The sequence below is a fragment of the Myotis myotis genome, unplaced genomic scaffold (genome assembly GCF_014108235.1).
Source record: "Myotis myotis isolate mMyoMyo1 unplaced genomic scaffold, mMyoMyo1.p scaffold_m19_p_1, whole genome shotgun sequence".
Classification (NCBI taxonomy): Eukaryota; Metazoa; Chordata; class Mammalia; order Chiroptera; family Vespertilionidae; genus Myotis; species Myotis myotis.
This window is the reverse complement of record NW_023416313.1, coordinates 107,182,250-107,470,607: the sequence shown is the minus strand read 5'-3', so window position 1 is coordinate 107,470,607 and position 288,358 is coordinate 107,182,250. Positions and strand designations below refer to the sequence as shown.

Genomic DNA, 288,358 nt, shown 5'->3' with positions numbered 1-288,358 from the left:
ATGAAACTGGGTGAATTTTCAAAGTCAGCTATGTAGAAACAGAGTCTTAGAGGTCAAACTAAACTAATATGTAAATACATAATGATTTTCACCCCCAGAAATAGAGGTTGTTCTCGCCCTCAAAATAATTACTCTCATTTTAACTTCATAAGCATGCATTATTATTGCTGTGTTAGTCACCCTGATTTCAAGTCTCACATTTCCTTCTATTTTATAATCCTTATTATCCTATTTTTGTTGATCTCATTTAAGAATGTTCCTATCTTCTTAATGCAGACACAATTGACCTTGCTCACAACAATCCTGTTTTTATATAAAATTTCAAGTTGGTGAAGGCACACATAAAGGGAAAATGCTTCAAGCAATAAATGCTGCTCAGTTTGTATTCTCCAACATCAGTATGTCTAAGTGTTCTTTATCCCAATAAGCATTGAGCAATGCTTACCTTTTTGAAAACAGTTTCAGTTTCTCTAAAATCCATACTGCTAACCACTCTTTCGTAGGGTAGAATTCAAGTAAATAATAGAAAGAAATTGTTATGCCCAGATTTCAAGATCCCCAATAGACCACACCAGGGAGCCAGCCGTGTCCGATGCAAAAGCAAAGAGTCTTTATTCGAACTAGTTCGGCTCCCTGACCACACTCACCAACGCAACGGCAAGCCAAGTGGCAGAGAGGGCTAGCCCGGTGGGAAGAGGAGTTTTATGGGGGGTGGAGTAAGGGGAGGAGAGGTGACTGTGGGCCCTGCTGATTGGCCAGGTGACACAGGATGTGGTCATATCTATGGCACGCACCTCCCTTGATTGTCATTGGTCAGTTTAGAGAAATCCTGGGCGTGGCTAGCAGAGGCTTGGGCTTCCGGGAAGAAGCCTTGCCAAGCACATGGCTGCTAGGGTAAGATGGAGGGCGTAGCCCTCGCCCTTTCAGAAATAAAGGCTTTGCAATAGACTTTATATATGTGTATGTGATTATGCAATGCAATCCCAAATTATTTGAGGTACTAAGGGTTGAGGACTATTGTGAAAATAATTGAATGAAGAAACTTATCCCAATTATTTTCATTTCCATTTTATGTTTTAACTAGAGGCCTGGTGCATGAATGTGTGCACATATGGGGTCCCTAGGCCTGGCTGGTGATCAGGGCTGATTGGGGCCTGCCGGCCAGGGGTAGGAATAGGGAGGAGGGATCACAGGAGCTTGGCTGCCTGGGGAGAGGGATGGAACGTGGGAGGTTGGCTACTGGCCTGAGGAAGGAGCCAGCTCTCAGCCCCACTGAGAAAGGGGTTGTGTCTGCCACCACCCACCCCTGGTTTCCCGTCCTAGCATGGGGCCCAAAGGTGCCGGCAGGGTCAGGAGAGGAGGCAATAGTAGCCGGACAAGACACAGAAGGAATAGATGCCAGATGCCAATGCTGCGTTGGAGCCCCGCCACCGTGTGGTTCCCCACCTCCACCCTTCTTCCCTCGCCGCTATGCTGCCACCACGGTGGGAAGGTGGTAGGATGATTGGGGCCTGCTGGCTGGGGAGAGGGATAGTGTGTGGGAGGTTGGCCACTGGCCGGAGGAGGGAGCCTGCCCTTGGCCCCCCAGGAAAGGAACCATGTCCACTGCCACCTGCCCGTGGTTCTCTGTCCCAGCCTGGGGCCTGAAGGCCCTGGTGGGGTCAGGAGAGGAGGCGATGGTCACTGGGCCGGGCGCAGAAGGAACAGATACTGAACGCCGGTGTGGTTCCCCACCTCCCCGCCTCCTTCTTCCCTCTTATAGTGACTGGTTGACTGGTCCTTCTGGTCATTCTGGTTATTGGGTAGTAATGGTTGCTTAGGCTTTTGTATTTATAGATGTAAAATGTATTTTCAGAACTATTCTATATATTTTAATTCTCTTCTTTGCTATTTAATATTAATGTTTGGTCATGAATAATATCTATTATGAGAAATTTAGATTTAGTAATGGAATTATTTATTGAAAGCCAAAGAAAGTATTTGATTTAGATCAAGCAAATAGAATCTTCTTAACTTGAAACTCCAACCTCATTTAATTTTGACATTAAAACATGAAAGTATCTGACTGAAAGTTCCAAATACATTTCTCAACAGTCTAATCATGTGTACATTTTAACCAAACTATGACTCCATTCTCTCCCAGATCTATAGCTCAAACACTTAAACCAATTCTCTAGCAAAACACTTGACAGCAAAATAAGACAAAGTATAGAACATTATAAAATTGAAAGGCACATGCATTTTTGAGATAAACAAAAGTGTAAAGAATGATCACACACCTATAACTGTGCTTGGAGCAGATGGGGTAACAGATTGTTGACTAAACTAATGAAGAAGATTGATGCAATGTCAATCAGTATGAATGATGATCACCTGTCTACAATGATGCTCCATGTAATACAAATATATTCAACAATGTTACTATCATGCTCAGCACCATGGTAAAAACATAATATAGAAAGACATCTGAGCATTGTGTGAATTATAATGTTACAGAGTTCACTCTTAAATTCTCCTTTTCTTATTGAAGAATAAAGTTTATTTAAGTCTGAGTTAATTTCATTTACTAGCTTACCTACAGATACTCATAATACCTGTCAAAACAATGGTGTTGGCCCTTTGTGGTTCTCACAGTAAGCTTTTTTATCAAAAAATCATATGAAATAGATGCACATATCATAAGAATACAAAGATAAAAAAGCTACATCTCTTAATAATTATCATACAGGGAGATTCTTGAGTTTTAATAGCTTAAAGAAGAAGGATTCCAAGTACAAGTCATACAATATTATATTTTATTCAGACTTACCTTATATTGAGTATTTAGATTTTTTGCAAGATTAAAAAAGGATGTTTTAATAAACATTGCATTTTGAATTTTATCTTGAATAGATTTTTTAAAGCAGTGATGCTTTATACTAAACTATAATTTTTATTTTCCTCAAATTTTCTATTATGAATTCTTCCTGTAATGCATTTAAACATCTTAAATTGTTTAAAGTGAGGATATTTTATACAGTACTAGAGGGCTGGTGCACAAAATTCATGCACGGATAGGGTCCCAGGGCCTGGCTGGTGATCAGGGCCAATCTGCAGGGTGACTGGGGGGCTCCAGCTGGTACACACCTTGGCTGGCTTGGTGCCTGCAGGCTGGGGGAAGCTCCTGCATTGAGCATCTGCCCCCTAGTGGTCAGTGTGTATCAGAGCAACCAGTTGTTCTGCTATTTGGTCAATTTGCATCTTGGGCTTTTATTATATAGGACTAGAGGCCCGGTACACAAAAATTTGTGCACTCGGCGGGGAGGGGGGTCCCTCAGCCTGGCCAGTGCTCTCTCGCAGTCTGGGACACCTCGGGAGATAACGACCTGCTGGCTTAGGCCTGCTCCCAGGTGGCAGAGGGCAGGCCCAATCCCTAGGTGCAGCCCCTGGTAAGGGCTCAGAACAGGGTTGATTGGGGAGTTGGGACGCTGCCCCCTGTCATGCAAAGAACAGGGTGGATCCAGAGGTTGTGATGCTACCCTCAGTCACGCTCAGGGTAGGGCCGATTGGGGAGTTGGGGCAACACCCCCTGTCACACTCAAGACAGGATTGATGGGGAGGTTGTGGCGCCACCCCCTGTCACACACAGAGCAGGGTCAATCAGGGGGTTGGGGAGCTCACCCCTGTCATGCACAGAGCAGGGCCGATCAGGGGGTTGGGGAGCTCCCCATGTCACACACAGAGCAAGGCAGATCAGGGGGTTGGGGCGCCACACCCTGTCACACTCAGGGCAGGGCCGATGGGGAGGTTATGGCTCTACCCCATCACACACAGAGCAGGGCCCGTGGGGGGCGGTTGGGGGGCCGTGCTCTATCACCCACAGAGCAGGGCCAATCAGGGGGTTGGGGTGCCGCCACTGTCACACTCAGGGCAGGGCCGATTGGGGGTTGGGGAGCTCCCCACTATCAGGCATAGAGCAGGGCCGATCAGGGGTTGGGACGCCTTCCCCTGTCATGAACAGAGCAGGGTGGATAGGGAGGTTGTGGCCCCACCCCCTTTCACACACAGAGCCGCAGTGCAATCAGGGTGTTTTGGCACTGCTCCCTGTCACGCTGCTCCAGGGGCCAGGAGGCCTTGCAGGTCTGCTGACCCCGGTGCTGGGAGGCATATTACCCTTTTACTATATAGGATAGAGGCCTGGTGCAGGGGTGGGGGCTGGCTGGTTTGCCCTGAAGGATGTCCTGGATCAGGGTGGGGGTCCCGCTTGGGTGCCTGGCCAGCCTGGATGAGGTGATGATGGCTATTTGCAGCTGGTCACACACCCTTCAGGGTGGGGGTCCCCACTGGGGTGCCTGGTCAGTCTGGGTGAGGGGCTGAAGGCCGTTTTCAGGCTGGTGGGTGACTGAAGCTCCCAACCGTTCCTTTTTCCTTTTTTTTTTTTAATTCTCGGATTTATGGCTGTTACTGGAGCTGAGAGCCAGCTTTAGCTGTGAGACCTCACTGCTGAAAGCAGGTTTCTGGCTTTGTTTACTTTCTATATTTGAAACTTTGTTGCGACTCCAGCTCTGAGGTCCCGGCTGACTGAAAACAGGTTTCTGGGGTTTTGTTTAGCTTCTATATTTGTAACAATGTTTCTTAGCAGCTCAGAGCCCAGCAGTGGCAGCGGGGAACGTTCCTCTGTCACTGAAGCAAGCAAGCCTCCTGTTCATGTCAGTAGCCTGGCTGCCGGCCGCCATCTTGGCTGGCAGTTAATTTGCATATTGCCCTGATTAGCCAATGGGAAGGGTAGCAGATGTATGGCTAATTACTATGTTTCTCTTTTATTAGATAGGATAATAAATGTTACTAATTCAGATTTACTCATTTTTTCTCTCTAAATGTAGAGTATCTGGTCACTAGTCTTTATAATATACTAAAGGCCTGGTGCACGAAATTTGTGCATTTGGGGGGTCCCCTCAGCCCAGCCTGCACCCTCTCCAATCTGGGTCCCCTTGGGAGATGGATCAGGATCGGGCCTAAGCTGGCAGTCGGACATCCCTCTCACAATCCTGGACTGCTGGCTCCTAACTGCTCACCTGCCTGCCTGCCTGATAGCTCCTACTGGCCCCCTTGCCAGCCTGATCACCCCTAATCACCTCTGCCTGCTGGCCTGGTTGCCCCCACTCCCCCTCCCACCAACCTGGTTGCCCCCAGTGGCCCCCTTGCCAGCATGGTTGCCACTTACTGCCCCCTCTGCCGGCCTGGTTGCCCCTTATTCCCCCCCCCCTCGCCAGTTTGGTCACCCCTTACTGTCCCCCTGCATGCCTGGTTTCCCCAAACTGCCCACCCCTGCCAGGCTGGTCACCCCCAACTGCCTAGCTGCCAGCCTGGTCATCCCTCACTGCCCCCCCTCTGCCAGCCTGGTCACTCTTAACTGCACCCCCTGCCAACATGGTTACCTCCAACTTCCCCCCCAGCCACCTGATTGCCCCTCACTGCCCCCCATTGCTGGCCTGGTCACCCCTCACTTCTCCCCTCTGCAGTCTGGTCACCCCTCACTGTCCCACCTGCCAGCTTGGTCACCCGACATAGCCTGCTGTTCAGTAGTTTGGTCACCTCTCACTGCCCCTCCCCTCCCGCTGGCCTGGTCACCCCACGCAGCCTACGTGTTCAGTCGTTTGGTCGTCCCTCACTAACCCCCCTGCCGGCCTTGTTGTCCCACTAGCCTGTTCATTTGTCCGTTTGGTTGCAATGGCCCCTGGCTCTTTATATATATAGATGTTAAAATTTGTTGTTTAGTTAATGTTATAAAGCACCCTATTAGTCCTATATTTACAGTGCCTTCATGTAGACATTTTGGGGATGAATGAGATACTTCAGTCAATTTTTTCATTTTCTACCTATAATGTTCTTTTGAAATAATGACTCTTTTTTTTTTTTTTTTAAGGGATTTGTTTTCCTGCTGGATTTATTTCACAGTGATTTGCTTTCTGATTTAACACTTAGGATAAAAATTAGAAGAATGGTAAGATGGCAGCTTGGTAATTTACTATGATTCCATATCCCTTCAACTCTGTAATTTCTAAAATTTAAAGAAACATAGAAAACTGAATATAGAAGGAATCTCAGTACATTTTTTGTTTGTTTAAAGTCTGTATTTTTTAACTTAAGATTGAACACTAAGAAGAGTTTTTTATTTTATTTTATCATTTATTTAATTTATTTGAGGTGGTATCTATAATAATAAAAGCATAATATGCTAAATAGACCGGACATCCTACCAGATGACCTTCAGGATGAAGCCGGGGCTGCGAGGGAAGCTTGGGTCCAAGGTGCTGGAGGGAAGCTGGTGCTGGCAGCCAGGGGAAGGAAGGCCTACTCTTGCATGAATTTCATGCATTGGGGCTCTAGTTGGTTAATAATCTATACTATAAAAACCCAGTGGCCCTAATGCTGTAATGATGAAAGTCCGGTCACTAGGAGACTGCGTACGTGGCGAGGCACATGCAGGTGGATGGGGCTTCGTGCATGGCAAGGCACCCACGGGTGGGCAGGGACTTGACTCTGGGTCCCACGATGCGGCGGGACTTGACTCTGGTTCTTGTGGTGCAGCAGGACTTGGGTGAGTCCCGTGGCACCAGCAGGACTCAGGTTAGTCCCGTGGCACAGCTGGGTCTGGGGTCCCAGGTCTCACACAATTTCCCATGGTTCTGGGTCTTGCGAGATTTCACGCACTGGGTCACTAGTATTATATAGGTTTCAGGTGTACAATTTTGTAAAACATCATCTGTATATTGTGTTATGTGTCTACTACCCCAAGTCAAATCTACTTCCATCACCATTTATTCCCCCCTTTACCTTCTTCTACATCTTCCCACACCTCTTTCCCTAATCACCACACTGTTGCTAGTGTCTATGAGGTGTTTTTTTTTTGCTTAACCCCTCCACCTTTATCACCCAGCCCCCTTACCATCCCTCTTCCCTTTGACAGCTGTCAATCATTCTCTGTATCTATGAGTCTATTTCTATTTTGTCTGATAGTTTATTTTGTTCATTATATTTCATGTATATGTGAAATCATATGGTTCGTCACTTTCTCTGATCAGCTTATTTCACTTAGCATAATATTCTCCAATTCCATCTATGCTGTTGCAAAAGGTAAGATTTCCTTCATTTTTACAGACATGTAGTATTCCAATGTACCACAGCTTTTTCATCTACTTACCTACTGATGGCTTCCTTCCATATGTTGGCTATAGTAAATAACATTGCAATAAGCATAGTGGTACATATATTCTTTCCAATCATTGTTTTGGGTTTATTCAGATATATTCCCAGGAATGGAATTCCTGGGTCATAGGAAATTCCATTTTTAATTTTTTGAGGTAACTCTGTACTGTGATACACAGTCACTGCACTAATCTTCATTCCCACCAACAATGCACCAGGGTTCCCTTTTCTCCACATCCTCATCCACACTTGTTTGTTGATTTATTAATGAGAGATATTTTGACAGGTATAAGGTGATATGCTCTGGGTCCCACCTTTTTGTGGTTTTAATGTGCACCTTTCTAATGATTAGTGATGAGCCTCTTTTCATATATCTATTGGCCATCTGTATGTTTATTTAAGTCCTTTGTAAATTTTTTAATTGGATTGTTTATTTTGTTGATGTTGAGTTATATAAGTTCTTTATAAATTTTAGATATTAACCCCTTATGAGATGTACTTTTGGTAAATATGTTCTCCCACTCAGTGAGTTGTCTTTTCATTTTGTTGATGGTTTCCCTTGCTGTGCAAAACGTTTTAGTTTAATGTAGTGGGGTAACCTGAGATATATTTTAGAGATTTTGTATGCACTAACTTTTTAAAGTATCTAAAAAATATCTCAGGTTTCCCCACTAAGATAGTAACATTAGTGGTTTCCCTTTTATCACTTAATTTTCAACTATCTTTTATCTTACTAACATTATTGATTATACTTTATACTGACAAAGTTGTTAATATTTACTTGTAAGAGATACTTTTATAAATAAAAACAGGCCAGAAAGACTGCAAGGAAACAATGCTAGAAAAATATACATCAAAATTTAGCAGATATAGCAGTGTTAATATCAATTATATTAATACTAGAAGCCCTGTGCATGAAAATTCATGCACTGGAGGGGGGGGGGCCCTCAACCTGGCCTGTCCCCTCTCAAAGTCTGGGAGACCTCAGGGGTGGGAGGCGACCCAGCCATCAGGGGAAGGTGATGCCCCATCACACCTCTGCTGCTGCCACTGGCGGCAGTGCAAGCCTCGGCCGGCCCTGGTTACCTGAGCCTTGGGCAGCCCTGGACTGGGGCACTCTGGAGGCAGGCGCGTGGAGTGGCCAGGCCAGCAAGGGGCAGGCCTGTCCTTGCCCTGCACCTGCCACCCCGGTGGGGCTGAGGGGACTGGGTGCTACCATCTTGTGGCTATGGGCGCTGCCATCTTTGAGGGCATGGCAGTCAATTAGCATATTTCCTCCTTATTGGCTATGGGCACTGCCATCGAGGGTCAATAAGCATATTCCCTCTATTAGATAGGATTTAGAGCAAAACCATGCCAAAGTCATGGAAAACCTAGGTAAATATATAACAACAAATATATTAACCACAAAACTATTGAAAATTAATACAAATAATTACCTGCAAATATTTTTTTAAAGCAGTAGAAAAAATTAAAAGAAAACTTAAACAAATGATGTTGATGAAAACACATATTTATTAGTAAAATAGATGTAAAAGTGATTAATTTTTAGTGCTTGTATTTTGAAAATGTAATAAATTACACAAATGTCTAGTGATAATAGTCACAGGAATAAAAAGAGGAAAATACAAATAAAATTAGGACTGAAAAAAACCACCTGTTATACAATAGAAATGAAAATATATGTGAAATGATAAGCAGAACTAATTTTATGCCAGTAAATTAATAAACCTAATGTAATTAAAACTTTTCCTGAAAAAATATGAATTACCAAATATGACTTATGAAGGTATAGCAAGCTTAAATATAATATAAACACGATGTAAAGACATTGAACTTGTAGTTAAAATTTTCATAAAGAACTCTGAAAAGACTTGGTATGTTTTACTATATCTTCAAGGGGCAGTTAGTTCATAATTTACACAGAATATTTTTCAGAGAGAGTGAAAAAGATATTCAACTGTTTTTAAAGAACAGTGTAACTTTTATGCAAAAATTAGAAGAGTATGCAGAGAATTTGCAATTTTCATTTACTTATACATTTAAATTAAAGACTGTAATAAAGTGTGGTCAGAAAGAATCAAGTGGTGTACCAAAAATAATGTATCAGGACATAGTTGTACTAATTCTTTGAATATAAGAATAATTCAGCATTGTATACATCTATCAATGTTATTCAGCCAGCAAGCAGAAAAATCATTCTACAAAATAGAACTCTTCTTGATTAAAAAAACAAAAACAATTTAGCAAACTAGGCATAGATGAGATTTCTTTTCTACTGAAAAATTGCCGCAAATACTATAGATTGTACATATGTGCTTTATCCTCTTTATCAATTCATTCAGTTGAACAGTTGTTTCCTAATATAGTCTCAAACATATTATTTTGGTCTGCTCTATTTATTTTTTTACTTCATTAACTTCTAATTTTATCTTTATTATTTATTTCATTACATATTTTAAAATTTATTTTGTTTTTTCTAGTTTTCTTATCTGCAAATTTATTTTACATATATATATATTTAATGAATAAGTGTTTAAAACCATATGTTTTCACTAACTTTATATCTAAATATTAGATTCTAGCCATGGTTGAGAGTGGCTCAGTTGATTGGAGCATTGTCGCAGACACCAAAAAGTTGTGGGTTTGATTCCCTGTCAGGGTACATACCTAGGTTTCAGTTTGTAGTCCCAGTTGAGGTTGGATATGGGAAGCAACTTATTGAAGATATATATATATATATATATATATATATATATATATATATATAAAATCAATGAAGCATACCCTTGGGTGAAGGTTAAATAAATAAATAGAAAATAAATATTAGATTCTAATATGTAGTATTTTAATTATTATGCTATTCTAGGAGTTAGTAATTCTAAGAAAATAAATGAATTGATTTTCAATTTTACCCAAAGACCTAGTCTTTAATAGCAATTTTTATCTTTTTTAAACATTAATAAAAAGTGTTTGTATTGATAGTTCAAGATTAGAGCCATAAATAAATGAAACAAAATTTGGGTCACAGAGACATCCCTAGGCAAAGAAATAAATTTAATAATAGGTAAATTTGGCTTTTAAGTTTAGCAGGAAAATGATTGATTATTTAATAATAAATACAATTTCTACATTTAATTATGCAATTGAGAATAAAACAAAAGTTAAATCTCTATTCAAAGCTTTACATAATAGTAATCTTCACATGGATTAAAGATGCACACATAGAAAGCATAAAATGTAGAAGAAAACAAGTGGTTTTATGTTTTAATCTTGGAATGTGAAAAGTTTCCTTAAAATAGACACTAAAGCTATATATTTTTTCAATTATGAGATTTTATAACTTTTAATGTGGAACATATTTATTTAAGAAAGATCTTATGAAATAATTAGACTGGTGACAAATGAATAAAATTTTGCAATGTGCCATTACAAAAATAAGTCATATTTACAGTATATTAATAGCTCTTACTGATAAATAAAAAAATAACAAACAACTTAAAAAAACTGAGCAAAATGCACTAGCAAAATCCACTTGTAAAAAGGTATCCTTTCACAAATACTTGAACATGTGCACAAATATAAAGACATAGTCACTTACATAATAGACTACATAACAAAAGCCTAGTATGTAAGTGTCCAGTTGTCCAGTCAGTGGTTCAACCAATCAAAGCATAATATGCTAAGGCCACTCAACTGCTTGCTATAACATACACTAATTACCAGGGAGCAGACAGACCAGTCAACCAGTTGCTATGATGTGTACTGACAACCAGAAGGCAGATGCTTCAACTGGTAGGTTAGCTTGCTGCTGGGGTCTGGCCAATGGGGACTGAACGGGATGGGATGGACACACCTGGGAGCTCTCCGCAGCCCTCCTCTACTGGCCAACCTCTCGTGTCCCTCCCCAGCCCTGATCATGCACCGATGGGGTCCCTCAGCCTGGCCTGCACCCTCTTGCAATCCGGGACCCCTCTGGGGATGTTGGAAAGCTGGTTTTGGCCCAATGGCTGAAAGACCAGTCACTGTGACATTCACTGACCACCAGGGGGCAGACACTCAACACAGAAGTGCCCCCTGGTGGTGAGTGCACTCCCTCAGGGGGAGTGACACTCAGCCAAAAGCAGGTTCAAGGCTGGTGAGCACAGCAGCAGAGGCAGGAGCCTCTCCCGCCTCCATGGCCGCGCTAAGGATGTCCGACTGATGGTTTAAGCCTGCTCCCTGTGGGCATGGGGAGCAGGCCTAAGCTGTCAATCGGACATCCCCCAAGCGATCCCAGACTGTGAGAGGGTGCAGTCCGGGCTGAGGGACCCCTCTGAGTGCACAGGTACTCATGCACAGGTACTCTAGTACACATATAAAGATTTATATCCTATAGTTAAAAATTAGAAACAATGCCTGTCTGTTGTATGGAAATAGAAAAAATATATTATGGCACATATGTATTATGAAGCTATTAAACATTAGGTGGAGAGAGAAGTAAGAAAGAAAAAATATGTGGAAAAAAGAGAGAGAGGAAGAGAGAGAACATAAGCATGGCTACTACAGGGATATACACTGGCATAGGCAAGGAAAATGGTATGTTAGAATTTTCTTATTTTATTGTATATAATATTAATGTTTGATAGGTTTAGAATATATGTACATAATTTTAAAGATAAAGTATTAGTGTAAAATAGAATCAAAATACTTTTTTTATTTTTATGTATTTTATCCTTTATATCTAATTAATACTATAATGTGTCTTTTTAAAAATAATTCTTTATTGTTGAAAGTATTACATGTCCCCTTTTCCCCATTGACCCCCTTCAGCCCGCCCTCGACCCCAGCTCCAGGCCCTCACCCTCCCACTGTCCTTGTCCATGGGTTATGCATGTATGCATACAAGGTCCTTGGTTGATTACCTCCCATCCACCCACCCTCCCATGCCTTCCCTCAGAGATTCTGTGGAATCTGTTTAACGTCTTATGGTGTACATCTACATTTACACATCACAAATTTCTAAAGTCAGATCATTAAAATGCAAAGGAAACATAAAAATTATTTAGATATTTAAGAAGAGAATTATTCATTTTTGTATCCTCTACAAAGTCTGACAAGGAGATCTTATTCTATGTTTTTGTTCTCTGTTTTGTTTTGCTGTGCTTTGTTTCTGGTATACTTTTTATGAAACATTACAATCTAGGAGAATATGATCATTGAAATCATGAAAGTGTGAAATAAATGTTTTGAGTAAGTATGGAGAAAACTTTTATGTAGAGCTTTGAAAATCAAAAAATGGTAGGAAAATGTTAAAGTAAAAAAAATCCACACTATTTCAATGTCTTACAGAATATTTAATTTGCTTTAATAAACTCTCTTCTTATAATTAAAGATCAAATAATTGTTAATTTTTTGTTAAAATATATGCAATTAAATGTATTTCTTTATAATTGAGGAACCACATAAATAAACAGTTCAATAAAAATACAAAATTGAAAAAAATTTAAATAGTTGTTTATTAAGCCAGTTTTTAAATTATCTTATACCATTACTAACATGGAGCAAGTGTTTAATAAATATTAATATAAAATATAAAAACAATGGCTGGTATTTACTGAGTGCTCATTCTGTGCCTGGATTTGTCACAATTATGATACATGCTTTATTTTACTGTCTCATCACATAACAACCCAAAGACTTGATTGTATGGGTCAATGATCCCTGAAAAGGCTACCATCTAGTGGTGATTAATTTAAGCTTTCATTAGTTACCTCAGAGTTGTTATTCTGGCATCCTGCAGAAGAAATCCAAGGAATTCAGTTGGAGAGAGAAAAATTAGATAGCTGAGTAATTAATTTGAAAATAGCATGAAATTTTAAATTAATGACGTTGTAGCCTACTTCTTCTGCACATTCAAAAATACCCATTTGTGAGAGGTTGTGTTAATGGATCTGAGCACTATGAAAATATAAGATATCAAATATTGTGGGCCCTGAGGAAAGTAATTTACAAATGCTACTATTTTTGAAAAAATGTATTATTTTTATTAAATATTTATATAATTGTTATGTAGACTAAAACTATGTTCAGTCTACATAGTGGTCATTATATTACTAAAATTTGAAATAATTTTCTTTTATAAATATTATGGAAATAGCGAGAAGGGAAAAATCTAAAATATCTATTTGGATAAATGAGGTGAGAAAGAATTTGAAACTACTTATCTACGTAGAACACTACCAGTATTCTCAAACCATGACTCTTGATTGCAAATCTGGTACTATTTAGATCTTGGCCTACATTAACAAACTCATTTGTAGTTACCATGGCACAAGCCACATCTCACCCAAAAACTCCATGCACTTGGAATTGAGCAAAAGATCTCCTGAGATTTCACACTCAATTACAAAGTACTCTGTAAGGTGCCTTTATGCTGGTTTTCTCAATTAATTACAGCAAGTGTCACCTTGGACAGCTTGCAGCAGTTAATTGAATTTGACAGGTTAACTTGAGAGCCCTATTCACTGAATTCTCTAGGGACTTGGGGTGAGCAAAAGGGCTGCCCAAGACAGAAGATTTTAAGTTAGAAAGAAATAGTAGAGTCAGCATTTGGCAGCTTGGAAATATTTATCTTCAAAAGAAAAGAATGACCAGAGAATACTTCAGGGAGATACCATTTCATTATTAATGTGCTCTTTAGACTGTCCAATTTGCTTCAACTTTGGAGATTTCTGTGCTACAATCTTATAAATTTGGAGATTTTAAAATTATTTTAATAGATATGCAAATTACAATACATTGTTCTTTCATGTTTTCAATTGGTCACATCCAAACACCACTAGAACACAAATTTTTATTTTCAGGGAAAATGCATATTTATTAAGCAAATTTCAATTTCAATAAAAATTTTTGTGTAATTGACTTTCAAGTTTGGAAAAGAAATCAATCGGTACTGTATTTCTTCCTTTTGCATTTAAGGATCGTATAAGATAAATTTTCAGCCATGACAGCAATTAAAATTTGCAGTACAATTTCATTGCTAATAATTGGTCTGTTTATGTAGATTTTCTATTTCTTCTTGGTTCAATCTTAGGTTATAGTCTTCTAGAAATTTATCAACTTCTTCTAGATTGTTTGATTTGTTGGCATGTCATTGTTTGTAGTATTCTGTATGATTCTTTGCATTTCTCTGATGTTGGTTGAATCTAATTTTTTATTTATTATTTTATTTATTTGGGCTTTCTTTTTCTCTTCACAAGTTTGGCTAGTTTGTCAATTTTGTTTATCATTTCAAAGAAACAGTTCTAAGTTTCACTGATCTTTTCTATTGCTTTTAAAATTTCTGTCTGTTTTTAACTTTTCTTTAATTGAATTTAGTGGGATGACATTGGTAAATAAAATCATACAGGTTTCAGTTAGACAATTCTGTAATACATCATCTGTACATTGGATTGTGTGTTTACCAGGCCAAGTCAAGTTTCCTTCCATCACAATTTATCCCCTGTTTACCTTCTTCTATCTATCTCTCCCCCAACCCCCATCTCTCTGGTATTCAGCATACTATTGTCTGTGTCCATGAGTCTTTCTTTTTTTTCTTTGCTTAATCCCTTCACCCTTCTCACTCAGCCCCGAACACCCTCTCTTCTGACATCTGTCTGTCCTCTATATCCATGAGTCTGTCTCTACTTTGTTAGTTTATTTTGTTCATTAGATTCCCCATATAAGTGAAATCATATGGTGCTCATCTTTCTCTGACAGACTCATTTCACTTAACATAATACTCTTCAGGTTCATCAATGCTGTTGCAAAAGGTAAGATTTCCTTCTTTTATAAGGCTGAGTAGTATAATATTGTGTAAATGTACCACAGCTTTTTATCTAGTCATCTACTAATGGGCACTTGCGCTTGGTCATAAGGCAGCTTCATTTTTAATTTTTTGAGGTATCGCCATATTGCTTTCTACAGTGGTGGCACCAATCTGCACTCCCACCAACAGAGCACAAGGGTTCCCTTTTCTCCACATTCTCAACAACACTTGTTTGTTGATTTATTGATGAGAGTTACTCTGTCAGGTTTGAGGTGATAACTCATGGTTTTAATTTGCATATGTCTAATGATTAGGGACTTTAAACAATGTTTCATAGGTCTATTGGCCATCTTTATGAACTTTTTGGAGAAGTGTCTATTCAGGTACTTCGCCCATTTGTTAATTGGGTTATTTTTTTGGTGTTGAGTTTTATAAGTTCCTTATACATTTTGGATATTAACCCCTTATCAGATGTATCAGTTAATATGTTCTCCTATTCAGTGAGCAATTTTTTTTTTATTTTGTTTATGGTTTCCTTTGCTGTGCAAAACTTTTTAGTTTGTTGTGTTACATTTGTTTATTTTTTTCTTTTGTTTTCCTTGCCAGAGGTGGTATATCAGAAAAAATATTGTTATGAGAAATGTCCGCAATTTTACTGCCTATGTTTAATTCTAGGATTTTAATGGTTTTGAGTCTAATATTTATGTTTTTAATCCAGTTTAAGTTTTTATTGTGTGTGGTATAAAAAGGTGATCTAGTTTCATTTTTTTTGATGTATCTATCAAATTTTCCCAACACCATTTATTGAATAGTCTGTCTTTACCCCATTGTATTTTTTTGCCTCCTTTGTCCAGTATCATTTGACTATAAAAGTGTGGGTATATTTCTGGGCTCTCTATTCTGTGGAATGTAATTTTAAGTTCAAAATTGACCTCATTTTCCTCCTCCTCACTTGAAAATTATCTTCTTCTGTTTTTCTGTTGTTTGTCAAAACATTAATCTCAGAATAATCCTCTAACTTCAGATATCATCTCTAACTTCTTCCTTTACTATTATGAGCTTTTCAATAACACCTTTCAGTAATTTCAATAAAATCCCTCTTCTATTCTTACTGCCATCTCTGTGGTGCAGAACATAATTACCATAGCTAATATAACATCCAAGGCCTCATGCCTGATACCCCTGCCTTTAGTTTCTAGTCCTCTCTGTGCTCCTGTCCTTAAGTCCATCTTCTGAACAGTCTTAATGTGTCTTTTTCTAAAATACAGATTTGATTATGTTATTTCCATCTCTACTGAGATTGAGAGAGTCTTTTATTAACTTTGGTTAATGAAAGTTGAAATTCAAATAGGCACATTTGGGCTAGTGGCTACTAAATGGAACAGTAAAGCTCTAGAGGAAACTCTAAAATTAAAAAAATATAAAGGACTAAAATAGAATTCTAAAGAGACATTCTACTTGCCTAAAGTAAAACATAAAAGAGAAACAGAAAAACACAAATCTGGGGCACATAAATAGAAATAAAATCATAAAATGGTAGGCCTAACTCAACCATATCATATCAACAATTACATTGAATGCAAATGCTCTATACATTCTAAAGGTAGAGATTTTTACACTGGATCTTTTCCAAAGAATAAGCTCAAAAAACTATATGGTGCTTATAAGACATGCACTTAAAAAAAAAAAGTATTAGCTTGCATGTAACATGATTGTGGGAACCCTGATCAGAGTACTCCAGATGCTCAAGGCTAATTTGAGTGTGGGTGCCCTGTCCAGAGTACGCTGGATGCTCAAGGCCAATTTGAGTGTGGGTGCCCTGTCCAGAGTACGCTGGATGCTCAAGGCCAATTTGAGTGTGGGTGCCCTGTCCAGAGTACGCTGGATGCTCAAGGCCAATTTGAGTGTGGGTGCCCTGTCCAGAGTACGCTGGATGCTCAAGGCCAATTTGTCACATGCAGTTGCAAAGGCAAGGACACGGTGATTGTACTGTACACAATGCGCAAGCGCGCCCTTCTATAACCCAAAGGCGGATGTCATTCTTTTGGCAAGAAGCCCCTTTTGTCTAAGTTGGTATTAGGTATGTTACTGACCAGCTGGTGTGCGGCTCCTTGGTCGGGCTACGATGTTGGTGCAGCTCCTATGCTGAAGCTGCTTTGTAGGAAAGATGTATTGTTAACCAGTCAGTGTGTGGCTGCCTGCTGCATGGGAACGCTTTGAAGAATTGTGTTGTGTGATGGCTCCTTAGTAGTAAGGGCTACTTGGGCTACAATAAAGGCTCTCCTTGATGCCTGTGACTTCTCATATCTTCTACATCCACTACCCAGCGTCGATAAAGGTCCAGTTCCTAGCAGAGAAAGACCTGTGACCCCACAATGATAAATAAAAGGTACACAAGGTAAGCAGTAAATGTAAGAAAGCTGGCATATCTGTTTTTTAAAAAAAGTGGATTTCTGAAAAGGGAGGATAATCAGATATATAATAAAAAGCACTTCATAGAGATAAAGCTAAGAGAGAGAGAGAGAGAGAGAGAGAGAGAGAGAGAGAGAGAGAGAGAACATAACAATCATAAATGTATTTACCTCCAAAGCAAATTTTCAAAATATATCAAACAAGCATTGACAGAACTAAATAAAAAAGTAGATAAATCCAGTTATAACTGGATATTTTAACATTCTTCTTTCAGAAACTGATAAACAGGAAATAAAGTCAGTAAGAATATAGGAATTTTGAACAATACTACTGCCCACCTTGTCCTCACAAACATTTATAGAGCACTCATCAAACAAATGCAGAATGCACATTTTTTCAACTGAATATGGAGTGGTAATCAAGACAGACCGTGTACTGACCATAAAGTAATTTTGAACAATATCACAAGTTAAAATTTTTTAGTGTCTGGCTTCTGGACACAGTAAAATTAATTTAGAAATCAATCACCACATTTGTGGGACACAACACCATTCACTAAATATAAAATAAAATTAATGAACTAGAATTTATCAAAATTAAACTTGAGCTTATAAAACATAAAAGTAAGAAAAAAAACAGCCTGCTGGTGTGGCTCAGTGGTTGAGCATTCACACATGAAATAGGAGGTTCTCAGTCAGGAGGTGCTTGTGGTGGCGGGCTCGATCTCCAGTAGGGGGCAGCCTATCAATGATTCTCTCTCATTATTGATGTTTCTATCTCTCTCCCTCTCCCTTTCTCTCTCTGAAATCAATTTTAAAAAAAGAAAGCTGTTTAAAAAAGAAAGAAAAACAAAAAGCCACCCATTGAGAGAACTTATTAAGACATATCTGATAAAAGATGACTCATGAATAAGTAATTATTATAAATAAATAATGAAAAGAAAAACAATCCAATAAAAATGAATAGACAAATAGATCAGTGGAACACCATAGAGAGTCAAGATATAGGCCATATAAATATAGTCAACTAATCTTTGACAAAGATGCAAAGGCTATACAATGGGACAAAGATAAACTTTTGAACAAGTGGCACTGAAACAACTGAACATCCACATGCAAAACTTTAATCTAGACAGAGACCTTACACTTCTCACAAAAATTAACTCAAAAAGGACAACACCTCTAAATGTTAAACACAAAAATATAAAACTACTAGAAGATAAGATAGGAGAAAACCTTGGTATAGTCATGACTTTTTAGATATAATACTGAAAGCACAATCAATGAATCAAAACTGAAAAACAGGATTACATTAAAAGTAAAAACTCCTGTCCTGTGAAAGACACTGTCAAGCGAATGAGAAGACAGAAACAGACTGGAGAAAAGTATTTGCAAAAGACACAGCTGATAAAGAAGCATTATACAAAATATACTAAGAATTCTTAAAACTTAACAATAAGAAAACAAGCAACCTGATTTAAAAAGTGTCCAAAGACATTAACATATACCTTACTGAAAAAGACGTACAAAAGCCAAAGGAGCATATGAAAAGACTAGAGGCCCGATGCACAAAATTGTGCAAGAGTAGGCCTTCCTTACCCTGGCTTCCAGCACCTGCTTCCCTCCGGCACCCGGGACCCGGGCTGGCTTCCCCCGGCCCCGGCTTTGTCCAGAAGGATGTCCAGAATGACATCTGGAAGGACATCCAGTGTAATTAGCATATTACCCTTTTATTATTATAGATGCTCTCCATCAGATATCATCAGAGACATGTAAATTAAAATGAGACACCACTTCACATCTTTAGAATGGTAAAATTGCAAAATATGATGCAAAATCTTGGTGAAAATGTGGAGAAACAAAAATTCTCCTTCAATGTGGGTGAGAATGCCAAATGACACACTGTGGAAGACATTCGGTGTTTTGATTTTATTTTACAAAACAAAACATACTATTGCCATATGGTCTAGCATTTGTGAACCTTGTTATTTACTGAAAAAAAAAATTAAAAACTATGTCTACACAAAAAACTGGCACACCTATTTGATAGCAGTGTTATCAATAGTTGCCCAAACTTGGAGGTGTCCATGATGCCCTTCAGTAGATGAACAGATAAATAAACTGGTACACTCAGACAATGGGAAATTATTCAGTGCTAAAAAGAGATGAGATATCAAGCCATGAGAACACATGGGAGAAACTTAAATGCATATTACTAAGTGAAAAAAAAAACTATTATGAAAAGACTGCATACTGTATTTTTCCAACTACATGACAGTTAAGAAGCAAAACTATGGAGACAGTGAAAAAATATCATTTGCCTGAAGTTGAGGACAGGGTTGGGAAGGGATAAATAGGCGAAGCACAGAAGATTTTTAGAGCAGTGAAAATGCTTTGTATGGTATTATTATAATGATGGATGCATGTCATTCTACATTTGCTGAAGCCCATGGAATGTACAACACCAAGAGTGGACTGTGCTGTAAACTGTGGACTTTCGCTTAATATGATTTGTCAGTGTAGGTTCATCAGTTGTAATGTAAGTATCACACTGATGAGAGATGCTGGTAATAGGGCGGTGGGGGGAGGGCGGCTATGCATGTGAGGGAGTGGCAGGTAAAAGAAAATCCCTGTTCTTTTTCCTCAAATTTTTTATGAGCCTAAAACTGCTCTAAAAAAAGTCTTAGAAATAAATCATGAGCAAAACATTTGAAGTGACATTTCTTAAAGAAAAATATACACATGCTACAGATATTTAAATAGCCAAAAAAATACATGAAAAGCTGCTCCACATCGTTACATCACTACTGATTAGGTAAACACTAATTAAAATCACAGTATGATACCAAAACCACTAAATGGTTAAAATTAAAAAAAAGGCAGCATTAAATGTTGGTGATGATGTGCAAAAACTGGCACTCTCATAAACTGTGAGTAATACTGTATATCATACATTCACTTTGCAAAAGTGAATCTGTTTTTAATATATCTTTTTATTGATTTCAGAGAGGAAGGGAGAGGGACAGAGAAACATCAATCTATCGGCTGCCTCCTGCATGCCCTACACTGGAGATGGAGTTTGCAATCTGGACATACACCCTGACTGGGAATCAAACCGGTTTCATAGGTCGACACTCACCACTGAGCCATGCCAGCCAGACTTAATCAGTTTTTAATGAATTGTTATTCAGCAATATTACTACAATACTAGTGATTTATACAAGAGAAATGAGAGCTTAGATCCACAAAAAAATTTTTATACACTTTACTCAAAAAACCTCAAAATTGGAATCGAACCAAATATTTATCCATACGAAAATAAATAAGCAAATGTGTTATTCACACAATTGAATTCTACTGGGAAATTTAAAAAGATTGAAATACTAATGTAGGTGTCACTCTCAGTCTCTATAATATTTGTTGACTGAAGCAAGCCAGACATAAATAATAAATATATTATTAATCCATTTATAAAAAGTTAAGGGACAGCAAAACTAATATGTTGTGCTAGAAATCAAAATAGTGGTTGCCTGTGGTTGCTGGCAAGGAGACACAAGGGAACCTTCCGGTGTCATGAAAATATTTAATAACTGATTGCAGTGGTGTACATATATTTATTTGAGAACATGCATTTGTTAAAACTTAATGTTTTATGCACTTCACATTATGTAAATTTAACCTCAATTATTTAAAAAGTTTAAATTTTTAAAACTCTGATACTGAACAAAATTGTAAATTGTAATAAATCAATGAAATTGCTCACATGTACTTGTAATAAAAGAAATTCAGGTGAAAAGCAAAGAAATATATCTTTTTTATCTACTATAGGTATATATAAAATATATTATATTCTTAGGAAGATATCATACTCTTCTAGTGAGACATTAAATTTACATACTCTTTCTGAATAAAATGTTTCTGATCCAGTAATTAAACATTTACAAATAATAAAATATTAAGGCAAATTTTGTTATTCATGCATATCCATTGTGGCATTTTTTTATAATACTAAATTGTAAACAAGTGAAATTTCTCAAAATAAAATAATTGCATTTTTCAAATAAACATATGGTAAGCCATTTGGAAACTGTCATTAAAAACAGGGATATTTTAGTGAGACAAGCCCAGTGAGCCTGAAGCAAGTTCTAGTGGAGCAAAGAGAGAAGAGCTACCTGATGTTTTCATGGAAGGGGACTCCCCTTCCAAAAATAACACTCCTTCATCTCGCCATCCCTCCTCTCCATATTTCGTCACCAGTAGCTCTCAATACTAAAGATTTCAAGAGTGCAATGGACTGAGTGTAAGCTACACTGATTTTCTCTCAGGACCCAATTGGAATTACTACTAAAATATAGAAAAATCATCCTGAACAACCAGTGGAAGTCTATCTGGAGAGAACCCTTAAAACCAAAGACATAAAGAGGAGGCCATATTGACACTGGTGGGAAGTACAGAGACACAAGTGGGCTGGCTGGGTTCTCACAGGCAGTAGCTCAAGTTCTTGAGGGATATATAACCTATGGGGGATTCCTCTGAGAAGCATGGGGTCTAAACTCCAAGCTGGGCTCTCTAGCCCAGAGGAACAGAATCAGGAAATGTGCCCATAGAACATCTGGCTGTGAAAAGCACCACAGTTTCTGTTTGGCAGGAAGAGAGCTCTAAAAACCCAGGTACTCTCATAAAGGACCAATACACTAAATTCCATTTACACCATAGAATACTGTGCAGCTGTCAAAAAGAAGAGTCACTTATCCTTTGAGACAGCATGAAGACCCGGAGAGTATTATGCTAAGTGAAATAAGCCCATCAGAGAAAGACAAGTATCGCATGATCTCACTTACATGTGGAATCTAAGGAACAAAATAATCTTAAGGAAAAAAAATAGGTCCAGGCTCATGGATACCTGGAACAGACTGATGAATCTCAGAAGGAAGTGGAGGCTGGGAGATGGGAAGAATTAACCAAAGAATTTATATCCATATATGTATAGCCCATGGACACAGTTAATAGTTCAGTGAAGACCTAGGGGTGGATGGGCAACTGTGGGAGTGGAGTGGAAATACCAATGTGGAGACATATGTAATACTTTCAACAATAAAACTAAATTTAAAACATTAAAAATAATAATATGGACTCTCATAACCAGTTAGCCTGGAGGTTAAATCACCCCCCCGGTATTGCCAACAATCAAGGCTTAACTACAACAAGACTGCACACAAAGACCACTAGGGGGTGCACCAAGAAAGCATAAAAATGCGGAGACAAAGAAACAGGACAAAACTGTCAATGGAGGATATTGAGTTCAGAACCACACTTTTAAGGTCTCTTAAGAACTGTCTAGAAGCCGCCGATAAATGTAGTGAGATCCTCAAGAAATCTAATGAGACCCTTGATGTTATGATAAAGAACCAACTAGAAATTAAGCATACACGGACTGAAATAACGAATACTATACAGACTCCCAACAGCAGACCAGAGGAGCGCAAGGATCAAGGCAAGATTTGAAATGCGAAGAAGCAAAAAACACCCAACCAGAAAAGCAAAATGAAAAAAGAATCCGAAAATACGAAGATAGTGTAAGGAGCCTCTGGGACAGCTTCAAGCGTACCAACATCAGAATTATAGGGGTGCCAGAGATGAGAGAGAGTAAGATATTGAAAACCTATTTGAAGAAATAATGACAGAAAACTTCCCCCACCTGGTGAAAGAAATAGACTTACAGGTCCAGGAAGCGCAGAGAACCCCAAACAAACGGAATCCAAAGAGGACCACACCAAGACACATCATCATTAAAATGCCAAGAGCAAAAGACAAAGAGAGAATCTTCAAAGCAGCAAGAGAAAGAAACTCAGTTACCTACAAGGGAATACCCATACGACTGTCAGCTGATTTCTCAACAGAAACTTTGCAGGCCAGAAGGGAATGGCAAGAAATATTCAAAGTGATGAATGCCAAGAACCTACAACCAAGATTACTTTATCCAGCAAAGCTATCATTCAGAACCGAAGGTCAGATAAAGAGCTTCACAGATAAGGAAAAGCTAAAGGAGTTCATCACCACCAAACCAGGATTATATGAAATGCTGAAAGGTATCCTTTAAGAAGAGGAAGAAGAAGAAAAAGGTAAAGATACAAATTATGAACAACAAACATGCATCTATCAACAAGTGAATCTAAGAATCAAGTGAATAAATAATCTGGTGATCATAATAGAATCAGGGACATAGAAAGGGAATGGACTGACTATTCCTGGGGGGGAAAGGGGTGTGGGAGATGCGGGAAGAGACTGGACAAAAATCGTGCACCTATGGATGAGGACAGTGGGTGGGGAGTGAGGGCAGAGGGAGGGGTGGGAACTGGAAGGAGGGGAGTTATGGGGGGAAAAAAGAGGAACAAATGTAATAATCTGAACAATAAAGATTTAATTTAAAAAAATAATAATATAATGAGAATTTCCCACATCACCAAACATTACTGAGTGATGTGAAAATGTTAATTATAAGATATTTCATGCCACAAATAATATTTCAGTGAATATGCACATATTTATGATACTTAGCATTAATTTTTAGGATTGTAATACGAAATAATGAAAATATTAATTTTTAAGGCTTAATGATCCATGTTACCAAATTATTTTTTATAATTTTGAACAAATGTACATTCTTGTCAGCAGTGTAACAACATGCCTATTCCACAACAAATGCATTATTATTTTTTATTTTTACTTTCCCTATATAAAGAATGCACAAAAATAATTTCAATCCTAGAATTTCACTTTGTATTTCAACAAATAAAATAAAAACAGAGTTTTTAAAAAGTAAAGTTTTTTTTTTACTAGAAAGTACTCCTAATACAATGTAAAAAGTAACATTAGAGGTCAAAAAGTATATTGAGTACAATTATAATTTATGAGAAAGTACACATATAATAATGTTATAATTAAAAGCTACTGGAGCAGACTGTCATTATGGGAAGCATTATTCTCAGTCTGTTGAGATCTTGCTTCCAGGTGTGTCCTCTGTTTGGCTCAAATAAACTCTTACTAAAAATTAAATAATTAAATAAGTAAATAAAAGCAACTGGAGTAAAACATCCACAATATTTCTGGGGTAATAGAATTATAGTGGATTTTATATAATTATATATATGTGTATATATATATATATATATATATATATATTTATACACACATACATATACCTTTGTATTTTCTGACTTCTTAAATAAACATTTATTATTTTTCTAAATACTTATATTTATGAACTATTTTATATCAGTAAGTTTAAAAAATACTTTAGGTTCTTTCTCTTGCTGAGATTATCTTTATAGTATAACTGTTTAGAAATTTGTCACAGACCATTTTCTAGACCACCTGCTGTGAAACAGTGTTTCTTGGAAGTAAAATACATAGAGGTCTCATCTGAAAGTTATATAGAAAGTAAAGTGGCTAAATTATAAAGAATCAAATTAAAAGCCAAATGACTATGTAAATATAGGAAATAATGAGAGATTTAATGAAATATTTTCCTGAGATTTACTCATAATTTAAATTTCCCTAATAATAAATTGGCTTCCTCTTTCTGAGTAGAATTCTAAATGGGATAAAATATTTTACTTTTTGCCAAAACCGGTTTGGCTCAGTGGATAGAGCGTCGGCCTGCGGACTGAAGGGTCCCGGGTTCAATTCCGGTCAGGGGCATGTACCTGGGTTGCGGGCACATCCCCAGTGGGAGATGTGCAGGAGGCAGCTGATCGATGTTTCTCTCTCATCGATGTTTCTAGCTTTCTATCTCTCTCCCTTCCTCTCTGTGAAAAATCAATAGAATATATTAAAAAAAAAATACTCAACCTATTTAAAAAAAAAAAAATTTTACTTTTAATAGAAGTTTTAGCAAAATCACTTTCAAGGACAAATATTTATGAGAAATAACCCCCAGTCAGATTTTAGAATTTTCCTTCTACTCACTATGTAGAGCACAAAAAATATTTGAACTTGAATTAGTCTTACCATTTGTAAATAAGTTATTTAGCACTTGTACTACTGGAACTGACAGAAATTACCTTTTCTCCCCTTATAATTATCAGAAACTTTTAACAAACTTTCTGTACCACATACAGAATCTATAACACTTATTGACTTTCATGAAAATTACATTTATATTATATTCTATGACAGGAACTTGGAAAGGTACATATTACATGCTTTTGAAAAATTATGGCTGGAGAGTGTTCTAAATGAGAAGGTCTTTGGTCTAGAAATTATGTAAACAAAGAGTGGTATGATTTTCATCATATGCTATGCCTTTGCTGAAGACGTATACACATACTGATTTCCAGTGTTCATCAATCTGTTTACATTAATAAAAATGACTTTTCAAATTTAAAACATCTCTACTGACTGATTTTTAAGATATTTATGTAAACTATATAACTGGGCAATTTTAAGATGTATTTTTTATTTTTAAATTTTCTATAAGTAAAGCAGGTTGGATAATGCTAGTGCTACAACCAACTTAAAAGAAGAAAAGAGAGTCAGAATTAACTGATTTTAATATAAATGGAAAAGATGTTAAATCTATTGACTCATAACATTTTTATGGCAGAGTGGACAAACTAAAATCTTTCTACTAAAACAAGTCTGATAGAATATATCATTTCAATTTTTAAAAATATATGACTGAGCTAGAAAAGAAAGAATTGGATGTCCCCATGGTCAGATGTTAAAGCCTTGAATCTGCCATGAAATGTCAGCAGACCCCCAGCACCTCTGTTTTAATGATCTCACACAGCTCAGAACATAAATGCTAGGACTTGAATGAGGATGGGAATTTGAACACACACCCCCCCATACAAGCTCTGGTAGGTTCAAAGGTAAACCTAAAATTTGCATGTTAAGCCATAAATATTTAAACAAATCATTCATGAGAATGGAAGTTTTCCAAATAAAGCTAAAAAGAGTTCTTGTGAGATTCCAGCAAAGCAGATTTAAGAGAGTTTATGTGATTAATTACTTGTATTTATGCAAATAATCAGGCTACATTGAAACTGGACATAATATAGTAAATAGTCTTAGTTTGGCTATCTTTAATAAAAATGAGGGTGAATTTAGGGAGGAAATTGTGTTTCAATAGAGTCTATAATACATAGTTAAAGATATTACACTGTAATTCAGTTAAGTGCCTTCAAAATTTTATTTTATTTTTAAATATATTTTATTCATTTTTTACAGAGAGGAAGGGAGAGAGATAGAGAGTTAGAAACATCGATGAGAGAGAAACATCGATCAGCTGCCTCCTGCACATCTCCTACTGGGGATGTGCCCGCAACCCAGGTACATGCCCTTGACCGGAATCGAACCTGGGACCTTTCAGTCCGCAGGCCGAGGCTCTATCCACTGAGCCAAACCGGTTTCGGCCAAAATTTTATTTTTCACCTATAAACTCAACTGGATCCTAAATTTTTCTAGTTTTCTTAAATATTTGGTTACAACTCTCTAAAATAATGTTTTATTTTTCTCCCATCCTTTGACTTGGAATTATTGAGAACTACTGATGCAATGTCAACCATACAGAATTTACCTGAGCATCTGATGACATCAGCAGAGATATTAAACTGCAGATAAAGAGGATCTGTCAGATCGTCACTGCTTGCTTTTATTCCAGCAAAAGAAACTCTAAGGCTTGTCGACTGACAGTCTTACAGACTCAGAAACTGATTTAGAATTTGCTGTGATCATTAACCTCTGTTTTTTCTTCTGTTTTCATAGGCATATTCCTTATTAAATACTTGATTGCTTGTTTACAGAACATAGGTCTCACTTTGGAAATCCATCTGTAGGTTTGACTCCTGAAGTGACACTCAACAATTTAACTGAACTGACTTATTTTCCGGATTAAATAATTGAGTCAATGAATATGGAGCAATCTACAAACTTTGCTGCTGGAATAATACAACTCATATCAAGATGATGATTTAGGAATTCTAGCCTATCCCTACTTTGGGAGAATCAGCTAAAGTATCTCTGTTCCAGTCTCTGATCCCGTTTCCTTGCACCCTTAGATCAGGCATGGAGAGCCTTCCATACTCTAATAGCCAGGGCCCACAGTCCTTGTCAGCAGAAAGCAGTTACTAAAGACAGACCATCCTGCCTCATCAACCCTAAAAGATTTTAGGGAAGGAAGTCTCTAAGGAGGAAATGAGACAAGCTAGTAAGCCAGGACAAGTGGAATAGGGACACAGACACAAACAGTTTGCAGCCATCTAGTAAATCCTGTCTTCACTAAACCCAAGGACACTGAAGAGTAAATGCTTTGCTCTTCTCCTCCACAACCAGAGGGTAAATAGCTTAAATCACCCTACTCAGGAACACAGATAGCAGAAATCCAAGAGGTGTCATTTGCCAACCGCACTCAAGGACAGATGAAGTTAAGAGAATAAATCTCATCTTTGTACATTAGCATAAAGCTGATGAATATTTTATTGAGATCCTCTCCTGAGATCTCCCTAAAACCCAGACTTTAAAACCTCTTAAAACAAAGGTACCAGGGTGCACTGTCTCTCCTGGGATTATGGCATGCCTTTCCCCTCTTCTTGCCCCACTGGTCTGCATCTCCTAAACCCTAAGGGACCCAAAAAGGCTTTCAAAAAGGCAGCAATTGGCAGGGGCATTTCATCCCAGGCAACCCCCCTGAACTTGACCCAAGGCCTCCTTTTTTTTACTTCTTAATGAGCCAAAGTAGCCAGTTTAGGCTCATTTCCCCACCAAGTCCCTCTTCTCTTATCCTAGGCCCTTCCTTGTTTCACTGCCTCCAACTTTAAAAAACTTCCTCTAAAATTAAAATAAGTAAATAAATCTATCCTATTTAATAAAAGAGAAACATGGTAATTAGCCGTACATCTGCTACCCTTCCCATTGGCTAATCAGGGTGATATGCAAATTAACTGCCAGCCAAGAAGGAGGCTGGCAGCCAGGCAGCTAGAAGTTAACATGAGAAGTTAACGTTGCTTCAGTGACGGAGGACTCCAATGTGCCCGCCTGCCGCTGCCAGCCTCTGAGCTTGCAGTTTGAAACATTCTTACAAATATAGAAGCTAAACAAAACCCCAGAGACCTGCTTTCAGCCAGCCGGGATTTCAGAGCTAGAGTTGATACAGTGTTTCGATTATAGAACCCAAACAAACCAAATACCTGCTTTCAGCAGCAGAGGCCTCAGAGCTGGAGCCAGAGCTAAAGCTGGCCCAGAATAAAAAAAAAAGAAAAAAAGGAGTGGTTGGGAGCTTCAGTCACCGGCCAGCCTGAAAACAGCCCTCAGCCAATCACCCAGGCTGGCCAGGCACCTCAGTGGGGACCCCCACCCTGATCCAGGACACCCTTCAGGGCAAACCAGCCGGCCCCCACCCCTGCACCAGGCCTCTACCCTATATGGTAAAAGGGTAATATGCCTCCCAGCACTGGGATCAGTGGAGCCGCGAGGCCTCTGGGCACCGGGATCAGTGTGACAGGGGGCAGCGCCCAAACCCCCTGATTGCCCTGCGGCTGTGTGTGTGACAGGGGGCAGGGCCACAACCTCCCGATCCGCCCTGCTTTGTTCATGACAGGGGAAGGCGCCCCAACCCCCTGATCAGCCCTGCTCTGTGCCTGATAGGGGGGAGCTCCCCAACCCCCTGAACGCCCTGCGGCTCTGTGTGTGACAGGGTGCGGCGCCCCAACCCCCCCAACCCCCCACGAGCCCTGCTCTGTGTGTGACGGGGTAGAGCCATAATCTCCCCATTGGCCCTGCCCTGAGTGTGACAGATGTGGTGCCTCAATCCCCTGACCGGCCCTGCTCTGTGGGTGATAGATGGCGGCACCCCCCCCCCCCCACGGGCCCTGCTCTGTGTGTGACGAGGTAGAGCCATAACCTCCCCATATGCCCTGCCCTGAGTGTGGCAGGGTGCGGCGCCCCAACCCCCTGATCTGCCCTGCTCTGTGACAGGGGGTGGTGCCCCAACTCCCCTATCGGCCCTACTCTGTTAGTGACAGGGGGAGCTCCTCAACCCCCTGATCGGCGCTGCTCTGTGCATGACGGGGGGAGCTCCCCAACCCCCTGATGGGCCCTGCTCTGTGAATGACAGGGTACGGAACCCCACCCCCCCGATGGGCCCTGCTCAGTGAGTGAAAGGGGGCAGCGCCCCAACCCCCTGATTGGCCCTGCACTGTGCGTGACAGGAGGTGGTGCCGCAACCTTCCCATCGACCCTGCCTTGAGTGTGACAGGGGGCGGTGTCCCAACCCCCCAATCGGCCCTACCCTGAACGTGACTGAGAGTGGCATCGCAACCTCCTGATCTGCCCTGCCCTGTGCATGACAGGGGGCGGCGCCCCAACTCCCCAATCAGCCCTGCTCTGAGCCCAACCAGGGGCTGCACCTAGGGTTTGGGCCTGCCCTCTGCCACCCGGGAGCAGGCCTAAGCCAGCAGGTCGTTATCTCCCGAGGGGTCCCAGACTGCAAGAGGGTACAGGCCGGTCTGAGGGACCTCTCTCCCCTCCGAGTGCACAAATTTTTGTTCACCGGGCCTCTAGTATATTTATAAAATCCTATGTGATCATTACAACTGAATGACTGGAACAACTGGTAGACCAGTAGCTATGACGCACACTGACCACCAGGAGGCAGACACTCAAGACAGGAGCAGCCCCCTGGCGGTCAGTGCCTTCCCACAGCCAACCTCCCACAGCCCCTACCCCACACTGGCCAACCTCCTGTGGTCTCTTCCCCTGCCCACTGGCAGGCTGGCCAACCTCCCACAGTCCCTCCCCCTGGCCGGCCAGGCCAGGAGACACCCACTCTTGTACGAATTTGTGCACTGGGCCTCTAGTAAATAAATAAATAAATAAATAAATAAATAAATAAATAAATAAATAATAACCTTACTTAAGACTCCTTTCACTACTCAATGTAGCCCAAATTAAATAAATAAAAGTATGACTAGAAATACAATTTACTAAAAATGAGCACCAATAATTATAGAAAGCTTAGAGCGATGAACTTCTAGAGGAGAAATAAATAAACAACATCATACACACATACACATACAATTCACCAAGTCTAGACATTTTCATAACCAAATCTTCAAAACCCAGTGAGTCCCAATGGTTACATATATTATTCCAAAATATAAAAATGAAGAAAAATATCCAATTTATATAATTAAGCAAATATATCAATACTTATAATTGATAAATATACAAAAAAATAAAACAGAAAAATAGAAAGAGAACTAACTAATCTCATTTACAAATATCAATGTAAAAATCCTAGATAAAATATTAGTGTATAGATTGTAGCAGCACATTGCAAAATTCAAACAAGATCATATGACATTTTTACCTTAGAAATGCAATAGTGCAAAGATAATTCAATATTAGGATATCCACTGATATGATTAATCGTATTGATTGATATAAGGAGAAATATACAAAAGACAATTCCCATCCTTGAGATAAAAAACAAACAAACAACAACTCCATATAGCCTACCCAGTGTGACTCAGTGGATAGAACATCAGTCTGCGGACCAAAGGGCCCAGGGTTTGATTCTGGTCAAGAACATAAACTTTGGTTGCAGGCTCCTGCCTGGCCTGGATCCTAGTTGTGGCTCCTGCAGAAGGCAACCAGTTGATGTGTTTCTTTCACATTGATGTTTCTATCTGTCTTTCCCTCTCTCTTCCCCTCTCCTAAAAATCAATTGAAAAATATCCTCAGGTGAGGATTAACAAAATAAATAAGTAAATAAATAAATAAATCTTAAAAGAAATCAAATCAATATAATAGGAATTTATAGATACTTTATTTCATTTCCTTTTTTTTCTTTCTTCTTTTTTTTAATATACTAGTAGATACTTTACATGTTTCTCTTTAATTTTCCAATACAATTAGAAAGGAAATAAAATTATTAATGCAGAAATTTAGAAAAAAAGTAAAACTATATCTATTTCTACAATAACTTATAGTGCACTTAAAATATACATGATAATCAACTAGAAAACTAAATCAAGAAAAATAATTTCCAAAGTAACCATATGTATAATTAAGATACAGCAAAGTAGCACCTTCATTACTCAAAAAAAAACAGCTATAAAAGAAAACTCTTCTTACACTAGCAACACTAAAAAAATTTAACACAGCAATAAAATTCATAAAAATTGTAGAAAATATATATAATGGGGGATAAGGACACATATGTAATACCTTAATCAATAAAGAAAAAAAAAGTGCCCTGACCGGTTTGGCTCAGTGGATAGAGCGTCGACCTGTGGACTGAAGGGTCCCAGGTTTGATTCTGGTCAAGGGCATGTACCTTGATTGCGGGCACATCCCCAGTAGGGGGTGCAGGAGGATCGATGTTTCTCTCTGATTGATGTTTCTAACTCTCTATCCCTCTCCCTTCCTCTCTGTAAAAAATCAATAAAAATATATTTTAAAAAAAGAAAATATATATATAAGAAAAACTTTTGAAAAACAGTTTGGGTGGTGGGCACACAATGGAATATACATATTATATATCATAGAAATATACACTTGAAACCTATATAATCTTATTTACCAATGTCACCCCAATAAATTTAATAAAAGCGAAATAAAATAAAAATATTAAAAAAATGGCCGAGCTGGCATGGCTCTGTGGTTGAGGGTTGACATATGAACCAGGAGGTCACAGTTCGATTCCCATTCAGGGCACATGCCCGAGTTGTGGGCTCAGTTCACAGTGTGGGGCTTACCGGAGGCAGCCAATCAATGATTCTCTCTCATCATTGAATGTTTCTATCTCTCTTCCTCTTCCATCCTCTCTGAAATCAAAATATCTATCTATCTATCTATCTATCTATCTATCTATCTATCTATCATCTATCTATCTATCTATCTATCTATCTATCTATCTATAAAAGCCTAAATGACTGGCTGACGAGTTGACCTGCCAACCGGTAGCTATGATGCTCACTGACCACCAGGGGAAGATGCTCAATGCAGGAGCTGCCAAGCCGTGGTGACTTGGCAGCTGCAGTTCTCAGGTGATGCACCCAGAACCAGAGAGGAGGGAGCCCGATTCTGGGGTATGTCACCTGAGAACTGCCCTCTTGCAATCTGGGACCCCTAGGGGGATGTCGAAGAGCTAGTTTCAGCCCGATCCCACAGGCCAGGCCGAGGGACCCCACCTGTGCACAAATCTGTGAACCAGGCCTCTAGTATATATATATATTAAAAAGTTCCCAAGTGATGCAAAAATAGCCTCAAACAAATAAAATTACATTTCCTAGATAATATTTTGAGACGAGGAAACAGTCTATAGGACCACACTCACTTAGACACCAAGTGAAGATTTCAGGGTTCCCTTAACCACCCTTACTTCTGACAATTGCAAGTTTGGGAGTCCCCAAGGTCACCTTCAGCTTCAATAATTCACCAGAAGAACTCACAGAACCACTGGAAGTTGTTATACTGTAGTTAGCATTTATTATAATGAAAGGATACATCAGCCATGGGAAAAGATGTGTGGGGCAGAGTCCAGGAAAATTGTACATGCAGAGCTTCTAGTTGTCCTCTTCTAATGGAGTCATGAACAACATCAGTTCTTCTGGGAACCAAGGAAACTTACCTGAGCTTTGGTGTCCATAAGTTTTATTGGGGCTGGGGCATAAAGACCTGGTTGATTGTCCACATGGCTAATCCCATGCTCTAACCCTTGCATAGATTTAGCTGCTATGTAACCCAAAGCTCCTATCCTAAGTCACATTGTTAGACTATCTATTGACCAAAGACCACAGCTAAACAAAAACACTTTTTCCAGACAGGACATTCTAAAAGCTTAGATCTCTCTTTTGACAAGGTGAAATTCTTTTTTTTACTTTTGTATTGAATTTATTGGGGTGACATTGGTTAATAAAATTATATAGGTTTCAGGTGTACCATTCAATAATACATCATCTGCATGTTCTATTGTGTGTTCTACCACCATTTATCCCCCCATATCCTTTTCTACCTCCCCCACCACCCATCCCCTCTGGTAATCACCATGCTGTTGTCTGTGTCTATGAGTTGTTTTATTTTCTATATATATGTGCACCCCTGTGTTCATTGAAGCATATTTGCAATAGCCAACATCTGGAAGCAGCCCAAGTGTCCACTAGTAGATGAGTAGATAAAAAAAACTGTGGTACATTAACACAATGGAATACTGCTCGGCTATAAAAAAAAAAAAAAAAAAAAAAAAGGAAATCTTCCCTTTGCAACAGCATGGAAGGACCTGAAGAACATTATGCTAAATGGAGTAAGCCAGTTAGAGAAAGACAAGTACCATATGATTTCACTTATATGTGGAATCTAGTTAACAAAATAGAAACAGACTCACAGATAGAGAACAGACTGACAGCTGTCAGAGGGGAGGGGAATTGCGGGGCTGGGTGAAAAGGTGAAGGAATTAATCATAAAACAAAAAACAAACAACAAAGAAAAAACACACTAAATACACACTTTAATACACACACATATATGCCAATTCTTCCTGAACTTTTATGTATTTTCAAGTAATTTCAATAAAAATATTCCTTTTTTTCCAGAATTAAAATATTTAATTTAAAATTCCCTATGAAAAAAATGTTAAAAATGTTAGGAAAACCATGAAAAAAACCCAAAAACAATGAGGAGAGATTATCAGGACAATATTAGGGCTTACTAACAAATATTGAAAGATTCCCTATAGCTGTGCTATTCAAAACAGGAGCCATTAGCCAAAATAGGCTATTTAAAATTAAATTAATAAAAAGCACATAAAATAAAAACTTAGCTTATCAATTATACTAGACATGTTTCAAGTGACTACCATATTGCACAAGATAGCTATGGGACATTTCCATTATTTCAGAAAGTTCTATTGGACAGTGTTGACAGCCTCTGTATTTAAGCAATTTTGTTCCATAAAATAGAATTTGAAGGCATAAACCAAAATATATGTGGATATTTAATTTGTAATAAAAAAATCTCAAGTCAATGATATCATAATATCTAATTCATCATGTAAAGCAGCTGGATAGCTATATTAGAAAATATAAAATTAAACCCATACCTTATACCATAAATAACCAAATTGATCAGTATATTCATGTATTCTGATAGCTATACATATATGTGTATGTACATGTATAAAACATGGTAAATCCATATAATAGCAGAAAGTTTCAGGTCATCAATAAGCTTGTGCTTTTAGACCTCAATGTAATGATTTTCCCTTTTTTTTTTAATTTTTTTTTTATTGATTTTTTACAGAGAGGAAGGGAGAGAGATAGAGAGTTAGAAACATCGATGAGAGAGAAACATCGATCAGTTGCCTCCTGCACATCTCCTATTGGGGATGTGCCCGCAACCCAGGTACATGCCCCTGACCGGAATCGAACCTGGGACCTTTCAGTCCACAGGCTGACGCTCTATCCACTGAGCCAAACCGGTTTCGGCCCCCTTTTTTATAATATAACTTTTTCAGCTACTCTTAAATTGAGTTCCAAAATCTTTGAAATTTAAGTTTATTAACATCATACACATTTCCATCATGTATAACTTTATATCTTTTATAACTGCAAAAGCAGAAATGATGTGGTAATTTCTAGATTACTTTATATGCACTTAATTATCTCAGTTAACGTTAACTATTACTTAAAAGTGTTTATAGCCGAAACCGGTTTGGCTCAGTGGATAGTGCGTCGGCCTGTGGACTGAAAGGTCCCGGGCTCGAGTCCGGTCAAGGGCATGTACCTGGGTTGCGGGCACATCCCCAGTAGGAGATGTGCAGGAGGCAACTGATTGATGTTTCTCTCTCATCGATGTTTCTAACTCTCTATCTCTCTCCCTTTCTCTCTGTAAAAAATCAATAAAATATATTTTTAAAAAAGTGTTTATAATTTATATTTAGCTACATGTCAGTTTGCACTTTGTTAATTTAGTGAAACTGAAACTGCTTCCCAGAATCCCATGGCCTATTGTACTAGTTTAGAGTGGCTAAAATAGGAAATGCTTGAGGATTGGAAGGCAGAAGTGAAGCAGCTGCTTAATCTTTAAAGGTCATTGGAGCCCTGACTGGTTTGGCTCAGTGGATAGAGCATCGGCCTGCGGACTGAGGGGTCCCGGGTTCGATTCCGGTCGAGGGCATGTACCTTGGTTGCGGGCACATCCCCGGCGGTGGGTGTGCAGGAGGCAGCTGATCGATGTTTCTAACTCTCTATCCCTCTCCTTTCCTCTCTGTAAAAAATCAATAAAATATATAAAGGTCATTGGAGTAGATGCCATGATAGATAGAAAAAGTGAGTTCTGTCCTGTCTCACTCTGTATCCAGCTCTTCTCATTGCTGGCCCTACTGAAAAACAGCAACTGAAACCCACCAACACATGTTTGGCTGGAGACCTTTAAAAGCAAGAGCTATGCAGTTTGGACAATTTGCCTTAGCCTTTTCCATTAGCTTCTCTTATGTTCCCTTTTCCTTTGGTGGCTGGACATTGCTGGCTTCCCAGAATCCCCTGCAGTTCCTGACTTTTACCCATCAGTTCTTTTGTAGGGCTGGTTAGCAACTTTTTCTTGATCTCCTAAATCCTCCTCCCACCCTTCCTTTTTTAGACTCTCCCTAAATATGTAAGGTGTTATTCTCATAATTAATTAATATCCATAATTCTTATGGTAGATATCTTTACTTGTTTAAAATCTATTGATAGTTATTTTACAAACATTAATGTACATTTCAGTCTTACACTATTGGTTTGTAAAATGCTGCACAATATAAAATTAGGCAATTTTCTAATACTTTTAGTCTTTTCAGATTTCTTCATAATATAATTATTCCAACTAAATATTATATACTCATGGAAATAATTGCAAAAGTTTTCTTTCCATAAATCTAAAAAAAAACTATTTGTAGTTATTTTAAGCTCATCATATCATCTATACATTTATCTATATCTATGTATCTAGCTATCATCTATCAATTTATCCAGGGATCCTCAAACTATGGCCCGCGGGCCACATGCAAATACAAATATTGTATTTGTTCCTATTTTGTTTTTTTACTTCAAAATAAGATATGTGCACTGTGCATAGGAATTTGTTCATAGTTTTTTTTAAACTATAGTCCGGCCCTCCAACAGTCTGAGGGACAATGAACTGGCCCCCTGTTTAAAAAGTTTGAGGACCCCTGAATTTATCTATCATCTATTCATTTTGAGCATTAAATTATATAATTTAATGAATTTTATTTTAAATGAAATGTAAATTTGGAAACTTACCTTTGTAAAGCAAATAATTAGTTACAGAAATTTTTATTTGATAGTTAGAAAAAAAGTCAGCTTATTTTTATAAAGTCTTAATGGTTCCTTTTACTTTAGATAATTTAAAAGAAAATCTTTTGTTGTTAAGACTAATTCATTTTTGTCCTTTGCACTGCACATTCTTTCATGATTTTCAAGGTCATAGTTAATATACAATGAACAATGCCATTATTTCACCAGGGGGCATAGTCAATGGTACATTTACACATAAAAGCAAAAGCTCTGTCTTTAATACAGTGAGATTCAGCTCTCTTCTTTGTACATCAATTCCTAGTTCTTTTTCAGCTTCCTCTCCTTTACAAGTTTTCATTATCACAGGTAGGAAGTCTTGTCACATGCAGCGATAAATTGTTTCATTTATTTAAAATAAAGCCTTTGTATTTCACTCCATATGCTAATGCAAACATATATTTAATGATTAGGAAAAGATAAAATCCTTACCTAGTAGAAGCAGAAATTTCTCACTGCTCACAGGCTTATAAGCAAACCACATACTGAGTGGCCAATCTAGCTGCCTGAAAACAGTCTTCTTTTAATCAGTGAATCATTATGCCAGTAACAACATGAACAACAAAAAGTTGTCTAGTCTCATATCTTGATTTTCATGTTCACAAAATTTATTCCCGGGGAAAGGCCATCATTCTACTGACTCAAAAATCAGACATTAGAGGTCAAAGAAAAAGGCCCAAGGCATGTTGCATATGAATTTTCTAAATCATGATTGTCACATATTCTTTCACCATAGAATCTTGTCAAATGGTTGCTACCTAAATGTAACCAACACTACCTGCTAATATGACATAGCTGAGTTTATTACTTACTGTGGTAAGGAAGAATAGCCTTCTACAAAGCGATGGCAGTGTCTGGAGAGATACATAGTTATAATGTTACTAGAGGCCCGGTGCACAAAAATTTGTGCACTTGGGGGGAAGGGGGGTCCCTCAACCTGGCCTGTGCCCTCTCGCAGTATGGGACCCCTCGGGAAATAACACCCTGCTGGCTTAGGCCTGCTCCCGGGTGGCAGAGGGCAGGCCCAATCCCTAGGTGCAGCCCCTGGTCGGGCTCAGAGCAGGGCCGATTGGGGAGTTGGGGCGCCGCCCCCTGTCATGCACAGAGCAGGGCGGGTTGGGAGGTTGCGATGCCACCCTCAGTCACGCTCAGGGTAGGGCTGATTGGGGGTTTGGGGCACCGCCCCCTGTCACACTGAAGGCAGGGTCAATGGGGAGCTTGCAGCGCCACCCCCATCACGCACAGTGCAGGGCCAATCAGGGGGTTGGGGCGCTGCCCCCTGTCACGCACAGAGCAGAGCCCATCAGGGGGTTGGGGAGTTCCCCCCTGTCACTCACAGAGTAGGGCCGATAAGGGAGCTGGGGTGCTGCCCTCTATCACCTACAGAGCAGGGCCAATCAGGGGGTGGGGGCGCTGCCACTCTCACACTCAGGGCAGGGCTGATGCGGAGGGCATGGCTCTACCCCATCACACACAGAGCAGGGCCTGTGTGTTTGTGGGGGGAGGGGGGGGTTTGGGCACCACACCCTGTCACACACAGAGCAGGGACGATCAGGGGGTTGGGGAGCTCCCCCCTATCAGGCACAGAGCAGGGCTGATCAGGGGGTTGGGGCGCCTTCCCCTGTCATGAACAGAGCAGGGTGGATAGGGAGGTTGTGGCCCCACCCCCTGTCACACACAGAGCCACAGGGCGATCAGGGGGTTGGGGAGCTCCCCCCTATCAGGCACAGAGCAGGGCTGATCAGGGGGTTGGGGCGCCTTCCCCTGTCACGAACAGAGCAGGGTGGATAGGGAGGTTGTGGCCCCGCCCCCTGTCACACACAGAGCCACAGGGCAATCAGGGGGTTTGGGCGCTGCCCTCTGTCACGCTGATCCCGGTGCCCGGAGGCCTCGCGGCTCCGCTGATCCCAGTGCTGGGAGGCATATTACCCTTTTACTATACAGGGTAGAGGCCTGATGCACGGATGGGGGCCGGATGGTTTGGCCTGAAGGGTGTCCTTGATCAGGGTGGGGCTCCCCACTGGGGTGCCTGGCCAGCCTGTGTGAGGGGATGATGGCTGTTTGCAGCTGGTCACACATCCTTCAGGGTGGGGGTCCCCACTGGGGTACCTGGCCAGCCTGGGTGAGGGGATGATGGCTGTTTTCAGCTGGTCACACACCCTTCATGGTGGGGGTCCCCACTGGGGTGCCTGGCCAGTCTGGGTGAGGGGCTGAGGGCTGTTTTCAGGCTGCGGGTGACTGAAGCTCCCACCGCTCCTTTCTTTCTTTCTTTTTTTTTATTCTGGGCCAGCTTTAGCTTTGAGGCTTGGCTCCAGCTCTTAGGCCTCCGCTGCTGAAAGTAGGTTTCTGGCCTTTGCTTACAATGTTGCGATCCTGCTGGCTGAAGCCCAGCGGACTAAAGCAGGTTTCTGGGGTTTTGTTTAGCTTCTATATTTGTTACATAGTTGCTTAGAGTTGCAGCTCAGAGGCCTGCAGCAGCAGGCGGGGGAACGTTGGAGTCCTCCGTCACTGAAGCAAGCAAGCCTCATGTTAGTTTCAAGCTGCCTGGCTGCCGGCCGCCATCTTGGCTGGCAGTTAATTTGCATATTGCCCTGATTAGCCAATGGGAAGGGTAGCGGTCATATGCCAATTACCATGTTTCTCTTTTAGTAGATAAGATGGTCATAAGAAAATCCCTCTAATGTGTGAACTGATTATTGTGTGAAATATTTACTGTGTGGAAACCCTAATATTCTGTAACTTCCAAAATGTTATAAACATGGCGAACGCCCCACTATCTTTATGTAAGCACCCTAAGCCCTTAAAGTGTAAACGCCCTGCTCCTAGCATAAGGCACACCGTCTGGCCCTCACCAGTAAGACACAAGTTGTTTACTGCCGGCTATATAAACACCGGACCTTCTTCAGTCGACATCTGCTGCCTGATAAGAGGAGGACTCCACCTCGCTCAGTGAGACGAGCCGCTGCCTGACTGCTCTGCTGTGCGACCCTGAACTAACTGCAGCCGCCTGTCTGTCTTGTCTTCGTCATCCGTCTTTCCATGTGCATCGCTGGGTGGCCTTTGCTGGAGCCTAGGACCCACTCGGAATAGGTAAATAAACCTTGTATGATTGCATACTAATTCTGTCTTGTGTGTTCATTTGTTTGGGTTTGGATCAACTGTCTAGACTTTAAAGTACCAAGGGATAGGCCATTATTGCTGACCTCTGGTCACCTGCATATGTCCCACTAAATCTAGGCAGATAATTAATTAATTGGGGCAAAATTAAAACATACATAAAACAAGAAGTTCCAGTATTGACAGGTAGTTTTGGTGTCCCTATTACTTACTTCAGTCTAAAATATACAGTGTCATAAGTATCACTTAAGATTTTTCTCAGTAAGTTTATGGGAATAATGGCTACCACATGCCAATAAAAAGATAAAACCTTGCTTAGGTGTCTTTCACTTACCCTAAAATACCTCTTCCTATATCCTTGGAGATCCTTAGCTTCTGAAGGTAATCTAGCTGCACTGTGACTATTACAAATGCCATGCCAGAAACGTCAGGCATCAGAGTTACCACATCCTATCTAATAATAGACAAACATGGTAGTTAACCATACCTCTGACACGCTTCCCATTGGCTAATCAGGGCAATATGCAAATTAACTGCCAACCAAGATGACGGCTGGCAGCCAGGCAGCTGAAGTGAACAGGAGGCTTGCTTGCTCCAGTGAAGGAGGAAGCCAAGGTTCCCCACCTGCTGCTGCTGGTCTCTGAGCTTGCACTCTAAGAAACAATGTTGCAATTATAGAACCTAAACAAACTCCAGAAACCTGCTTTCAGCCAGCCAGGCTTCAGCCAGCAGGATTGCAACAGTGTTACAATTATAGAACCCAAACAAACCCAGATCCCTGCTTTCAGCAGCGGAGGTCTCAGAGCTGGAGCCGAGGCTCAGATAAAGCCAGCTCTCAGCTTCAGTGACAGCCAAAAAAGGTAAATAAATACCAGAATAAAAAGAAAAAAAAGAGAAAAGGGAGAGGTTGGGAGCTTCAGTTGCCCACCAGCCTGAAAACAGCCCTCATCCCCTCACCCAGACTGGCTAGGCACCCCAGTGGGGACCCCCACCCTGAAGCAACAAGATAGTGGCTAATTTGCATACTGAAGGCGGGCGGCAGCGGGCAAGGCTGTCCTCGGTCCAGGACCGGATCTGTGACCCTGCTGGGTGGGGGGCAGCGCTTGAGGCTGTCCGCAATCTGGGACCCAGATCCGTGACCCTGGCGGGCGGGGGGCACTGCTTGAGGCTGTCCGCGGTCTGGGACCCGGATCTATGTCCTGCTGGGTGGGAGGCAGCTCTTGAGGCTGTCCGTGGTCCTGAGACCCGGATCCATGACCCTTCCCGGCGGGGCAGCAGCTCGCACAGGGGCGGATCGTCTGGGGTTGGGCAGGGCAGGACTCCTGGCTTCCACCAAGCCCCAGTCACTCTGGGCAGGTGAGCAGCGCAGAGAGCCTCTGGACAGGGAAGGCAGGCCGGCAGAGGGCGGCCTGTACTCCCCACATGTCGGTGGTGACAGCTGTGAGGGCGCCAAGCGGGGCCTGCAGGCTGAGCTAAAGTAGCGCCTGCAGGCCATCAGCGTCCAGGAGTGACAGTGCAAGATCCGCCTCCTGGCCCAGAAGGTGCAGGATTGCAGGGACAGCCACCGTGGCGGGCCAGATTGATGTCCTCCTGGCCGCACCACAGGGGTTTGAGGATCTGCAAAGGCAGAGGCCTCTGGTGTGCACATCCCCCCCAGCATGCGAACATCTCCCAGCACACTGTCACCCTCCCGCGCCTGCAACAGTTGCAAACCAAGGCATTCACAAGTTCCCCCCGCCTCTCCACTGCACTTCCATCAACCCAGCATGCCTAACACCCCCACAGGATGTGCACACATCCCCTCTGATGCGCTCACGTCCTTTGGAGAGTGTCTGGGTGTTCTGGGTGCTGAGGTTGGGCGCCCGTGAGATGACAGTGAGAGGGCAGAGTGATGATGCCCTGTTCCCACGGAGGCCAGTGCAGCTACGAGATCACCTCTGGGGGGTTAATGCAGGTGCTGAAGCAGGAGCAGGTGCAGACAGACACACCTGGTGGGCGCGGGCGGCCCTCGCTGAGGTGCCTTCGGTCAGCGTTCAAGATCAAGAACCCAGAGGCTGAGAGGAATTCCGTCCTCTCAGTGAAACAGTGGGATAGTCGGGGTGACTGTAGAGGAGGAATGTGCACTTTGGGTGCCAGCACCCATGAGCGAAGGCTGCCCTGACTGAGCCTCGCTTGCTTGGGGCCTAGCGCACTCCTGCTGGGCAGCGGGTGACAGGACGTGCTTTTCCGAATTAATGAGAGAAAACGTTGATTCTCCTGCTGCCCATAAAGGTGGAAAGTGAAGTGGGGAGACATGTGGGGAGTGAGTGAGGTTCCCTGTCTGGGGGTTCCAAATCTGCTGTTGGTTTCTTTCACTGCTGACTAGAGACATACAGGGTGTTCCCCAAAATGTATACACACTTTGAATACCTACTAATTCCAATGGTTTTAAGCATAAGAAAGAAACAACAATGGAGCTGTTATCTGTTAAAAGTGTGGGCACAAACAGGTAGTTGGACATTCCCTGAGGGGTCTCAGATTGGAGAGGGTGAAGGCCAGACTGAGGGGCCCCTTCCCCCCCCACACCCCAGTGCATGAATTTCATGCACTGGGCTACTAGTTTTTTTATAAAGGAAAATGAATAACTGAAATGACCATTTCTTTAGAGTGGTAAATATTGGCAAGAGAATTCAGCAGTGGGTAAATTATTAATTGTCCTTTAAGAACTCCCCTAGGAAATCTTGGATCCTTCATCTTGAATTAGGAATTCCTCTTCTGTTCTCTCATTGTTTTAGAAACGATCTACTATCAACTTTATTATTATAATCATATTTGTCTCCCTTGTATCCCTTTTTAGTCTGTTAGTCCTTAAGAGTGAAATATGTCCAATGAGGCTCAGTATCCACAATGTCAAGAAATCCTGCTTGGATGAATGAAAGGATGAATGAAGTAATTCATGCTGACATGCTTGGAGGAAGAAACTTTCTCCTACTCTAAGCTCCTCTGGCTGCTCTAATAATTAAATATACATGAGACAGATTAATAAGAAAAAATAACCAAATTTAATTACATATGTATGCATAGAAACCTCACATACATGAGAGAGTCAGAGATCCCACGTACACGAGAGGCTCAAAGACAGAAAGGGAAAGTGAGTATATATGGCATTCTGAACTAAGGGTGTGGTAGGGTGCCTTTAGGTGAAACTTCAATTTCACTTTTATAACTTTGCAAGATAATAAGAAGATCGAATGCCACTGATTAGTAGTTTTCCCTGCCATATGTATAGGTCAAAAAGAGGTTATTTCTGGTGTCATTCTTTTATGAGTAGGGTCCCAAATTTAAAACACCTCTAGTAATTGGAAGGTGGAAGGTTATATCCAAATGTTTCCAGATAGTCTCAGATTATTAGACTCATGTTGATGGGAGTATAAAAAGCATGGTTCTCAAATTGTTAAAAGTGATTCTTTGTAGAAATAGTGATTACCTATAAAATGTTTAGTTACTTAGCATTTTAGAATCAGCAGAAAGACAAGATAGGATTTGAGGATGAGGGATTGGTGAATCCAATTGGTAAAGGAAGCCTGAATTTAAAATATCAAGTTAGATAGAAAAGATGAACTTTTTACAATGAAACTAAAGCCTTCAAGGTGAATATGTTCTTAAGTCAAAAGAACACCAGCCGAAACCGGTTTGGCTCAGTGAGTGGAGTGTCGGCCTGCGGACTGAAGGGTCCCAGGTTCGATTCCGGTCAGGGGCATGTACCTGGGTTGTGGGCACTTCCCCATTGGGGGATGTGCAGGAGGCAGCTGATCGATGTTTCTCTCTCATCAATGTTTCTAACTCTCTATCCCTCTCCCTTCCTCTCTGTAAAAAATCAATAAAATATATTTAAAAAAAAAAAAGAACACCACTTAGAAATCTACAGATTAACTTCAAAAACTAAACGGCTCTATGAGATTTAGACCTTTATCATGATTACTTAAACAAAACCCATTCTCTCAGAGAACTGAAAAACTACAACAGCCTTATTAGAAAACCCACTAGAATAATGGTACATATAGTGAGCCATCACCCGTCTGCTTAGAGGCAGGGAGCCCACACCAGAATGCAAATCAGCTATATCTCTAAGCATACTATGCTATTCAGCTAACACTTTATTCCTAGCAAGACATTATTGATAAAGATTTTCATTCTACTGCAAAATCCTCAGCCCATTGTGAACCAAATTCTTCATGGTCCAGCAGATCACATGGCCCAAGTGAGAGTGTTTTTCATGTGTCTTTTGCTTATTCTAAGTCCTAGTGTGCTTCTGAAAGCTTTCTTATTTTTCTTGGAGATTGAATGTGAATAAAGAGCTTTATTAGCCCTCAGATTATCCAGTGGTGAGTTGTAAGTAAAAGCAAATTAAAGTAAACTGGATCACAATCTTTCTTTTCCCTAAAAATCACCTCAGTTCCTTTCGGAGATATTCAGTGCTAATGTAGTGGTTTGAATGGTGCCCCTCCCCACACCCGACAAAGATAAATCTACATCCCAATCCTCTAAAAAATCCTGTTAATGTTCCCTTATGTGGAAAAAAGGTCACTGCAGATATAATTAAAATAAGGACATCATCTTAGAATACCCTGGTAGGCCCTAATTCCAATGACAAATGTCCTTATAAGAGACACACAGAAGAGAAAGACACAGAAGAGAAGGCGATGTGAAGACAGGCAGCGATTGGAGTTTGGCCTCAAGTCATAGAAATTGGCAACACCAGAAGCTGCAAGAGGCAAAGTCGGACCCTTTGTATTTCAGACTTCTAGACTCCAGACTATGCATGAATAAATTTTTGTTGTTTTAAGTTACAAAGTGTGTGGTATTTTGTTACAGCCTCAGGAAATTAATTCAACTCCTTTACATGATTTGTGGAATCTAAAACTCTGTATAAATCAATAAGGGAAGTATTAACAATAGCCATGTTAGACAGCTTCAATCTCACCCCCCTCCTCGCCCCTCCTCACTGTGTAAAGACACGATGTGTTTGTGATGGATGTCTTGTTACAATCCCTTAAATAAACCTCAATTTCACTTTTATAACTGGCTCATTATTTCTTACAGTGACATTAATTTGTGATGCCTACTCAGAGAACACTTCCATTATTACAGATTTCTCGTACTAAAATGAAACACAAGAATTACCAGAATTGGCCAGACTGAGATCTGATAAATTAAATTTAATAATATTAAATTGCCATTTTGTAGTTCAAAAATGGTTGCATATTGGTATTTTCATATGGTTTAATGTTAGTGATCAGTAGGAATTATTCAAGGGATAAAATAAAACATGGTCTGTAAATACTTGATATTTTGATTATGATTCCCTCCCTTTAATGGGTTTTGTCAAGACTTTTTAGTGGTTTAGAGTACAATTCTCCAGCAGTGACAGTGCCTTCTATGAATAAATCACACACTTCACAACACGCTACACAGAGGAGAAAGAGCAACAGACAAAATAAGCAACAGAACCATTAGAAATGTCTGTTCTTGTTCATAAGTTCTCATCACTGACTGATTTAATTTTCTCTTGGCCAAAATGATCCTTATTCTGGTGATGTTCTAAAATAAAGCCATAAACATTGATGCGTGTTCAAACACAAGTGTGGTCTGGTTCATTACAAAGTGCTTACCAGCTGACAATATACACTCAGCTGGTTGTTTTATATATGATTCAGAGGCAAGACATAAACATGAATCATAGAAAGGAAAACAACTTGAGATAGTTGTCTTTCTGGAAAACCAAAGCACTGCCATCCACAGGCAATTTCCATGAATTTTTCTGCATATTATGCATTTGTTGTTCAAAAGTGTTTTAATTTCCATATATTTGTGAATTTTCCATTTCTCCTTCTGGTGTTGCTTGCTAGTTTTATGCCACTGTGATCAGAGAATAAGTCGCTGTGATTTTAATCTTCCTAAAGTTCTTAAGACTTGTTTTGTGACATGTATTCTTTCCAAAAAATACTTTGTGTGCACTTAAGAAGCATATGTATTCTGCTCTTGTAGTGTATTATAGTATTACTAGAGGCCCGATACACAAAATTTGTGCAAGAGTAGGTCTTCGCAGTTGCAGCGGCTGCCTGAATCCCTCCGCCCCCCCCCCCCCCCCCCCCGGCAGCTGAGGCGTCTGGAAGGACATCCGGTCTAATTAGCATATTATGCTTTTATTATTGTAGATATTCTGTAGATATTTTAGGTCCAATTTTTTGAGTTTATATTGTTGTTCAAGTCCCTGGTTTCCAAATTGTTCTTGAACTGGCTGTTCTATCCATTATTGAAGTGAAGATTGGATCTACTATTATTGTGTTACTGTATATTTAACTCTTCAATTCTGCCAATGTATTCATCATTGACTTGGTGCTCTAATATTAGGTGCATATCCTATCTATACTAATAAAAGCCTAGGTGGTCCTGGGGCCCTTGCACGATGCCCTCACGTCATCACAAGATGGCCACCACAATATGGCTGCCACAATATTGCTGCCCTCACATCGTCACAAGATGGCCACCACAAGGTAGCCGCCTCAAGATGGCCACCACAAGATGATCGGCAGGAGAGGACAGTTGTAGGTGATCAGGCCAATAGGGGAGGGAGGTTGGGGGCAAACAGGCCAGCAGGGAGGGCAGTTGGGGGCGATCAGGCTTATAGGGGAGGACAGTTGGGGGGACCAGGCCTACAGAGGAAGGAAATTGGGGGGGAACAGCTTGCAGGGGATGGCAGTTAGCGGTGATCAGGCCTAAACTGGCAGTTGGACATCCCCTGAGGAGTCCCAGATTGGAGAGTGTGCAGGCTGGGCTGAGGGTGCTGGCTGAATTTCATGCACTGGGCCTATAGTCCTATATAATAAAAATCTAATGACCGAATGGCAGAATGACCAGAATGACCAGTTGACCAGTCATTATGACTCTCACTGACCACCAGGGGGCAGATGCTCAATGCAGGAGCTGCCCCCTGGTGGTGAGTGTGCTACCAGAGTGGAAGGCTGCTCGGCTGATCGGGATGAATGGCTGCGCCTGCTGTGAACCCCAGGCCAACAGGCAGGAACCTGGGCTGCAATCAACACCTCTTCACCCCAGGCTCCTCCTCCTCACTCCCTGCTGCCTCCTCCAGACACCCGCAGGCCGCGCAGCACTGCTGCCAAGCTCGCAGAGCTGACCCTAGAGGCTGGGAGGCAGGTTCGTGGCAGCCGCAGGACTGAGACCTATTCCGCCACCTCTCGATGCTATTGTCCTTGGGCCCAGCCACAACCGGTCCCCTGGAGAGGCGAGTGCTCCAGCTCCATGGAAGATGCCGGACCACGAAGCAGCTGCTCAGAAGGCAGGTCGACCGGGGCTTGGCTGACCGGGATGAATGGTGCTCCCATAGCAGGCTGATCCCCACAGGCCACAACCCCTACCAGTGCATGAATTCTGTGCACCGGGCCTCTAGTATATTTATAATTGTCATATCTTGCTATTGAATTATTGCATTACAGGCAAAGTAAACTAACTGCTATATAAGGAAAGGGTAGAATAGTTCCTGATGTAACTGACAAAATACTTATCACCTTGTTCTTTAAATATAAAAAAATCCAATCCTAGTTTAGTATCCATGACATACAGTCATTAGTCAATTTTGTTCTAGTTTTTTAGTATTCATGAACCTTCAATATCACTAAAGTCTCCAAAACAACATTCATATATACACAACAACAAGCTTCAATAAAGGTTTGCGTGGTGAGAAGGGTTATGTCATTTCCCTGCACAAATAATAATTTACAAATTTAATAGCATTTCTTATCCTACAAGTAGTAACAAAACTCATATAGCAATTCCTCACTGTCTCTAGTTTGAAAAGGATCTTGTCTTTTAGACTTTGCTACAGTGAGACTTTTGTTAATTTATTAAGGAGAACAGTTTGCTGACTGTTTATATTGTTATCTTCTCATATTATTTACCAGACATTGATTATAAATCTCTTTTTCCCTATGGGAAATCTAACATTTTTTAAACACTTGTGTTTCTCTGAAGAGTTCGGGAAATGCTAGGCCAGATGAATGGTGTTATAATTCCCTGAAAAGAACTTTGAGAAAGAAGCAATAATTTACTTAAGGACTTAAGGAAAATAGAGTTACATGGGAACAACCAGATGAAAATGTCCTGTGGGTGGAAGGATCTATATCCCTGATACAGTCTACATTTAAGGTAAAGCTAGATTCAGATAAAAGACCATGTTTGCTCTTTGTGAATATATCTTTCCTGATCCTAACTATAACTGTTTTTGCTGTTTTTCTTTTACCATGCTTACATTATTCTGTAATGTACATTTTTGTGATTTTCTCTTGCACTGTTTTGTGATTATCATTTGCCCTGTTACTAATATATTTAAGTATCAAAGAAACCTTTGGCTCTTTATCTAATACTAGAAGCCCGATGCACGAAATTCATGCAAGGGACTTGGCCCTAACAGCCCCGGCTTCCTTAGCAAGCCCTTGCAGCCCCGGCCGGCCCTTGCAGCCTGGCTTTGTACAGAGGTCGTACAGAAGGATGTCTGGAAGGTGGTTCAGCTGTTTGGTCTAATCCCACCCAACTGCCCTCCCCTGCTGGCCTGATCACCCACAACTGCCCTCCCCTGCCAGCCATCTTGTGGAGGCCATCTTATGCGAGGGCATGATGGTCAATTTGCATATTACCTCTTTATTTTATAGGATGATTATTTTACTTAGTTAACTAGATAATTATAATAAGCACAAATTTAATTTTAAATAAAATTTTAGAAGATGGCAACCCAAATATGTAGTATGAATATTTTACATTTACTTAAGAAGAATACATTTCAAGACAAAAGTTTTTCCCAAACCTGTAGATTTTATTTTACACTTTTGTTAAGTGTTTCTTTTAATATTTACCTAAAGCAACTATTGTAATTATCTAAAGGCTGTTCAGTTTCTCAAAATGATTTTTCATAAATTATACATCAGGCAAATATTCTTTAATTACTCCCCTGCTGAATATAAGCAAAGACAAAAAGTCAAGACAAATACAAATTCAGAAGTAAACAGTTTGCTCACTTGTAAAAACCAATGTGTGTCATGGTTTCACTTATATGTGGAATCTAATGAACAAAATAAACTGAGGAACAAAACAGATCCAGAGCCATGGAAGCATGCATGAAACAGACTGAAAGATCTCAGAGAGATTGGGGAGATGGGCAGAGATTAACCAAAGAATTGATATGCATATATGCATAATCCATGAACACAGACAATATTGCGGTGGGGCAAAAACCAGGAGGAGGGGAGCATTGGGGAAAAAATGAGAGACATCTGTAATACTCTCAACAATAAGGATAATAAATAAATAAGTAAAACTTGTTTGAAACTCTCAAAAAAAAATCAATAAATCAATGTGATACTCTACATACAGTGCAATTGAAACTTCGTGGCCCATGCGCAGAAGTTGGTATTTTGTGGAAGAGCCACACTCAAGGGGCCAAAGAGCCGCATGTGGCTCTCAAGCTGCAGTTTTCCAACAACTGGTTTAGACCTAGATACTAAATATACCTCAAACTTTTAAAAATTCTTGAAAGTATTCCTTTAGAGCAGAACTTCGCTGGAGATCCAGACCAGAACTTGGCTGGAGATCCTGGCTGGAGATCCTGGCTAGGCTGCTGATCAACTGAACACTGTCTCCGTGTCCTTCCTTCTTCGCCGACTCCGTCTACACCTTTGGGGACCCCTGGACCTGCTGGGGTTGGACTCCGGCATCTGGCGCCCGAACAGGGTTCCCTTAGGTAAGTCCCCCGTACTTGGGACGGATAGGACTGCACCGTAGGGTGCTGCAGACCCCCCCACCCCCCATAGAGAATAAGTAGGGTAAGCGGGTAGTTAGTACAGAACTTAGATTGACAAGATGGGTCATACTGAGTCTAAAGAAAAAAGACTCTGTATTAATCTTTTAATGCATATGCTTACTAGCAGAATTGGAGTTGAGGTTTTTCCCAGTGAGACAGAAAGTTTTATAGAAGAAGTATGTCAATGGCTTCCAGAGGATGGAACTGTTAATTTAAAAACTTGGGTTGAAGTAGGAAAGCAATTAAAGAAACACCATGAATCTGACAAGGTCCTGCCATGTTTCTTTTCCCTCTGGGATTCAATCTGTGACACCTTGGCACCAGAGGCAAAAACGGTTGAACTTTCTCAAAATTTAAATAGTCCCTCAGCTCCACCCAGAGAGGACACATCATCATTGTCTTCAGCTCAATCTAAAAGCAATTTAGCTATGCCTACTGATCGGGAGGAGAATAAATACCATAAACATGACCATTGTTCCTTTCCAGTCAGCAGAGAGGAGAATGGCCCTCCCATTCAAAACAGGCTCCCCAAATTAGAAAGGAAGCCTAAACCAGGTCCTGTGGCTCCTATGAGCTCCATGTCTAAATTTCAAAGGGCGATAAGAGAAGCTGAAGCTAATGGAGATCTTGAATTCTCACTCTGCTTCCCAGTTACATATGAGAATGAGTCTGGTGGGAATAGAAACCCCACCTTGGAGCCTATACCTTACAAAGTACTTAAAGAATTAAAATTGGCCTGCTCTGAATATGGACCTCTAGCTCCTTACACACAAACCTTGGTAGAAACCCTAGCCAGTAAATGGATGACTCCTTATGATTGGTCACAGGTTTGTAAATCCTGTTTCTCAGTAGGCGATTACTTATTATGGAAAACTGAATATGAAGATCTTGCTAAGAAAGCTGTAGCCACTAGCGAAAAAAACAGAAAAAGAATAACCCTAGACATGATATTAGGAGAAGGTGATTTTAACACGGCTGAGGAGCAAATGAATATGCCCACAGAGGCACTTACCAAAGTAACCAGTTGTGCAGTAAGTGCCTGGAAATCCCTACCTTATACAGCAGGAAAAACCACCACCCTTACAGAGGTTAAACAGAAGGTCGAGGAACCATATCAGGATTTCCTTTCTCGCCTCATGCAGGCAGTCAAGAGAGTAATCAATAACAAAGAGGCAGCCGATATCCTAATCAAACAACTGGCTTTTGAAAATGCTAATAATACCTGTCAGGCTTTATTAAGGCCGATTCGCAGAACAGGAACTATAAATGATTTTATAAAACAGTGTGCTGATGTAAGTCCAGCATTTATACAGGGTGTAGCTATAGCTGCAGCTCTCAAAGGGGAGACATACCCTCAATATGTACAGGGTATAGGACAAGCCAGCAATAATACAGGTAATAAAAGAAATATGAACTGCTACTCTTGTGGCTTATCTGGGCACTTTAGCAGAGAATGCCCAAATAAAAATAATAATACTCAGGCCAGATGGCAAGCTCCTCGACAGCCTGGAAATACATTAGGGAACAATATTAATCCTCCAAAAACCGTTTGTCCCCGATGTCAGAAAGGATTCCATTGGGCAAAGGAATGTAGATCAAAATACCATAAAAATGGTCGGCCTTTAAACTCTACAAATAGCTCCCAAGGAGGTTATATCCCATCACCTCAATCGGGAAACTTGAGAAGGGGCCAGCCCCAGGCCCCTGCAATAATAGGGGCATCAACCTTCAACCCCTTTGCAAATTTCGATCAGTCAGTGACCTCTTCAGGGCAACCCCAGGCAGTGCAGGATTGGACCTCCACTCAACCACCCATGCAGTACTAACCCCAGACTCGCCAGTAGCAGCCATTCCTACAGGAGTGTCTTGGCCACTGCCTGAGGGAACTGTAGGTTTAATATTAGGACGGAGCTCCACCTCATTACAGGGGATCTTAGTCATCCCAGGAGTTGTTGATGCAGACTACACAGGAGAAATACAGATTTTACTTTCCCCACCCACCACAACTATACAGATTCAGCCCAACCAGAGAATTGCCCAATTAATCCTGTTACCAATACATAAAATAGGGACAGCTGTTACCCAGGAAGCTAGAGGGGCCGGAGGCTTTGGATCTAGTGATGCAGCATTTTGGATACAAGATATCCATGCTACTAGACCTACAAAAATTTAAAAATTCAGGGAAAACCAATTGAAGGTCTATTGGATACAGGAGCAGATGTTTCCTGCATAGCAGGGAAGGATTGGCCCTCTTCATGGCCCACGCACACCACTTCCACTTCCCTAGTAGGACTAGGCAAGGCATCTAATGTAAAAAAGAGTTCTCAGATTCTAACTTGGGCTGATGAAGATCAACATTCGGGAACATTCTGTCCCTATGTAATTACGACTATCCCCTTTACATTATGGGGAAGAGATATCTTGTCTCAAATGGGAGTTGTATTATATAGCCCCAGTGATAGAGTAACATCACAGATGCTAGACACGAGATTTAATCCAGGAAAGGGATTAGGAAAGGAAAGTAATACCTCACACTCCTCGACAGGATCTGTAATTGGGGCCATTGCCCTTAGGACTGCTGATCCCATAGTCTGGAAATCGTCACAACCAGTATGGGTTGAGCAATGGCCCTTAACATCTGAGAAAATATCAGCAGCCCGACAATTAATTGATCAGCAATTAGCAGAGGGACATATAGAGCCATCAAATAGTCCCTGGAACACACCCATATTTGTAATAAGAAAGAAATCAGGCAAGTGGAGACTTTTGCAAGATCTAAGAGCCATAAATGCCACCATGGAAGATATGGGCTCCTTACAACCTGGATTGCCCTCCCCTGTGGCAATTCCACAGGAGTATTGTGTTGTTGTTATTGACTTACAGGATTGTTTTTTCACTATACCTCTTCACCCCGCTGATGGTCAAAGATTTGCATTCAGCATACCATCAGAAAACTTTAAACAGCCTTATCAGAGATATCAATGGAAGGTTCTCCCACAAGGGATGAAAAATAGTCCTACATTATGTCAAAAGTTTGTAGATCAGGCATTGCAAGGTATTAGAAAGAAATTTTCAGATCTATATCTTATTCATTATATGGATGATATTTTACTAGCTCATAAAGATCGGGCTACTTTACAGGAAATTCTTACTCAGACCATCCTTGCTTTAGAAGAACATGGTCTAAAAATAGCCCCAGAAAAGATTCAGACTGAACCTTCTTTTTCATACTTAGGCAGAATATTACATACCTCTACTATCACCCATCAGCCTCTACAATTAAGAAAAGATCATTTAAACACATTGAATGATTATCAGAAACTATTAGGTGATATCAACTGGGTCAGGCCATATCTAAAAATAACCACTCTTGACTTAAAACCTCTATTTGACATTTTAAAGGGAGATTCTAACCCTAAGTCTCCCCGACAATTAACTGTAGAAGGAGAAAAGGCTATAGCAAAAATAGAACAGGCCATCAATAAACAGCAACTACAGTATCTAGATTATTCCAAATCTTGGGCCTTAATTATTCTAGCCACTAAATATACTCCTACAGGATGCTTGTGGCAGGAAGTACCATTAGAATGGATACATTTACCTGTCACTCCTAGGAAGATTGTACCACCCTATCCCTCCCTAGTGGCCACTCTCATTATCAAAGGTAGACGACGCAGTATCGAACTCTTTGGAAGAGAAGTTACTGAGATAATAATACCTTATAAAAGAGAACAATTAGACACACTATTACAATTTGAAGAAGAGTGGCAAATAGCTATAGGTAACTTCCCAGGACAAATTTTACATCATTTGCCAGGATCACCTATATTGCAATTTCTCTCCCTACATCCGTTTATATTTCCTATTAAATGTTCAAAAGAACCATTATCACCTCCTGCCTCCTTAGTATTCACAGATGGTTCCTCTAATGGTAGGGCAGTAACAATCATTGACTCAATAACCCATGTTCAACAAACTCTAGAGACGTCAGCTCAGAGAACAGAGCTTTTGGCAGTCATTTATGCTTTTGAACAATTGCAACAGGTTCCCTTTAACTTGTACACTGACTCTCAATATATAGTTAAATTATTTCCTCATATTGAGACCGCCTCTCTCCCACAAGGAAGAACAGCCATTTTCTCTTTGTTAACTCAGCTACAAACTTGCATTCACAAACGAGAAAAGGCTTTCTATATTGGACATATTAGAGCTCATTCCTGCCTACCAGGACCCTTAAGCGAAGGAAATTATCAGGCGGATTTACTAACTCACCCAGTAGTTTGTACAGCTCTAGAAGAAGCCCGGCGGTCTCATGCCATTCACCATCAAAATGCTTCTGCTCTCCGTCTATATTATCGCATATCTAGAGAAGCTGCTTGAAGTATTGTGCGTGACTGCGGCCATTGTCCTACTCATTTTCCTAGCCCTGCTACTGGAGTTAATCCAAGAGGACTTAGACCCTGTGACTTATGGCAGATGGATATTACTCATGTCCCATCTTTTGGCAAACTTTGCTATGTGCATGTTTGTATTGATACCTTTTCTCATGTTATCCTTGCTTCTGCACGTACAGGAGAAGCCTTTAAAGATGTAAGTCAACATCTATTCCAATGCTTTTCCTACCTAGGAATACCAAGGGCACTTAAAACTGACAATGGGCCTGCCTATACCTCTAGAGCTTTTAAAAACTTATGCTCTACATTCGGCATTGCACATACTACAGGAATACCCTACAATCCTCAAGGCCAAGCAATAGTAGAAAGGGCTCACCAAACTTTAAAAACACAAATTAAAAAATTACAAGAAAATGAGTTTAAATATTCCTCTCCTCATCATGTTCTACAACATGCTCAATTTGTAATTAATATACTAAATGTAGATTCTGAGGGAAATTCCCTGATGTACAGGCATTGGAACCCTGATCTAACTAAACCTAAAGCCCTCGTCAAATGGAGAGACTTGCTTACAGGAGCCTGGAAGGGACCTGATGTACTTTTAACCCAGGGGAGAGGATATGCTTGTATATTTCCACAGGACGCAGACTCACCTGTGTGGATTCCAGACCGTCTAGTCCGACCTTATGTCTCACCGCCCGCCATCTCTGCCTCATCATAGCACACCTGACCAGTGCCCGTCTGCAGCAGATGTGCAGACCTGAGCTGGAACAATCTGTCCATTGGGAGGATCACATGTGCCTCCGTTTTGTCTTTCCACATGTCCCAGCTTTGCCCCACATCTCCTTTCCTTTTTCCTTTTTTTAAAATCTAACTACTTGTTTGCTGGTTCTTTGGCCTTTCTCCGTCTTTCCTGAACACAGCCTTTTCTAGAATCTCCCTACCCTACTGTTCCAGGAAGGGCATCTCCCTTTTATGCCGTGACTAGGGGTGTTTGGTATATGCCCCATACATGGAGTTGTCTTGGGCCAAGAGCCTGACATCCTGGGCTGAGAAAGCCCTGTTCCAGGACTCTCCTTTGTCCTGTATTGGCCCCTCTTACCCTTGTGTCAAGAGGGACCCTCTTCTTACAATCCAATTGCCCATAGCTGTTGCCTGAGCTCTCTGTTCATGCTGAGGTTGAAGCCGCATGGTGGCTGGTACCATGGATCTGTCTCTGGCCCAATGGCGTAAGCTGGGCCCTCTCTAGAGAAGAAACCTGAGTTCCCTATGATCAATGCCAGAGCCCCGCCAGCAGGCAAGGGGATCCCAAGGCAGTTGCTGGGCATGGAGGCCAGAGGGACATAGGCTATCAAGGAGACAAAACTGAACCTCACATCACCCTACTTGGCCCAGAGATGGCTGGTAGTCAACGACGGGTAAGACTCCACAGGGTGGGGCAACCTAAGACAGGCACAGTCGGGGGCCAGTAGGAGAAAACTTGGGGTGCAACAAAGGTGGGGCACAGACCCCCCTCCCCAATGGTGCAGGGGCTTGAACACTCGCCCCTTCTGAGGAAGGTCTCCTGTCCCCATGGCTGCTTCCTGCTTCCCATGCCCAGCTCAGATTAGGACCCAGGTAAAGACAGAGACTGGCTGACAGCAGCTGCCCTCTCACTGCAACAGGACTTGTTTCCCATTTCTACCTGGGACCACAGGGAAAGGGGAAGCTGAAGGAAAGGGCTGTGTCAGGATGCTGCCTTCTTCCCTTTCTTCTCCCTCTTTTTTCTAAACACTTCCATGCCTTGTAGTTCTTTTGCTTTCTCTTCTTTTTCTACTACCCTCCATTTTCCATATCAGCTGGATCCAGAGGGCACAGCTTACTCCTCCTCGGACATCGACACCACCATCAACCATGGCCCTGATGGACCCTTTGATGCAGCCCTTCAACTTGCTGACACTTCGGGAAGCCTGTCGCCAGTGACGCCGCCCGCTAGCCAGACCAACAAAGACAATCAAACCAACAACTTGAGGACAGCTGAAATCCCTTGACTGAAGAGGCTGGCAACCTTCTACAGGAATGGGGCTCCTTCTGCGCTCCATCCACTATGTTTATAGCTATGCTCACTATCATTGCTTGCCACTCTTCTTCCGAGACTTAAATGGCCCAATCTGAGAGGTGGCCACTGATTTGCATGCGCTATCATTTAAAAAATAAAAAAGGGGGAATTTGCCGGAAGCCGGTCCATCCTTGCTGCTTGACACAGTCGCTGCAGGAAAGAAACATCTGCACAGCATATGTTTCAAGGGACCTGGTGTATATAGCATACTGTTCTTAATATGTTTGCTCCCCTTAGCGCTGTGTGTTTTAACCAAGGTCACCTCTCCAAGAAAGGTTGTTTCCCCAGGTAGGAATTTTTCCCTGAAGTCAGGGAGGGGATGAAACTCCTTAACTAAGTGCCAGGCGGGTAGTTAATCACTACAAACAATCATGCTTAAGCTACATAATCTTTACTCCCTGGAATGGAGATAAGAAACGCCCTAACCTTTGTAATAGAAATTGAGAGGATTAAAATCAACTGGTATAAATACGGATGTAACAAGACAATAAACAGCAGAACTTCGCTGGAGATCCAGACCAGAACTTGGCTGGAGATCCTGGCTGGAGATCCTGGCTAGGCTGCTGATCAACTGAAAAAAAAAAAAAAAAAAAAAAAAAAAAAGAAAGTATTCCTTTAAAAGATTGGGTTTTATTTAAATTGAATGCAGAGTTTTGTGCTAAAGTTTGCCTGTTTCAATATACAATCTGCTGGCTCTTTATTTTATTATTTTAATCTACGCAGATTAGTTTCCTTTTATTATTAACTAAAGGCCCAGTGCATGAGTTCAAGCACAGGTGGGGTCTCTCAGCATGGCCTGTGGGGACTGGGCCAATACTGGCAGTCCAATGCTACCTGCTGCTTCTGCCTGCTGCTACTGCTCATCCAAGCCCCACTGTGCCTGCCTTGGACTCTCACCCAGTCACTCCTGATTGGGAGAGGCTTCTGCAACCACAGCAGCACTCACCTGCATCTGGCGTCTGTCCTGAGGGGATGGGGGGGCCAGGACGCAATCGGTCCTCTGGGTGGGTGGTGGGAACCCCTTGCCAGCCCAGGATCAGGATCCGTCCTGCTGATGTTCATGCCAGGTGTCGGGAGCCACCTGGCAGCCACTTTTATATAGTTTCTTCCTTGTGGAGCATCTAGGGAGGGGAAGCAGCCACAGTGCCCAAGGCCAACTTCCAGAAGGCCAGTGGTGCTTTTGGGATCATTTTGGTGATACCAGTGCAATGGTGCCAGGTCCATTCTCCAGAGATTAGACCTGCAGGACTACTGAGGGAGTGAGTGGCTGCCACAGGGCTGGTGGGCCACTGGGATGGGTCGGTCAGCTGAGCGGAACTCCCTCTGTGGGAGCGCACTGACTACAGGGAGCAGCTCCTGCATTAAGCGTCTGCTCTCTGGTGGTCAGTGCACATCATAGCAACTGGTTGACCACTTATTCAGTCATTGGGTCATTCGGTCACTTAGGCTTTTATATATATATAGATTATAACCGTATTTTACTTTTACTTTTGGTGACAAGTTTTAAATCTGAAAGTTAATTGCTGAATCTGATACAGATTTCCAACAGGTGGGAATTTGGAAAGCCTTAAATCCTGAACTTTGAACAAACTATTTTTATCCTCCAGCACTACAAATGTAAACAAAAATATTCAATCATTGAAAAAGAAAATAAATTAAATTGAGAACACATTTTCAGAGCCTGGATAACAATAACAACTAAAAATTTTTGCTTGCCTCTAACTTGGAAGTAACCTAGGACTTACCCAGATCATCCTACATAATAAAGAGCTAATATGCTAATTAAGCCGAACAGCAGAATGACCATCAGGACGACCTTTCGGATGAAGCCAGGGCTGTGAGGGCTGAGGCAGCTGGGGCTGCGAGGGCCAAGCCCCTTGCACAAATTTTGTGCATGGGCCTCTAGTTCTATTATAATTTTATCCAGACTTAGCTCTGGGGTTCATAGTAGCAGTTATGATTTAGTGTGCCCTGTTGCTCAACACTTACTAAATTAGCTATATGAGGAACACTCAATAGGCTTGAGGAATATAGTGGTAAACAAGTTATACTGTTCCCTTTCTTCAAGAAACTCCATATTCTCCATGGGGATTCTAGTAAGTAAACAGATGAATATAAGGCATTGTGATAACTCCTCTGCTGGCTGTTAGTATACGGTGCTACATAAGCACATAGTGCAGTGGTTCTCAACCTTCCTAAAGCCGCGATCCTTTAATATAGTTCCTCATGATGTGGTGACCCCCAATTTCATTGTTACAAATTGAACATAATTAAAGCATAATGATTAATCACAAAAACAATATGTAATTATATATGTGTTTTCTGATGGTCTTAGGTGACCCCTGTGAAAGGGTCGTTAAACCCCCAAAGGGGTCACGACCCACAGGTTGAGAACCACTGACATAGTGGGACACCAAATTCAGTTGGATCTTGGCAATAAGGCTTTCCACTGGCAGTGATGTGTTAGTTGTGACGCGCAGAACGTAGATGAGTTATCTGAGTGAAGAGAGGAATTAAGGTGGAAGAATACTTTAGTAGGAACATTATGCACAAAGCCATAGACCTAACTGAGGTCATAGTGACTTCTGGAAAAATAAGTTAATTCAATATCATGGAAAATAATTTGAAGTGGCTAATAAATGAGAAGAGATTTTAGAGTTAAGGATCAGTTTGTATTTTATTTTAAGAAAAACGAAACATTAAAAGATAAGTCATAATGCATTTGAGGGTTTAAAAGATGACTCCGGCTTCATATGGAAAATGTATTTCAGAACATGAATATCAAATGTAGAGACTTTCCTTGATTAAATTTGAAAGAAGGAAATGACAGCTATAAAAAATTGGGAAAACTGGAGAAATTTGAATATGGACTATATACTAGAATCAGCTGTGGGCAAACTACGGCCTGCGGGCCAGATTCGGCCTGTTTGAAATAAATAAAACTAAAAAAAAAAAAAAATACCATACCCTTTTATGTAATGATGTTTACTTTGAATTTATATTAGTTCACACAAACACTCCATCCATGCTTTTGTTCCGGCCCTCCGGTCCAGTTTAAGAACCCATTGTGGCCCTCGAGTCAAAAAGTTTGCCCACCTCGTCTAGATTATAGTATTATTTCATTGTTAAATTCTCAGGGCATGAAAATTGTACTGTGGTTATGTAAGTGGATGCCCTAATTCGCAAAAATAAATGATGGACTATTTAGGGGAGAAGCATCATTATGTCTGCAACTAAATCCAAAATAATACAGAAGGGAGGGAGAGAGGTAGGAAGGTTTGGAGGGAGACAAGGGGTTGGAGATAAGGAGGGAGGAGGAAAGAGAGATTTTAAAAGCAAAGGCACTAACTAAATATTAACAATTGGTGAATTGAAGCGAGGAGAATGTAGATGTATATTTTACTATTCTTATACATTTTCTGTAAGTTTGAATTTTTCAGGAAATAAAAAATAGTTCTAAAGAAAAAACAGAAAAAAGTAAAATAATAATGTATGGTCAAAATAGAGAAGGATATTCCAGTAATCCAGGCATGGGATGATGGTATTTTTCTTTAGCTTGGATGCTAAGGAATTAGCTCTAGTATTTACTATGGCATACCCCTCCCTCTCTACCCAGCCCCAACCCCTTACAAACCATTTGGATTATTTTTTTCTCTTATGGTGAACTAAACATAAAATTTACTTAAGAAATTATTTATCTTGAAAATAAAGAATACCTCTAACAATAAAAAACTGTGTACTCAGCAGATGGGCTCCAAGTCAAGGTGACTCTGTCAACCTGTCATTTCACCTGCTGTTATCTTCTTACAATTACTACATAGTTGTGAAAGGTTAATACAGTCAGGAAAATAAATGTGGGTCTGGCACTGTGATTTTACTATTGGTGTCTCTGTTGTACATTTTTTGGAAAGGGTCACTTTTCTTTGTTTGTTTCAGCAGGACAGGAAAGTTGTCTTATCTGGTCTTGGTAACTTGATTATTGATCAATCCAAACATGTGCAGGTACTGCTTTTCTGCTGGTAAGCAAGCAGCACTTAGTGAATGACCTTCAGGCATTTGAGAAAAATCTGATTTGTATCTCAAACTTGATATAAATTCATGTTAAAAATTCCAACAAGTTGAGTTTAGAAATTTTATTAATATACTGCACCCTATTTCTTTAAACAATAATTTAGTCTATTAATGAGTTACAAAAGTGTTATTACTTTTTAAAAGACAGGGTAAACATGACATCTTAGACATTCAAAATTGCAAATGTGAAACTTTTGTGTGTGTGTATGGATGGCATGGGTGTACCAACATACCAATGATCAGGAAACAGGTCTTATAGATTTTATCGGCTAACACTAAGGTATTGCCAGCAGGGCAAATAATAATGAGCACTTACATAGAATTTTCTACCTGTCAGAAATTCTTCTAAGAGCTTTACTTAAATAAATGAATACGTGCACAAACCTGTGATATTGATACTATTATTATAATTTTTCTTTTACAGAGAAGGAAATTGAGTGTAGAGAGTTTAATGTTCTAGAGAGTAAGTGTTCAAGTCTGACATCAAACCCAGGCAGTCTGACTGCTGACCCATATTAGAAAGCAGAAAGTGACTTTGAGTGAGATTCCAGAGTTATAAAGAAATGGTCTTGGCAATTACATTTCCCCAACTGGCTCCTCATTTTCTATATATATAAAAGGCTAAGTGACTATCTGACCAGCTGGTAGGTATGACACACACTGACCACCAGGGGGCAGACGCTCAACACAGGAGCTGCCGAGCTGCAGTGACTTGGCAGCTGCGGTACTCGGGTGAGGTACTCGGGTGATGCACCCCGGAACCAGAGAGAAGGGAGCCCGATTCTAGGGTGCATCGCCTAAGAACTGTTCTCTCGCAATCCAGGACCCCTTGGGGGATCTCAGAGAGCTGGTTTCAGCCCAATCTTGGCAGGCCAGGCCGAGGGACCCCGCCTGCCGGAGGGACTCCACTCACTCTGCAGATGACTGCAGCTGACCGGGGTGGAAGGTTGGCTCCAAGGCGTGTCTGGCCCCATCTCACCCAGTCCCACCCCCTCAGTCACCTTCTAATTAATTTCATTTCAATGTGCACAAATTCGTGCACTGGGGCACTAGTATATCAATAGTATGTTTTAAATGCATCTAAAATTATGTAGGTAATAACAATCAATGTGATGAGTATTCAACATTGGTAGTTCTAACTGTTAAAGATACTATGATATGACTTGATAACTTACTTGATGTCATATGTTCCTTTCTTATTGGCAAAAAAATCATGTGATGGGAGATTTTCTTAATGCTCAAAATTGCACTGTAAGCATATATATCCTTCATACCACCCTTGCCTATTTTGAGTACTTATTGCAGCAAACTATTAATGTCAAATCTCAGGTCTCTGACATCTCATCAGTGAGTTTTATTTTATTAAAGATGCATAAGTATTTAATATAGGCTTACATTCTGATCTTTCGGAATAGTTTTCAATATGGGATTTGGTCTTTGACTTGCACTAAATAATCATTTTTCACTGTTGACATCTTAGTGCTCATTGTAAAAGAGCACAGTATAGATTCATGTCCATGTCATTGAATACCAACAATCCATAAAAGAATTAAAACTGAATAGTGCTATATTTCTGGAATGATTTCTAGTTATATCATTTTTTTTTTACAAATCTTTATACATAAATATTTAAAGTATGCACACCTTAATATTATATAAAGTTCATTAGATATAATTAGGTGCAACTTAAATAACATTATATTATTTTAATCATCAATTTATTTTTAATTAAGCTCTTGTTACCAAAACAATTATCAGAAGAGTCTCACAATTCGATGTAATATTTAATATAGCTTATACACTAAAAGAAGTAAAAATATAATATTGTCACATTAATCTTAATTTTTAATTCAATAAGTGCATGAGGTTTCACTATAAAGACATTTGTCTTTGCAAAGCATAAAATAAAGAATAATAAATATTTTAAAAAAAAGAGGCACAGGATATTAGAGGAGAATATACAAGGTGTATCCAAAACTACAGCGGAGAATCAGGACATCCTAGAAGGAATGACATGTACCCTGAGACCCAAAGTAGCTCTATTTTGGACCTAGGTTTCAAAAGTGTACAATGTTGTTCCATTTGAATTAACACAGAATAGTGATAAATGGCTTGCACAGTGTAGGTACAATTAAAATTATATTCTTCTAATGTAATAGTCATGGAAATAGTAAGCCTTAGTTCTATGGATTTTAATTGCTAAAAGCCTAAGATTATAAAAGCAAAATTTATGCAAATACTTGCATATAGAGTTCTATCAGAAAATAAACATTCATTTATACTAAGCAAGCAGCCTATAATAGATTATTTTTATAAAACTAGATGAAAGTTTCTGTTCATTAATACTCTGTACAGGATGAATGTCAGCAATTCTAGAAAAATTACAGAATAAAAAAATCCATTGATTAGAACTTCAATTGTCAGAAAATTCCCCTCACAAAAATTTTTAAATTATTTTTTATAGTCATAGTGGACTTGGAAGTAATAATTCTGCAATTACATGTAATCATTTAAATAGAAAACCTACAATGTTTTAATGTATGGATTGTCATCTCTTTAGAAGAATAACGTCCCTAGGGAATCAGGAAAGATCAAAGTTAGTTTCATAAACGACTGCTTATCCACTCTAGTTGTATTGTTAGTGGTAAAAATCTTGAGAGCCAGATTAATTATTTCTCCTATTTAGAGCTCCGTACCAGAACATGCCCACAAACAGGGCATAAAATGGAAAGAACTCATAATTATATTAATTCTAATTAAGTTTCTAGTGATGCAGTTTTCTCTTTAAGGTATTGAATTTTTGTGCTTCTATATATCGTTACCAATTTGAAAAGGAAATTAAAAGAAGCAATGTTAGAAAATACAAGACTTACTTTTTAAATTTTTTATTGTATTATAAATATCTCCCATTTCGCTTCCACCTTTGCCTTCCTTCCCCCAGCCCTCACCCTATACCAGGCCTTCACCACATTATTGTCTGTGTCCATGGGCTCTGCATATATATGCATATTAGATGCCTGATGCACAAAATTCTGTTGAGTGTTTCCTTCCCACGTCCCGCGTGGATCAGGGTTCAGGAACTGGAAGCAGAGCCGCACACAAATGAAAATGAAAAGACTCGAGATAATTTGGAAATATTGGGGGACCAGGCGGGCAAGTCCAACTCAAGGGGGAAGGGCTTCCACCCGTGCTCAGGCCTCTCCAAGCTTTTATTGATTCTGGGATGCACCCATAGCATAGCCCTTAGGCAGGTGACCACCTAGTAACAAGCAGACTAGCCCATCATCAAGGATTTACATAATAATAAATGGGGAAGTTGCTTCAGCTACCACTGTCTGGACAAACAGGTGGCGCCTAGCTCTGACCTTTGCTAGGGCTTCAAAGGCACCCAGCCTTCAGGGGGGTTCTCTGTCTACGTTTATCACATAGTGAAGGCAATAAACAGTTTCCCACAAAATTCATGCAAGAGTAGGCCTTCCTTCCCATGGATGCCTGCACTGGCTTCCCTATGGCACCCAGGACCTGGACTTCCCTCGCAGCCCCAGCTTCATCTGGAAGGTTGTCCGGAAGGATGTCTGGAAGGACATCTGGTTTAATTAGCATATTATGCTTTAATTATTTTAAATATGTTCTTTGGTTAATCTCTTCTCTTCCTCCCATCTCTTCCCCCTTTAAAACCTGTCAGTCTGTTCCATGTATCCATGCCTCTGCACATATTTTGTTTATCAGTTTATTTTGTTCATTAGATTCTACATATGAATGAGATCATGTGATATTTATCTTTCTCTGTCTGGCTTATTTAACTTAGCATAATGATCTCCGAGTCCATCCATGCCATTGCAAAAGATAAGAGTTCCTTCTTTTTTATAGCCAAATAGTATTCCATTGTGTAAATGTATGATGGCTTTTTTATCTACTTGTCTAATGATGGGCACTTGAGATGTTTACAGACCTTAGCTAATTCTGTATTGGGATTACATGTGTTCTAGTCTTGTATAGTTACTGCTCTCTCATTTCATTCTCTCTGCATTTCCCCCCTATGGAATGCTAAATTATTTTTCTTTTCCATATTATATATTTGATACATACTATAATTATTTATGCACAGCCATATATGCATGAATATGAGTATTTTTCAACAAATCCTATAAAGATTATTTCAATGAACTAATTGTATTTCAAATAAATTTTCAGCTTTAATAAGCACAATTTATACATATATGGTACAATTAGATATCTTAAGACTGAACATGGGAGGCTGCTCTGTAAGCGCCCTCAACTTCCTTCATTTAAATTCAATTATCATTGTTTCTTAGCAGCTCACTTATAGAAATATTCTTCCATAATGCCTAGCCAAAAAAGAAGTTAATGAGAACAGGATATGAAAAAGTAAGTATAGTTAACAATCAAAAGACCAGGTGAATAAAATGCCAAAGATTTAAAAACATTGTAAAAATATACTTTTGTAAAACTACTCATACCACCACACCATAAAGTCTTCCTGGAATTCACCCGCTTTTGATTTATAAAGTCATAAGTAGGCAGAAAACAGAACAATCTAATTGAGATGACTTAAAACCTTGCACTTGCAATTTTATGATTTGGTAAAAAGCACATATTTCCTTAATTTTCAAAAAATCAATAGCACTCTTACACTATTAACATTTGTAAATGTCTGCACCACTGAAATCAATGTAAAAAAAATGTTTAGAGTCAGCTGAAAAATATAAACGTGAACTTTCACATAAATATAATAGTAGCACCTCTAATTACCCCTAGCACTCCTTTTCTTTTCTTAAAAAAATTGAATTATTGGAGTGACATTGGTTCCCAAAACCATACAGGTTTCAAGTGTACAATTCAATAAACATCATCTGCACACTGCATCATACAACCATTGCACAAACTTTCTTTTCGTCCCCACTTTCCCCCATTTTGCTACTTCCAATAAGACCCTCATCCTCCTTTCCCTCTGCCTATCACTACACTTTTGTCTGTGTCTATGAGTATATATATATCTACACTAATAAAAGAGAAACATGGTAATTGGCGTATGACCGCTACCCTTTTCATTGGCTAATCAGAGAGATGTGCAAATTAACTGTCAGCCAAGATGGCGGCCGGCAGCCAGGCAGCTTGAAACTAACATGAGGCTTGCTTGCCTCAGTGACAGAGGAAACCTACGTCCCCCGCCTGCGGCTGCAGGCCTCTGAGCCTGCAGTTTCAAACATTGTAACAAATACCACCAGACTTCAGCCAGCAGGTTCGCAACATTATATGCAAAGGCCAGAAACCTACTTTCAGGAGCGGAGGCCTAAGAGCTGGAGCCAAGCCTCAAGCTAAAGCTGGTCCAGAATAAAAAAAAAAAAAAGGTAAAAAGGAGCATTTGGGAGTTCAGTCACCACCAGCCTGAAAACAGCCCTCAGCCCCTCACCCAGACTGGCCAGGCACCCCAGTGGGGACCCCCACCCTGAAGGGTGTGTGACCAGCTGCAAACAGCCATCATCCCCTCACCCAGTCTGGCCAGGCACCCAGTGGGCACCCCCACCCTGATCCAGGACACCCTTCAGGGAAAACCAGCCAGCCCCACCCATGCACCAGGCCTCTACCCTATATAGTAAAAGGGTAACATGCCTCCCAGCACCGGGATCAGCAGAGCCGTGAGGCCTCCCGGCACTGGGATCAGCATGATAGGAGGCAGTGCCCAAAAACCCTGATGGGCCCTGCTCTGTGTGTGACAGGGTGCGGCACCCCAACCTTCCCTCTCCCGGCCCTGCTCTGTGTGTGACGGGGTAGAGCCATAACCTCCCCATCAGCCCTGCCCTGAGTGTGAGAGTGGCGGTGCCCCAACCCCTGATCGGCCCTGTTCTGTAGGTGATAGAGGGCAGCGCCCCAACCCCCTGATGGGCCCTGCTCTGTGCGTGACAGGGGGTGGCGCCACAACCTCCCCATCGACTCTGCCTTGAGTGTGACAGGGGACGGTGCCTCAACCCCCCAATCGGCCCTACCCTGAGCGTGACTGAGGGTGGCATCACAACCTCCCAATCCGCCCTGCTCTGTGGATGACAGGGGGTGGCACCCCAACTCCCCAATCGGCCCTGCTCTGAGCCTGACCAGGGGCTGCACCTAGGGATTGGGCCTGCCCTCTGCCACCCGGGAGCAGGCCTAAGCCAGCAGGTCGTTATCTCCCGAGGTGTCCCAGACTGCGAGAGGGCACAGGCCGGGCTGAGGGACCCCCCCCTCACCCCCCCGAGTGCACAAATTTTTGTGTACCAGGCCTCTAGTCCTATCTAATAAAAGAGAAACATGGTAATTAGTGTATGACCGCTACCCTTCCCATTGGCTAATCTGGGAGATATGCAAATTAACTGCCAGCCAAGATGGCGGCTGGCAGCCAGGCAGCTTCAAGCTAACATGGGGCTTGCTTGGTTCAGAAACGGAGGACTCTAATGTTCCCCCCCTGCCTTGCCGGCCTCTGAGTTTGCAGTCTGAAACATTGTAACAAATATAGAAGCTAAACAAAACCCCAGAAACCTGCTTTCAGCCGGATGGGATCTCAGAGCTGGAGTTATACATTGTTTCGATTATAGTACACAAACAAACCAGATACCTGCTTTCAGCAGCAGAGGCCTCAGAGCTTGAGCCAGAGCTAAAGCTGGCCCAGAATAAAAAAAAATAGAATAAAAAAAGGAGCAGTTGGGAGCTTTAGTCACCCGCCAGCCTGAAAACAGCCCTTAGCCCCTCACCCAGACTGGCCAGGCACCCCAGTGGGGACCCCCACCCTGAGGGGTGTGTTACCAGCTGCAAACAGCCATCATCCCTTCACCAAGGCTGGCCTGGCACCCCAGTGGGGACCCCCACCCTTATCTGGGGCACCCTTTAGGGAAAACCAGCCGGCCCCCACCCATGCACCAGGCCTCTATCCTATATAATGAAAGGATAATATGCAAACTGACCCTAACAGCAGAATGACTGGGAATGACTGGTCACTATGACACACTCTGACCACCAGGGGGCAGACGCTCAATGCAGGAGCTTCCCCCTGGTGGTCAGTACGCTCCCACATGGGGGACCTTTGCTCAGCCACAAGCCAGGCTGACGGCTGCCAGTACAGCAGTGGTGGTGGGAGCCTCTCCTGCCTCCTCAGCAGTGCTAAGGTTGTCCGACTGCAGCTTAGGCCTGCTCCCGCTGGCAAGTGGACATCCCCAAGGGTTCCCAGGCTGCCAGAGGGATGTCTGATTGCCATCTTGTGCCCAATCCCCCTGGGAGCAGGCCTAAGCCAACAGGTGGTCATCCCCCAAGGGGTCCCAGACTGCGAGAGGGCACAGGCCTGGCTGAGGGATCCTGCCACCCCCGAGTGCACAAATTTTTGTGCACTGGGCCTCTAGTATATATACATAAAAGCCCAAGTGACTGTCCGACCATCCAAACGGTAACTATAACATACAATGCATACAATGACCACCAGGGGGGAGATATTCCAACTGGTAGCCATGATGTGCACTTACCACTAGGGGGCAGACGCTCAATGCAGGAGCTGTGAAGCTGTGGTGTCTTGGCAGCTGCGGTTCTTGGGTGACGCACTAGGGAACCAGAGAGGAGGTGTGTCACCTGAGAACCGCCCTTCCATAATCCGGGACCCCTCAGGGGATGTCAGAGAACCAGTTTCAGCCCAAAACCCTCAGGCCAGGCAGAGGGACCCCACCAGTGAATGAGTCCATATACCAGGTCTCTAGTATATCATAAGAAAACAGGACCATTATTTTGAAAAAATATATGCATCCCTATGTTCATTGCAGCATTATTTACAAGTGCCAAGATTTGGAAGCAGCCTAAGTGGCCATCAGTAGATGAGTGGATAAAAAAAACAGTGGTACATTTACACAATGGAATACTAATCCACTGTCAAAATGAAATTTTACCTTTTGTGACAGTATGGCTAGAACTGGAAAGTATTGTGCTAAGTGAAATAAGCCAGTCAGAGAACGATAACTATGATATGATTTCAATTATATGTGGAATCTAATGAACAAGATAAACTAACAAACAAAAGTGAAACAGACTCATGGATACAGAGAACAGATGAACAACTGTCAGAGGGAATGAGGTTGGGGAGCTGGGTGAGAAAGATAAAGGGGTTAAGCAAGCAAACAGACAAACAAAAAATCAACAACTCACAGACACAGACAACAGTATGATGATAACAGAGGTAAAGGAGGATGGAGGAAGGTAGAACAAGATAAAGGAGGGAGGGGGATAAATGGTGCCAGATGGAGACTGGACTTGGGGTGGTGAACTCACAATACAGTATACAGTTGAAGTTTTATAGAGGTTTTATTGTTACTTGAAATCTATATAATTTTATTAACCAATGTCATCCCAATTAATTCAATAAAAATTAGAAAATGATACACAGAAGAAAATTAGTATATGATTCAGACACATTGAATGTCATTAATACTTTTATATAGGTTTCTAAACAAAACAAAACAAAAAGATAGTTCAGAGCAGAAAAAACATTAAGTGGCTGACCATGTGAGACCTTATCACTTTCTTTGTGTACGTGTACATGTGTGCACATGCTCCACATATAACCTCAATTATTTACATTTTAAAAATTCTGAAACAATTATTTCTTTAACAGATATACCCTAAAATAACCTTAAACTAGAAAATACAGTATAACTTTCACCTTTCAATGTAAGGGGAATTCATGCAAAATGCCAAATGACATAGTGTAATAAAAAATGTTACCAGCACTATACAAATTGTCTTATTTTTCTTATGTCCCAATGTTAAAAAAATGAATTTTTATTTTGTGAGCTACAAAAGAGGGCATTTTTAGAACTGCTGAAATATTGCTGTGCAGACAGATATCAAATCAAACAGAAAAAATGTCACTAAAATATGTACCACATGTATTGCCCTGGTTTGCATGACTGAATCTTATGGAGCACACTTCAGTAACCATGGGTTTTGAATATTAAGTCTGTGAGGACTAATTGCAATTTATTGAATATGTCAGTGAAACAGAACTTCAGTAATCAAGTCCAAGTAGTAGGTAGGTTGCAGCATTTTTTTCCATGTTCTTTTAACCAAATAGTTGTTTCTCTTTTTAAATGGTGAAACTTGCCCTGACCAGTTTGGCTCAGTGAATAGAGCATCAGCCTGCAGATTGAAGGGTCCCAGGTTCGATTCCAGTCAAGGGCATATACCCCTTGGTTGCGCGCACATCCCCAGTAGCGGGTGTGCAGGAGGCATCTGATTGATGTTTCTCTCTCATCGATGTTTCTAACTCTCTATCCCTCTTTCTTCCTCTCTGTAAAAAAATCAATAAAATATGTTTAAAAAAATAAAATAAAATAAATGGTGAAACTTACAGATAGACTAGGAACTAGCTGCGGCAGAAGAGTAATGACTGAAATACCAGATGATCCAGTTTTATGACCCTTAGCACAAAGATTAAACCCTGTAGTGCCACAATGCTCAATTTTATGCTATTCCAGGGAGCTTGACCCTGAACTGACCTGCTTCAGACTGTTCCTTTCTATCTGAATTTATAAAAGCTAGTGACAGTCGGTAGCATGTAATGAAAAAATATAATAGAAGAACAGCTGTTTGCTTTCACAACCCTGTCATTCATGTTGAGAGAGGAAACCTCTCGGGCTGTTGGATTCAGAAGAAAATGAGTTAGGATTTAACATTTGCAAAGAGAAATCCTTTTATTATGTGCTGATTTGGAGTAAGTCTCTGACTGTGGAATCAAGGATCAAATATGGGACAGTTTTCTTTACAATGCAGAAAAGATTTTCTGACTGTGTTCTGTTTATTTGGCCACCTAATTTAATGTTACATATTATTTATATTTCTTAAATATATTACAATTTTAAATATATAGGAAAATGGTTTGAAAGAGAGCAAACTTATAAAATTGCCAATTTGGGATAGGTTTATTTTAAATTCCTTATAGAAATATCTTTATTTAAATTATTATATTGGAAAATATACTGAGTTCTTTGTGTTTGGAATTAAAATATTATAAGTTAAGAAATTTATAAGTATGTTCTAGGTAAGCAATTTCCCCTAGAAATGCATACTATATAAACAATTTTCTCTAGAAATGTGTAATATGCAACACAATGTGACACAGATTTCATTGAAACTATCAAAAATAAAATTTCACTATGACAATTATAATTGAACTTTATAGCTTAAATCTATAACCAGCATTTAAAATGTTGGAGAAGAGAAATTTAGAATGTTAAAATGTACAATTCTGAAGTGGAGCATGACATTCTTTAGTTTTCTGAAAGATATGGGACTGTCTGGGACAAAAACAAAAACTTGATGTCAGCTCATTCTTATATATGAAGAGAGAATAATCTGGGGAGAAGAAATAGGGAGTCTAATGATAGTGAAATGAATGTTCTAATCTCTTGGGGATTAAAACGCCAAAGTGTCCTATCTGAAGCATCACTGTCTATATTCTGCATGACCTAGAGGCCCGGTGCACAAAATTTGTGCACTGGGCGGGGGGGAGGGTGATTAGGGCGGGGTGGGAGGGGAGGTTCTCTCAGCCCAGCCTGCACCCTCTCTAATCTGGGACCCCTTGTGGGATGTCTGACTGCCGGTTTAGGCCCAAACCCCACAGCAGTTGGACATCCTTCTCACAATCTGGGACTGCTGGGTCCCAACCACTCGCCTGCCTGATCACCCCCTAACCACTCCCCTGCCGGCCAGGTTGCCCCCAACTTCCCTCCCCTGCCAGACTAGTCATCCCCAACTGTCCTCCCCTGCCAGCCTGCCCCCGACAAACTGTCCTCCCTCCCCTGCTGGCCTGGTCACCCCTAACTGCCTTCTGCTGCTGGCCTGGTAGCCCACAACTGCCCTCCACTTCTGGCCATCTGTGGTGGCCATCTTGTGCCCACATGTGGGCACCATTTTGTGCAAGGGCATGTTGATCAATTTGCATATTACCTCTTTATTATATAGGATATCCTTGAGACAGTTTACTAAAAGAGATGTTTCTGTAATTATACTTTTCTATTAATGACAAGTTATTAAAATAACCTGTTGATTTCCTTTTTAATGATAATAATCTCCTACAGAAACAAATATGAAAACTTTCCTCAATGTTTCCAGAGGTGGTAGATGACACCTTATCATGGAGCAAAATAAAGATGGTGAAATAGAGCTATGCATGTGGTTTATTTACAGCATGTTCAGTACATGAGGGCCAGTAGAAATTGTCAGTATTAGACCAATATATGTTAGGGTCTACCATGGTTGGTATACATCAAACATATACATTTTAACAAAGTTTACAGTCTAAATAAAGCTACTATATATGCCACATAAAAACAAATTATAACATTAGTAATGTTAAGAAATAAGAAATCAATGGTTCACATGATATGTGCTGTGGGACCTTAGAGTTAGACAATATTGTCTTACTACAATAGTTCAAAAATCTTTATAGAATAAATAGATTTCAACTGCCTCTTACAGTACATTTAAGAGTTCAACTTTTCCTCATGGGGAATATTTCCAAATGAGTAATTTATAGAGTAATTTATAGAGACAATCTGTGTTATATGCATTTCTGAATTGTGCTTTATAGCAACTGTTAGCTGGGCTGTATTAAAGTCACAACACAAATGTTGTCAATAACTTTCATAATTCAGAATAATAGATATTTCAAGTGATATACTTTATCAACTCATGTATTCTTATAAAATTATACAATTTCATTTTAATTAGTATAAATGGCAACATTAAACAGAATTAACCTTTATTCACAGGGTAAGTAATTTTATTATATGACACCTAAAATCTTGGGGGAAAAGCAATTGAACTTTGATAATTTATGTTAAATGGAATAAATGACTTCATTTATTAATTAAAAAGCAGCTAGTTATAATTATCTTTTTCTTTCAAGGTAATATATAGTTAAGTATATATAAATTACAGGCATCTTTGTACTATCAGAAAAGTTAATATGGATAGAGAGGACATATGTAATTTGACACCAGGTTAGACACATGGTCCAGATCTAGTCAAAGTCCCTCAGTTTACAGTGGTTGGTCCAAGAGGAGATCACTTGATCCAAAGACAGCTAGTCACATCCATCATTAAAAGTTAACATATGCAAATAAGGGGTAAAAATCTCTCTTAATATGGGATTAAAGGGGTAAGGACCATGAAATACTAAATATGCCAGAAAAAATTCTCTCTCTGTATCTTGCATGGATACATGCACACACACCTATATCTGATGGAAGAGAGAGAGAGAGAGAGAGAGAGAGAGAGAGAGAGAGAGAGAGGAGAGAGAGAGAGAGAGAGAGAGAGAGATTGATTTAACAGAAAAATATCCTAGGGCAAATGGATTTTTACACATCCTAAACTACTAACTCTAGGCACAACTGGTTTGTATTTATGTTCTAAATTCCTTAATAGTCTTATCTTCCATATTAAAGGCAACTTTAAAAAATTTATATTCAAGTTTACAACACTTGTTTTGTGATACTGTTTTCTGTTCTTTGGATATGTTTACAATCCATATCCAAAATTTAACTGAGCTCACACACACATGCAAACATACACAGAACTAGAATTGAATATACAGATATTACTGATTGACTAATACATTTACAAATCACTGCTTTTTAATGTGGGCATGCTTATACTTTTAAAATATTGTTTTTCATACTCCAAGGGAAATTGACATTTTCCCTTTACTTCTGAATGCCAAAGGTTTGCTTCCATAGTATTTGCATCCAGCTTGCTTCATTATTTCTTTCTTACACCCCCCCACCCCCCACACACACACATTTTGAAGATATTTTATTTTTTTTCCAGCAAAGTCAATATTTAATAATATACACTGAGTGGCCAGATTATTATGACCACCTGACGTTTGTAGGCAAATTAGCTATATTTTCACGCTGAAGTTGCTAGAGGGCCAGGCCATTATAAATAAGGAAGCAGGTTGTTTACCATGACAGTAGAAGTGATTTTTTTCTGAATATATAGGTAAACAATGCGATTTAACAGCCTTTGAATGTGGCTGTATATAGGTCATATATAATATACATATATATAATATTTAGAATATAGTGCATTTATTTTAGCCACTCTCTGCTTCAAAACATCCTAGAGAGGGTATGTCCTACCTAGATATTCCAATAGGTTACTTAATACAATAGGTTACTTAATCAGATTATTCATAAAATAACACCTTAATAAAGTGTTAAAATATGGTATGTGCCTGTGAAAAAAAATCTATTAGAAATAAAAACTACAGATATACCAATTAGCTCCAACAAGGTAAATATTTATCCACTATAAAATTTAAAAGTGCAGTAAGAATTATCTGGGTCTTTGAATAATGTTTTGGTAGATCATTGTTTTAACATGCTAATGATTTAAATCTAATTTATACTTAAAATATTTTAAATGATAATTTATTTCTTTAAGTATAAGAATAAGCTCAAAGAGAACTTTCCAAATGAAAAATTATTCAATTATTTCAGAATAAAAGTAAACATTTGTATATACAGGGTGTCCAAAAATGTATACACACTGTAACAGCTGATAGCCAAATTGATGTTTCTTTTCAGATTTAACCCATTGAAATTGATAATTATTCAAAGTGTGTATATATTTTTGGGACATCTTGTGTATAGATAGATGATAGATAGTTATGCTAATGAAACAAAGGGCAACAAAGGGGTTGAAAAAAAATGAATCATATGCCAAACCGAAAGTTGACAAATTTATGGATTTCTACAATGGAATCTGGGAAGAAAAGTCGGTATTAAAATCTTAAGCTACCTGATTTTTTTCTGTTTGTTTGTTTGTTTGTTAATTTTTTATTAAGTTATTACATATGTGTCCTTATCCCCACATTACCCCCTACCACCCCCGACTCATGCCCTCACCCCCCTGTTGTCTGTATCCATTGGTTAGGCCTATATGCTTGCATATAAGTCCTTTGCTTGATCTCTCCCCCTTACCCCCACCCTCCCCTCTGAGGTTTGACGGTCTGATCCATGCTTCTCTGTCTCTGGATCTGTTTTTGTTCATCAGTTTATGTTGTTCATTATATTCCACAAATGAATGAGATCATGTGATATTTATCTTTCTCTGACTGGCTTATTTCACTCAGCATAATGCTTTCCAGTTCCATCCATGCTGTTTCAAATGCTAAGAACTCCCTTTTTACCGCAGCGTAGTATTCCATTGTGTAGATGTACCACAGTTTTCTAATCCACTCATCTACTGATGGGCACTTAGGCTGTTTCCAAATCTTAGCTATGGTGAATTGTGCTGCTATGAACATAGGGGTGCATATATCCTTTCTAATTGGTGTTTCTAGTTTCTTGGGATATATTCCTAGAAGTGGCATCACTGGGTCAAATGGGAGTTCCATTTTTAGTTTTTTGAGGAAACTTTAAGCTACCTGTTTTGTAGTCATCTACAACTAGGCAAAAATAATCTGCTTCAACCCAGCATTGTGACTTTTTGTCAACTACTTAAATAAAGGTCACATCATTTTTCTGTGCTTCTATATAAAATCTAGATAATCAACTTTAGCTTGTGGTTTAGTATTTCATAAAGTAGTAAATGAAGTTATTATACAATATACTTCAGTGAAAAGGAATTTGTGTTTGCCTTCCATCACTTGGGCTCTAGTCAGGAATTGAAAAAACACTCTAAGTATTTTCAACAAAGATAATTTTAAAACAGGGAACTGGTTAAGCAGATGTTGAAATACTGAAAAAATAAAACAGTGAGCTAATGCAAGAAATAGCTACTATTCCTAGAACTCAGAGAAAAATAAAACAGTTGAGGGAATTTTTTTAGTGCCTACGGGCTAAAAAGAAGGACCACTTAGAAGGAGAACTAAGACTTACATGGAGGGGTAGGGCTGGCTGGCTGGCTGGCTCTTAGGCAGGGTTTTGGCAAATTGGTTCTAGGATTAACTAAGGAGGCTGGGTGCTATAGTCGCAAACTATTGTGAGGGCAACACTCACAGAACAGCAAGCAAACCGGAAAAACCAAATCATTCCCTCTTCCTCTTGTCATCCAGTGTCTCTTTAGTGCTTGTCATCTGTAGAATCCAATAGGATTGCAGCCAACAAAAGGGAGATGGAACGTTTAGAACCCCAGGTCCAGACGCACAAAGGTTAATTTTGGTGCTGAAAACAATAGCTTAATTATTGGCACCATTAAGCTGTTTTGGAATCTTTAAAGAAGAATGTCAAGGAATAAAGGTTCTTATAAAAAATTTTATGGTTATTGTTTTTATTTCTTTTATGTTGCTGGATTAAATTTTATTTAGTGTTCTTTTCCTGCTTTACAACTTTTTTTCTGATGATGATTATGATAGAACTAGGGGCCCGGTGCACGAAATTCGTGCACTGGGTGTGTTTGTGGGGGGGGTAGTGTCCCTCAGCCCAGCCTTCCCCCTCTCACATACTGGGAGCCCTCAGGCGTTGACCCCCATCACCCTCCAATCGCAGGATCGGCCCCTTGCCCAGGCCTGACACCTCTGACAGAGGTGTCAGGCCTGGGCAGGGGACCCTCATTTCCCCCATCACTGGTTCTGCCCCCAGCCCAGGCCTGATGCCTCTGGCCCAGGCGTTAGGCCTGGGCAGGGGACCCCCAGACCCCTCCTATTGCTGGCTCTGCCCCTTGCCCAGGCCTGATGCCTCAGCCAGAGGCGTAGACCGCCATCACCCTCCGATCACCTGATCGGCCCCTTGCCCAGGCCTGACGCCTCCGTCAGAGGGGTCAGGCTTGGACAGGGGACCCCCATCTCCCCCCGATCACTGGCTCTGACCCCTGCCCAGGCCTGAGGCCTCTGGCCCAGGAATCATGCCTGGGCAGGGGACCCCCATCTCCCTCTGATCGCTTGCTCCACCCCCCGCCCAAGCCTGACGCCTCTGACCCAGGCTTCAGGCCTGGGCAAGGGGACCATCATATCCCTCCAATCCCTGGCTCCGCCCCCCACCCAGGCCTGATGCCTCGGCCAGAGGAGTTGACCCTCATCACCCTCCAGTCACCAATCACCAGATCGGCCCCTTGACCAGGCCTGAGGCCTCCAGCAGAGGTGTCAGGCCTGGGCAGGAGACTCCCAGCTCCCCGCGATCTCCCGCTCTGCCCCTGCCCAGGCCTAACGCCTCTGGCCGAGGCGTCTGGCCCGGGCAGTGGGGACCCGCAGTGGCAGCGGCCCCACGATCGTGGGCTCCGCTTTAGGCCCAGGCAAGGGACCCCTAGCTCCCGGGACCGCCAGCTTCGACCGTGCCCAGCTCCCATCCCTGGCTCCACCCCTACTTCCTGCTATCACTGGCCAGGGCAGCAAAGGTGCCTGATTCTCCGATCATGGCTGGGGGGCAAGGCAAAGGCGGCCCCAGGGCCGCCTTTGCCCTGCCCCCCACCTCTTAGCTCCCCCCTAGGTTTGCGATCACTGTCAGTGGCAGGGGGCTTCTTCCTGCTTTCCCTTTCGCCTCCCTGCATTGTGCCTACATATGCAAATTAGCCGCCATCTTTGTTGGCAGTTAACTGCCATCTTAGTTGGCAGTTAATTTGCATATAGCCCTGACTAGCCAATGAAAAGGGTAGCGCCGTCCGCCAATTACCATTTTTCTCTTTTATTAGTGTAGATTAAGTGGGGTTCAACCAGAAAGGCAGAACTGCTGGGCCATTATGGATGTTGGTTAAATACTATGAGACTTGCTCTTTGCTTCTGTTGCTGGAACTTGAGGTCCACAGTCTGGCAGATGAGGAGAGATGCATGTAAAGTGGGGAGAGCAAGGACAAACAAACTCACAAAAATGATCTGGAACCCCTGGGCACATCATGCTGGAAACCATAAGAAGGGACTGGAGCCCATGGGTGTCCTGCAGGAGCAGCTGTCACCCTGACAGTGCTCAGCAGAGCTAAAGCAGGGAGTCAGCAAATGCCGGGAGCCTGTCCATGCTTGCTGTTTCAAGGGACCTGGCATATATGGCATGCTGTTCTTAATATGTTTGCTCACCTTCTTGGCACTATGTGTTTTAACCAAGGTCTCTGAGAAAGGTTGTTTCCCCAGGTAGGGATTTTCCCCTGAAGTTAGGGAGGGAATAAAACCTCTTAACTAAGTGCCAGGCGGGTAATTAATCACTTTAACTATGAAAAATCATGCTTAAGCTACATAATCTTTACTCCCTGGAATGGAGATAAGAAACGCCCTAACCTTTGGAATAGAGATTGATAGGATTGGAATCAACTGGTATAAATACAGATGTAAGAAGACAGAACTTAGAAGACAGAACTTAGAAGACAGAACCCACGCAGAACCTAGAGACAGAAGAACTTCGCTGGAGAGAACATGGCAAAAGATCCTGGACTGAACCTGACTACAGAAATTGGCAAGAGAACCTGACTAGAACCTGGTGACTGAACCTGGCTGGAGAACCTGGACAGAACCTGGCTGGAGATCCTAACCAGAACTTCGCTGGAGATCCAGACCAGAACTTTGCTGGAGATCCAGACCAGAACTTGGCTAGAGATCCTGGCTAGGCTGCTGATCAACTGAACGCTGTCTCCGTGTCATTCCTTCTTCGCCGACTCCGTCCACACCTTTGGGGACCCATGGACCTGCTGGGGTTGGACCCCAGCAAGCAAAGCTGAGGGAGGACCCGGGGGGAGGGAGCAGTTGCAGGCCTGCTGCTGTCCCACAGTGCGGGAGCCCCAGGCAACTGACAGTGTGTGAGAGCCACAAAAGCACCTGCTCCCGCCCCCAGAGAGCAAAGTCTACTTTCCTCCCATCCTCCAAACCAGGGGAAAATATTTACTGTTTTTAATAGATCATTAAAGAGTTCTAAAGCAGCACCGATATACAGAAATGGATTCCTTCAGAAATGGAAAACACTTTTGGTGTCAAGTGTTCTAAATTGAGAGAGTTGTGAGAGAATATATAGATATCGAATTGAGAAAACTAATTGCAGTTACTTTAATAATAGTAGATCTAGAAAATATTTGGGATGTATCATTTTGTTTGCTTTAATACATTATTTGATGATTTACTAGCCTAATTTACTTAGGGATCAATACAAAAATCATTCAATACAACTGCAAAAAAGTAAGTATGATCTTATTTTATAACTACTTTGTACAATATCTATATTGTTTAGTATTAAAATAAAATTGTGTGTATATATATATATATATATATATATATATATATACCTTGCTTTTTATTTTATATGCATTTTAATTAGGTAAATATATTTCTATGTATACAAAAAGGGAAACACAAATGTTTTTATAAAAATATTTCCCCAGATGAGAATATGCAGGCAGGCAATGTTCCAAGATACAGTAAATTTTTTTTAATGTTTGGTCTTATTACTTGTTTTTTTAGAGATTTATTTTAAGTAGTTCTTTGAAATGAAGCATTTTAGAAAGCCCCCCAAAGACTCTTAAAGAACAATAAAGTAACAGATTTCTCTTCGTGCAAGACTCTACAATTATATGTATTTTAAAACATTAAGCTCTAGCGATTGCACAGTTTTCTGCATTATAAATATCTTGCTTTCTGGTGTGTGTGTGTTTTTTTTTAAAGTCACTCAAATCCACTCTTGTGAAGCACTTTTACTCTGTAGTTTTCTTTAACATGTATCCAGTATTCCATTCCTATAGTACTTGAGGGCAAGCCTTCTGAGAAGACAAAATATTCTAAATTGATCCTAGCCCATTGTAATTTTGTACTTCTTTTCTAAGGAACATGATATACTTTCTGGGCTTATCACCATCTCCTTGAAAATCAGTAGGGGGGATGTTAGCAGCCCCACAACCTTACAAATGCAGGTCTAACTTTGTAAATTAAACATGTTTTGCGTGTATGTATTATTTATTCCTATTTGCTTTTAGGTGTTGGCATATGTATGCTCACTGGCACTGTCTTTGCATTTGGAAGTTCTCTGAATTTTTTGGGAAAAAATCAAATGATACATATATCAATCAGGATTATGAATTATTAAAATCAAGCCACCAAGCCAGGGCAAAGAGAAAATTAAAGTTATTTTAAGAATCTACTCCATGAATCTTTTAGAGAAAAAAAAAAACTAAAAGACAAGAAAAAGTGTCTGTATTAAGTAGGTAGTCCCTTCCTGGCCAGGTAGCTCAGTTGATTAGAGCATCATTCCATTCCGATATGCCAAGGTTGAGAGTTTGATTCCCAGTCAGGGATTCTCTCTCTCTCTCTCTCTCTCTCTCTCTCTCTCTCTCTCTCTCTCTTTCCCTTGCTCCCTCTCTCTTTCTCTTCCTTTCTCCTTCTCTCCCTCTCTCCCTTCCTCTGTCTCTCTAAAATAAAAAAGTAGGTAATCCCACTTACAAAAAAAGATTTCATGTAACAAATATGAAAAGCTCTATTTATACAAAAGTTTCTCCCTCCTAGGCAATTAGAAATAAAAATATTGTTTGCAGTAATATTTTCAAGTACATAATACTAGAATTCTTTTTTAAATTAACTTTATTGGGGTGACATTGGTTAATATGCTCATATAGGTTTCAGGTATGGGTCTATGTTACCATATATGTATATTGCACTGTGTGCCCACCACTCTTTTAAGAGAGCAACAGGCAGAAACAGGAAACACATACAAAGCAGCCAAAGGGACTAACTACAGAATGTTTGCCCAACTCCAAACTCTGGCTTACCATTTATTTATTTATTTGCTTATTTACTTATTTATATTTCTGACACTCATATTGTATTAGTTTAACTTGATATATAGTTTATATAGATTATATGTGATATTACATCCTATCTAATAAAAGAGAAACATGGTAATTAGCGTACGACTGCTACCCTTCCCATTCACTAATCAGGGCAATATGCAAATTAACTGCCAGCTAAGATGGCGGCTGGCAGCCAGGCAGCTTGAAACTAACATGAGGCTTGCTTGCTTCAGTGATGGAGGACTCCAACGTTCCCTGCCTGCCGCTGCAGGCCTCTGAGCTGCAACTCTAAGCAACTATATAACAAATATAGAAGCTAAACAAAACCCCAGAAACCTGCTTTAGTCTGCCGGGCTTCAGCCAGCAGGATCGCAACATTGTAATCAAAGGTCAGAAACCTACTTTCAGCAGCAGAGGCCTAAGAGCTGGAGCCTCAGAGCTAAAGCTGGCCCAGAATAAAAAAAAGAAAAAAAAAGAAAAAAAGGAGCAGTGGGAGCTTCAGTCACCCCCAGCCTGAAAACAGCCCTCAGCCCCTCACCCAGACTGGCCAGGCACCCCAGTGGGGACCCCCACCCTGATCCAGGACACCCTTCAGGGCAAACCAGCCGGCCCCCACCCGTGCAGCAGGCCTCTACCCTATATAGTAAAATGGTAATATGCCTCCCAGCACTGGGATCAGCGGAGCCGCGAGGCCTCCCGGCACCAGGATCAGCGTGACAGGGGGCAGCGCCCAAACCTCCTGATCGCCCTGCGGCTCTGTGTGTGACATGGTGTGGCGCCCCAACCCCTCCCCTACCCCTCCCCCCCGCCATGGGCCCTGCTCTGTGTGTGACTGGGTAGAGCCATAACCTCCCCATTGGCACTGCCCTGAGTGTGACAGTGGCGACGCCCTAACCCCCTGATCGGCCCTGCTCTGTAGGTGATAGAGGGCAGTGCCCCAACCCCCTGATGGGCCCGGCTCTGTGCGTGACAGGGGGTGGCGCCGCAACCTCCCCATCAACCCTGCCTTGAGTGTGACAGGGGATGGTGCCCCAACCCCCCAATAGGCCCTACCTGGAGCGTGACTGAGGGTGGCATCACAACCTCCCGATCGCCCTGCTCTGTGCATGACAGGGGGCGGCGCCCCAACTCCCCAATCGGCCCTGCTCTGAGCCAGATCAGGGGCTGCACCTAGGGATTGGGCCTGCCCTCTGCCACCCGGGAGCAGGCCTAAGCCAGGAGGTTGTTATCTCCCGAGGGGTCCCAGACTGCGAGAGGGCACAGGCTGGGCTGAGGGACCCTCCTCCCCCCGAGTGCACAAATTTTTGTGCACCGAGCCTCTAGTATATTAATTATTATCCTATCTAGTAATAGACAAACATGGTAATTAACCATAACTTCGCTACCCTTCCCATTGGCTAATCAGGGCGATATGCAAATTAACTGCCAACTAAGATGGCGGTTAACCGCCAACAAAAATGGCAGTTAATTTGCATACATAGGCGCAATGATGGGAGGTCATAGGGGAAGGACAGTGATTGGAAGCACAGGTGGCAGGCTGAGCAACTGGAGATACCACAGCAGGAAAGGGCAGCCTGCAGGCAGCCTCCATGTGCCCCTGCACGTGGGATCACACCGGGGATCATGGAGCAGTAAAGGGCAACCTCTAGCCAGCCCCCCTGTGTGCCTGCCCCTGGGTCGCCACGGTGATCCCACAGCACGAAAGAGCTGCCTGCAGCCAGCCCCTGTGTGTGCCTGCCCCTGGGTCGCTGGGGCAATCATGGAGCAGGAAAGAGCGGCCTCTAGCCAGCCCCTGTGTGCACTTGCCCATGGGATCACCCCAGAGATCATGGAGCAGGAAAGGGTGGCCTCTAGCCAGCCCCCCTGTGCGCCTGCCCCTGGGTCACCATGGGGATCCCACAGCAGGAAAGGGCGGCCTGCAGCCAGCCTCTGTGTGCGCCTGCTCGTGGGATCGCCCTGGAGATCATGGAGCAGGAAAGGGTGGCCTCTAGCCACCACCCCTGTGCGCCTGCCCATGGGATCGCGGTGGCGATCACAGAGCAGGAAAGGGGGCGGGCATCCAGCCACCGTGTGCACCTCCCTGCCCATGGGATTTCCGATGACATCCCACAGCAGGAAAGGATGGCCTGCAGCCAGCCTCTGTGTGCGCCTGCCCCTGGGTCACCATGGCGATCACAGAGCAGGAAAGGGTGCCCCACCCTGGCCACAGCTCAAGGGAGAGTACAACATGCAGTGGAGGCCAGGAGCCTGAGAGATCAACAGAGAGGGGCACCTGCTCCAAGCATCCAAGGTGTGGCTGGGGGCAGGCCCCCTGCAGACACACACACACACACACACACACACACACATGGGACGCCTGCACCAAGACTCTGCTGCTAGACTGTGGCCATCAGTAGGACATCCACTGAGAGCTCCCGGACTGTGAGAGGGCAGGCTGGGCTGAGGGAATCCCCACCCCCAGTGCACGAATTTCATGCACCGGGCCTCTAGTATATTTAATATTCAAATATAATTTATATGTAACCATATATTATACATCAATAAAATATATTGTACATGTAATTATATAATATATCTCTCTATTTAATATAATAAAAGGGTATTATGCAAATTGACCCTAATGGTAGAACAACCGGAAACAACTGGTCACTATGGCACGCACCAACCACCAGGGGGCAGTCGCTCAACACAGGAGCTGCCCTCTGGTGGTCAGTGCACTTCCCCAGGGGGAGTGCTGCTCAGCCACAAGCTGGCTTATGGCTGGCCAGCACAGTGGCAGTGGAGGGAGACTCTCCCACCTCTGCGCCAGCGCTAAGGATGTCTGACTAATGACTTAGGCCCACTCCCCCTGGGCTGCCAGAGGGATGTCTGACTGCCAGCTTAGGCCCAATCCCCTGGGGAGCGGGCCTAAGCCATCAGTTGGACATCCCCCAAGGGGTGCCGGACTGTGAGAGGACGCAGGCTGGGCTCAGGGATCCCCTCTGGCCCCCATCAAGTGCACGGATTTTTGTGCACTGGGCTTCTAGTTTAATATAGACATTCTATATATTCTATATATTTTATAATTTTATTATATTATTACATAAACAGATATTTTTTATAATATATAATGAGATATATACATATAACCATTTGATTTAACATATGTATGCTTTACAAAATGATTACTACAAAAAGTTTAGTTAACATCTATCACCTTACACATTTTTTTTCTTGTGATGAGAACTTTTAAGATTTACTCTCTCAGCAATTTACAGATGTACAATAGTATTGTTAAATATAGTTACCCTTCTATGCATTACATCCTCAGATCTTATTTATATAATAACTGGAAGTTTGTACTTTTTGACCACCTTCACCCATTTTGCTCTCTCTTCACCCCCTGCCTCTATCAACTGTCAATCTGTTTCTATGAGTTTCAAGTTTTTTATATTCCACATATAAGTGAGATCATATAGTATATGCCTTTTCCAGTCTGATACATTTCACTTAACATAATACCCTCAAGGTCTATCTATGTATTATAACTGGCGGGATTTCCTTTTTATGGATGAATAATATTCCCTTACACAGATATAATTCTCTTTATTCATCCATGTGATGAGTGAATAAGTGGGATATTTGTTCATCAGTTTATTTTGTTCATTGGATACCACATGAGTGAAATCATATGATATCAGTCTTTCTCTGACTGGCTTATTTCACTCAGCATAATACTCTCCAGGACCTTGCATCCTGTCTCCAAGGATAAGAGATCCTTTCTTTTCACCACTGCATAGTATTCCATGGTGTAAATGTACGACAGCTTTTTTATCCAATCATCTACCGATGGACACTTGGGCTGTTTCCAGATCTTACTAGTAGCTATTGTAAATTGTGCTGCTATTAACATAGGGGGTGTGTACATTCTTTCTGATTGGTGTTTCAGGTTTCTTAGGATCAATGGAATAGAACAATGCAATCAGTTAATTACTTGGACTAAAGATTTGTCCAAGGTGAAGGGACTTGATTGCAGGAATAAGACCAAATCAAACTTCCTAGAAATGGGCCACATACTAAATCTGAACTCACAGCATGTTTGTTAACTACTGCTCTAAGTCTTAATCATTTTCAGTTTACTAAAATCCAACTTTAACTGAGAGCTTTTAAGCACATTAACATTAACTAATTAAGTTAAACCTGATCATTATGATTATGCGTTTGTCCAAAAATGTGCATCAAAATTATTGTCATATACCCTGCGTGAGATAAATGAGTGATAGACATAATAGATGTACCTGCTTTTCTAAGAGGGAGGTCCTAGAGCAGATCTAGGTTGCCATTTGAAATCAGTGATGCAAGCTTCTTATTTTTTTCTTTATATCTGAACATTAAATTTTGTCTATATTTTCTCAATTGAATTATGAGCCTATAAGTTCAAAATTCATTTCATAGAATTTAATGAGTAGATGAGTTTTAGTTGAAAGGAGGAAGAGGGGGAAGGGGAAAATTTCCATTTCTAAAAATATTAGAGTGACATCGTAGTTTGGGTACAGCATTTCTTGAAGCTTAAAATTTTCCAGAAAATAAAAAGAATATAAAAGCTTTTATACAACATTGGTTTTCTTAAAATATTGCTAAAGAAAATCTGAATAAGAAATGTACTTTATATAGTAATGTAGCATCAATGCCAATTGTCTGATTTTTATATTTGTACTATGGCTATGTATGAGAGTATTCTTGGTTTTTAGGAAATACACACAAAGTACTAAGGGGCAAAGGGCATTGTGTCTGCAACTTACTCTTAAGCACTATAGAAAATGTCAATATGGGGAGGGGCAGGCAGAAAGAATGAATAACAAAGCAAATATACTAAAATCCTACTGTTTCTGGAAACTAGATTAAGGGTACAATAGTATTATTTCTACTATATTTATGACTTTTCTGTTCTGATACTATTTCAAAGTAAAAATTCTTACTCAACACTAGATTCACAATGTTATTCAACACTATTATCACAATATTGTGCTGAATTTATGGCAAATTGTTTGAAAATAGATGAGAGACTCGAAGAAGGCAATATTGATCAAAATATTAATTATTTGTGGCATAAATAGTAAGAACCTGCCTACTATTTTTTAATATTCTAAAGACAGTGTGCTATATGTGAGTTGAAGTTATTATTAAATCCCATGAACTTAGTGTTTGACTTACTGAATTTATTGGAGTGACACTGGTTAATAAAATTAAATAGGTTTCAAGTGTACAATTTTATAATACATCTTCTGCATATTATATTATGTTTTTACCACCCCAAGTCAAGTCTCTTTCCATCACTGTTTATCTTCCTTCACCCTTTTCTACCCCCCATCCCTACCCCACTTGCTTTTCCCTGTGGCAAACACCATACTGTTCTCTGTCTATGGGTTTTTGTTTTTGCTTTGCTTAATCTCTTCACCATTTTTACCCAGCCCCCAAACCCCATCCCCTCTGACAGTTGTCAGTCTATTCTCTATCTATGAGTCTGTTTCTATTTTTGTTACTTTATTTAATTCATTAGAATCCACATATGAGTGAAATCATATGGTACTTGTCTTTCTCTGACTGGATTATTTCACTTAACATAATACTCTCCAGGTCCATTGATGCTGTTGAAAAGGGTAAGATTTCCTTCTTTTTTATGGCCAACTAATATTCCATTGTGTAAATGTATCTTGGCTTTTTATCCACTCATCTACTGATGGACACTTGGCCTATTTCTAAATCTTGGCTAATGTAAATAATGCTGCAATGAACATAGGGATGTACATATTCTTTCCAATCAGTGTTTTGATAAATCCCAAAAAGTGGAATTACTGGGTCATAAGGTAATTCCATTTTTAATTTTTGAGGTAACACCATACTACTTTCTACATTGGCTGCACCAATCTGCCTTCCCACTAATAGTGTGTGAGGGTTCCCTTTTCTCCACATTCTCTCCAAACCTGTTGTTTGTTGATTTATTGATGATAGCTATTCTGACAGATGTGAGATATCTCATTGTGCTTTTAATTTGCATTTCTCTGATGAAGAGTGATGTGGAGCAACCTTTCATATGTCTATTGGCCATCTGTATATCCTCTTTAGAGAAATGTCTATTCAGAATATTTGCCAATTTTTTAATTATTTGGGGGCTTTTTGGTGTTGAGTTGTATAAGGTTCTTATAAATTTTGGATATTAACCCCTCACCAGATGTATCACTGGTGAGTATGTTCTCCCACTCAATGTGTTGCCTTTTCATTTTGTTGATAATTTCCTTTACTGTGCATAAGCTTTCAGATTTGATGTAGTACTTTGTGTTTATTTTTTCTTTTGTTTCCTTGACTGAGGCAATATATCACACAAAAATGTTACTACAAGAAATGTCCAAGATTTTCCTGCCTGTTTTCTTCTAACATTTTTATTTTTTGAGTCTAACATTTAAGTCTTTAATCCATTTTTAGTTTATTCTTGTGTGTGGTGTAAGAAAACTTTCTTACAAAAATCTAGTTTCATATTTTTGCACACACCTGTTCAATTTCCAAACACCATTCATTGAGTAAACTATCATTACCCCATTGTATGTTTTTGCCTCCTTTGTCAAATATTAATTGAGCATATTCTGTTCCATTGCTCTATATGTGTGATTTTATGCCAGTGCCATGCTGCTTTGATTACTCTAGCATGTAATATAGTTTGATATCAGGTAGCGTGGTTCTCCAAATTTGTTCTTCTTTTTTAAGATTGCTATAGCTATTTTGGGTCTTTTGTGGTTCTATATAAATTTTTGGAATATTTGTCCTGGTTCTGTGAAATTCACCATTGATATCTTGATAGGAATTGCAGTGAATCTATAGATTTCTTTGGGTAGTATAGACATTTTAATAATATTAGTTCTCCCATCCATGAATGCAATATATGCTTCCACTTCTGCTATTTCTTTTTTCAGTATCTTATAACTTTTTGAATATAGGTCTTTTACATCCTCGGTTAAATTTATTCCTAGGTTTTTTTCTTGTTACAATTGTAAATGGGATTTTTTTTATTAGTTTGACTTAATTGAATTTTTCCTATTAGTGATATTGTCATTAGATGTCAACAAAAGAGCTTTTTAATTTAACAGGAAGGAAATAATATTCTCATATATTTTCCTCGTTAAATTTACATTATTTGAGTAAGGCTTGTTTTAAATGGGCATAATTATTAATAGGCGAAAATGCACACTTTAATTTTAAACCTTAACAGCTCTGCTATGTTTTCATCTTCTAAAAATAATTTAGGCACACTTGCATGAAATTCAATTTTCGTTGTCAAATTTATTAATGTTTCTATCACAAACAGAAGACAATATAAAGCAAAAGTTATTGGAAAAAGGCTCATATATCATTTCTTCATTTCTTCGCTGCTATGACATTATTGTGTGTGACCTGATGCTCTTTGATGTTAACATAAATACATGTTAACAATATAACGTCCTCAATGCAAATGGCTACCCACTGAATGACTTCCTCAGGATAGTCTTATTTAATCTGGAAACCCCTTCTAATTATTCTTCTCTACCCCCTCTTTTTCTTTCTTATTTACGTGAGGCCCATTAAGAATTCTTTTTCTAGCCCTGACCATTTTGCTCAGTGGATAGAGTGTCGGCCTGCAGATTAAAGGGTCCCAGGTTCGATTCCGGTCAAGGGCATGTATCTTGGTTGCGGGCACATCCCCAGTTGGGGGTGTACAGGAGGCAGCTGATCGATGTTTCTCTCTCATCGATGTTTCTAACTCTCTACCCTTCTCCCTTCCTCTCCGTAAAAAAATCAATAAAATATATTTTTTTAAAAAGAATTCTTTTTCTATGAAGGGAATAAAATGATATAAAATGAACCAAACACTAAGTGAATTCATTACTTTATTTCTCTAATACTATTTACATGTGACTGCTTTTTAATTTACCTTCAGTTCCCCTTATTCAGTTGAAGCATTGTTTTAGATCATGAAATCAAAGTACTTTTCTTTGTCCCCATTCATTTTGATCTCTCAAATTCTACAATATGAGCAAATAAAAATAAAATGGCCTCACAATCAGATGCACCATTATTTGAGTCTTGTACTTGGGCTTGCCATATAAAGAACCTTGTTGGTATTTTGAAACATTTCCATACCCAGGCTTGAATCTTAATGATATGGATATAATACCCATCTTTTAGGCTTTTTGGAAAGACTTAATGAAATAATGGATGCCAAATAACAAGGGCCTAAAGTTTTCAAAAAATTTAGTGTTATTAAAAAAAGAAAAAAAAAGAAAAGGATGCATCAGGCAAAGGGTGCTATAAGGGTTTGAAGGCTGGTAGTGCCTACAGAGTTTCATTGAAAATGTGAACCTTTTCTAAAAAATTATCTTTATTGTTGGAAGTATTACATATGTCACTTTTTTCCCCCCATTGCTCCCTTCCATCCCACACCCCCTAGGCCCTCACTACACTATTGTCTATGTCCATAGGTTATCTTTCATTATTAAAAGCTTCAATAAAAATATATTTTAAAATAAATAAAAATAAAGAAGCTTGGGCTTTGGTTAAGATAAGATGAGCTAAAGAATATAGTCTATAAATAGCTGAGCAAGTAATCCAGAAATAAACCAGTTCAGCTAAAGCAGAGTTTCATGGAAACATATTTGGGGATGATTTAGAGAGATTTGAATGTTTGAAAGTTATATCAAGAAATTTAAACTTTATCTTCAACAAAAAATAGATACTGAAGTTTCCTTTTGACAGAGGGTGACTTTATTGAAAGCAGTGATTAATATAGATTGGTTTAGAGAGGTATTGAGTAATATGATTTGGAGATTGGAAAATAGTACCCTAAGAGAAACCAATTAATAGCTTATCACAATTACACATACAGGAACTTATAAAAGTTTGTCTTTGGTATTTTCTGCAAGAAGTAACAATAAAGAATAACTTAATTTGTTCCATGATACAAATTGATAAAATTGTTATTTTGGCTAAATATTTTGCATTACAGAAAAGGATGTTTTACAGACAATCTGGAGTATTTTTTTTCTTGAGTGATTAGAAGGAACACAATGTCAAAGACAAAAATTATAGAAATTATGGTGGAGAAATGTACTTTCAGTTATATGAAAATTTGGTTTTAAAGACTGATGTTGGTTGATATAACTGTAGAAAAGTTTTCTGGAGTCAGTTTGTCACATGAACTTGGAACTTGAAAACAATGGCATGCAAAAGTACAGAATATATAATATAAACATATATATATATATATATTTGTGGCAGTGACAGAAGCCTAAAATGTCAGTGCTTGCCTATTAATTAGTGACAGGTAGAGGAATCAGGAAATGCCAAAATTGAGACAGGTAGGATAACTTGATAGTACAATGTGGCAAAGGTCAGAGTAAGAAATAATTTCTAGAGGACACTGAAGGGTATGATCATGGTAACTTTCATTAGGTGTCTAGAATATTCCAAACACAAAACTTAACACACAGTATCCAACTTAATGCATTCAACAGTTCTGTGAGGAATATTTTACATGCAACCACATATCCTATAAGATATTTTTTCTGTAGTTCAAGAATTTCATCTAAACCTCAACTAAAGGCAAAAGACATTAACTTTCCCCACTTGAAGTAGAGTCGCCATCAGTTGGAAGAAGCCACATCCCAGGAGTATTACTGAAAATCACCATTTAGGAATCTAGTCCATTCTATCTATTCCAAGCAAGCCATTATAAGAAGATAACTGTGAGTTAAGGATGCCATTGGCCTTTTAGTAAATGCAGTGGTTATTAGCTCTTACCTTGCCTCCAAAAGCCAAGAGAAATGGGCACCAAGGGAATCAGTTATGCGCAAAAGGGAATCCTAAAGAAGTGAGAGTAGAATTTTGCTCACTGTTAGGGTATCTGTTTGAGTCTCTAATTGATGACCTATTCCTGCACTTCCTGATTAGTGGAAGTGGGAAATAGTTAATGTATTGTTCCCTGGGAGATTGCTAAGAATGGCAAATCTAAGATCTTCTCTACAGGTTCTGGTTCCTAAAAGATACAGAAGATAAAAACTGGATTGTTGGCCAAGGAGGCTGCATATGTTTAGGCTCCAGCTTTGGTGGGGCTCCCACAGCATTGGGACAAAGAGCTCACATCAGACATGTGAATGTCATCAGATGAGGTCAGCAAGGAGGTGTGGTGTGATAGATAGCACATGCCTAAGGAAGATGCGGGAAAGTGATCCTCCAATGGACTAAGTGTAGCCCGTTGGAACTGTCACTGGCCCCATTTTAGAAAAATTATAAAAATCATGGTAGAGAAATATATATTTGGTTGATATAATTGCAGAAAAATTCTCAAAAATAGTCACCCCAACAAGGAGAGAAATGAAAGTTTGCCCAATTGGAGGTTTCATTTTCTACTTTTTTCTGACCTCTACCTCTATTCTGACAACACATTTTTGAGTGAAGAGGAGCATAAAAGTACTGATCTTGCCTTTCCTTTATACTTTAAGCTCTAAAGCCAAGAAAGACCTAGTCAGTATAGTCAGAGAGGATGAAAAGAGGTGGGAATTCAAGTTTATAAATTAATAGGACTTGCAAAATTATGGAATCTAGCCAAAATGTCAAAAGGTACTCACTAACAATTGGATGAAAATGGAGTCCAACATGGTATATTTGAAGATAATTATTATAAGCATACCTCTGATATTCTACTAGATTTAATAGATAAGGAAGTATTTTCTTCATCACTGGAGATTTTTTCTCCATAAGGCAGTTTTCTCCAGGTGGTGGTTACACAATATTTTAATGTTTTCAAGTCACCGTTAATACTTCAATTCCACTAAGTTAATGTTCTAGACCTCTAAATATTTACTTTGTATATTAATTTGAATTACACATTAACAAAAAAATCTCTAACAATTTTTAAAATTTGACTGAATTTTTAAGGTGACTTAGATGCAGAAATAGTGATAAATTATTTAAGTGACAAAGGCTTGGCCTAGTAAAACCTCCCTTTATACTTGCTAGCATCACCATCTTTCTCTGCTGACCTAGAAGGCCTTCATTTGACTACCCTTTAGACCAGTGGTTCTCAACCTTCCTAATGCCACAACCCTTTAATAGAGCTCCTCATGTTGTAGTGACCCCCAATTTCATTGTTACAAATTGAACATAATTGAAGCATAGTGATTAATCACAAAAACAATATGTAATTATATATGTGTTTTCCGATGGCCTTAGGCAACCCCTCTGAAAGGGTTGTTCGACCCCCAAAGGGGTCGCGACCCACAGGTTGAGAACCACTGCTTTAGACAGACCTCTTCTTGCCTCTAGGCGCCTGACTTTCCTCTTGCCCAAGCCCTTACATCACTCAGATGTTCTAACCACAGAGGTCTCTCCCCTCCCTTTTCTTACAGTTAATAATTGTAAATTGTTTTTTCTGCTCCTGTCAGATGCAAATCTTTTTAAAGGCCTCTTGCCAGTTTTACAAAGTGGGACTGTCTTTCTCAATGACCTGGGAGCTATGCCTTTGAAATGTAATTATCAAGGAAAATAGTATCTTATCTCCCAGTCCATTGACAGGAAGGAATCTAACTTCAGTGGATGCCATCTCCAGGTTGTAAAACTGCTTCTTGTCATGAAAATGTAAAAAAGTTTATTTTCCTTTTAGGGTAAAGACTATTAACTGACACAAGTTGGCTATATTCACCCACCTCCCACTCCCCATCCTTGGCCATTTATCCCAGTTCTTAAACACCATGTAGTCCTTTGTTTCAGCAGAGCTAATTTCAGACTGAATCCTGGTCTCTCTCCCCATCATAATGGCCTTGAATGAAGTCTTTCTTACCTGTTTAACGTTGCCAGCATAATTTTTGCCTTGTCATTGCCATCCCCTTATCTCTACAGTTTCTCCAAATTATGAAGTAAAACAAACATTAACACCTGTCTGTATGTAAAGAATCAGTTTAGTCCCTCCAAGACTGATTCCAAAGAAATCTTAAAAAAACATGCTAATAGTAAGAGCTGCCTATTCTATTATATCTATGGTGCTAATAGTAATATAAACTTTGAGAAAAGATAATTTTGAAGGGAAGGGAACTACTAGTCATTGTTGTTAGTCTACCAAATGCTTAATACTGGATGCTGGATGCCAATAGTACCGTGTTTGTTCTCTCTCCCACAGCATGTGTGCAAGTACTGATCTGACCATTTGTGTAGAAGCCCAAATATACTCTCACTAGATCTAGACTCTCTCCCTTTAGAAGTGCACCAGGAATTATAACGTTACTAGAAAGCCATTTTTTTCTTTCCTTCCTCCTCTCTTCCTTCTTCTCTTCCTTCCTCCCTTCTTTCCGTCCTCTCTCCCTCTTTTTCAGGCCATGCAGATTTTAGGTACTTGGTCAAGTCTTTTGCTGGCACTATAAATCCTCAGCTTTTCATTCTGTCCTGAGCTAGCTTCTCTGGCCCCTCAATTTTCCAACTATTACTAACTGCTCTAATGAGAGGCAATATCCCTGAGAGGAGCCCCTTCTCTACTAACTAAGAATTGAAGAAAACAGAGATAGGAATTGAGCATATCTGGTAAATTTACATAAGAATCTTGAGTCATAAAATAGGTCCATTTTTATAGATGGTGATGCTGAGACACAAAGAGGATAGTAGTGGCTCTAGCCTCAAACACAAGACCACTCGACTCCAATGCTATCCAAGCACCATATTCTAAGTCTTATTCTCTGGAACATTTCATGTAGAATCCTTACACTTGAAGTCAGTCATTTAGGAAGAAACAAAAGCCAAGTATTCTTTCTGTCATTTGGAACGTAGATAACTACCTGTTCTCACTCCTTTGTGGAAAAAAAATACTCCATTAAGTATTTTCACACCCCTATCTTCCAGGCCATTCCACATAATGCTGTTAATGGGAAGATAAAAGAGGTCAGAACATGGATTGGTTATTTTGTTTGCTTTTTGTTTGTTTGTTTTGTTAAAAAGCCTATTTTTCATTCAAGTCTTCCCTTATTATTAGAGAAAATAGTCTAAAACTCCAACTGAGTAAAGTATGTTGTTCCTCCTTTTAGAAACTTATAATGTCCCTTATGTGCTATTTTGTTAGTGCTTTAATGACATTATTAAGAGGGTAAAGTCAATATTTTAGAATCAAAGTCTGTAGCCAATTGAAATATCCACTGAAGTCCTATAATATTAGATTTATTTGCATTCTTTCAGAAGATGCCTTAAATGTGTTAGATCAGTGGTTCTCAACCTTCCTAATGCCCCGACCCTTCAATACAGTTCCTCATGTTGTGGTGACCCCCAATCATAAAATTAGTTTCTTTGCTACTTCATAACTGTAATTTTGCTGCTGTTATGAATCATAATGTAAATATCTGATATGCAGGATGTATTTTCATTGTTACAAATTGAACATAATTAAAGCATAGTGATTAATCACAAAACAATATGTAATTATATATGTGTTTTCCAATGGTCTTAGGTGACCCCTGTGAAAGGGTCGTTCAACCCCCAAAGAGGTTGCAACCCACAGGTTGAGAACCGCTGTGCTAGATAAATTTAATTATTATATCCTATGACAAAATATTTTGTTTCTCAGGGTACATGTTACAGTTATTCATCCCTACCACAAGGAAGAAGAAAAAATAGTTTGTTTACAATGAAAATGATTGCAAACATTACCAAAACAAACAAACAAGTGCCAAGGACAATAAAAAAGATACAGTTGCACTACATCATTGTCTGATTTCTTTTTAAGAAGGAAACATTTTTTAAAAAAATTATTCAAAAGACATTTTTGGCAATTGGATATACATCCTTTATATTAGAGAGAGAAAATGAAGTGAATGTATAATTGAGAAGGGAGCAGAAGAGAAACTTCACACTCAAATGGGCTCAGAGTTCACCTTCAGGTAAAGTTGACATATTATATTTTAACTAGAGGCCCAGTGAACGAAAATTCGTGCACTGGATGGGGGGGGGGGGGGGTCCCTCAGCCAGGCCTGCCAACTCTCACCGTCCCAGAGCCTTCAGGGAATGTCCTACTGATGGCTCTGGCCTCACTCTGAGGGAGGCGACCAGGATGATCAGGAGAAGGCACTACCCCCATCACCCCGCTGCTGCTGCCACTGCCGGATGCAGTGGCTGTGAGGCCTGAGCCCTGGGTTTCGCAGTTGCTGGGGCTCATGGCTGTCTGAGCTTCCCAGCTGCTGTGGCTTTGTCTGGATGGACATCCAGAAGACGTCCGCCCTAATTAGCATATTACCCTTTTATTGGTATAGATTTGCAAAGCAGGGAAAAGAGCAAATTTTATTCAAGAATGGCTCTTTAGGTTACATTTTCTTTTTTTAATAAATAATTTGAGTTTTCAAAGTTGATAACATTAATAATTTATAGCATTTATTCACCATTTTTTACATAAACCTGGTACCTGATGATTTTTTATTCAGTATTTCTACAAGTTAGCATGCCTGTAAATACTACTCTTTTTATCAATTTTTAATATTAAAGCAATTGTCAAACCAGACACACCACCTCTCAAGTTTCCTTCAGCAGATGACAAAAACATGTATTTTACCAGGAATTTAACAAGGCCAACATCTGGCGCATAGATTTTTGTACTTGAGATAACAACTACAAAAAAGCTATTTTTATTGACAAAATTCTCACAGGGTTACATAGAAAATAACCCTAAAAAAATCATAAGTGTGCATGACTAGATGACTAAAATTTACTTTTAGACATGTTTATATTGTGGTAGCTAACCCATTAGTGTGGGCTAATAGTGTCACTCTAGGTAAATCCTAGTGATAGGAGTACATTGAAAATGTTTTGTTGGAAAATTCAAGAGGAAGGAACACTTCCAAGCAATGAAGCCAGCATTACCCTAATACTAAAACCAGATAAAGACAACACAATGAAAGAAAATTGCAGGCCAATATCCCTCACTAACATGGATGCCAAAATCCTCAATAAAATTCTAGCAATTCTGATCCAGCAGTACATCAGAAAGATCATACACCATGACAAAGTGGGATTTATTCCAGGGATGAAAGGCTGAAATAATATCCACAAATCAATAAATGTGATACATCATATAAACAAATTGAGAGAAAAAAATCACATAGTCATATCAATTGATGCAGAGAAAGCATTTGACAAAATCCAACACCTTTTCTTGATAAAAACCCTCAGCAAAATGAGAATAGAGGGATCATACCTCAACATAATAAAAGCCTTATATGACAAACCCACAGCCAACATCATACTCAATGGGCAAAAACTAAAACCATTTCACCTAAGAACAGGAACAAGACAGGGATGCCCACTTTCACCACTCCTGTTCTACATAGTACTGGAAGTGCTAGCCATAGCAATTAGACAAGAAGAAGAAATAAAAGTTATCCAAATTGGAAAAGAAGATGTAAAACTGTCATTATTCTCAGATGCATGATACTGTACAAAGAAAACCCTAAAGACTCCATCAAAAAATCATTAGACTTAATAAATGAATTCGGCAATGTATCAGGATACAAAATTAACACCAAGAAATCAATGGCATTTTTATACACCAATAGTGAACGTACAGAAGAAAGATTTAAAAAACAATCACATTTACCATAACACACACAAAAATTAAGATACCTAGGAATAAACTTAACTAAGGAGGTAAAAGACCTGTACTCAGAAAACTACAGGACGTTGAAAAAAGAGCTAGAGGAAGATATAAACAGATGGAAGAACATGCCATGTTCATGGATTGGTAGAATCAACATCATTAAAATGTCCATACTACCCAAAGCAATCTGATTCAATGCACTCCCTATTAAAATACCAACAGTGTATTTCACAGACCTAGAACTGTGCCGTGCCAGCACAGCCAAGAGTTTGGTGAGCCTGAGCGGGAAGGTGGGGGACAGCGAAGGATTAAAGAAAAGACAGACAAAGAGAATATAGCTGGGGCTCGGTCTATCTCCTGTGCCTGGATGAGGCCACAGAGAAGAACCCAGCCAGCAAGCTGAGGCTTTATTTTATAGTCAGAGAAAAACAAGGTAGTGGTCAAAATAGTTACAATGTTCTTGTGAGTTTCACTTGTTTTGGCAGCACTTGCTACATCTCCCACAGCCCATTAGCTACCTAGGAAGGATCTAGGGGGTGACCATAAGGTCAAGATTAATTATGCTAAGAAGGCTCTGCCCTCTAAGCTGGGACTTGTTTGTGGCTCTACCAGAGGTCAATCTGAGGCTTAACTCTAAAGCCGTTCCCTACTTCTTCCCCTTCTTTTGTTTTTAAGCTACTATAATAAAAGTAAAACTTGAACATCAAGAACAAAGCTCTGATTATTAAAACAATAACAAAACAATACCAATGCAAAACCCAAACTATAGACATGTTAACATTTTAAAACTCGCAAGAACAAACCTCTGGCTATTAACTTAATAACAAAACAATGCCATTGCAACACTGCAATGAGAGAGAAATCAAACTGCAGACATGTTAACATTTTCAGCTACACAATGAAAGTTTTTTACTCAGAGTCCTCAGATTTGGCCACACAAGACTTTACAGAAAACTGGCAGCTCACCAAATTAGTCAGCATCTAGGTCCCTTCTGTTGCCTTCATTTTCTTTTTCCACATGGCTGTCTTCAGGGCAACTCTCAGTCCTTTGAACAAAGGAACAAGGAGCTTCTCTGGGTCCCCTGTACCTCCTCCAGCCGCTGGTGCCCCTTCTCCATCTCCTCGATGAGGAGGCCCCACAGCTGCTGCAGGACAGCGAGCCTTTGTGGTCTCAGCATTCAGGCTGCTGCTGTTGGTGACAATGCTCTGGCTCCCCTCAAAGATGCTGATGATGTGACGATATTGTTGATGTGAGGCTCGTGCTGTTGGATTTCTTTCTGGAGGGTCTGATTTTTCTTATAGTCCTCAGATTTGGACAGTCTTAACTTCCCATGTTTTACACCTTGCTATTACTAAACCTCGCTCCCTACCTTGCTTTCACTTTCTGCACACATGCCTTAAGGGAACCTCCTTTCACTTTACAATTATAATTCCCCCGAACTCAGGCCCTGCTTTGGGTGCCGCATGTGCCATGCCAGCACAGCCAAGGGTTCGGTGAACCTGAGGGGGGGTGGCAAAGGATTAAAAACAAGACAGGCAAAGAGAATATAGCTGGGGCTCAGTGGATCTCCTGTGCCTGGATGAGGCCACAGAAGAGGAAGGACTCAGCCAGCAAGCTGAGGCTTTATTTTATAGTCAGAGAAAAACAAGGTAGTGGTCAACATAGTTACAATGTTCTTGTGAGTTTCACTTGTTTTGGCAGCACTTGCTGCATTTCCCACAGCCCATTAGCTGCCTATGAAGGATCTAGGGGGTGCCATAAGGTCAAGCTTAATTATGCTAAGAGGGCTCTGCCCTCTAAGCTGGGACTTGTTTGTGGCTCTGCCAGAGGTCAGTCCGAGGCTTAACTCTAGAGCCACTCCCTATAGAACAAAATCTCCAAAAATTCAGCTGGAATAAAAAAGACCCTGAATAGCTGCTGAGATCCTGAGAAAGAAGAACAAAGTAGGAGGGATCTCAATACCAGATATCAGGCTGTATTACAAAGCTACTGGTCTCAAAACTGCCTGGTAATGGCACAAGATCAGACATATAGACCAATGGAATAGAATAGAGAACCCAGAAATTGACCCAAACCACTATGCTCAATTAATATTTGACAAAGGAGGCAAGAACATACAATGGAGTCAAGACAGTCTCTTCAATAAATGGTGTTGGGAAAATTGGACAGATACATGCAAAACAATGAAACTAGACCACCAACTTATACCATACACAAAAATAAACTCAAAGTGGATAAAGGACTTAAATGTAAGATGGGAAGCCATAAAAGTATTAGAGGAATCCGCAGGCAGCAATATCTCAGTCATATGCTGAAGCAATATCTTCACTGATACAGCTCCTAGGGCAATAGAAACTAAAGAGAAAATAAACAAATGGGACTACATCAAAATAAAAAGCTTCTGTACAGCAAAAGAAACTATCAACAAGACAACAAAAAAGCCCACTGCATGGGAGAACATATTTGCCAATGATATTTCAGATAAGGGTTTAATGTCCAATATTTACAGGCAACCCATACAACTTAACAAAAGAAAGATAAACAACCCAATCAAAACATGGGCAATGAATCTAAATAGATACTTTTTGAAAAAGGACATAAGGAAGGCCAAGAGACATATGAAAACATGCTCAAAGTCACTGATCATCTGAGAGATGCAAATCAAAATGACAATGAGGTACCATCTCACACCTGTCAGAATAGCTGTCATCAACAAACCAACAAATGACAAGTGCTGGTGAGGATGTGGAGAAAAAGGAACCCTCATGCATTGCTGGTGAGAATGAAGACTTGTACAACCACTGTGGAGAACAGTATGGAGTTTCCTCAAAAAACTAAAAATGGAACTCCCATTTGACCCAGTGATTCCACTTATAGGAATATATCCCAAGAAAAAAGAAACACCAATTAGAAAGGATATATGCACCCCTATGTTCATAGCAGCACAATTCACCATAGCTAAGATTTAGAAACAGCCTAAGTGCCCATCAGCAGATGAGTGGATTAAAAACTGTGGTACATCTACACAATGGATTACTATGCTGCGGTAAAAAAAATAAAAAATAAAAAAAAATCTTACTTTTTGCAACAGCATGGATGGACCTGGAGAGCATTATGCTAAGTGTAAAAAGTCAGTCAGAGAAAGATAAATATCATATGATCTCACTCATTTGTGGAATATAATGAACAACATAAACTTATGAACAAAAACAGATCCAGAGACAGAGAAGCATCGATCAGACTATCAAAGCTCAGAGGGAAGGTAGGGGAGGGTGGGGGTAAAGGGGAGAGATCAACCAAAGGACTTGTATGCATGCATATAAGCATAACCAATGGACACAGACACCAAGGGGGGGGGCGTGGAGTGCATGAGTGGGGGGTGGGGGGTCTATGGGGGATAAGGACACATATGTAATACCTTAATCAATAAAGAAAAAAATTAATTAATAAAAAAGAAAATGTTTTGTTGGGTAAGCACTACAATGAATGATTGAGTCAGACACAGGTATATAGTATATTAATAATAGATAAAGCTTAAAACTAGTTTCAAATCCATACTCTCTACTAGCTTAACATCTTGAGCAAATTAGCTAATGCCTCTTCACTCATTTGTTAAATGGAGATAATAATAGCTCCCTCCTCCAGCATTGTGTGAGAGTTAGCTAAAAAACTGTGCAACACATTTTACAATGTCTGGCACACAAAGGAACAATAAACATTAGCTACAATTGTTAAGGCTATTTTTTCTACTATTATCACTGTGATTCTAACCTTGGAACTAATTGTCTATAACCTTGGAATCTTCTTTGTCAATATTCTCATATATTCTCTCCAGTAAACTGACCATTCCTTACCCTCTGCTCTCCAAGTGTCCAAACCAAACATACATTCACATTCCATACATATCATCACCCAATTTAATTAGACCTTCCAAATCTACCTTCCGATGGATTCAACCACTCATTTTGAAGTATCTTGAGAGATCATAGAGTTTTTATTAGATATGATTTTCAATATATTTTATATTGAGTCCCTTAAATTCTTTTTAAAAAAATACATCTTATTGTTTTTTTTTACAGAGAGGAAGAGAGGAGGGTAGAGAGTTAGAAACATCTATGAGAGAGAAACATTGATCAGCTGCCTCCTGCACACCCCCTACTGGGGATGTGCCCGCAACCAAGGTACATGCCCTTGACTGGAATCGAATCTGGGACCCTGCAGTCCACAAGCCTATGCTCTATCCACTGAGCCAAACCGGTTAGAGCAAGTCCATTAAATTCTTAATATTGAGAAGCAGAAAATGTCTCCTCAAAACATAATTTTTATTTTTGGTATCTTCTATAAATTCATTAATAGTTTGAAGGCTAAAATATTAAGTGACAGTAGCACTTTGGCATCCAGTATTAGAAGAGTATGACCCTTTGAAAACTCTGCTGCAGATAACAACTGTAACCTCAGGATAAAACACATACACACAAAAACCCACAAATGAGCCCTGGCCAGTATTGCTCAGTGGTAGAGCATTGGCCTGTGCACTGAAGGATCATAGGTTGGATTCCTGGTGAATGGCAGGTACTTGGGCTACAGGTTTATTCCCGTATCTGGTTAGATGGGTGTGGGAGGCAACCAATCAATGAGTCATTCTCTCTCTCTCTCTCTCTCTCTCTCTCTCTCTCTCTCTCCCTCCATCCATCATACTCTCTCTAAAAATCAAAGGAAAGGATATGCTTGGGTGAGGTTTAACAATGACGACAACAACAAAAATGACAACAACAACAAAAAGAAACAGAGGCTTTGGAGAGTGAACAAATTAAACTAGATTTTAGAGAGTAGTCTAAACTTGGAAGAAAAGCTCAGTAAAGGTTGAGTTTCCAGTTCTTGAGGCTTGTCCATAATAATATTCAGAACTAAGTTACAATTACTGGAACTCAGATGTGAATGTAGCGGTGAAGGTGAATTTTATGTGTCAGCGTGACTAGATTATGGGGTGTGAGATACTTGGCTAACCATTATTTATGTATGTGTCTGTGAGGATGCTTCCAGCTGAGATTCACATTTGAATCTGTAGAATAATTGCCCTCCCCGGTGTTGGTGTCATCATTTAATCTATTGAGGATCTGAATAGAACAAATATGAATTTCTCCTCTCTGACTGACTACTTGACCTGGGACATCAGTCTTCTGCCTTCAGTGTTCCTTGTCTTTAACTTTCAGAGGACAGAAAGTGGGGGTTCTCAGCTTCTATATTGTGTGAACCATTTTTTATAATTAAAACTATTATTAAAAACTCTTGCCCAAGGATATGTGGGTTTTTTTCATCGTTTTGAGAGAGAGAAAGGGAGAGAGAGATACAAACATTGGTGTGATAAAGAAACATGGATTGATTGCCTTCCACACACACTGGGAATGGAGCCTGAAACCTAGGTATGTGCCTTGACCAGGAATCAAACCAACAATCTTTTATTGTATGTGTCTACACTCCAACCAACTGAGACACGAGGGCATAATAAAAGTCTTTATATAAAGATTTATATCCCACTGGAGAATCCTGACTAATACAGTAGCATTTAAAAGTTAAAAAAAAATCAGTTGTTTTTGTATGCTGTCAGTGAACAAATAGTAAGATATAAAATTTCATTTGCAATAGCATAAAAAAAAACCTTAAAATTTAGGAAAATATTTATAAGACATCTATACTAAAACCTAGAACACATTGCTGAAATAAATTAAAGACCTAAATAAATGAAACATTACTGAACTCATTAAGCAGAAAACTCAATATTATTTAAGTATTGATTCTCTCCTAATAGATCTATAAGTTGAAAGCAATTATCTCTAAAATTCCAAAAAAGCTTTCTGTAATAAATTGATAAGCTTATTATAATAGCCATACTGAGATGAAAATGACCCAGCAAGCCAAAGAAATTTCATAAAAGAAAATAAAGTTTGATTACTTAAATCTATATATATAAAAGCCTAAGTGACCGTTCAACTTTTGGACCATTCAACCGGTAGCTGTGATGTGCACTGACCACCAGGGGGCAGGAGCTCAATGCACAGGCATGGAAACATGGAACAGACTGATGAATCTCAGAGGGACAAGGGGGGAGGATGGAAAGAGATTAACCAAAGATCTTATATGCATACTAGAGGCCCAGTCCATGGTCTCCTGCACTGGTGGGGTCCCTCAGCCTGGCCTGTGGGGATCAGGCCAAAATTGGCCCAGTGCATGGATCCATGCACTTGAGGGGTCTTTCGGCCTGGCCTGTGGTGATTGGACCAAAACCAGCAGTCCAACATCCCCCAAAGGGTCTCAGATTGCAGGAGGGCATAGGCCAGGCCAAGGGACCCCACCGGTGCATGAGACCATGCACTGGGCCTCTAGCAAAATAATATAAAGTTACAGTAATCAAAGCAGTGTGGTATTAGCATAACAAAGGACATATAGTTAAATGGAACAATATCAAATACAAAATAGATGTAAAAATATAGCAACAAAATATTTTTAACCAAGACTTCAAGGAAACCTTTATTTAGGATATTATTATTATTATTATTTTAAATTTGAAGGAACAACTGGCTATCTGTACGGAAAAAAAAAAAATCAACCCTAACTTTGGAACAAAATTCACTCAAGGGGAAGAATAAGCCTAAATGCAAATCTTAAAACTATAAAACTTTGACAGAAAGCTGAAAAGAAAATTTTCATAGCCTTGGACTAAGGAAAGATTCATTTGATAGGAATCATAAAATAAAATATTAAAAATTGGCCTTTATTAAAAAGTGAAGTATTTCTCTTGAAAAGATATCATTAAGAAAATGAAAAGCAAGTCAGGGTAGGGGAAATATTCATAATACCACATCTTACAAACAACTTTTATCCACAATTTATAAAACTTTTACAATTAGAAAAGGATTTCATAGCAAACATAGTTCAAAAAAGAAAATATATATGAATAGCAATTAAACAAATAAAAAGATGTTCACATAATTAGTCATCAAGGAAATGCAAATTTAAATCATAATGATACCATTAATAGATAGTAGAATGGCTAAAATAAGAAACATATAAATACCATATGCTATCAAGGATGTGGCACAACTGGTTTTCCCATATATCTCTGTAAAATGGTATAAGAGTTTAGAAAAGTTTAGCAGTTTATTTATTTTTTAAGCTAACCATGGGACCCACTCATCACACTCCTTGGTATTTTTAAAAAAGAAATAAAATGTTATGTTTACACAAAAATAAAGACAAAGATGTGTATAGAAGCTTTTTTATAAGAAAACCTATCAAAAATGCAAATGTTGATGAATAAGTAAGTAAATAAAATGTTGAATATTTGTAAAAAGAAACAAATGACTGATGAACTTGTCAACATAAATAAATCTAAAAATTATGACAAGTGACAGAAGCCAAACAAAATAGTACATACCAACTTATATAAAACTAGAGGCCTGGTGCACAAAAATTTCTGCATTCGGGGGGGTTACTCAGCTGGGCCTGTGCCCTCTCACAGTCTGGGACCCCTCAGGGGATGACCACCTGCTGGCTTAGGCCTGTTCCTGGGGGATTGGGCCTAAGCTGGCAGTCAGACATCCCTCTGACAGCCCAGGAGACCTCAGGGGATGTCCACTTGCCAGCGGGGAACAGACCTAAGCTGCAGTCAAACATCCTTAGTGCTGCTGAGGAGGCAGGAGAGGCTCCCACCACCACCGCTGTACTGGCAGCCATCAGCCTGGCTTGTGGCTGAGCAGAGCCCCCCCATGTGGGAGCTCACTGACCACCAGGGGGCAGCTCCTGCACTGAGCATCTGCCCCCTGGTGTTCAGTGTGTGTCATAGTGACCAGTCATTCCCAGTCGTTTTGCTGTTAGGGTCAATTTGCATATTACCCTTTTATTATATAGGATGTTAGAAAGTCTAAACTAGTTTATAGGGGTTAAAAACAAATCAGTGGCTCCCTCTGTCAGGGGCAGGGAAACACTGGGACTGCAAAGGAATGAGTGTGCAACCAGCTTCCAAGATGGCCTTCAAAAATGCCTGCTTCAGATATCACATTCTGGTGGAATCCCCTCCCACAATTAACAGGTCTGTATGACCAATAGGACATGGCAGAAGTGACGGTATCTCATTTCCCAGATTAGAATATGAAAGACATAGTCTTTGGTATTTCTCTTGTTGTGTCATGTTAGTGTTTCATATTCCTCTGGATCTGTCACTTAGATCACTCACTCTAGGATTAGTAAACTGTCAGGTCATGAGAAAATTCAGGCAATCTATGGAGAGGCCCACCTAGCAAAGATCTGAGCTCATTTACCAACAGCCTTGTGGGTGAACCACCATGGCCATGGATTGCTCAGCACTAGTCAGCTTTCAGATGACTGCAGCCAGGTCGACGTTTTTAAAAAAAATAATTATATAAATATTTAATAAAAATAATAAATTAAAAAAAAAGTAACATTTGTAAATTACTTTCCTCAGGGCCCATAATATTAGATATCTTATATTTTCATAGTGCTCAGATCCATTAACACAACCTCTCACAAAAGGGTATTTTTGAATGTGCAGAAGAAGTAGGCTACAACATAATCAATTTAAAATTTCATGCTATTTTCAAATTAATTACTCAGCTATCTAATTTTTTTGCCATTTTATTATTTTATTTTTTATTTATTTTTTGTATTGCTTGTCTAAAGTTTTACATATGTCTCCTTTTTCCCTGTCTCCCCCTCCACCCAGCCATTCCCACTCCGGGCAAGCCCCCACCGCCCCAGTGTCTGTGTCCATTGGTTATGCTAATATGCATGCATACAAGTCCTTTGGTTGCTCTCTAACCCTCCCCCACTCCCCCGCCATTCAGGTCAACATTTTGATGGTAACTTCCTAAGAGATTCTGGAACACCATGAGCCAGCTAAGGTGCTCCTAAATTCCAACCCTAAGAAAGTGTGAGATAATAAATATTTGTTGTTTAAAGACACTGAGTTTGGGGATAATTTGTTCCACTGCAGTAAGATTTTAATACAGATTTTGGCAACAGAATTGCCATGTTACCATTAACAAACACTTAAAATGTGGGCACCACTTTGCAGCATGACAGTGGACACTGAGGATGGAACAAACACTGAGAAAGCCTTTCGAACTAATGTTGCAGCTTAGGAACGCATTATTCATAACATTTGGACTCTGAGGAGGCTATTAGTGAGGACATAAAGGAGAGTGAGAAGAATCTTATTAGAAACTAAAGGAAAGGAGATTATAGTGCAGAGAGTTTAGAAAAGACTGTCATCTATAATAGTGTAGAAGATAGAAAATGTACCTAATTAACCAGGTGATCTTTCCTAATGTGGTTATAAATCTATTCAAACCTATGGGCTATTTTGTCCTTTCCTTGACCTTTTAGCTATATATAGATTTGAATTTATAGACCCCTGAAATGTTCTGGGGATTCCCAGTGTCCCTCCTTCTTCAGATAAAATCATTGCTTCACTGACAATACATTTTTTTAATAGTGGTAGAGATGTCATAGAAAACCCACTGGAAGCAATTGAAATGTCAGTGTTTAAATATTAAACAAATACCCCAAAGAAAATATACTAAACTGATTTATGAGAACAGCAACTCAACTTGTGTAGGCATGATTTATTGAAAGAGAAAAGGAATAATCAGGGGCAAATTAAAAACATTAAATGTATTACTATTTATTTCTTGACATATAAAGAATGTATAAAACCCTTAAATAATGAAACTGAACTGTAACTTTGTGAAAAAGAAAAATAAAGTAAGAAGGAATATAAATTAATTCTTATCCTGAACTCATTCATTTCAAATAAATGTAACTAAACTAAAAATATTAATCACAAAATAAACATTTCCATTGTTTTTTAACCTTTATGCAGCTGTATGTATTAATTGAATAAAGTCTTGTAATCCCTAATATTGTCATATTTATTTTTGCTTCTCAGTGACAAGAGTATTAGGTTATTATGCTTACTTAAAGAAAGAGATGTTATACAATCATTTTTTTGAACTAATGTCGCAGTGAATACCACATAGAATTTAAGTGGAATAATATTCATATAAGTATGTATTATTTTCTTTCTAGCTATGTAAAGAAAAAAGAAAGGTCACTGAGGTTGAGCTTGCAAATTATTTCCTGTGTGATAACCATGTATAATTTGAGGGAAGGCAAAGATCAAGTTGTTACAAATTAAAATATACTTAGTTTATCTATCATCTAAACAGATAGCAGAATTAAGACTATTAATGGATATTGTGGAAGAAAAATGACTACTTATTATACGTGTCATGTGCTTTGCATTTATTAAGGGAATCATAGTCAGATTTACAGAGGTCTGATACTCAGCTTACTCAGATATCAATGTACATTTGGATATTTTTATTAAATGACCTTATTTTACCACAGTTCTTCTAATATTCTTAAAGCAAGAATGGTTATATGTGGCCATACATATGCATACATTTCTTTCTTTTCCATTTCCCAATAATAACTTTGGAATTTTGCTTTCAGGCAAACTTTTTTAGATTATGATTTCTCAAACTTGGTATCATTGGCATTTGGGGGTGAATAATTTTTGGTTTTAGTATATTTTTATTGATTTCAGAGAGGAAGGGAGAGAGAGATAGAAACATCAATAATTAGAGAGAGTCATTGATCGGCTGCCTCCTGCACGCCACCTACTGGGATGTGCCCTGGCATGTGCCCTTGACCAGAATCAAACTGGGGACCTTTCAGTCCTCAGGCCAACACTCTATCCACTGAGCCAAAACAGCTAGGGCCAATTTTTGGTTTTGAGGGGCTGTCCTACATTACAGAATGCTTAGCAGCATCCCTTGTCTCTATCCACTAGATTCCAGTAGCACCCACCACCTCACCTTTCCACAGTCACTATACTCCAAAATATCTCAGACTTTGTCTAATGTCCCTGGGGTGCAAATTCCTGTTCCTCCACTCGAGAATCATTGCTCTGGAGTAGAAAAGAGAAACATTTGGAAGAATGAGATGTGTCTGTTTTCCCAATGATACACAAAATGCAGGTTACTGAGGGTTCCACAGTTGGGCACTAATGAAGTGGTTAAGACTGAATTTGAATATCGATGTCAAGGAAATTTCTTGCATAGAAAAATATCAATATTTTTCTTTGTACTCTTTTGTGTGCTTTTTTTTTTTCTATGAAGATTGGCACAAGATAGGAAGATCCTGCTGAGACTGGATAGGTGGAATATTTTGATTTATAAACTTTGGGAAACTATCTGAATTTGGATTAATCCATGACTTGGACTGCATTACATGGCAAGGAACTGATTATTTAGAAACTTTAAAATACTTCCATGATTTTCTTTACTAATGGGCCAGGTATACGCCTATATTTTTATATGTCACACAGATATTCCCCAAAGTGACTTAGGACACATGTCATGCATTTCCAATCATCAATAGCAGACTGTATGCTCTCTGATGGCAGGAAATCTGGTTTGTCTGTGAATAACATACACTATTCTCCTTATGCTGCCAGGACTGCTGGGGACTTTCCCCTGCTCCTCCTGTATCAGGCTCAGATAACCTTAATCAGTAATGGCACTCTTTCCCATTGATCCCTTCTCAACCTCAGAATACTCACCACTCTAAGAAGTCTCTTTGAATTTATTGTAATCTACTTATATAAAAACGATGGGTGGTGTTTGTCACATACAGATGAACAGCGACCAGCGGAAGGAAGTCAGTCCTACAGGGGTTATCTTGGCAATGGCTGCGCCCTCACCCAAGCTGTTTCCTGGAGCTGTTTTCTGTAAGGGCGGAGGTTGAGGCAGGAACCCACCCTGGGAGCGTGGAGGCAGATCTTTCTAAAGTGTGCTGCGTACCAGCACAGGGTGAACCTGAGTGGGGCAGCTGAAAGGCTTAGAAAAGACAGACAAGAGAATGAAAGCCGGGTCTCGGTGGGATGCTGCTTCTCTGAGAAACAGCGACCACACCCACAGCCATGCCTTTATTTTATAACAGATGCTACGAGGCAAAGTAAGGGTGTGACCAAGATGTTTACAAACATTCTCCTGGGTTTCAATCCTACTCAACTACATGCACCTGAACTCTATCAAGCCCACATCACTCAGGCACGTGGGGCCATGTGTTCGAACCATAGGTTCAAGCTTACAACTACAGCTGTTGGCTATAATTGTGCTGGGAGGGCCCTGCCCTGCAAGCTGGGACTTGCAGTGGCAATGAGAGGACTGTGCCCTCTCATCAGTCCAAGGCTTGAACCTGTCCAAAACACTGTAGCGGCTCCCCACAATAAAGTTTTAATTCTGTTTCTTTGTTACTAATGTTGTGGCCCCACCCCATAACAAAGAAACAAAGGAAAATTTCCCCATTGAATTTCTGAATAGTATTACTCCTTCGGGAATGCTGTGTCATAAATTAAAATTGAAAGTGTGTGCAATCATCATGCTATTGAAAAATCTTAATAGTAAATGGGGTCTTTGTAATGGTACCAGATTTATTATCAAAAGATTACGACCTAACATTATCGAAGCTGAAGTATTAACAGGATCTGCAGAGGGAGAGGCTGTTCTGATTCCAAGAATTTGTCCCCATCTGACACTGGCCTCCCATTTAAATTGATTCAACGACGGTTTCCCGTGATGCCAGCATTTGTGATGACTATTAATAAATCACAAGGACAAACTCTAGACAAAGTAGGCATATTCCTACCTGAACCCATTCTTGCACATGGTCAGTTATATGTTGCTTTTTCTCGAGTTTGAAGAGCATGTGATGTTACAGTTAAAGTTCTAAGTACTTCATCACAAGGGAAATTAGTCAAGCACTCTGAAAGTGTTTTCACTCTTAATGTGGTGTACAGGGAGATATTAGAATAAGTTTAATCACTTTATCATTCATTGCATCACTGTTGTTTTTATATAATTTTTTGTTGTTTTCATATCATGTTTTTGTCATTTTTATATCATGCCTCTGTTGTTGTTATATCCTTTTGTTACTGTTTATTTATTAATAAGTTCATATATTATTTTCATATACATTTTACTAATTTCCTTTCATCTCTCACATTTATATTATAGAGAAAGGGCAAATAGCAATGTTAAAATATCTCTGCTAATTAATTCCCTTTTTAAAAATATATATTTTATTGATTTTTTACAGAGAGGGAGAGGGATAGAGAGTTAGAAACATAGATGAGAGAGAAACATTGATCAGCTGCCTCCTGCACACTCCCCACTGGGGATGTGCCCGCAACCAAGGTACATGCCCTTGACCGGAATCAAACCTGGGACCCTTGAGTCCACAGGCCGATGCTCTATCCACTGAGCCAAACTGGTTAGGGCACTTAATTCCCTTTTAATGTGCACGAATTTGTGCACCGAGCTACTAGTTTGCCTATAAAATTATACTCTGTAATTTCCGGTCTAAAGGATAATGGTGGACAACTAACATTTGCATTGTTCTTTAAAAATATAAAGAATTTTAAAACTCTTAAATATAAATCTCAAAACAGCCTTGTGATTTATAAAAATGCTTGCTGTATTCCTAAGAGTGAAGTTAAGGTTAAGTTCTTGTGACTAGCAACCTGCAGAGACAGACCAAGGTACCTTTATTCTATAAAAGAGCTTCCTTATTCTCACCCTTAAATAAGATCCACTTAAAGCAGAATGAAACTAGGATATACTCTGTATATTTCTTTATGGTATTAAAAACAGTCAATTACTTTACTAATTTATTCACTGAACGTCTGTCTCCAAACAGGTCTAAAGGCAGGGCCTTTGTCTAAATGAACGTGATTTATAAATATTGCCATATAACAAATCTGTTTAAGTGAATTTCAGTGAATCAAAAATACAAATCTTTCAGTTTTAACTAAATAATCCATTTGCATACAGCAGGAATCTTAATTGTAAACCAAGCAGTGCTATCCCAGGTTCATAATTGTCCTGTTGCTTAAAGAACTACTGACATCAGTGCTCTGGGGTAGATAGGACTGCCTAGATGAGGATGCGAGGAAGGAGACCAAGCAACAAGCACTCTTGGCTCGAACAATGTCTTAGGTAACAGAGCAACACCCTAAGGTGGGGGAGAGGGCTTTCCTCTCACTCTCTGTGGAGAAAGCTGCATGCTTTGGCCCACAAAGGGCTCTTGAGGCCATGGAATTGGTGCATAGACATGTACTGCGAATTGGCAGACACCAGTCTGTGCCAGCAGTGCTGGCAACAAGTGATTTGGTAGCATCAGTGACAGAAGAGGGCAGTGTCAGCACTGGCAGGAAGCTCTGCAGTGCAATGTGGGAGCCACAGCAAGAAAGAACAACAATAACACAGGCCACAGGGCAGCCGAAAGAGTGTGTTCGTCTTTATGTGTAACATGCCTGAAACACTTCACTTTTTTTTCAGAATGGTGTAGCTTTGGAAATGTAGGTTGGAAATAGCTGAATTGATTTAATTTTTTTTATTTCTTTGTTTGTTTGTTTTTAACAGCATCTTAAGAAAACACATGCCACCAATTGACTACTTTGATTGAATTGACAAAAGAAGCTTGCCGAAACCGGTTTGGCTCGTGGATAGAGTGTCGGCTTGGGGACTGAAAGGTCCCAGGTTCGATTCCGGTCAAGGGCATGTACCTGGGTTGTGGGCACATTCCCCAGTGGGAGATGTGCAGGAGGCAGCTGATCGATGTTCCTCTCTCATCGATGTTTCTAACTCTCTCTCTCCCTTCCTCTCTGTAAAAAAATCAATAAAATATATTTTAAAAAAAGAAGCTAATAAAAATCACATTAAAAGTAAATAAAACTAATGGCTTCTTTCATCTAATCAATTCCCAATCAAAATAGTCACTATAGTGATATGTCTTTTCTTCAGCTCTAGGCTGAAGAAAAATAATAGATTTTGATCGATTTCCATTTACTAATTCACATGAATTAAGAACCTATCTACCCTACCTAGATTTTGGAAATAGATTTGGGGATGAGACAGGAACGATGTTTCTTCTCATAAAATTTATATCCTAGTGGGAAACCAAGTAAACAAACAAATTAGTTAATTTCAGGTAAAGATAAGTGCAAAACAAAAATAAAACTGAGTGATATGTTAGTGACTGGTAGCTGAGGTGTCTAGTTTGCAATGGGTTTTGGGGTGACATTTGAATTGGACCTAAATAAATCAATAGTCAGTCAAATAAAAATCTGGGGGAGATTTATTCTGCAAAGGAGGAGGACTGAGTGCAGTGACTAAAAGATGGGGAAAAGTTGGCATTTTCAAAGAAGTAAGGTCAGAGGAGCTGGAACTTAGTGAGACAAAAAGGAGAAAAAGATCAAATTATAGAGTCAGGGCAGATTACATGAGACATTAGAGACAATAAGAAGTATAGATTTCGTTATGAGTTTCATGGGAAGCCATCAAAGGATTTGAAGCAGAGGAGTGATATGATTTTATTTACTACCTTGTGTGAAGACTGGATCTAAGGAGAAATGTATAGTATTCAATTAAAAAAATAGTATGTCTTTAAAGTAAAATACTGAGGGCTGTATAATTTATACTATACTTTTCTTCTTGTGAAGATTATTATATTTATTCATTAATGTCAAGAGTTTAATGACAATATCACTGACTCATTGAGAAAAAGAAAGTTATTGTTATAACTATAATTTCTGATTTAATATCAGTTGCAATTATAATATAATTATGATGCTATAAAATCTAATCATAAGAGAATATTTTAATAATTATAACAGTAATTATTATGCCATTTATTTAAAGTCATTAAGATAATTGCTTTTGTGAATTGAAGATATGTGTAAAATCAGCCATCTATCACTTTGTTATTAATTATTGACAAGAGAAAGCCAATATTGCCTTCAATAAATCTATGTCTTTATAAATTATGAGTTTTTCTGTATTTTAAACACTTGAATAATTTGTTCCAACAATTGTTGAGTAGTAACATCCATTTTTTCAATATGAAAAAATAGAACAATGGCTGCTGGACACCTGAATAACCATTTGTAGAAGGGGGAAACTTTGTTTCATTTCATATCCTAACAGAATGAAACATAGTTCTTTGCTCATAGTTGTAATTCAATATATATTTGTGGTTACTACTCTGAATAAAATTATTAAATTTTGATGTTCCTTTTTGTAGACAGACCAAAGACACAAATCTTTCTTTTTTAGGTAACAGAACAATTTCAGGAGAGTCATTTCCATAAGAGTAAAATTCTAGATTCTTAAAAAAATCACTTATTAAAAGGCAAGTATTATTTCTATTGTTTTTCAAATATGGGAAAAAAACTTTGTGAGTTGCCAGTGTATTTTAAAATTGCCTTTGTATTTTTTTAATTGAGGTGACATTGGTAAATAGGACCATATGGGTTTCAAGTGTACATTTCTACAATACATGGTCTGTATATTGCATTGTGTTCCCACCACTGAAAGTCAAATCATCTTCTATCACCATATATTTGGCCCCCTTTACCCTTTAATACCCCCATGTCCTTCCCTCTGGTAATCACCATACCATTGTCTCTGTCCATGAGTTTTAGTTTTATATCCAACATATGAGTGAAATCATATGGTTCTCGCCTTTTTCTGACTGACTTACTTTGCTTAGTATAATATTCTTAAGGTCTATCCATGTTGCAAGTGACAGTATTTCATCCTTTCTTATGGCTGAGCAGTATTCCATGTGTATATGTACCACTTCTTCTGTATCCAATCCTTGATCGAAGAGCATTTTGGTTGTCTCCATGTCTTGACCACCATAAAAAGTGCTGCAATGAACATAGGGTGCATACATCTTTGCAAGCAATTTTTTTTTTTTGAGTAGAGTTCCAGGAGAGGGATTGCTGGATCATCTGTTAACTCTATTTTTTATTTTTTTAATCTAAATTCTTTATTGTTTAAAGTGTTACACATGTCTCCTTTTCTCCTCATTGACCTATCCTCGGCACTCCCACTCCCCAGCACATGCCCTCACCCCCTAATGTCTATTTCCATGGGTTATGCTTATAAGCATGCATTTAAGTCTTTTGGATGTTAAACCTCCCCTTTCCCTGCCTTCCCTCTGAGGTTGGATGGTCTGTTTGATGCTCCTCTGTCTCTGGATCTATTTTTGATCATCAGTTTATGTTGTTCATTATATTCCACAAATGAGTGAGATCATGTGATATTTATCTTTCTCCAACTGGCCTATTTCATTAGCATAAAGCTCTCCAGGTCCATCCATGCTGTTCCACATGGTAAGAGTTCCTTCTTTTTTATAGCAGCATAGTATTCCATTGTGTAGATGTACCACTATTTTTTAATCCACTCATTTGTCGATGGGCACTTAAGCAGTTTCCAAATCTTAGCTATGGTGAATTGTGCTGCTATGAACATAGGGGTGCATATATCCTTTCTGATTGGTGTTTCTTGGGATATATTCCTATAAGTGGGATTACTGGGTCCAATGGGAGTTCCACTTTTAATTTTTTGAGGAAACTCCTTACCGTTTTCCACAGTGGCTACAACAGCCTGCATTCCCAACAGTAGTGAAGGAAAGTTCCTTTTTTCTACACATCCTTGCCAGCACTTGATTTTTGTTGATTTGTGAATGATAGCCATTCTGACAGGTGATAGGGTACCTTATTGTTGTTGTATATGTCTCATGGCCTTCTGCATGTCCTCTTTTGAAAAGGGTATTTTTAGATCTTTTGTCCATTTTTTGATTGGATTGTTTATCTTCCTTTTGTTAAGTTCCTTTTGATTGGATTGTTCCTATCTTCCTTTTGTATGAGTTCCCTGTACATTTTGGAGATTAAACCCTTATCGGAGATAACATTAGCAAATATGTTCTCCCATGCAGTGGGTTTTCTCATTGTTTTGTTGATGGTTTCTTTTGCTGTGCAGAAGCTTTTTATTTTGATGTAGTCCCAGTTGTTTATTTTCTTCTTAAGTTTCCATTGTCCTATGAGCTGTATTGGTAAAGATATTGCTACAACATATGTCTGATATTTTGTTGCTTATGGATTCTTCTAAGATTTTTATGGTTTCCCATCTTACATTTAAGTCCTTTATCCATTTTGAGTTTATTTTTGTGTATGGTGTAAGTTGGTGGTCTAGTTTCATTTTTTTTGCATGTATCTGTCCAATTTTCCCAACACCATTTATTGAAAAGACTGTCTTGACTCCATTGTATGTTCTTGCTTTCTTTGTCAAATATTAATTGAACATAATTGCTTGGGTTGATTTCTGGGTTCTCTGTTCTGTTCCATTGGTCTATATGTCTAGTCATGTTAACTCTATTGTTAAATTTTTTGAGGAGCCACCATACTGTTTTCCATAGTGGCTGTACCATTTGACATACCCACCAGCAGTGAATGAGGGTTCCTTTTCTCAAAAACCTCTTGGATACTTGTTATTACCTGTTTTGTTGATCATAGTCATTCTAACAGGTATGAGATGGGACCTCATTGTAGTTTTGTTTTTCAGTTTCCTAAAAGCTGATAAAGTTAAACATCTTTTAGTATATCTGTTAGCCATTTCCATGTCTTCTTGGAAGAGGTGTCTGTTAAGGCCCTCTGCCCATTTTTTAAAAAAATTATTTATTGATATGAGAGAGAGGGAAATAACCATCAATTCGTTGTTCCACTCATTGATGCAGTCATTGGTTGATTCCTCTATGTCAGCGGTTCTCAACCTGTGGGTCGCAACCTCTTTGGAAGTCGAATGACGCTTTCACAGGGGTCTCCTAAGACCATTGGAAAACACATATATAATTACATATTGTTTTGTGATTAATCACTATGCTTTAATTATGTTCAATTTGTAACAATGAAATTGGTCACCACAACATGAGGAACTGTATTAAAGGGTCATGGCATTAGGAAGGTTGAGAACCACTGCTCTATGTGCTCTGAGCAGAAATCAATACTGCAACCTTGCTGTATCCAGGAAGATGCTCTAACCAACTGGACTACATTGCCAGTGCCCCATTTTTAAATTTGATTGATTGTTTTTCATAGTATAAGTTCTTTATATATTTTGGATAGGAACCCCTTGTTGGAACTGTTGTTTGCAAATACCATCTCCTATTAAGGGGGTTGCATTTTTGTTTTGTTGTCAGGGTCATTTGCTTTGCAAAAAAATCTATAGTTTGATGTAATCTGATTCATTTATTTTTGCTTTCACTTACCTTGCTTTTGGGTTCAAAGTCATAAAAAGTTCTCCAGAACAAGGGTCCATAAGTATAGCACCTATGTTTTCTTTATGGCAAAGAAAATAATTGATAAGAGTCAAACCCCAACCCACAAATATTTTCCTTGCTCTTCAGAAGCTGTATTGCACATATTTAAAAGGATGGTGCAATATACCAATCTATAATAATAAAAGCATAATATAGTAATTAGACCAGATGTCCTTCCAACGTCCTTCTGGACCACCTTCCTGACTAAGCTGCAGCAGCAGGGGCCGAGGCAGAGGCGGCCACCATGGCGGGCGGGGGCCAAGGCAAGGGCCAAGCCCTTTGCACGAATTTCATGCATCGGGCCTCTAATGGATTATAACACAGTCTTAAGCACTATCTTTAAAATCCGGTTATATTTAACAATACAAACTGAAGAAGTAAATTCATATTCTCTATGATTCTGAATATATCACTGAGAACCACTAGTATGTCAGTAGAAGATAGTATTAAAAATCTGTTTTCAGTTCAGAAATTATGTGAGAATCTTTCCTCTTCAAAGCCAGTAAACTTTAGTACTGTACATTTCTTCCCAAGGTACTCTAAAAAGACATACAATCAGTGTCCATGAGTTGATAGTATTTACTATATTTAAAACCTTGATCCAAACTGAACAAAAACTCAGGCATATTTTTTCCACCAGTTCTCAGAATGGAAGGCCCGTGTAGAGTTGCATTCAGATGCAAATGCTTGAACTTTGAGAAGGAACACCTTGCTTTAGAACTTACAACTAAGGGTGCTCCACAAGTACCTACCCCTGCTGTCCGATTGAGCTGAACCTTTCTAGTCGATATCACAGCTCATAAACTAATCACTTAAGCAAATACCAAAAAATTATCTCATTCCTTGATTTCCAATAGTATAGACAGCAAAAAGTATTCAACAATTCTCTATCACATATGTATATTGTATACATGAAAATTGTGTCATATTCTGCTTAACAGTAACTTAATTCAACCATATAAAATAAAATAATTCTTATATAATACTCAGTTGATATTATTCTTCCACATTGAATTCCATTAATATTATGAAACATTCAATAGTGACATCTGATGAAGAATTTTTTGCTAATAGCAGATTCCTGCATTTTTTTCCTAAGAATTCTTGTCCTGAACTGGTGACTTAATTAGATTCTCAACAACCTGGGACATGTACCTATTCATGCCATAAATGAATTTTTAAAATAAATAATAATTTTTACACTTTGTTTAAATTTCATTATTCTTCCACTCCAATCATGCAGTCATGTTATTTAGAGATAAAATTGAATAATTTTCTATGATAAACCTCACTTTGCATACATAGTAGAAAAAAAAAACTCAGATGATTTTTCAGAAAATGACAGTTTTAATCACTTTACAGTTTTATAGAAAATTATATTTGACACTAAGGGTGAATAACTATTGTTTTCTAGTCCAATAAAATTTAATGATTAATATTCATTCATTTTCACCATCTTCCTTTCAATTACATGTGTAAAATAAGTACTAAATACAGTCAAACCTGGGTTCCTGAGAGTCTCCCATCTTGAACAATTCAGTTCTCAACTAAGTTATTCATGGAAAAAAATGTCTCTGATCTGACTACCCTTTCATGCTGACAAAAATCATTTCTCAGCCCATAAACAAAGGAGAAAATGCACCACCAATATGAGTCAGTTTACCACTAAACCTCCTGTTAACATCTCAGGAAAGTGCGCTGTAGATATAAATATTTTGCTTTTGCTGCTGGCAAAATAGATTATTAGCACAATTTTAAAACATCAAGAGTCCATCAAGAATGCTGATGTTTCTGATGGTGTGAAAGAAACAATAATCATAGGCAATTGAATAGTAAGAAAAACTTTGATTTGGATAAATGAAATCAGTTAGCCAGTGACAGCAATTAGGAGGCAAGGACATGTGGAAAACTGCAAGGTGACCTCCTGAAAGACACTCCTGGAATGAGTGCTGAAAGTGATTGATTAAGGCAGTGGGCGGCAAACTGCGGCCCCTTGAGTGTGGCTCTTCCACAAAATACCACGTGCGGGCGCACACGTACAGTGCGATTGAAACTTCGTGGCCACACTCAAGGGGCTAAAGAGCTGCATGTGGCTCTCGAGCTGCAGTTTGCCGACCACTGGTTTAAGGCTAATGGGGGGGGGGTGTTGATAAATTTAAGAAGTGTTTATTTATAACTTAAACAGTACATTAGACATGTACTGTATATAAGAAAGGTTAAAATAGGGAATCATTTGGGGGTCTGAAATGAATTAATTCAGTTTACATTATGTCTAATGGAAAAAATCATTCAGTTTTCGAACAAATCGCTTCTCAAATAGCCTCCCAGAATGGATTAAGTTTGAGAACCAAGGTTCCACTGTGCCAGTGTTGGGAGACAATTCTCCATGGGTGGCTCCCTTGGCTGCATGTCTTCTAAAAAAAGGCACTGGAAGTTTTGTTCTGCACTACGTTTCTGTGGACATTTGTGTAGTGTAGGGCCTCAGTTCTGGCTGACTGCCAGGGCTCTTGTTCCGGCGAAGGGTTCAGCAATCTGGAGAAGGGATTGTGTGTAACTTAAATAAGAGTCCAGAGATGAAGCATAATTTTGGAAGGCATTTGGGGGTCAGAGGAGCCTAGCTAAAAGGAGCTAAGATCTCCTCATCTCAGGACCCCATGCTTTTTATTAACACAAATTGTCCTGAGGCAAGGCGGAGATATACACGTCAAAGGGTAGGGTTTTGTATACACAGTCCATTGTCAGATTGGAAGTATCAGCTGTTCAGGTGTTTGGCCAGTAGGAGGCAATAACATGTAGATTAAGATGCCCTGAGCTGTCTGGCAGCAAACAATCAATTTAATGCATCCTTTTCAGGTTTGGGGAAATGCCCTTGCCACTCCAGATGATTCAGCCCTGCTGAACATGCTGGAATTGGCTCCTGGCAGTTAACAGTTGGGTTCCTGTTACCTTTCAACTTCACATCTTCTAGGGATGAAATGTTCAATATAGTTTTCCCACTCACAGTCTGCTGATTAAACTGGACCTCTGGAACATCGGGGCTGGCCACACACTCTGTCTCCGTGTGGCCTCTTCACAACTCTAGCTTGAGCCTCTTCACAGCATAGGTTTTTTCACAGTATAGTGGTCTCTGGGTAGTCAGGCTTCTTAGTTGGTGGTGGTTCCCCTCTTTTTTTAAAAAAAAATATATTTTATTGATTTTTTACAGAGAGGAAGGGAGAGGGATAGAGAGTTAGAAACATCGATGAGAGAGAAACATCGATCAGCTGCCTCCTGCACACTCCTTACTGGCGATGTGCCTGCAACCAAGGTACAAACCCTTGACTGTAATCGAACTTGGGACCCTTGAGTCCAAAGGCTGATGCTTTATCCACTGAGCCAAACCGATTAGGGCGGTGGTTCCCCTCTTTCGTCTAACTCTCCCAAACATCCCAAAAGCCGGGGGAGAGATTATAAGACTCTAATTATCTAACCTTGAAAATCCCAGAACCCTGGAAGTCCACAGCCTTCTAATGGCCAAACAAGTGACTAAGGCAGTGATGGCGAACCTATGACATGCGTGTCAGAGGTGACACGCGAACACATTTTTGGGGTTGATTTTTCTTTGTTAAATGGCATTTAAATATATAAAATAAATATCAAAAATATGCCTTTGTTTTGCTATGGTTGCAAATATCAAAAAATTTCTATATGTGACACGGCACCAGAGTTAAGTTAGGGTTTTTCAAAATGCTGACACGCCGAGCTCAAAAGGTTTGCCATCAATGGACTAAGGCAATCCTAGAATACAGGAGAGGGATGTACTCCTTGCCTTTTAATAGAAGGGAAAGCAAAATACTTGTAGCCACCTTTACTCTCCAACACCTGTGTGTACATTCCTGAAACTTGAGAAAAAAAATTACTTGTACATTTTTTAAACCTAAAAAAAATGACCTCAGTAGTAGTAAAATGTTTATGATTTCAGTTTGGTATTCCAAAGCCTTTTTACAAATATTTGTAACATTTACACATTTATACAACTTATCCTTGGTTTCCTCAAGAACTTCTTAGACTTTATATGTCAATCGAAACCCCTGATGCAATTTCCATGTTGGTAAATTGATATTATAGAAATGGCTGTGCTGTCTTTAACATTTTTCCAGAGGGAATCCTAGAAAATAGCATTGCTGATATTTCTCATGCAAATTTTCAATGCAATAATCCACATTGGTGCCAGTAAAAGCCAGCCAGAGTGGAAACACACTTGGAAAGAAAACTGATAAAAGTGATAAAAATGCAAAGTTAAAGTTATCTTGCTGACTTTAAAACTTAAGCAAAGCAGAATAAGACTAAAGGAAAAATGCCTCAAAACTTCACTCTTAGAGAAGATAAAGGACATATAAAGTAGTGAGAAATAAGAATTAAAAACTAAATTTCATGAGATGAAATGCAATAAATTGAATATAATGTTTAAATTGCAAATGGAAAAATTTTCTTGAAATAATAAAACTTAAAAAATGGAATATAAAATGGAAATAAAAAGTCACATTATATAAATAAAAATATAAATTTATTTATAGAGAAAACATGAACACATAGGTTCTAGTCTCAGCTCTAGTTTCAACATATTATTAAAATAAACATGCACATATTGAAACCTCTTCAATCCTCTTTTAATAGCTAAATTAGAAATAAGATTACATAGGCTAAATATTTTTCCTTTTTTTAGTACTGAAGTTTTTTCTTTCCCTCATGCTGTGTACATATGGGTGTTTATATATGTAACATGTATATGTATACTATATGTATGTTATACAGTGTATATACAGATATATATCATATATATATATATATAAAACATACAATATATAATATAAGGTATGCAATACATTCTATATAATTAAAGGCTAATATGCAAATCGACTAAACAGCAGAATGACCGGTCGCTATGATGATCACTGACCACCAGGGGGCAGACGCTCAATGCAGGAGGAGCACCACTTAGCCAGAACCCAGTTAATTTGCATATCGCCCTGATTAGCCAATGGGAAGTGTAGCGCAGGTATGGCTAATTACCATGTTTCTCTTTTATTAGATAGGAGATATATATATATATATATATATATATATATGAAAGTTAATGTTGTTCTGTGGTCATCCAGTTCTAATTGCTAGTGTAAACCAGGGACAATAGTTCTTATGTGTCTTTTCAGAAAGGTTGTGTGTGCATGCAGGTACATGTGCACACATACGTGCACACAAACAAACATACACACATAAGCATGCTCATATATGTATTTTTTAAATAAATGGACACAGACAACAGTAGGGTGGTTACCAGAGTAAAGGAGAGTAGTAAAGGATAAGGGGGGTCAGATATATGGTGACCAAAGAAAATTTGATTTTGGGTGGTGAGCATAAAATGCAATATACAAATGATGCATCACAGAATTATACACTTGAAACCTATATAATTTTATTAACCATGTTACACCAATAAATTTAATTAAATGGAAAAAACCCACATTTCCTAAAAGTATATAAATTAGTAAATAAATGGAGGCATGTTTCCCATATCACCACAAATATATTTTATTCTTTCCATGACTTATTTTCACAATTTAATTATTTCTCTATAATGTTGTATATTTTTTTCTTTTTTATGAAATATTGCTATATTTCTTTTCCCAATTTTCCATTAAATTATTTAATATGTCCTTAATAAATTTGAAGTACTACACATATTCTGTGTAATAAATGTGATTTTCTTCAAATCTTTTGTTTGTCAAATTTTTGTTTTTCATATTTAACAAGTATTTGTTGACATAGTTCTTTAAATTATTATGTACACAATCTTTTTCTTTTTTAATCTGAGAATTCCAAATCCCATTTATACTTGCACTGATTTGATTTCTAAGACTCCTTAGAGCTGTGTTTTTTAAAACTATGGCCTGCCATTTCTAAACTTAGAAGACAGATCTATAAAGTAACTCTTTCTGAAATCACAGAAATAAATACACCTGAAAATCCAGGAAATGTTCAGAATCTTGTCTTAGCTCTAAATCTCGTGCTTCACTTCATTTTAGAGGCTCTAACAGAAAAGTTATGTTTGCTCTGAATTTCATACTCTTACCTAGGTTTAGAAGCACCTCATATTTAAGTCAATAAACCAGTAGGTATACCACAGACGTGAGCATATATCCTACAGTGTTGTAGGTATGCAAATGATGACAAGGAAAATATAAGACCTATGTTTTATGTATTTAAAGTATATAAATGTTATCGTAGGGGTCCAGATTTCATACATTAAACAACTGGAGACTAGCGATCATGTGTATCTGAGTCCAATTATAAATTTTAAGTGAAAAGATTTATCTATGAGGGTAAATATAGATGAGAAGAATATCTTAGAATTTGAACAGTACATAACATATTTGTACTTGTTGACAAGAATAAAATAAAAGTTTAAAAGTAAAGAGAATTAAAACAAGAGAATATGGGAGAATATGGAAACTAATGCTCCTGGATTAGAGATTTTATGCTGAAGAGTAATTAGAATTAAGATGGAGGTGAAGAAGACTCTTAATTTTTAACTAAGGGAAAAAGATTCAAAATACATTTTTCAGACATTGCACGACAAATTTTAGAGAGATTAGACGTTTTCTGTGTTGTAAACTGGAAGAGAACGCAAGCAAAAGGAAAATCTGTTGTTTTAGTGACATCTGTGCCTTAGATGGTCAACATCTCATATAAATCAGTGGTGCTAGGAATGGGTAAGGTAAAAAAAAATCTTGAAGTCATTTAAAATTATTTGGGAGTGAATCAAAGAGTAAAGCCTAGTCTGTGGCTTAATCTGCATACTGTGCATTGAGAAGAAGGTCAGTTGAGAAAAGAATGCAATTTCAAGAAATAAATGGTGTGTTTGCTGTGTCTTAGTGTAAAAGAATATTGCTTATTTCCCTAACGCCCTTCTAATCTTGACTTAAATAATAGCATTTCAAATCATTTTATGGTAGTTGGATTATGGCTTAAACCACTGTGTAAAATTTGTTTTTAATTAGAGTAGTGGCTACTTCTCACCCACATCCTTTCCAGGTTTAAAACAATTCTGTAAATTGTCTTAGATGACCAGAAATAAGAAAATTATATTTCATATATTGATATGAACGCATTTTTTCAAAAATTTCTCCACCTAAATTAAGTCAGAAGAATCTTTTCGGAAATTTTTTCACAAGGTTGTCTTTTCTTAGGGTATCTACTAAATCTTCTGTTTTATTGATTGTCTTGTAAAAAGTGAGAGAAATAAGAAGAAATTTACTACTTGACTTCCTACATCCTAAGTATTATTCATGAAAACATGCAAAAAATGTTCTAGCAACATACTCTTTCTCTGAAAATCCTGTTCCCCAGATTTTATTTTGTGGGAAAGTATGTGTGTTTGCTAGTGCCTTGATGTCTCTTTTAAAGTTAGGTCTATATGCATAATAACTCTACTTTCCATCCATCTAAAAATGTTCTACAGTCATTTACTGCTAGGCATGGCATAGGTATGAAAAAACAAAAGCTACAATCCTAACTTTGAGAACCTATTAAAATATCCTTTTAGTACAATGGAACTTCAAAGTCACCTTAACTGTCCATTCTGTTAAATGTTCTCTTACTTGATGGAAGCATTCACTCTTACAACTGAATAATAAAGTGTTTTCTGTCTGAGAGTTTTAAAAGAAAAAAATTAAATTTATATTCTGTTTTGACACCTAAACATTGTTTTACATATAATATTTTTGGTTAAAAATATATATTTATATATTACATATAAATAAATAATATATAAATAAAGCAGATATAATACATATATATTATAGATACTATCTAGATATGTAAATAAATAAATATATAAATAAATATTATATATATATATACATATACACATATAGATATATATGTGTATATATATTTCTGCTTAAGTATTAGAGATACAGAATTCTGATAACATGACTTCCCTGGCTTTATGTTTTACTTTTTAATTCATCCAAGAATTGTCCTCCTGCAAATTCCTATATATCTACAGGATTTTTTCTTACTTAGGAATGTTAGGGGAAAGATGGAAACTCCTAACTCTTGTAGACATTGGAATAGTTACATACATGAAGGGTAGAGACAAATCAATAACTTTTCCATTCTGCAGGCTTACTTTATGAAATAAGCAAGGGCAATGGATATTTTAAATTATTTTTTAAATTTCATGCTGTGCTGTAAAGCATATCTCAGGGTTTATTTCTGTAGTGTTAAAAGCCATCAGTATGGAAGGGAAAGACATTTTTATGAATAATTTGTGTCCCTTACATCTAAATGTACTTGATCAAAACTCTGACATTAGAAAACGTATAGGATTCTCAACATGAATTATACTTAAGATCTTCCTGGTAGGTTTAAAAGTGTGAATATCAGCAACAACAAAAAACAACCCAAAACCATATACCTTTCACCTGTACCAAATTTATCAATTCATATATTTAGACTATTTAATAATCCCTCCCACATTGTTCACTATTATGATGTTGATACTAGATAAAATCCATGTAATCATGTTTGGAACACTGGGCTAATATCCAGAAAGATGGACAATTTTATAAATTTTTATTCCAAGTTTCATTAAGATTATCTAAACTAACAAATCAGTATTCCCAAATTCTAGAGGTATTAGTTGATTGAAAATATAATTAATAAACATGTTTATAATCTACAAAAATAAAAGGGTAATATGCTAATTAGACCGATGTTTTCCAGACATCATTCTGGACATCCTTCCTGACTAAGTCGGAGCTGGAGGGAAGCCAGCCCGAGTCCTGGCTGCCTACAGGCAGCCAGAGGAGGAAAGTATCCTGGGTTCCAGGTGCCTGCCAGTGGCCAGAGGAGGGAAGCCCAGGTCCCGGGTGCCGGAGGGAAGCTGTTGCCAGCAGCAGGGGGAAGGAAGGCCTACTCTTGCATGAATTTTTGTGCATCGGGCCTCTAGTATAATTATAATTGAAAATATAATTATAAAATACATGTTTAACTTCAACTAAATTCACACCTAAAAAAAGCACAAAATCTTGCATAGAAACATCTATACTAATAAAAGGGTAATATACTAATTAGAGTGGATGTCTTCCAGACATCCCTCCTGATGTCCATCCTGACAAAGCCACAGCGGCTGCGAGGGCCTAGGACCGGAGGCAGAGTGGCCCCACCACCGGGAGGAGGGGGAGCAGGAGCGGAGGAGGCAGTACCGCCCCTGTGGGGGGAGCCAGAGAGGAGAAGGCTGTACTGCCACCTTAGGAGCCAGAACAGAGGCAGCGCCTCCACCGCGGAGCAGTGGGGGGTGGGTGCGAGGACTATGACCTTTGCATCAACTGCTACAACACAAAGGGCCACACCTACAAGATGGTGAAGGTGGGACTGGGCCTGCATGAAGAGGCTGATGAGGGCGGGAGCCAGGGTGAGCCGCAGGTCAGGAGCCTCCGGGAGTGGTGGCGCCAGGCCATCCAGCACTGCACCCAGTCCCTGAGACATGCACGACAGTGCCACAACGCCAACTGCCCACAGCCGTCCTGACAGAAGATGAGGTGGGTTGTGCAGCACACTAAGGGCTGCCAGAGCAAGACCAATGGAAGTCGCGGAGCGTGCAAGCAGTGCATGGCCCTTTGCTGCTACCATGCCAAACACGGCCAGGAAAACACATGCCCCATTCCCTACTGCCTCAACATCAAGCAGAAGCTCTGCCAGCAGCACACGTAGCTCATGTGCCAGCGGATGCCACCATCAGCACCCGCACCGTGCCTCACCAGTGTCTGCCTTCCCCTCCTTCAGCACCACCCCGGCCCCCCACACTGTATCCCAGCACACCCTGGACACCACAGCCCCCGACTCTGCCCCAGACCTTGCCTGTGAGCATGGCTTCTCCAGCGTGGCCAGAACTCAGCCCCCCACCACAGTTTGCACTGGGAAGCCCACTAATCAGGTGCCAGCCCCACCGCCCCCTGCCCAGGCCCACCTGCAGCAGTGGAGGCACCTGGCAGATTACACACGCGGCACAGAAGCAGCAGCATCTGTACTGGGTGAGCACCAACAGCGGTATGCCCCTGAGGCACAGTGACCCCCGAGAGCCAGATGGCCACCATGGGCCTGAATGTGACCCAACCAGGTCAGTGGGCTTGTCATTCTGCCCCCTGACCCCCAGCAGTGGCAGCCGGCACCCATCCCCCAGCAACAGCCAATGAGAGGCATGCCCAGACTTGTGATGTCTGTGCAGACCCAAGGTGCAGCCACCTCAGAGCATCTCTCCAGGTGCCCTGCAGGACCTGCTGTGGACCCTGAAGTCTCCCGGCTCCCCCAGCAGCAGCACATGCTCAACATCCTCAAATCAAACCCTCAGCTGATGGCAGCTCTCATTAAATAGCACACTTCCAAGTAAGTGGCCAGCCAGCCCGGCCTTCAGCTCTAGCCCAGCCTGCTGAATCTGAACACAGCCAAGTAAGTGCCCAGCAGGCCACGACCTTCTGTCCCTCTGCAGCAGAGAGCAATGGGAGGCCTGAACCCCCAGGGCCAGGCCTTGAACATCATGGACCCGGGGCAACCCCAGCACGGTGAGTATGAGCCACAGCACAGAGAGATGCCGCGGAGCAGCAGCAGCAGCGGCAGCAGCAGGAAGGCAGCGCTGGCGTGGCCGCAGGCCTGGCAGGACTCGCCCAGGTCCAGCGGCCTCGGCCTCGGGGACACTGACGCTACCCGCAGCCATGCAGCAGCAGCGGATCCAGCAGCAGATTGGGTCCCAGGCCAGCCAAACCCTGTTAGGCATACTTTGTAACCTTTCCCTGCCCTCAGTTTCTCCCCTGCGTTCAGTACTTTTCTATTGTCTCTGCTTCAGGCTCCTGCCCTCTCTGCTGTTTTCCTGCTATTTTCATCTCAGGTGTCACAAGAGAAGCTAAGCAGCCGAGAAAAGCAATGCTAGACCCAGCTTCCTGCAACCGCCTGCACCTACATCCGACCTACACAGAGATAAATATCCCGCCCTTCCTACTCTTGCTTGCTGAGATGGAAATACTGGTGTGTATTAAAAATAAAATTTCTAAGCCTCTCACAACATCTCTTGGCCTGTCTCCTGTCAACACGGACCTAACAAACCCCTGAGCCCCAGCAGCACATGCTCTCAGAGAACCACAGGCCTCACCTCTCTGGCCAGCAGACGGCCACATCCCTCAGGAATCAGGTGATAACCCTGGCTCCTGTCCAGTCTCCAGACCGCAGGCCCAGCCTCCACATTCCAGCCCATCACCACGGGTATGCCCCTGCCTTCACCACAGCATGTCTCCCCCCGGATTGGTTCTCCCCACCCAGGATTCCCAGTCACCATGGCCAGCTCCATAGATCAGGGACACTTGGGGAACCCCAAACATGCAATGCTACCACAGCTAAATAAGCCCCCAGGAGTGCATTGCCTGGTGAGCTGTCCCTGGTTGGTGACACTGCAGTAGACACATTAGAAATGTGCGGGAGCAGGAGTGGAGGAGGCAGTGCCCTGGGAGTGGCCTTGGTGGCACAGCCCTTCCTCAGAGGCAGCAGGAGAGGAGGCTGCGTGGTCTTGGTCCCAGTGCTGCCTCTTCTGCAGAGGCAGCCACAGAGGCAGTGGGGCTGGCCGATCCCAGTGCTATGCCTCCACAGAGGCTGGACAGGTGTGACCTGCTGTGCCTCAACCTCCCACAGCCCCTCCCCCAGCTGGCCTGGCCCCAGATCACACCCCACCCACCAGTGGGCGGGGGGCGGGGCCAGTGCTAAGAAGCAAGGGCTGAGGGCCACCAGCTGTGGTGGCCGGCAGTGGCAGCAGCAGTGGGGTGTTGGGGGCAGCACCTTCCCATGATAGCCTAGTTGCCTCCCTCAGGAGGGCTTCTGGACTGCGAGAGGGAGCAGGCCGGGCTGAGGGCCCCCCTCCTCGGTAGTGCATGAATTTTCGTGCACTGGGCCTCTAGTCTATAATAATAAAAGCATAATATGCTAATTAGACCAGAGGATCTTCTGGATGAAGCCAGGGCTGCAAGGAAAGCCGGATCCCAGGTGCCTGCCAGTGGCAGGAGGGAAGCCCAGGTCCCGGGTACCAGGGGGAAGCCGGTGCTGGCAGCCGGGGGAAGGAAGGCCTACTCTTGCACAAATTTCGTGTATCGAACCTCTAGTATTTATGATAAAAACCATCATAATCTATCAAATGCACACTTATAACACTAGTTATATATTTTCTTCAAATACTTTTTTCTCCCAGACATTCCCATCACTAAAAACTAAAGCCCAGGATTTTTAGCTTTGCTCTCCTCTTCCTAAAAACTCTGCTCTGAATTCTTCTATGCACAGTCCACCTTGCAATCTATAGGTTTGGGTTTTCAATGTCCCCACATATATATAGAGCAACTCCATTCATCTCTGGTTCTTTGAGCCAAATGTCTAGGTGTGACCCAATCACTTTCTCCACATTCTGATATTATGAACGCATTCTATAATTAAACTATTTATACTCCTTAAGGTCATCTGTACAATATTCTCTTTGTTATCAGTAAAGTCACACAGTAAATATTCAATATATGTTGATGAATTTCAATAATTCAACTGGAAACACTACTATAAAGTAATAATAAGACTGTCTTATCTACAAGTGATCTGATAGAGTTGCTTTCACTTTTCAAAGTAGATGTATGAAATTTTAAAATATATTTTTGGAGATTTGGCAGAAAAGAGGCATTTTTTTACCTACAATGTGTGGCAATTTTATTTGTTATATTCAAGATAGAGATGATGTATTCAAATAACACAGGTTTTTCTCTCATTAGAAATCATTCCATTTTCCTTTCTTTCAACAGAACTGATAAATATAAGTAAGGCATTTGAACAAAAGACTGTTTATTGGAAAATTCTGTGTAATTACAAAAAGTAAAAACTGTATTTCCATCAAATCATGTGAAAACATCAGGCAAGATAAGCCTAAAAAGGGATACCTCCTCCAAAGAGGAAATCATAGAAACTAGTAATGACTTAGTAGGTGTGTGTCATTTTTATTTGTACAGGAAACTGAAACCAGGGACAACTAGCTGGATGATCCTGTGTGTGTGAATGGCTCACAGAGCTTGCTGGTCACCGCTTCACTCAGGAAAAGGTCAAAGATGAGCACTCCTCTCCCTCCGTTCAGAATACACTGGGGAAAAAATACATGAACAATTATTGTTTCAGGTGTAGCTGTGTATTTTTCTTTCTCCACACACTTCTTAAAATTATTCTACTTTTTTTTTTAAGATTACTCATATTCGTTTAAAAAAAGCAAAATAAAACAAAAACCGTGGGACTATTAATTGTATGCAACCTTTAAATGTCTTAGAGGCAGGCAGGGAAGTCACTAATCATTAGAGAAAACTCATTTGTTTTTTGTACTGATTTCAGAAGGTGAACTGAAAGTTACCTTCAATTGAACATTCACTTTCAACATGGAGGTCCAGAGAAAGAATCTGAAACTGGATTTGGATATATTTAATTAGGGCTAAGTTCTTTCAAGGACTTTAGATCCTTCTGCTACAGATCAAATAAAATAGAACAAGATTGAAGTGTTTGGATATTTGAAGCTCAATAAGTAGCCTGCTCAGTTATTAAGCCTTTCCCAGTCCCTTGAACCAGAATTAGTTATTTCTTGGGCTCATTTTAACCCTAGAATTTATATAGCCTTTATTACATTGTGCTATGTCCTATTCTTTACTTAGTATATTATTAGCCTTATCTCACCTACTAGACTTTATATTTCCTAAGGTCAGAGTAGCCTTTGTTTAACTAAACCATCACAGTGCTTTCTGTAATGCCTTATACTGGGGAATAGTTAAGTATTGAATAAAATAGATTGTTAGTTTTATTATCCTTTCTGGCAAGATAATTGGTATTTATATCCATACCTGTAGTTATACCTTTAACTATATCTAATCTTTATCTATATACCTAGATATAGATATAGAAATGGATATAGACACAGTTCTGCATCCGGGTTACTTTTTAGTATTCAACTGTGGTGTCTACCAGGATATGCAAGCTCTACATATGTAACTAAAAGTTTTACTGGTGCTGGTTCAATCACAGGCTTCAACTAAATTCACACTTTTAAATAAAAGATCAGAGGAAACTAATCTATTTAATTATTCACAAATCAATTAATTGGTTCTTTTGATAAGACAAAAGACCGACATATTTAGGAGAATGTTAGCTCCAGAAGAAAATAATTTATGTTGTGTTCATTAATGTGTTCTTAAAGTCTGGAGGGATATCTGGAACATAATGAGGTCCCAATAAATATTTATGAAATGATGGAATGTATGAACACTAAGAAATAGATATAAATCAGAAAATTTTTCATCAATCCTTTAATATTCTTTATTAAAAATAATAATTATACATTGCTTTATGGATTCTTAGCCATAAAGGTTTTTGAGGGGATGGTTCTACAACTTCCAGAAGACACTCAATTTGATATTACTCCAATCTTAGTAAGGAAAGACAAAAGATACTCATTTATGGAGAAAATAAGATTACTGCTTCCACTACCAGGTGAAAAACTTCTTCTTCTTCTTCTTTTTTTTACAATGAAAAAGTTTATCTAAAGAGTCATAATTATATATTCCAGAGACCATGCTTTCTGTCAGAAACATTATTCCCAGAGGAATAAATAAGGACACACAAATGTGCTATGCCATGTCAGAAGGAGGTAACTTATCAGAAGTTACTTTTTATAAATTCTGGTAAAATATACATAACATAAAATGTGCCATTTTCACCTGGCCGGTATGGTCCAATGGTTGAGCATAGACCTATGAACCAAGAGGACCCTGTTAAATTTTCAGTAAGGGCACATGCCTGGCTTTGCAGGCTTGATCCCCACTAGGGAGTATGCAAGAGTAAGATGATCAATGTTTCTTTCTCATCAATGTTTCTATCTCTCTATCCCTCTCCCTTTCTCTCTCTCTAAAATCAACAGAAACATATTTTTAAAAATGTACCATTTTAACCATTTTTAAGTGTACAATTCAGTGACATTAAGTATATTTACACTATTGTGCCACCATCACCATCACCTGTCTCCAGAACGTTTTTCATCTTGCATAGCTAAAACTATACACATTAAGCAATAATGCATTGCTCCCTTCCTCCACCTTCCCGCTACAATCACTCTACCATCTGTCTCTATGAATTTGACTACTCTAGGTATTTCATACCTGTAGACATGCAGTATTTATCCTTTTGTGAATTGTTTTTTACTTAACATGGAAAATCTTCCTGTTTTTATAGACATAAGTGACTGTGATGATACACAGTAACTGTCTCATTAGAGAGTACTGAGAGGATTTCTCTCTTCTCAACTAGCATGCTCTAAATTTTAATGACAAATATTTTTGCTCATGTCTTGTTTAAATTATTGCTTTTGGATATGGCTATGTCCTGCCACATACTACTTTGGATTTCTATAAGTTCACAGATGAAGTAAACATGTGACTTGCCAAATGGCCTAAAATTTCACTGGTTCCTTCTCAAATGGTACTGACCCAAGAAACATCACAATTCATATCATGTTTCCTTGCCTATCTCAAAATATCAGGGACAATCAATGTAGATATTCTAAATACAATTCAATATTTTTTTAAATGCTAACATTGAGAAACCACTTTACATGAAGCACACAGAGTATATAAAAGGAAGCTTAGCTGTCATTCAGGAGACCTGATTAATATCCAACCCCAATTTTGTCAGTTAATTAATGTTTAGTGCTGACCAGGAGAAAGACTCTTTTATATGTCACTTTGTTTATCCTCTATAATAAAGACGTAATATGAAAACTGACCCTCACTCCGTCATGCCGTCACAAGATGGCTGTACCTACAGTGGAGGCGGGGTTCCCATAATGAGCTGTAATGAGTGATCAGCAGGGACCTGAGGCTGTGTGGCGCCAGGATGGGGCAGGGGACCTGAGACTATGCCTCCCGCCCAGTAGGGCTTGATGGGGGATCTCAGGCTGCACCCCTTGCCCCGGCACCCAGCCAGTAGACTTCAGGCTGCACCCCCCCACCAAGGCACTGGCACCCCCACCATGTCCCAGACTCTGATAGGAAGAAGATTTTCATATACATTTTACTAATTTTCTTCCATCTCTGACACTTCTATTATAGAGAAAGAGCAAATAGCAATATTAAAATATTTCCTCTAATTAATTCCCTTTTACTGTGCATGAATTTGTGCACCGGGCCTTTAAATAAAAGGGGTTGTATCCTTTCTATAACCAGTGACTAATGCTAAAAATTATATGAATCAATGTTTTTCAGTAGAGGGTCACTATAATGGCTTGTTACCATAGTATATGACATGTTTAGCCTATATTGCAAAATATCTGATATAACATATCCTATATAATAAAAGCCTAATATGAAAATTGACCAAACCATAGAACAACTGGTGGAATGACCAGTTTCTATGACACACACTGACCACCAGGGGGAAGATGCTCAATGCAGGAGCTGTCCCCATCCCGCAGGCCCCAGAAGGAGGCGACCAGCGGCAGCGAGGTAATCAGGTGGCAGGTCTGGCCAGCGAGTGGGCCAGTGCCGGCGCCAACCCCCCGATCATCCTGCCAGTTGCCTACTGCAGAGGGAGGTGACTGTTGGTAACAGCAGGGGGCAGGGACCGCAAGTGGGCCAGCTGTGGCCCCCCTATCACCCCCCCGATCGCCCCACAGATCCGCCCTGATCACCAGCCAGGCATAGGGACCTTATCCGTGCACAAATTTCATGTACTGGGCCCTAGTATAAGCCATAATATTGGGGTCCATCTTATTAATCCACACCAAAATATATTTTAAATGTTTGCTGTTTTTAATATTTTTGTAATGTGTTTATTGTTTATTTAACTACTTATGAGTACAACTCACTTAATTCTAAGAAGAAAGCTGGATAAAGTCTTGTGTTATCTGCCTTTCTACCAATGCAGAAACTAAAGTTCCAAGATGATAACCAACTTAAATCTTCCAGAATATAGGTGATGGAGCTAAAAGCATATTACAGGGCCTAGAATTCCTAGAACTTTTTACTATAACCCACTGTCTATGTTCAATTCCCAAAGAGTACTTTTCCATGAAATGAGAAACTGTCTCAGGGTCATACCAGCTCAATCCTCCCTTTCTCTCCCCTCACCCCAATTTTGGATTTCAAGAGCAGGTAGATGGGGTTATATCCTACCGCCTCATCTGGAAGCTTCTTTAATCTTGACATCTTTGACCCCAGAAATTCACAGTTAAACAGCAAGTTAGTGGCAATATTAATTAGGACTTAAGCCTAGCACTTAGGTTTTACTTTTCAGAAATTCCTTGACATTTTGGACTTTTTAAAAAATTATGAAGCAAACTTTTTATGTATTTAATTGACTTTTTGGAGACCAATTTGGATGATAAAAGGAGAACTAAATGGTAAGTCAGTTAATTATAAGCTGCTTTGAATGAACATGTTATTTATCTCAATTTTTTATCTGTAAAATGATGATAATATTTCCTACTACACAAGTTTTAGTCTTCCTTGATCATATTTTTGAAATGATGGGTGTACAGTGAAAAATAAAGGGGGTGGGTCTTAACAAAGGCCTTCACAGAGTCTATAACATGCTAATATGAATTATGCTATCTAGTAAGGGGATACTCCACACAGAACTTCCTAAATACTTTTACCACAGAACACTTCTTGCCAATAGTTTTGGAAAAGTTGCACTGCGGTTCATCGTCTCTCTGTGATTAATACAGTTTGTAAGAATACCAATATAAATATAACAGGATTTAGAAAGATTTAAATGATAATGTTTGTGCAAACTCTTGGTTCCCTATAGGGTGTAGGTACAGGAATAGCCCTGCCCGCGTGTGCTTCTTCAGCCTCTCTACTCATGCCCTGTGGTGTGTCTCAGGGAGAGCAAAGCGCTTTCAGGGAATTGTGCTCTGCTGTTCTTATTGAGCATAATTCCTGGGTGGTGTTTTGGAAGAAATAACAAAGGTAAAAATTATAGTAAAGACAATAACTTTAAGAGGCGGTGAACATCAAAGTAATTATATAACTCATAAACAGTTTAAATAGTAGCAGTTAAAATGATTTTTAAGTTTACTTTCAAGTGAGGACTGATCAGAATATTATTTAGGGAAAATACAAATTAGGTTTGGAAGTGAAATGTGCTAGCATGGCATTACAGCAGAGGATTCACACATTAGAATTTATCCCACATCATTGCCACTTTGTGTGATTTATAACACCATTCTGATGGAAAAAAATGAGATGAGAGTAGAATCTATCAGTGCAGACTGATTATTATCATAATCTGACACATAATTCATAAAATGAGCTAGGTCTCTTGAGTGAAGATATATATCTAAACAAATCAATCTTATACTTTGTAAGTTCATCATTCTAGCTTGGGGATGATTAACTTTCTTAAAAGTGTGAGCAGAATGAGTGTGATTTTTGTACAACCATTTTTTATCACAAAATTGTCCTGATATACTTTATACTGGAAACAATCTATTACCATTGCTATGTCTCCCAATCTGCTAGATTTATAGTCTTGGGTCTATTCTTTTTGAAAAATTATAAAATAAAACTTTCAATTAAATTAGGAGAGAAAAAAATCTTTCATTTTCCAAAGGTCAAGATGTTCCTTATAAAGAAGATTGTTTATATCAATCCCACAACATTACATGTCAATGATGATAAATAAGTGATCATTTTTAGTGGTATACTATCTTTAGTGTATAAGTTTGAATTAGGGTTGTCAGAAATTGGTTTTAGTGCGCACATTCTTTTTTTGTGGGATAAAAGGTGCTTGAATAAAATCAATCTTTGGAGACGTAAACTCACTTTCACCAGGAAGGTATACTTTACCCTAATTGCTGGGCAGTGTTTTCTCTGCACGCTTTCTCACATATAAGACTTTGGTAAATTACCGCTTTTGTGAAAACGTAGTGTTTTTCAATGTTGTAATAAAGATAGAATCAAGGTTTAGAAAGACCATTATTGACAAATAGAATAGGTGGAGGGAGAATCTGAAAAGACACTGATAGACCTGGAATTACTTGTTATTCTGTGGAAATGGTAGTAGCTCATCCCCAACATGGAGCCATCAAAATTAAGCTCAGTCACATTTAAGGAAGAACAGAAATTCAGGAATCATGGTGAGGTCAGGAATTAGGGGGAAAGCTTGGCTGGTCTAGGGTCTCAAACTTCCACTTGAGGTACAAGGACTGATATCTCAGCTACTTGCACAAATCAGGAAGTTGTAGCCCAGGTAAAATGCAAGAGGTAGGGACAATTATGAAGTTTAATTGATTCAGAGGGGAAGAGAGAGGAAGAGAGAGATAGAAACATAAATGATGAGAGAGAATCATTGATCAGCTGCCTACTGCATACCCCCTACTGGGAATCAAGCCCACAGCCCAGGCATGTGCCCTGACTAGAATCGAACCCGGGACCCTTCAGTCTGCAGGCCAACGCTCTATCCACTAAGCTAAACCAGCTAGGACCAATTATGCAGTTTAAAAGTTGTTACTCCTCAAACCCCAAATATAATTTTGTCCTGGTAGTATTAATTCTGTGAATACACATATAGCCAGCGCTGATCAGCATTTGTTCAGTGTTGGACAAGACTGAGTCTGAGGCTGAGGACAGTAGCTGATGGCCATGGAAAGGCAGAGAGGATTGTCATTGGCTTAGAATAAATATTAGGCTGTGGCTTACTGACCTTTTGAGAAGATGAGATATAGTGAGTCTGAAGGTAGAATGGAATAAATGATTCCTATACATCTTGCCAAAAATTATATGGATAATAAAATAGTCCCTTTTATTATGGATACTCCATATGTACAGTTACACATGCTGAGTTTTAGTATGATTTATCTCATTAAATGCCCACAATGACTGTCAGAAATTCATAAAGATGTCATGCCATTGTAACGCTATAAAAATCTGAGACTTAGAGAGGTTAAGTGGGGCCAGGGTTTGAATTTTGATCTGTGTACTTATTTCTCCATAACATATTATCTCAAAATTAAGTATCTAAAAAAATATTTGTTTTGTCTTACACTTTCAGTGGGTTAGATATCTGATAGTGATTTAAGCTGAGTGTTTCTGATTTCAGTGCTTTCAGGAGCCTACAGTAAAGGTGTCAGACGAGACTACAATTATCTCAGGGCTTGTCTAGGAAAGGAACGCGTACAAGCTCACACATATGGCTGTTGGCAGGTCTCAAAAGATCTGCTTCCAAGCTCACTCACATGAGATTCTCCCCAGAATTGCCTCAAAACCTCGAAACTGGCTTCTTCCCAATTAAGCAATCCAAGAGAGAGTGAGAAAGAGCATGAAGACAGAAGCTAAACACTTTTATAATCTAGTGTTGGAAGCAACATTCCATCATTCATGCCACAGTCTATTGCTTAGAAGCAAGTCAATAAGTGCAGCTCACACTCCAGTAGAAGGGGATTCACAAGAATCTAAATACCAAGAGGTGATTATTGGAAGTCATTTTAGAGGATACCTACCACAATATGTATCACGTCTGAAACTATTTCTCAAAAAAATATTCTGTCACCTGTCTCTTAATTTTTAAACTCTAAATTCTCATGCTTGAATTATTTAAGTACAAAGATTTATAAAACCTCAAGCCAAGCAGAATAGCGATTTTCTTCTTTTTTTGCTTAGTTGATAACTGCCCTTTAGAAAAGATGGACAACCCTGTAAAAAGTAGCAGTTTCAATCTTTCTGAAGCATATATTTTTCAGTGGGTAGCAGCCCATTGTTATTAAGGTAAGAAATAAAATGAAACTGAGCTTTCCACCTAATCTGTGAGGCAAGTTGCTTTCTTTGTGAAAAGTAGAGGCGAGAGTAAAATCAGTGCTTCATCTGTAGCAAAACCTGGAGGAATGCATGATGCATTCAGTTAGAAACCCACATGCATACGGTTTTAATCTTCATTTTATTGTATATAATAAATTAAAACTTGAAAAGCTAAGCTACAATATTCTATTTTATTTCTACATGTTTGATACAATTGCATTTTGTAAGCAACTTATTTTTTATGCATTCTGATTTATTAATGTAAAACTAATTTGTTTCCTACCTAGTTCAGAAAGGAAGAAAAAATAAATTCTACAAAGGTAGTAAAATTTTAATAATTTCTTTTTTAAAATAGCAAAGTAAACTCACTCATAAATATTTAAATCCTACTTTCCTTTCAAAAATATTGGCTCTAAGCAATGATATTCAAATAGGCTGCTCTATCTCAATTCTCATTTAGTTTATCAAGGATTTAGGTTTTCTTCAGAGAAATAATTAGTTTCATTTAATCATTCCTTCACCTTGAAGTATAATCCTACTAATGTTATATAATGCAAAAATAAAATGTGGGTCAATTTTAGTAATAATCTAGAAAAGACAGGGTAATACAAAGCTGATAGGGCTCATTTTATGAAACTGTGTCAGAACTGATTCCATTTTTCAATTAAGTGTTATTTTTACCCAAATTAATAAACATGTTTAAAAAGGCAAATAATACTGCAAAGTTTATAACAAAATGTAGCTATTCCTCACTGAACCTTTACCAACCCATCAATCTTACTCTCTAATGGTAACCGTTAACAAATCTTATATGTTTCCTCAAATATTTAACATCTTTATACGCTATGTCTTAAATTTTCAATGTTAGGCAGTTATTTTTAAACTAGAGGCCTGGTGCACAAAATTTGTGCGCTGAAGGGGGGGGTCCCTCAGCATGGCCTGCAACCTCTCACAGTCTGGGACCCTTCAAGGGATGTCCGCCTACTGGCTTAGGCCCACTCCCCATGGGAACAGGCCTAAGCCGGCTGTCAGACATCCCTCTCGCAGTCCGGGACCCCTCGCTCCTTACTGCCTGCCTGCTTGCTGCTCCTTACCACTCAGCTCACTGCTCCTTAGTGCTGCCGCTGAGGTGGGAGAAGCTCCTGCCACCACTGCTGCACTCAACAGCCGTGAACGTGGCTTCTGGCTGAGCAGCGCTCCCCCTGTGGGAGTGCACTGACCACCAGGGAGCAGGTTCTGCATTGAGCGTCTGCCCTCTGGTGGTCAGTGCGCATCATAGCGACTGATTGTTCTGGTCATACTGCCGTAATGGTCACTTAGGCTCTTATTATATAGACTAGAGGCCTGGTGCACGAAATTCGTGCACTGGGGGGTGGGGATCCCTCAGCCCAGCCTGCCCCTCTCACAGTCGAGGAGCCCTCAGTGGATGTCCTACTGATGGCCACAGTCTGGCAGCAGAGGCATGGAGCAGGCATCCCGTGTGTGTGTGTGTGTGTGTGTGTGTGTGTGTGTGTGTGTGTCTGTCTGCTAGGGCCTGCCCCCAGCCGGCCACATAGGGGAGAAGCAGTTGCTGTGTGTGTGTGTGTGTGTGTGTGTGTGTCCCCACTGGGGGCCTGCCCCCAGCCACACCATAGAGGCTTGGAGCAGGAACCCCTCTGTGTTGATCTCTCAGGCTCCTGGCCTCCACTGCATGTTGTACTCTCCCTTGAGCTATGGCCAGGATGGGGGTGCTGCTTGCAAGCCGGGCTTTCCTGCTCCCAGATCACCATGGCGACCAGGGAGCAGGGAAAGTTTGGGGCTGCCTGCAGGCCAGGCTTGCTTTCCTGATCCCAGATCCTCATAGCGACCGGGGAGAAGGCGCAGCTGGGGGCTGCCCGCAGGCCTGGCTTGCTTTCCTGCTCCCAGATCAGGCCCAGCTGGAGGCTGCCTACAGGCCGCACTTTTCTACTTACCGATGGCTGGATCACCACAGCGACCCAGGGCCCAGTGGCACTTTCCTGCTCTCTAATAGTCAGAGGGTCCCGGCTGGGGGCGGGGCTTAGCAGTGCGGGGCGTAGGTGGCATGAGGATCCCGAATGGGGGCTCAGGTGGCACACAGGGGTCCCGGCTGGGGGTGGGGCTTATGCCCCGCTGCCCAGGGCTGCTCATGGGGCCTGGACGGCAGCTCACGCTGTCCTGCCCTGCCTGTAGTATAGGATAGAGACCTGGTGCATAGGTGGGGGCCGGCTGATTTGCCCTGAAAGTGTCCTGGATCAGGGTGGGGGTCCCGCTTGGGTGCCTGGCCAGCCTGGATGATGGGCTGAAGGCTGTTTGCAGCTGGTCACACCCCCTTCAGGGTGGGGATCCCCACTGGGTTGCCTGGCCAGTCTGGGTGAGGGCCTGAGAGCCGTTTTCAGGCTGGAGGGCAACTTAAGCTCCCAGCCTCTCCTTTTTTTACTTTTTTTTATTTTGGGATTTATTTACCTTCTATAGCTGTCACTGGAGCTGAGAGCCAGCTCCAGCTCTGAGGGCTGAAAGCAGGTTTCTGGGTCTGTTTGGCTTCTATAATTGAAACTCTGTTGCCATCACAGCAGCTCTAAGCTCTGAGGCCAAAGCTGGCTGAAAGCAGGTCTCTGGAGCTCGTTTAGCTTCTATAATTGCAACATAGTTGCTTAGAGTGCAGCTCAGAGGCTGGCAGCGGCAGGCCGGGAATGTTGGCTTCCTCCATCACTGGAGCAAGCAAGCCTCCTATTCACTTCAGCTGAGTGGCTGCCGGCCGCCATCTTGGTTAGCAGTTAATTTGCATATCCTGCCGATTAGTCAATGGGAAGGGTGTCAGGGTTATGGTCAATTTGCATGTTTATCTTTTATTAGATAGGATAGATTTTGACATGTACAGATGATGTGTAAATTTGTTGTCACTGAGTCTTACTTCTTCAGGTTGTATCACTCAGGGGTTGTTTCATTCAGGGTTATTTTTCATCTGGAACTGCGAAATTTTTCAGAACAAGATGCTAAGTTATAACTCACACAACATTACACTCAGGTGCACTATGTTAATAGCACTGCTATGCATATTTGTCTTTAAACACAGTGATTCAGATAAACTATATTTTTGCACAATTTCCATAAAAATGTATGCATTTGTAATCATGAATTCTATATTTTACAGTATAGTCCTTACTCTAGAGTACATCCTGTTTTTTCCCCCTGGGTTTTGATGAGATCTAAGTGCTGTACTTACAATTTATAAGTGAAAGCATTGGTTTTTCCATTATTTAATTTTGGCCTCTGTAAATTCCACATCCTCCATCTCCTGCCTTACCTAGGCCTTTTTGGTGGCAGCTGCAGAAGGACATATTCTTATTTTGATAAATCTCTGGCTGTAAATTTTATACCACTAAGCCAGATAAGTTGGCAAAATGATGGGATGAGATTACTGGAAGCTATTCTTATATTTGCAGCTAGCAAAAAATTAATTATCCATGGAAATTATATGAGCCTCGTAAATATGTCCTACTAAACACAAAACAATGTCTCCAACACAATTTCTTCTTACCTGGATTACAAAAATGCCTGCAGCCAACCATTGTAGCACACCTGTACAATGAAATTTGACTGACAACCAAAAGTGGTTAAATTATCTTTAAAATTTTTATAAAATTATGTGATCATGTCAACACATTACTAAAGCCCCTCCTCCTCTATCTTTTGAAAGGGACCTATGCAAGTGAGAGATTCTAAAGTTGATGACTCATTACCTTCATAGTAAATCCACCAATGGTTTCCTGAGAGGGAAGCAGGGGAAGTTAGCACTTCAGTCCTTGCGTGTCTAAAGATGTCTTTGCCCACCTTTCCATTTGTTTGTTAGTTGGTTATATTTAGAATTCTAGGTTGAAAATCATTTACCCTCAGAACTTTAAAGGCATATTGAGGTGTCTAATGTCATTCTAAACCCAGCTCTGTTTATGTGTTCTGTTTTATATATATTTTCTTTCTGAATGATTTCAGTACAGGTTATAGGTCAAATTGTGTCCCCTCAAAATTCATATATAAAGTCCTCACTCTCAGTACCAGAAAATATTACCTTATCTGAAAACACAGCCATTGTAGATATAATTACTTAGGTTAAGATGAAGTCACTAGTGTTAGTTCTAATGCAGCATGATTGGTTCCTTATAAAAAAGGAAAATAGGTCACAGAGACAAACACATAAAGAGGGAAGACAGTGTGAAGAGACATAGACAGAAGACGGCCATCTACAAGCCAAGGAGAAAGCAGAGAATAGATACTTCCCACGTAGTCCCCAAAGGGAACCAACTCAGCTAACACCTTGATCTTGTAATTCTGGCCTCCCAAACTGTGAGACAATAAATTGTTCTAAGTCACTCAGTTTGTTACAGTAGCCCTAGGAAGCAAGTATAGGACCTTCTCTTTATTTCTAGTTTTCTAAAATTGGATTATGATATGCCTTTAAGATCATTTTTATTTTCTGCAACATTTTTTAAAATTTATTTTTATTGAATTGTTGGAATGACATTGGTTAAAAAATTATGTGTTTCAATTATACAATTCTACAATACATCATTTGCATATTGTATTGTGTGTTTACCACCCTAAATCAAGCCTCTTTCCATCAATACTTATCCAACCTTTACCTTCTTCTACCTCCCCCTCACCCACCTGCCCTCTGGCAATCACCATACATTATCTATGTCCATGAGTCTTCTTTATCTTTGCTTATTCCAGCGGTTCTCAACCTGTGGGTCGCGACCCCTTTGGCGCCACCCTTTCACAGGAGTTGCCTAAGACCATTGGAAAACACATATATAATTACATATTGTTTTGTGATTAATCACTATGCTTTAATTATGTTCAATTTGTAACAATGAAAATACATCCTGCATATCAGATATTTACATTATGATTCATAACAGCAGCAAAATTACAGTTTTGAAGTAGCAATGAAAATAATTTTATGGTCCTGGCCGGTTTGGCTCAGTGGATAGAGCATCGGCCTGTGGACTCAAGGGTCCCAGGTTCAATTCCAGTCAAGGGCATGTACCTCGGTTGCAGGCACATCCCCAGTAGGGGGGTGTGCAGGAGGCAGCTGATCGATGTTTCTCGCTCATGGATGTTTCTAACTCTCTATCTCTCTCCCTTCCTCTCTGTAAAAAATCAATAAAATATTAAATAATAATAATAATAATAATAATTTTATGGTTGGGGGTCACCACAACATGAGGAACTGTATTAAAGGGTCGCGACATTAGGAAAGTTGAGAACCACTGGCTTATTCCCTTCATCCTTCTCACCAAGCCCTTACCACCTCCCCTCTGACAACTGTCAGTCTTTTCTCTGTATCCATGAATCTGTAAGTTTATTTTGTTAATTAGATTCCACATATGAGTGAAATTATATGGTACCTACCTTTCTCTGACTGGTTTATTTCATTTAGCATAATACGCTACCAGAAAATTCATGCTGTAACAAAGGGTAAGATTTCCTTTTTTATGGCAGAGTGTATTCCATTGTAAAAATGTACCACAGCTTTTTTGTCCATTCATTTACTGATGGGTACTTGAGCTGCTTTCAAATCTTGGCTATTGTGCATAACACTGCAATGAACATAGAGTGCATATATTCTTTCAAATTAGTGTTTCAGTTTTCTTTGGATATACTCACAGAAGTAGAATTACTGGGTCATAAGGCAGTTCCATTTTTAACTTTTTGAGGTAGCTGCATACTGCTTTCCACAGGGACTGCACCAATCTGCATTCCCACCAACTGTACAGGACAGTTCCCTTTTCTTCACATCCTCACCAGCACTTGTTTGCTGATTTATTGATGATAACCATTCTGACAGGTGTGAGGTGATGTCTCCTTGTGGATTTAATTTTTATTGTTTCACAGCAAAGGAAACCATCAACAAAATGAAAACACAACTCACTAAATGGGAGAACATATTCACCAATACATCCTATAAGGACTTACTATCCATTATTTATAAGAAACTTATGAAACTCGATACCAAGAAAACAAGCAATCCAATTAAAAATGGGCTATAAACCTGAATAGACACATCTCCAAAGTGGACATAGAGATGGCAAATCATAATAATAAAGAGCTAATATGCTGATGGTCGGGACGCCATAACAACCGATTTTAGGAGGCTGCCTGCGCGTGTGCGGTGGAGTGTTGCTCCAGAGACAGGGCGGAAGTGGAGAGGCGCCCAGAGGAGGTGGGACTATCCTGTGCCAGGGAAGCCAGAACTTTCAGCTAGAGAGTAGTGAGAGGAGGCAGTTGCAGATAGAACCTTCTCAGTATCAATAAGAGCAGATATTTAATACAATAATACTATAGATATGCAGTATAAACCAGTCCACTTCATGATCAGAAGTACTGGTAGTGGTAGATACACTTTTAAAAACCTACAGAACAGATGATTTAAAAAATCTAGTCATAAAAAAAAATCTAGTCATGAGTAAACCTCTACTTTTAAATCATTTTTTAATTTTTTCTTATACTTGACATATAATATTATACTAGTTTTAGGGGTACACCCCAGTGATTAGATATTATATAACTTACCAGTGATCATCTTGATATATCTTACATGCATCAACAACATACATAGTTATTAGAATATTATTGACTCTATTCCCTATTCTGTAATTTACATCCCTATGACTATTCTATAACTAGCAATTTGTACTTCTTAATCCTTCACCTTTTTATCTCACCCCCCTAAGTTCCCTCCCATCTGAAAACCCTCAAAATGTTCTCTGTATATATGAGTCTGTTTCCGCTTATTCATTTATTTTGGTTTTTATATTTAACCAGTGGCCTGGTGCACGAAATTCGTACATGGAGGGGGGTGTCCCTCAGCCCAGCCTGCACACTCTCCAACCTGGGACATCCCTATCGCAATCTGGGACTGCTGACTCCTAATTGCTCACCTGCCTGCCCACCTGATTGCCCCTAACTGCCCCTCCTGGCCTGCTTGCCCCCACCTGCCCCCTGCCAGCCTGCTCACCCCCAGCTACCCCCCCGTTGGCCTGATTGCCCCCCACTGACACCCACTGATGGCCTGCTTGCCCACAACTGGACCTCCCTGCTGGCTTGCTCACCCCCAACTGCCCTCCCCCCCCTGCTGACCTAATCACCCACAATGCCTCCCCACCAGCCTGATCACCCACAACTGCCCTCCCATCTTGGCCCCTAACCACCTCTACCTCAGCCTTGCCACCATGGCTTTGTCCAGAAGTCTCCTGGAAGGTCTCCCAGTCTAATTAGCCTATTTCCCTTTTATTAGTGTAGATAGAGGCATGGTGCATGGGTGGGGGCCAGCTAGTTTGCCCTGAAGGGTGTACCGGATCAGGATGGGGGTTCCATTGGGGAGCAGGGCGGCCTGGGCAAGGGGCCTGTGGTGATTTTCAGGCCAGCAATGCCCCCATTGGGGTGAGGGTCCCCACTGGGGATGGTGCCAGCCTAGGCAAGGGGCTGGGGCAGTTTGCAGGCCAGTCATACCCCCATGGGGTGAGGGTTTCCGCTGGGGGGCCTGGCCAGCCTGGGTGAGGGGCTGATGGCTGCTTACAGACTGGCCATGCCCCCCAGCGGGGACCCTCACCCCATGGTGGCGTGGCCAGTCTGGGTAAGGGGCTGAGGGCTGTTTTCAGGCTGGCCACACCCCCTTCAGGGTGAGAGTCCCCTGGCCTGCTCTGTTGCTGCCACCCACAGGCCCCTCCTTTGGCACTGGCCCAGGCGGGCAGGAAGCTTGGCTTCCTTTATTGCCGGGGTGACCCAAGACTCCTGCCTGCTCTGGCTGGCTCCGTGGGTGCTGCCATCTTTGTCCCACTAAATGCATCCTGACTCCTGATTGGCTGGTGGGCGTGGCTTGTGGGCATTGCAGAGGGATGGTTGATTTGCATGTTTCTCTTTTATTAGTGCAGATTGTTGATATATATTTATTGCCATTTTATTGTTTCTTCTTCTTCTTCTTCTTCTTCTTCTTCTTCTTCTTCTTCTTCTTCTTCTTCTTCTTCTTCTTCTTCTTCAAGAAGACCTTTTAACTTTTCATGTAATACTGTGTTTGGTGGTGATGAACTCTTTTAGCTTTTTCTTGTTTTGGAAGCTCTTTATCTGTCGTTCAATTCTAAATGAGAGCTTTTCTGGGTACAATAATCTTGGTTATAGGTCCTTGCTTTTCATCACTTTTAATATTTCTTGCTACCCCCTTCTGGCCTGCAAAGTTTCTGTTGAGAAAACAGTTGACAGTCATATGGTAGCTCCCTTGGAGGGAACTAACTGCTTGTCTTTTGCTGCTTTTAAGATTTTCTTTTCTTTAACCTTTTTCATTGTAATTATGATGTGTCTCAGGGTGGGCCTTTTGGGGTTCATGTTGTTTGGCAATCTCTGTGCTTCCTGCACGTGTATATTTATTTTATTAACCAAGGTAGGGAAGTTTTTTGTCATTATTTTTTCAGCTAGGTTTTCAATTTTTTGCTGTCTCTCTTCTTCTTCTGGAACCTTCATGTTGCAAATGTTGGTGTGCTTGAAGTTGTCTCAGAGGCTCCTTATGCTATCCTCATTTATTGGATTATTTTTTCTTTTTGCTGCTCACATTGAGTGTTTTTGGCTTCCTTATATTTCAATGACTGATTTGATTCTTAGCTTCATCTACTGTATAGTTGATTCCCTGTAAATTATTTTTCATTTAAGCTAGTGTATCTTTCATTTCTGATCAGTTCTCTTTTATGATTTTCATGTCCATTTTTATGCTGTTGAAGTCCTCACTAAGTTCATTGATATACTTATAAACAGTTTGTTGAACTCTGCATCTAATAGTTTACTTGTTTCCATTTTGTTTAGTTCTTTATCTTGATTTTTGTCCTATTCTTTCATTCAGAATATGTTTAGTTTTGGTTTTTTTTACTCCTCATTATGACAGCTTCCCTGAGTTTGTTTTTATGTATTAGGTACAGCTGCTATGTCCCCTGGACTTGGTAGAGTGGCCTTATGTAAAAGGTGTTCTGTAGGGTCGAGTGGCCTTCCCATTCACCCAAGCTAGGCACTCCTGGTGCAGCTCCCTCCCCCTGCTGCCTTTGTGGGATGTGTATATCCTCTTGTTGTAGTTGAGCCTTTATGCTGTTGCATATCAAAGGGAGGGATTTACCCCCATAACAATCAGCTGCAAGGACTGGCTGCAACCACTGTGGTGAATCAGCTGTGCAAGGGCCCATCTCACAGAGCAGGACTTTCTTCAGAGGGGCTCTGGTGCTCGCTGACTCTGCCCTTCAATGTGTAGTTTGTGGAGGTGGTTGGGTGGTGCTTAAACATGGTTGGAAGCTGTCCATGGGTGTGCTGACTCTGGGGCCTCCTAGAGGGTGCAGGCTTAGGTCATCCACTTGGGGTCCTTCGGCATGAGCTACAAAGTGATCTACAGATGGCTACTACTTGCGCTGGGCTTGGAGTTGGTGAGGAGAGGCTAAGCTGCAAACCAAGGCCAGCTGCTGCTATTGCCAGACCTGGGGCCACTTAGTGAGAGGTATGGGCACACCAAGGCCAGATGCTGCTTGTTTGAGATATTTTAGGAAAAGTCTGGAGAATGAGCTAAACCGGTCATTTATTTTGAAAAGCCACTTGGAACAGCTTGGCTGGGCCCAAAATTGGGTGGGATGGAGCCTCATGGCATCACCAGTGTGAGACAGGTTGATGGAGACTCAGGTATGTACCCACTTACTGGTTCTGTGGGTGGAGGGTCTCAGAAAAGGAACAATAGCTTCAGCCAGCATTGTTATCTGGCAGTAAACTGCCCCTCCAGTCCTCACCCTGATGCCACACAATTCAGTTCCTCCCCATTTGTCTCTGGTGCATTTCAAGGTGCTGCCCCAGTACTGGAACTCAGAGGGAGTGAACTTGAGTAGTTCCATGTGTGGGCTCTTTAAGAGGAAATGCCTGAGACTCCAGCAATCCTCTCTCTCACTCAGCCACAAATACAGTTTGTTTTTGCAGCTAGAGGTTATGGGGACTTCTCTTCCTTGGCTGGGGTTCCTGGTGTGGGGGTGGGACCCATTGCTCCTCAGGGAGGTCATCTGCAGCTGATATATTTCACCCAATTTTTATCTGCCACATGTGGGTGTGGGAACAGCTGGTTCTGTGTTTCTGCCCCTCCTTCCAGTCTCACAGTGGCTCTTTCTTGATTTCCTACTTGTAGGACTTTGGTTCAGCTGGATTTCATGCAGTTCTGAATGACGTTTTTTCTGTAGTTTAGTTGGAATTTTGACGTGGTCACAGGAACATGGGAGTACCTCATTTACCTATGCGCCATTTGATCAGAGCCAACCCCTACTCATTTTTATGCTTTTGGTAAAATATGTTTTCTCTATTTGCATAGACATGTCTGAATTCTAAATATGCTTTTTATTACTGCCCTTTCTTTAGCCTCATTTTTGAATTTTTTAACTGTGGGCAAAGGAATATAAAATTGGGACACATAAACAAGGGAATATTAGTGACACTATATTTTCAATAAGTCTCTCCAAAGTGTCCCCATGTATGTAGGATTGTGCTGCCAGAGGCTTGTTTACAAAGAGAATCAATCTACTTTTAATTATGATGTCTGAGGTGATACAGTCTCTACCAGCACTTTCTATGAGAAGTAGTACATGATAAAAAATATGTATGGTTTATGGAAGCAGAAAAAAATTAGAGATTTTAATGTATGTCAATATATTTTTTGGATTTCTTCAGGAACTAACTATGAGAACAATTTCAAAAATAATTCTGATTTTAATTTTGCTTCAGGAATTATGGGCTTTTCATCACTGGTTGAATTCTAATATTTGTAATTCAAAATGCATTAACAAATGGAAAAGAATTATCTCCAAGGCTATTGAACCATACTGTTTTCCTGGATTGTTGACAATATGTTCTGGTGAAAAGGTTCATTTGTTTATGCAGCGAAGACTTATCATCTGAGTTAATTAAGCATGAAGCAGAAAACATCTTTGGAGAAATTGTCACTTAGACCTTTTTCATTTCTTAGTATTGATTCACAGGCTATACTATCTGTGGCAGTCACAGGTTTGATAATATTTTATTGGGTTTTCAATTTTTATGATCTTATAGTCTCAATGAAGGCCAAAGTACCTTGTCACTAAAGCTACCAGGGTGCTGCTGGTACAGAGGGAATAAAAATTAACAGATGAGGAGAGCAAGAGCGGAGGGGGAAAGGAGCACCAGGATTTTTAATTTTAATTGGGGAGGGCCATCCCTGAGCTCTGCTGTCACAGAACTTGTCCTCACAGTTTGACACAGGCAGGCTCCACCAATGATTCCGTGGTTCTGTAATTTCTAACAGTAGCCTTGAAACCTATGCAAACAATACCACTTAACATCTGTGAGCAAAAACCCATGTAGCCAAAACATTTAATTAATTGATATGCTATCTTAGGGCAGAAGCTACAGACAGATAACTGCAGCTTTGACAAGGTCTTTGAAAGGATGTAATAATTAAAATTGTGCACATATCAAAATGCTTGAAATTCCTCACCCTGTCCATGATATAAAGCCTCCCTTTTTAAAAATCCCTTTTATACTTCAGATACTTAGTTATCTTGATTTTATGAAGGAAACATATTTTCAAAAGTTACATGATGACAGAATTTATTCTACAAACTAGTGATACTTATAAACAGTGTGTTTATCACTTATAAATACAGTTATTTATGAGATTCTTTCTCCCCTGTATAGCTAACAGGTAAATATCACTTTTTATTCTGAAAAGAGTTGAGCCTGATGTAACTTGAGGATGAAAAACTTCATTTGTGAGTTTTTAGAAGACTATATATGATTTTCTGTACATTAAATTTTCACAAGTATTTATAAGGTGAATTTAATCTTTCATTATCTATAAAATAAAATGTGCATGCTTTAATCATAACAGTTAACTTACAGTGTTATAATTTCAAGACTTTATAGTTAATATAGTAAATGTATGCTTACTAGAGGGCCAGTATGACTCATAATCAGTTCTGACTTTCCCCACCCTGCCCCCCCTTAGGCAGGTACACAGTCAAAAATGACAGCGTCTTTATTGCCAGAACTTGAAAACAAGACATAAGGTGTTCCAGTTCAAAGTTACATTCAAGCCCTAGCTGGTTTGGCTCAGCAGATAGAGTGTTGGCCTGTGGACTGAAGAGTCCCGGGTTCAGTTCTGGTCAGGGGCACATGCTTGGGTTGCAGGCTCAATCCTCAGTAGGGGCTGTGCAGGAGGCAGCCAATCAATGATTCTCTCTCATCATTGATGTTTCTATTCCTCTTTCCCTCTCCCCCTTCCTCTCTGAAATCAATAAAAATATATTTTAATAAAATTACATTCAAAGCATTTTGAACGTATTTTGGAAATGATTTCTTTATCTCTTGCTTCTCATGGCCAAGGTAATTGTAAAATAGGGTAAAACATAAACAAATATACATTATGGAAATGATTGCCTACAGGATGTCTTTATTTAGATGTATAATTATGGAAGACCTTCAATGACTAAAGCCAAGGGACACAATTACCTAAACTGGGGGAGGGGACATCCGGGAAGAGAGAGGGGGAAAAAAGAAAATACACAATAAAGTTGGTAAGCAAGTCGGTATTCTTCAGCCAATTAAAGGTGTAAAGAGGTGTGAAAATAATCCTCAATCCACCTTGAGATATCATGGTCTTTAAAACAGGTCATATACAAAGCCTAGGAATGCAGTTTCCTTGGGAGCATGTGACAGCCACTCCAGCAGTTCTCCCTTTTGTCAGGTCAGGCAGGAAGTCATCGCCCCTGCATAAATGTAGCTGACAGTAACATCAACTTCAGTGCGGGAAACATCTGGACACATATGCAGAGTGACTTGTAGTACTAAACGTTGAAATAGGTTACACAGGAGTTATCATTTGTAAAGAACTCTCTTTTCTTGACCTCTGAGTGACTCGCTTCTGTATGGTAATCCTCCTGTATTCACTCTTCAGTAGCTTTCTAAGTAACAAAACAAAACAAACAAACAAAAAAACAAATAATGCCATTACTGTCAAATTCCAAATTTTAATAAGTTTGATAAACTTTCCACTTATATTGAGCAAAATTTTCTTTTCTGTCCTTTCACCTTGAAAGAGATAAAATATTCTTAGCTCTACTATATGTTTTAAATAAAAGGGACATTTATACAGATAAGCCTTAATTTAGACATGTTGATAGACTTTCTACACTCATATTAATATTAAGTGACCTTTAAATATTAAATGATAATGTCCTTTTCCTATATTTCTCTGATTTGGCTTAGTCAAGAAAAGGTTTCTAGAACATATGGAGAAAGACAAGACATATTTAAAATTGCTCTGTAATACGTTTATTTTCTTATTAAAATGTTAGCTTCTTCAGATTCATATTATTAAGTCGATATGAATTATCTCCTATTTATGTAGAATAGAGTGATAGATGTTTTTCAACTGTCTTCTGTATTTGTTTGCTTGGACAAGAATCAGTGGAATTGGAAACCATTGCAGCTATTTATACACTTTCACCCCTTAGCTTGTTCCCCTGTCTCACGGCACTGGGGAAGAATAAAGGATTGAATGATTTGTCTTGAAGTCAAATCTCATTGATTCACCCCCCAAAATACATTGAAATAAAAAAATCTTTCTCAGCAAACTGAAATAAGAGTGACTACCAGTATGAGCATTGATTTTGTTCCTGGAAGCTAAGGTCTACGACCATTTACTGATTTCACTTTATCCACAGTCCCTTGAGAAGAGAGGGTCATTTCTAGAGGTTGAAATCAGGCAATAAGAAAATTGATCAGTGTACCGTTTCAGATTTTGATTTTCTGAGAATGCAAGAAGATAAATAAAAAAAAAATACATTTTAAAAATTTTAAGAGAAAAATGGTGATTTAGTGATAGGAATCCACAGGGATTTTTAGGCATGTGTGGCTAACCTAAAACAACAAAGGGGAAAAAGAATCTTGGAGACCTTCTGTATCAGTGACTCCTAACTCGGGCTACTCATGGAATTCACCAAAAAAGTATATGCACAACCCATACATAAAGACAACATGTTGTGATGGCCAGAGGGAAGGCAGGAGGTGAGGGTGTGGAGAAGGTGGGCAAAGGAGGGGGAATTGGGAACATTTGTAATAGTGTAAACAATAAAAATTAAGTAAAAAGAACAGAATGCCTTGGGAACTTTTATAACACATTAGTGCTTAGACTCCATATCCAAGAGATTCTATGAAATTTATTTGGAATAGGCATAAGCATAATATTTTTTTCAAAGTTTGAAGATAATTTTACCCCACAGTCAGGGTTAAGAATCATTGGTCTAAATCAGTGAATAAGAATTACCTTGGGATCTTGTAAAAATGCAAAATCAGATTCAGTAGCTCTGGGTGGAGCTCTATAGGCTACCAAGCTCCCGGGAAGCCCCTGCTGCTGTGTTCTCACATGCCTGAGCAGCAAAGCTGCATGCCACTGTCCTATGAATTTTCACTTCTCCTCCAGGGAAGGTGTGCAGCACTGGGTAATGTTGCCAGGAGGTTATATTTCCACCTTAATGCTAAGGATATTTCTTTTTAACTTCTATAAATTGACACTTTCAATATTTATATTTCAACACTGTATCATTCAGGCACATATTTTAAAATAATTCATTACCTGCCCTGGCCGGGTGGCTCAGTTGGTTGGAGCATCATCCAGTACACAGAAAAGGTTGTAGGTTTGAATCCCGGTGGGGGCACACACAAAAGGCAACTGATCAATGTTTCTTTCTTACATTGATGTTTCTCTCTCCCTCTTCCTCTCTCTAAAATTAATAAAGGTGTATCCTTGGGTGAGGATTTAATAATAATAATAATAATAATAATAATAATAGTAATAATAACAATAATAATAATAATTCATTAACTGGTGTATTGCTTGGGTTCTGAAGAAAGCTGACAATGAATTTAAAGTTAGTCTGTGGGAAATTATGAGAGAACTAGAGGCCTGGTGCATGGATTCATGCACCAGTAGGATCCCTCAGTGTGGCCTGCAGGGATTGGGCTGAAACCAGCAGCTCCACACTGCCTGCTGCTCCTGCCTGCTGCTCCCATTCCTGGCCCAGCTCTGCCTGCTGCGGACTCCCACCCAGTCAGTCCCAATCGGGAGAGGTTCGCACTGCCACAGCAGTTCTTGCCAGCCATGAGCCCTGCCTCTGGTGCCCATCAATCAGCTGAACGGCCCTCACACTGTGGGAGCGCACTTACCACCAGGCAGCAGCTCCCGTGTTGAGCGTCTGCCCTCTGGTGGTCAGTGCATGTCATAGCAACTGGTCAACCAGTTGTTCAGTCTATTGGTCACTCAGGCTTTTATATATACAGATACCCTTAAGAACCACAACTGTGCAAAAAGATAAAAGAGAGGGAAACAGGAATGGGCAGAGAAAGAAGCTGGTCAGTGAGGCTGGGCCTTTATACTTCTGCATTAAGCAGACATTTGATGTGGGCTGCCCAGGATGGAAATGTGACTTTGGATGATGGGAGCACTCCCAGAAGCTGAGAGAATAAATCATTCATCTGGGCAGAGTATCATAAAGTCCACTAAAGTCTACTCTTTGTGGTTCTTGCATATCCTCATAAATTCTGGAAGCAGCTCATAGAGAATTGCAGTGGGCTTCTTTTGTGGATGGAAATTTATGAAAGATGACCACTGAGACAAATGACAGCGATCACCACAGTGGCTGTGATCAGGATTGTAACTGACACTCATTATCTGTCTTTTACCATCCATTGTAGATTCTTCTCTCCCTCAGCTAGCACCTCTGCTGGTCTTGTAGTTTACCCAGTAGTGTGACATAGTCCCTCACCCTGAGGACCGTGAGCCTTGGATATTACGTTCTCAGATTGTGGCTGCTACTCTGGTCCATTTATCTTTAAAATTGTGTAAGGAATTATCAAGTACTTAAGTGGATGAACAAGGTACCACACATGTTCTTCCCTGCCTCTATTGTGAAAACACCAGCCCTACCTTCTTCTGACAATGAGAGGCATTACCCCTGCCAGAATGATGACCCTCTTCTCATCTGCTGGCCCCTGACACAGGAAGCCCAAAGTTACAGGCAGGGAACACAGCTTACAGCCCAGTGAAGCTCTTGCCTTGTGCATGGTAAACATGATGTCCACCTTCTGGAAAGAGAACTTCAAAACCTTCAGACCCAGGGCACACTTAAGAATATATATTCAGCTGTTGGTGATAGTCAGTGTTTAATACCCATATTCATTTATTTGGCCCCCAAACCAAGCACATTTGTTCCCCATGCCTCATTTTCCCCTTCCAGGTGAAGCAATGAGAGCCACACCGTGAAACCTGGAAGTGCCCAAAAGAAGTTTCTTGTCTCAAAGGAAAGGAACCCCAAAATTATTATTCTGGGAGCTTATATGAGTTACATACTGCCAGCTGCTGCTACCCTCATCTTCAGAGAGAGGGAATGAAACCTTATTGCCTTAACGTAAACAGATTTTCTCTGGGAAGAGAAGAGGAAGTTTCTCAAATTTTAATCCTTTGAATTTAAATGGTGACTGGCACCAGATTCTATCTGCCTTTGAAATGTAAATACACAACTTTGGAAGAAAAATTTCTCAGTCTCTCCTGAGGACTCTAACTATCTATTCAGACATCTAAATTCTAGACTTATCCTTTAACCATGATCCAGCAACAGAAAAACTAAGAAATGATAGACACAAAATTTAGAGTAGAGTATCTTTGAAGAGAGGATAAAGTGAGTAAGAATACAAGAGAATGTACAGGGGACTTAAAAATATCGGTAAAATCCCATTTCTTAATATGGTCATATGAGCTTCATCTTATTTTGTACAGTGCACAATGTACACCTTCTATTTATATGTATAAAAGCCTAAGCATTATGACCGGATGACCAGCCAGTAGCTATGATGTGCACTGACCACCAGGGGTCAGACGCTCAATACAGGAGCTGCCCTGGTGGTCAGTGCACTCCCACAGCCAAACTCTCACAGCCAGCCAACCTCCTGCAGTCCCTCTCCCTGACCGGCCACTCTGGTGAGCCCCAAATGGGACTGGGCAAGACGGCCCCGATCAGCCCTGATCGCTGGCCAGGCCAAGGGACCCCGCCCATGCACAAATTTCTGTACCCACTCTCTAGTATAATTTATCATATGTTATTGTGCATGTATTAAATACTGTGAAATATGATTTAAGTTAGAATATTTTTCATTGATTTCAGAGAGGAAGGGAAAGGGAGAGAGAGACAGAAACATAAATTATTAATGATGAGAGAGAATCATTGATCGGCTGCCTCCTGCATGCCCCACACTGGAGATCAAGCCTGCAACATGTGCCCTGACCGGGGAATTGAACCATGATCTACTGGTTCATAGGTTGATGCTCAACCACTGAGCCACACAAGCTGGGCTAATTTAGAAGCTTAAAAGAGAACATCAGGACTAGTTCTCCATGTTCCATGTTGTTTTTAACTTATTAGCAGAAATCCAGGGTCTTGCAGTTGGTGTCACACTGCTTTTTCTATCTCATAACTTGACATACATCTTCCCAATACTTGGCACTCATTCCCCCAAAACCAGGGTCAGTTATTTCTGTTCTATCACCATCACTAGTCTCCTCACCTTGACGCCTTAACTTGGGAGTGGAAAAATTATTGCCCACAGGCCAAATTCAACTGCTGCCTGTTTTCATTTGCTTAATGTCTATGGCTGCTTTCCCACTATACAAGCAGAGTTGAATAGCTGTGATAGAGACTACGTGGCCTACAGAGCCTACGATATTTGTGATTTCTGGCCCTGCACAGTAAACATTGGCCAGCACCTGCCTTCTCTGACTCCTGGCTCTTTCCTGAGATTACATTTTTTCACAATGTATCGCACAACTAGTGACAACTAAGGGGAACTATTGACAATTCTAAACCTTGCTTCCTCTTCTGCTTTTTAGGAACAGGAAATATTTGAAGCACAAGCCACTGTGCTGTACATTTACACAGCCATAAACTAAAAGATCTCCCTGCAGGCCATCGTCCTCACTCACAGATGAATCTAGCACTTGGATTGCTGTCAGCCAACCTCAACTGTGGTTGTAAGCTTGACCATGCCATCATTGCCAAACCTATTGCCTCACCTTATATTCACCTTATACTCAACATCCCCCTCTTTGACTATTCTGGACCACCCCTCCATCTAATGTATTCTAGAGCCCACACTCTAGTAGTATTTCAACATTAATTACATGTCCAATCAACTTTTTTTATTCTTCATTACTCACTACAATCTCTGTTGGGACCTATTTTCCCTCCCTAAGTAACCTAATTCAGTGCTTCTCAAACTGTATTGAGCATATGAATCCCCTGGGGATCTTATTAAAAATACAGATAAAGATTTAGTAGGCCTGGGGTGGGATTTGAGCTTTTCTCATTTCCAACAAGTTCCCAGGAAGGCCAGTGTTGCTGTTCTTCAGATCACAGTGGCAAGAGCTTAAATCCACTGTTAAGAGAAGTTGGGGGTGGGGGAGGTTACTCAATGAGAGGTGATGAGAATATTGAGTTATTCCTGAGTTTGCAAAAGTGAAACTCTTTTAGGAGCTTATGTGTGTTTGTTAATTGGTGCCCACTGAAGTTAGTTCCTATCCTCCTCCAGAAACAGAGATATGGATGTTATCTTCCTTGATGATTACATTTTAGAGGGATGGCTCCCAGGTCCTTGAGAAAGTCATTCGTGAGTTATAAAACTGGCAAAAAAGGCTTTTAAAAAGAAGTATACCTTAAAGAGAATTTACAATGACAAATTATCTAAAGTAAACACTCCACAAAGAGGGAGGTAAGGAGTCTTGAGTCAGAAAGAACCCTTCTAAAGCTTGGTGAAGCTGAAGGAAACTTTAAGGCCATCTTGGTGAATAGCTTCAATGTATCCTCTTCCTTCACTTCTCCCCTGAATTTCTCTCTCTTTCTTTCTCTGTAACTCTAACACACACACATGCGCACACATGCTTTAATACCTAATAGTCCAGTACTGAGTAATCTCCCCATCAATCCTACTCCCATGAACGCCTATTTCTACTCTAATATTCTTAGTGTCCAAAAATGCTAGCATCGTACATACCCAATACTCAAACAAAACCTAGAGGATCAATCATTATCTCCTCTCTTTTAATAAACATTCACATCAAATTCACTAGCAAGTCCATAAGTCAAAAATAAATTCTTTGCCGATCCACTTATCTTCATTTCTGTTGCTCCAGTAGATATATATGTAACACAAAGATCCATTAACTCTCAGTTGAGCTGTTATAATATCCTGCTAATTAGCTTTTCCAACATCATTCAAAATCTTTCAAATTCAAGTAATCAGTTTGAGCAGGTATTTTGAGCTGGTATATTTGCATATGGGATTATTTAAAATTTTGTCTTTATGAAACACATAAAATACTAACATTTTCAGAGGTCTAGTTCAATGATCCTCAGCTTTTCAAACATTGTATAAAGTTTCTCCAATATTTATTTTCATATTGTAAGTTGTGATTTTCATTATAAAGAGCAATTTAAGTGCATTTATTCCTATAAACAGTGGATAAACATAGCATGTGTTTTTAAAAAGCTAAGTTATTCATATTGATTAATAATTTCTGTATGAATGAGAATTCAGAGTTCTCAGTGTTTAACCAAAGTTTATCTCAATTTTGTCCATGAATATTCCTACAATAATTAGAAATTAAAATCTAGATTTAAGTTTATTAAAGATACTAGAGGCCCGGTGCACAAGATTTGTGCTCTTGGGGAGGGTGTTCCCTCAGCCCGGCCTGCGCTCTCTCACAGTCCAGGAGCCCTTGGGGGATGTCCAACTGATGGGGAGTGGGCCTAAGCCAACAGTCGGACATCCTTAGTGCTGCTATGGAGACGGAAGAGGCTCCTGCCACCACCACTGCGCATGGCAGGACTTCTGGCTGAGCGGTGATCCCACTGTGGGAGCGCACTGACCACCAGGGGGCAGCTCCTGTGTGAGTGTCTGCCCCCTGGTGGTCAGTGTGCATCATAGTGACTGGTTATTCGCCGTTCAGTCAATTTGCACATTAGCCTTTTATTATATAGGATTAGCCCAATTGCAGTAATATAGGATTACTAGTAAGAAGTTTCAGCCTTTATTATTAAAAAGCAAGAAATAGCAATAGATATAAAAACATACTCTCAGTTTTTTATATAGATTTTTAACATGCCTTTTCCAATAATAAATATTTTCTAAAAATCAATGATGTTTCAAATAAACTATTTCAAACCATTTCTGTCATTTTAAACAGAATTTCTAAGTCATGCTGTATGATATTATTCATCATTTATAAGAATACTCAAGAATTTTTTATATAATACAATACAATTATGCTTAAATTTATAATATTTAAATTGACTATAAAATTATGAAACCCAAGGAAAAGTAATTGCCTAAGAAATAATCATTTTTATACATCTATAATAATAATAATGTATTATGCTAATTAGACCAGACATCCTTCTGGATGTCCTTCTAGATGACCTTCTAGACAAAGCCAGGGCTGCAAGGGAAGCCCAGGTCCTGGGTGCCAAAGGGAAGCTAGTGCCTGCAGCTGGGGGAAGGAAGACCTATTCTTGCATGAATTTCATGCATTGGGCCTCTAGTATACTCTATAAATAAGAACTGTGAAAATTGTGTGTTTCAAGAGAAAGCAAAGAAAGCTGAATTTAACTTGGCTTCAGAAAAGAAGAAAATTTCTTATAAGGATAGGTACTTATTTCACTTTTTTAATGATGCAGACCAATTCCTATAATTTTTAGCTAAATATCTCCACTCTTCAGAAAACAACTGAGTTTAAGATATCTGTCTCTCTACATCAAGTCCAAAATTTTTGGAAGATGGTTGTCTTTTCTCTCCTTTTATCTGAAACCGATCTCTGGACTACTGTCTTGTGCTGAAGATGCTGGAGGATAGATGGAAAGTAGTTCTAGAAAAGAAATATGATTGGCCAATAGAGAAGTATCATGTTGTATTTTTTTTAATTTTAAAACTCAATAGTATAAAGATATAAAAGCTCTCAAAAGTGATTTATTAATTTAATGCAATTAAAATTCATTGTTTGATGAAGTACAGATTCTAAAACATACTTTATTTCTTAAGCACTAAGAATAATTAAGCTATTGCTAAGGAAGAAGTAGGAGGAAGGATTGGTTTACCAGGATTTGAGATTTACAATAAAATAATGTAATTAAATGTGAGATAATATTGCAGCATAGAAATCAAACTAATTAAATAGAATAAAGGTCTCCCAAATAGACATGTCCAGAATGCAAACATGAACAGTTCATATATGACAGAGATGACACAAAAGGATAGTGGCAAGCATGATTTTTTGAATCAATTGTGATAGGAAAATAGCATATCAACTTGGGATGAAAATTTAGTATACCAGGAAAAACATAGTCATTACCATAAAATATCTGGTTCCAAAGTAATATATTTTTTATTCTTTATTGATTAAAGTATTACATATGTCTCCTTTTCCCCCCAATGACCTCTTCCCGGATGTCCCCCCCCCCCAGCACATGCCCTCACCCTCCTCCTCTCTGTGTCCATTGGTTATGAACATAGAAGCTAAAATCCACAGAAGCTTTATCTTTTGATGTAGTACCATTTGTTTATATTTTCCTTTGTTTCCCTTGGCCTAGTCAATGTATCTGTAAAAATTCTGCTATGTGAGATGTCTGATATTTTGCTTCCTATGTTTTCTCCTAAGATTTTTATGGTTTCAGTATTTACATTTGTTTTTATCCATTCTTGTGTATGGTGTAAGTTGGTGATCTAGTTTCATTTTTTTTTTTTTTGCATGTACCTATCAGTGATCTCAATGCCATTTATTGAAGAGACTGTCTTTAATCCCTTGTATGCTCTTTCCTCTAAAATCAAATATTAATTAATCATAATGACTTAGATCAATTTCTGGGTTCTCTGTTCTGTTCCATTGATCTATATGCCTGTTCTTGTGCCAGTACCAGGCTGTTTTGATTATTGTGGCTTTGTAGTATAACTTGATATACAGTATTGTGACTCCTCCAACTTTGTTCTTTCTTTTCAATATTTCTATGCTATTCTGGGTCTTTTTCAGTTCATATGAATTTTTGAAATATTTTTTCTAGATCTGTGAAATATACTGTTGATATTTTAATAGGGATTACATTGAATCTATTGAGAGCTTTGGGTAGTATGGACATTTTAATTATGTAATTCTACCAATCCATGAATACGGTATATTCTTCCATTTGTTTATTTATTCCTCTATCTCTGTTTTCAATGTCTTATGCCTTTACTTATTGATTAAGCTTATTCCTAGGTATCTTAAAACTTTTTGTTGTAATGGTAAATGGGATTGTTTTGTTAGTTTCTCCTCTCTGAGAAATCATTATTGGTGTATAAAGATGCCATTGGTTTCTGGGGGTTAATTTTGTATCCTATTACATTACTGAATATTTATTAAATCTAGTAGTTTTTTAGTGGAGTTTTTAGGGTTTTCTATCTACAATGTCATGCGATATGCAAATAATAACAGTTTTATTCCTTCCTTTCCAATTGGATGCTTTTCTTTTTTCTTTTTGTCTAATCGCTGTTGCTAAGACTTCCAGTACTATGTTGACTAAAAGTGGTGAAAGTGGACATCCCTGTCTTGTTCCAGTTCTTAGAGGAAATGTTTTTAGTTTTTGCCCATTGTGAATGATGTTCGTTGTAGGTTTGTCATATATGGGATTTATTATGTTGAGGTATGATCTCTCTATGCCCACTTTGCTGAGAGTTTTTCTCAAAAATGGATGTTGGATTTTGTCAAATGCTTATTCTGCATCTATTGATATGATCATGTGATTTTTGTCTTTCAATTTGTTTATGTGATGTATCAGGTTTATTGATTTGCAAATATTGTACCAGCTTTGCATCCCTGAAATAAATCCCACTTGGTCATGGGGTATGATCTTTTTAATATGTTGCTGGATCTGATTTGCTAATATTTTGTTGAGGATTTTAGCATTTATGCTCCTCAGGGATATTGGCCTATAATTCTCTTTCTTTGTAATATCTTCACCTGGTTTGGGAATTAGGATAATGCTAGCCTCATAAAAGGAACTAGAAAGTGTTCCTTCCTCTTGGATTTTTTGGAATAGTTTGAGGACTATATGTTTTAGTTCTTCTTTGAATGTTTGGTAAAACTCCCCTGTAAGTTTGTCCATTTCATCCACATTGTCCAGCTTGTTAGCATATAGTTGTTCATATCATTTTCTTACAATCCTTTGTATTTCTATAGTGTCAGTTGTTATTTAACCTCTTTTGTATCAATCTTGTTTATCCTTTGGAAGAACCAGAACTTAGATTCATTGATCTTTTGTATTTTTTTAAGCCTCTATGTCATTTATTTCCACTCAGATATTTATTATTTCCTTCTTTCTATTTATTCTGGGCTTTCCTTGCTGTTCTTTTCTTTAAGTTGTAGTTTTGGATAGTTTATTAGAGCCTTTTCTTGTTTCTTGAGGTAGAACTGTAATGTTATGAACTTCCCTCTCAGGATTGCTTTTGCAATGTTCCATAGATTTTGGGTTGTTGTATGTTCATTTTCATTTGTTTCTTGTAAATTCTTAATTTCTTCCTTGATTTCATTGGTTATGCATCCATTGTTTAATAACATGCTATTTAGCCTCCATGCATTTGGATGTTGTGAGTGTTGTGGTTGATTTCTAACTTCATGCCATTGTGATCAAGAAGATGCTTGATATGATTTCAGTCCTCTTGGAATTGTAGACACTCATTGTGTTTCCTAACATGTGGTCTATCTTTGAGAATGTCCCTTGTGCAGTTGAGAAGAATATATGTTTTGCAATTTTGGGGTGGAATATTCTGTAAAGGTCAATTAAATCCACCTGATCTAGTGTGCCAATGTCTTTTGTTTGTTTGTTTATTGAATTTATTAGGATGATATTGGTTAATAAAATTATATAGGATTCAGGTATACTATCCTATAATATGTATATCATCTGTATATTGTATTGTGTTTTCACCACCCAAAGTCAAGTCTCCTTCCATCACCATTATCCCCCCCCTTCACCCTCTTCTACCTCCTTCACCCTTCTTTCCTACTGGGAATCACCATACTGTTGTTTTTGTCTATGAGTGTTTTTGTTTTCTTAATCCCTTCACCTTTTTTCACCCATTCCTCCAACTCATTTCCCCTCTGACAGCTGTTAGTTTGTTTTCCGTGTCTACTAGAATGAGTCTGTTGCTATTTTGTTTGTCAGTTTATTTTGTTCATTAGATTCCTCATATAGGTGAAATTATGTGGCACTTTTCTTTCTCTGACTGGCTTATTTTACTTAGCATAACACTCTCCAAGTTAATCTATGCTGTTGCAAAGGGTAAGATTTCCTTTTCTTTATGGCTGAGTGGTATTCCATTTTCTAAATATACCACAGCCTTTTTTTTATCCACTCATCTCTTCATGGGCACTTCTACTGCTTCAAAATCTTGGCTATTGTAAATAATGCTGCAATGAATATAGGGGTACTTATAGTCTTTTGAATTAATGTTTTGGGTTTCTTCATTTCTAGTGCTCCCAGAAATGAATCATGGGGACATGAGGCAGTTTCATTTTTAATTATTTAAGGTAACTCCATAGTGCTGTTTTGATTACTATTGCCTTGTAGTGTAGTTTGATATCAGGTAGCATGATTTTCTCCAACTTTGTTCTTATTTGTGTCTTCTTAAATTTCTTTCTTCAACATCTTATATTTTTCCAAGTACAGGTCTTTTACATCCTTGGCTAAATGGATTCCTAGGTGTTTTGTTTGTCTTTGTATGCAATTGTAAATGAATTTTTTTTTTTTTTAGTTTCCCTTTCTCATAGTTCACTATTGGTGTATGAATGTCTTTTTTGAATACCTGCTTTCATCATTTGTCCACTTATGAGAATATTAAGAACATTTTGATGAATATGCAAAAATAAGATGAAAAAATTCTGTCACACATCCTTTCAAATAAGAAGTCCAGATTTTTGTTGCAAAATTTTGTGTGATAATGCTATTCTAGTTGAATGATTAATCAAGGTAGAATGTCATATTTTTCTTTTATCCTTAAAAATATATATTGTTCACTTTTTGATTCTTGAATTTGAGAAAATTCATTTAGGAAATCATCATTGAAAATCTGATAGCTAAGACTGTGCTTACATGATGTAATTTCATTATTATATTTAAGAGTCCAGTATGGTGATACATGTTATCTTCTGTTTATCTTCTGATTCATCTAATATTTGTAAGAACCCTTCTTTGTAAATTTTCTTCTCTTCATCACTATAAGCATAGAATTCTCAGCTGTGTTCAAGAAAGCTATGAAAATACTACAGAGTTGGTGTTCCCATGCCATCTTTCATACTTTTTGAGAGATGGTGCAATGCTTTGGACAAGGCAATAAGAAAACTAAGAATAATTCAATGGTGAAAATTTTTTGTTTTGTTTTGTTTTTTTTCATTTCATTTTAGTATGAGCTTTGTGGCAAAATTGATTATTCTTCCACTTTCTTATTTCAGTGTTTTGCAAGTATAGTTGGAAAAAATTGATGCATAAGGATAAAACAATTTCTATTATAATAAAATAGGTATTTCAAGATACAGGAAAATAAGATTATTGGGATTCTGCAATGTAACTTTGATTTATAAAAGGTTTCTATGTATTCATATGGTAATGGCAGATAGAATGAGTATTTTTTTATTAAAAATAAATAATCCTCTTTTTTTCCTTTGAAAGACTTCTAGTAAAGTTGCTAAAACATCAATCCTTACATATAGTTAGAAGCACTCAAATAAAGAAATGTAGAAACTAGAAATGGGTTAAATGGAGGCTAATATTATCCCTGAAGTTAAGTTGAACTCCAACATTATATTAGATAAATTAAAGACCTAACTGTGAAAGGCAATACTTTAATGCTTTCAATAGATACTCTATCAGAATGTCTTCATGATCTAATTTGGCTTGGATGTGTCCTTTGATGTTTTAAAAGATCCATAGTTGATTTTAATAGGTAGACAAGCTTGAAGAACTCTGAACCCAGAAAAGTTTTATTAATATTTTTATGAAATAAAACTTTAGATTTGTCAGTTTTTTGCTTTTAAATGGGTCTCTTCCTTTTTTTGTGTTTTCACTCAGCCATTATTTATATAAAAATACATTAAGTAGCCCAGCTGGTGTTGCTCAGTGGTTGAGTGTTGACCTATGAACTAGGAGGTTACTGTTTGATTCTCAGTCAGGGCACATGCCTGGGTTGCAGGCTTGGTCCCCAGGTGGGGGGGTGTGCAGGAGGCAGCCAATAAATGATTCTTTCTCATCATTGATGTTTCCATCTCTCTCTTCCTCTCCTTTCCTCTCTGAAATTAATAAAAATATATTTTAAAAAATTATTAAGTAAACCATCTTAAGGAAGCTTAAATTGTTATCATTAACTTGTTCTGATATTGCTGTATATGAAGACACACATATTATACATATTAGAAAGATACATACAAATATAGTTATATTTATAACCAAATGATGATCTTTGAGAAAAAAAATATAGACTACCTTTGAATTCACTTTGCAGAGCTAGTAAAAGAATAGCTATGTTTTTTGCCATGATCATATACATTCTATTTTTGAAGTGATATTTCAACTCATATAAGCAGTCACTTAAAAAAACAACAACAGCTGGCCCTAACTGGTTTGGCTCAGTGGATAGAGCATCGGCCTACGGACTGAAGGGTCCCAGGTTTGATTCCGGGCAAAGGCATGTACCTTGGTTGCGGGCACATCCCCAGTAGGGGGTGTGCAGGAGGCAGCTGATCGATGTTTCTCCATCATCGATGTTTCTGGCTCTCTATCCCTCTCCCTTCCTCTCTGTAAAAAATCAATAAAATATGTTTTTTAAAAAAAACAGCTGGATGCCTTGGGAAGAAGAGAGATTTTTCTCTTCTGAGTTCAGCTTAAATTTTCATCATTGCATTTTCATCATTGAAAAATAAATCTGAGATATAAAATAAAAATTAAAACAAGAAATATCCTCAACTTAGAGGCTTGTCTCTCATTGACTAATTAAACACAACCATTTGAAATGGTTCTCTTCTGCTGCAATGGAAAGGCAGCACTAATTGTCACCAAAATCAATCAGTCAGGGATGAAAAACAGGCAACATCTATACTAGTAGAATATGCAATGAGAGTAACTTCTGCTTTTAGAGAAGTTTCAATCCCATGATCAACTGAGATCCAAAATTATTGGTAATAAATAAATAAATACATACATACATAAAAAACAAACAAAATTATTGCTAACCCAAAGAATTGTGGTGTGTTAGTATTGAAGCTAGACTTCCATATATATTTTATGTAGGACAACATGCCCAAATTGCTCTATATTATCTAATTTTATAATCTATATTGCATAAGAAACTGGGTGCCATGTCAACTGCATACTATTGTTTACCTAATATTTCTATTCATTTTGTGGAATTTGAAGTCTTCAATATATAAATATCAACAGAAAAATTATAACTACAATTTTGTCTATATGAGAGATGCTTTAATTTAAGAAACAATAGCAACTAACCAACCAACAAACAAACAATATCTATCAATGATTGGGTTTATGGAAAATTAAGGAACATGTGTGATGAAGTGGAGGAGTGAGATCTCATGGAAGATAATGAACACACATACATAAAATTATCACAAGAAAGCAACCTGGTATAAACCCACCACAGGATCAGAGGCAAGGGAGATAATTATATGGAATAGGGTGCAATACTGAGGCTGTATTGATAGTATCTCTCTCTAACAATTGGTGGTATCATGTACACGGGGGTGGGGGGAGAGATGCATGTATTAATTTAAAAGCTGAATTAGTTAAATTCAGTACCTTGGAGCGCTAAGTAAAATTTCTAGTAGAACAACAAAGAAGATGGAGGCAGTAATTCCATCTCTCACCACTAAAGCCATCAGAGCACTATGAAAGTTTTGTATTGCCATCAGTGCCTGGACTGATCAGCAGATGTAAACCTCACTGATAGATCTCTAGATCATAAACGATGGAATGACAAGCTCCAAACGATATCAGTTTATGACAGATGAGAGTAGCTGAATATTTAAATATATTTGTACATACAACTATATACCTATTTTATTTTTTAAATATATTTTATTGATTTCAGAGAGGAAGGGATAGGGAGAGAGAGATAGAAACATCAGTGATTGGCTGCCTCCTGCACTAGGGATAGAGTCCGCAACCCAGGCATATGCCCTGACTGGGAATCGAACCACAACCTCCTAGTTCATAGGTCGATGCTCAAACATTGAGCCATGCTAGCTGGGCAACTTATATACCTTTTTTTTTATTATTTAAAATTTCCTTGAAAACTTTTGACATAATTTTCCTTATTTTTAATCTTTTTTTAATGTTTTATATATTATGATCAAATTTTCCAATGATTTGATGACATTATTCTTCTAATTATTCATTCAGTAGACCAGCTATTAGTCACTTATTTATTTTATATTTTCCTTCTTATCAATGTATTATTTTATATTTATCTTATCCAATTACTTAAGTTTTTGGTAAGGTTTGATACTTTTTAAACCTTGAAATGATTAATTTAATAATCTCATATTTTATTAAAAAAATAATTTTAAAGGCAGGAAAGTCCTTGTGAGTAACATTTGGGCTACATTCTATTAGTTTCAAAATACAGTGTCATTATCTTTACTATTTTTAAAACATTTGAATTTAACAAATGCTATTTTATTCTAGTATACTAGTACATAAATACTAGAGGCCCAGTGCATCAAATTCATGCACTCAGTGGTGGAGGTGGGGGTCCCTCAGCCTGGCCTGGACCCTCTTGCAGTCCGGGAGCCCCCGAGGGATGTCCAGCTGACAGCTTAGGTGTGGGGAGCGAGCCTAAGCCAGCAATTGGACATCCTTAGTGCTGCTGCAGAGGCAGGAGAGGCTCCCACCACTGCTGTTGCGCTGGCCAGGGCTTCTGGCTGAGAGACACTCTCCCTGTAGGAGCACACTGACCACCGTGGGCAGCTCCTGCATTGAGCGTCTGCCCCCTTGTGGTCAGTGCACGTGATAGTGACTGGTCGTTCCACTGTTCAGTTGATTTGCATATTACCCTTTTATTATATAGGATATAAATATATTTTAAATTTATTCCTTGAGCAACTCTCTGTCTGTCTCCCACACCTTTTCCCCCTTCTACCTTGTGTTTTCTTTGCCTCTCTCTTTCTCTTTCTTTTAAGCTCTAAGGGCTCTCCTTTTACCTTTTTAAGTTATTTCCTGAGTTCATTTCTTCTAAGGCCCACTTCTACCTCTGTAACTTTCTAAATAAACTTTATATATATTTTTTTTAATTTGAGAAAAGATAGATCATATGTAATTAATGAGAAAAAAAGGACTTGTCATCAAAAGTACTGTATATCCCAGGGCTACACGAGCTAATTCTTTGTGGGATTCTTCATCTTCATGTCATTATAATATAGGCGTAGTTTTATAACCTAGGCAGTTCAGTTCAATGTCTGTCAATAATATAATGGATATTAAAGACTACCTAATAAAATTCACTTAGTTCCTTCCAAATACTTGAATATCATATGAGACAGCAGTGGTAAATTTATGCAAGAATCATAAGTTATTTAAACATTATCCCTAAGAGGTACCAGATAATGTTAGTATAAATACTTTAAAATGTTATCTTTTATTATACTTTCCATCATCTAGAGAGATGTTTTCAAGGAATCATCAGAATTTATTAGCAGTGGGTTTTGCTCCACCAATGGGTGGAGCATTTGTGTTTGAGACACATAACACATAATATGCTCTGACACATAATAGGCGGGCAATTTTTTTCCCCCTCATCCTTTTCTGAGTATGGAGCCAATGCAAATGTTACTATGTGCTGCTATGCCCTACACGTGATTCATTATTAACTATTTCCAGTACAAAAAAAGATATAATAACAGAATCAAGATTACATGAATAATATACAAGGTCTAGAGGCCCAGTCATGAAATCCGCGTACTTAGGGGGGTGTTCCTCAGCTCAGCCTGAACCCTCTTGCACTCTGGGAGTTCTCAGGGGATGTACCACGGGGAGCGGGCTTAAGCCATCAGTTGGACATCCTTAGCACTGCTGTGGAGGCAAGAGAGGCTCCTGCCACCACCACTGCGCTCACCAGCCATGAGCCCAGCTTCTGGCTGAGTGGAGCTCCCCCTGTGGAAGTGCACTGACCACCAGGGGGAAGCTCCTGCATTGAGTGGTATTGGGCCAAAACTGGCTCTCTGACACCCCCTGAGGGGTCCCGGATTGCAAGAGGGCACAGGCCAGCCTGAGGGACCCACCAGTGCACAATCAGGGCCAGGGAGGGAGGTGGGAGGTTGGACAGCCGAGGAGGGACCGTGGGAGGGCTCCAGAGTATGTCCAGCCCATCTCACTCAGTCCTGATCACCAGACCCCAGCAGCAAGCTAACCTACTGGTTGGAGTGTCTGCTCCCTGGTGGTCAGTGCATGTAATAGCAAGCGGTTGAGCAGCCTTAACAAAGCATTAGCATATTACACTTTGATTGGTTGGTGAATGACTGGACACTTAGCATATTAGGCTTTTATTATATAGGGTGGTATAGCTTTAAAAGGATCCTAGAGGATTAATGTCACCAATTTTTATAGAACTAATAAAAATAATTATCAACATTTTATGATACATAAGGCAATAAAGATATTTTAGTGTAAAGACATAATACAAACACTCTCTAAATTTCTGGTTGTTTTAAAACACCTAAAATTGTATCTCTAATATCTACATTGTAGATAAATTAATTTATAACAATTAATAGCATGGTTATTGAATATAGTCATGTATCTTGGTTACTGTATAGTTTTTTGAAGATAGAATCTCTGAATGTAAAGGGCTTAATTACATTCATTCATGCATATTGTATCATATCCTTTTATGTCTATTTTAAAAAGAGGAATAAATTTCCTCTGAAAAATCTTATAAAATATTCTTAATATGGAACAAAATCCAAATAGAATGTTTTTGAAAGTTAAAAGAAGTTAATTACTGGTCCCTTGGAAGTGTTTTTGAAAGTAGCTTTTAAAGCTTGCCAGATAAGAAGCAGCTTGCCCAAAAGGGGAATATAGAAATTATTCATAAAATGGCATTTTACATCTAAGAATCTTTCCTGGAAATTAAAAGCTGTTTGGAGAAATTAAAAAGCTGTGGGAAATGGACAGCAAATTCTAGATTATTATTACAGCATAGGAAAATTTTAGGACAAGCTGGAGAGAAACTAAGACAGAGAGTTAAACAGCAGCTTGCAGCCACCTAGTAAATCCTGTCTTCCCTAAACTAAACACTAAAGAGTAAATGGTTTGCACTTCTCCTCCCTATCCAAAGGGTAAATAGCTTAAATCGCCCTACTCAGGAAGACAGATAGCAGGAATCCAGCTAAGTGCCATTTGCCAACTGCACCCAAGGACAGACAAATGAAGAGAATAAATCTCATTTGGTATATCAGCATAAAGCTGATGAATATTCTAGTGATCCGCCCCTAAGATCTCTCTTAAATGCCCAACTTTAAAACCCCTGAAAATGAATGTCCCAGTGTGCTCTCCCTCCAGGGAGCATGCCCATGCAATTCCCTCCCCCCCAATACCACCCCCCACCCCCCCACACATGTATCCCCTAACCTCTTAGAGACCCCATGAGGCTTGCAGCCAAGGGAGTAATAGGCAGTAACAGCTCAGTCCCAGAGTGCCCTCCCAGGGAGCACACCTGTGCCATTTCCTTCCTTCACAAGCATGTATCCCCTAACCTTTAAGGGACCCCATGAGACTTGTAACCAGTGGAGAAATGGTCCTTGTTTCACGGTCCTAAGTGTGTTTTGCTGCAGTCAATAAATTCTTGCTTGCTTTTTTGCACTTTGTCTCTTGATTGAATCTTTCCCTGAAGAAGACAAGAACTGAGGTCTCTGAGTCTTCCAGTAACATCTTGTTGTGCCACGACTTGGATTGCAGAAATCACAGGTCCTTCAGCCAGGAGGCCAGAGAAAGGGCTGCTTTACTTCCAGGATTGGGAAGGTGAGGCAGTAATTCTAATTAAAAGGGGTAACTGCCTGGGAACAGAAAACTAAAGTAACTAAGGGTGCCTGGCGATGAACTGGCACCGAAGATATGAGGCACATCTTCCCGCCACTCTGCAAGCAGACGCTCTCAGTGACTGAGGGTCCTTGTGGAAGTGTCAGATGGTCTCTCCTGTGACCTGCAAGGGTCCCATAGGGACTCCAGAATACAATTTTAATTAAACGTTGACCCATTTTTGGGGTGCATGCAAGGTTTGGCCACCCAGCACTTCAGGTTGTCATGGTTGTTTTAGACAGCCGTGAGAGAAACCTAGACCCGCGAGAGGAGCGAGGGTGGCCATCAGGCCTCATGGCCGCTGGGAGCCTCCTCCAGAGGTAGCACACTCTGACCCGCCACATTGAGCCCCAAGAATTCTGCTTGCAGTAATGACTCCCCTGGACCCACATTCTCAGCATATAATCCTATCACCCATGCCTTATCATTTAATACACCTTGCCTGCCCAACTGGACTGCTTGACCTACACTCTCACTTGTCTCTTTGCTCAAAACTGTACAGGAACTTAATTAGATAGGAATTGATTTCTGGGACAGAAAATAGAGCCTTCGCTCCTTACCTGTGCCCTAAGACATGGTAGGGGACATCACTGGCCTAACCTTTTAAATTGGCACCTGATAACCCATATCTGGAGATGGTTTATGCCCAATTATTTGCAGGAAAGAATAGAGGATCTAATACTAAAGCTCTCCATCTAGTTTTTTAGGGCCTCCCAGGGGAGCCCACTAAAGTGCATTTCCTCCATCCAGCAAATACAGGCTACCTGGGAAAGGGGAATTTTTACTCCACCCTTACTAGACCACTAATTCCCAACCTCATAGCCTTAAAATCATTTTTTCCATATGTGGAATGAGTCAATAGAAAGGATAGGAGATGCCTAATTTATAACTATTGGGCATAATTTGGAATAACACTAGGGTCCTATTACCTACTTTTCTAGTCATCCCTGGAGGCCTTCCACATCTCCTTAGGCATTTACTTTTTATGAAACCCTAAAGGGTCTGGACTGATAATATTCTTGGGCCAACTCTAAAATGGGAAATTTATCTGTCCTCTTCCAGCCTGATTGGGTAAATCTTTTTGTCTATAACCTACAAAATCTCTTAGGGTTTAATGGGGTCAAGTTTCTTTAGCACTTGGTGGGAAGTACTGTGGTAGAATTTCTACAGTATCATGGGTTATGGCAGGCACAGCATTCCCACAATCTACACTGTCAGAGTGGATCCTAGAGGGGTTCAGCAGAAATGGCATCAACATCATCAAAGGAATAGGAAACACACACACGGAAGTCCAGTATACACGACAACTATGTAAATGGCACCCTAAAATTACCTCAAACCACTAGTCCATTGTATGGGCTACTACCTTATTTACATTAAGAACCATTTAGCAAAACTCTCCTCTACCTATAAAACCCCTGTACCCTGTTATCTCCTCTGAACACACTAGCTCTGACCATGTTCCTTTTCTGCTCCTTTTCCCTGGTTGAGCAGACTTGCCTGCTCCCAGATTCCTAGGGATATCCCACCCCAACCAGGTCTGCAGAGAGACCCATCACTCTGTAAGGTTTGAATTCCCATCATCTGAGATTATGGGTGAGTTTACATGGTCCCATCCCCACTAGACTCCTGACACATCAGACTCTAGCCCTCGAGCGCTGGGACCCCAGGCTTCAGAATTGACCCCAGGATGCTGGGCTCTCTAATTCCTAACAGCCAGATAGAGAATCAACCTGCAATGCCAGACAGGAGTTCCTGGCCTGTATTTTGGCCGACTGGGCCCAATTTGACTCCCAGACCTTATAAAAGAGAAGACTAATTTTCTATTGTAATTCAGTGTGGCCACAATATAAACTCCCTGATGGGGATTCTTGGCCTCAAAACGGGAGCATTAGTCACAACACCATCCTTCAATTAGATCTTTTCTGCAAGCAACAGGGCAAGTGGTTAAATTCCTCTGTCCAGACAGTTTTTTTTATTACAAGAACAGGAGGATCTCCTTCAGAAATGTAAGTTGACTACCCTGGCTGTATTACAGCCAAACAAAAATCTTATCTTACAACGCTGTGCTAATGGCTAAAAGAATTAATCCAGCTGCACCCTCATTTCATTGCCTAAACCTTCTATCTGGCCCTACCACCATACCTAGAAAAAAATGCCCCATCATCGGAGATGTAAAAGCCAAGACCACCCCATATCTACCCCTACCAGGATCTGCCCCCAGTTGGAGGCACCAAGAGAATACAGCCCACTACTGATCAATAAACCTGTCTCACTTACAGAATTAAAAAAATTTAAGGAAGATCTCGGGAGTTACTCTGATAACCCCAATGCCAATGTTGACAACTTCCAACATCTATCTTTAGACTATGAATTAATGTGGAAGGACATAATGATAATCCTGGGCCAAACTCTGTCAGGTACTGAACAAGACAGGGCTATCAGAGAGGCCAGAAATTTTGCAGAAAGCTATCATCTGACTGATCCCACATACCCTATAGGGGAAACTGCTGGATCCTCAGCAGACCCTGTACGGTGTCACAATGACACCAATCATACACAGGAAAATAATCACTTTCTGTTATGTATTAAGGCTGGGCTATAGAAAGTTGTTAGTTACTCTAACGACTCAAAAACCCCACTCATTTTTCAAATTGAAAACAATACCCAATAAAACCAGAGGCAAAGTTAGGACTACTACAACCTATCATTTCAAAGTTTCTACAACATGAGCTATTAGTTCTAATTCTCCCTAAAATACTCCCATCCTACCAATCAAGAAAAAGGATGGATCAGATGGCCTGGTCTAAGACCTAAGAATTATAAATGAGGCCATAAGTTCTCTGCAATCCATCAGAGACAAGAGGAAAATCCTACAGCCTTCCTGGACAGGCTGCAAAAAGCCCTCGCAAAACATAAAAATCTAGATTTAAGTTCATACAAGGGCCAGGTCATCTTAAAGGACAGGTTCCTTACTCAATGTGCCCCAAACATTAGGTGTAAGCTCCAAAAGGTTATTCAGAAGCCTGGGATAACTCTAGACAAAATGCTAACTATAGCCACCTCTCTCTTCTATAACTGTGACCAGGAGACAGAAGCCAAGGTTCAGGAGAAGGAAAGAAGGAAAGAAGGAAGAAAACTAGACATGTCTAAATGTTAGTGGCTTTTTATGGCCAAACCCCATCTAAAAGTACCCTGTTCCCATAGATGATGGATACCACCCAAATGGGCCACTGAGCAGGCCATTGGGCTAAGGAATGTCCTAACTCAGAAAAGTCTCCCCAGATGGCCTGCTGCAAATGCAAGCAAACAGGTCATTGGGCCACCCTCTGTCCTTTGGGCCGAAGGGCCCCTGAGTCAGAAACAGCCTTCCACCTGCAATTGTCTGTCCAGGACTGAAGGAGCCCTCTCTAGTCAGCCCTGACACAAGAAATCTCCATCACTGGACTGGAGGCAAGGGTACACATAGATGTGGTAGGTAGGACCATTGTCTTTCTTTTGAATATTTTGGCAACCTGACTCTTCCCCGACTTCCTTCTCTGGACCCTTCTTCTTTCCATCATGTACTGTCCTGGGTAAGCTTATTCCTAAATTCTTTACTCCCCCATTGTGGTGCCTGTGGGACACATATTCCTTTACCCAGAGTTTCCTAGTTATGCCTGAATAGCCCAGGCCCCTGTTAGGCTGAGATATTTTATACAATTGTTTTAGGAGGAATGACTGGCTCTATCTCCCCTTCAACTACTCCTGTGGTCAGAAGACACACAAAGTCCCATCATTACCAAACCTTGGGAACACCTTATTAATTACCTTATTAATTCTGAAGTCTGGGACCAGGGCATCCCAGGATGAGTTAAGTTTGCTATTCCAGTTCTAATTAATCTCAAAAACTCCACTCATTTTTCAAATCGAAAACAATACCCAATAAAACCAGAGGCAAAGTTAGGATTACAACCTATCATTTCAAAGTTTCTACTACATGAGCTATTAGTTCTGACTAATTCTCCCTAAAATACTCCCATCCTATCTATAAAGAAAAAGGATGAATCAGATCGCCTGGCCGAGGACCTAAGAATTATAAATGAAGCCATAATTCCTCTGCATCCCATTGTATCCAACCCGTACGTCTTTCTCCCTCTTGCTTCCCTTTGCTGTGCTCAAAATTGTTTTCATACTCCTGCTAATATTTAAACCCATGTTACTCAATTTATTAAAACAATTCATTTCTTCTCATATAACATCCATACAGCTCCAAATGTTACTGTCTGAAGGACACTAAGACCTTACTCCCTTGGGCCCTTGGATGGACATCAGCAGCCATCCCCCTCAGTTGAATATTAGAAATTATGGGAACCAAAACCCCACAACAACCCCGATCAACCTGAAGAAGCCAGAGTGGTCTTCATCAAAAATTCTCCAAAGTATTGGGTTTCTATAACTTGAAGGGGAGAATGTTAGGTAGGAAGTTAGACATGTGTGGCTGGTGTAGGGCCTGCCTTGGGGTCCTGAACAGGGGTCAGACCAACATTGCCTTCAGACCGCCTCTCTACAGGCAGTCCAGAAGCCAGCAGACCACCAGTGGGCAGGTTCAGAACCAGCTGGTACTTGATGCAAGCTCAAAGGAAGACAACAAGACCTCAATGCTCAATGCGCCCTTACTAGGGCCCTGGACTAATTCTAATAAAATTTGCATTGTGGTTTTCACCCCCTCCACACGGGTTTTTCTGTATGCATTATGAGTAAGGGCATGCACAGAAGAAATATAGTTATATAACCCTTTTCTGTCAATCACCCCTGAATGCAAATTAAAGTCTCCACCCAGAAAAATCCCTCATTTAAACCATATAACCCAGGAGTGCAGGGCCATTGTCTCTCTCATCTGTCCTGTTCCTCGCTTTGGATATATTTTCAGTAAATCCCACTTTGCTTTACTTTCATTTGTGTTGACCTTAAAATCTGTACTGCGCCCATAAGAAGAACCAAGGTCCCAGTGGGTAACCCCAATCAGTAACATTATGGGACAAGAGGTAAGGTCATTTTCAATTTTAAATGAGGAAATTTATTGGAAAAAAATCAAAACAAGCTCGATCAAGTTATACTTCAGTCTCCACAGAAAATAGGTACCTATATTTAATGTGTTAACATATTTAAATTTGTTGTAATACATTTACTTATAATTACACATTTGTACTTGTATTTATTTCTGTATTTATATTTATGTTTAAGGTAAAATCAGCTCCACACTGAAAAAGATTATGAAACTATCTAAAAATTGTAAATAATTTTTGAAAGACTTGGAATCAGGTTATCAAGAGCAGCAGGAACATCCTATATAATAAAGAGGCAATATGGAAATTGACTGTCACACCCTCACACAAGATGGCTGGCAGGGGATGGCCACTGTGGGTGATCAGGCCAGCAGGGGAGGGCAGTTGGGGGTGACCAGGCCTGCAGGGGAGGGCAGTTAGGGGCAATCAGAACAGCAAGGGAGCAATTAGGCATCAATCAGGCTGGCAGAGGAGTGGTTAGGGGGTGATCAGGCTGGCAGGCAGAAGCAGTTAGGGGCAATCAGACAAGCAGGCAAGTGAGCAGTTGGGAGCCAGCAGTCCTGGATTGTGAGAGGGATGTCCGACTGCCAGTTTAGACCCAATCGGTGTGGGATCGGGCCTAAACTGGCAGTCGGACATCCCCTGAGGGGGTCCCAGATTGGAGAGGGTACAGGCTGGGCTGAGGGACACCCCCCTCCAGTGCAGGAATTTCATGCATTGGGGCTCTAGTATAAATATATATATACTAGAAGCCCAGTGTACAAAAATTTGTGCACTCGGGGAGGTCCCTCAGCCCCGGACTATGCCCTCTCGCAGTCTGGGACACCTCGGAGGATGTCCACCTGCTGGCTTAGGCCTGCTCCCTGGGGAATCAGGCCCAATCTGGCAGCCAGACATCCCTCTGGCAGCCCAGCAGCCTTCGGGGGATGTCCACTTGCCAGCGGGGAGCAGACCTAAGCTGCAGTCGGACATCCTTAACGCTGCTGAGGAGGTGGGAGAGGCTCCCACTACCACCGCTGTACTGGCAGCCATCAGCCTGGCTTGTGGCTGAGCAGAGCTCCCACTGTGGGAGTGCACTGACCACCAGGGGGAAGCTCCTGCATTGAGCATCTGCCCCCTGGTGGTCAGTGTGTGTCATAGTGACCAGTCATTCCCAGTTGTTCTGCTGTTAGGATCAGTTTGCATATTAGCCTTTTATTATATAGGATAGAAGCCTGGTGCATGGGTAGGGGCCGGCTGGTTTGCCCTGAAGAGTGTCCCGAATCAGGGTGGGTGTCCCACTGGGGTTCCTGGCCAGCCTGGGTTAGGGGCTGATGGATGTTTGCAGGCTGGTCACATGCCCTTCAGGGTGGGGATCCCACTGGGGTGCCTGGCCAGCCTGGGTGAGGGGCTGATGGGTGTTTGTAAGCTGGTCACATGCCCTTCAGGATGGGGGTCCCACTGGGGTGCCTGGTTAGCCAGGGTGAGGGGCTGATGGGTGTTTGTAGGCTGGTCACATGCCCTTCAGGGTGTGGGTCCCACTGGGGACCTGGCCAGATTGGGTGAGGGGCTGATGGCTGTTTGCAGCTGGTCACACCCCCTTCAGGGTGGGGGATCCCCACTGGGGTTCCTGGCCAATCTGGGTGAGGGGCTGAGGGCCGTTTTCAGGCTGTCCAAGGCTCCTGGCGACGGAAGCTCCCAGCCTCTTCTTTTTTTCTTTTTTTTTAATTCTGGGATTTATTTACCTTCTATAATTGAAACTTTGTAGCCTTGAGAGGAGCTCAGAGCCGGCCAGAGTGGGCAGGAGGGAAGCCTCCTGCTCGCTCCAGCTCCGTGGCCATGGCTGGCTGAAAGTAGGTATCTGGGGTTTATTTACCTTCTATAATTGAAACTTTGTTGCTTTGAGTGGAGCTCAGAGCTGGGCCATGGCAAGCAGGAAGCTTGGCTTCCTCCATCATTGGGGCAACGAAGCCTCCTGCTTGCTCCAGCTCTGTGGCTGCCGGCCGCCATCTTGGTTGGGTTAATTTGCATATAGTCACTCTGGCTCGTGGGCATGGCTTAAGGCATAGTGAAGGTATGGTCAATTTGCATGTTTGTCTTTTATTAGTGTAGATATGCAAGGAGGCAATGTAGGAATAAATCTGTAAATCCCTCTCCTCTTACCTGCAGAAAATAGCTATAAATCCTGGATGTACTTCAAAAAGCAGCTTCCTGAAGGCTCTGAAGAGTGAACAGAAGCTGCAGACTCTGGTGAATTTACTCCTGAAGGTGGGGAACAGTTTAATGTGGGTTTCATTTTCTGTGGCTTTTATTCTGAGAAATCATAACAGAACATGACCAGCTTTAGAATATTTTTTGAAAAGTATTCCTTTTTGGAACAAAATCCTTAATTTGTAGGGAGAAAGGCAAAAATACTATTGGGGAAAAAAAAGTAAAACAGTGAGAAAGGAAAGCCTAACACTTGAGGAAGGGGAGAAAAACATTGTTTGGCCAAAACTAGAGCTGGAGGCTACCATTATAGGCATTGTAAAGGCTATCATCCCAATTCAGGGAAAAGAGACTGCCTAAGTTAAGGCATAACAAATCATTCAAAAACACTCTCCAGTGCGCCATTTCTGAGGTATTTGAAGCCTGTTGTGCACTGTGGGCTTGGTTGTGTGTTAAGACTTAGGTGGATGTTTCTTAAGCCTTAGGGTGCATTCCTTGGGATCTTGTTAATGTGCATATTCTATTATAGTTTTTCTGAAGTGGGACCCAAAATTTTGCATATCTAAAAGTTCCAAGATGATCCTAATACTGCTGGGTCTGTGGACCACACATGGAGTTGTAAGAACCTAGAATACTGAGTTTCTCGACTCTGAATAAACCTCAGAATGACCATATATCCCCACACCTGTCCAAATGTTATAGGCAGCAGGCTGGCACCAGGCGTTAGACCAGCCGTGGGCAAACTACGGCCCGCGGGCTGGATCCTGCCCGTTTGAAATGAATAAAACAAACAAAAAAAAGACCGTACCCTTTTATGTAATGATGTTTACTTTGAATTTATATTAGTTCACACAAACACTCCATCCATGCTTTTATTCCAGCCCTCCGGTCCAGTTTAAGAACCCATTGTGGCCCTCGAGTCAAAAAGTTTGCCCACCCCTGTGTAAGACCCATGAGATCAGATTGCACCTGGGTTCAGCAATCTCAGTACTTGAGCTCTGGCTGGGAAAAAATTCAAAGCCAACACTCCAACTGTAAGAGAACATTTATTTATAAAATAAGAGGTAAGGCCCTATCTGGTTTGGCTCTGGATAGAGCATCAGCCTGCGGACTGAAGGGTCCTTGGTTCAACTCCAGTTAAGGGCACATGCCTGCGTTGCAGGCTCAATGCCCAATATGGGGTGTGAAAGAGGCAGCCAATCAGTGATTATATCTCATCATGGATGTTTCTATCTCTCTCTCCTCTCCCTTCCTCTCTGAAATCAATAAAAATATATTTTAAAATAATAAGAAGAGGTAGGAAAAGTAAATCCTAGAAGAAATGGGCTTAGGAAACAAGTTATAGAGGTAAAGGAAGGACCCTTGGAGCTTGGGGCAGAGTCGGGAGGTGGGGGGGTGGGGGGGGGGGGTGAGGAAGGAAAAGGGAAAGGCCTGGCGTGCTCCCAGGAGGTAAAGCCCTCTTGGTCCTCCATCCTAAGGGATTTAAGGGTGGAGATTTTAGGGGCGATCCCAGGGGAAGATCTCAATAGGATATTCAGCAGTCTTCCAGATGTGTCTTTTCGGGGTTGTGGTTTCCACTGATTGACTGGCCAGCACCAGGGCAGGGGAGTCATTATGCAATGCAGCTGGCCCTGAGGTCAGCCATGGCTGGTTTTGTCACTTTTGGGGCCTAAAGCTGAAATACAACTGAGGCCTAGATGGTATCTAGGAGGAAAGGTCAGGGGTCCAAACCCCATGATTAGCAATAGGAAGGGGAGGAAAGGTCAGCCTGGGGCTGAAGTCACACACAATTGTCCTTTGATAGGCACCTGGGGCTTTCCACCCTGGTGGCCTCTGTACCTGGCCCATCATCCTTGCTCTGCTCATGTCTGTCTAACCATCTACCACACAAAGAAGATGCTGCTACAGTGGATCTAAGGACAAAAACAGGCTTCAATAAATGCAAGAAATTTTAAAGCTTTAAATACATAGCTTTAATCTCAAGGTTCTCTTTGTATCAACACATGTAAAAATCCTTAATTCTAGTTTAGAAAATTTACTTTAAATTTACTTAAATGTTAGCAAAATTCCTTTTTAAAAACTGGGAAAATAAACATACACAAAACCCATACTGAAATTCAGATAAGTGATATATTTGAAAATTCATTGAAAAACAATATTAAACTGGAAAATCTTGTTATCAAACTCCTCATCATTTTACCTTAGCAAATACCATTTAATATTTTAAAAACTATTATCTATTTGTCACAAATTACTTAATTTTAGGTAAATGAGGTATTATAAATCTCTTCTCAATTTATGGTCACCTCTGAGTTGAGAAATGAAATCATTTTTTTCAGGAATAATTTATTCATTGATTTTATTTTATATTCTTCCTACTTCAGAATATAAAATAGTAGCCTATCATAACTAAGATTAGAAATGCCATTTCATTAGCATAATGTTTATTCTGGCAATAAAAGAAAAACAAAATTTTTCCTAGTTTATGTGATTTGTTTCTTCTGCTCATGATGATACCTTGTAGTTTTCTATAATATTGCTGGGGCATAATTTTATTTTTCATTTTAATAATATTTTTCTTTTTTCTGAATCTATTTCTTTCTTAAATTATTTCTATTTTATCTTCAAAATTGATTTTTTATCATCACCTTATAACTTAATTTCACTATATATATTTACATATATACATATGAATGGTAGTGTAGGATATTTTAAAATAAAATTAATTTTATTTGAAGAAACAAGTATGTATTCAAAAAGGAAAAAAATGCCTTAGTAGAAATAAGTTTTATTAACTTCACATCTTTCATTGTCAAGGTTCCTTGTTCACTAATGGCGTATATACTCTTAATATCTGTAAGCAGGGCCAATGAACATACTATGTGAGTTTTCTAAAAGTGTAACTACTTTTGTAACCAGTGAAATACATCCTGGGATTCAGGATGTCTGTCCCATGAAAACCAAAGTCAAGAGACAAGTATTGGGAAAGGGAAAGCGATTTATTTGTCAGATGCTGGTGATATGAAAAGGTGGTCAGACTAACATCCTATCTAATAATAAACAAACATGGTAATTGACCGTACCTTTGCTACGCCTCTCATTGGCTAATCAGCGCAATATGCAAATTAGCAGCCAACAAAGATGGCAGCTAATTTGCATACTGCAGGCAGGGTGGGACAGTGCCATCCCGCCTGCCCCGCCACCATCTGGGCCTGCTATCTGTGAACCGGGGTGGCGGGCGTCTGTGTGTGACCCGACCCGGGACAGCCGGGCAGTGCAGCAGTGATCGGCCAGCCCGCCCGGCCTCCATCCGGGCATCCTGTGTGCGACCCGACCCGGGGTGGCACCCCAACCCCCAGATCAGCCCTGCCGTGTGCATATGATCCAGGGAGGCGGGGCAGGCACCGAGGGATCGGGCCTGCCATCTGCCACCCGGGGAGCGGGCCTAAGCCAGCAGGTGGTTATCACCCGAGGGGTCCCAGACTGTGAGAGGGCACAAGTGGGGCTGAAGGACACCCCCCACCCCCCTCCCCTGCCAGTGCACAAATTTTTGTGCACCGGGCCTCTAGTCTCAAATAAAACCACCTTAACATCTCATCTCAAGCTGACTAATTTATGGAGGGTGGTGGGGGATGTAGATTGTTTTTGGCATGGATCCTGGGACATCCGCTCCTTGAGACACCTAAGTAGTGGGTGTCAGGCTCAAGGTCTTGCATCCTTATATAGGCAGTGGGTGAATAAGATCAAGGTCCTTTTTCCTGGAATCTCCTGTATCTGAAAGGTCAGGCCAAAACTGTGATTTATTAAGAAACTAGAGGCCCAGTGCACGAAATTCATGCACTGGGGATGGGTGGGGGGTCCCTTAGCCTGGCATGTGCCCTCTCACAGTCTGGGACCCCTCCCTCCTTACCGCCCACCTGCTTGCTGCTTCCTACTGCTCGGCTTTCTGCTCCTTAGTGCTGCCGCGAAGGTTCCCGCCACCGCCGCTGCACTCGCCAGCTGCCCTGGCCCCTGCTGTGGGTCGGAGCTCCTCTGCCACAGAAAGGTTTGGGTTCCATTCTGCCAGGGCACCTACTTAGGTTTCGGGTTGATCCCCAGTCGGGGCTGACTGCTGCTCAGGAAGTGACTGAGGACCGTGTGCTCTAGTCATTCGGTGGGGAGCTGGGGTTCCATTGCCAACCTGGCCCACTCTGATCCCCACTACCCCCGCTCCTACATCAAGGATGACTTCAACTATGGCAGCTGCGTGGCCGGTGTACACATCCACATGGGTAGGTCACCCTCTCTGTGGCTCACCAGGCGTGGCTGCTGCACAGTTACCCCAGAGGCGGATTTCTGGGTTCCCAGGGAGAGCACCCTCCATGCCGGACTCCCAGGGAGAGCTGGGTTGGAGGGAAAGCACTTCGCCTGAAGCAGAGCACCCGTCCTGTGCAGGGCTCGCAGGGTTTGTGTCCCTGATCCTCCCCTCAGCAGCCCCAGCGCCGAGATGGTAGGCTTTGGGGGCTGCTGGGTGCCAAACCCCCCATGCGGGTTTGTGTCTCCGATCCTGCCCCCAGCAGCCCCAGCACCACAGTGGATGGCCTTGGGCCTGCTGGGTGCCAGGCCCTCCTGTACTCTGTGTCTCTCATCCACCCTCCAGCAGCCCCAGCACCACGGTGGCTGGCCTTGGGTCTTCTGGGTGCTGGGCCTGCAGGTTTGTGTCTCTGATACCCCCAGCAGCCCCAGGACCGTGATGGCAGGGCTTGGGGCTGCTGGGTCCTGGGGCTGCGGATCTGTGTCTTCCATTAGGCCCCAGCACCAAGGTGGTGGGTCTTGGGGCTGCTGGGTGTCAGGCCTGCATTTTTGTGTCTCTGAGTGGGCCTCCAGCAACCCCTGCAAGAATAGGGCTTCCGCTGGCCGATCGCGCCACCAAGCCCCACCACCCAGGACCGCACATGGGGGTTCCGCCCATCCAGGGTCGCACACAGGGGTCCTGACGACCCGGCCACCCAGGGCCGCACAGAGGGGTCATGGCTGGGGGCGGGGCTTAGATGGTGCATTTGCGCCACCAAGCCCTGATGCCCAGGGCCTCATACGGGGGTCCTGGCTGCCCAGGGTCACACACGGGGGTCCCAGCTGGGGGCAGGGCTTAGGCGGCACATGGGGGCCAGGATGGCAGCTCGTGCTGGCCAGCCCTGCCTGTAGTATGCAAATTAGCTGCCATCTCGGTTGGCAGTTAATTTGCATATCGTGCTGATTAGCCAATGGGATGTGTAGCGAAGGTATGGTCAATTACCATGTTTGTCTATTATTAGATTAAATAGGGCCTGGGATTTTTTTTTTTTTACTATATTTTATTGATTTTTCACAGAGAGGAAGGGAGAGGGATAGAGGGTTGGAAACATCAATGAGAGAGAAACATCGATCAGCTACCTCCTGCACACCTCCTACTGGGGATGTGCCCACAACCAAGGTACATGCCCTTGACCGGAATCAAACCTGGGACCTGTCAGTCTGCAGGCCAACACTCTACCCACTGAGCCAAACTGGTTAGGGCGGACCTGGGATTCTTAACCTTTGGAGGCCTCTAGCAACTCTCCAGTGTCAATTTTCCAATCCATTTCTATGGATTTATATTCAAGTCTGGAACAAAATTTATTGGTCAGAGGCAAATTTCTTTGCATCAAATAAAGGTAGTTTCTTCAATTTTCTGAAAGTCTTTTCGTCCTTTTGAAACATAAAACATTATTAGGTGAAAACTGCAAGAAAAGATAAGAATAAGTATAATGGTCGTTCCCATTTTGATTTTAGTATCCAACAAGAGCATTTCTAGAGGTTTAGATATTGCTTTATTATGTTAGCTAAAACAGTAGAAAATTATTCTGAATACTCAATATATTAACAGGATGATAAAGAGTGCTGTTAACCCAAATTTTAGAGTGCCCTCTAGAATAGACCTGATTCCAGTCATTATCCACAAAAACAAAGAAGAAAACGAGTCTGTAATTCTTTTTTCCATCCCTTTCAACAGAGGTGAATGGTGGTCTAATGTTTGCTGTAGCCACATATGTTGTTGTGCTATAGTATTTTTTAGGCCCCTCTGAATAGGTTAAAAATTTCTGGAGTTGGAGCATACATTCCAGTGGGATCTACAAGTGAAACTGTTGCCTCCCTGAAGAAAAAAATCACTTGAGCATGTAATTGCAAAGCAGCCTCTACCCAGTAGTGGAATCAGGCAGTCTGGCATATACGGAAATCTATGTGTTAGTTTAAGGTCTTCAACTAACAGCTTGTGGAAAGCCTGCTGCTGTGGTTTTCCTCGGACCTTGGTCACTGCCACTGAGGTACAGTGTCACAGTATTAGTTTGGCATTCACAGCTGAATAGGTAGCTCCTGTGTTAACTGAGAAATCAATTCATTTGTCCCCACTGTCAGTTGCACCAGGGGCTCCTGTGGGGAAATAACAATTGTTCCTGAAAAAATTAAGAGGAGCTTCCATGTTTTGCTGGGATGAGAGCAAATTTGACAGGTTCTCTTTGTCTGCAGTTTGAACATCTCTGGTGATGCCATTAGGTGCATAGGTAAATTCTGTATGGTATACCCAGACAGCCTTAGGAAATATGTAGTTCCTAATAAACCCTAATCCAAGGATGGGAGAAAACAAAACAAAACATTCGCTTGGGGGGCTGAAGATATCGAGGAAGATCCAAGAACCAGGTTAGTTCATAGGTTGAAAACAAAACTTTGAACACAGTTAACTGCACTAGAGTCCAATATCCATAATTGATCATTGTTTATTTCTATTGAAACACAACTTTACTACCCATAAAATTTCTCTCATTTTTTTTTATGGGGCCAAATCAAGACCAATTCATTTACTGCAGTAGTTCCAGTTTCAAGCAGGCCTGATTATTTGCATAAACATAATAGGAATAGTAATTCATTAGACTTTCTTAAATATGCTGTGCTGGAATCTTATAAGGAGTCCTATAGAGCTTTAATTAGTCCTGCGGGGCAGAGAAGCCAGGCTACACAGTTGCCATCTAGCTTTGCTTGTAATACCTATAGATTTGGGTGAGTTTCTCAAGTTATTGTGGTCCCCCAAATGTCTTGAGAATCTTCCTTTGCCATCTCCCAGGAAAGCAACCTTCACTCCTTACCTGGAAAGTCTGCCATGAACCCTATGAATAAGCAAGGTACCAGGCTATTTCTCCAAGCGGCTTTTATAGGCTTCAAAGTCAATCCTCATTCCTCAAAGCTTTCTGGTGACATCCAGAGTCTAGGCATGTCTTTCTCAGACATGACATTCCAGTCAAAGTCTTGGTTAATAAAACCACAATCAGAAATTGGCCTCATGTGCGCTGTTATGAAATAACCAGATTCTTATTGGATTTGTGCAAACAAATATATTGCCATGAAAATAATAATACTGTCTTATTAAGAGTTTCCAAAATCTGGAAGGACAAGGTAAGAAGAAAAGTATAAATGCCTCGATATTGCTAATTAAGGTATAATTTACCAAATTCCTTTAAAAATAAGTTTCCTTATGTTTAGAAAATGGAAATATTAAAAATCAGCAATACTTCCAAAGAAACTTGTAAAAACTACAATCATCATCCGTTCATCAAGCCCCATAATCAATCTTTGTTTATCCTGATTAATTGACAGTATTTTTGTAAATGCAGTTATTCCATGGAGTTCTAGTAGTCTTTGTCCAGTTTAAAGGTATGATCCAAAAAGTTATTCTCAGGAATTTATATTTCAGAATAAGTCAGAGTTCTTTCCATGGATTTTTCTAAAGATGCAATATTCTTATAAATGCATCATAACAAAACAGTGACTGTCTATAAGTGGCAAACAACTTCAAATGACATGGTTGTAGATCTGATTATAATGCAGCTGACATGGAACTATATCCTTTCTGCAAGACACAACATTCCAGAATAACAACCAGGGTTATAAATAAAAGTATATCAGAATTTAGTACACTCTTGGAGATATTTTATATATTCCCTAGAACATCCATTTTAATAAAAATATGTGCATACACATATAATATAGTTATTAATTCTTTATTTGGCAAGGCTTCCCAGGTACTTTAATCATTAAAAAATAGGCCTAATCAGCTCAAAATTTCTCTCTAAGTCCAGGGGAAGGTTATCAAAATTATTTGACCTAAAGATAATGTAACATTTTGAAACAATGATAAATTATTTATTCATCCAAAGTGACAACAAGGCATTAAACACAAAGATAGGCAAGCAAAACTTTAGTTCTTAGGATTAAGAAGATGGGTTTTTAAATAATCAAGTACCTGATTAATTAATTAATTATATTATACTAGAGGCCCGGTGCACAAAAATTTGTGCACTTGGAGGGTGAGGAGGGGTCCCTCAGCCCGGCCTGTGCCCTCTCACAGTCTGGGACCCCTAGGGAGATAACGACCTATTGGCTTAGGCCAGCTCCCCGGTGGCAGAGGGCAGGCCCATCCCTAGGTGCAGCCCCTGGTCGGGCTCAGAGCAGGGCCGATTGGGGAGTTGGGGCGCCGCCCCCTGTCATGCACAGAGCAGGCGGATTGGGAGGTTGCAATGCCACCCTCAGTCACGCTCAGGGTAGGGCCGATTGGGGGGTTGGGGTGCCGCCCCCTGTCACACTCAAGGCAGGGTCGATGGGGAGGTTGCGGCGCCACCCCCTGTCATGCACAGAGCAGGGCCCATCAGGAGGGTTGGGGCTCCGTACCCTGTCACACACAGAGCAGGGTCAATCAGGGGGTTGGGGAGCTCCCCCCTGTCACTCACAGAGTAGGGCCCATAGGGGAGTTGGGGCACTGCCCCCTGTCACACACAGAGCAGGGCGGTTCAGGGGGTTGGGGCACCACCCTCTATCACCCACAGAGCAGGGCTGATGGGGAGGTTATGGCTCTACCCCATCACACACAGAGCGGGGCCCGTGGGGTGGGGGTTGGGGCGCCGCCTTCTATCACCCACAGAGCAGGGCCGATCAGGGGGTTGTGGTGCCGCCACTCTCACACTTGGGGCAGGGCCGATGGGGAGGTTATGGCTCTACCCTGTCACACACAGAGCAGGGCCCGTAGGGGGCGGGGTTGGGGCGCCGCACCCTGTCACGCACAGAGCCGCAGGGCGATCAGGGGGTTTGGGCGCTGCCCCCTGTCATGCTGATCCCAGTGCCAGGAGGCCTCTCAGCTCCGCTAATCCCGGTGCTGGGAGGCATATTACCCTTTTACTATATAGGATAGAGGCCTGGTGCATGGGTGGGGCCGGCTGGTTTGCCCTGAAGGGTGTCTTGGATCAGGGTGGGGGTCCCCACTGGGGTGCCTGGCCAGCCTGGGTGAGGGAATGATGGCTGTTTGCAGCTGGTCACACACCCTTCAGGGTGGGGGTCCCCCCTGGGGTGCCTGGCCAGTCTGGGTGAGGGGCTGAGGGCTGTTTTCAGGCTGGCAAGTGACTGAAGCTCCCAACCACTCCTTTTTTTCTTTTTTTATTCTGGGCCAGCTTTAGCTCTGAGGCTCCAGCTCTTAGGCCTCCACTGCTGAAAGCAGGTTTCTGGCCTTTGTTTACTTTCTGTATTTGAAACAATGTTGCGATCCTGCTGGCTGAAGCCTGACGGACTAAAGCTGGTTTCTGGGGTTTTGTTTAGCTTCTATATTTGTAACATAGTTGCTTAGAGTTGCAGCTCAGAGGCCTGCCATGGCAGGCCGGGAACGTTGGAGTCCTCTGTCACTGAAGCAAGCAAGCCTCATGTTCACTTTAAGCTGCCTGGCTTCCAGCCGCCATCGTGGCTGGCAGTTAATTTGCATATTGTCCTGATTAGCCAAGGGGAAGGGTAGCGGTCGTACGCTAATTACCATGTTTCTCTTTTATTAGATAGGATTATTATTTTGATAATACATAGAACCTTTGCTTTTCTAGGCAGATACAGGAAAAAACTTTCCCCCTCTTAACAGACTGCAAAAGAACCAAACAAATTCTGTACTAGTTTAATTTTGATATTAAGTTTTATTTATCTAATTAAATTTATTATTCAGTTTATCTATATAATTTCCTCCCAAGATTTTCTTCACAAACCCTCCTAACCAGTTTTAGAACGTTTTTATCTTTTTTCTTCAGCAAGTATCTTCACATTTTATATTTTCCATTACCAAGTCATATAATTTCCTTCTAATTTAATTAGAATTTTTAACTTTTTGAAATCTTGACTTTCTTAGTGTAAGCAATTAAATTTAGATTGATACTTTTATGAACACATTTCATGACTCTTAGAAACAGGTTCTTTCATTGGTAAACATACTTATACTTTCAAGAGACATATTTCAAGTAAGATATAAGACATATTTATTAATAGATAGAAATCCATCCTCTAGCTTCTCTGCAATAAAAAGCCAAAAGTAGGCAAACTTAGATCAACTAATATTTCAGTATTCTATTATTTTAAAATAACTAGATATTTAATGTGACCAAAGATTTTGAAAACTATGTTTAGGTATATCTAATTATTACTGAAAAGTTTTATCAAAAAACCCTTCATTTTAGTTATGTATATTTATTATTTCTTTAAACTTTATGATATTTTAAAGTCAATTATTCCCCAAGCCATTCTCTTGACAAATTTTGTAGCATACATAAATAATATAAGTTTATTTCTGTAAACTCCAAGGAAAAGAAACCTATGTTTTATGTTAATAACTTCTAAAAGATATCACTTACAATTTTAATTCTTGGTGATTATTGCATTCCTTTAGTGTGTTTGAAAGTGAGCTGCTTAATGAACAAAATAAACTGATGAACAAGATAGGACTACAGATATGGAAAAGACTGACAGATCTCAGAAGGAAGGTGGGAAGTAGGGCAGGAAGAGATTAACCAAAGAACTTATAAGCCTATATGCATAGCCCATGGACACAGGCAGTAGACAGGTAAAGGATTGAGGTGGGGTGAGAGATGGGAGGATAGGGGCAAAGAGGGGAAAATGGGAGACTTCTGTAATAGTTTCAACAATAAAATGAATTTTAAAAAAGTGAGCATTTAATTATCTTGTGTCCTTATAAGGAGACTGGAAAAGATGTGTGTGTGTGTGTGTGTGTGTGTGTGTGTGTGTGTGTGTGTTGGCGGGGGGGGGGGGGGGCGGTAGTTGCCAGGCCTCTGTTGCTTGAATTTAAAAGTGCCTAAAAACCCTAGGAGAAACCATAGGCAGCAAAATCTGACATCTCTCATAGCAATTTGTTTGCTGGTACATCTCCTAGGACAAGGGAAACAAATGAGAAAATAAATAAATGGAACTACATAAAAATAAAAAGCTTCTGCACAGCAAAAGAAATGATCAACAAAATGAAAAGGGGGCCCACTGTATGGGAGAAAATACTTGCCAATAATACATATGATAAGGGGTTAGTTTACAAAATATATAAGGAACTCATACGACTTAACAAAATGAAGACAAACAACCCAATTAAAAATGGGCAAAGGACCTATATCTGCACTTCTCCAAAGTGGACATGCAGAAGGCCAAGAGACATGAAGAAATACTCAAAGTCACTGATTATCAGAGAGATGCAAATTAGAACAACAATGAATTATTAGCTCACAACTGCCAGAATGGCTACCATCAACAAATCAACAAATGACAAGTACTGGCAAGGATGTGGAGAAAAGGGCACCCTCTTGCACTGCTGGTGGGAATGGAGACTGGTGCAGTCACTGTGGAGAACAGTATGGGGTTTCCTCAAAAAACTAAAAATGGAACTCCCATTTGACCCTGTGATCCCACTTCTAGGAATATATCCCAAGAAACCAGAAACACCAATCAGAAAGAATATATGCACCCCTATGTTCATAGCAGCACAATTCACCATAGCTAAGATTTGGAGACAGCCTAAGTGCCCATAAACAGATGAGTGAATTAAAAATCTGTGGTACAGCTACACAATGGAATACTATGTTGCGGTAAAAAAGAAGGAATTCTTACCATTTGCAACAGCATGTATGGAACTGGAGAGCATTATGCTAAGTGAAATAAGCCAGTCAGAGAAAGATAAATATCACATGATCTCACTCATTTATGGAATATAATGAACAACAAAAACTGATGAACAAAAACAGATCCAGAAACAGAGAAGCATTGATCAGACTGTAAAACCTCAGAGGGAAGGTAGGGGAGGGTGGGGGTAAGGTGGAGAGATCAACCAAAGGACTTGTATGCATGCATATGAACCTAACCAATGGACACAGACAACAGGGGGGTGAGGGCCTAGGTGGAAGGGGGGGTTGGGGGGGGTAATTGGGGGATGAGGACACATATGTAATAATAAAATATATATATATATATATATATATATATATATATATATATATATATATATATAAAATAAAAAATAAAAAGAGACTACCTAAGTATAAAGAGAACAAATAATCCTTAAGGATAAAACTGGAATTTTCTTTGTATGTACTGTCAAGTAAAACAAGTATTTACAAACTTAGTAAATAAAGACAATGCTTTCCTCTGTGGGCTTTGACTACACTAGGGATGGATATAATTCTGAATAACTATAAAAGAGATTTAAATATATGCTACAAAATTTAAATAGCTATTTAAATTGCTAACATGATTAGTTTTATTAATCATTTCAATGATTTAAACCTGTTACTGTGTTCTTTTGGTACTATTTTTTGTTAAACTAATTATTTCCATTTCTTAAATAGCAAATTAGATACTGTGGCTTACTTAAATGTATGTAGTACAATTGTTCTTGATGATTTTCCTTTATGTGCTATTTGTCATCCAATTTCAATAGAAAGGCAAATATTGGAGAGAGAAAAATGCTTTATTTTACAGAAGCCAGCGAAATTGTTTATGCTTATTAAGAGATGTATTGTTTTTAAAAACCAAGTAAAATCTGTGATCCTTTTCTTCAAACTCATTTATTAAATTTCATTTATATTAAAAATAAAAGCTGTGGTACATCTAGGCAACAGAATACTATGCAGCTATAAAAAAGAAGGACTTCTTATCCTTTGAGACAGCTTGGAAGGACCCGGAGAACTGTATGCTAAATGAAATAAGCCAGTCAGAGAAAGACAAATATCACATGATCTCACTCACATATGGAATTTAATGAACAAAATAAACTGATGAACAAAACAGATCCAGAGACATAGAAGCATGGACTTCAGAGGGAGGGCAAGGTTAGGGGGTGAAGGGGTGGGGAGAGATTAACCAAAGAACTTATGTACATAACCCATGGACACAGGTAAGAGTGTGGTGAATGCCTTGGGGGAAGAGAGAGAGGTATGGGGTTGAGGGGGTCAATGGGAGGAAAAAAGGAGGCTTCTGTAATATTTTTAACAATAAAGATAAAATTTGAAAAAAGATAAAAGTGCCTAACATTTTCCCTTTGAGTTTTACTGTCTGGGAAGGGGGCGGGGTGAAACCTATTTTTCCCCTTTTTTGATACTGTTGTAATTAACTGGTAATTAAAAATAGGAAAGGAGCAAAAGGGAGGCAAGACATTAAAAGCCTGGCCATTTGGGCAGCTTTCTCAGGAGGCTACAATTTCACGCTTCCCAGGGACCACCAATGTATTCCCCAAAGATTGCTGGGAGGAGGGATCCAATAAAGGGAAGATAGATACATGCACACTGAAATTGGGATGATTAGGAAGGTACCTGTCAGTCAAATATGGATACAGAGATCATTGGCCAGGATGGGTGGACCATACATGCAATGAACTCATGGACTGCAAGTAGGAACACAAACCAGGCTAACCGGATGCTGGCATGGACACTGCTCCAACATGGACGGAAAACTCTGGACACTGGCTCTGATTCTGAACCTGCTGAAGCCTCAGCTACCCTTCTTTCTTGGGGGAACGAGGGGAAATGGGACCTTGACAACTCAGGGTATAATTTCACAGAAATAAAGCTTTCTACAATATCCCATCCTCCCGTGGGAGTCTCAGAAAGTTCTTTTTCTCAGGATATCACAGGAAATCCACTCCCACTAGCAAAGGGTAGAGTTGAGGAGCGCTCCCCACCTGTAACACATTGAACCATCAATTTAGATTCTTTCTGAGTAGAATCCTTAACATGTAACAACATGAAAGCTTGCACATAAGATATCTCATCCTATTTACTAGACCTCGGCAATGCAATTCTAATCAGACATTGACTTAAATGACCAGTTAAACTATGGCCTAATGGGACTCTCTGGTAGAACTGAGACTGAGCCTCTCATTTCAAAACAGAAACAAAAATCAGAAACAGACCCAAAAGAAAACAACAAAATAGAAACCAGAACCAGAACCAGAGCAAGCTTGCAACCACACTGGTGGGGCTGTGGGGTATTCTGTCTCCTAGACTCTGATCTCTCAAATGATTGTTGCCAATCGGCCTGTAGGGCTTCCATAAGGCTCTTGAAGAGAAGCCCCAGGTGATGAGAGCAGGAGTCTCAGGCTGTGCAGGCATGAGCCACCCTGTCCTCCAAATCAACAGGTCAGGAGAAACCCAGAAATCACTAACCTCAGGCATTTACAAAACAGTGAGACCTGCGGCCAGCGCCAAGAGGAAACTTAGGAACTCCCAACTAAAATCACTTGGCAGCTGCTTGGAGTCCCTCCATTCTCCCAAGGGGCGCAGCTTGCTCCCGGAAGCCTGGGGGTCCTCCTGCAAGCTCAAGACTTACCAGAGAACCCTGCTTTCTATCCCCATGGTGTTGCCATAAACTGTAACTGAACCAAATATGTCCAGGATTCAGGCTGCCACAAGAAAGCCAAAGTCAAGAGACAGGTATTAGGAAAAGGAAAGCAATTTTTATTTGTCAAATATCAGAGATCTGAAAAGGTGGTCAGACTAGCGTCTCAAATTAAACCACCTGAACATCTTATGTCAAGCCGACCAATTTACAAGGGTCTGTAGATTGTTTTTGGCATGGATCCCAGATCCCAGGATATCTGCTCTTTGAGGCACCCTGCAGTCCACTGACATCAGTAGTGGGTGACAGGCTCGGGGTCCTTGCATCTTCTTATTGGTAGTGGGAGAATAATATCAAGGTCATTTTTCCTGGGACCTTCTGTATCTGTAAGGATAGCTTGAAACTGATTTATTAAGAAATAGGGCCCGATATTTTTAACCCTTGATGGACTCTTACATTTCTTAGATTATTTAAAAACTAGAGGCCCGGTGCATGGATTATTGCACCAGTGGGGTCCCTTGGCCTGGCCTGCAGGGATCAGGCCAAAACCTGGAGTGCGGGAGGGCACTCTGCAAAGTTGCTATCTCTCAGCAGCTCCTGCATTGAGCATCTGCCCTCTGGTGGTCAGTGCTTGTAATACCTACTGGCGGGGTCGGCCGGTCACTTAGGCTTTTTTATATATAGACTAGTGGCCCAGTACACAAAATTTGTGCACACTAAAGGGGAATTAATTAGAGGAAATAATTTAATATTGCTATTTGCCCTTTATCTACAATTTAAGTGTCAGAGATGAAAGAAAATTAGTAAAATGTATATGAAAATCTCCCTCCTGCCAGAGTCTGGGCTGCGCCGCAGGACTCAGAGTCAAGTCCCCGCCCACCCACACGTACCTCGAAATCGTGAGAAATCCAGATGCGGCAGACCCCACCCCCGTCAAGCCCTGCAGGGCGGGGATGCAGCCTCAGATTCCCATCTATCCCTGCTGGGTAGGGGATGCAGCCTCAGGTCCCCCATCAAACCCTGCTAGGTGAGGGCGAGGCCTCAGGTCCCCCCAGCCTGGCCTCAGGTCCCCCGGCCCCAGCGCGAGGCACAAGGGCACGAGGGCTCAAGGGCGTGATGACCATTTGAATATTAGCTCTTTATTATATAGGATATTGTCATCTTCAGCCTCTATTTAGTCTTTCATTATTTAAGCAATATATTTAAATACATTCTCTATTAGCTAGCTATCATGCTATTTAATTAATTTTATATTAAAGCTAAAACATTGTAGAATACAAGTAATGGAAACAATTACCATATTACATACATACTAGAGGCCCGGTGCACAAAAATTTGTGCACTTGGGGGGAGAGGGGATCCCTCAGCCCGGCCTGTGCCCTCTTGCAGTCTGGGACCCCTTGGGATATAATGCCCTGCTGGCTTAGGACTGCTCCCGGGTGGCAGAGGGCAGGCCCAATCCCTAGGTGCAGCCCCTGGTCAGGCTCAGAGCAGGGCTGATTGGGGACTTGGGGCTCCGCCCCCTGTCATGCACAGAGCAGGGTGGATCGGGAGGTTGCGATGCCACCCCTAGTCACGCTCAGGGTAGGGCCGATTGGGAGGTTGGAGCACCGCCCCCTGTCACAAGGCAGGGTCGATGGGGAGGTTGCGGCGCCACCTCCTGTCACGCACAGAGCAGGGCCCATCAGGGGGTTGAGGAGCTCCCCCCTGTCACGAACAGAGCAGGGCGGATAGGGAGGTTGTGGCCCCGCCCCCTGTCATACACAGAGCCGCAGGGCGATCAGGGGGTTTGGGGAGCTCCCCCCTGTCACGCACAGAGCCCCAGGGCGATCAGGGGTTTGCCTGGCCAGCCTGGGTGAGGGGCTGAGGGCCGATTTCAGGCTGGCGGGTGACTGAAGCTCCCAACCTGTCCTTTTTTCCTTTTGTTTTTTTATTCTGGGCCAGCTTTAGCTCTGAGGCTCGGCTCCAGCTATGAGACCTCCACTGCTGAAAGCAGTTTTCTGGCCTTAGTTTACCTTCTGTATTTTAAACAATGTTGCGGTCCTGCTGGCTGAAGCCCGGGGTTTTGTTTAGCTTCTATATTTGTTACAGTGTTGCTTAGAGTGCAGCTGAGAGGCCGGCAAGGCAGGCAGGGAAGCTTGGCTTCCTCCTTCACTGAAGCAAGCAAGCCTCCCTGTTCGCGTCAGCTGCCTGGCTGTCGGCCACCATCTTGGCTGGCAGTTAACTTGCATATCGCCCTGATTAGCCAATGGGAAGGGTAGCGGTCATATGCTAATTACCATGTTTCTCTTTTATTAGATAGGATTGCATAATTATTATTAATAATAAAATATTAAAATAAATCTCATTTGCATGCTTTAATTTGTGGCACTAAAATATAATATTATTACTCTGGAAGTCATATCTAAAAGCAGATTATTTACAAATATATTAGACTATAAGGAACAGAAAACTATGTAAAATAAAATAGATAAATGGGAAGTTCCACTCTTTTTTTTTTTTTTTTTTTTTTTACTTACACTAAACATGACTCAACATTTGGGGATGTTTAGATTACACTGAGTGCAGTGTAGTCATTATTTCATCAGAGTGTTCTTTCCATTGCATACTTTATAGCATGCATATATTGCCTGGGTATATTTACATAATTATTGCAGCAACAAAATTACTTTCAGGTAAATATATACAAACTACCTTTATCCTCTAAGAAGAACGGTGTTTTCACCAACTTAAAAAAAATATTTTCTTATTTCTGATTCTCCAAATTTTCTATATTCCCAATAAGGAAAAAGAAAATTTACCGCCAAAATGAGTTCGGATCAGTGGATAGAGCGTCAGCCTGCAGACTGAAAGGTCCCAGGTTCGATTCCGGTCAAGGGCATGTACCTGGGTTGCGGGCACATCCCCAGTAGGAGAAGTGCTGGAGGCAGCTGATTGATGTTTCTCTCTCATCGATGTTTCTGACTCTCTATCTCTCTCCCTTCCTCTCTGTAAAAAAAATCAATGAAATATATATATAAAAAAAAGAAAATTTACCCTCACTTCTGAACTCAGCTATTTATAAGTAATGAAATAAAATTTCATACTTGATACATATGATAATTACTATTTGCAAGTAGTTACTTTAGGGCATTCTGACGTTCAGCAGATAATATTAAATGTCATGTTAATTTCACTTGTAGTATTCATTACACAAGCATCATTCATTATTAGCATCTAAAATATTATTTAACAGTAACGCCATTTTTTAAAATTTAGTTGGGCTATGTAATAGCTACAGTTGTTTTACTGCTGGATCTCTCAGAATCAGTAATATGTTAGTGTACATTATGACTTCTCAAGAGAAACACGTTCTAGTATTTCATAAGTATTTCTTAACCTGGACCCTATTGTTTTTGTAGAATACGTCTTTAAAATATTATGCCATGAAATATAATGTGGATTTTGGGGAGGGTAACATACAGTATTGTGAAAAAAAATAATAAAAGATATACATATTTTTAAAGGTCATTCACCTTAATCAACATAGTACTTACTTGAGTATATAACCATTAAAGGGACAATATCACACTTTTACAATGCATATAAAATGTGATTACTGATCTTGGGAAACAGAGCTGCTTGAGACTAGGATCCTGGCCTCAGCACCACCCAGTCTGATCTCAGACGCATACCAGGACCCTGCAGCCACTGGGGACAGAGACCTGTGACCACAGCTACAGACCTGTGGACACCAAAAGTTCAGAAATCCCCGCGGCAGATCCGTGAGTGACAGAGCCCATCCCCCCACCCCCCCTTCCCGCAGGCTTGAGGGCAGCGCCAGAGTAACTAACTTGATAGACCCACCCCTTACTGGGGCCTCAGCACTCCAGGAACTTTAGCCTGGAAGTGCACGAGCACCTTGGAACTGATCCCCGCATAGGGCTGGGTTCAGGAGTCCTGGGCTGGGAGCAAAAGCACGACCAGGATCTGGTCCTGCTCGCACTGCCTGCTCCAGGAGCCCTGGGCTGGGAGCAAAAGCATGAACCCCAGGAACTGAGCCTAGGCGCACTGCCGGCTTCTGAGCACTGGGCTGGGAGCAATTGCGTGAACACCAGGAATTTGTCCCACATATCACAGGCCCAGGGACCCCAATTCTCTGGGCAGGAGGCAGCACAAAGCAGCAGTGACTTGACTGTGTTTCTTATCACCTGCGCCTGAGATCCTGATTCCCTGTGTATTCATACTAAGAGCCAGTGACTCCAATTCCTGGTGCAAGGGCACACAGGGACCCTGATTCTCAAGGCAAGGTCGTGCGAAGCAACAGAGACTCTGATACTGGATTCTGGGGAACTCTGACTCCTGGCGCATGCTAGGGGACTCTGGTTTTCAACACACTTCAGGGAGGTCTCTGTTCCAGCATGGTGCAGGCAGGGTCCCTGATTCTAAGGGCACGTACGAGGCCACATTGAGCACTGACAACACTGACTCTGAGTGAGCCTGGTTCCCACCAACCCAAAACAACTACACATCTTAGTGTCAGAGCTCTTCAGTGACACTAGGGTGGTGGGAGGCTCCCACTGCACATGGCCCAGGCCCACGCAACTCGACGTTTGAACCATCGGGAGATAATCAGAATGAAGAGACGACACAACACCCAGAGGAAAGACAATGAGAAGTTTCCAAGAAAGGAAATTAATGAAGTTGAAGCATGCAACATGACAGAAAAAGAATTCAGAATAATGGTTGTACAATTCATTCACTGGATGGATGAGAAAATCAACAACCTATGCAAGAATCAGGAAGAAATGAAAAGTGATATAGCTACAATCAAAAACACCATGGAAAGTTTCAACAGCAGACTAGAAGAAGCAGAGGGCCGAATTAGTGAATTAGAAGATAAGGCAGAGAAACAAGCTCAATCTGAACAGCAACTGGAGAAAAAAATTAAAAAGCAGGAGGAGAGCCTAAGGGAGCTTCAGGACAACATGAAACGAAGTAACATACACATAATAGGGCTGCAAGAAGGACAAGAAGAGCAGCAAGGATTAGAAAATCTATTTGAAGAAATAATGTCAGAAAACTTCCCAGATATGGGGAAGAAAAAAGTTACACAAGTACAGAGAGTCCCAGGCAAGATGAACCCCAAAAGACCCACACCAAGACACATCATAATAATGATGGCAAATGTACAAGACAAAAAGAGAATATTAAAGGCTGCAAGAGAGAAACAGAGAGTTACCTACAAAGGATCCTCCATCAGGTTATGAAATGATTTCTCAACAGAAACACATCAGGCCAGAAAAGAATGGACAGAAATTTACAAAGTGATGCAAAGCAAAGGACTGAATCCAAGAATACTCTATCCAGCAAGGCTATCATTCAAAATTGAAGGGGAAATAAGAAGCTTCACAGACAAAAAAAGGCTAAGGGAGTTTATCACCACCAAGCCAGCAATGCAAGAAATGCTAAAGGGAATGGTGTAAAAAGAAGAACTAAAAAGCCCAGAAAGAAAACAGCCACAAAAAAATAGAAATGGCTACAAACAAGTACCTTTCAATAATAACTTTAAACATAAATGGACTAAATGGTCCAATCAAAAGACATCGAGTGGATGATTGGATAAAAAAACATGACCCATATATTTTCTGTCTACAAGAGACCCACCTCATTAGAAGGGACTCACACAGACTGAAAGTGAAGGGATGGAAAAATATCTTTCAGGCAAATGGAAATGAAAAAAAGCTGGGGTAGCAATACTTATATTGGACAAAATAGACCTCAAAGTGAAGGCCATAACAAGAGATAAGGGAGGCCACTTCATAATACTAAAGGGATCAATACAACAAGAGGATATAACCCTGATAAACATATATGGACCCAATGCAGGAGCACCCGCATACATAAAAAAAACTCCTGGAAGATATCAAAGGAGAGAACAACAATAATACAATCATAGTAGGGAACTTTAATACACCACTGACATCACTGGATAAATCCTCTAGACAAAAAATCGGCAAAGAAACAGCAATCCTAAATGACTCACTAGATCAGATGGACTTAACTGACATCTTCAGAACACTTCACCCGAAAGCCACAAAATATACGTTCTTCTCAAGTGCTCATGGGACATCTTCAAAAATAGACCACATATTGGGTCACAAACAAAGTCTCCCCAAATTCAAGAAGATTGAAATCATACCAAGCATCTTCTCAGACCACAAGGCCATAATATTAGAAATAAAATACAATAAAAACAACTCAAAATACTCAAACACTTGGAAGCTGAATAGCATGTTATTAGATATTGATTGGGTTACCAATGAGATCAAAGAAGAAATTAAAAACATCCTGGAAACTAATGACAATGAAAACATAACATTCCAAAACCTTTGGGACACAGTGAAAGCAGTCCTGAGAGGGAAGTTTATAGCTCTACAGGCCTATCTCAAAAAAACACAAGAAAAAATGGTAGTACATCATCTAACTCTACAGCTCAAAGAATTAGAAAGAGAGCAACAAGAAAAGCCCAGAGTGAGCAGAAGGAAGGAGATAATAAAGATTAGAGCAGAAATAAATGACATAGAGACCAGAAAAACAATACAGAAAATCAATGAAACAAAGAGCTGGTTCTTTGAAAGGATAAACAAGATTGACAAACCTCTAGCCAGGCTCACCAAGAAGCAAAGAGAGAGGACCCAAATAAAGAAAATCAGAAATGATAGAGGTGAAATAACAACAGATCCCACAGAAATACAAATGATTGTTAAAAAATACTATGGACAACTCTACTCCAACAAACTAGACAACCTGGAGGAAATGGACATATTCCTAGAAAAACACAACACTCCAAAATTTAATCAGGAAGAATCTAAAAATCTCAATAGGCCAATAACTATGGAAGAAATTGAAGCAGTCATCAAAAAGCTTCCAGCAAACAAAAGCCCAGGACCAGATGGCTTCACGGGGGAGTTTTACCAAACATTCAAGGAAGAACTAAAACCTATCCTCCTCAGACTACTACAAAAAATTCAAGAGGAAGGAACACTTCCAAGCTCATTCTATGAAGCCAGCATCACCCTAATACCAAAACCAGGTAAAGACAACACAATGAAAGAGAATTACAGGCCAATATCCCTCATGAACATAGATGCCAAAATCCTCAACAAAATCTTAGCAAATCGGATCCAGCAGTACATCAGAAAGATCATACACCACGACCAAGTAGGATTTATCCCAGGAATGCAAGGATGGTACAATATCCGCAAATCAATAAACGTGATACATCATATAAACAAATTAAAAGAAAAAAACCACATGGTCATATCAATTGATGCAGAAAAAGCGGTTGACAAAATTCAACACCCATTTTTGACAAAAACTCTCAGCAAGGTGGGAGTAGAAGGATCATACCTCAACATAATAAAAGCCATATATGACAAACCCACAGCCAACATCATACTCAATGGACAAAAACTAACACCATTTCCCTAAGAACAGAAACAAGACAGGGATACCCACTCTCACCTCTCGACATAGTACTGGAAGTATTAGCCATTGCAATTAGACAAGAAGAAGAAATAAAAGGCATCCAAATTGGAAAAGAAGAAGTAAAATTGTCCTTATTTTCAGATGACATGTTATTATACTTAAAAAAACCTAAAGACTCCATCAAAAAACTATTAGACTTAATAAAAGAATTCAGCAATGTAGCAGGATACAAAATTAACGCCAAGAAATCTATGGCATTTCTATACACCAATAGTGAATTTGCAGAAAGAGAGACTAAAAAAGCAATCCCATTTACCATCGCACCAAAAAAATTAAGCTACCTAGGAATAAACTTAACTAACGAGGTAAAAGACCTCTACTCAGAAAAATACAGCACGTTGAAAAAAGAGATAGAGGAAGACATAAACAGATGGAAGAACATACCATGTTTTTGGATTGGTAGAATCAACGTCATTAAAATGTCCATACTTCCCAAAGCAATCTATAAATTCAATGCACTTCCCATTAAAATACCAATGGCATATTTCACAGACCTAGAAAGAACTCTCCAAAAATTCATCTGGAATAAAAAATGACCCCGAATAGCTGCAGCAATCCTGAGAAAGAACAAAGTAGGTGGGATCTCAATACCAGATATCAAGCTGTATTACAAAGCCACTGTTCTCAAAACTGCCTGGTACTGGCACAAGAACAGACATATAGATCAATGGAATAGAATAGAGAGCCCAGAAATCGGCCCAAACCAATATGCTCAATTAATATTTGACAAAGGAGGCAAGAACGTACAATGGAGTCAAGATAGTCTCTTCAATAAATGATGTTGGGAAAATTGGACAGATACATGCAAGAAAATGAAACTAGACCACCAACTTACACCATACACAAAAATAAACTCAAAATTGATAAAGGACTTAAATATATGACGGGAAACCATAAAAATTCTAGAAGAATCCAAAGGCAACAAAATCTCAGACATATGCCAAAGCAATTTCTTCACCGATACAGATCCTAGGGCATTGGAAACTAAAGAGAAAATAAACAAATGGGACTACATCAAAATAAAATGCTTCTGCACACCAAAAGAAACCATCAACAAAACAACAAGAAAGCCCAATACATGGGAGAACATATTTGCCAATGCTATCACTGATAAGGGTTTAACCTCCAACATTTATAGGGAACTCATACAACTCAACAAAAGGAAGATAAACAATCTAATCAAAAAATGGGCGAAGCACCTAAATAGACACCTTTTAAAAGAGGACATTCAGAAAGCCAAAAGACATGAAAACATGCTCAAAGTCACTAATCATCCGAGAGATGCAAATCAAAACAACAATGAGGTACCATCTCACACCTGTCAGAATGGCTATCATCAACAATTCAACAAACGACAAGTGCTGGAGAGGATGTGGAAAAAAAGGAACACTGATACACTGCTGGTGGGAATGCAGACTGGTGCAGCCACTATGGAAGACAGTATGGAGTTTCCTCAAAAAACTAAAAATGGAACTCCCATTTGACCCTGTGATCCCACTTCTAGGAATATATCCCAAGAAACCAGAAACACCAGTCAGAAAGGATATATGCACCCCTGTGTTCATAGCAGCACAATTCACCATAGCTAAGATCTGGAAACAGCCTAAGTGCCCATCAGTAGATGAATGGATTAGAAAACTGTGGTACATCTACACAATGGAATACTATGCTGCTATAAAAAAGAAGGAACTCTTACCATTTGCAACGGCATGGATGGAACTGGAGAGCATTATGCTAAGTGAAATAAGCCAGTCAATGAAGGAAAAATATCACATGCTCTCACTCATTTCTGGATAATAAAGACCATTATAAACTTATGAACAAAAATAGATACAGAGGCCGAGCTGCCTCGAACAGACTGTCAAACTACAGCAGGAAGGCCAGGGTGGGTGGGAGGGCAGGAGGGGGGTGGGTGAGAGATCAACCAAAGGACTTGTATGCATGCATATAAGCATAACCAATGGACATAAGACACTGGAGGGTAGGGGAGGCCAGGAGATTGTCAAGGGCAGGGGGAAAAAAAGGAGACATATGTAATACTCTTTGTAATACTTTAAGCAATAATAATAATAATAATAATAATAAAAAGAAATAACTGAATCTAAGGAGCAGAAAGAAAAAGGATGAAGAAAAGTGAGCAGAACCTAAGGTGTCTGTGAAACACCATAAAGTAGACGAACATATGCATTATTAGAGAGATAGAAGCAGAAAGAATAATTAAAATGATGGCCAAAACATCCCAAATTTGATAAAAAATACATAGATTTTAAAATCCAAGAAACTCAATGAAATCTAAAAATAATAAACTCAAAGAGTTTCATATCAAGACACATTATAATAAAATTAAAGCCAAAGACCAATAAAAATCTTAAAAACAGAAAGAGAAAAAGATGTTCAGTACGATTAACAGCCAATTTCTCATCAGAAGCTATGAAAGCAGAAAGACAGTATAATGAAATATTTAAAGTGCCGAAAGAAAAAGAAAAAGTCAAATAATCCTATTTCTGGCAAATCTCCCCCCCAAGAATGAAAAATAAATTAAGACATTTCTGGGGTTCATTATCAATAACTCTGTCTTATAAGACATCTTAAAGGGAATCTTTCAGATTGAAATAAAAAGATACTGGACAGTAACTTGAAGGCATCTGAAGAAATATAAATGTATCTGGTAATGGTAAAAACATGGGAAAATATAAAAGCTTATATCACTGTATTATTTGTAACTTTACTTTTTCTCACATGATTTAAAACACAAACATAAAAATAATTATAAATCTGTAATTACTGGGCATATAATGTATAAATAGGCATTTGTCCAAAGAAGATATACCAATGGACAATAATTACAGGAAATTATACTAACCATCTTTAGGGAAATGCAAATCAAACGCACAACAAGATACTGTCTCACACCTACTAGGATAGTTATGATTTAAAAAAACAGCAAGTGTTGGTGAAGATGTGGAGCAGTTGGGACCCTTGTGCACTGCTGGTCGGAATGTGAAATGCCACTCCAGCTCTAGACAGCAGTTGGGCCCTTCCTCATCTAGCTGCGTACAGCATTAACATTGGCCCAGCCTTAACTGGTTTGGCTCAGTGGATAGAGCGTAGGCCTGCAGACTGAAGGGTCCCAGGTTCAATTCCAGTCAAGGGCATGTACCTTGGTTTCGGGCACATCCCCAGTGGGGGGTGTGTAGGAGGCAGCTGATCAAAGCTTCTCTCTCATCGATGTTTCTAACTCTCTATCCCTCTCCCTTCCTCTCTGTAAAAGAAAAATCATAAAATATATTTTTAAAAAATGTGATTACTAAAATAATTTATTTCCATATAATCTGAGATTATAGAGTACCCACCAGACTATAATTTATTGGGCATAATTTAGGAAATGTTTTGTAGTAGAGACAGTTTAGTATGGATCTGATAGATCTCGAGTTCAGATAACTACTGGAGGATCTTATACAATTTGGGAAAGACATTTTAAGTGAATGAAAAACTATTATCTACTGAATTTAATAGAGGAATTGAGATGGTAAATGGGCCATACATTGGTGACTAGAAGTATTGAGACTAATTAGCGAGTAAAGAAGAAAACAAAGGTTTTCCTTTACAATGAATGTGTTAGTTAATTGCTCAAAATGTAAAGGACTTCTTGGAGAAGTAAGGATTTTCCTGGCAATAGAAGCACTAAAACATATGCATATTTATTATTTTTTTTCTTTGACTCCTAAGGAAATGCAGGGGTCAGATGAAATGTTGCAAAAAGCTATTTCCAAACTTAACATTCTATAATTCTGTATTCCAAGAATAAAAAAAACAAGTTTTCTATTGTATAATATATGGGATTGTTCACAGATTCTGAATAGGCAAAAATGAAATTAGTTCATAAACTAGCCAAATTTGTCCCATATTTATTTTATTTAAATAATGTGTAAATACTGAGGAGATAATACATCCCCAAATCCTAAGAAACATAATCAATGGCTTTGAGCTCTTTTTCAAATGCTTTTATTCCCTCTTTTGATTCTACTTGACATTTTGTAAAATAAAAACTCACCTCAGATTTGAAATTGCTATAAAATTAGCATAATTTTGAAACAATAGATGAATGGCAGAATATTATAATTATTTCAAATAACTATGCAAAGATAGACATTTTTAGCAATGATGCTGGGACAACTAGGTAGAAAAACATGAGATCATGAGATCCTATAAGGTAACATACAGCTACTATACAAGTGCGAAGAGAAAGGATGACTGAGTTCCTCTATTACCTAAATGTATGGCAAAACTTTCTAACTATAAAATAAAATCCAGAGGCAATAAATTAATAGATCGATAAGTGTGACTACAAATCAAAAAATGCATACTTTTCCATTGCCAAAAACACCTCAATGTTAAAGGTAAATGAAAAATTTGGAGAAAATATGTGCAAAATATGTTTTAGACAAAAGACAAAATCCATTGTATATAAAAATTCAAGGCCATATTTTTTAATTGAGAAATAAGGACTCCAGCCTCTAATCAAGTTGGAGTGAGAAGAATTATACTTATCCCCCCTTCTGAAACAACTATAACAAAACATGACACAACCCTGCCTGGCTGAAGGATATTAAACTACATCTACCTCAGAAGACCCTAGTTGCCCAGTGACAATGGAAAGCCTGGGGAGAATGGAAAGTTTCTGTTTCTTTGAATATATTCCTCAACCACATATACAACTCAGACAGCAAAGAGTGAAAGCTTTAATTGCCTCAGCTGTCTGAGCATAAACTATGCTTAAATCATTGGCTAAAAGTGTACAAGGAAAACTATGTGACTGAGAAAAAGTAAAACATAGAGTTGGAATAACAAAGGAAAAGAGACTTCATGGTATGAGCCCAGAAAATTCAATTGGCCATTAAACAAGTAAACAATCAAAACAAATAAGCAAATAAAATACAAAAATTCTCAGGAAAACAAAATTGAATCAAAAGTTGTTGCATTGCCTTGTCTAAAATATCCAGTTTTCTAATAATTATTAATGTGTATAAAATATATGGAATTGTCACCAATAGTCAAGGGGTGCAAAAAGAGTGAACAGGAGGAACTCTGAATGTCCAAGTGTGCTGAGATGTTGAATTTAGCAGATAAAAACTTCAAGCATCTTAAAGGAAAACAAAGAATTATAGGATTCCATGCTAAAAATTAGTGAATAAATAGGGTAGCACATTAGAGAAATAAAAACTGTGAAGTAAATTAAATGAAAATTCTAGATATGAAAAACAATAAAAATTCTCCTGGTGGGGTTGTCAGCAAATTTGAAATGTCAGAGAAGGACTCATTGAACTTCAAAGTAGACTAATAATAATTATCTAACATTTAAAAAAAAAGGAAAACAGATTGAAGAAAAACAAATGAATCTCAGAGATGTGTGGCACACTATTAACCATTCCACAATAAGTAAAAGTAGAGTCAAAGAAGGACAGGAAAAAGAAAAGGGAGCAGAAAAATTATTGAGGAAAACACAAAGAAAATCATACATAAACCTATCACAATCAAATTGTTAAAAACCAAGATCCAGTGTCAACAAAACAAGAGAAAATTAATACAAAGCTTACAGGGTAATACATATTTTTTACTGACATTCCCTCTGAAGCAATGGAGGAAAAAAGAATCACATGTCAATAGTGTTGTAAGAGCCCTAGCTGGTTTGGCTCAATGGATAGAGTGTCGGCCTACAGACTGAAGGGTCCCAAGTTTGATTATGGTCAAGGGCACATGCCTGGGTTGTGGGCTTGATCCCCAGTAGGGGGCATGCAAGAGGCAACCAATCAATGATTCTCTCTCATCATTGATGTTTCTATCTCTCTCTCCCTCTCCCTTCCTCTCTGAAATCAATAAAAATATATTTTTTTAAAAAGTGTTGTAAGAACTTAGATTCCATATATGAGTAAAAAATCATATGGTACATGTCCTTTTCTGACTGGCTTATTTCATTTGGCATAATGCTCTCCAGGTCCATCCATGCTGTCACAAAGGGTAAGATTTCCTTTTTTATAGCCAAGTAGTATTCCATTGTGTAAATGTACCACAGCTTTTTAATTCACTCATCTACTGATGGACACTTGGGCTTCTTCGAATAAGCAAATTAGAGACAGACTCAGATAGAAGGTAGGCTGACAGCTGTCAGAGAAGGGAAGGTTAGAAGGGTGTGTGGGGATTGGAAGGATTGAACAATAAAGAAAAACAGAGAGAAGAAACTCATGGACACAGACATGATTACCAGAGGGGAAGGAAGGGGACAGATAGAAGGGCCTAAAGGGGGAACAAATGGTGATGAAAGGAGACTTGAGGTGGTGAACACACAATACAGTGTATAGATGATGTATTGTGGAATTGTGCACCTGAAACAAACCTGTATAATTTTGTTAACCAGTGTCACCCCAATAAATTCAATACAAAGGAAAAATAATCCTATATAATAAAGCCTAATATGCTAAGTGTCCAGCTGTTTGTTTGACCATTCGACCAGTTGCTATTGTGCACACTTACCACCAGGGGGTGGCCGCTCTGACCAATAGGTTAGCTTGCTGCTGGGGTCCGGCTGATCGGGACTTGGCGAGATGGACTATACACACCCTGGAGCACTCTCCAGCCCTGATTGGCCCTGATCGGGACTGGGCCAGACAGGCCAAACGTGCCCTGGACAAATCTGTGCACCAGGCCAGTTTTGGCCTGATCCCCACAGGCCAGGACGAGGGACCTCACCGGTGCATGAATCCTTAGTTAATAAATAAAAATAAAAAGAGAGGGCTAAAAACAAGAAAAACAAAGAAAAAAATCAATTGTTAAGTAAGAATGTTCTATCCAGTGAAACTATGTTTCAAAATTAAGGTAGGAAAACAGACATTTCTAGATAAAAAAAGAAAACATCAAAATTTGTTTCTGCCAAATATGTGCTACAAGAAATACTAGTGGAAATCCTTATGACTGAAGACAAATGTACCAGGAGTTAATTTGAATCCACAAGAAGGAATAATGACATTAGAAATAGTAAATATTAAGGTTAAAATAAAAATACATGCATACTCTTTTCTGCTTTTAATTTTTCTAAAAGACACAAGACTGTTTGAATAAAATATTATAAAATTATATATATATATGGCTAAATAACCCACCGTACATCTGTCCAACCATCCGACTGACCAAACAGTGTAAAGGATAGCATGCTTTATGCTATAGCTGTGAAAGAGAGGAGAATATAAGTGTGAAGTCACACCTATATTTGTTAGGTTACTATAGAAACATCACCTGTCTGTCAATGCATCAGGTGTTTTCACTTATAATTTTCAGCAATCTGATTGAAAAGATCCATACTATTCAATAATAATACGCTCATTAATGGTTCAGGACAACATTGTGAAATCTATAATAATAAAAGTGTAATACGCAAGTTGACCAAATGGCTGAATAGCAAAACAATCATCCGGATGACCACGCAATGACACGCACTGGTGCCAGGCCAGCCAAGGTGGGTGCAATGCGATTGGTCGGGAGGCCCCACCATCGCCCCACTATCACCCCACAGAGGGAGGCCCAGGCCACTGGCTGAGAGGGTGATCAATCAGGGAGACTCCACGATCGCCCCAAAGATGGGGGCCCAGGCCACCGACCAGCAGGCTGCAGTGAGTGAGCGGGGCCTCCCTCTGCAGGGCCATTGATCACAGGGCCGAGCCAGGTGGGTGGGGCCTCCCTTTGTAGGGCTAGATCTCTGGACTTCTGGACTGCGAGAGGGGACAGGCAGGGCTGAGGGACCACCCCTGAGTGCACAAATTTCATGCACAGAGCCTCTAGTTATTAAATAAACATCAAATTGTGACACTTCAAATAAAACAAATGAAAAGTGTATAGAATTAATGAATGACAAGCATCTTAACAGCACAAAACATGGCCAAACATGTTTACGATTCAATTGAAATAGTCAATGTTAATATTCAATAATATTTCTAAATAAATTATATAATATTTTATTTTAATTTTATATTTTATTTTGAAATATTTATAAAAATTGTTAAATTAAAAAAATGAACATTTATTTATGTATGCACGGTACATATGACATGCACTGGCAATTTAAAAATAAATGTTTACTCACGCATGTGATACATATAAAGCTCTCACAGGCACCAATCGCACACTTGTTTTTCGATCTGTCATTGTTGATTGTGAATTTGGTTGTTTTTGTGATAAATAGATATTATATATACTACTTTGACATGTAATTTTTTGCAGTAACGTAATTACTGCAAGAATCTTTCTTCTAATTAATTTCCTTTCAATGTGCATGAATCCATGCACCAGCCACTTGTATTTATATAATTATAAAAAATTTATATATATATATATATATATATATATATATATATATATATACACACACACACACACACATGTAATACATATCATAACAATAACATAAAAAAGGGAGAGGAAATGAAAATATGGTGGTGCAAAGTTTTCATATTTTCATGGAAGTAAATATGTATTTATTTGAAGTATATTAAAATAAATTAAAAGTGCATATTGTAATCCTGAAGCAACTACTAAAGCAATGTAAATAAAAGTCAAAAATTCAATAGAGGAATTAAGATTGCATAACATATTTTTACCCAAAAGAAAGCAGTTAAAGGGGAACAGCAAAACAAAGAAGTGCTGAAACAAAAACAAATATTAAATGGAAAAAAAGTCAATCATATTAATAATTACATATCTGAGTCTGCATTAAACAACCTATACAAAAGGCAAATATTGTTGGACTAGATTAAAAAGATAGCTCCACCATTTATTTTTCATAAAAGATGCATATTAAAATCAGAGAGACAAAGGGATTGTGTTCCTTGGATAAACACAAATCAAAGATGAGTAACTATATTTACATGCGTAAATGTAGAATTTATTTTATTTCTCTCTATATAAATATATATTTTTTTAAATTCATTTCAGAGAGGAAGGGAGAGGGACAGAGAGATGGACTCATAAATGATGAGAGAGAATAACTGGCTGCATCCTGCACACCCCCTACTGGGGATTGAGCAACAAACCCTGACCTCCTGGTTCATAGGTCAACACTCAACCACTGAGCCACACCAGCTGGGCAATAATGTAGAATTTAAAACAAGACATATTAGTAGGGATAAAAATGGATATGTAAGTGATTATATAAAGGTCAATAACAGCAGGAGGATTTGACAATTACAAATGTAAGAGTACCTAACAACAGCTTCCAAATATAGGAAACAAAACTTTACAAAATTAAAAGAAAATTAGAGAAATGAACAATTATAATTGGAGATCATAATATTGTTGTCCTAGTAACTGACAGAAAAAGGAGATAGAAAATCAGTAAGAATACCAAAGACTAGAGAACAGTACCAATCTTCATGACCTAATTAACAATTATAGAACATTTCACCGAACAACAAAAAATAAATATTCCTTGCAAATACCCATAAAAAACTCACCAAGCTAGAACATATTTTGGGTCATGAAACAAGTCTCAATAGATTTTAAAAAGGTCTGAAATAAACCATTAAGCAAGCTGACAAAGAAATTAAAAATGTTGATAGCTATATATCAAGTTAAGACAATTTCGGGTTATAAGATCAACGTACACAATTGTATTTTAACAATTTTATTTCTATATATTAACCAAAAATTTCCTAAAATGAAATTAATACACAGATTCCATTCACAATAGCATATAAATAAAAAACAGTTATATATTAAATAAAAAATGTGTAAGACCTCTATACTTAAAATAACAAAACATTGCTGTGGAAAATTTAAAAACAAAACAAAAACAAAGATACATGAATAAATGTATCATGTCCATGAATTAGAAGACTTGATAAGTGTTAAGGTGTTAATTTTCCCAAAACTTAAGTATAGTTTCTATAAATAAACCAAAAAACCACAAATTCTTGCAGCCTTTGATAAAATAACAAATCAACTCTAAAATTTTTATGAACATTCAATGGATGCCATATATTCGAAACAATTTTGATAAAAATAATAAGGTTGGAGGATCTACATCCTGACCTTAAGATTCACTATCCTATCTAATAAAAGAGAAACATGGTAATTAGCATATGACTGCTACCCTTCCCATTGGCTAATCAGGGCGATATGCAAATTAACTGCCAGCCAAGATGGCGGCCGGCAGCCAGGCAGCTTGAAGCGAACATGAGGCTTGCTTGCTTCAGTGACAGAGGAAACCAACATTCCCTGCCTGCCTTGCCGGCCTCTGAGTTTGCAGTTTAAGAAACATTGTAACAAATATAAAAGCTAAACAAAACCCCAGAAACCTACTTTCAGCGATCCCGGATCTCAGAGCTGGAGTTATACATTGTTTCGATTATAGAACCGAAACAAACCAGATACCTGTTTTCAGGAGCGGAGGCCTAAGAGCTGGAGCCTCAGAGCTAAAGCTGGCCCAGAATAAAAAAAGAAAAAGAAAAAAAGAAGCAGTTGGGAGCTTCAGTCCCAGCCTGAAAACAGCCCTCAGCCTCTCACCCAGACTACCCAGGCATCCCAGTGGGGACCCCCACCCTGAAGGGTGTGTGACCAGCTGCAAACAGCCATCATTCCCTCATCCAGGCTGGCCAGGCACCCCAGTGGGGACCGCCACCCTGATCCAGGACACCCTTCAGGGCAAACCAGCCAGCCCCCACCATGCACCAGGCCTTTATTCTATATAGTAAAAGGGTAATATGCCTCCCAGCACCGGGATCAGCGTGACAGGGGGCAGAGCCCAACCCCCCTGATTGGCCCTGCTCTGTGCGTGACAGGAGGTGGCGCTGCAACCTCCCCATTGACCCTGCCTTGAGTGTGACAGGGGGCGGTGCCCCAACCCCCCAATCGACCCTACCCTGAGTGTGACTGAGCGTGGCATTGCAACCTCCCAATCTGCCCTGCTCTGTGCATGACAGGAGAAGGCACTCCAACTCCCCAATTGTCCCTGCTCTGAGCCCGACCAGGGGCTGCACCTAGGGATTAGGCCTGCCCTCTGCCACCCGGTCGTGATCTCCCTTGGAGTCCCAGACTGCGAGAGGGCACAGGCCGGGCTGAGGGACCACCAACCCCCGAGTGCACAAATTTTTGTGCACTGGGCCTCTAGTCTAGGGGTGGGCAAACTTTTTGACTCGAGGGCCACAATGGGTTCTTAAACTGGACCGGAGGGCTGGAACAAAAGCATGGATGGAATGTTTGTGTGAACTAATATAAATTCAAAGTAAACATCATTACATAAAAGGGTACGGTCTTTTTTTTTTTTTAGTTTTATTCATTTCAAACGGGCCAGATCCGGCCGGCGGGCCATAGTTTGCCCACGGCTGCTCTAGTCCTATATAAGAAAAGGGTAATATGCAAATAGACCGAATAGTAGAACAACCGAACAACCAATCAAAGCGTAATATGCTAATAATATGCTAAAGCTGTTCAACTGCTCACTATAATGTGCACTGACCACCAGGGGTCAGACAGTCCACTGGTCAACCAGTTGCTATTATGTGCACTGACCACCAGGGAGCAGATGCTCCAACTGGTAGGTTAGCTTGCTGCTGCGTTCTGGTCTATCGGGACTGAGTGAGATGTGCCAGACATGTCCTGTAGCCCTCCTGCGTTCCCTCCTAGGCATGATTGTACACAGGTGGAGTTCCTCAGCCTGGCCTGTACCCTCTCGCAATCTGGGACCTCTCAGAGAATATTGGAGACCCGGTTTCAGTCTGTTCCCACAGGCCACTCCCCTTGGGAGGGCCCCAGATGCAGCACTAGCGTTTCCCGATCGGGACTGATTGGGCGCGAGCCCACAGTAGGCACAGTGGGGATGGGATGAGCAGGAGCAGCAGGTAGGAGCTGCAGGTGGCGTTGGACTGTGGGTTTCGGCCAAATCCCTGCAGGCCACTCAGAGGGACCCCACCTGTGTACGAATTCATTCACCAGGCCTCTAGTAAATCTGTAATAATCAAGACAATATGGTATTGACGTAAAGAATATATGTCAGTGGGACAGCATATAAAGTCAGAAAAGAAATCCACATGAGTAGGTTGGTCTTCTCCAAAGATGCCAGATAATTATTGGTGTTAGTTCACAACCTCGGGACTTCCCCACTTTAAAACTGGTTTCCATGCATGGAAGGCAAGGAACCATCCAAGAAAGGTATGCCATTTCAGTTTGGTAGGTGGCAGTTTTTGTGTTTTTTACTTTTGAAATATAATTGACGTGCATAATTATATTAGTATCAGGTGTAAAACATAATGTTTTGACATTTGCATACACCTCAAAGAGCACCATGGTGCTCTTTTATTCAGCCACCACCCATCTGGTAGGTGGCAGGTTTAATTAACAACAGAACTTACTTACGTGGCTCATCTTTCATGAAGTAAGTGAAGATCTCCACACCTGCCTGACAGAATCTTAAAAGTTCCCACAGAGGCCTGGACTGGGTTCATAACATACACTGTCCAGATGATCTCAACAACACTTACTCTTTCGAGGTTGCATCTGCAATGGCTCTGGGCTGTGGCAATGGTGGGCAAGGACAGGGGAGGTGATGAAGAGCCTCTAATTTCTAGAGTTTAGCTGGAGGGTCAACTTGTGGTCACATCTTCTCAATGACCTGCCCCAACAATTGCAGAAACAATAGTCAGGTTTTCATTTGTGGTTTTTGTGGTTTTTTTAAATAAATGGTATTGAAATAACTGGATATCATTATGTAGACAAAAGAATAATAGTTAATAATTGATTTATTCAATGGATTATATTCCAGTATCCATTTATTTTATGTGCAAATTATCCACATTTGGAGCATTTCATGGCTACTTTAGTGTAAGTGGTGGAGTTGTAAAAACCCCAAAATTTTGGCAAGAATTATTAATGGACAAGAAGCCTGATGCATGATATTTCTGCAAGAGTAGGCCTTACTTCCCTCGGCTGCTGGCATCGGCTTCCCTCTGGCACCCAGGACCCAGGCTTTCCTCGAAGCCCCGGCTTTGTCTGGAAGGATTCAGGAATGACATCCGGTTAATTAGCATATTACCCTTTCATTATTATAGATTATTATAGATTCTATAGCTAAGGGAGGATTTTGATGATGAAAGAAAATTAAAACCTAAAATAAGAAATATTGTATTTTAAAAACTGACATTATTATTCACTAATAGGAGTGGCGAATAATACCAGATTAAAGGAGAAAAAGGAATATGCCAGAGAAATTTAATACATGATCATAGAGAGGATCCTGTAATTCAGGGAAAAGAAATACTATAAAAGGACCATAGGGCAGCTGATGGAATTGAGATATGGATTATCAAATAAAGTATTGTATCACTGTTAGATTTCCTGAACTTCATAACTGCATTATGATTTTAAAAGAAATATACACAAAAATATTATTAGAAATAAAAAGTAAAGACACTGATAAAACAAATATGTCAAAATGATAAAAATTGATTATTTAAAGGATATCCTGGAGTTGGCTGTATTATTACTATTCTTACATTTTTAAGTTTGAAATGATTTCAAAATAAAAGTTTTTTAAAAACCACAATAAACATATAGCAGGTATCACAAAACTTAAGATATTCCAACAAACTGGGGAGTAAACTTTTTTTTTTTAAATTAAATCTTTATTGTTCAGATTATTACATTTGTTCCTCTTTTTTTCCCCCCCATAACTCCCCTCCTCCCAGTTCCCGCCCCACCCTCCGCCCTCACTCCCCACCCACTGTCCTCATCCATAGGTGCACGATTTTTGTCCAGTCTCTTCCCGCATCTCCCACACCCCTTCCCCCCCCAGGAATAGTCAGTCCATTCCCTTTCTATGTCCCTGATTCTATTATAATCAACAGTTCATTCTGTTCATCAGATTATTTATTCACTTGATTCTTAGATTCACTTGTTGATAGATGCATATTTGTTGTTCATAATTTGTATCTTTACCTTTTTCTTCCTCTTCCTCTTCTTAAAGGATACCTTTCAGCATTTCATATAATACTGGTTTGGTGGTGATGAACTCCTTTAGCTTTTCCTTATCTGTGAAGCTCTTTATCTGACCTTCAATTCTGAATGATAGCTTTGCTGGATAAAGTAATCTTGGTTGTAGGTTCTTGGTATTCATCACTTTGAATATTTCTTGCCACTCCCTTCTGGCCTGCAAAGTTTCTGTTGAGAAATCAGCTGACAGTCGTATGGGTATTCCCTTGTAGGTAACTGAGTTTCTTTCTCTTGCTGTTTTTAAGATTCTCTCTTTGTCTTTTGCTCTTGGCATTTTAATTATGATGTGTCTTGGTGTGGTCCTCTTTGGATTCCTTTTGTTTGGGGTTCTCCGTGCTTCTTGGACCTGTAAGTCCATTTCTTTCACCAGGTGGGGGAAGTTTTCTTTCATTATTTCTTCAAATAGGTTTTCAATATCTTGGTCTCTCTCATCTTCTGGCACCCCTATAATTCTGATGTTGGTACGCTTGAAGCTGTCCCAGAGGCTCCTTACACTATCCTCGCATTTTTGGATTCTTTTTTCATTTTGCTTTTCCGGTTGGGTGTTTTTTGCTTCCTCGCATTTCAAATCATTGACTTGATTCTTGCGCTCCTCTGGTCTGCTGTCGGGAGTCTGTATAATATTCGTTATTTCAGTCCGTGTATGCTTAATTTCTAGTTGGTTCCCCAATATAAGATCGAGGGTCTCATTAGTTTTCTTGTAGATCTCATTAAGTTTATCGGCGGCTTCTAAACAGTTCTTGAGAGACCTTAAAAGTGTGGTTCTGAACTCTATATCTTCCATTGACAATTTTGTCCTGTTTCTTTGTCTCTGCATTTTGTTATGCTTCCTTGGTGCACCCCCTAGTGGTCTTTGTTCCCAGTCTTATAGTTAAATCTTGATTGTTGTAGCTAATTCCAGGGAGGGTTTTACCTCCAGGCCAAGTGGCTATGAGAATCAGCTGTGTCAGCAGTGAGAGAACTTCTGTCCTCTAGGGAGGTGCTAATCTAGCCTTTGCCTGAGGCTATCCGGCAAATGCCTCTGTGCAGGGCTTGGGCGGGGCGGGTCGCACAGGATCCACAGGGTGGGCCGGAGAGAGCAGTTATGGCGGCTCTCAGTCCTGTCCCCAGGGGCTCTGCCTCTCTGAGTCCCAGCACCTGCTGCAAAGCTCAGAGAGAAAGCTGCACTCGCTCTGACCGAAGCCAGACAGTCCCGCTTCTCCCGTTTGAGTCTGGGTCCCTGAAGACTCGCCTGTATCTGGAGCTCAGAGTCTGCGACTCCCTCCCGATTGAAAACGCCAACCGCACCCTCCGCCGCCAGCCCGCTCCGCGCACTCCGCACCTCAGAATTTGACTTCAGCACTGTGCCTCCTCTGAGTGTCCGTATGCGTTTCTCTTTCCTCCTAGTTGTAGGACTTCCACTCAGCTAGCGTTCCTGTGGTTCTGGGTGATGTCCCTTTCGTTTTTTGGTTTCACTTTTGAAGTAGTTGTTCAAAGCAGCAAACTCCGGCGTTAACCTATGCCGCCATCTTGGTTCTCCCTCTCGGGAGTAAACTTTATTCAGGAAATTTACAAAGACAACAATCATAACTATAATTATTTTTAATTTAATGTAAATAATCAGTAAGCTAATATCATCGTAAGAAAATTTGGATAAAAACATGAATGTAAGCCTCATGAGAAAGTATATGAAAATAAGTATGCTGTTTTTATTTTCCATAGAGTTCAGTAACAATCCCAAGGTAGATATATAAGATAAAGATAATAAATACATGTAACAAAAGACATGGATTTATTTTCATGTAAGTACAAAAACAATTGGTTAACTTTTTCACTTTTCAAAAAATATTAGTATATGGAATGTTCTCAACTTAAAATTTATCCCATTGCATAGTGATAGAACAATATGCTATCATTTTTAATTAAATTAAAATATAAGTACTTTTCTACTCAACTTCAATACCCATCTGTGCTCTGGAATGATTTAGAGTTCATTCACAGAAACAATTATTTTTTTTTAGTTTCTTTATGCATTTATGTACATTTATGGTAATCTTACTACTTAAAGCCAAATTGTTTAAGCTTATCAGTTCTCACATTCACTAAATAAAACATCTGAGTTTGGGGCACAGGGTCAATGATTTTAAAATAAAGGTTCTTAAAATTATGGGACACAGATGGGATAAAAGAAGAGGTCCCTTTAGTCTTCTTATGTTCAGGGATTATCATGATTAAGTTTAGAATTGTGATTAACACAGCAAATTAATGAGGTTTACATATTTGAAATACAGTCCAAAGACATTGAAAAGAAAGAAGAAAAAATGTACCCCTATTTTCAACTTTATCTTCAATGCTCCCTTCTCTATACTATACTTACTATTGACTAAAGTTAAAGATCCTGTGGACAAAATTCCAACTAATAGAGAAATATTTCATAAATTATTTACATGATTGTATGCATATGTGTTGTCACTACAAGCCATAAAATTATTTTTTTTAAATATATTTTATTGATGTTTTACAGAGAGGAGGGGAGAGGGATAGAGAGTTAGAGACATCAATGAAAGAGAAACATCGATCAGCTGCCTCTTGCACGCCCCCTACTGGGGATGTGCCCACAACCAAGGTACATGTCCTTGACTGGAATCGAACCTGGGACCCTTGAGTCCGCAGATCGATGCTCTATCAGCTGAGCCAAACCAGTTAGGGCCATAAAAGTATTTTTTAATCTGGTGAAATATTTATAGTAGAACCTTGTTTAAAAATCAGGGAAATGGTAATATTTTTATTATAATAATATAAGGAAAATTGAAATGAATTAAATCTCAATCCTATATAATAAAAGGCCAATATGAAAATTGTCCCCTCAGGAATTTGACTGGGAGACCGGGAGTTTAATAGCTTGCTATGACATGCGCTGACCACCAGGGGACGGTGTGGAACATAGCAGGCAACCAGTGGCAGCGGCAGGGCGCTGAAGGAGCGAGGGAAGGAGGAGGCAGGGAGGCCAGGAGGCAGGCAACCTGATCAGCCCTGATTACCTACCAGGCCTAGGGACCCTACCTGTGAATGAATTTCGTGCACCAGTCCTCTAGTTATGAAATATTTACATTTCATATTATCAAATTTACATATCATTATATAAACTCCTAAATTTATAGAGCAAGATCATGTCCTTCAGGGTAAGGAAATGTTCTCCTTTTGAAAAATAATTTTTAGATGTGCTATTATTAGGCCCTGATAGAGACTGACAATGAGGCACTGAATGACTTTAAACCCATGAAACTTAATATGAGCTGGTATTACAGATCCACCAAATAACAGGACTGGGTAGACATATCAAAAAAAAAAAAAAAGACACCAAGAATACAGTAAACATTACTTACTTGTAAATGGGTCCAAAGGCATGTTCAGTTCACCTGCCTCTGCAGTATGGATGTATCTCTCTCAATTCGCACCTATGGCCTTTTCAGTGTTGCTTACAACTACTTAAAGTAAAATAAAGGACTTGGGCCTGACTCAGATGTGTCAGCAGAATATGTTTTTTGAGCCGGAAATGGATGGTTGCTGCCCTTACAGGGTAATTCAGAGGAGAATGGTGAAGGGAAATCTTCCTAGAGGTCAGAGCTGTGAGCAGTACACTTGATTATAGACTTATTTATTTGGGAGAAAAGTTTTTCTGAAGTGTGGGTGTATATTGACTCAGACAGCAGGACAAGCTTAGCTAGTGGGTCAAAAACCTGAAAAAAAAAAACAAAACAGCTCTGCAAGATTGGAGAAAAGAAAATCTGGAAAAGAGGTATAAGAATCTATATATGGAAGAGGGCACACATACATGCATAATTATAGCTCACATAATACCAAACAGAGAAGATACAATTTATAGAATACGGAGTGACATATGCTGAGGATATCAGCCAGATACTCTCATCAGCCACTCCAGTGATTGCATGTGAGCCCATAAAAGAAATTTGCAGAAATGATAGCTATTGATGAACTCATGGCATAGATTTCCTGTCACTATGTTTATCTAGCAATTAATCCTATTGAATAAACTATCTTCATATAGCTGAGTCTGAGTTTGAGTCCCTTATGTGGTACCATTCTTCCAAGAGATCATCCATCTACCTAGTGACAAGTCAATTACATTATACATTTTTAACCTTGAAAGGGTCAATGAAACTTCCTCACTGGAATTGGTAAGTACTCCAGATATGAAATGCTGGATCATTCAACAATACAAACACCAACCAAAATTCTGGCTAAATATCAAAAACTCTAGAATGAATTCTAGAAAAGGGAGATGACAAGAAATAATTGTGGCCCAAGTACCAATTGTAACTCAGTTTTTATTCTCTTTAGCCTTTAAAAGCATTGCTAACTAGAAGCCTGGTGCACGACTTCATGCACCAGTGGGGTCTCTCAGCCTGGCCTGCGGGATCAGGCTGAAACTGGCTCTCCAACAGCCCCTGAGGGGTTCTGGATTGTGAGAGGGCACAGGCCAGGCCGAGGGATCCCACCAGTGCACAATTGGGGCTGTTGGCCTTTCTCGCTGAGTCCTGATCAGCCAGACCCCAACAGCAAGCTAACCTACCGGTCGGAGCATCTGCCCCCTGGTGGTCAGTGCACATCATAGTAAGCAGTTGAGCGGCCTTAGCCTATCATTAGCATATTATGCTTTGATTGGTTGAACGGCCGACCGGTTGACCAGACACTTAGCATATTAGGCTTTTATTATATAGGATAGCTACTACCTTGAATGATTAGACTTGCACATCCCCTTCCTTAGAGAGGTGGGTGAAACCTAATAAATAATCTTTATTTTTTTTAATATGTTTTATTGATTTCAGAGAGAGGAAAGGAGAGGAAGAAAGATAGAAACATCAGTAATGAGAGAGAATCATTGATTTTTAATCAGCTGTCTCCTGCACACCCACTACCAGGGATTTAGCCCACAACCTGGGCATGTGTCCTGACCAGGAATCTAACAGTATGACCTTCTTGTGGGATGCTCAACCCTGAGCCACATTAGCTGGGTGGGTGCAATCTATTCTTATATTATAACCCTGGATCTGGGTATCATGGAAGTATGAGAGAAAATCTGAGCGGTCCATTGGGTGGACTGTATCACATCCAATTCATATGCCTCTCTTACCTCACTTGGTTTACCTGCCCCCTTACTCTTCGGGCATTTGTTGAATAAAGTGCTCCAAATGCCATTGCTCTGACCTCTTCTCTTAAGATTCCTAGATATTTCAAGGTTCCCCAGAGCGAGGGCCAGGATCTGGTAGGGCATTGCTTACCCGGGTGGAACAGAAGCTCCAACAATTTTGGTGCCTAAGCCTGGACAGATCTGTTGCTGCAAAACAGAGACTCCAAAATTAATGACTTAAAGAATGAATTATTATCTCTTATGGGTCTGTGAGTTGATTGAATTCAACTGGGAGATTTTTGGGGTCTCTCATGTGATCAGATATCAGCTGTGTCATTCACATGGTTGGTAGTTGCTGACTCTCAGGCACATTTCCACTGGGGTTGTCAACCAGAGTGTCTATACATGGCCTCCTGTGGCTTTGGATCCTGAATGAAAATTTAGACAGCTTCCAATTCTTATACCTTAGAAAATTAAAAGTTCTCTAATCACTTTAGTCTTCCATGTAATAATTACAATGTCTAGCCTAGTGTGAAAAACGCAATTCCAAACTTCATTCCAATGAAGTCTTCTCTTTCAGTTTGGGCCTGTGGAAGCCCAACATTTAGAAAAATGTCATAGTGATCTTTATTTCCTCTTCTAGACTTTCTTTTCCTCTTTCCTCAATTTGCTAAGCCCTCATGCATGTGTCAAAGCTAGAGGAGTAGGAAAAATCTATCTCACTTGATTGGTACTGTTTGAGCTGGCTTCAAGTTTTTGAAAGTTGATTATTTCACAGAGAATTTTCATGGGTTATGCATAATATCCTCTTTAATATGGGTGTTTTTTTCTGCAGCATCCTTGATGCACAAAAATGTGACTTCTCTGCTTGGTCACTTACAGAACAACCAGCAATTAGAGACATTTTTAGATCCTTTTTGCTGAAGTCTCCTCAAACTTCCATGTCCTTGTTCATGACTTGAGAAAATCCAGGTCCTGCTTCCACATAGCCTACACACAGGATCGTGGTAAAATAGGATCAATGACCCACTCTCATTGTTCCTATGGACATTTCTTGATGTCAGTCCTCTACCCTAGAACCATAGGTTACAGGAGCCAGCCTCTAGTCATTTAGATTTTTATGACCACAATCCACTGTGCTGCCCATATTCCAAGCTTCTTTCATTTACTTTATAAAAAATTGAAAAAAGAAGTTGAAACCAATTATTATTAATTATGTTAAAGAATAATTAATAACAACATTGATTATAATTAAAAACAATAATTAAATATTAGGGAGAAATCAAGATGGTGGCATAGGTAAACACTGGAAATTGGTGCCTCACACAACCACTTCAAAAATACAACTAAAAGATAAAACAGACATCATCTAGAACCACAGGAAGGCTGGCGGAGTGGAAATTCTACAACTAGAAGGAAACAGAAAAGCACACTGAGACTCAGAGGAGGTGCGGAAGTAAAGTGCAGAGGTACAGAGGAGCATGTGGAAAGGATTGGCAACTGAGGCCACGGTTGTCTTTTTCAATCAGGAGGGAGTCTCAAGCTCCCGACTGCTCTGAACTCCAGTTCCAAGGGGAGTCTTTGGGGACCCAGACTCATATGGGGAGAAACGGGACTGTCTGGCATCGGTCAGAACTCGAGGGTGGCTTTCTCTCAGAGGTGCTTACAACGATTACTGGAACACAGAGAAGCGGGCCTCTTAGGGTAGGACTGAGGATCTGCCATAGCTGTTTGCTCCGCCTCATTGATTCCCTGAGACCCCACCCCACCCAAGCTGTGCTCAGCGGCTTTTGCATATGAAAAGCCTGGCCCTTTGCTATCTGAAAATTACCTAACAAACTGCATCTGGGTCAGAGAGACCCAGAACTTCCAAAAGAAGGCCCAAGGCCCCACAGCAGCTTGCATTGCTTCACAGCTGGACCTCATCTGGGAACCTCCAAATCCCAAACAAAAAACAGGAATCTGCAGATCTCTCTGTAGCTCCTGCTGGGTAGTCTAAGACAGAGGATAAATTAGCACCTCCTTAGAGATCCAAGAGCCAGTGTACCCAGTGGCCAGAGTGGGACCATCCAGATTACAACTCCTCAGATCCATAAGGGACACACTCAGGGGGCAGATTCAGTGAGCACCAAAGCCCCACTGAAGCAAGTCTTGCCCCAGAAGGGTGTCTCCAGCACAGAAGTTCTCCCACTGCAGACACAGCTGATTCTCACAGCCAATTGTCTTGGAGGTCAATTCCTCCCAGGGATACCTACAACAATCAAGGCTTAACTACAACAAGACTGTGCACAAAGCCCACAAAGGGGTGCACGAAGAGTGTCCACCTCAGGTAATTGGGGAGGTTGAGCCACTGGGCCCTATAGGACACCTAACACAGAAAGCCACTCTATCAACACAAGGAAGCATAAAAAATGTGGAGACAAAGAAACAGGTCACAAATGACAGAAATGGAGGAAAGCACACTACTGGATATACAGTTCAAAACCAAACTTATAAGGTTTTTCAAGAATTTTCTAGAAACTGCCTATAAATTTAGTGAGACCCTCAAGAAATCTAGTGAGACCCTTGAGGATATGAACAAGGACCAACTAGAAATTAAGCATACACTGACTGAGATAAAGAATATTATACAGAATTCCACAGCAGACTAGAGGATCACAAGAATCAAGTCAAAGATTTGAAATATGAAAAAGCAAAAATCACTCAACCGGAAAAACAAAAAGAAAAAAGAATCCAAAAATATGAAGATAGTGTAAGGAGCCTCTGGGAAAACTTCAAGCATACCAACATCTGAATTATGGGGGTGCCAGAAGAACAGGGAGAGCAAGATATTGAAAACCTATTTGAAGAAATCATGACAGAAAACTTCCCCTACCTGGTGAAAGAAATAGACTTACAAGTCCAGGAAGCACAGAGAATCCCAAACCAAAGGAATCCAAAGAGGACCACACCAAGACACATCATCATTAAAATGCCAAGAGCAAAAGACAAAGAGAATCTTCAAAGCAGCAAGAGGAAAAAGTCAGTTACCTACAAGGGAGTTCCCATATGACTGTCAGCTGATTTCTCAACAGAAACTATGCAGGCCAGAAGGGAGTGGCAAGAAATATTCAAACTGATGAATACCAAGAACCTACAACCTACATTACTTTACCCAGCAAAGCTATCATTCATAATTGAAGGTCAGATAAAGAGCTTAACAGATAAGAAAAAGCTAAAGGATTTCATCACCACCAAACCAGTATTACATGAAATGCTGAAAGATATCCTTTAAGAAGAGGAAGAAGAATAAAAAGGTAAAGATACAAATTATGAACAACAAATACACATCTATCAACAAGTGAATCTAAAAATCAACTGAATAAACAATCTGATGAACAGAATAAACTTGTGAATATAATAGAATCAGGAGCATAGAAAGGGAGTGGATTGACTATTCTTGGGGGGAAAAGGTGTGTGGGGGATGTGGGAAGAGACTGGACAAAAATTGTACACCTATTGATGAGGACAGTGGGGTTGGGGGTAAGGGCAGAGGGTGGGGTGGGAACCGGGTGGAGGGGAGCTATGTTGGAGAAAAAGAGGAACAACTGTAATAATATGAACAATAAAGATTTAATTTAAAAAAGTAATTAGATATTACTCTGAACCTCTCCAAAGTAATCCCATGTCCAATGCACAACCTTTCAACCTAAATTACAAATAGGTGGTTAAATATGGTTCACAAAACTCACAGTTACCTCCCCTATAGTGTTGTTTAGAGTCCAGCACTTTGCTTTGGAATGTGGAAATAGTCACTATCTATTGTTTTATGGTTAAGGAAGTCTCAGACTTAGTTCTCAAAACTTTGTTCCTAAATCTAAACTTGGAGAGAAAGTCCCAAGTTAATATCCTGTCCATGGAATGAGAGTGAGGTGAAGAGATACAGATAGAATTCTCACCAAGAGCAGCCACTGATGTCTACTGTGGTATATCTGACTATCTTTAATTTGGGGAAATAGATGATTTAAATAGCAGATGCATATATCACAGTTGCAGTAAGCATAATATAGAATATATATATATATATATATATATATATATATATATATATATATATATATCTCCTATCTAATAAAAGAAAAACATGGTAATTAGCTGTACATCCACTACCCTTCCCATTGGCTAATCAGGGCGATATGAAAATTAACTGCCAGCCAAGATGGCGGCCAGCAGCCAGGCAGCTTGAAGCTAACATGAGGCTTGCTTGCTTCAGTGACGGAGGACTCCAACGTTCCCCGCCTGCCGCTGCTGGCCTCTGAGCCAGCAGTTTGAAACATTGTTACAAATATAGAAGCTAAACAAAACCCCAGAAACCTGCTTTCAGCGAGCCGGGATCTCAGAGCTGGAGTTGAAACAGTGTTTCGATTATAGAACCCAAACAAACCAGATACCTGCTTTCAGCAGCCGAGGCCTAAGAGCTGGAGCCAAGCCTCAGAGCTAAAGCTGGCCCAGAATTAAAAAAAAAGAAAATAAAGGAGCGGTTGGGAGCTTCAGTTACCTGCCAGCCTGAAAACAGCCCTCAGCCCCTCACCAAGGCTGGCCAGGCACCCCAGTGGGGACCCCCACCCTGAAGGGTGTGTGACCAGCTGCAAACAGCCATCATCCCCTCATCCAGGCTGGCCAGGCACCTCAGTGGGGACCCCCACCCTGATCCAGGACACCCTTCAGGGAAAACCAGCTGGCCCCAACCCGTGCACCAGGTCTCTATCCTATATAGTAAAAGGGTAATATGCCTACCAGCACCGGGATCAGTGGAGCCGCGAGGCCTCCCAGCACTGGGATCAGCGTGACAGGGGGCAGCGCTCAAACACCATGATTGCCCTGAGGCTCTGTGTGTGACAGGGGGCGGGGCCACAACCTCCTTATCCACCCTGCTCTGTTCATGACAGGGGAAGGCGCCCCACCCCCGATTGCCCTTCGGCTCTGTGTGTGACAGGGTGCAGCACCCCAACCCCCACCCCCCATGGGCCCTGCTCTGTGTGTGACGGTGTAGAGCCATAACCTCCCCATCGGCCCTGCCCTGAGTGTGACAGGGTGTGGCGCCCCAACCCCCTGATCCGCCCTGTTCTGTGTGTGACAGGGGGCAGTGCCCCAACTCCCCTATTGGCCCTACTCTTTGAGTGACAGGAGGGAGCTCCCCAACCCCCTGATCGACCCTGCTCTGTGCGTGACAGGGTACGGAGCCCCAACCCCCCAATAGGCCCTACCCTGAGCGTGACTGAGGGTGGCATCGCAACTTCCTGATCCGCCCTGCTCTGTGCATGACAGGAGGCGGCCCCCCAACTCCCCAGTCGGCCCTGCTCTGAGCCCGACCAGGGGCTGCACCTAGGGATTGGGCCTGCCCTCTGCCACCAGGGAGCTGGCCTAAGCCAGCAGGTCATTATCTCCCGAGGGGTCCCAGACTGCTAGAGGGCACAACTGTTTTCCTGTCAGTTTCGTGTAAGTTTGGTTACCAAGCATCTATCCCATATAGAATGTTCATCTTTGATAAATTTATAACAGTTTTTCTATTGTATTTTAATCTAAGAGCCATTCCATAGATTGACCACCTTACCCCATTGTTGTTCACGTTATTGCTTAGCTATGGGTAAAAACTAAAAAATCAGGTAATATCTTTTTTGTAAATGTTAGTTTTCATGTAATTGTGAGCAGAATCATTATTCTATTACATAATGGAATTTTATAACTTTCAGATGTTAAAAAATTTAAAAATTTTTAAATGGTAGCATCAAATACTTGATAAAGCTGAAAATCATTTTCTTTACTTCCTAAAAGAAACTTGTTAACTTGACCAAGTTTTACTTATCTATTTATGCATCTTTTGAATCGATAACATAAGGTTTTATTCCTTACTATCAATTAGCACAACTTATAGCTCCCAGCTACAACTCAGAGTAGAATGTTGAGTGAACTAGAAGATATTCATCTGTTCTCTTTGAATTTTGCTGTTTTATGTAATATATTTTGATAACAGTAGGTTAGCAGAAATAAGATATAGAAATTTTTCATTGACTAAATAATCAGTGATTTTGTAGTTCTAGAATTTTTTTACTGAAAAAATAATTGGCATGCAATTGCCTATAAGATATTTCCTATCAGTTTTATCAGTCTTGATTGATAAAATAGCTTTTGTTTGTTAGGCCTAATAAAATATTTCTACATGTGTTTATTTACAGAAAATTATTAAAGGCAGTTTTGTCCTCTAATCTATTCCTTTATCTACATGTAGTTCATAGACTCTAACAGTCTGTTCTGTTACTCATATGTAGTTGTGTCTTGGGAGTGTCTGGAAACTTTATGCTATTATTCTTTTGACCCTTCACCTCCAAGAAATGTATTCCTACTTATTTTTAACCTCAGCCTGAATTTACTTAACTATCCAGATCTCTTTCACTGTCTCAAGAAAAACCCCACAATGTTTTCTAAAATATACTAAAAATGAAGGAATTGCAAGAATAACAAAAAAACCTTATCTTACTACTATCATGACTAATTTGTGCCTGTTTTTTTCAGATTGCAATGAAAAACTTTAAAATTTGTTAGTGAGAAAACTCTCATAGGAACAGAAAAGTATATTGCAGTGGGGAGGGTGGGGGAAGGGAGACCTGAATGTGAAATCAGAAAAGCCTTGATTGGAATCCCATGGTTGACTACTTACCTCTAGGCAATATACAAGGTGGGGAAAAACAGGTTTACAGTTGTGAATACATGAAACACAAAGTTTGTTTTTGTATTATTATTTATTATTGTATTATTTTTCATACAAACAACTGTAAGCCTAATTTTGCCCCACCCTGTATAATCTTTTCAGTTTTAATATCTCCAGGAGATTTACAAGATATAATCGGGCTGTTATGAAGATTAAAATTCCCAATATTGAATACTACCTGGCTTTTTTGTAGGTACTCAAAAGTACACTTTTTCCTTACATAACCGTCCTAATAGTGTGTGTGTGTGTGTGTGTGTGTGTGTGTGTGTGTGTGTGTGTGTGTGAATGGAAAGAATGCTATTGAACTCCTTTCATTATTAGTTTCAGAACTGACTGACCTAAGGCTTGTTTTTAGGGTTATGCAGACGGGAAAGAAGTACAGTATATTCAAAGGCACCTGGACCTGCCTTGAAATTGAGGTTTAAAATACACTCTCATAGCACAGTACTAAAATGATCCATGAACTCAGCAAAACTCTAGTTAAATTTCACTTTTAAAGTTTGTTTTTCTGTTTCAACACTTCAAGATTCTATAGGAAAGTATTGCTTTTCCCTATTTATAAACATTTAAAACTTGAAAGCTGACAGTATCTGGGCAATAATGCATAAAGTACTGGATAAAAGATTCTGGAAATGCTAAAGGTGAAATGCTAAATACAATAAGCAGAAAAGATTGAGGAGAAGTATGAGGCAATTTAAAGTCAGAGTGAATCTATTTATACATTTACACATTAAAGACAAATTAGAGAAAGTTTCACAAAAAACTCCAAGGAAACAGAAAGGGTGACTTGTGCATATCATTTAATTAAAAGCTTATCCTCCAAAGTCATACTGATGTATCATTTATTAGCGCTGGCACTCGTAATTGAAAAAGATAAACAGCTTGGTGTTTTCCTGCTAGAGTTCCTCTTTGGTGCTGAAACCAAAGAAACAAAGAAACAAAGAAAGATTATTTAAATCTGAAGAGTATTTTCTAATACCTGAGCCGACCATGGGAAAGTCATTAAATTTGTCATATTAAGAAATGCTTTTTCTCATCAATCATATTTTCCCAATAGGCATAAAATATGACAACACATTGTCTTGATTAGGTTCATAATTTGCCAAAAAATATCTATTTTTAGAGTACCCAAAGCTTTCAGTTCAATTCAAAACCACCAAAATAAACACTGCCTAATGAAACAAACATAAAAAACCACTATGTATTATTTTCCAAAATAATATGAAATTAATTGGATTTTTTTCCACATGGAATCTCATTTATTCCTATAGATGTTACAAGGGGAAAATATATAAATATAAGACCTGATCCAAATAATACCCTTAGTCTTTGTCACCAAAGCATTTTTTAAATTATAATCTATAATTAAAAGAGAGAGGATTGTTAATGACATAAGCTTAATGTATTTCTATCCACTACCCCCATGCATAGTCTTCTTTCCTCAGCTATTATTATAGTCAAGCACCAAGTAGTGCTTGACTTGTATGGCTCACTCACCTCCTGTGAAATTTCTGCAATGAAGATAAATTTACAAACTTATTTACATATATTTATTTAGTATTTATTATATACATTATTCTTTGTTGTGTAGATTATGACGAAATATAAGAAACTGTTTCTTTATGGAATTGAAAAAATTAATTGAAAAGCTAATATACATATTTAAAATATTAAATATTCAGAAAAGACAGCACATACTTAAATGCCTTAAAAATAGCATGAGTTATAAAGTCGTTAAGAGTTCAATGGGGTACAAGAGAATGGTCAGAAAAAGTTTCTTTGGATTCATGGGACTTGAATGAGTTCTTTTTTTTTTTTTTTTTTTTATTGCTTAAAGTATTACAAAGGGTATTACATATGTGTCCATTTTATCCCCCCGCCCTAGACAGTCCCCTATCCTCCCCTATCCCCCAATGTCTTATGTCCACTGGTTATGCTTCTATGCATGCATACAAGTCCTTTAGTTGATCTCTTACCCCCCTACCTCCTGCCCCACAACCCTCCCCGGCCTTCCTGCTGCAGTTTGACAATCTGTTTGAGGCAGCTCTGCCTCTGTATCTATTATTGTTCAAAAGTTTATAATGGTCTCTATTATCCATGAATGAGTGAGATCATGTGGTATTTTTCCTTCATTGACTGGCTTATTTCACTTAGCATAATGCTCTCCAGTTCCATCCATGACGTTGCAAATGGTAAGAGTTCCTTCCTTTTTAGAGCAGCATAGTATTCCATCATGTAGATGTACCACAGTTTTCTAATCCATTCATCTACTGATGGGCACTTAGGCTGTTTCCAGATCTTAGCTATGGTGAATTGTGCTGCTATGAACATAGGGGTGCATATATCCTTTCTGATTGGTGTTTCTGCTTTCTTGGGATATAGTCCTAGAAGTGGGATCACAGGGTCAAATGGGAGTTCCATTTTCAGTTTTTTAAGGAAACTCCATACTGTCTTCCATAGTGGCTGCACCAGTCTGCATTCCCACCAGCAGTGCACAAGTGTTCCTTTTTCTCCACATCCTCTCCAGCACTTGTCGTTTGTTGATTTGTTGATGATAGCCAGTCTGACAGGTGTGAGATGGTACCTCATTGTTGTTTTGATTTGCATCTCTCGGATGATTAGTGACTTTGAGCATGTTTTCATATGTCTCTTGGCTTTCTGAATGTCCTCTTTTGAAAGGTGTCTATTTAGGTCCTTTGCCCATTTTTTGATTGGATTGTTTATCTTCCTTTTGTTGAGTTGTATGAGTTCCCTATAAATTTTGGAGATTAGGCCCTTATCAGATATGACATTGGCAAATATGTTTTCCCACACAGTGGGTTTTCTCGTTGTTTTGTTCATGGTTTCTTTTGCTGTGCAGAAGCTTTTTATTTTGATGTAGTCCCATTTGTTCATTTTCTCTTTCGTTTCAAGTGCCCTAGGAGCTGTATCAGTGAAGAAATTGCTTCGGCATATGTCTGAGATTTTGTTGCCTTTGGATTCTTCTAGAATTTTTATAGTTTCCTGTCGTACATTTAAGTCCTTTATCCATTTTGAGTTTATTTTTGTGTATGGTGTAAGTTGGTGGTCTAGTTTCATTTTCTTGCATATATCTGTCCAATTTTCCCAGCACCATTTATTGAAGAGACTATCTTGGCTCCATTGTATGTTCTTGCCTCCTTTGTCAAATATTAATTGAGCATATTGGTTCGGGCCGATTTCTGGGCTCTCTATTCTATTCCATTGATCTATATGCCTATTCTTGTGCCAGTACCAGGCAGTTTTGAGAACAGTGGCTTTGTAATACATCTTGATATCTGGTATTGAGATCCCACCTACTTTGGTCTTTTTCAGGATTGCTGCAGCTATTCGAGGTCTTTTTTTTATTCCAGATGAATTTTTGGAGAGTACGTTCTAGATCTCTGAAGTATGCCGTTGGTATTTTAATGGGAAGTGCGTTGAATTTATAGATTGCTTTGGGTAGTATGGACATTTTAATGATGTTGATTCTACCAATCCATGAACACGGTATGTTCTTCCATCTGTTTATGTCTTCCTCTATATCTTTTTTTAACGTCCTGTAGTTTTCTGAGTAGAGGTCTTTTACCTCTTTAGTTAAGTTTATTCCTAGGTAGCTTAATTTTTTTGGTGCGATGGTAAACGGGATTGTTTTTATAATCTCTCTTTCTGAAAGTTCACTATTGGTGTATAGAAATGCCTCGGATTTCTTGGGGTTAATTTTGTATCCTGCTACATTGCCAAATTCATGTATTAAGTCCAGTAGCTTTTTGATGGAGTCTCTAGGGTTTTGTATGTATAATATCATGTCGTCTGCAAATAAGGACAGTTTTACTTCCTCTTTTCCAATTTGGATGCCTTTTATTTCTTCTTCTTGCCGAATTGCAATGGCTAACACTTCCAGTACTATGTTGAACAGGAGTGGTGAGAGGGGGCATCCCTGTCTTGTTCCTGTTCTTAGGGGAAATGGTGTTAGTTTTTGTCCATTGAGTATGATGTTGGCTGTGGGCCTGTCATATATGGCTTTTATTATGTTGAGGTATGATCCTTCTACTCCCACCTTGCTGAGAGCTTTTATCAAAAATGGGTGTTGAATTTTGTCAAATGCTTTTTCTGCATCAATTGATATGACCATGTGGTTTTTTTCTTTCAATTTGTTTATGTGATGTATCACGTTTATTGATTTGCGGATATTGTACCATCCTTGCATCCCTGGGATAAATCCTACTTGGTCATGGTGTATGATCTTTCTGATGTACTGTTGGATCCGATTTGCTAAGATTTTGTTGAGGATTTTGGCATCTATGTTCATGAGGGATATTGGCCTGTAATTCTCTTTCATTGTGTTGTCTTTACCTGGTTTTGGTATTAGGGTGATGCTGGCTTCATAGAATGAGCTTGGAAGTGTTCCTTCCTCTTGAATTTTTGTAGTAGTCTGAGGAGGATAGGTTTTAGTTCTTCCTTGAATGTTTGGTAAAACTCCCCTGTGAAGCCGTCTGGTCCTGGGCTTTTGTTTGCTGGAAGCTTTTTGATGACTGCTTCAATTTCTTCCATAGTTATTGGCCTGTTGAGATTTTTAGATTCTTCCTGATTGAGTTTTGGAATGTTGTATTTTTCTAGGAATTTGTCCATTTCCTCCAGGTTGTCTAGTTTGTTGGAGTAGAGCTGTCCATAGTATTTTTTAACAATCATTTGTATTTCTGTGGGGTCTGTTGTTATTTCGCCTCTATCGTTTCTGATTTTGTTTATTTGGGTCCTCTCTCTTTGCTTCTTGGTGAGTCTGGCTAGAGGTTTGTCAATCTTGTTTATCCTTTCAAAGAACCAGCTCTTGGTTTCATTGATTTTCTGTATTGTTTTTTTGGTCTCTATGTCATTTATTTCTGCTCTAATCTTTATTATCTCCTTCCTTCTGCTCACTCTGGGGTTTTCTTGTTGCTCTCTTTCTAATTCTTTGAGTTGTAGAGTTAGATGATTTACTACCATTTTTTCTTGTTTGTTGAGATAGGCCTGTAGAGCTATAAACTTCCCTCTCAGGACTGCTTTCATCGTGTCCCATAGGTTTTGGATTGTTGTGTTTTCATTGTCATTAGTTTCCAGGATGTTTCGAATTTCTTCTTTGATTTCATTGGTAACCCAATCAATATTTAATAGCATGCTATTCAGCTTCCAGGTGTTTGAGTATTTTGGGTTGTTTTTATTGTAGTTTATTTCTAATATTATGCCATCGTGGTCTGCGAAGACGCTTTTTATGATTTCAATTTTCTTGAATTTGGGGATACTTTGCTTGTGACCCAATATATGGTCTATTTTTGAATATGTCCTATGAGCATTTGAGTAGAATGTATATTCCCTGGCTTTCGGGTGAAGTGTTCTGAAGATGTCTATTAAGTCCATCTGATCTAGTGAGTCATTTAGGATTGCTGTATCTTTGCTGATTATTTGTCTAGAGGACTTATCCAGTGCTGTCAGTGGTGTATTAAAGTCCCCTACTATGATTGTATTGTTGTCGATGTCTCCTTTGATATCTTCCAGGAGTTTTTTTATGAATTTGGGTGCTCCTGCATTGGGTGCATATATGTTTACCAGGATTATATCTTCTTGTTGTATTGATCCCTTTAGTATTATGAAGTGGCCTTCCTTATCTCTTGTTATGGCCTTCACTTTGAGGTCTATTTTGTCCGATATAAGTATTGCTACCCCAGCTTTCTTTTCCTTTCCATTTGCCTGAAAGATATTTTTCCATCCTTTCACTTTCAGTCTGTGTGAGTCCCTTCTAATGAGGTGGGTTTCTTGTAGACAGCAGATGTATGGGTCATGTTTTTTTATCCATTCAGCCACTCGATGTCTTTTGTTTGGAGCATTTAGTCCGTTTACGTTTAAAGTTATTATTGAAAGGTACTTGTTTGTAGGCATTTCTGTTTTTGTGTGGCTGTTTTCTTTCTGAGCTTTTTATTTCTTATTTTTATACCAGTCCCTTTAGCATTCCTTGCATTGCTGGCTTGGTGGTGATAAACTCCCTTAGCCTTTTTTTTGTCTGTGAAGCTTCTTATTTCCCCTTCAAGTTTGAATGATAGCCTTGCTGGATAGAGTATTCTTGGATTCAGTCCTTTGCTTTGCATCACTTTGTAAATTTCCGTCCATTCTTTTCTGGCCTGATGTGTTTCTGTTGAGAAATCATTTGACAATCTAATGGGAGATCCCTTGTATGTAACTTTCCGTCTCTCTCTTGCAGCCTGTAAGATTCTCTCTTTGTCCTGAACATTTGCCATGGTAATTATGATGTGTCTTGGTGTGGGTCTTTTTGGGTTCACCTTGTTTGGGACTCTCTGGGCTTGTGTGACTTTTTTCTTCCCCACCTCAGGGAAGTTTTCTGATATTATTTCTTCTAATAGGTTTTCTAATCCTTGTTCATCCTTCTGTTGTTCTGGTACCCCTATTATTCGTATGTTGTTTCGTTTCATGTTGTCCCAAAGCTCCCTTAGGCTCTCCTCCTGTCTTTTAATTTTTTTCTCCAATTGCAGTACATGTTGGGTGTGTTTTGCTTCCTTGTCTTCTAAATCACTAATTCGGTCCTCCGCTTCTCCTAGTCTACTGTTGATACTTTCAATGGAGTTTTTCATTGCAGCTATATCACTCTTCATATCTTCTTGGGTCTTACTTAAGTTGTTGATTTTTTCATCTGTTTCTTCTAGCTTCTTCCATATGTTATCGATTTTTTCATCTGTTTCTTCTAGCTTCTTCCATATGTTATCGATTTTTTCATCTGTTTCTTCTTGCTTCTTGCTGAGGTTGTCGATTTTTTCCTCCATCCGGTTTATGCACTCTAGGACCCTTATTCTGAATTCTTTTTCTGTCATGTTGCATGCCTCTGTATTACTTAGCTGCTTTTCTGGAGAGTCCTCCTTCTCTTTCCTTTGGGGGTTTCTTTGTCTACCCATGTTTGATCTCACTGACATATCTAGACGTTGAGTCGTTCAGTGGCTGCTCCCTTGGTGGCAGTGACTCCTTGGTCTGCGGTTCCTCTTCGGGCGGTTGCGGTAGCAGCTGCTCTTCAGTTGGCAGCAACTCCTCTGGTGGGTGCTGTTCACAGCTGTGGTGGCTCTTCTGGCTGGTGGGGCAAGGTTTCACGTACAGCTGCTGTTCCTCAGCAGAGGGTGTGGTGCTCAGGAGGTTGCTGTTGCTTGGATCTGCTGTGTTGATTTAAAGGCACAAAATACAACACAACAAGGCACCACGTACCAGGCACTATACACAAATATATTCACGATATTAATAACCCCAAATAAAGGTGACCACCTGAATTAAGAGAATTAGGGGATAAGGAAGAAGGAAGAGAAAAAGAGAAAAGAGAAAAAAGAAAAGAAAATTAGGGACCAAAAAAAGGAGTGCAAAAATGAAAGTGGGAAAAAGGAGGGGGGAAAGTAAAAGCGAGAAAAGAAAGGAAAAGAAAAAAAAAGAGCGAAAAGAGAGAATGAAGTGGAAGAGGGGAAGAGACTTTTTATATGAGGAGAATGCTCCTATAGAACAGCCATTAATCCCAACAAATTCCAGCAACAGCTCCCTGGAGATAAATGCAAACTAGAAACAACCAATAATATAACGATGAAAATAGAATGGAGAACACTAATCCCAAAATAAAATAAAGAGAAAATAAAATGGCACTTTAAAAAAAATGGTAAAATGGTAGCAGTAATAATACTGGTTAAAAATAAGAAGGTAGTAATTAAAAGGGTAAAATCAGGTGATGGAAAAAAGAAGAAAAAAAAAAGAAGAAGAGGAAAAGAAAAAAAAAAGAAAAAAAAAAGAAAAAAAAATTGGTTTCTTAGTTAAAAGGTGAAAAAAGAAAAAAAAAAAAATATTGCAGTAGTGAAGGTCCTTCGGTTCTTCTATTCTTCAGTGTGGCTCGCCTTAGACCTGCCAGGTATTCAGGAGAGTGTTGAGTTTCCCTGCGATACACTGTTCCTCTGTGTTGTAAACCACAGTCCTTATTTTAAAGCAAGCCGCATTTGTTTCCCAGACTGCCTTATTTTGTGTTTAGCAAAGAGTCAGTTTGTGGGTCAGCCTCTGGGTGGCAGTGTTCTGGGGTTGGCCTCTGAGGCTACAGGGCCTCTCTGTCCAGTGGAAGTTCACTGCCCAGAGCTGGCTGCGTAAGAGTTACCAGTGCTGTGTTGTTGCTGGGATTGAAAATCCCTCTATAGGCCAGACCCTGTTAACTCCCAGGGACTGATCAGGTTATTTTAATCCTTGATCTCCTACAGGGTGGAATCTGGGTGTGGCTGTGCTCCTTGCCTGGGGGCTGGGGGGAGGAGTCTCACTCTCCGGAGAGAATGGCTGCCTCAGACGTGGCCTCAGGGGTGTCTCAGCACTCAATTCGCTGCCACCTCTCCCGGCCCCCCTTCTCTCCTCAGTCTCTCCCCAGATTCCACTCCTCCGCACACTCTCCCTCTCTTCAGCACAGGTGAGTGTCTGTATCCGAAATGTCCCATGAACAGGGTTCAGTGAAAACAGACAAACAAACGCCGGCCGCGGAAACGGGGAAGGCTTGGTTTCTGTAAGCTTCTTTTCTTACCGGGACTGCATGGTCTGGTCAGCTCTTCAGGCTGCCCCCTTTAGGCTCAGTCCTCTGTGATCACAGACCCAGCTCTCAATTCCCCCAGCGGCGCCAGGAATCCCGCGGTTCTCCTTTCCCCTGTTAGGGGCTGTGCCTGTCCCAAGGGACGCGGCTGTCTGCCACGCGGTCTCCCTCCGACTCTCTGGGCTCAGAGGTCTGGCAAACTTTCCTGCCCAAATCCCTGGTTTTTTTACCTTTCCAGGGGAGTTCTGCTCTTCCCGGCTGTAAATTGTCTCGCCAGCTGAGGAATTTCGCCAATTCGGGGTGGATGTTACTAGTTTCAGCTGCTCACTCCATTTGCTTTGAATGAGTTCTTATGCCACACCACTGATTAGTTCTGGTCAGTGACCCCCTCACTTCTGTACACTGGCAGCTCCCATTCCTTCAGATATCAAGTCCTAATTCTGTAAATAAGAGGATGTTAAAATATGACACCTCTGCTTAAAGTTAGGAAATACTTCCATATTTTAAAGCGAGGTGCTAGATCTTCTATGTGGAACTATACATTGTCCTAAAAATACCAGGCAATTCTTGGTTTAATAACCACCCCAAAGTAAAACAGAAACTGAATGTTATTAACCCAAAATGGGGAAATAATTTATTTGGGGAAAATTGTGAAGTTCTGTGGCATATTTCCCTTCCTACCACTCCTTTATTCTCACATGAATAAGATGAGGGACTTCATGAAGACGAGAGAACATGACCCCTGACTCCAGCAGTATGTTAGTTGGAGCAAAATTCAGAGCAAAGATGAAATTTAAAACTGTGCCTGGCTTGTTTATTGATGGAGAGTGAAATGACAGTGCTGCTAAAGGCCTGTCCTAGCATGGTTTATTAGGAGCAAGATGTGACCATGAAGGAAGACAGAGCTGTTCTGGAGGGGTGGTACAGAGATTTTTCCTAAGACAGGTGCCTGCAGGAGCCATGGGGAATGAGTGCACACGTGCAGAAAGAACCATAACAAACGAAAAGGTAAGCAAAACCGTAAGCAAAGGAGACATTACCTGAACTAAGGGAATTGAAGGTAACAAATCTTAAGTGATAAGGGGTTTCCTAGAAACCCCAGGAAAGCTCTCTATATGGGAAAGAATTAGCTCTATCTCACATCCAAGGTTCCCTAACTTCATCTGCCAAGCACAGGGAGCATGAATGCCAGAAAAGGACAGTGACATATTCCTCACCACTCTCCTCTCCCAGCCTTCAACATGAAGCAAGTCAGGTTGCTGGTGGGGAGGAGTAGAAGAAAAAAATGGGAAAATTAGAAGACAAACCACTGTTTAATCTTTACTACATTGGAGACTTCTAGATGTGAAGCAGGTCTGAGCTGGAAAAAGGAGAGATTCACCCTTGAGTGAAATTTACAAAATTGACTATTACTCTGGACCAATCATTTAAAAATTATTGATATATAATGGCTATCACACCTAGAAATTACTAGATTATTTACTACCTCAGAGTGATAAAAAGTGGTGCTTCTGTAGAGATTTCTGTAAGGAAATGAAGAAAGTAATCCCATAGAGAAGACAGGAGGTAAGGAAGACAAATTGTTTTCTGTTTGCATGCAGCAGAGTTTAGTTATTCTTCAAAATGAATATTGCATATATTTTCAATTAAGTAAGCCTTCTAATTTGAAACACTTGGCAATGACCTTAGAGATCTACATCACTTGATATCCCCCACATATATTGAATGTTTTTCATATCTCCTGGTTACCTCTAACTGAATTAAGAAACACATAAAATAAAGATAATGTTAATGCAGATTTCTCCCACATCAACTGCTCTCCAATTCATATTTTATGGGATTTTCCTTATTCCCAATATTTTTCTATTACATATAAATTGGGCAGACTTTCTTTCAGAAGTTCATTTTTTTACATGATCTCAGCCTGAATACTTTCCCTGAAAATATATTTAAAGGTCAATGTTTTTTATAATAACACTAGTGACCTGGTGCACGAAATTTGTGCACATTAAAAGGGCATTAATTAGAGGAAATATTTTAATATTGCTATTTTCCCTTTCTTTATAATAGAAGTGTCAGAGATAAAAGAAAATTAGTAAAATGTATATAAAAATCTTCTTCCTATCAGAATCTGGGGCACGCCACAGGAACCTGAGTCAAGTCCCCACCCACCCATGTTTGCCTCAAAATTGCCCGAGACCCAGACCCAGCCGGCTCCACCCTCATTGGGCTAGATCCAGACCCAGCTTGCCCCACCCCCATCAATACCTGCTGGATGGGGGCCACAGCGTGAGGTCCCCCAGCCTGGGCTTGGGAAGGGGGCATGCCTTGAAGTTCCCGGTCAAGCCCCGCAGGTGGGGGGCACGGCCTGAGGTCCCTCATTAAGCCCCACATAGGGGGGGAGGCACAGCCTCAGGTCCTCCAGCCCAGCACCAGGGTAGGAGGCTTGCCCTGAGGTCCCCTGTCAAGCCCTGCTGGGCGGGGGGTGCACCTCAGGTCCCACGGCCGGCGCCGGGGCATGTAGCACAGCCTCAGGTCCCCTGGCCCAGTGCCAGGGTGGGGTGAGGGGGCGCGGTCTGAGGTCCCCTGTCAAGCCCCACCAGGCAGGAGATACACACACACACACACACATACACACACAAAAAACCATATATACACAAAGATGCCAATATCAGGAGTCTGAGATCATTGCAAAACTCCTTAAAAGGCAGTCTACCATACTGAATGATGCCTTCAGAGAAATCTCACTTTCTACTTCAGTCCCCCTGCCCCGGCCCAGCACCACACAGCCTCAGGTCCCTGCTGATTGCTCGTTAAGGCTCGTTTCAGGAACTCGGCCTCCATTGTGGGCGCAGCCATCTGTGTTAAGGAATCCCTGCCTCCGCTGTGGGTGCAGCCATCTTGACTGTTACAGTGTGACAGTTAATTTGCAGAATCCTTCTTTATTAGATAAGGTTCTCTTGAAAAATGTTGAGCAAATTATGAACACAAAACATATATATGTTTCCTAGTTTATATTTCTTCCCAAATGTTCAGTTTAGTAATATTAGATGTTGTCCTGGTCACTGATTTTGACAATTAGTAATCTGGGTTCATAAACATCATCCAATAGGCTTTTCCTACAAAATAAACATGTCTGCAATTTAACTTCATTGGAGCAAAATTATTTAGGCAATTAACAAAGACTTAAACTTAACTTTGAATAAACAAGGAGCAACACTATTGTCACTGGCTTCCTAAAACTCCCCCCAAGGTTTCCCATCCCCCGTGCTCACCCTTACATTACTCACAACACATTATCACGTTCCTTCCGTAGACATGCAATTCAATAATAAACTTGTCAGTAATGTAGATTTTACCGAATATTTTATTCAAAAATTAGGAAGATACTTTACATTGTATATTACATTGTGGTATTCCCTAATAATTTTCATTAGGCACCTGGATTCTTCTTACAAAATCTCCCTCTGAGTAAAAGCCATATTTGGCACTTTTGTAACTATTTATCTCTGGCCTTTAACTATTCTTCACCCACTAATGAAAACAAAAGTCCTTATACTAGAAGACCACAACTTATCAGAGAACAATTTATATATTCTAACTCAATGTATTAGTTATTACAAATTACCCCCAACAGCAGTGGCTTAAAACAATATTTATTATCACACAACTTCTGTAGGTCAGGAATCTTGGTTCAATTTACATGGGTCTTCTGTTTCAAGCTTTCTCACTGGCTACAATCAAGATTTTAGTTAAGACTGAAATCATCTGAACACTTAACTGGGGAAGGATTCACTTCTAAGTTCAGTTATGTGGTTGTTGGCAGGTTTAATTCTCCATTAGCTGTTGTCTGGAGGCTGCCCACAGTTCCTTGACATGTTGACTTCTCCATAGCACAGCAGCTTGCCTCACATCAGAACAAGAGAAAAAAGACAGAGCAAGGGTATGCAAGAGGGAAGTTACAATCATTTTGTAAGTGGCATCCCGTCACTTTTGAAGAAAATTCCATCCCAAAAACTTTTTTGTCAAATATAAGAATTGGACAGAAATTACTCCATTAAAAGCAATGGAGGAAATACACACACACACACACACACACACACACACACACACACACACTCACACATACACAAAACCATATATACACAAAGATGCCAATATCAGGAGTCTGAGATCATTGCAAAACTCCTTAAAAGGCAGGCTACCATACTCAATGATACCTTTAGAGAAATCTCACTTTCTACTTCAGTTGTCTTATCAACATATTGACGCAGCAGATCTTTTCCTAAGAAGTGATTCTATTACTAAGAAAACCCACGAAATTTATTCATGTTGCCAACATACATACACACACACTCATGCACATACCACCTTAAAAATATACCAAAGAACAAATACATAGGACATGAAAATAACCATTTTATATGGAAAACAATTCTTCACTTTACAATAGAATTTAAAATAGTATCATTTTAAATGAAAAATATACCTGTATATAACATTACCAAAATATACAATTTAGAAACACACTTTAGAAATATTTCAATTATATAAGGACACATATTCAAATATATTACATGATTTCCTAGGATAAACACAAAAACCTCATATCAAAATAGGCAGAAAAAAACAGCTCACTTACAAATTATTTAATCAAAAAAATCAAACATCTTAAACTTCTCTGCTACATTATTAGACATCATACATTTGAAGTCAAAAAGAAGGATTCCTCCAAGTGCAACCACTCAAAAAATACAGCAAATATATCTGAAGATATTATTCAACTAAACATATTTTAATTAATCAAAGTGGATATTTTGTCAATTGAGAAGGAAGTCTTGCTATAAAAATCTTTGTAATGAATATTGACTTGAGTTAAACATAATTAAATACAAATAACTGTCATTCCCTCTAAGCTCTATAATATGTAGGTTAATTTAGCTTTCCTGGCACCTCTGCTGTGCTTCCTTGATTTTCTGTTATTTGTAGACTGCATGGGGCAAGCCGATGATAGGCTGCTCTTAGTGGACATTGAGGTGTGTATATATGTGGTTAAGAATATTATATTTTTAATATTTGACAATAATAATTTTCCCTATTAATCTTATAATCATTTATTAAATATGTTATGGGAAGGGTAGGTGTTTTCAATTCAATAGGAGATTGTATACTTAATAAGACTATTTCTATTTTAGAATTCTATATAATAAAAGGCTAATATGCAAATCAACCGAACAGCAGAACGACCAGTCACAATGACGTGCACTGACCACCAGGGGCAGATGCTCAACGCAGGAGCTGCCTCCTGGTGGTCAGTGTGCTCCCACAGGGGGAGGGCTGCTCAGCCAGAAGCTGGGATCATGGCTGGCGAGCGCAGTGGTGGTGGTGGGAGCCTCTCCCGCTTCCGTGGCAGTGCTAAGGATGTCTGACTGACATCGCCCGAGGGCTCCCAGACTGCGAGAGGGTGCAGACCAGGCTGAGGGACCTCCCCCTGAGTTCATGAATTTCGTGCATCAGGCCTCTAGTTATTAAAATAATAGAGAACTTAATTCAAAGTGGCCCACATATAGAAATAACCCTCTTTGTAAATATAGACAAAAAGTGTTCCTATGAAAATATATATTTCCTTTAAAGAATGCTTGCCAAAGTATAAGACACTAATTACTGCATATCATTGTGGTGTGTGTTTGTCTGTTATCTGTGCATTTTTGAAAAGCATAAACTAACAACTCTTGGATATTTTCCCTTCTTTGGCACAGTAATTATATTTGCACTTAATTCTGAGCTTTTTACATATAATATGTTGCCAAATATGATCATTTAGAGTCATTTTGATACAGGATTAGCATCATAAATATTGACTTGCAAAAACATTGTCCATATTTGCCTAAAATGTGAGAAATTTGATCCAAGTACATGAGAATTTGAAAATGAAAATATGTAAATTTTTCATTCAGTCCAGGATCTTCAGAGGCAGTTGATGGATGTGACTTGTCATCATTGCCAATGCACTCAATTTAGGCTGTGATTTTAAGAGTTACTCTCTACTATGTATCAGAGTTTACCATGGGCAATGGAATGATAATAAACCTACAAACCAAAACTAGAATGATAATAATCTTGTACTGTGTAATCCTCTTTCTGCCTTTCTGATATTTGTTTTCTGGAAACAAGCAAACAGACAAACCACATAGCTAATTCCTGACAATATAAAATTCTCTGAAACCTTTCTTCATACTCCTATACCTATCTATTTCTCCCCCATGGGTGCAGTAATTATATAGACTAAAGTAACTCAAAGATCATTGAGCAGTTTAATTCCTTCTGCCACACACTTTGTACTTCGTTATAAAATCACCATCTTTTTGGCATGGTTACTGTTTTCAGCAATCTTTAGTTAAATGTTGTTGTTGAAGAGGTAAAAAATGAGCACCTACAATTGCATGTGGGTTAAGTGTCCACACTCATACCTATAACAAGAAGATAGATATGCCCTGAAAGTTTAAATAATTACATAGCTTCCTTCTTGCCTTACTTTCTGATTTCCTTCTTTCATGTACTACTCTTTTTCATCCTTCCTCACTTCATTCTCTTTTCTCCCCTTTCTCCCTCCTTTCTATCTTTCTATCCCTATCTCCCTCTCTCCTAACACTCAGTCTAAAACTATCATGTGGTCTGAGTCATCTATGGGGAGACGGCACATCTCTGAGTGTTGTAACTCAAATGGAGTGAAGGGCATCTGGAAGGAAGTGCCTCAGAGACTCTGCATGTGTGTTGTGAGGAGAGCATGTAATAGCAACAGAACAAGCAAGGACCTCGGGGAAGGAAGAAAGTGATGAGAGGACATCCTGGGTGCAGTTGGAACCCAAATAGGGTGAGGAGGTGCCTGTGCAGAAGGTATGGCAGCTGTGACATTGGGGAATTGATTACGTAAAGTGGACATCAATCCAACAGTAAGTGTACACTATGGATAAACATCTGAAGAGGGGGCTAAAAATATAGAAAAAGGAGGAAACTAAAATGTACTTTTGGTATTGGATTAGAATAGGCTTTTGAGGTATAAGTATGAATAAGAGAAGTTAATATGAATTTGTGGTTTTTAATCTACACAGAAAGATCTGAAATTGGAGGTATTAGTGTGAAACCATATGGTTTTTAATAGAGATACAGAAGTAAAATGGGTATAAAAATATGTGTGCATGTGTGTGTGTGTGTGTGTGTGTGTGTATTTTGTAGCTTTATTGACTTGTATGACCTGAGAAGAGCAACACCCCAATGACAATCTATACTAATAAAAGCCTAGGTGGTCCTCGCACCCTCACGCGACGCCCTCACATCATCACAAGATGGTCACCACAAGATGGCCAGCAGGGAAGGGCAGTTGGGGGCCACCAGGCTGGCAGGGGAGGGCAGTTGGGGATGATTGGGCCAGCAAGGGAGCAGTTAGGCATCAATCAGGCCAACAGGGGAGCAGTTAGGGCAATCAGGCAGGCAGGCAGATGAGCAATTAGGAGCCAGCAGTCCTAGATTGTGAGAGGGATATCCAACTGCCAGTTTAGGTTGGACATCCCCCAAGGGGTTCCAGATTGGAGAGGGTGCAACCTGGTCTAAGGGACACCTTTCCCCCTGCCACTCCCTTGCACTAATTTCATGCACCGGGCCACTAGTGACTGTAATAAGATCATAGATTCTGGTTTCTAAATAGTATTCTGTACTAAAAGGAACAAGAACTCCTTGTAGAAATGGCTGACTCCAGGCCTGGGTTAGGGAAAGAACAAGATGATTCTGGAACATGTTGTTGTATCAGAAATCAAGGATTTGCTTAAAGAATAAGGGGAGTATATCAAAACAAAAACTGAAATAAAAAAAAAATTAACTCAGTAGTCGGCTTTAAGATGTTCACACTGGGTAAATCTGGACATGTAAGCAACAAAATGAATAATGATAGTAATAAATAATTAAGAAAAACAGAAATCCACACTGAAATAAATAAATAAATACACTTCTCCTTTCAGAGGAATGCCAATTAATAAATATAAAAAGAACAGTAGTAGTAAAAAAAAAAATCACCATTTGACAATTATCACATAAAAAAGTAAATCAGCCGAGAAACATTAATGTATGATAAAGCTAGTGAAATTTAGACAGGGAATAAAATATTTCTATCTTTCAAACTAGCTCTTCATGAAATACTTATTAAATATATATGTGGAAAGGACAGCTTTACAGTGGAAAAATAGGCAATCACCACTTCAATCAAATAGCCAGTTATCAATATCACTAATGTGAAGAATCTAAATGATGTGCCACCTGATAGAATGCTCTGAGCATTATTTCTGTGACATCTCTGCCAAAGGTACATAAGCTAAATCCAATCATGAGAAAGCATGAGAAAAAAACAACTGAGGGGCATTATACAAAATAATGTGTACTCTTCAGACATCATAAAAGTCAAGGAAAGACTAGGAAACTTAGAAATTGCAGGAGTCTAAAAAACATGATGACTAAATTCAATGCATGACCCTGGACTCGATTATTTCGCAATGAAGGAAATTATTGACACTGTTGGCAAATACTGACCAGGTTTGTAGTTTATACAGCAGTGATGTATCAATATTTATTTTCTGACTTTGGTGGTTCTATTGGGATTACACAGGAATTCCCCTTTTTGGTAGGAAATGTGAATCCAAGTATTTGATGATATGGCAACATGATGTTAGCAATTTATTCCCAAAGAGTTTAGGAAAAAAAGTTCTTGGTAATATTCTTGCAACTTTTTCTGTAAGTTTGAAATTAATTAAAACTAAAAAGAAAAAAAAAGTATAACCTGCATTCTTCTTCTTCTATTTTTCTTTTTCCTTTTTGCAGAACAGAGTAAACGTCCCTAATCGTGGCTATCACAGTAAGGTGGCTATCACATGTGTGGTAATTTTTGCCACAGACTTTCAAGGCAGAAATAATATGCTTTAGTGGAGATTTTTTCCTATGTCAACTTTTAGAACAATTGAACAATGTAGATTTATAGACAATTACTACTTCTGAGGTATCTGGACTAGTTTTCTTGTTGCTTATTTGTGAAATTATTGATAGGTAAAAAGAACTTCCACTTTCAAGCTAGTAGTCCCTCAAAATCATATGACAGAGGAAGGTGTACAGGGCCCCTTTTTTTCCTTAAGCCAGTGGTTCTCAACCTTCTGGCCCTTTAAATACAGTTCCTCATGTTGTGACCCAACCATAAAATTATTTTCGTTGCTACTTCATAACTGTAATGTTGCTACTGTTATGAATCATAATGTAAATATCTGATATGCAGGATGGTCTTAGGTGACCCCTGTGAAAGGGTCATTCAACCGCCAAAAGGGTTGCGATCCACAGAGAATATCATATTAACTCAGAATAGATTCACTGTTTCCACATCCTAAACATAATTTATTAAAAATGTTTTAATTTAATTGAGAGTGTATATACATAATTCAAAGGACATTATAACCATAGGATAACAGAATTAGAGATGAAAAATCTCAATGTTGCCAACCAGGGAATTCATCATTTATTGCATTGTATTTGGGTGTTCTACTAAGTTGGATATGAAAATCTCTTACAAAAATAATTCAGAAGCATAAGATACATGTTTTTTAACTCTGCCAGCAGAAAGTGATTTTCAGGGAGGGTTGTCATAAAGATTCCATGTTGATAATCTCTAAATGTTAGAAGTTGCAACAGGTCTCATTAAATGTTTAACTCTCTTTTTATTAAATTTATTGGAGTAACAGTGAGTAATAGGAGCACATAGGTTTAAGAGTATATTTCTATGATCTGTATAAAGTTAAATCATCTCTGTCACCATATATTTGGCCCCTTTTACCCTTAACTATCTCTCTAACCCCTTCCCTCTGATATCCACCATATTGTTGCCTATAGATATGAATTTCAGTTTTATATCCAACAAATGACTGAAACCATATGGTTCTTAGTTTCCTCTGACTGACTTAGTTTGCTCAGCAAAATCTCCTTAAGGTCCATCCATGTTGTTGCAATAGCAGCATTTCATCTTTTCTTATGGGTGAGTGTATTCCATTGTATATAAGTATGGCATCTTCTTTATCCAATCCTGTATCAGAGGACACTTTGGTTGTCTCCATGTCTTGGCCACCATGAATAATGCTGCAATAATCATAAGGGTTCATATATCTTTTGCAAATAAATGTTTTATAGTTTTTTTGAGTACATACCTAGAAGAGGGATTGCTGGATCCTCTGGTAACTATTTTTCCCCCAGTCTGAAACTAGTCTTTATTGCTTGTACTGTACAAATATGAGGAACAGGGAAAGGCCAGTGAGGAAGAGGGAGAACTGTCAGATAAATGACATACACACAAAAAAAGGAAAAGAGACCTCCCACCCCCAAACCAACACCCCCCCCCCAGATGTCTCTCTGTGAACTACCTAGTACAGAAGGTGAGGAGACCACAAACATTACATTCCAAACATCTGGAGGTATTGGTGGGGAAGGGGGAGAGACCTCACATGTGGCTCTCCCGCTAGGCCAGCACCCCTCCCCCTGGGATGAAATGCTGGGGTCAGGGCAGGGGCCTGAGCCCACACATACACACCACTCACTGGAGGCTGGGACACACTTGCCCTCGTACACACATACCCAGCACACACACACACACACACACACACACACACCATGTACACTGTCTCAGATGCACAAGGACACCAACAGCACACAGTCCAAGGCACACATGCACAGGAGTGCCCATAGCACTGACACATGCTCCCCTCAGGCTGCAGAAGCTGGGGCTGGAAGAGGAGGGGGAGCCTCCCTTCTCAGAGGCCCCACCCCAGTACCTACCAGAGACACCCATTCTCTTCCCCTCCTCAACCCAAGTTCATTGGGCCCAATACTGTCTCATGGAGATGTCTAACAGCCTAGGCTGGCATCCCTCCACCCCAGGCAGAGAGAAGGGGCAATCCTGGCCACCATCCTGAGAGGGGCCAGGGCCAAGCCCAGAGTCCAGCAGAGGTAAGGCTGGCTGGAAGGAAGCCCTGGTAAGGCACCGGGCTTGGGGGTGGGAAGGCTGGGCCTCAAATGTTCCTCCTGCCTCATCCAAAGGTCAGAAGAGCAGCATGGGGCCAAGAGAGGCAGCACCCATCCCCTTGGCCACTCCAGGTTCCCCACCAGGTTATTCACCCCAGTCCACTGAGGGAGCCCTAGACCTCTGCTCCTGCAGCTCCCAGAGGCCCCGCCTGGCCCTGGGCATTATTGCTTTTCTGCTGCTGTGTGGGGAGGGGGCTGGACAGGCCACTCGGAGCTCCTGGCAGGCATGCAAGGCAGCCCCAGAGCGCTGTCCACATCTCTGAGGGCAGCACAGCACGGAGCACAGCTGGGGGCGCCCAGCCACATATTCAGGCAGGCTTGTGTTGATCAAAACCCAAAATCTTCCCAACTGCCCAAAGGCGGTGGAGTCTTCCCAGTCCTAATCTGGGCGCAAAAATAGTGCAGGACAGGATCCTTAAGACAAGGCCCCTGGGTCTACGAGGGGAGTTTGCAGAGGGCTGAAGAAAAAACTAGAAATGGGGGTGAAGGGGTGAGGGATGCAAGACCCCCCCCCCCAAAAAAAAGACAAAGCACCCCCACCCCCACCCCCGGGTGGGTGGCAGGGAGGCATGTTTGTGGTGGCGGTGGAGGTGGGTGAGCAGGCGGCACTGCTCCCTCGCGGATGCTGGCCAAGTAGGAGAACTGGGGAAGTGAGCCGGCTGGTCCAGGTCCAGAGAGCCCCGGCTGTCATAGCGCCCGGGGTGTGACTGTGATGGCCTGGGCAGAGAACTCATCATCGAAGCCCCTAGTGTGGACCTCAGATGTGACCGAGGTTTGAAGGGTGGCGGGAGCGTCTCCTGTACCACATCCTGCTGGTTGATGCTGAGGAAGAACCTGTGCTCCATGACCTCCTGGGCAGCGCTGGGCCCCCGGCCGAGCCTCTACTTGGGGTCCTTTGTAAGCTGCCCAGCCAGCAGGGACTTGGCCTCGGGGCAGAGCCTGCTCGGGGAGCAGATCTCCTCCATGAGGCTGAGCTCAAAGACGGGCTGGGATCCTGGCTGTAGCAGGGCTGGCACCGGAACTCCATCTCGTACAGGACAGCCCAGCTCCCACCAGTCCAGGCCCAGCCGGAGCTGTCCTAGATGCCAGATATTCGGTTCCTGCAGAAGGTTTTCATGGGGGTCCCATCACGATGCCCTCTGTGCACAGAGCAAAGTCAGCGACCTTGATGTGGCCAACTTGTCCAGCATGAGGTTTTCCAGCTGATGTCGTGTACACCACATCCCTGGAGTACAGATACTCCAGGGCCCAGGCGATCTCTGCGCCATAAAAGCGGGGGCTCCTCTGAGACGCGCTCCGTGACAGGGGGGAAGAACAGCTCCCACGGTTGGCGCCCCCCAACCCAAAGCACAGGGGGCCGCGGGTCTGGAAGGCACACGTCAGCGCAGTGAGGAATGGGGGCCTGGCGTTTTGGAGGACCGGCTCTCGGTGACTGTGGGCGACTTCATCCCCAGCGAGGCTCAACTCCTTCCGCAGGATCTTCATGGCCCAGCAGCGGCCGCACCAGGATGACTTTGGCGAAGGTGCCCTGGCCGAGGAGCTGGAGATAGTCGAAGTCATTCACGGTCTCTCATCTCGAGAGTCTCCATGGAAGGTCCTCTTTACCTTATACAGTGTTTATATAAATGAAATGCATCCCTTCCAAATAATTATTCATCACCAATGAGCTATTGTAATATTCACATAGAGGAGGTTAAAATACATAGTTGTCTCTTTCATTTGGGGAGGACTTTATGCCATATCCTTTTGTTTGATTCTCTGAATCTTGTTCTTAAAAGCATAAGCAAAGAGAAATATATGCAAGTCACTGCCAAAACAAATTGTCTTTTATAGGGAGCAAATTGGCTGTCCTTCTACGCAAAAAAATAGGCATTTCCTTTACCCATGAGAGCAATAAATGATAATTAAACCTAACTAATGAAAGTTTAATTAGATGCAAGTGGATAAAAGATTAATAGGAAAAAATTATTTCTTCTCTCCAAACTTGAATAGTTTGCTATAACCTGTGGCACTTAACTACCCAACTTCCTGAAGTGATTCAAATTGTCAGTGTGCAATAACAAATGATCATTCTCTTTTCCATGTCCATCTATGTAGTTTAACAATTAATCAGTGCCCATATATATAATATTTATAGCAGAGAGAGGTGTTTAGGTCTTTGGTTACATATAGAAAATGACTAGACTCTAAGTTCTCAGAGTTCTTCATTTCTACTCTTTGCACTAGATTTGCAAGCCTTACCTTTTGAGTTTCACAGACAACTAAACATTTCAAAAAGGTTTTGAAGAATAGAATAATTTTAAAAACTTTGTTTGGGAAATTTAAGGATAAAAATCTGTTCCTTAAAATAAGAATTTTTATGTTATGAAAAATCTATTGTCCAATTCTTATTTTTCTCAATTTGCAGCAAATTGATAAAAACTTATTTGTGAACAGGCACTGGCCTAGGCTTAGTATTTGGAGATTAGTATGATGGATTCATAAACAAAATTATACAATGGTCATGTATCTAGAATATATTTAGGTTATAAATACAGAGTAAGTGTTTTCTCACAAGGCTTAATTTGAGGTCTCAGGTTTACCAGTTTCCTGTTTTTTCTGTAACAACCATTTATTCACTTCCTGGATTTGCACCTTCTGGTAGTAATTGGCAATTTCAGGTCTCTATTATTCCAACCAAAGTTATTTTTTTCCAAAGAGGAATGGTATTAATTGATATTAATTAATCACCAAATATATAAAGGATATTTTAAACTTTATTTTGAGGATATTTTCAGCATGTTTTTTTTAAAAGACTTCCAGATTATATATAAAATATAAGGAAGGTAAAAGAAATAAACTCAACTCCCTAATATGCATCTGTAGTTTTGTAAAATGCCTTTGTAATAAGGGGTTTTGCTCATAGACTTTGGAATCAGATAGATCTGGTTTACATTCTGGTCACATTATTTTTGTGTATGGGTTTATCAGTTTGTGTATAGGCACCAGTCCAAGGACCACAATTTGAATATCACAAATGTAAACCCTTATTCAATTTCTACTATAAAACCTTTAATAAAGGATCGATTTCCTCACTAGTTTGTTTGTTTTATTAATAGATTTGCAGAGGCAATGAAAAAATCTGGAGCCATATCCAGGTTAGCTACAACCAAAACTTTTACTTAAATAGAAATATGATAATAACTGAGGATGAGTAAGACAAGATACACCTTGATTACACATGCACTAGAATCAATTATATGTGCTTCATAAGAGCATTGAATGAGGATATGTGTGTGAGGATCTACATGTAGCCTGGAAAATGTAGGAAGTCATTAATTATTACCAATATTAATTTAAAAATAAGAAAATAAACTCAGTATTAATATAAACAAAAATCAAATAAGGTACACCATTCCCATGGAAAATGACTCTAAAATATTCACAAAATAACAAAGCCATTGTCTTAAAAGTTGTGCTATATGTAGACTCTTGTTTTCTTCTAAAGAAAGCAAAATAGGTGGCTATCTGATAACCTCAGGTATACAGATGCTCAGTTGAGTTATTTTATATTATACTTCCTCCTTGCCTGAGTGGTCTGTGATCTACTGAAGTAGTGACATGAAGTGTGGTATAGGGCGTAACAAACAGAAAAGCATCCTTGAAGTTGATGGGTAACCTTGGCCCATTCCTATTTAATGATTACTTACCTGGAAAAAAATCTAGGTAGTTCAATGATGCTTTGCTTTGCTTTGTTTTAAACATCCCCACCATTCATCCTGGAGCATAGCTGGACTGCCCAGTTAAACATGAAAATAACTCAGGAAAACTGAAGAGATGATTAGGCTTTTTAAGTGGATAATAATAGTACCTGAAGTCCATAAGACAAAACCGCAATTATTATCAATCTTTATGGATAAAGTGATCTGCAGCCTGGATTCAGGAAAGGTATTTGGCAGAACTCTGCAGTTTTTGTGGCTATAAAAGAACACTATTTTTTTTTTATCCTCACCCAAGGATATTTTTCCATTGCTTTTTAGAGAGAGTGGAAGAGAAAGGGAAAGACAGAGAGAAACACGGATGTGAGAGAAACACATCAATTGGTTGCCTCTTGCACAAGCCTTGACCAGGACCGGGCTGGGGAGGAGCCTGCAACCGAGTAAGTGATCTTGATGGGAATCGAACCCAGGACCACAGGCCGACGCTCTCTCCACTCAGCCAAACCAACCAGTGCAAGAACACATTTTTTACCTAAATTACAAACATGTGGATTTTACTAGTATGGTTCCACACAAAATCTGAAACCCATATAAATTTCCCTGAGCCATTTAAAAATTAAAAATAATACTAACTACAATAGACAAAATAATGAACTCTTCCTCTTCCCAAAGATGTCCATACCCAGAACTGTGAATATGTTATTTTACTTATGTGACAAAAAAGACTTTATGGATGTGATAAAGGCTCCTTAAGTGGGAAGATTATCATGGATCATTTGAATGAGACCAATGTAATCACAAATCCTTTTGAGAGAGAGGCTGAAGTGTCAGAGGTTGAGAGCAAATGTGAGGAAGGAAGCAGAGGTTAGAGTGATGGGCTCTGAAATTGAAGGAAGGGCCCAGGAGCCAAGGAATGCAAGAGGCCTCCAGAAGCTGGAAAAGTGGAAAGTGGGTTCTCCCCTAGAGCCTCCAAAAGGAACACAGCTCTGATGACACCTGGTTATTAGCCTCAAAAATAGTTTGGACTTCTAATATCCCAAACTGTAAGAAAATAAATCTGTGCTATCTTAATCTAAGTTTATGGTAATTTGTTACAGCAGAAATAGGAAATTCCTTTATTAGTAAGAACATAAATCATCACATCAAATGACTACTAGTTTCCAAAGAAAGAAAAATAATTTTATTTTTAAATCATTAACGTCTACAACAGAATTTATTACTGGGTTAAATAAATTATTTTGACCAACTCATATTTTAGCCAAATCATTTTAACTATCTTTAAGACATTTTTTGTGTTTATTATATTATGTCTCACAATTTTCACACATAATCACATAAAGGAAGGCATTCATAAATTCATCCAGATAATAGGCTAAATCCTAAAAATCCTAGCATAGTACATGAGTACTCAGTAAATGTTTGCAAATATTGTCATTTTGATTATAAAATCACTAGCTTAAATTATATCATGTTTTATTTTCTCACAAGACCATATTCCTTACCAAGAACTTATGCTTAATTTTAAAAAGAAACCATTAGATATACAATGCAATAAAAATGATATGTTTGCCTGCTTTAACATTTCTTAACAGAAACCAAATCACATCTAACTTAATATAATGTTATGATTATAACTAATTAAAATTACTTCCTTTTGAAATAATACTTTCACCAAGAGAGAGTCTTGGGTACATTTTTCAGAAGCATGTTTTGCTCATCTGGCTATGTAAGTGTGATAGACTAAATTCTATTCACCAAAATTCAGTGCTCCTCCCTGAAGAAGAATTCTATTTGTTGTCTCCTCTTGAAGTGGGTGCCTTGGCTAACAAAGTGTGGAGAGAAGTGAGGAGGTCACTTCCTAGCAGAATTTTAGAAAGCAGGGTGTGAGCCACCCTGCTGGTTCTGCTCTCCCCAGTGACTGGCAGTGCCCAGGCAATGACTGCTCAGACAGCCTGTGTCCCTGAATGAGGACATTATAGTGCAAAGCCCCCAGATGATCCACATAAAAAGAATCATGATCGAGGGCATGAGTAGAGGATTGGGGGGACTTTGGGGGATAAGGAAACATTTGTAATACCTTAATCAATAAAGGAAAAAGAATTAAAAAAGAAGCAAGCTTTTTGAAGATTTATTTTTATTGTTGAAAGTATTACAGATGTCCCCTTTTGTTCCCCCATTGACCCTCTCCACCAAGCCCCCGCCCCTCCTCAGCCCTTCACTACACTATTGTCTGTGTCCATGGGTTATGCGTAGATGCATATAATTCTTTGGTTAATCTCTTCTCCTCCATGCCCCTTCCCTCTGAGTGGTGATTCTCTAAGTTTTGGGAAGCACTTGTTGTAAACCACTGAGATTTGGGGACTCTAGGACAATTTAGTCCAGCCACCCAGAAGTGATGTCTGAGGACCTCTGACATATCTAAGACCATCTTGGGTATTTCATAAAACCCTGCCTTCCAACTATAGATCCATGTGCATTTAGATTTTCTTCATATTTATCAACCAATACAAAATATTGCAGAAGATTGAAAGTGGAAGCAGAGGTGTGGATTTTAGTTGTGTTTTCTAGTAAGCCAGACATTAAAGAAATTTCCAAAAAAGTAAAACAATGCCACAATATTTTTGGTAAATATAGTAATTGTCCTTAAATAGCTTACTACATTAACATATACTAGATGTCATTGCATTTTAAAAATAAAATAGCATATATTTTTTAAATTCTCAGTTTTAATTTCTACTGTTATGTCAATAGATTAAAAACCCACCCAAGTAAAAGGCTTTTAAGGCCATTAATAACTTTTAAGAGTGTGACTTGTCCTGAAACTAAAAGGTTTGAGAGCCTTTGATCCTGCTTTTCCTGATACAGAAGAGGCTGCTGTGCTGTCTTCCTTTCTCATCCAGTTTTCCCTGAAGGAGTGGCTCAGGCACTAAAAACAAACTGGTTTGTTCTACTACATTTGAAACAGGAAGTTCTTGAGCTTTTATTGTGAAAAGCATATTTGGTCTTAGGTATGAATGAACTAGTTTCACTTCGTTGAAGAGCTGTGAGGCTTTGGTTCTTTCTTCTCTCCATCTTTTTTGGTTTTTGCTTCTATTTTGCCCATTGTTTTTATTGTTATTATTTTTCTTTTTTTATTGTGCCTTAACATTAAATTTTCTAAGTTGTAAAAGAATGGGGATAAATAAAATTTGAGGCTGAAATAAATCCTCTGGAACATTTCTGTGAAACATAAATAATGAGAACACATTTAACTGGAAGGCTTTGCCTAACAAATAAATAATAGTAGTTTACTTATTTTCAGCCTTTCTGAATTAGGATATCTGAAAATCAACCCAAAGAGGTCTGGGGTGGGAATGGAAATATGCATTTCTAAGTTGTTCCCAGATGATGTTGGTGATGCTGGTATAGACACCACATGTTGAGAACTTAATTCTGGAATATCATCCAGCTCAAGTGAATGGAGGAGAAGGAGCTGGAGGCCAACACCAACTCCAAGTCATTCCCCTTCATCCTCCTTTAAAGATATTATTCTTCCCATCACTGCCATTGTTAACTATACACACGCTGGTGTTACCATTATAATTAGCTAGTTATTAATAATAAGAAGAAAGCAAAGGGGAGGCTAAACATTATAAGCATGAGCATCTGGGCAGCTTCACTAGGAAGCTGGAAGATGGATGCATGCACAGTAAAGTCAGGGTGAAGTCAGGCTCACCTGTGAAAAAGATAATTGGCTAGAGGGGCCAGAGCCACTGCAAACACACACAATCTTAGAAGTTAGGCTTCTACCCTCCCACAGAGACTGAGGCAGGGGCACTATCTTTGTTGAAGGTCCTTGAGAAACACAGTCCTTGGTTATGAAACTGGCAAGAAGCTTTAAAAAAATACTTGCATCTCAAAGGGGCAGAAAAAGAACATAAAATAACTTCTATTATAAGGTAGATGTTATAAAAAAAAAAAAAAAAGGATGTCAGGAGCTTAGATTCAGAAATCTAAGTTAAGTTGGGGGGAACATATATGCTGTCTTGGTCATAGGCAGTCGGTTAAAATATTAATCTACACTAATAAAAGACAAACGTTCAAATTGACCATACCTTTGCTATGCCTTAAGCCATGCCCACCAGCCAATCAGAGTGACTATATGCAAATTAACCCAACCAAGATAGTGGTGGGCAGCCACAGAGCTGAAGTGAGCAGGAGGCTTGGTTGCTCCAGTGATGGAGGAAGCCAAGCTTCTGGGCTGGCTCTGAGCTCCACTCAAAGCAACAAAGTTTCAATTATAGAAGGTAAATAAACATCAGATACCTGCTTTCAGCTGGCCATGGCCACAGAGCTGGAGCAAGCAGCAGGCTTCCCTCCCGCCCTCCCTGGCTGGCTCTGTGCTCATCTCAAGGCAACAAAGTTTCAATTATAGAGGGTAAATAAATCCCAGAATAAAAAAGAAATAAAAGAAAAAAAGGAGAGGCTGGGAGCTTCTGTCACCAGGAGGGCTTGGCCAGCCTAAAAATAGCCCTCAGCCCCTCACCCAGACTGGTCAGGCACCCCAGTGGGGACCCCCCACCCTAAAGAGGGTGTAGCCAGCCTGCAAACAGCCATCAGCCCCTTACCCAGGCTGGCCAAACCTCCATGGGGTGAGGGTCCCCACTGGGGGGGGGGGGCTTGACCAGCCTGCAAACAGCCATCAGCCCCTCACCAAGACTGGCCAGGCACCCCAGTGGGGGCCCCCACCCTGAAGGGGGTCTGAACAGCCTGCAAACACCCATCAGCCCCTCACCCTTGCTGGCCAGGCACCCCAGTGGGACCCCCATCCTCATCTGGGACACCCTTCAGGGCAAACCAGCCGGCCCCCACCCATGCACCAGGACTCTATCCTATATAATAAAAGGGTAATATGCAAACTGACCCTAACAGCAGAAAGACTGGGAATGACTGGTCACTATGACACACACTGACCACCAGGGGGCAGATGCTCAATGCAGGAGCTGCCCCCTGGTGGTCAGTGCGCTCCCAGAGGGCGAGCTCTGCTCAGCCACAAGCCAGGCTGGTGGCTGCCAGTACAGCGGTGGTGGTAGGAGCCTCTCCCGCCTCCTCAGCAGTGCTAAGGATGTCAGACTGCAGCTTAGGCCTGCTTCCCGCTGGCAAGTGGATATCCCCTGAGGGCTCCCGGGCTGCCAGAGTGATGTCTGACTGCCAGCTTGGGATCTATCCCCCCAGGAGCAGGCCTAACCAGTAGGTGGTCATCCCCCAAGGGGTCCCAGACTGCAAGAGGGCACAGGCCAGGCTGAGGGACCCCCCTGAGTGCACAAATTTTTGTGCACCGGGCCTCTAGTAATAGTAATAATTATAATACTAGCATTATTGAGAGATCATTAAATGCTGGGTATTGTACTAAAGATGTTATATGTGTTGCCTCATTGAATCTTATCAACCCTTATTCTCAATTTAGAAATTATGTAAATGAGGCTCAAGGGGACTAAGCAATTTTCCAAGATCACTTATCTTTAAAATGGCAGAGCGAGGATTTTGTTACTCTTTGCAAAGACTGTGCCATATGCTTCTCCCCTGTTATCAGTAACACTTCCCATAAGTTTGTTATTTTTAAATATGTTCATTAAGAAAATATATTTGAATGAAATATTTTGATTTATGAGAATTGGAGAAAAAAATAATGTGACTAATTCAAAAATATATTTTTCTTTAAGCAAAACATTAATAGGCCTTTATTACTGGAAATTATACCTGAATGCTAAAAGCAAAAATTATCTCAATACTGTCTTCCCCTAGGAATGCTTGAGAAAGAGTTCTCATCAGACACTATGCACGGTGGCAAAAAATAAAAATAAAAATAAAAAGTAGTGTAACATATAAAATGAATGCAAAAGTAGAACCCAATTCATTTTCTGGTGAAGAAAAATTCAAACTATGTAAATAATAGCTAAAAGATATTTCTTGGAGTTTTTTGTTTGTTTGTTTTTGTTAATCCTCACGAGAGGATATTTTTCCATTGATATTTAGAGAGAGTAGAAGAGAGAGGGAAAGACAGAGAGAAACATTGATGTGAGAGAAAAAGTGTGGATTGGTTGCCTCCTGCAGGAAGAAGCCCGGACCAGGGCCTGGGCTGGGGAGAAGCCTGCAATCAAGGTATGTGGCCTTGACCAGAATTGAACCTGGGAGCATCCGCAGGCTGATGCTCCACCCACTGAGCCAAACTGGCTAGGACTCTTTTTTTTTTTTTTTTTTTTTTTTTACTGTTATTGTCTGTGAGTTCTTACACAATTCTACATATTGGCATATATTTCCTTTATATAGCTAACATTGAACTTATGCTAAAATTTAATCCACAGATGTGAATATACATAATGATCATACATGTATTTTTTTGCAGACTAACAAAGCTTAGACTGTTTATGTTCTCCATTATTATTTTTGCAGATACTTCATTTTCTGTCATTAAAAAAATAAATGTAAAGTGCTTTTTTTAAAATGTCACCTTTTTTTGGTGCTGCCATTATTGTTATCATGTTTGTCTTTCCTAAGAAAATTACATTATGAAATCATAGCCAGCACACAATGTATGATGAATCTTCACTGCAATGAGTGAAATCCCAGAAAGCTGGGGGCACATATAAAGGGCAAATACTCAAGAAAAGATTCTATACAGAAAACTATCTATTTGGATTGTTTTTTATATTTTATGTGAACGTTTGATTGGATAAAAATAGTTATAAATAAAGATCTATTAATGGGGTTTGCTAAAATATTTATTCATGTATTCATGTTTTCACTTAGGTATTAATGCATAAAACATTCTCCCATTATTATGATTCAACAGATTCTTTTAGTCATTTACATTATTCAGTTGAGTTATGCAGGTCCTAATTCTGATATTCTTTACAGGTGGTTTTCTTCTGGGTTTCTGTTTTTTTCCCTATACATCCAAACCTATAGCCATGCTGAGATATTCAGCAGTTAGTTCTTAGAACATTAAAAAGAGAGGAAGGGGACTTCTCAGCTAAAGCAAATATGGATTTTCTAAGTAGGACAACAATATATACATATATATATATATATATATATATATATATATATATTTTTTTTTTCATCCAAAAGATAAATAGACCACCCCAAACACCAATAGGTAAGCAGCATTTTTGTGTAATCGATCCTCTTCCCTCTGGGATTACCTAGCAGCCAATCAGTTTTAGACTATATGTGATCATCTTTTGTTTTCATCATCTTTCATTTCCGTTCCCTTCCATTTAAAGAAAAACATAGTGCATTTTTTTCTGTCACATTTTTTTCCTCCTTTAGCAATCCTAAACCACTGAAGATTTGACACAGTATCTGAAGATTTGTGAATTGAAGTTAATTAATCCCTCCTTGCTGAAATGGAGTAATGTTAAAACTTTGTTCATAGCTTTTTAAATGCTCTTATCAAACCTCCAGGGTTTAAAGAGCCTTAGCTGCCCATAGTTTAATATGAAGGAAACAAAGCCACCACCACACATTCAGGGAATAAAACCTCAGTGTAATATAATACCTTCTTAATCACTTCTGCCACCACTTTTTAAGTGAAATTTCTTATCCTCAAATAATATGTTACTATTTGTTAGTGTCTATAATGTTTCTATAATAAAATAACACACATGCACTATTGAGCAATTTGTGTTTAGAAAATACTTTTGAGTTTTCTATTGTTAGAAATAATCCAGCTGTTGGTACATAATTAAATACATAAATTCTGACCAGATCAGATTTAATATATTCATAGGGTCTAAAAATGATTGTGATACAATTCTGATTGGCAACTACACAAATGTCTAGTAATTATTTCCTACCAAATGGATGAGGCCAGCATATTTAGCCACAAGAGATGTAAGTGATGTGCACACCTGTCAGCAACGCTCTCTTCTATAACCAACGAGCACACATCCACTCAGGAGTTTATTTTGAATTTATCTAAAATGACCAAGCCTTCATCCTGTCAGTGAACAAGGATGAACTTTTATTTATACCCAAATAGTTTCTACTTCTACTAATAAATATTCACACACATATACACAAATGATTTAAAAATAAGTGGCCGAGCAACAGGAAATTTCACACATAGGTGTATGTGATCTGAAATAACCACCACCACTAAGTTAATTGATCCAAAATAATATTGAAAATGCTTTTACTCATCATCATCTGATGCAGCGGAGAACCAAAACACCCAGACCTAGAAGTCATTAGACTAAGAACAAATTCAAGATGCTGTTAAAATGTTCAACTTGTAGCTAATATCTGCAATAAGATCATTAATCTGAGGCTCTTGTGGAATAATTATTATCACTATTACTTTTTCATGATTTTAAATGCTTAACCAACAGAGAACATTTTTCAGTATTTTTTAAATCTTTATTGTTGAAAGAATTACATATCTTTCTTTTTCCCCCCATTGACCTCTCCCAGCCCGCCCCAACCCCCCACCCCAGACTTTAACCACCCTATTGCCTGTGTCCATGGGTTATGCATATATGCATGCAAGTTCATTGGTTGATCTCTTTCAACCCACTCATCCTCCCCTGCCTTCCCTCTGAGGTTTGACAGTCTGTTCAATGCATCTGTGTCTCTGGATCTATTTTTGTTCATCAGTTTATGTTGTTCATTAGATTCCACATATGAGTGAGATCATGTGATACTTACCTTTCTCTAACTGGCTTATTTAACTTAGCATAATGTTCTCCAGGTCTCTTCATGGTGTTGCAAATGGTAAGAATTATTTCTTTTTTCATAGCTGCACTAGAGGCCTAGTGCATGAAAATTTATGCACTGGAGGGGGGGTCCTTCAGCCCGGCCTGCCCCCTCTCACAGTCCAGGAGCCCTCAGGGGCAGGAAGTGACCTGGAGATCAGGGGAAGGCAACACCCTATCACACCTCTGCTGCTGCCACTGCTGGCAGCGCAAGCCTCAGCCAGTCCTGGTTACCTGAGCCTCAGGCAGCCCTGGGCTTCTGGGCAGCCAACGTCTGAGGCTTGCCTGCTTCTTGGGCTGGCCCTGGGCTGCTGGGGGCTGAGGGAACTAGGGAACTCCGGAGGCAGGCGGGTGGAGTGGCCAGGCCTGCCACCCCAGGAGGGCTGAGAGGACAGGGCGCCACCATCTGTTGTTGTGGGCGCCACCATCTTTGAGAGCAGGGCAGTCAATTAACATATTCCCTCCTTATTGGCTGTGGGTGCTGCCATATTTGTGATGGTGTGAGGGTTAATTAGCATATTTCCTATTTATTAGATAGGCTAGTACTTCATTGAGTAGATGTACCACCATTTTTTAATCCACCGTTTTTAAATCCACTCATTTGCTGATGGGCATTTAGGCTGTTTCCAAATCTTAGCTATTGTAAATTGTGCTGCTATGAACACAGGGATGTATATGTTCTTTCTGATTGGTGTTTCTGATTTCTTAGGATATATATATATATTCCTAGAAGTGGGAACACTGGGTCAAATGGGAGTTCCATTTTTAATTTTTTGAGGAAACTCCATACTGTTTTCCACAAAGGCTGCACCAGTCTGCATCATTCGCACCAGAAGTGTACTAGAATTCCCTTCTCTCCACATCCTTGCCAACACTTGTTGCTTGTTTATTTGTTGATGATAGCCATTCTGACAGGTGTGAGATGGTACCTCATGGCCATTTTGATTTGCATCTCTCAGATGATTAGTGACTTTGAGCATTTTTTCATATGCCTCTTGGCCTTCTGTATGTCCACTTTGGAGAAGTATCTATTTAGGTCCTTTGCCTGTTTTTTAATTCAATTGCTTATCTTCGTTTTGTTAAGTTGTATGAGTTCCCTATAAATTTTAGAGATTCACACCTTATCAGATGTATCATTGGCAAATATATTCTCCCATGCAGTGGGCTCTCTTGGTATTTTGTCGATAGTTTTCTTTGCTGTGAAGAATCTTTTTATTTTGATGTAGTCCCATTTCTTTATTTTCTCCTTAATTTCCATTGTCCTAGGAGATGTATCCATAAACATATTGTTATGAGAGATGTCTGAGATTTTGCTGCTTGTGTTTTCTTCTAAGATTTTTATAGTTTCATATCTTCATTTAAGTCTTTTATCAATTTTGAGTTTATTTTTGTGTATGGTGTAAGTTGGTGGTCTAGTTTCATTTATTTGCATTTGTCTGTCCAATTTTCCCAACACCATTTATTAAAGAGACTGTCTTGTCTCCATTGTGTGCTCTTGCCTCCTTTGTCAAATAAGAATTGTACATAATGGCTTGGGTTGATTTCTGGGTTCTCTGTTCTGTTTCATTGGTCTAGATGTCTGTTCTTGTGCCAGTACTAGGCTGTTTTGAGTAGAGTGGCTTTGTAGTTTAACTTGATATTATTATCCCTCCAACTTTGTTCTTCTTAAGATTTCTGTGGCTATTCAGCATTTTTGTTTGTTTGTTTGTTTGTTTTATTCCATATAAATTTTTGGAGAGTTTGTTCTAGGTCTTTGTAATATTCTGTTGGTATCTTATTGGGGATTGCATTAATTCTATAGATCGCTTTGGGTAGTATGGACATTTTAATTATGTTGATTCTACCAACCCAAGAACTCAGCATATTCTTCTACTTGTATATATCTCCCTTTATCTTTTTCTTTTTCAGTGTCCTATAGTTTTCTGAGTACAGGTCTTTTACCTCCTTAGTTAAGTTTATACTTAAGTATCTTAAAATTTTTGTTGCAATGGTAAGTGTGATTAGGTTTTTTTTAGTTTCTCTTTCTGACAATTCATTTTTGGTGTATAAAAATACCATATATTTCTAGGGGTTAATTTTTTATTCTGCTATGTTGCCAAATTCACTTATTAAATCTAGTAGTTTTTGATATAATGTTTAGGGATTTCTATGTACAATAACATGTCATCTGCAAATAATGACAATTTTATATTCCTTCTTTCCAATTTGGATGTCTTTTATTTCTTCTCCTTGTCTGATCACTATGGTTAGCACTTCCAGTACTATGTAGAGCAGGAGTGGTGAAAGTGGTCATCCCTGTCTTGTTTCTGTTCTTAGGGAAAATGGTTTTAGTTTTTGCCCATTGAGCATGATGCTGGCTGTGGGTTTGTCATATAAGGTTTTTATTATGTTGATATATGATCTCTCTATTCCCCCTTTGCTGAGAGTTTTTATCAGAAAAAGATGTTGCATTTTGTTGAATGCTTTTTCTGCATCTATTGATATGACCATGTGATTTTTGACTTGCAATCTGTTTATGTGCTGAATCACATTTATTGATTTGAGTATATTGTACCAGCCTTGCATCCTCAGAATAAATCCCACTTGGTCATGGTGTATGATCTTCTAAATATATTGCTGGATCTTATTTGGTAAAATTTTGTTGAGGATTTTAGTGTCTATGTTCAACAGGGATATTAGCCTGTAGTTCTCTTTCTTTATAGTGTCTTTATCTGGTTTGGGGATTAGGGTAATGCCAGCCTCATAGAAAGAGCTTAGAGGTATTCCTCCCTATTGAATTTTTGGAATAGTTTGAGGAGGATATGTATTAGTTATTCTTTGAATGTTTGGTAAAACTCTCCTGTAAAGCTGTCTGGACCAAGGCTTTTGTTTGCTGGAAGTTTTTGTTTTTGTTTTTATTACTGCCTTAATTTCATCAGTAGTTATTGACCTAAAGAAGTTTTCAGATTCTTCCTGATTGAGTTTTGGACATATTTTGGAGAGTTGTTCTGAACCCCTTCACCATTGAATAAGCACTTTTCATGTATGATTTAAGTGCAATTATTCTTATGATACTGATATAAAATATTCCCAATATAATTTCTCATTGACATAGAAAAAAATAGGATAGAAAAAAATAAGATTTAAGATCAAGCCACTTTGCTTCTTTTAAACATAAACATGGATGAGTATACACACAACTCAAGCATATATAGATATATATAAAATTCTGTACTTATATGTATGTAAATATATGGCAGGAAGTTTTGGTAGATGTACATTAAATTAATAAATGTAAGAAAAATATGGGAGTTAGGATATTATCTGTCCAAATCTGTGTTCCCTTCACTTCAACAGGCCAAACCAGAAAACATCAGTTTGGAGTAATGAATGTTTTATTTTTCAGAAGGTGCCAACCAAAAAAATGAGAACCCTAGTGGTACCTCAAACCCATGTTAAGAAAGTGCAGCCCTGGCCCTAGCTGGCTTGGCTCAATGGATAGAGTATCAGCCTGTGGACAAAAGGGTCTTGGATTCGATTCTGGTCAAGGGCCGTAACACCTCCCCGGCCCGGGCCCTGGTCAGGGCTCATGAAGGAGGAACCAATCAATGTGTTTTTCTCACATAGATGTTTCTGTCTGTCTTTCCCCCTCACTCCCACTCTCCTTAAAAAAATCAATGGAAACATATCCTCAGGCGAGGACTAAAAAAAAAGGAGAAAAAGAAAAGAAAGTGCAGCCCTGGCCAGATAGCTTAGTTGGTTACAGCATTGCCCCATATGCCAAGGCTGTGGGTTTGATCCCTAGTCAGGGCACATATAAGAATCAACCAATGAATGCATAAGTAAGTTGAACAAGAAATTGATGTTTCTCTCTCCCTTGCTCTCATTCTCTAAAAAATATATATATATCACTAAGAAAAAGGGCAGAATTCAGGTTTCTTTTATATCAAGGAAAGGGCAAATGGGAGGGGCAAGAGGTGATTGATGACTGCAAACATACAGGCACCAGCAGGGGTATGAGGAAGACGACCAAATCTCTAAATCCTGTTGTTCCAAGTTTGTGGGTCCCAGCTGAGCTGAGTCTAGTCTTGAGGCGGCTACAAATCTTTGATAAGCAATAATTATTTTTTTGTACCCATTTTCCCAATCTCTTCTAGAAAAGCACCTTCTGGCAAGTGGCTGTTTTTGTAAAAACTCAGCCAAAAGAAAAATTCCTTTAATGATTAACCATGTCTATTTGCAAGAACATAGAAGGTTTGAACAAGATAGAGTCAGAGAGGCTGAGCATTTCACTTGGTTATAATCCAGGATAGGAAACAAAGTGAAAATAATAAGAAACAGAAAACAAATAAAGGGACTTGCATATCCTATATAATAAAGACTAATATGCAAATCGACCAAACGGCAGAACCCAGTTGCTATGATGACCACTGACCACCAGGGGGAAGACATTCAATGCAGAAGCTGCCCCCTGGTGATCAGTGCACTCCCACAGTGGGAGCACCTCTTAGCCAGAAGCCCTGAGCCGGGCTCATGGCTGGTGAGCGCAGTGGCGGTGGCGGGAGTCTCTCCCGCCTTTTCGGTAGTGCTAAGGATGTCTGACTGCCGGCTTAGGCCCGCTACCTCCAGAGAGTGGGCCTAAACCTTCAGTCAGATATCCCCCAAGGGCTCCCGGAATGCGAGAGGGTGCAGGCCAGGCTGAGGGATGCCCCCTGCTCCCGAGTGCACAAATGTCATGCACTCTCCCTCTAGTACTAATATAATAGCATTTCATAAAATAGAGTAGAATCAATTTAACTCTATAAACCTGAGTTTAAAATGTTAGAAAACAATATTCATAATATGAAAATGTAAAGGCTTTATTTCTCATTCCATAATACCTGTTGACACTAGATCTACAGGGCTAATGGATTTAGTGTAATAAGTACCAAAGTTATGTAACCTGTGAATTTAAAAGGAAATAAAATGTATTTTCACATCTGGCATCAAGAGCTCCACTCAAGGCAGGAAGCATTTTATTTAGGAAATATCTGGGTAGGTCACTTTGAGTGAGGACTATGTCTCAAGAACCTGATATGGAAAGTAACAGTAAATCCAAAGATGGGTGATTGATTTTACATCAAAAGTTAGCGACAAAGGTATAGTTTTTATAAAAGGAGGCTGGAGGTCACAAATGGGAGCAGGGAATCAAGGGAGAGAGGGTATGGTCAAAAATTGCCAGGTTAAGATAAATGTGGCCAGGAAGGAAATGCGAGTACTCAACAGACAATTTGACAACAAGGAAGTTTAATATTCAATTTTGTTTGTCCCTTGTCATTCACACCCCCACGCACCCCTATTCCTCTAACCCCAGTTGTTACTAGAGAGATTAGGAGAGATTCCAAGACCTCTCACAGCCCAATTCACATGTAAATTATAACAATGATAAGGACTTTCTAATTCTGTAATAATTTTCTTCACATATTATCTCATGTGATTCTCACATAAATGAATTACAGATTAGAGAATTATAAAGCAGATAGGATAAATGGACATGCAATTAACCCATGATACATTTAGGACAGTGTAAGTGTAAGCTCAACAATTTAACACAAGTCTTCTAAGTGTATAAACAAGGCTCTTTAGAATTTATTTTAAAAACAAGGTAGCATTCTCCTCCTAATCTGTGAGCACATTATTTCAGAACAAAATTCTGTAGAGTCCAAGAAGGTTCTGCTTGTACAATAGATTTTGCCAAAGTCACAGCACAGACCCAATATGTATTGACTTTGCATGACATGAATACAAATATATTACTCAGGGGCTAAAATTGAATGAATATAGTACAACAACGACTATATATATGTTTAAAATCTATATTTATAGATAAAAATAAAGATAAAAGCCTGGCAAGTATTTGTCAAATTCATAAAATAGACTTATCAAATTAATTAAATATAAGTTTGATTAAATTAACAGGTAAATTTGATCAAAATGATTTTTCATTGTATATTTAGATACAATCTTAGCGTTAGTTAACTTTATCATATCCTAATGTATCTTTAGAAGCCTTACTTCTATGAGTCTAACATTTAAATTTTGAGGGATGTAATATTCTTCAACAGAACCTGTGAGAAGACAGTAAGAACTGCCTGACATCTAGTGGCAATTGCTGCAATAATAGCTGAGACATAATTAGAAATTTGTTTTGCTTTAAAACAAGTAAGTTCGAGCTTCTTATTTACAAATTTGTGGTTTTTTAAAATAATAACTACCATTACATATTCATGACATATGAGAGCTATATTATCTTACTATACAACTTTGTTCCAGAAATATCTCAAAAGAATGCATAGATGATGTACCCAAACATGCTTTTCCCTTTATTTTCCTTAAATACATTCTGCCTAAATACACACAACAAAATCCCTATATTTCTCATCTCATAAAATCATTTTTTCCTATTTAAATGTATTGAAAATTATTTCAAAGATACTACATTAAAATTGAAATCTTAAAATGTGGAGCAATATTTACAAATAATAACAACAATAACAGCAGCAGGAAGAGGATGGAGGAATGAAGGAGAAAATAACTAAGAAATGAAGGGATTTCAGGGGGACATAAGACAGGGGAGGAAAGAGGAAACCTCTCAGCATATATTCCTTCAAGTGCTCCTTGGGAACCATGACAGGATAGCATATTTTTGCAGGGTGGCTTTCATATTGTTTATTAAAAATTCTAGGGCCCAGCCAGTGTTACTTAGTGGTTGATTGTCAACCTATGAACCAAGATTTCACAGTTCGATTCTGGGTCAAGGCACATGCCCAGTTGTGGGCTTGATCCCCAGTAGGGGACATGCAAGAAGCAACTGATCAATGATTCCTTCTCATCACTGATGTTTCTGTCTCTCTCCCTCTCCCTTCCTCTCTGAAATCAATAAAAAATATTTAAAAAAATAAAAATTTTAGGGAAAGAGTGATCCAAGATGGCAGCAGAGTAGATAGATGATACACTCACCTCTTCCCAGGACCAAAAGGGAATTACAACTAAATTATAGAACAATAATCCTGAATAAACAACTAAAGACAAGCTAAAGAAAAGTCTTATAGCTAAGAATTTACAGAAGAAACCTTATCTACAATGGTAGGAAGGGCGGAGATGTGAAAAGGGCTGGCCTCACTCCTATGAGCAGCAGCTGAGATTTTAGGGAGATATCTGAGCTGTGGGGGTTTCCCCGTGAGAAGTGTGATGTCTAAATACCACACAGGACTCTCCATCCCAGAGCACCAGAGCCTGAAGAGGCACCCACATAACATCTGGCTATGAAAATCAGCAAGGATTCTGTCAGAGAGAGAGAAAATTCTGTTAGAAACACAGGTGCCCTCTTAAAAGTCAAACACACAAAATATTTTTTCAGCTACTCACCTTGATCTCTGATGGAGGGAGGGGCATTGAGAGCAGACTAAAGTCCTGTGAGGAGAGACTGGGTTGTGTGGCTCTGGGGAGAAAGCAGAAGGGACAGCCATCAGGATCCTGTGCTTAGTTCCTCTCCCACAACACAGATGCCATCATTCTTGGGTGGAGCACTACCCTGCTGTGCAACAAGCCTGAGGGGGGGGGGGTGGCAGAAGCACCACCCTCTGGGTTCCTTCTCACTCTACCATAAAAGCGTATGCCCTGCTGAAAAACCAGCTGCCTTGACTAGGGTGTAAAAGTTTGGGCAGAATCAGGGGTTGTCAGTGACTGAGTTTTGTGGCTTTAGAATGAGGGTCATCCCCTCACTTTCCATGAGCCTGACTGGTACTTCCCCCTCACAAAGATACACTAGCCCCACCCTCTGGGCTCCTGGCTGACCCAACCTGCACATTTCCAGTTGCCCTACCTGCCTGACTCCTGGCTCTGCTGAGGGTAGAGGAAAATCCAGGACAGACTAAGTTGTGTGGCTCTGGGGCAGAGAGCAGACTCCTCACCTTCCTCAAACCCTGAACAGCACCTTCCCACCATGGGCGATGCATTAGCCTTTTCCTCCCAACTATTGGAGGTCCCACCCAGATGAGCTTAGGTTCTTCCCAGAAGAATCTGGGACACACTTTGTTATGTAGCTCTAGGACAGGGGCCATTTTTCCATCACATACCTGAGCAGTGCAGAGCCCTCCTTACACATGGCCAAATAGAGGTCTGTTTGAGCCTGATAAACTCTGCTCGCCTTACCCTGACGACTCCCTGAGACCTTGCTCCACCACAAAGGCATGTGAGCAGCCAGCAGCTGGCAGCTAGATTTGGTATACCAAGGGACCTTTGCTGAATGGCCTCAAACCCAGCACTGGCACAGAATTTGAATCTGTATTGATCTAGTGAGTACTACTTGCTCCCACCGGGTAACTGAATGAGAACTTAACTTCATGCAACTCAAGTACCACTAGAGGTTCTTTCAGTAACTGTGTCTAACAGGCAGCCAGGAGGCAAAGATAAGCTGAAGCAGATGTTGGGGTGACTTAGGACTTTTACTGACCTTCACCTGGGCCCAGTGCTGGAAAAAGCCAGGTCTGGTGCACAGCTTGGTACTTCCCACTCATACCAAGGCTCAGCAAAGGCAGGCACAAACTGTGGATCACTCTCTAGTTTCAAACATGTTACCCAGAGGCAGTTACAAGCAACATCTGACTGCACTAGAGTCCTCCCAGGACCCCAGAACCAACACACCCAATGGCCAGCTTCAGACAGCATTAGAGCAGGATTCAATAAGTTTCACAAGTGGCATATCCAAAGGGAGATCATGGCAAGTACCAGACTTTGCTGAGCAAATTTTGTCATGTGGTCAGCTCCTGCATAGGAGCTCACACTCAGTGGTTGAAGTTGAGCCTCACAGTTAGCCAGGCTGAGGGTCAATCTCACACACGAACAAGCCAATAGCAATCATGACTCAATTACAACCAGACAGTCCACATAACCCCACAAGAGACAATCCTGGTATATTCAGCTCAAGTGATTAGGTGGACTATTCCACTGGAACCCACAAAACACCTACTATATAAGGTCACACTTCTAAGACTGGGTGGCATAGCAGGTCTACCTAATAGATGAAAACTAACACAAAGAGGCAACCAATGTGGAGAGACAAAGAAAAATGCCCCAACTGAAAAAAAAAAAAAAAAAACACAAAAAAAAACAAAAAACAAAAACACACACACACAGAAAAATCTCCAGAAAAAGAGCTAAGTAAAATAAAGGCAAGCAAACTTTTCAGATTTGGAGTCAAGAAAAATGGTTATAAAGATGCTCAAGAAACTTAGCAAGAACTACAAGATTCTTAGTGAGAACTACAACCAAATGAGGAAGACATATGAAAAAAACAAAAATGAAGAATAGAATATCTAAAATAAATAATAACACTGGAAGAAATAAACAGTAAGTTGTATGAAACAGAGGATCGAATCAGCAAGTTGGAAGACAAGGTAGAAAAAAGAGCAGCAAAAAGAAAATGATTTTCAATCACAGCAGCAAAAAGAAAATAATTTTTAAAAAGTGAGGACAGTCCAAGGGACCTTTGGGATGACATGAGGCATAATGCCATTCCCATCATAGGAGTACCAGAAAGGAAAGAGAGTGAGCAAGGGACTAAAAATTTATTTAAAGAAACAATGACAGAAAACTTCACTAACCTGGTGAAGCAAAAAGACACATAAGTCCAAAAAGCCCAAAGAGTTCAAAACAAAATGAACCCAAAGAGTTCCACACTAAGACACACCATAATTAAAATGGCATAATTAGAGAGAAAAAGAGAATCTTAAAAGCAGTATGAAAAAGACAGTTAGTTACCTACAAGGGAGCTCCCATAAGACTGTCAGCTGATTTCTCAACAGAAACATTTTGGGCCAGAAGGAATCGTCAAGAAATAGTTAAAATAGCCTAGCTGGTGTGACTCAGTGGTTGAGCATCAACCTATGAACCAGAAGGTCACAGTTCAATTCCAGGTCAGGGCACATGTCTAGGTTGTGGGCTTGGTCCCCAGTAGGGGGCATGTAGGAGGCAGCCAATCAATGATTCTCTCTCATCATTGATGTTTCTATCTCTCTCTCCCTCTCCCATCCTCTCATAAATCAATAAAAATATATTTTTTAAAAAGAAATAGTTAAAATAACGAAAAGCAAGACATACAACCAAGACTACTTTAACCAGCAAGGCTATCATTTAATATTGAAAGAAAAATACAGAGCTTCTTAGAGAGGAAAAAGGTAAAGAAGTTCAGTTCCACCAGACTAGTACTAAAAGAAATGTTAAAAAGCCTGCTTTAAGAAGAAGAAGAGAAAAAACAAAAATAAAAACAGGCTCATAGAGAACAGTCTGACCCAGGGGTGGGTAAACTTTTTGACTCGAGGGCCACAATGGGTTCTTAAACTGGACCGGAGGGCCAGAACAAAAGCATGGATGGAGTGTTTGTGTGAACTAATATAAATTCAAAGTAAACATCATTACATAAAAGGGTACGGTCTTTTTTTTCAATAGTTTTATTCATTTCAAATGGGCCGGATCCAGCCTGTGGGCTGTAGTTTGCCCACGACTGGACCCCTTGTCAGAGGAGAGGGGGGGTGCAGGATTAGTTAGAAAGGCGAAGAGATTAGGGGAAAACAATATTTTTTAATCCTCACCAGAGGATATTTTTCCATTGATTGTTAGAGAGAGTGGAAGAGAGAGGGAAAGACAGAGAGAAATATAGATGTGAGAGAAACACATGGATTGGTTGCCTCGTACAGGGCCTGGGCTGGGGAAAAGCTTGCAACCGAAGTACATGCCCTTGACTGGATTGAACCGGGGACCCTTCAGTCTTCAGGACAATGCTCTCACCACTGATCCAAACATACTAAGGGAAAAAAAGATTTTTTAAATAATAAAACAAAAAAATTCTATGATGTATTCCAAATATACTGCCTGAATTCTAAAAATACTCCCTTCCACTTATCTGATTCTTCTATGCAATCCCTACACCAGTGGCCAACACATATTTGATGTCTATGCACTGTGTTTTTATTCTCTATGGGACTCTGAATAGAGAGTTTTGTACAAAGGATGAGAGAGGATTATAATTCAAGTCAATGCAAATATATGCATTTGAGCTGATAAGGATGAAAAAACAATCAGCGGCCATAGAAGACATCTTTTAAGTAAATTGGTAGCCTATTGGTTTAAGAAATGGGTGACAAGATTAGCATGGAAGAAAAGACATATTGAAACCACTTTTTATGAGCACTTATTCAACAACTAATTAGATCTCGGGTAAAGGTTATTTCTTCCAACTTGCTAAATATGTTTCCCTACTGGGGTAAAGAATTACAGTTAACAACGGTATTTGTAGCTGATAGAATATGTTCAAAGGGCTGCATCAACTTTCCCCAGTCTATGTGATTCTGTGGATAAATCACCATGAGTAAAGCTGTGCAATCTTAAAATGATCTATCACAACTGAAAATCAATATATCAAACCCATAAAATAGTGCAGGATAATTCACTTGCCAAGTAATAAATTATACATGCATATCAATGTCATATGTAATGCAATGCCTCATAAAAATAAGCTTAAAATTCTTATAAGATATGATTAATGAAACTAGCACAGCCTAGAATATTTATATATATTATACTGCTTACACTAACCAATATATTATAGTCAGAGTATTATGCTTCTGAGAAATGGCATTTACATATACAGTATCAACGGAGCAAATAAATCAGGATTTCTTGCACTGAAGTCCAATTCTTATGGTATTGATTCATGTTTCACTTTTAAAAATGGTGATTTACACTAATGTATTTCTCATAAAACATTTAATACTGCCTACAATTATTGCCAAAACTATGCTCTAACCCTCTCTATCAGGATGCCCACAGAAATACTTCCCAAATCCATTGTAAATTTGTGAACTTTAATATTGTACAATAAAGTGGCAATATTTCAAACACAGAAAATTCTTGTGCTACAAACCTGACTCTCCTTCTTGGCCTGCCCATCTGCTATAGATCCACAGCTGATTATGTTCAGGTCCCAGTGAATTCACTGGTCTTATGTGATCACCGATCTGTTCCACTTGACAATATGTATGGACCACCGTATTCATGAATGTAACAAAAAAACATCTTTTTGAGGAATTCTTATGAGAGAGTACTAACAATGTTGGAGTTCACCTGAGCCCTATCCTTCTGGGGAAAAAAGTGAGGGTTAAGAAATCTTCCTACCCTTTTGTGTCTCAGAAAGCATTTGACTACAAAGTATCATTCTTTCCCATAAGACTTCAATAAGGCCCAAGAGCATCCCTTATTTACCTATGGCAAGGCTAAACTCTCCAAATAATTAGCTGAACTCTTTGTCCCCACTCATCAATTTAAACAAAATGCTCACTAATTTGAACTGACCAAGCTTCTCCACTCCCCTCAGACTCCTAAACTGTGCCCCATACTGGAGATGAAGCAAGCATTGGAATGCTGACCACCAAGAAAGGCATTTACTGTTCCCCTGCTGGATCATGCCATGTACATATCCCACTGGCCAATACCTGGTTACCTTTAGCCTTGCTTATTCCTCCCTATACAAGAAAAGCTATTTTAGTCTGACCTTTAAGACATGTACAGCTCTCATGAGTGAGAGTGTTCTTAAAAAAAAGCCTTTCTTTACTAAATTCAGGATTTGTTTTTCTATTTGATGACATAAAAATATAGACAATAAACTATTGCTTCTGAGGGCTGAAAATCTTTATCTTTAAGCTCTAATTGCTATAACAGGACATTATATTTTTTCAATTACAGCTTTACTCAGATATATTTCACATACCATAAAATTTACCCTTTTGAAGTGTGCAATTCAGTGTTTTTAGTATTTTCTCAGGATTGTATGATTATCATGACAGCTATTATTTTATTTTGAACTATGTCAGTGAAGTTGTAAGCTAGTGTTTCATTTGTCTTTAAAAGTCTCGCATAAAAATTTTTATGTAAATGTAGCTTCTTTACTCATTTCCACTTTTCTTGAGACTAAATTTTTTTTTATCATGAACATATTTATGAATATAATGTCAATGCCTCTTTTTTATTGTTATTTTCTAATAGTGTTTAAAATATTTTAGTTCCACTCATGTACCATTCTACAAGTGTTAACACATATTACACTTCAGGCATGTTGCTAAACTTTACTACTTATTTCAAGGAAAAATATAAGATGCTATGAGTTAGAAACCATAAACAGAGCATCTAGTGGATGGGGTGTCAGAGAAGGATTTGTCAGAGAAGGTTTTCCTGGAAAAAAAACATTGATATGACCTCCAGTTACCTTGGTAAGGGTAGAAGTGAGTTAGTGTGTGGTCAAGGAAGAACTTCCATGAATAGGGAACAGCAAATACCCTTGGGCCAGAATGAGGTTGATAGGCATAGGTCACAGTGAGAGCTATAGACCAGTGTGGTCGCTATCAGACTGAAGAAACACAGTCATAGCTTTCAGGACTACATTGTGTCTAATATTTGGTGTTTTATCCCCCCAAAATGAGAAGGTATTGAATGGTCTTATGTATGGCAGTGACTGATGTGATTTGCATTTTGAACATATCCCTCTGTCCTACTGCTGAGGAGAGATTACAGAGAGGTAAGAATGGCTAAATTTATAGTCCAGTGATTTGGATCACAAACAGTTATCACTAGAGGCCTGATGCACGAAATTCGTGCATGGGGGCGGGGTCCCTCAGCCCAGCCTGCACCCTCTCACAATCCAGGACCCCTCAGGGGATGTCCGACTGCCGATTCAGGCCCGATCCCTCCTGGATTGGGCCTAAACCAGCAGTCAGACATCCCTCTTGCAATCTGGGACTGCTGGCTTCTAACCGCTCACCTGTCTGCCTGCCTCATCACCCCTAACTATTCGCCTGCCTGCCTGATTGCCCCTAACCACCTCTGCCTGCCTGCCTGATTGCCCCTAACCACTCTGCCTGCCTTCCTGATCACCCCTAACCGCTTGTCTGCCTGCCTGATTGCCCCTAACTGTTCGTTTGCCTGCCTGATCACCCCTAACTGCCTCTGCCTTGGCCCCCACTGCTGTGGCTTCTTCTGGAAGGACGTCCAGAATGATGTCTGGAAGGTCATTTGGCTGTCCGGTCTAATTAGCATATTAAACTTTTATTTTTATAGACAACTATCCTATATAATAGAGGTAATATGCAAATTGACCATCATGTCCTCACACAAGATGGCCGTCCCCGTGTGGTCAAAGATGGATGCCACAAAATAGCCAGCAAGAGAGGGAAGTTGTGGGTGATCAGGTCAGCAGGGGAGGGCAGTTAGGGGCAAGCAGGTAAGTAGGGGAAGGCAGTTAGGGGTGACCAGGCCTGCAGGGGAGGGAGGGCAGTTGGGGGCAACCAGGCCTGCAGTGGAGGGCAGTTGGGGGTGACCAGGCCTGCAGGGGAGGGCAGTTGAGGCTGACCGGGCTTGCAGGGGAGGGAGGGCAATTGGGGGAGACCAGGCCAGCAAGGGAGGGCAGTTCGGGGAGACAAGGCCCCCACAAGAGGGAAGTTGGGGGTGACCAGGCTGGCAGGGGAGGGAAGTTAGGGGTGACCAGGCCAGCAAGGAAGGGCTGTTGGGGGCAATTGGGCTGGCAGGGGAGTGACTAGGGGGAGATCAGGCTGGCAGGCAGAAGCAGTTAGGGACAATCTGGCAGGCAGACAGGCAAGCGGTTGGGAGCCAACAGTCCTGGATTGTGAGAGGGATGTCTGACTGCCAGTTTAGGCCCAATCCCTGTGGGATCCCAAGGGGTCTCAGATTGAAGAGGGTGCAGGCTTGGCTGAGCATCCCCCCCACCCCCCAGTGCATGAATTTCGTGCACTGGGCCTCTAGTATACTATAATGTTCTTGTTACTTTTTATCTTCATCAGAAATAAGCAATATCACAACATGGCATCCTTAGACTTTAGTTTTGACAATCCAAGTTTGAAAGGTACTATTTTGCTTATTGGCAGAAAGCTTTTCCCAGAGCTCCTGCACATTGGGTGAATTTGGCATGTTCCAGGGAAGACCATCTGTGCAACCATTCTCTGCTTTTTCTAGCACATTTAGCTCTGTGGTTCTGTTTAAAACAGCCTCAAAATGCAGTTTCATTATTTCATTTCAGTTTCAAATAGAGGAGAAGATTTAAGAGCTTCTTTAAATGAGTTACATTGACTTAATTTTTATTTTTGTTTTTTTTTATTTTTATCAGTATAACTAGAGGCCTGGTGCAAAAAAAATTTGTGCACTCAGGAATGGGTGAGGTCCCTCAGCCCGGCCTGTGCCCTCTCGCAGTCTGGGACCCCTCGGGGGATGACCACCTGCTGGCTTAGGCCTGCTACCAGGGGATTGGGCCTAAGCTGGCAATCAGACATCCCTCTGGCAGCCTGGCAGCCCTCAGGGGATGTCCACTTGACAGGAGGGAAGCAGACCTAAGCTGCAGTCAGACATCCTTAGCACTGCTGAGGAGGCAGGAGAGGTTCTCACCACCACTGCTCTACTGGCAGCCATCAGCCTGGCTTGGGGCTGAGCAGAGCTCCCCTATGTGGGAGCTCACTGACCACCAGAGGGCAGCTCCTGCATTGAGTGTCTGCCCCCTGGTGGTCAGTTGTGTCATAATGACCAGTCATTCCCAGTCTTTCTGCTGTTAGGGTCAATTTGCATATTACCGTTTTACTATATAGGATAGAGGCCTGGCTGGTTTGCCCTGAAGGGTGTCCCGGATCAAGGTGGGGGTCTCACTTGGGTGCCTGGCCAGCTTGGGTGAGGGACTGATGGCTGTTTGCAGCTGCTGGTCACACCCCCTTCAGGGTGGGGGTCCCCACTGGGGTGCCTGGCCAGTCTGGGTGAGGGGGTGAGGGCCGTTTTCAAGCTGGCCAACGACTGAAGCTCCCAACGTCTCCTTTTTTTCTTTTTCATTTTTATTCTGGGATTTATTTACCTTCTATAATTGAAACTTTGTTGCGTCACTGGAGCTGAGAGCCAGCTCCTATTCACTCCAGCTCTGAGGCCACGGCCTGCTGAAAGCAGGTATCTGGGGTTTGTTTAGCTTCTATAATTGAAACTTTGTTGCTTTTGGAGCTCAGAGCCGGGCTACGGCAGGAGGGGAACCTTGGCTTCCTCCATCACTGGAGCAAGCAAGCCTCTTGCTCGCTTTAGCTGCGTGGCTGCCAGCTACCATCTTGGTTGGGTTAATTTGCATATCGTGCTGATTAGCCTATGGGAGGCATAGTGAAGGTATGGTCAATTACCATGTTTGTCTATTATTAGATAAGATTCCTGAAATATGTGGTCCTAATTACCAGCTGTTATATGTTAGGCATATAATTTTAAAACTTTAATTTCTTCTAAGATTTCCCACATTAATATTTTTTTAATGTTTAAAAAATCTTCACCTGAGGACATGCTGAGAGAGAGAGAGAGAGAGAGAGAGAGAGAGAGAGAGAGAGAGAGAGAGAGAGAAACATTGATATGAGAGAGAAACATTGATTGTCTGCCCTCCATATGCTCTCTCCCACCAGGGATCAAACCCACAACCCAGGTATGTGCCCTGATCGGGAATCAAACTGGCAACCTTTCAGTGCATGGGACGACTCTCAACCAGCTGAGCCACTTCAGCCAGGCTATAATTTTTTTAATGTTTTGATTAGAGAGAGAAAAGAGAGAGAGAGAGAGAGAGAGAGAGAGAGAGAGAGAGAGAGAGACATCAATTTGTTGTTCCACCTATTCATGTGTCCACTGGCTGATTCTTGTATGTTCCCTGACCAGGGATTGAACCTGCAACCTTGGCATATTGGGGTGACACTCCAACCAATCCCACATTAATAACTAAATTAATAATTCTATGTTAGGCCTTCCTTATTTCTTTCTGGCCCTTTCTACATGTATAAAATACAGCCAATCAGGTATCTTTCATATTTACTTATGATAAGTATTTACCTGCATTTTTATAATGGGTTACTGTAAACTCAGATCTTCAATGTAGTTTCCTAAAAAATAATGTAGTAAAGATATTGTGAATAAAAACAAGGAGATACAAAGTTATTCACAAGATATGTTTCTATGACTAAAGGAAAAACATGTTTAAGTTTCTGAAAAGAAAGGTAAATATAGTTCTGGATTTTTCTTACAACAGCAGCACAAATTATTAACTCATACTCTTCCAAAGCAAAAATAAAAAATATATTTTCTGTCCTCTTTCTAATTTGAAACTCATAATTTTGCACTTAATCCGGTCACTTAATCCATAAATAAAATTCAGCCTTACATTTAAAGGTATAACTCCAGATTTTTAGTTATTTCTAGAATAAAACATATATGTATAGACATTCAAAAATGTTCATACAGTAAGTTTAATGACTACCTTTTATATATTGTTAAAATTTTTCAATAACAAAAATAAATACTATATTACTTCCTTCGGGCACCACAGATTAGATCTCTAGGAGAGTCAGTGTTGCGGGTAGCCCTTTGTCAGATGGACTGCTGTGGGAGAGTATAGACAGAAGGAAAGGGCACAACCTCCCAGAAGGCTCTGGTTGTGGGAAGAGAAAGCATGACCGTCACAGCCACATCTAGAAAGTTGAAAAGAGACAGAGGCTGGAAATCAGGTTTTATAAGGGGACATAGACCATAAGTAGAAAGATGACTACAAAAGCTATGATATGAAAGAAACTCTGGTGGAAGTCAGTCATTTAAAGAGGCTTTATATGAGGTCCTTTAGTGGGAAAGGTAATCTAACTCTCTTCTCCACTGCTTCATGAAAACTTATTAAAACTAAACATACCACTGACTGATGTGGCTCAGTGGTTGAGCATCGACCTATGAACCAGGTCACTATTAGATTCCTGATCAGGGCACATGCCTAGGTTTCAGGCTTGATCCCCAGCCAATCAATGATTCTCTCTCTTCATTGATGTTACTATCTCTCACTGCCTTCCTCTCTGAAATCAACAAAAGTATATTTAAATATATATATACTATCTATTAAGCTTCTGAGTCAGATGTAAGCATGTTTATATGAATTTGAGTTTCCCTTTGAATGTGTGTTAAAGGGGGACAAGGTATTCTATTGTTCTTGAGCCGAGTGCAGGGAATATGAAAATTAGCAAAGGTAGGTTAAAAATAAAATCAATTCTTGGGATGTGATTTGCAAAACATAAATAAATCATTGTCAGATTAAATTTAGGGAGTGATTTGGGCCAAAGATATTGAACTCCAAGAGACCATGGTTACAAACTCAGGGGAAAGAAAGAAACATCTACGCAAAAGAGAAATATTGGTCAGTTGCCTCCCACATAGTCAAACCTGAAACCTAGGTATATGTGACCTGGAATCAATTCCACCACCTTTTGGTGTATGGAACTATGTTCCAACCAACTAAGCCACTTGGCCAGGGCCAGATGCAGTGATTTTGACCAAAAGTTTTAGTCAACCAATTTTGACATCTATAAAACAGGAAAGAGAAAAATAATAAAACCAAGTATGTAAGGATTAAACTGGATAACAGATATAGATTCCTTAGACCATTATTTGGAACATAGTAATTGCTCAATAAATGGTGGCTCTTATTATTTTAATTAACTTTGCAAAAGAGAATCAAACTTTTTCTGATGTATATGCTGCTTTAAGACTTTTTATTTTCTAAGTAATATAATTTTATCAAAAATAATAGTTTAAAGTAGTAGAATACCTACTCAAGAATTTATGCCAAGAAATAGATGTCAATGCCTAGCTACCATTTTAAGACCTAAGATATTTTGTTATAAAGGCTATACAAACACAATAAACTTTTAAAAAAAAAAAAACAGATATTTTTACTCTTTAAAAACACTTATGATGCACAAATCATCCTCTACTCAGATCCCTTAAGCCACCCCAACATCCATTCCCTCTGTCAATAATATTATCATCTTCTTCACCATGAGACATGAATATTCTTAAATTCTCCATGTTCTCCACAAGTCATTTCTAATTAGAAATCACTCTTTCTTCCTGTGCTTTCTTTGAAAGTTTTGGTGCAAATCTTGCCCAAAGTCAATAATCTATTTTGTAATTGTTCCCTCCTTAACATTCATCCTCCATCCCACCCCCACCTCCACCAACACTTTTTCTTTCAGTGGAATTTGTTCTATTAATTATCACTCTTAGGATCTTTCATCTCACTAGTCTTGACTCTTGTTAGTAAGTTCTCCAGAATTATCTTGCAGCCAGAATTATCTTTTCAAACACAAATCTAATTAGTTCACCTTTTTGCTTAAAACATTTCAGTGGCTAATCCTTTTCATAAAAGTAAGTCAAAACTCCATAATTTGTCATAAACATTTCAAAAAAGTCTGTCTCATTTCTCTCTAGGCTCATCTTACTTGCTCTGCTCCTAATAAGTCTTCAGCTTTGCACCATGATTCTCCCTCTGCCTGGAATGCTCTTTCTCATCCTTAATACACCTGCTTTCACCAAGTTAATTACTAGGCATCCTCTGTATTTTGGTCCATGTGTAGTATGCTCTGGAAAGACCTCTTGACATCTCTGGTGAAGTTAGATCACTCTTGTATATTCTCTTTTTGCCCTTTATATCTCTTCTTTATGGTACTTTCCCAATTGCATTTTTATATTATAAGAGTAATTTTTTTCTTCATTTTTAAATTCCCAGTGCCAAACATAGTTCCAAGCAAAGTAGGTGCTCAAGTAATATTTTTTTTTCTAGTGGATAAACGAGAAAGGAACCAACATACCAAATTTATGTTTTAGTTCTAATGCTTTCTAGAGTGCTGTGCACGTAGTAATTTCAAATACTGCCTGTTGCCCTAACCCACTGATGGCGAACCTTTTGAGCTCGACATGTCAGCATTTTGAAAAACCCTAACTTAACTCTGGTGCCATGTCACATATAGAAATTTTTTGATATTTGCAACCATAGTAAAACAAAGATTTATATTTTTGATATCTATTTTATATATTTAAATGCCATTTAACAAAGAAAAATCAACCAAAAAAATGAGTTCACGTGTCACCTCTGACACTCATGTCATAGGTTCGCCATCAAACGTTTTGGCTCAGTGGATAGAGCATCAGCCTGCGGACTGAAAGGTCCCAGGTTCGATTCCGGGCAAGGGCATGTACTGTGGTTGTGGGCACATCCCCAGTAGGGGGTGTGCAGGAGGCGGCTGATCAATGTTTCTCTCTTATCGATGTTTCTGACTCTGTCCCTCTCCCTTCCTCTCTGTAAAAAATCAATAAAATATCTTTAAAAAACAAACAAACACTGCCTGTTGATTAAGTTACAAAAAGGAGAGGGATAAAAAGTAAAAGTAAAAAGTATTTCAGAATATGATTACCATCTCTCACAAAAATGTTTATTCTAAGAAGTTAAATACTACATATTTGACTTGCTTAATTGCAAAATTAATAAGATAGGCTTATTAAAAACAGTTTTAACTTTTCCTGAAATTGTTAATAGAATTAAAGAGCTTAGAATAAGATTTTGTGTTTCTCATTTGTAGGTTCATTTATTCAATTATTTTTCAAAAGATATTATCTTAATCTGTTACCCAGGCTCTGTAAATATTTATTAATATCTTTGAGTCATCAATTTTACTTGGTCACTTTATTGTTTTATAAAATTAGAGGAAATAAGGTCAAGGAAATTAGAATGTCTATTAATTCATTTTTACATGGAGTTTTGTCAAATGGATGATTTAATGCATTATAACACTCTACATGGAGAAGACACTCAAAGTTCTCATCTGAGTAACTGAAAAACCTTAACAATCCTATAAAAAATACACTTTTATATTCTAATATTCTTTGTTGATAAAGAGATGGGGCAAAATTAAGTTTTATTAATTGACTACTGGGAATGACTTCAAAATTTTTCCTCAAGTTTATTTAAAAGTAATTTAATTAATTAAAAAAATTATACATCTTGTAGTCATGAATTGTGTTTTGATTAGTTCACTTTATCTATGTTAAAGCAAGACATCAATGGCATTTGCTTTGTCTCACCTGGAAATTGGCGTTAGGCACAGCCTGCTGATTTTAGTGAAACAGAAGTAATTGCTTGCTAAATGAGCTGTAAAGCCATGGTACAACTTGATTAATACTCTTTTCCCCCCTTTTGTAACATTGCTCATTAACTAATATGATCCTTAATTAAGAATTTTGTTTTAGAAACAATGTAATTTTATTTGCTTTAACACAGTCATCTGCAGTTTTAGTCAACAATTTGCTTTAAGTATTAATAAGTTAAATTATTTACAGAAAAAAACCATAAGCACATTTTTCATGTTTTCTAGAAATTTTTTTAGAAAATTTCTAGAAAATATGATATTATCAGCTCATTTCCTAATACAAGTATTACACTGAAAACAGAGTATATATTTCTAAAATACTGTAAAAAGGAAGTACTCTTTTAAGAGCTAACTCCCAGGCTCATATTGTAGCTATAACTCTGTTCAGGTCTGGATAATGAAGTTATCAGATAACTTTTATCTCTGAAAGATTTATCTGTCTCATGTGAGTAATTAATACCCAGAGTCATGTTGTACTCTCTAGGATATCATTAAGAACAAATAACTATCATTTGGTTGTAATGTTTTCAAAGCAAAAGTATAAAAATAATCAGAGATTCTGAGAAATATTCATGGCAAAATCATCAACAATAAGAGTTGACTGGCAATTTTTCTCCCACTATTAAAATACTGATAGGTGGTTTTATCAGAAATATTTACATTTTCTTTCTTCTAATATGTGATGACATTCTATTCTACAGTAGAATTATATTTGCATATAGGTAAAACTCACTTCCTAAAATTTCTGAAAATGTAATATCTAATTGGTTTTCAAGCACTTTCTTTTTGCACCGACATTTACATAAAATTAGGCAGGTGTTTAGAGAAAGAGTTCCCTAATCTTAGAATTAAAACATTTTGGTTAGAAACAGGAAGTGGGGAGCCAGCGTCCCTCACCATGCTTGCCATTCCTTATAGCATACCTACCAACATTTCTGTGGCTGGCAATACCTTTGACCTTCATCTCCTCTCCTTGTTTGCTTCTTTTTAAATTGAAATTTTGTAAATCGTCCTTCAATGTTGATCCACTGTTTTTTTGTTCAGGCTGAAAAATCAGATATTTTCACCTTGTTTTCAAATTCCTAGACTATATTCAATATTTCTTTTATTATGTTCTCTATATGTTTAGGGATTTTTTTGTTTGTCAAGGATTATGGTGTCAAATACAGTTAGAGATTTTATACATTACTATTAAAAGTTCCATCTCACAAAAATCCATATCAGATATTATATAATACTAGAGGCCTGATGCACAAAGATTTGTGAAAGAATGGGCCTTCCTTCCCCTGGCTGCCGGCACCGCCTTAGCTCCAGCCCGGAGCCACCTTTCTCCACCTTCCCACGCTGCCCAGAGGACAGAGTGGCTGGGGCAGTGTGGAACACCTGCATCATTGCCATGGTGACAACGCAAGTGTCCTGCCCCTCGCCGCTTGGTGCCTGCATATGCAAATTAACCCACCATCTTTGTTTGGTTAATTTGCATACTCACTCCTGATTGGCTGGTGGGCATTGTGAAGGTACAGTCAATTTGCATCTTTCTCTTTTATTAGTGTAGATTAGGTAAGAAAATGACTTGCATTTTAGTTTAATAGTTTTTTCCCTAGGAAAGTTAAAAAGGACTTAGCAAGTGTGGTATCTTTTAGATTTGTTTTTTTTTTTTTTTTTTTTAATATTTTTTTTTGATTTTTTACAGAGAGGAAGAGAGAGAGATAGAGAGTCAGAAACATCGATGAGAGAGAAACACCGATCAGCTGCCTCCTGCACATCTCCCACTGGGGATGTGCCCGCAACCAAGGTACATGCCCTTGACCGGAATCAAACCTGGGACCTTTCAGTCCGCAGGCCGACGCTCTATCCACTGAGCCAAACCGGTTTCGGCATCTTTTAGTTTTATAACAACTATTTTATCTCTATATAAAATATATCTGTATTTAAAGTGCATGGAATGCATTATGTTACTATTATAAAATAATAGTTTGATTTAAATTACATTATCTGGATCTTTTAAATATCAATTTAGTGGCCTTCAAAACACACAGTTGTGAGTATATAAAATATACAATTAATCTGCAGAACAGTATAAAAGTATATAAAACCCATGCCTTGGAAATAGTCATGTGCACAACATCTTACTAGTAGAGCTAAAAATCATAATGTCACAGACTTAGAATAGTAAAAGCAAGCTTCTTTTCCAGGCATTTTCTTTGGTGATTTAAGAGATGTGTATTGTATTCTCTCTTTTGGAGTGTCTACCAGGCTACAGCTTTCCCCATTCATATTTGATTCTACTTTTAGATAAGAACAGAATCCTGGTGATCATTGTACTTTAGCATACAGCAGGTGCCTAATGACTGTTTGTTAACTGAACAAGTGAATAAATTAGTAGATGGATAATCCTACTTTAATGGTATTCACATAGTTTTCTTGCTTTTGGGCTTTTCTACTCTGGAGACTATTATGTGAACACTGCTAGATTAATCCCCTAATATGTTACCAGGTTTTCTCAAAACACACTCTTAGTTCCATAAATTTTAAAAGCATGGACTCTAGCCCTAACTGGTTTGGCTCAGTATTTGGAGCCGTTGGCCCCCCGGACTGAGGGTCCCGTGTTCAATTCTGGCCAAGGGCACATACCTCAGTTGCAGGGTCTTTCTCACATCAATATTTCTCTCTCTGTGTCTCTCCTCCTCCCTCCCATTCTGTCTAGAAATCAATGAAAAACATCCCTGGGTGAGAATTAACAAAAACAAAACAAACACACAAAAAAGCATGGACTCTAGTGTGACTTTCTTGATTCTCCACAAAATGAACCCAGGTTTGTTTTCCATACATCTCTTTCCCTTATACTAATCCTTCATCCACACAAACTGATCTATTCACTAACTCTCAACCTTTTTCACATTGTTTAGTTCTTTACCTTCATGCTTTTGCATGCAACTTTCCAAGCCCTAATCATCCTTTAGAGGACTGTTGAGATCCTTATTCTCCAGAAATTATTTCCTTAAACCACAGCCAAAGATGTACTCAGAAGAAGGATTAAGAGTCACTGCTTGAGCCCTGTGCTTTGGAAGTCCCCAGGGATGCAGTGGAAGGACCTAGACCTAAACAATCACACAACCGTCACACCCCATGACAAGGGGTAGAGCTGGCCTGTTCACACATTCAACTAATAGCACCCCACCACAAACCCTACCCATCACTAAGTATTGCCTTCTGTAACCCCAAAATGTATTCTTTCCATCCACTTCTCCATCTTAACTGCTGCTCCTTAGGGTGATTTGCCATCATCTCTTCCGTGGACGACTACAGTGCCTCCACCCTGTTGCTCATATAGTGCTCAAAATCCATTTTCCACATGTTAGTTTAAGTTTAAATCTGATATGGTTAAATATAAAACTTCCAGGCTCTAAAATATTTACTATATCAATAATTTCTCTTCATATTTAGAATAAAAACCAAACTTCTCACCATGGCCTATAAGGTTCTGCATGAACTGGTCCCTGACTAGCCTCTGCATTTATTTTCCACTCTTTTCTCCTTGGTCTCTATGTGGTTATACGGGCTTTTCACTGTTCGTAAAATATACAACTTAAAGTCCCCTGGGGAAATTTGCACTTTCAGTTCCACTGACCTGTAATGTTCTACCCCCAAGATCTCTACATGGCTAGCTCATTGTTGTCTCAAGATTTCAGCTCTGATGTTAGTTTCTCAGAGGAGACCTTGGTAAACAACGTCCCTAGCACACAGACACCACAAACACTTTCTCTCTTCTCCTTCACTTTGGGACATTTGCCACTGCTGAACTCTCACTATGCTGTTTACTCATTCCCCCCTATCTACCTTTACTCGAAGACTGTAGCTCAAAAAGAACCAAGACACTGTTTTGAGAACATAAATGGGGAAAAATAAATCAAAGTATAGACAAAATTCTTCATGTAAAAGCACTTTAAATATTTTTAATAATTATATTAATACTACAACCATCTATATGACATCAAATAAACACTGCCTTATATTAGCTGTTATCATATTATTGCATTTAAAATTTCTTCATTTATTCACTCAGTTAAAATTACTCAATATGCATCGTGTGCCCGGGAGATAGAACAGTAAATGCTATAGATTCATTGTCACTATTATGGAGGTTTGTGTGCTGTGGCATCTGACCTTGGTTGGCCTTGGGGAGCAATCAGAAAAACCTTCCCACAGGACAAAACATTCAAACAGAGGCCTGAGGGTGAACAGGAAGCAGATGATCAGATTCTGGGGTAGGGAAAACAGAAGAATAATATGTTTAACTTCTTTTCGCCCATATTACCCAGCAATTCTCTTCCATCAGAACTGGAATATAAGGAAAAACAGAAGCACCATAGATAATAGCAGTGGCTATTATATTTGGTCCCCTATTTTTTAAAGGGCCAGGGTGCAGAGGGGTATGGCAGGAGAGAACAAAAACATATATTAATGCCTATTACATGTGAAATACTGTACCACCAGTTTTCACATGAATACTTTTATGTTATTCTTATAACGGCTCTGTTTCAGAGGCTCATTAGGTTTTATTAGCCCTCATAAATCATACTTATGTCTGAGATTTTCACTGGTTCTATTCTGACTCTTCAAAAGCCATGTTCCTTTCTAATATGCTACCTGATTAGGTCAGTAGTTCTCAATCCCAGCTGTATATTACAGTTAGGAAGCTGAGGCCACACTCAACCAATAAAATCATAATGTCTGGGCATGGAACCCAGCTTCAACAGTTAAAGTGCCTCAGGTATATCTGCTGTGCAGCCAAGTTTGAGAATCACTTGTCTAGGCCAAGGACAGAATGCCAGCTAGTTTAATTAATTCATTGTTGTTACCTCATCCATATTTCTGTTTTCAAGCAAGATCCCATTTAAACCACAATAAGCAAAAAGATGATTCTATTCTTTGGCATGGCCTCTTTAAGGCATTAGTCCTGAGAAGTCAACTGTGAAGGTTGAAACAGCAAAATTAAATAATTAAGCTACTTTTGTATCTCAACACACACCACTTTTGTCTTTCAACACACTGTCTGCTTTAATAATTCTTGGCTCTACCAGCATTTTCCATCAGATTTAATTCTCTATGGTCTGGCACTACATAATTTTAGTAACCTTAGCTTTAGAAAGAAGAGCAGAAGAAAATAACACAATTTACATAACTACAAGAAAATGATTTATTTTAAGTTTGCAAAAGAATACCACAGGGGAATTAATGCGACTTAAAAATTCATTTTCTGTCTTCTTGCTACAACAAAAGATCAATTGGCACTTAACAAAATGCTGTGCATATATTATTATTAGATAAGGCATCTACCACTTAATATAAAAAGAATTAACCCTACTGGTAGCCATTGTTTTCAAATGAAATAATATTCTTTTATTGCTTTAGGCTTCAAAATATTTTCCTCTCTTAAAGTTGTCATAAATTTAGTATCATAATAGAAGACTTTGTAAATAAATGCCCCATTTGAATATCCTCTTAGACACTTGAGGTAAATCAATGAGTAATATGTTAGGAAAGTATTTTACACCAATCAATAGATGTTTTGATCTTTGGATCGTCATATTAGCTCATATGACTAATAACTACTTTGCGCAAGGATCACTGAAAATTAAAACAAGATGATGTCATTATGTGACTTTGTAACACAATTAACCCAATGACGCCTCTTTCCTCTGCTATATCCACATTCATTAACCATGAACTTGTTTCACTATTAGAAATAATTATACTAGAGATAGAGTTTACTTTTATCTTTATAAAATTGTTTGCTACACATAGATGTTTTTAGCAGCTTTATTTATAATTATCACAACTTGGAAGCAACGAAGATGTCCTTTAATAGGTGAATTGGTAAACTGTCTGTGGTACATCCAGACAATGGAATATTATTCAACTTTAAAAAGAAATGAGCTATCAAGACATGAAAAGCCATGTAAGAGAAGTGAAAGAAGCCAATCTGAAAAGACTACATGCAATGTGATTCCAACCTTATGACATTCTGGAAAGGAAAAAAAAGCATTGAGACAGTAAAAAGATCAGTGGTTACCAGGGTTTGAAGCAGGGAAATGAATAGGTGAAGCACAGAGAATTTTTTAGGGCAGTGAAAATACTCTGTATGACACTATAATGATGGATACATGTCATTATACATTTATCCAAAACCATCAAATGTACAACACCAAGAATGAACCCCAGTGTAAACTATGGACTTGAGTGACGATGTGCCAATGTAGCTCATCAATTGTAATAAATGTATACGTTGGTGGGAGATGATGATAATAGGGAAAGCTATGCATGCATGGGACGCGAGATATATGGGAAATCTCTCTATTGGCCACTCAATTTTTTATGAACCTAATACTGTTTTAAACAACTCCATACATATATAGTAGTTGATTCCATACATATGTGTATACACGTATGTATGGGATCAACTTACTGTGTAATTGCATTTATATAAAGTTTAAAAACAGATAAATCTAAATTATGGTTTTAGAATAAACATGTATTGTCTCCTATGTGTGAGGGGTTATGGCTCTAAACCTGAATAAACTATTGTGTTAAAAATGACAATAGTGATTACCTGTGGAGAGAAGAGGGAACAGTGACTGCAGGGGCGCTCTAGAGAAATTTCTAAGTTATTAATAATAATATTTCTTTTTAAAATGTATTTTTTATTAATTTCAGAGACAAATGGAGAGGGAGAGAGATACAGAAACATCAATGATGAGAGAGAATCATTTGATCAGCTGCCTCCTGCAAGCCCCACATTGGTATCAAGCCCGCAACTTGGGGAAGTGCCCTGACCGGAAATCGAACCATAATCTCTTGGTTCATAGGTCGATGCTCAACCAATGAGCCATGCTGGTCAGGCAATATTTCTTGATCTGAATTGTGGCTACTGGGATGTCTTTACTCAGGGATAATTTATTGAGTTTATTACTTGTATACTTTTCTACATGCAGATCAACAAACAAACACTTATTAAGCACCTATGTGTATATGTAGGATTGTATTGAGCACAGTATTCTCTCTTCTTTTTGTCTCTTTGTTAATATCATTCCTATGGGAAAAAATAAATGGTTTGCTTATGAAGTCACCATCGCATATCACATTGTGGAGTTAGCAGAGTAGAGATGGGAACAAGAGAAAAGTTTTAACTGAAATTTTAAAATCCTTATAATATAATTATTTTATAAGTAAAGTAACACTATGATTTAAATAGTTGATTTATCTACTTATTAGGGAAGTCCTGATATTTACTGGAAATATCTCTTAATGTTCAGTAAATATCAGGACTGCATTTCTCTTAAAAATATTCTAATACGGATTTTCTCCCAAATGTTAACTATCCTTTACTCTTCATAACTTAATTTGAAACTGCAAATTTTTCAAAATATTTATTTTATAAGTTCATCAGAATAAGACAAACACAATTACATATCCAAGGTTAATCTCAAATCATATTTTAAGTTCATCAAAATTACACTGACCTTAGCCATTTTATAACACTCTGTCAAGAAAAGTCTCCTGACTTGTCACTTAACATTTTAAGTTATATGTGACTAAGAAAGATTTAAGCAAAAAGTGACAGGTCAGATTTTCTCATGGCATGTTGACAATGTGTAACTGCTACATTTGATTTGCAAACTGTGACACAGACTCAGAGCAGAACTGAAGCCATCTGTCTCAAACTACAAAGATTCCAGCATGTGACTTAGAGGTTATATTATGTTATTGAGAAAACAGTCAACATTTGCTGCTTAACCTCAATTTCACAATGTAATAGGATTAACTATAGAAGGTGCCCTGTGAGCACTACTTGCTTATTCCTTTCTATAACATCACTGTTTTGTTGGTGTTTTCAACCTTCTTATTATATGCTTTCTTATTCCAGTTGCTGGCCATACTGAAATAAGAAGGCATATAATATTTGTTATTTGTGTGTGTGTGTGTGTACTCATAACATAACACATAACATAACAAATATTTTTCTCTGAATGAGATTTAGTATGGGCTTGCTTTCTTAGGTAATTTGCTATTCTTAATATATTTTTAATTCCTGATATACAGTTATGTATCATTTAATGATAGGGATGCTTTGAAAAATGATAGGGCAATTTTATCATTGTGCAAACATCATAAAGTGTATTTACACAAACCTAGATGGGACAGCCTACTACACACCTAGCCTATGTGGGATAGCCTATTGTTCCCGGGCAACAAACCTATACAGAACGATACTCTGTTGAATATTATAGGCAATTGTAACACAATGGTATTTGTGTATCTAAACATAGAAAAGATACAGTAAAAATGACATAAAAGATGAAAAATGGCACAGTTGTATAGGCTGTCAAAATAAGACACATTCAAACCTGTAAAGAATTTTTGGAGTTTACTTGAGTCAAACTGTCAACAAATGATGGGAAGCAGCATCTCCAGAGATGATGCTGCAGAGAATGGCAGTTTTGTACCTTGGTTTATGCGTTACAATAAAAAGAGGAGATGTAAGTGGGTTATTTGAAATCCATTGGTGATAGATTGGGGAAGCAGGAGGATTATCCTAGAGGATTAGATAAAAAAGTAAAATGATGGACACATACTTTTTTACTTAGGGGGGTGCAGGATAGTTAACAGTCAACAATTAACTCAATAACAGTGAGGGGATTTGTGGTCTCGGCAGAGCATTGCCTTTGCTTTAAGGGGTTACTTTGACATTTCAATGATATGTTATCATAGATGCAAAAATACAATAGACAGGTTCAGTTAAGATAAAAATTTTCCTTTGTCAGGGAAGATACCGGCCTCAGATATGACTACCCACTATGAACTGCTTTTAATTTTTAAAAGTTTTCATTTCAGACCACCCTTTGTGGTTACGTTAGGTCTCAGTTTGCAAGGCCACCATGCAGGCTTTCCCTGAGCTAGTCAGGTTAGCATGTGGCCCTTTTTGTCCACAGAGCACTTATTTGTACATGAACAGCTTTCAGGACTGGAAGCTGCTCTGGGTGAGTCAGTGAGTGGTGAGTGAATGTGAAGACCTACGACATTATTGTACACTAATGTAGACTTTATAAAACTGCATATTTAGGCAACTCTGAATTTATAAAGCAACATGAGATTATATCAAACAAAACAAAAAATGATGCAATCAAGATATGCTGTAAACATGAAATACATGAAGCTGCTGCCAGTGTAGCACAACATATTGTTTTACAGCAAGCTTTTTTTAAAAAAAATAAGCAGAAATACTACACTCTAAAATAATAATAACAAGTATAGCATAGTGCCAGGGCTGACCAGGAGACCCTGAACGATGGATGAACAGATTGCTCTGACACACATTTCTGTAAAAGAGGGGGCTAAGGCTGTGGTCGGCAAACTGCAGCTCGTGAGCCACATACGGCTCTTTGGCCCCTTGAGTGTGGCTCTTCCTAAGCCTTAGGAGTACCCTAATTAAGTTAATAACAATGTACCTACCTATATAGTTTAAGTTTAAAAAATTTTGCTCTCAAAAGAAATTTCAATTGTTGTACAGTTGATATTTGGCTCTGTTGACTAATGAGTTTGCCGACCACTGGGCTAAGGGATTGTTTTACTTTAGATGTAAAAAGCAGTCCTGCTCATCTGCCTTCTTAGGCTTTTATTGTCCCAACAGCCGAAACTAAAATTAACCTCTAGACACAATCATCAGGATAAGTATCCTTGAGAAAGTGTATGCTTCTACAAGGTCGGGTCTTTAAAGATTAAACACAGAGATTCTAGCAAAACACCCCAGGGGGGGCAGACTTGTTTGGAAAAGTCAAGGTAGGGGCTGCCACCTTCTGCAAGGTCCCCTCAGAGGCCCCCGGCCTTCCGTAGAATCCTCCTTACAGACATTCCAACCAAGTCCTGTGCTTCCCCACAGTATAGTAAATACCTAAAACAGTAACATAGCTGTTTATTATCATGATCAAGTACTATAAAACTTTACATAATTACTTTTGTACAACTGGCAGCGCGATAGGTTTATTTACACTGGCATCACCACAAACACACGGGCAATGCATTGCTCTATGACTTTAGACCGTTAGGACATCACTAAGCAATAAGCATTTTTCAGCTTCATTATAATTGTATGAGGCCACTGTTGTATAGTTGGTTTTTCCTTGACTGAAATATCATTATGTGGCACATAACTGTACACACACACTCTATCTCTCACAAAATGTTAGCAACTGGTAAATGAATGCATTTTCATGAACAGTATGCAGGAATCATTTGTTTTATCCCTATAACTCTTGAGTAATTTTGAAGTTATTTCAAAATTAAAACTTAAAAAACTTTTAAAAATAGTGAAAAAAAAAACAGTAAAAACTATTGCCATGCATTTATTTTTAGTGTTTAAAAAGGCCGTGTTCATCGCTGATTCTTGCATAATGAACCTAAATCATACACAAAAGAACAGAGCTTGTGGAAAGCCAGATGATTGCCATGCACTGATATACTAACATACTGACTGATTCACCATTCTTGAGCCAAACACTGGGGAAATGAGAATGGAATAATTAGTCTGAAAATACAATTGTTTTTGTAGCTGGAGGTAAGATTTATCCCATCCATACTTCATTACAACACAATGAGAAAAGGGAGGAATGGTGGTTGTAGACAAAAATGTCAATTTCCAGGGGGTTCCATTGCAAACCCAATGGGAATAAACTGAGTAACAAACAAATTGACCTAGGAGTCAAAATAATATAACAAGACATCACTAACTGTCTACTGCCCACTGTTTATGAAGCATTAAACTGGGTACTCTGAGGCATAAAAGGCAAGATGCAATCTAAATGAAGAAGTATGAACCAAGGAATACTCATCAACTCCATACCCATTTAAATGTTAAAATAAATAATATCACAAAAATAAATACTGCAGATTTTAAGGGAATAATAACAATAATAATAATAATAATAATAATAGAAAAGTTACTGACCTTGAGAAAGTGGGACTTGAGCTAGAACTTAATGTACTCGTAGAAACTAGATCCTAAGAAGGGAAGAGACAGACCTTCAAGCTGAGTTCTGCAAGGACTTGAATAAAAAGATTCAGAAGACATAGGAAAAATCAACCAGCCCTAAAATAGATTGTTTCAAGAACTAAAAAGGGTTAGACATAGTTGGGGCAAATTATAAAGTCATCAATCTTAGTTTCTGAAGTCTTCATCAACCCTATGAGGTGGATATTATCAATATTCTAAAATGGAGTCACTGAAAGATAATTTGTCAAGGTCACATGGCTACTAAATGGCAAGGAGTGTCATCTGAAAGAACTGAAGTTAGGGGAAATAAGTAGAGAGGTAGGCAATAATCCAGACATGAATAAAGGGAAGCCTAATCCAGGGTGGTGGCAGAGAGAACACATGGAAATGGAGATTGTTGGGTAACTCATGGGAACATATTTTTAAGCTACAAATATTACCCAGGGGAACAGAAGCAATTGGTGCCAAATAAAAAAGGGAAGGAAGTAAGCAATGGGATAGAATCATGAATTCTAAGTAAGAGTGATTAGAGGAATATTGGATATGTACACATGAGATAGAGGTCAGAGTGGGGAGAAAAATAGTGTGAGTTTGTATATCTTGAAGTGATGGAGGGATATTCAAGTGAAATATGAGAGTAGAGGTAGAGGTTCTGAGTCTGGGCTGTAGTGTCAGATAATCATAGATATATATGTATATAATAAAAGGCTAATATGCAAATAGACTGAACTGCAGAACAACCAAACAACCAAACAACTGGTTGCTATGTCATGTGCTGACCACCAGG

At 39.9% G+C, this 288,358-nt stretch overlaps 2 pseudogenes; one reads left to right on the top strand and one right to left on the bottom strand.

Moving 5' to 3' along the window:
• Window positions 1-121,620: 121,620 nt before the first annotated feature.
• Window positions 121,621-126,023, top strand: LOC118668049 (annotated as a pseudogene).
• Window positions 126,024-243,368: 117,345 nt separating this feature from the next.
• LOC118668013 lies at window positions 243,369-244,927 on the bottom strand (annotated as a pseudogene).
• Between the last annotated feature and the right edge of the window lie 43,431 nt (window positions 244,928-288,358).